This window comes from Bufo gargarizans, chromosome 7 (genome assembly GCF_014858855.1).
Source record: "Bufo gargarizans isolate SCDJY-AF-19 chromosome 7, ASM1485885v1, whole genome shotgun sequence".
In the NCBI taxonomy this organism is placed as follows: Eukaryota; Metazoa; Chordata; class Amphibia; order Anura; family Bufonidae; genus Bufo; species Bufo gargarizans.
In genome coordinates, this window is record NC_058086.1 from 34,502,300 (window position 1) to 34,790,657 (window position 288,358).

General features: G+C 44.5%; 2 protein-coding genes across 7 annotated transcripts; one reads left to right on the forward strand and one right to left on the reverse strand.

Moving 5' to 3' along the window:
- Positions 1-3,641: 3,641 nt before the first annotated feature.
- Positions 3,642-23,105, reverse strand: DCST2 (DC-STAMP domain containing 2). Its single transcript, XM_044302366.1, has 14 exons — positions 22,637-23,105; positions 15,680-15,850; positions 12,914-13,015; positions 11,427-11,621; positions 8,974-9,187; positions 8,689-8,846; positions 8,398-8,562; positions 8,089-8,256; positions 7,680-7,780; positions 6,811-6,941; positions 6,596-6,726; positions 5,128-5,221; positions 4,706-4,924; positions 3,642-3,834 (listed from the first exon to the last, which is right to left on the reverse strand). Exons 1-14 carry the CDS (start codon positions 23,103-23,105, stop codon positions 3,642-3,644), a joined length of 2,511 nt encoding a protein of 836 aa, XP_044158301.1.
- A 4,503-nt stretch (positions 23,106-27,608) lies between these two features.
- TTLL7 (tubulin tyrosine ligase like 7) lies at positions 27,609-208,803 on the forward strand. Of its 6 annotated transcripts, none has more exons than XM_044301436.1 (21): positions 27,609-27,724; positions 62,538-62,693; positions 62,808-62,939; positions 64,060-64,181; positions 70,475-70,542; positions 73,873-74,031; positions 77,405-77,621; positions 98,063-98,227; positions 106,115-106,273; positions 113,587-113,681; positions 119,581-119,728; positions 121,861-121,934; positions 129,246-129,381; positions 138,783-138,869; positions 162,798-162,990; positions 165,645-165,931; positions 168,993-169,130; positions 176,124-176,204; positions 181,856-182,016; positions 201,132-201,308; positions 207,634-208,803. In XM_044301436.1, exons 2-21 carry the CDS (start codon positions 62,669-62,671, stop codon positions 207,746-207,748), a joined length of 2,739 nt encoding a protein of 912 aa, XP_044157371.1. In that variant the 5' UTR covers positions 27,609-27,724; positions 62,538-62,668; the 3' UTR covers positions 207,749-208,803. The 6 variants fall into 6 exon arrangements, with proteins under 6 accessions (XP_044157371.1, XP_044157372.1, XP_044157373.1 ...); XM_044301437.1 differs by having other exon boundaries at positions 201,135-201,308; XM_044301438.1 differs by having other exon boundaries at positions 162,798-162,975.
- The last annotated feature ends 79,555 nt before the right edge of the window (positions 208,804-288,358 follow it).

Genomic DNA, 288,358 nt, shown 5'->3' on the forward strand with positions numbered 1-288,358 from the left:
AGTAACAGCACCAGTTATAATGTATAGATATAGTAACAGTACCAGCTATAGTGTATAGATATAGTAACAGTACCAGCTATAGTGTATAGATATAATAACAGTACCAGCTATAGAGTATAGATAGTAATAGTACAGCTATAGTGTATAGATATAGTAACAGTACAGCTATAGTGTACAGATACAGTAACAGTACAGCTATAGGGTATATATATAGTAACAGTACAGCTATAGAGTACAGATACAGTAACAGTACAGCTATAGTGTATAGATATAGTAACAGTACAGCTATAGAGTACAGATACAGTAACAGTACAGCGATAGTGTATAGATATAGTAACAGTACAGCTATAGAGTACAGATACAGTAACAGTACAGCTATAGTGTATAGATATAGTAACAGTACCAGCTATAGAGTACAGATACAGTAACAGTACAGCTATAGTGTATAGATATAGTAACAGTACAGCTATAGTGTATAGATATAGTAACAGTACAGCTATAGTGTACAGATACAGTAACAGTACAGCTATAGTGTACAGATACAGTAACAGTACCAGCTATAGTGTACAGATACAGTAACAGTACAGCTATAGTGTATAGATATAGTAACAGTACAGCTATAGAGTACAGATACAGTAACAGTATAGCTATAGTGTATAGATATAGTAACAGTACAGCTATAGTGTATAGATACAGTGACAGTACCAGCTATAGTGTATAGATACAGTAACAGTACAGCTATAGTGTATAGATATAGTAACAGTACAGCTATAGAGTACAGATACAGTAACAGTACAGCTATAGAGTACAGATACAGTAACAGCACCAGCTATAGTATATAGATATAGTAACAGTACAGCTATAGAGTACAGATACAGTAACAGTACAGCTATAGTGTACAGATACAGTAACAGTACAGCTATAGTGTATAGATATAGTAACAGTACAGCTATAGAGTACAGATACAGTAACAGTACAGCTATAGTGTACAGATACAGTAACAGTACAGCTATAGTGTATATATATAGTAACAGTACAGCTATAGAGTACAGATACAGTAACAGTACCAGCTATAGTGTACAGATATAGTAACAGTACCAGCTATAGTGTATAGATATAGTAACAGCACCAGTTATAATGTATAGATATAGTAACAGTACCAGCTATAGTGTATAGATATAGTAACAGTACCAGCTATAGTGGATAGATAGTAACAGTACAGCTATAGTGTATAGATATAGTAACAGTACAGCTATAGTGTATAGCTACAGTAACAGTACCAGCTATAGTGTACAGATATAGTAACAGTACCAGCTATAGTGTACAGATACAGTAACAGTACCAGCTATAGTGTACAGATATAGTAACAGTACAGCTATAGTGTACAAATACAGTAACAGTACAGCTATAGTGTATAGATATAGTAAATGTACCAGCTATAGTGTATAGATACAGTAACAGTACCAGCTATAGTGTACAGATATAGTAACAGTACAGCTATAGTGTATAGATATAGTAACAGCACCAGCTATAGTGTATAGATACAGTACTAGTACCAGCTATAGTGTACAGATATAGTAACAGTACAGCTATAGTGTACAGATATAGTAACAGTACCAGCTATAGTGTATAGATATAGTAACAGCACCAGTTATAATGTATAGATATAGTAACAGTACCAGCTATAGTGTATAGATACAGTAACAGTACAGCTATAGTGTACAGATATAGTAACAGTACCAGCTATAGTGTATAGATACAGTAACAGTACCAGCTATAGTGTACAGATATAGTAACAGTACCAGCTATAGTGTACAGATATAGTAACAGCACCAGCTATAGTGTATAGATACAGTAACAGTACCAGCTATAGTGTACAGATATAGTAACAGTACCAGCTATAGTGTATAGATATAGTAACAGCACCAGTTATAATGTATAGATATAGTAACAGTACCAGCTATAGTGTATAGATATAATAACAGTACCAGCTATAGTGTATAGATAGTAATAGTACAGCTATAGTGTATAGATAGTAATAGTACAGCTATAGTGTACAGATACAGTGACAGTACCAGCTATAGTGTACAGATATAGTAACAGTACCAGCTATAGTGTACAGATAAAGTGACAGTACCAGCTATAGTGTACAGATATAGTAACAGTACAGCTATAGTGTATAGATACAGTAACAGTACCAGCTATAGTGTACAGATATAGTAACAGTACCAGCTATAGTGTATAGATACAGTATCAGCTATAGATTATAGATACAGTATCAGCTATAGTGTATAGATATAGTAACAGTACCAGCTATTGAGCCGCAACTTGTGACAGATATGCGCCAATAAGTGGCGTATATCTGTTCATAAATGACCCCCATAGTGATTATAAATAGTAATGGCACCAGATATAGACGATCGCACATGCACTTAAAGGAGTCTGACCACTGCGTTTAATCAAGTCTCCAAACCTCTTCCTAATCATTACAAAGAAGCTGACATCCGATTGGCAGCAGGAACGATCTTTATTAACAGCTAAGATGACACAGCATGGCGGTATATAGGTAGGCTTAGATCTTCAGCAGCTGCAGAGGCGGGCACAACCTAAAGGGTGATGATATATGATGTTACGGCCCGCCACATGTTATTAGCGGGTGATGGTATATGATGTTACAGCCCGCAGGGTGTTATCGGGGGTGATGGTACATGATGTTACAGCCCGCAGGGTGTTATCGGGGGTGATGGTACATGATGTTACAGCCCGCAGGGTGTTATCGGGGGTGATGGTACATGATGTTACAGCCCGCAGCGTGTTATCGGGGGTGATGGTACATGATGTTTCAGCCCGCAGGGTGTTATTAGCGGGTTATAGTACATGATGTTACAGCCCGCAGCGTGTTATTAGCGGGTGATAGTACATGATGTTACAGCCCGCAGCGTGTTATCAGGGTTGATGGTACATGATGTTACAGCCCGCAGGGTGTTATTAGCGGGTGATGGTACATGATGTTACAGCCCGCAGGGTGTTATCGGGGGTGATGGTACATGATGTTACAGCCCGCAGGGTGTTATCGGGGGTGATGGTACATGATGTTACAGCCCGCAGCATGTTATCGGGGGTGATGGTACATGATGTTATAGCCCGCAGGGTGTTATCGGGGGTGATGGTACATGATGTTACAGCCCGCAGGGTGTTATCGGGGGTGATGGTACATGATGTTACAGCCCGCAGGGTGTTATCGGGGGTGATGGTACATGATGTTACAGCAGCATACAAGATGGCATTTGGGGGGAAATTGTGTATGATGGTACAGGGGTTATTAGATGGTGAAGGTGTATAATGTTATTGTCATATCCGGTGAATAAGGTCATGTCCGGTGAATAAAGTCATGTCCGGTGAATAAGGTCATAGCCGGTGAATAAGGTCATGTCCGGTGAATAAAGTCATGTCCGGTGAATAAGGTCATAGCCGGTGAATAAGGTCATGTCCGGTGAATAAGGTCATAGCCGGTGAATAAGGTCATAGCCGGTGAATAAGGTCATAGCCGGTGGTCACATCCGAGCAGAGATTGGTAGAGACGAAGTTCGATCTCCAGGAAGCAGGTTTTTGATGATGATGGAGGAATGAGAAAGTTAGGATTAATCACAATCAGGAACCTTCTCGATATCTCGCTCCTTCCTGCTCCTTTTGTGCTCTCTGGTCGTCTTCTTTTGGATGTTGGTTAGAGGAATCGGGTGAGCGTCCAGTAGACTGGTCTTAGATGGTGATTCCCAGTCGGTGATGTCAAAAGAATCATCAGCCTTTGACTTTTGATATTCAAAGTCACTTTCCCTGTCAAGACATAAATAATATAATATGAGGACTGGCGTGGGAAGAAGCAGATACAGTAACAGTACCAACTACAGTGTATATACAGTAATAGTACCAGATATAGTGTATAGATATAGTGACAGTACCAATTTTAGATACAGTACCATATATACAGTATACAGTAATAGTACCAGCTATAGTGCATAGATATAGTAACAGTACCAAATATAGTAACAGTACCCGAGATATTGTATAGATATAGTAACAGTACCAGCTATAATGTATAGATACAGTAACAGTACTAGATATAGTGTATAGATACAGTAACAGTACTAGATATAGTAATAGTACCAGCTATAGTTTATAGATATAGAAATGGCACCAGATACAGTGTAAAGATATAGTAACAGTACCAGATATAATAATATTACCAGCTATAGTGTATAGATATGATATGGCACCAGGTACAGTGTATAGATATAATAACAGTACTAGTGTGTATCAGGCATCTCAAACTCGCGGCCCTCCAGCTGTTGCAAAACTACAACTCCCAACATGCCCGGACAGCCTACAGGTATCAGCCTACAGCAGGGCATTGTGGGAGTTGTAGTTTTACAACAGCTGGAGGGCCGCGAGTTTGAGATGCCTGTAGATATACAGTAGTAATGCCACTAGATATAGATAATGGCACATACACTTAAAGGAGCTCTTCTAGCTTACAAACTTCTGCTATAGGATAGGGGAAAGGTACATGATCATTGGTGGCCTGACCCCTGGGTAGTACTTGGCTGTTGTGCATGGCCATCTCTGGAGCCACAAGAACATGGACACAGGCACCAGGGAGACCCTGTAATCGTCAGATCTGTACACGAAGAGCAGTAACATGAATTACCCAGAGTCATCTCCGGCGTCCACATCGCTCTCTCCAGAGTCACTGGACGCCATAGACTCCTTATACTTCTTGACGAGTTGGTCGCTCTGACGCCTCTTGATGGTTTCTTTTAATCGATGTTTAACAGCTTTCTTCAGTTTTTTTCTTTTGGTTTTCTCTTTTTTCATGGATTTCATTGCTTCCATCATTAAAGTGACCTTCTCATCGTCACTGGAATCTCTGAAAAACAAGATAAAAGAACCAATTAAAGAGCCCACAACCAAGATCATATCTGCTTGTCCCGATGACATCATCTCCCCAGTGATGTCACTAGCTCTCTAAGTCTATGAAATCTGCTGCATAGAACTGATATACCTATAACAATCACCATTTCCCTATGTGCTGCTGGAGATGTGGCATATAGAACTGATCACTATACTTACATTTCCTCGTCTTCGGCTTCAACGCACACTAGAGGTGCCATACAGAGGATGCAGGCATTATTCAGTATCCTGGAGCAACCTTGGCAGTAAATGGCTATAGAAACACAGAATATGAATAGGACAGATGTGTACGTGTTACAGACACAAGGCATATTTTTTTTAGCGGTTGTATATTCTGTTGCACATGGTTAAATCAATGCACAGTTGGCCTGGACATTAAATGAAAAAGTGAAATATCAACCTTCCCAGTCTTAGGTCATGAGCACTCATGTCTGGTCTTTTAAAGGGCCAGTCCAGTGGCTGGGGTCCCTGGGTATTGTATTGTAAGAGTCATTTTTAAGTACTGATTGGTTCTGTCCCTTTCATTATGTTCCCTTGTATTATTATCATTCTGTGTAAATGAAGTACCCATCATCCATTGTGCTGATAAGACCACATTCCTGAGTGATCTCAGAGACATGCGTGATGCACACCGGGGGAGGGGCTGATGGAAATAACTGTGGTCTGACCTAACAATTAATTGGGATTCGACCAGGGACTTCATTCTAGGTAGGATGTAAGTATTGTTTGTCCTATCTCTCTTGTACACCGTGGGGGTGTCGGTCATGTGTTATAACGTGGTCGACAGCTATGTCTTATAGCATGGCCGACCGCATATTTAGGCTAGTGATGATTATTTACTTTATATCATTCAGTATGTGATTTGTTTGTGTTATCGTATATATTTCATCACTTAGTAAATATATTTATTCACTTAGACTGCATGAGCTTATTCATTCTCAAATCTTTCGAATTCACATTATGTTACAGGTATTTAAGGGAACCTTTCCTGGCAGAGGGTGCCTGAGCTTTAGGTTCCCTGGTGATCTGCAAAGGTGTCCTGATCATCTTGTGCTATTGTGATTTACCCGCGCTTATCTCCTGCCTGTATCCCTACCATGTTTCAGGTGTGTGTCTTCTTGCCTGTGTGCCCCTGTACATTCAAGTTCAGTTCATTAACCCAGTCTGTCTGCCGTGTCTGTGCTCCAGGCTTGTCCCCTGCTTGCCTCCTGTTTGCCTCATCACTTCTCAACCAGCAAGTCTTTCATTTGTCTTCATTAACTGTGTACTGCCTGGGTCTGCAAAAACTAGCATTTGAGTATTGGTGACTGTCCAGACTATACCTGTGTTGTTCCTGCATTTTTGGTGTGTTTTCTGTACCCTGAGCTTCTGGTGCTTGCGCCAGAGTCCCTGACGCTAGTAGGTAAGCTGCCGACTACACCCGGACTATCCCAGGAGGTAGTGGTTCGGTTGCTTCCCTGCAATGAAGTCCAGATCCCTGTAGAGGGGTTAAAGGGTGAGCACCAGAAGAGCACTGGGAAAACGCCCGTAGGGTTTAGCCCAAAGCTAAACTGGTTAGTTGGCACAATGGGATTACACTCACTGACCCGTAACAAGGATAATGTATTACATTGAAGGGGCTACTTACCTCTGCAACCAAAAGTGCTGCAGGAGCTGTACTCCTCACTGTCTTTCCCGGCACAGATCTGGGCACATGCTATGCAGTATTGTTCATAGGCTCCCAGAAAGTTCGCTAACCAGTGAAATAAACAAGGGCACCTGTTGGAAATATACCGATGGAGAAGTCAGCTTGAGGTAAGCAGCGCATGTACACTTAGACAGGAGGCGTAATGTTGTAATTACTTTGCAGCGAGTATAAGGAGGATGTTGGTGTGGCCCTTGTCCGCTTCGTTCGTCCTTAAGCTCTGGAGCAGAGACTTCTCCACATACACGCGATTGGTCAGCAACTTATTGTAGAGGAAACAGATCCTCATCTAAAAGGGAATGAAAGAGACATTTCTTATTGATACCATATAATCAATAGAGCCTGCCCCCCCTTCCTTATACAAGGACAAGTAATGTTCTTAAAGGGCATCTGTCAGCAGTTTTGTACCTATGACACTGGCTGACCTGTTACATGTGCACTTGGCAGCTGAAGATATCTGTGTTGATTCCATGTTCATATGTGCCCGCATTGCTGAGAAAAATGATGTTTTAATGTATGCAAATGAGCCTCTAGGAGCAACGGGGGCGTTACCATTACACCTAGAGGCTCTGCTCTCTCTGCAACTTCGGCGCCCTGTGCACTTTGATTGACAGGACCAGACAGTGAATTTGTCATCATGCCTGGCCCTGTCAATCAAAGTGGAGAGGGCGCCAAAGTTGCAGAGAGAGCAGAGCCTCTAGGTGTAATGGTAACGCCCCCGTTGCTCCTAGAGGCTCATTTGCATAGATTAAAACATTATTTTTCTCAGCAGTGCAAGCACGTATGAACATGGGACCAACACAGATGCCTTCAGCTGCCAAGCGCACATGTAACAGGCCAGCCAGTGTCATAGGTACAAAACTGCTGACAGATGCCCTTTAATCCACAGAATAAATTGATATGCATCTGTCAGAAACTAGAGGAAACTGGGCAATGTTCTGCAGATCTCCAGAGAAGACCACACTATAGAAATCTGCAGGATCGCTCTCTCATATCAACGCATAGACAGCAGGATATAGATTCTCACCTGCTCACGGGTTGGATAATAATAGGCACATATGTAACGTTTCAGCCGCTGCATATAAATCCCAAAGATGGCGATAAAAAATGTAAGTCCATGCATGAACCCTGTAGACGGAGGGGGAGAGTGACCAGTTAATGTCAAGGAGAGAGCATTAGGGAAGTAATGGAAGAAGATAGGAGAAATTCTGGGAAAATATACTTGGCTATTATTTTGGAAATGGCCTGGGATTGCGCCATATAAGACAAGACATGGAAGCTGAGAAACATAACCATATTCCAGGCTCCACTGCTCATATACTGAACATTTCCACAGATTTGCTGATCTCTACTGCTGATCTGTAGAAGTTTCTGATTTCTTTCTAGCTTTCTCTTTTCTTTACCCTACAACTTCTTCCCTGTCTATAGAAACATACCAATTAGAAGATATACTAGGTAGTCTGGTTCCGAAGGTCGGACTTGGCATTTTGTGGTCTGGATGGTGATGTTAGAAGTCTGGATTACATCAAATGCAGAGACTATGGTCTTGTAGATCTCATTAATCTCTCCTGTCCCATTCACAAGGATGGAGAATACCAGAGGAGCTAAAGGAAGAAGAAGAACATGATGGATAGGTTAGCATGTGTATATCTTGAGTATAGACACTTACATTCTGTACATGCCTGGCCACCGTTATGACCAGATCTCGGAGGGTTCAGAAAGGTCTAGAAAACATCATCACTCACAACGAGCCACTACTTCTCCTCTCATCAGCTGGGACACAAGATCCAGTACCCAGTAAAAGACATAATCCAAGACCACCATGAGCATTGCAACAAGGAGGCTCCGGAAGACATTGATGATCTCGAAGACGTATCCTTTCTTCTCGCGTTTCGTCAGCGTTAACGAGCCTGGATGGAGAAATGAGAATAAAGGGTTTTGCAAAGAAGTTCTAGATAAAACCTATGGGCAGTAAGACGCGAAAAATTTATATTTCCTAAAGTACTTTGTACATTAGAAGAAAAACATTCTCTCACCAGGTCGGATAAATTCGTAACCTTCACTTGAGGACAGCGGGAGGAGAGCATTGCGATTTTGTTTGACTCTCATCACATCTAACTCAATGAATTCACGACTGATGTAGATGTTGTCGTGGTTAATGTCAGTCAGGTATCGCCTGCGATAGCGAAGAGCCCTGGAGGAAGGACACAACCATATTCTGGTTATACAGAGTGTATAGAAGTAGTATATGCATTCTTATATCACTGGAGATGAGTGGAAAGTATCTATGTACAGTACATGTAGAGGAGAGAGGCTCTTACTGGATGTAGGTGAGGACGCAGACGATGACCATAGAATAGCTGAACATGCTCAGCATCTCCATATAAGTTTCCATGTTTTCTTTCACTTCCTTCATGATGGCAGAGGCCACCTGATAGTAATTGCGGCTAGCGTTCATCTGCATGTTAAAATCATGGACCACAGATATGTTGAAGTCAAACTGGTCCTTCAAGTTCCTCACAACAGACAGGAGAGCTGCGTACAGACAGGAGATGAAGAGGAGAGAACATAACATGTCTACCTACCGATATTCGACTACCTGCACAGTGCAATGCTATGTGAATACAAGGTGGAGCAAGACTCCTACTATCTTTGCAAATGTTGGGCCTATTTATTATACCCAGTTGAGTCACATTATTATGACCACTTCCTACTTTCAATGTTGGCAGCTCATGAAGAAAGTCACGTGTGCTGAGCTGCCTTGGTGGGTATATTAGGTGGGTGGTAGGCTATCTGCACACATATCCCTCGCTTCTGTCATTGGTAAAAGGGGTGATTTATCAGAATTGCAGGAAGGTATAATTATTGGCTTTCGGGCCAAGGGTGGCGGTATTTCTGAAGTGCAGTTTGTGAACTGTTTGCACGCCGCTGTGGTGAAAGTGTATTCTAAGTGGACAAATGGCACCATTATGAATAAGCAACGTGGAAACTTGGGAGCACAACGTGCTATTGATGTCAGAGTTGAACGTCGGCTACGAAGGTGCACAAAGACGGACTGACACGCTACAGGGGAGTAGTGTTGAGCGCGAATATTCGAATAGCTAATTTTTATTGCGAATATCGCCACTTCGAGAATTCGTGAATATTTAGAATATAGTGCTATATATTCGTTATATCGAATATTCAACATTTTTTTCCATCTGAACACATGATTCCTCTCTGCTTCTTGCTTGTGGGCCGATGAGAAGGAAGCAATGTCAAGTTCACAACAATACTTGTGCCCCAATCAGTAATCTGTAGTCAGACCTGCTAAAACGTGTACGTTGCGAAAAGATATTCTAATCACTGCCGATTAGCACAATCGCGAATATATTGGAGAGCTTGACTCTATCTGCATATAAAGCTATTGTAATGTTCTGCCGTTCCAACCACTTTCTCCAGTCTCAGAAGAAACTCATGAAACTTCTAGCAGCTTGAAAAATGTAGCCAAAGAGACCCATGCCTGTATTTCGCAATACGAATTCGCATTACGCGATTTTTACTTAGCCGATTTTTCGCATTCAATAAAATAATCTCGAATTCGCGAATATATGACAAACATTTTACAAAATATTTGTGAAATATCCCGAATTTCGAATATAGCCCCTGCCGCTCATCACTACAGGGGAGCAGCTGGAGCATATGTCTAAAACAACAGTTCAGTGAACCCTACGGGACTTTGAAGCAGACGGATGGTCACTGCATCTCTGCTAATGAAGGAGCATCAGCAGAAAAGGCTTCTATTATTGAGGCAGTATAAGTATTGGGCCTCCGCTAATTAGTAAAGGGCTGTCTTCTCCAATGAGTCAGGTTTTCTGCTTCATAGAACGGATGGATGTTAGCATGTTAGGCGGGAAACATCAGAGAACAAACACCCTGCAACCATTGCTCGAAGAACACAAGCTGGTGGTGGCAGCGTTATGGTCTGGGGAAGGTTTTTGTGGCATTCCCTGGGCCCATTCATCCATATGGAAGGCATGTATGAATCCATCCTTGCAGATCACGTACACCCATACATGCTGATTGTCTTCCCTAGGATCTTCCAAGACAATTCGACATGTCAGACGACTAGAAATGTCCAACATTGGTTGGAAGAGTATGACCAAGTATTCTAAGTGCTACCTTGCCCTCTAATTCTCCAGACTTGAATCCAGTTGAGCTTCTGTGGGACCACCTCGGTGGTCGTGTTCGCTCTGTGGATCCTCCGCCATCACTATCCAGTAGATGTTGGATGCACTGCAGTCAGAATGGCTTCAGATTCATGTGACAACCTACCAGGACCTTATTGAGTCACTCCTAGCCCGTCTAGCTGCTGTCCGTGCTGCACACAGCTAATACTCTGGATATTAGCTGGTCATAATAATGTGACTCGGCTACCACAGGATACAATATGGCTATCAATAAGGAGAGATAACTAAGAAATATCTCATACTTACAATTTTTTACGTGTTTCCTCATGAAACCCTGCAGATAATCAGGAATCACGCAGAGAACGAGTATAACTGCAACACAGGAATATTGTCGTTAATATACAGGGACTGTCGATTTAGCCAGAATGGGTTCGGAAGTGCCCCTGTTGGGTGAGGGTCATGTAATAACTGGATTTTGTGATGTTACCATGGAGGCCATATTGCAATATCAGGGAGTGGGGACAAAGATGTGATGTTCTAGGCTCACAGAGGGCCATATTACACGATGGTTAGTATATGGTCCGGTCATACAATATTACACTTACTTCTTGCCAGACCGCACAGAGGCCGGAATATATCCAGGGTGAAACAGAGGAATCCCATGAAGGACATGACTTTGAAGCAGTTGTTCTTGGCTTCATCGAAGAGCTTGTTGCACTTTATGTATGGTTGCTCCAGCTCTTCGTTACAGGTATCTCCAATGTTAGTGATGAACGCCCATATGTTACGGAGGACCTTTTCTATAGGAGAAATAAGACACAGGCTACATTGTTTTTTTTTTTATGTTTCTGATAGTTCCTTTGTGGATTATGAATGCGCTTTTTGCTCATGTTTAAAGGGGTCCTCTTAGATTTTGATATTGATGGCCTATCCCCAAAATAGGTCCTCAATATCAGATCGGTGGGAGTCCTGCTCTCGGCACTCCGGCCGATCAGGTTTTTGAGGATGCCGTTGCCTCTATCTAGGTTAATGATGTCATGTTCATTGATCACGTGGCCTAGTCACAGCTCAGTCCTATTCAAGTGAATGTTCTAGGCTCACTAGTAATCTGAAATTGATACAGTAGGTCGTCGATATCAAAATCTTGGTAAAAACCCTTTATTAGAGACAGTTCCCTGCTGCAGATACCATCTATAAGCTAAAAGGCTGCACGCAAGGAGGAGTGGCACCTACGCAGCATGGCGTGGACAGTCACTGAACCTTCAGTAAACATCAAGGAAACAAGTCTCCAGGTACAAGACCCCCTGTGACTATCCAACAGGGATGTCTCCTATATATCATAGGGGTCAGAAAAAAGGGGGCTTATTTATCATTTTCCACTCAAGGTTTTGACGTGGAAAATGTTTTAAATCTACATCAGCAAGGGAGGTGGTGTAGATTTAAGTCTGTCGCATGGCCTGTTGGAGGAAGCACCAAAGTTATGCAGAGGCTTGCACCTCAACATAGCTTTGGCGCTTTCTCCAGCAGCGCAGAGGGACTTAAAGGGGCTTTCTGAGACTTTAATACTCAAGCCCTCAGATGTCATCAGTATCTGATCGGTGGGGTCCGACGCACAGGACCCCCGCAGATCAGCTGGTTGAGAAGGCAGTGGCGCTCACATTAGTGCTGCAGCCTTCTCTCTGCTTTTCCTAGGCCACGTGGCGACACGTTCATCGTTCACGTGGCCTAGGAGCAGCTCAGCTCCATAGAAGTGAATGGGGCTGATCTGCGATACGACGGCTATACAATGAACGACGCTGTGCTTGGTAAGGAGCGCTGGTGCCTTCTCAAACAGCTGATCATGGGGGGTCCAGAGGGTCGGACCCCCACCGATCAGACACAAAGGATAGGTCATCAGTATTTAAGTCTTGGAAAACCCTTTTAAAATGGGCGGGGAAAACACTGGTCTTAGTGAATGTCCCCCCATATCTCTAATCCTGTATGACACAGAATCCATGTCCTCCCAATACAGACTGTTCGCCCAGTAAACTCTCCTCAGACCAGTCCCACCTCTCCCAGTATCCACCATTGTGCACATCCCAGGAGCCCTCACCGGCATGTTTAATGTTGGCAAAAAGATTGTGGAAGAATTTGTTGCTGCGATTCGAGGCTGGGCGCAGCTTCTTTCCAATCTTCTGTAAAGCGTCCACAGCGGCTGGAAGATACGAGGGAATAATAGCATCACATTTGCACATAGCGACTCGACGGGACCTAATATTATTACGATATAATAGACCTCAATGGTAGAGAAGGCGCATTGGATTTATAGAGCCACCTGCACCAGTGTAAAAGAAGAAAATGTTGGTGCCCATATTTGCGATAAAAGTTTTGACTCTTTAAAGGGAACCTGTCACCAGTTTTATGGTGTCCTAACTAAGGGCAACATAAATAAGTGACTGATTCTCTTAGCAAAATGCCGGGTCACTTTCTTTAATTGACCCAGTCAATCTGCCAACATCTTGTATTGAAAAGCTCCAGCTGATAATGATGGTCATGAATATTCATGAGCTCCTGACTCTCCCCGCCCACCTGCTGCTGAATGACAGATTGTTTCCATATGAATCAGCAGCAGGTGGGCAGGGGAGTGGCTATAGCTGTTAATTAAATGAACGCTGGACTCAATGACATTACGCTGGACTCAAATCAGCTCATTAGCATGCGGCATGCGGCATCTTTGTGTGTATATTATGAGATAACCATCTGTCAACACCAGTAAGTGAATACATCTAAGGCACTTTTTAGTAGTTAATGATTGTATATAATTAGTTAGATTATAATCAAATATCCACATGACAGGTTCCCTTTAAGCCTCGTGACATCCGTAGACCAACAGATTTACTATATAACCTGCACTATACAAATCACACAAATCTGTGTCTGACCATAGCAGGTGGAGGTGTCAATTTCAGGCATAGCCACCAAATTTATTTAAAGGGGTTGTCCATTATTAGAAAAACATAGCTTTATTCCAAAAAGAGCACCGCTCCTGTCCATGCATTGTGTCTGGTACTGCTGCTCAGTTACATTGGCGCTGGGTTCAGACCTGAGCGTTCGGAAAGGAGCGCTCTGCATGCGCGATTGTACCGGCGTTTGCAATCGCGCATACAGAGACAAGCGAACGCCCATTGTCGCGCGTTCCCGAAAGTCTATGTACGGGAACGCACGACGAGACGCCCCAAAGAAGCTCATGTACTTCTTGGGGCGTCGGGCGTTTTACAGCGTGATCGTACGTGCTGTAAAACGCCCAGGTGAGAACCATTCCCATAGGGAAGCATTGGTTTCTCCTTGTTGAGCGTTTTACAGCGCGTAGGAACGCGCTGTAAAACGCTCAGGTGTGAACCCAGCCTAAAGTAAATGGGGCTCAGCTGTAATACCACACTGAAACTATGGACAATTGTGGTGCTGTTTCTGAAAGACAGACATTTTTTTTTCTAGTCCTGGAGAACCCTGGAGGTAGGAGACTCGTAATACATTTGGATCAGCTGCATTGCACTGTGCTTTAGTTTAGGAGGGACACATGAGACCTCAGTTTTTTATAAATTCCCCACAATATTTCTATAATGAGAACATTCTGATGTCGGACCCTGACACCAGAACAGATAAGCGCCATACGCAGCCGCTGCTCATTATATCGTTTAGACGAACTGACTGACAAGAAGTGCTTCCTCTGTCTTTAAAAACAGATTCTTGATCCCCTGCTCTGTGCTTTATATTGTTCCCGGCTGCTGCAGAACATCATATCGCAGCTTCTCCCTCTATTCTTTTAGGCTACGTCTACACGACGACATTTGTCACGACAGATAGGGCACAAATACACTGCAACATTTGTAGCGCAACATTTTGTTGCACTAATGTCGCGCGACAATTTTTATAATGCTAGTCTAAGGTGTCGCACTAGAACATGCAACATGCTGCGACTGCGACGGAACAGTCGCAGAAAAATCCATCTCAAATGGATTTTCTGCGACTGTTGCGTCGCAGTCGCAGCATGGTGCAGTGCGACACCATAGACTGCCATTATAACAATTGTCGCGCGACATTAGTGCAACAAAATGTTGCGCTACAAATGTTGCAGTGTAGTTGTGCCCTATCTGTCGTCGCGCAACAAAATGTCGCGCGACAAATAGACGTAGCCTTAAGGAGGACAAAACTAATTAATGGTGGGCAGAAAGTTCCTGTTGCACCCCATAAAGAGGTTCTGAAGCAGCTGCAGTATGTATTATCAAAATAATATACTACCATACATTTACTCCTTGCTATATACAGAGGCTATACAGTACTGTGCAAAAGTTGTGCTGCTGTAAAGTAAGAATGCTTGATCTCAGCATCATCCAGTCTGTCCATGAAGAGACAGAAGGATTGGAGCAAGCCTACATCCACAGAAGATCTGTGCTTAGTTCTCCAAGATGGCTGGAACCACCTTCAAAAACTGTGTGCAAGTGGACCTAGACGTACTGATGCTGAAGGCAAAGGGGGAAGGGGGGGGGGGGGGTCACGTGAAATATTGATTGCATTCTAGATTTATCTCTTCACTTTGCAGTAACATACGGTAGTTTGTGAGGCTGAAAAAAGACATCCGTCCATCCAGTTCAGCCTGTTATCCTGCAATGCTGATCCCACAGGAGGCTAGAAGCCAATTTTCCGCATTTTATGCGAAAAAAAATTCTTCCTGACTCCAATCTAGCAATCAGAATAACTCCCTGGATCAACGACCCTTCTCCAGAATTCTAGTAGCTAGAATCTAGATAACACTTCTATCTTTGAAAGCAATCTTTCCCACACCTGCCTAAAACTTTTTGCCCAGTACCGTGTTACTCACCCATCAGTGGCTTTGTGATCTTTGATGTCAGCTCCTTGGTCTTGTTTAGGGCCAGCTGGGCGCCACACGCCATGGATTGAGACGAGCGTTGGATGTTCTCCATTATGTTTGCAGTCGGCCCTTGCACGACCAAGGTGAATGCCATCAGGAGGAACATGGTCTTTGCTTGCCCTAAAATGACACAAAGGTGACAGATATGACTATGGGCAGTGGTCAGGAGCTGCATTACAGGACAGAAGTGGAACATAAAGTTATGGAAAAAATAATCTAATATTAGGGATGTTATGAAATTCGTTTGGTGGTGTCAGCGCAATTCATGCGCTTTCCTTCTTCTTTGTGTGGTGCCAAATCAATTAGAAGTATTAGTATGTGCATGCCATACAGCTTATAATGAGACCAGACACACTAGGTGGTTTCATGAAAGCATCTTCTCTCTTCCCTCAGTCATGGTACAAGAGACGCGCCCCTTTATTCACATTACATTGACTTAAATAGCAGACATGACATCACAAAAGGGGTGTTCCTTAAGAAGAGACTATTGGCTCCTTAACCTGATGGGAGTGGTTTCAGCAACTACAACTGTGTTCATAGGTATATTTGGAAACTGTAATGTAATCCCCCTCTTCCCCCAACCTTATTTACCTTAAACAAAAGAATGCACACATGGCTCAAACATCTGGCTTTCGGCCATCTTGTGGACAAAAATGTGTACTACAGAATAATGTCTTCAAACCAGATACACGTCTCTCACAAATCCCTCCTTTTGCGGGAAATAGACCAAAGGTGAACAGGCAAAGTGAGGTCCTCTCCCAACGCCCTAAACAGCGAAGAGCTGGACTTTCCTTATTGCTTCACCAGGTCCCCTCAACTCCCTTTCGGGTTTGCCTTCACCTTGTCCTATTTAACCCGCAACCATCAACAAGGTTTTATTTACTTCAGGATGGAATCATTTTTGTCTTTGACAGGGGCACAGCACACATACAGAGTGGGCATGGATGTATTATACATTTTTAAAAACAATTTTCCTAAAATGTAGAACTATATGGCAGCCTGTTAAAACCAAATTCTAAACGCATTGTAGTTGCTGAATCAGTTTCCAAAACATTATTCGTCCATGATATTAATTTCATAAGTCCATTTGATAAAGTCCATCAATTCCCTCATATCCTTGGTGATCCTTCCATCAGAGGCAATGTTGTCCGGGATGTAGAGGCAGCAGTTCCTGTAGACCCCTCCTTTTTCTGCTGTCAAGGACCAGTCGGTTCTGTAGAGTCATCACCGGAAAAGAGCTCAGTTGTTCCACCATTCCCTTCACAGCATCACAGGTGTAATTCACAAATCTGTTGATGACAATAGATATGTTAACCCAATCCAATTTTTATTTATTTTTACTAATCATGGGAGTTAATGACTCAAATCCTGCAACTATCTGACTTTTTGCTTTAAACTAGTCAGAAACTCTACTACAGACTCCTATGGCATCCATGTATACACGTGAGTGAAAGGATGTAGGAGTGACCTCTTTTGTCTTGACCGGACATCGTTTTCTGATTTGATCCCACTCAGGAGGTGAGAATAGAACAAATGGCATCAGTACTTGATCAGGGTACATTGGCCACTTCATTCCACCTGCATCCTGGGTCGGAGTTTCAAATCTCCACACAATCACCAGATATCTGCGTTCATAAACCAACTGTCAGAGTAAACGTTAGAGTCACTACTCGTCTCATTCAGCTAAATTATGTAAGAACAATATCCTGGAGGGAAAACACCAAAGGGCTTTCCTGTATAAAATCCTGTTTCTAAGGCCAGTTTGTCATATTTTTAAATAGGCCAAATATTTAATTGTCAATTATAGGTAAGGACGTAGGAGCCACAGATGCAACTGAACTTTGAGGTTTCTCCCTCACCAACATTCTAGATTTGCCTAGGGGATCTTTGTCACTTACACATGCTCCTAACACATATATCCTGTTAGATAGGATTTCTAATGGACAGGAACAGAGGATTACACTCATCATGTTTACAACTGTTTGGTGGGTTTCCCTTCAGGATAGTCATCCTTTGCAACAACCCTTCAGCTTTCCTGACTCTAGAGGTAGTTTCCACTGGTTTATATTCCCAACACTTCAGACTAGTACTCCATTCTTTTAATCTCCAATATCCACAGTTGGTATGGTCATATCTAAACACAATTACCATAGACTGGGTCAGTTCCAGTCACACAGATGTACTTATCAGACCAAAACCAAGTGTCCTATCTGTCATCTGTCTTACAGTCCACTATACTGCAAAAGTCAACTTAGTTGTTCCTGACTCATCTTGATAATATAACACTGTTGGAATTTGATTTGACTGTGATTTCCCTTTTGTATGGTATGAAACAAACAATATGACATAAAACAACATTATGGACCCTTATAGTCCTGGCACTTGAGTGCAATACGATCGGTTTCTCCTTGCAATTCGACAGCAGTGGCGGCGGTCATCAGGACTTGATGTAGATCTTCAAACCGTAGCTCTAGGACTTTCCACCCGTTTCTTGTTTCACCACTACCCAATCTCATGATTGTAAAGGATGAATCGCTTCTATACAGTCTGGATTCTAGGAAACAACTAAAACTTGGAAATATACATTAGACAATTCATTTGTGCAACAGACATCATCATTTTGGAAAACTACTATGCTGCATCTGGAACTATTGGGGAAACAGACACCTAATCCCGGAGCATTCCCAAAGAGTACTTCATAAGCACTTGGACATAGAAAAGCCCCAGGGGTAGGTACTCTCACCTCAGTCAATATCTTTTAGTTGTAGCCTTTGCTACAGGCCAAATCTCCGAATATCCTGGAAAGAGATCAATATAGACACAGACATATTTACACTGTTCCACCTTTGTTCTGAATGTAGTCAATCCGCAGTCTCTGAAATGGGTAAGATGACCTGGGCATATGCCTTCCTGGAACTCCCATAGTTCTCCCATCATTATTACAGTATTCATCTTCAACTAACCTAGTGGCAGCATTGTTGAACCCAGGAGCCATCCACCACAGAACCCAATCACACCTCTCTTGATTTGCCCACGTTCTAAATCCATCCTCTTTAGGTAGAGTGCCCTCTGAAGGAAGAGTTTATTACCAACTCTCCAGAGTCCAATCATCACTTCTACCTTTATCCTTTGATGTTTCCTTTCAGCCTTTGTAACCTGTATCTGAAAAAGGCAAACTTTTTGGAAGTCCACTGGCTATAAGCCATCCTGTATCACACAGACTTCCACTCAGCGTGGACTTCAGGTAATAGCTTAGCCTCTACCTTCTCAGGCAGCATCAGGGCATTAAACATCTTTCATGCACTCAGCATTCATTATTGATGGGCTTACCCATGGATCAAACAAAATCTCTGCCTCACCAGATTAGACCATAATAATGAGGGATACCGAAGGCATACCTGGATGTTAGTAGTCTTACCCTCAGCCATCTTACAAACCTCAGCGAGTGTCTTCAGCTCTGTCTCCTGCACTAACATTGCTGGAGGGAGTGGTTCTTTCTTGACAACATCAGATTAAGTAGGAACAGCATATCCTGTCCGAGATGATCCATCTTCCAAGAACCTGAAATTATCTACCAGAAACTCAAAAATGTGGTTATTAATTGGAGACAGTCATGTGAATTTTTATTTTTATTTACAGAGGTGGGAAAGTATTTTTATTTATTACTCCCAGAAGGCCCTACTACTACTACTCCTCCCCCCTCCAGATGCAGCAGAATAGTTGGATCTAATTTTGCACACCCTTAAGACGGCAATTAATTGGTGAGAGCAGAGGAATTGCATTAGTATATTGTATAGAATAATAAATCCAGTATTTGATTCTGGGTTGTTAATTCTCTATGGGCGTTTCATTTGAAGGGGCTGAATATTTGTAGCTCCTCCCACAGGCGAGGAAGTGGGCAAGTTCATCCAAAGTCTTCCTTCCCCCCTCTAGTGGGGAGGACTGATAGGCAGCCACACCTGCCTTAGGCCTTTGATTGATTTAACTTTAGCAAAATGGAGGGACAAAATGAACTTCTCTCAAGCCTAGCCAACACGTGACCTTTCTAGATGATTCTTAAACCCATCCACAAAAGCAGCACTTAGGATTTTCTCATGCATATCTAAAGTAAACTCAAAAATCCAAATCCACCCAACTTTCCTGGAGTCTAGTGAAAACTTTCTCCACACTCTATGTCCTGTCCTGATGACAATGTGACTGACTAATCACCTAATTGCTTCCTCCCAGACTCAATGATCTTCATTATGCAGTAAATCCCCAGCTCTACATTGGACTACATTTTTCACCAATAACATGAGAAAACTCTCCATATTTTAACTAATTTTCTATAAAGCAGCATAAGTTCTCTAAATTGGGAATTCTATTCATCATGGCAAAATTGATGTTACTACTGGGTGTGGGAGATGTCAGACATCATACAATGATGCAGATATCCCTACACTTTCACTCATATCTGAATAAGGACTAAGAATGGGTGCAACCTTAGATTGATAGGATTGGACACTTCCAATTGGCATCATGGGAATTATCTCTGCAGGCACATTTTAAACCATCGGAACATACAATTTGGAAAGGTTATTTTTGCAAACATCATTGGATCTAATCCAGTGCTGGGAACTATGATAGGAATTGTGTCCTGTCTTTGAGATCCACAAACAACACACTTTATTATCTTCACAGTCTGCAGATGCATTACTAATTACCAGCCCCCATCCCCCCCCCCCTAACCCCCATATGGAGTGGTGTTGAGCACAGAGGGGGATGTGAAAGGGATGGAGGGAGTAGAAGACACAGTGGGGGGTGCTGATAAGCACATTCCAGTACATGGTGTAGAGGAGGGCTGACAGAAGAAGACCCAGGATTACTTTTTAAAGTTACAACAGATGTGGTGGGGGAAGGGATGCCTCATGGCAACTTCTTTGTTCTCTGTATGATTTAAAATCCTCCATCTTGCAATAAGAAATGCTCATCATTTCTCCAACTTACTTCAATTTCTCTCAGTCACTTCCATATACACTTTCCACCATAACTCAGTATGCACCAGCCTATTATAATCCTTCAACCAACGTCTGTTTTCCTTCAATACACTTATCCACAAACTTTCATTTAATCTACCGGTTTCTGGCATCTCAATTGCACACATGAACGATTTTAACTTCATAACTGCAACTTTAGTTTCGATATGCAGCCTCTAGGGGGAACTCTTACACAATACTACGTATTTCCGGTTAATACCGGAAATCGCTGCTACTTAGTATGACAGAATGCTTTCATCATTTTAACTGAAACATTTCCTTTCTTTCTCTTGCATTGCTGAGCTGCTGTTAACATCTCCTCACTATATCCTGTAACATTAGAATTACCCATCATTGTAGGGCACCAACTTAACAATATCTACTTATCAAACCCGCAAACTTAAGCGTAGTTGCACAAAGCTCAAACGGTATCCGATTACTATAAGTAATCGCCACAGAACCCACTAACTTAAGTGCAGTTGCACAAAGCTCAAATGATATAATAGTATTGAACCCACAATCTCTCTTGTGCAGGGCACCAACTTAATAACCTCCAATTGCTTACTACTATGCAATTGGTGTTAATCCTACACACTCATGAGGACCCCTGGTCACTACTCATGAGTCTTCAAACACTCTCGTCAGAGCATTGGTCCAAGACTCTCTTATCAGAACTTGGCTGGGATCCAATTCTACGTCACAGGATATCCGACTCAGCTGTCTAACAACTTCCGTTTAGTTTCAGTATGTTCTACCACACAAAGAAGGAATACTCAAACGGGTTCTTACGGACAGATCAGCTATAATTTGAACCCTTATATCGCAATAACACCAATTCAACTCTTAAGAACCCACAAAAGCGGAAGTTTCAGAGGAGATTCGTAAGAAATAAAGCTTTCTTACCTTGCTAGCGTATGATCTCGTCTGATGGTTCCGTTTAAGTCGCTCTCGTGACGTTTGAATCGGAAGTTACGCAAGCTGTCTGCCCCACGTTGGGCGCCAAATTTGTCAGCGCAATTCATGCGCTTTCCTTCTTCTTTGTGTGGTGCCAAATCAATTAGAAGTATTAGTATGTGCATGCCATACAGCTTATAATGAGACCAGACACACTAGGTGGTTTCATGAAAGCATCTTCTCTCTTCCCTCAGTCATGGTACAAGAGACGCGCCCCTTTATTCACATTACATTGACTTAAATAGCAGACATGACATCACAAAAGGGGTGTTCCTTAAGAAGAGACTATTGGCTCCTTAACCTGATGGGAGTGGTTTCAGCAACTACAACTGTGTTCATAGGTATATTTGGAAACTGTAATGTAATCCCCCTCTTCCCCCAACCTTATTTACCTTAAACAAAAGAATGCACACATGGCTCAAACATCTGGCTTTCGGCCATCTTGTGGACAAAAATGTGTACTACAGAATAATGTCTTCAAACCAGATACACGTCTCTCACAGTGGTAAAAGCAGGATTGCGTTATGGATTCCGTTACCACGGACCATAATGCAATTCTATGACGGAATGCACGGGTATAAGGCATTCCGTTATTCACTCGGTCATAAGAGAAGTCTATGGCCTGCATCACGGATCCGTCCCGTTTCCGTTATGCAGGAGATGATTCCCCTTCATAACGGAAATGGGACGGATCCTTTATGCAGTCCATAGACTTCTATTATGACCGAGTGAATAACGGACTGCCTCTAAAGGCATTTTGTTATACATTCCGTCATAGGATTGCGTTATGGTCCGTGGTAACGAAATCCATAACGCAATTCACCTTTTACCACCAAACGAATTTCAAAATATGAAATTCGCTCATCTCTGTCTAATGTATACAAGAAGCAATGTACAGTATATAATACAATAAACTGAAATATTCTAATCTTCTTACCTGAGAATATCTGTGGCAGCATAAGAAGCACGGTGACTCGGACCCTTAGGGAAAAGGCCATGCCGAGGCTCAGGAACAATCCCAAGGTGACGGTAGTCGTCAGGCAAAACCATAGGTTGTAATTTTTAATAAAGAGGACAATCAGCGCATAGAGGGTGGTAAGGAAAAGGCCGACAATGAATCCGCCTAATCTTCTCAGCGCGGCTTTAGTTCTCGTGTCCTTCCTGATTTTGGCCTTGACCACCCTCTTCTCATGGATGTAGTCGGCACCACTGACCTCTTCTACCTTTAAGCGGTCCTCGTCCGTCGGGCACAGGAGGGGCACGCAGGTGCATTTGCAGCTGCAGCAAGAGCATCGAGGGCAACGAAAACTACAAACATTTCTGCAACACGAACAGAGGGAGCCGCACCAACCGCACAGCCACTCCCATGGTCCTATTCTAGTGTTCATCATGAAAGGATCATCCATCTTCAAAGGCTTCAATGGGTCTTCTCTGAAATCTCGCAAGAAATGACTGACATCAGTGTTGTCACCTCAGTGTTCTTCAACCACCTTGTGAGGTCATCGTTACACAACATTCCGTGGTGATGATGTCACAGTGCTGGTCATGTTTTTTTATTTTTTGATTCAATAAACTTTACTTACCAATGTTGCATAATAAGCAATTAATAATCTTATTTATAAACACACAGTGGAGTCACATTATTATGACCACCAGCTAAGGCTACTTTCACACTAGCGTTTTTCTTTTCCGGCGCTGAGTTCCGTCCTAGGGGCTCAAATCCGGAAAAGAACTGATCAGTTTTATCCCCATGCATTCTGAATAGAGAGTAAGGCCTCTTTCACACTTGCGTTGTCCGGATCCGGCGTGTACTCCACTTGCCGGAATTACACGCCGGATCTGGAAAAACGCAAGTGAACTGAAAGCATTTGAAGACAGATCCGTCTTCAAAATGTGTTCAGTGTTACTATGGCAGCCAGGACGCTATTAAAGTCCTGGTTGCCATAGTAGTAGTGGGGAGCGGTATACTTACAGTCCGTGCAGCTCCCGGGACGCTCCAGAATGACGTCAGAGCACCCCATGCGCATGGATGACGTGCCATGTGATCACGTCATCCATGTGCGTGGGGCGCCCTGACGTCACTCTGGAGCGCCCCGGGAGCCGCACGGACGGTAAGTATACTGCTCCCCTGCTCCCCATTACACTTTACCATGGCTGCCTGGACTTTAGCGTCCTGGCAGCCATGGTAACCATTCAGAAAAAGCTAAACGTCGGATCTGGCAATGCGCCGAAACGACATTTAGCTTAAGGCCGGATCCGGATCAATGCCTTTCAATGGGCATTAATTCCGGATCCGGCCTTGCGGCAAGTCTTCAGGATTTTTGGCCGGAGCAAAAAGCGCAGCATGCTGCGGTATTTTCTCCGGCCAAAAAACGTTCCGGTCCGGAACTGAAGACATCCTGATGCATCCTGAACGGATTTCTCTCCATTCAGAATGCATTAGGATAAAACTGATCAGGATTCTTCCGGCATAGAGCCCCGACGACGGAACTCTATGCCGGAACAGAACAACGCAAGTGTGAAAGTACCCTAATATGCAGATAAACCGGCGTGTGCAGTAGCTAGACGGGCTGGGAGTGACTCAGTAAGGTCCTGGTAGGTTGTCACAGGTATCTGGAGCCATGCTGACTGCAGTGCATTCAACATCTACTGGATAGTGATGGCGGAGGATCCATAGAGCTAACATGACCACCGAGGTGGTCCCACAGATGATCAGTTGGGTTCAAGTCTGGCGAATTAGGGGGCCAGGGTAGTACTTGGAAGTCTTGGTCATGCTCTTCCAACCAATGTTGGATATTTCTAGCCATGTGGCATGTCGTATTGTCTTGCTGGAACATCACATCCTCCACAGGGAACACAATCAGCATGTATGGGTGTACCTAATCTTTTAGGAATCGGTGGAGAATGCCTTCCACATGGATGAGTGGGCCCAAAGAATGCCAAAAAAACCTTCCCCAGGCCATAACGCTGCCACCACCAGCTTTTGTTCTTCCAGCAATGGTTGCAGGGTGTCTGTTCGCTGAAGACGTGACTCATTGGAGAAGACAATCAGAGAGGGTCCGATTCTGATACTGCCACGAAAATTTGAGTCTTTTCTGCTGATGCAACTTCATTAGCAGAGGCGCAGGGACCATCCGTCTGCTTCGGAGCCCCATAGGCAATAGGGTTCACCGAACTGTTGTGTTAGATACACATCTGGTAGCCCCCTGGGGGCTGCTCTACTGTAGCATATCGGTCCGTCCTCGTGACCCTACGTAACCAACATTCGCCTCTCACATCAGTGGCACGTGGCGCTTCGCAGTTTCCACAATGAATGAGAGAGAGTTTTGCTCTTTTATCTCCAAATACTTTTTGTGACTATTTCTCTCTTTTATATTGATGAATAGACAGTGGTCCACATGTACTAATGGGATGCCCATCAGAACGTGACAAAATTTCACATAATGTTGCATCAAGTGAAGGATAACAATAAGAATCTTTATTAATATAGCGCCAATATTATTTCGCTGCGCTTTACAATCAGCGGGTTTGTGTGCAGAGTCATAAATAACATGAACAAGTCAACAATTAGAACAAGAGAAATGAAGGCCCTGCTCACAAGAGCTTACAATCTATGAGAAGATAGGAGTGAGACAGAAGGTAACAAGTGCTTAGGCTACTTTCACACTAGCGGCACGGACCTCCGGCAGGCTGTTCCATCGGGTGAACAGCCTGCCGTATCCGTCCTGCCGCTAGTGACCGTGTGCCCCCGGACTGCCGCTCCAGCCCCATTGACTATAATGGGGGCGGGGGCGGAGTTCCGGCGGAGGCACAGAAGAGCACGGCGAGAGGCTGCCGGAATAAATGTCAGACATGTCGTAGATTTAGTCCGGCAGCCTCTCGCTGTGCGCTGCCGTGCCTCCGCCCCCATTATAGTCAATGGGGACGGAGCGGCAGTCCGGGGGCACATGGTCACTAGTGGCAGGACGGATACCGTAGGCTGTTCACCCGATGGAACAGCCTGCCGGAGGTCCGTGCCGCTACTGTGAAAGTAGCCTTAGTCTGGCCATCTTAACACGGTAGGACATAAGGGGAAACGTTTTTGAACCAAATACGCCTTCGACGACCAGTGCGTCTTCTTAATAAAAATGGGTCGTGTGAAGATATGCTGACTGGTACAGGTGGGACGATTAATATTTAGACTTCTTGTAGGAATATTCTTTATGCACATCTAGAACATGAAATAGACATATCTATGCATTGAGGTGCAGCCAGTGAAATGTGATTACCGCCATCTAGTGGCAATGTTAGGGTGTTGCACTGTGCCTCAGTCCCTGCTAAAGGCTTTCTGATAATAAATGGGACCGTTGCAGAAATCTACAAATCTGCCGCATGTGAATATACCCTTATGGGGGTATTTTGCCCGTCCTTATGAGGGGGGCGTGGACTGGCTCTTTGGCGGGGCCCTCTGGTTCTGTTATGGGGCCTTCTATCTCTCTTATGGGGTCATTGTTGCTGGTTTTGGTATGAAGACCCTCGGACTGTCTCTCTGGCTCTGTTATGGGGGGACCTATGGCTGACTCCGTGTTTTACGCCCCATACTATGTATATATACTGCGTTTACATAAAGAGGTTTATTATTCATGTTCGGTGGCGGATCTGATGCCCCATTTTGCGTCACAGTAGCTATACCAAGCATGTCCAAACTGCAGCCCTCCAGCTGTTGCAAAACTACAACTCCCAGCATGCCCTAATAGCTGTAAGCTATCCAGGCATGCTGGGAGTTGTAGTTTTGGAACAGCTGGAGGGCCGCAGTTTGGACATGCCTGAGCTATACATTCCCACCCCCCCCCCCACATGCCACTTTAGCTGCAGCCTGAAAACCAACACTTTGGTGCCACGACCATAACAAAAACTGCTATCCCGTCTTTCACGGTTTCTTTGATCACTTTAGCCAAACCCTATAATGACCCCCCCAATGTCCGGGCCCCTCATATAGATTATACTTACCCCGCTCCCCGGCACTCGCGTCGCTCCTGATGCCCGCACGACCGCCGCTGCATCTCCCTGTCGCCAGATTTTTTCATCCATGCGAAGGGGAAATGCAGCGGCGGCCGTGCGGGCATCAGGAGTGACGCGGGGAGCGGGGTAAGTATAATCTATATGAGGGGCCCCAGCATTAGGGGGGACATTATAGGGGTCGGATGACCCCTTTAAAACATTTTTCCTTTGTCCTGAATAGCCACCAGCTATTTTAACCCATACCTCCCAACTTTTTGGACTTTCAAAAAAATTGTCACTTATGTTTCATTGTGTGAAAGATTAGTTTTTCCCTGAAATACAGTTTTCTCTTACAAAATGGCGCGAGTATAGAAACGTCTAAAATTCTAATTGCAGCAAATAATGAAACAATATACAAGGAGGGCGCTGATAGGCACGCGGGAAGCAGCCAAACCCTTTCTGGATCAATAAATGCAAATGTGATAATGAAACTCTACACCTCAGATCAAAAAAGATGGACATTTATGGGGCAAAGAGGGACTTGGGTCAACCACAGGTACTGGGACACTTGGGAGGTCTGTTAACGGCTCTTATATACCCTGTACAGACAGGTAAGAGTACACCTGTGCGGTGACGTCACACGGTGACATCACACAGGTGACACTCGCCCCCCCCCCCCTTCTCTCTGTTGCTAGGACCAGTGTTTGCGTTCCAAGATCTGACTCACGGACAGTACCATCTGCGACACGGTAATAGGGGTGGCCTATTTTTTTTTTTACAGAAGAACTCACTGACCGGATCGCAAAATATTTCCATGTCTATTCAATAGGAAAGTCTTCACAGAACGACAGCCCGTGTCTTCCCAGGAGGTGTCCGTCTCCTCATATCTCTCATCCCCCCCCCCCCCCCCCGGGGGAGGCAGTGGTACAGTCTCGCTTTGCGGTAACCTCCAGTGTCCGGAGCTAGCAGGGGCAGTGAGAGGAGCCCCCCCAGCACCAGGGACAGGGATCCCCATCCTCCTCCGGCCTGATCCCCTTAGGAGCCGGTAAGTACCCTGCTCCCTCACCTACCTTCCAGCGAGGGGCAGAGGGGTGAGGGCAGCATGAATCAGCATCACTCAGCACAGGAGGAGGCAGCATCCTGGATCTGTTTGTAGCAGCTCTATCCCTAATCCTATGGAGACCATATATATCATTGCATGGCTCTGGTACGCTGTAGTATTGCTATTTTATGCTTTTTTTTTTTTTTTTGCTACTGTTTTATGTGCTATTATCACCATTGCATTATATTTGCTTCGATCGATGTATGATATGCAATTCACATACAATTGGCATCACATGATGCCCGACTTACGGCTTCCAAAATGTCATCATTGACGGCCAGCGTCACACCACTCAACTTTATGATATCACTTTCAATGGGCATTACCTCCTCTTACGGCGGCACTGACTAATACGGAGTCAGATGGCTCTGCAACAAAAAGGGAATGGCGGAAAACTATGGCCAGCAATAGCGTATATGGCGCCATTGCGTCACGGTTGTATCGTGTGTTACACATATGTTGTGTGTGGAGGCTGCAGACGTGTGATAGAAGTCACTGTGTAAGTCCTGTGACCCGGTCCCGTATTTGTCGGGCGGTGTGTGCTAATGAATTAAAGGGGTCCTCTGGTTTCCATAAACGAAGACCTAAAGTGCTGCCTCTTTCAATAATCTGGTCCTGGAACTGAGATATCTGAGGTCTGGGTGTGTGAATATATGCGCTCCCATCCATAAACGCTGCTGCATATGGCCGCGGCCCAAGACGTGGGATGAAGTGACATTTTAAGGCAAAATCACACGCAGCAGATTTGTCCCATTCATTTGAATGGGGTTTGCAGAAATCCATGCAGGTGCTGCAGATAGAGTCCCGTTCGGTCCTGGCGAGTGTGAATTCACCCTTACTGCTGAATTCCATAAGGGGTTTTCCTAGACTTTATTACTGATGACCTGTTGTCTGGATAGGTCATCAGTATCTGATCTGTGGGGGTCTGACATCCAAGACCTCCCCCGATCAACTGTTTAAGATGGCGCTCCAGTAAGCACAGCGCAGAACATTGTATAGTGGTTGTACTTGGTATCGCAGCTCAGACCTATTCACTTGAAGGCCACGTGACCATTGAACGTGACGTCACTGCCTTAGGCCTCTTGCACACGGCCGTGTGTCCCCCATGGCCGTATTGCGGCCCGCATACGGCAGGTCCGCAATACACGGGACACCGGCCATGTGCATTCCGCTTCACGGATGCATGGGTATGCAAATCCGGAGATACGGAACGGAACCATTAAACTGGGTTCCGTTCCGCAAAGAGATAGAACTTGTGCTATCTTTTTGCGGAATGGACGGATTGCGGACCCCATTCAAGTGAATGGGGTTGCGATCCACATGCGGCTGACCCATGGTCGGTGCCCGTGCATTGTTCACCGCACATTAGTGTGCAAGAGGCCTTAGGCTAAGCTGCGAGAAGGCTGCGGCGCCTACAGGAGTGCCGGTGCCTTCTCAAATAGCTGATCAGCGGACCCCCACTGATCGGATACTGATGACCTATCCAGAGGATAAATCAGAGATCAGCAACCTTTGGCACTCCAGCTGCTGTGAAACTACAACTCTCAACATGCACACTTATTTGGCTGTTCTTGTAACTCCCATAGTAGTGAAAGGAGGATTCTGGGAGTTGTAGTTTCAGAACAGCTTGAGTGCCGGAGGTTTCTGATCCCTGGAATAGGTCATCAGTTAAAAAAAACCTTTAATGGAAACCAAGGAACCCTCTAAGATGGACAGTGACCAGAACTGGGGTCTGCTCCGGGCACATGCTATGGCCTATCGGGCTTGGTGGTGCCCATGTAACTCTGGGTAGACACGCTATACATTTGTGAAACCAACGGTGAGGTAGACAAAGAGCGAACTGTGACTGTGTCATCCAGGGGCCAACATACCACTAGTGCTGGCCCCTCTCATGGCAGTGTAATTATTGATTATGAGCCACAGAATGTGATAAATATTGGATTTTGGGGGGACCCCCAATGATCCTTAGAAAGGGAGGCCCCTGAATTTCTCTCTGAATGGAGCATTTTTCCACATGCCGGTTCAACTCTGCATTGACTACGTTAGGACAGCGCCCGGTCAGTCCCATACAAGTGAATGTAGCGATGGACCAACATGCGCACCAAACCCCACCAAGATACCTAATACTTAGACACATGGGGGGCTTGAATCTACAGCAGAAACACATGCTCATGGTTCATGCCTTCAGTCATGTAGGTGGCATTTTCAGTGGCCCGTAACACAGCGAGTAGACTGTCATAGCCTCTAGATATGTCATAGCCTCTAGATATGTCTCTGGTTACTGTACATTGTCTGGGGATGATGGTGACCTTTGTATATAGCTGGCGGCTCTGACATAGCTTTCAAATGTTCACACAAGTCGTACTAGCAATGTATAGATGGCCTTAGAAACATTTTCTAAAGGTAGGTTAGGACTTGTTTCAGATAACGCTGTCAGGACAGTGCTGACCTGGTAGATGCCTTCAAAAATGCTGGACAAAATGGCGGCACACGGACAGGAGCCGAGCTGCAGTATGCCGCCACGGACACTACACAGTATAAGGAGCCGTCCGCTTCTAGCTCCGTCCACTGTTGGTGAGAGTGCTGGTTGTCGTACCCCCTTGGGTCTGATATTGATGACTTATCTTGAGGATTGCTGGACAGCTCCTTTAAGAAGCTAATTTCCCTTTTGAAATTACTTGGTCTATATTAGAGAAAACTATGGCTATCAGCCAAAGTCGAAAACAATGGCCATCAGCCAGAAAAGTCCTACTCAGTGATCGATTTCTCTCTCGAGAAAGGTTTATCCTGAAATCAAAGGTCAGGTAGGTGACCGTGATCTAATGGCAATGAACATAGTATATGATGCCTTGCCAGGGACCCACCCTTGTGTGCCACCAGTCTGGTGGGTCAGGGGCATTCATGCATTGTATGAAAAGCCACCGTCTATTGCATTTCCCCTGGAAATATCGGCTCATCACTGGGGGTTAGAGGAGCCATGCCTGCTTAATTTAAAAAGGGGTTGTCTATGTACACCTTTGGGGGCAATTTTTTTATGATTGCATTGTACTTATGTTGAGCTCAAAATAATTTGTTAAAAATATGGAGTCCTTTTTTCTGTACAGATCTGAGATGCTCTAGGGGCACCCTATGGATTTCCTGTCTTTTCCGTCAGACCAGGAGCTGACGGACTCCTGATCTCAGCTCTCTGACATTATAAACACTCATTATAGCTCAGTTCTTATCTTACTAACAAGAATGTGGCTCAAATAAGTGTTTCTTACCTAGAAAAGCTCAATATTTTTAAATAAAGGCCAATTGAAAAAAAGATTTTTAGCTAAGAATGAGTAACATGCAATCATCCAAAAATTGCCTCCGAAGGTGGCAATTAAGGCAAATCTCTGTAAGCTCCAAGGATACGTAATACGCATGGGCAGCATATTGAGAAGGACTTGCCGGATCCAAGACCTTGTATTCCAGGGCGAACCTTGAGGTAGACTTTTGGTCCCTCTGTAATAGCCTCAGATTAGATGCTGGTCGGAATTGGAAGCCTGTTGGGGCCCATTACATGCAGTGATTTGTTGCCAGTTGGTCCTAAAAGCCTGAATGCTCCTCGGATTCACTCCTTTTATAGACATCTTGGCCGGATGGTTGAGTGAGCTGAAACCCATTAGAAGGCTATTAGATGACGTGAACCAGAAGATCTGGGCGCCATTATGTTCTGGCATCACATTTCAGTAATATCCGAATGTGACCAACTCAGAGAGTGTTTCCCTGTAAGTAAAGTCTAGAGATCTCCTCTTGTGTCAGGTCTTTCTCGTCACCCCTTTCTTTGGCTAAGTTCACATCTGCAGCTTTTCTCCTCCGGTATAGGAACAGAAAACGGACTCGCCAGATGACCACCGCCACCGGACAGATCCCATTGATTATAAAGGGGTCCATTGTCTATCTACAATCCTAGCATACAAAATATAGCGGTATGAGGTGTCCATTTTTGGCTAGAATCTACAAGGGAGGCTCATGACGGAACCTTCACTCAGGATGGGGTGGACCTCGAAAACCACATTCCTGCGGATAGGTGGTAAATGTTGTTCGGTGGCCAACCCCTTTAACTTGGTACCCTACATACCAACTACTTTTAAAAATTAAACTTGGGACATTTAAGCCCTGAATTTACTGAGAACACCCAAAATCATCTGGATTACCCATTAAACACCCACTTTAGGACCTCGCCCCTTTAACAGGCCGAGTCATAGGATTGTCAAAAATCAGAGCTGTTTGCAAATATTCTTAGGTAACATATGTGTGGTGACAACCATTAATGGTGGCCATTATGGGGATCTCAGGGGTTGCCAACCAGGTTTCTACAGGCTCTAAATACCATAATAAACTGCACTGATATGCAGAGTTACTTTCCTTAGGTTGTTTTTTTTTCAGTGATCTACCTGTGTGTCAGTCTTCACTGTTCTGGCATTTTATTTATAAAACAAAGAAGTAGAACAATAATCAGTAGAAGTCCCTTTTATATAGAGGAGTGTAGAAGGGATGTAGCTAGGGAGGCTGTTGGGGCATGTGCCTTCCTGCTGGGTGCCAGGGGGTCACCAGGAAGCCACTCTACCTATCTCTTCACTCCGTGCACCTGGAGTGAAAACTACACCAACCCCTGACTTTGTAAATTTGCCAGGGTCTATGTCCCAGCCTCCGCCACTGCCAACTGGCGAGGATGTGGTAAAATCAGAATGGGGTCGTACAATTTTTTTTTTACTCCAATAAAGGGCATAGGCTTCTTAATAAATGACCCCCAATGAATGTTTAATGTGAGAATATTAAGCAGTAAAAACCAGTGTCAGGCAGCTGCAGCCAAGGCCAATAAGATAATGGGTGGCATCAAAAGTGGCATAGATGCCCGTAATGAGAACATAGTCCTACCACTTTACAAATCACTAGTCAGACCACACATGGAGGACTGTGTACAGTTCTGGGCTCCAGTGAACAAGGCAGACATAGCAGAGCTGGAGAAGGTCCAGAGGAGGGCAACTAAAGTAATAACTGGAATGGGGGGGGGGGGGGGGGACTACAGTACCCTGAAAGATTATCAACATTAGGGTTATTCACTTTAGAAAAAAGACGACTGAGGGGAGATCTAATTACTATGTATAAATATATCAGGGGTCAGTACAGAGATCACTCCCATCATCTATTTATCCCCAGGACTGTGACTGTGACGAGGGGACATCCTCTGCGTCTGGAGGAAAGAAGGTTTGTACACAAACATAGAAGAGGATTCTTTACGGTAAGAGCAGTGAGACTATGGAGCTCTCTGCCTGAGGAGGTGGTGATGGTGAGGTCACTAAGAGAGTCCAAGAGGGGCCTGGATGTATTTCTGGAGTGTAATAATATTACAGGTTATAGATACTGGAGAGGGGTCGGGGATCCAGGGAGTTATTCTGATTGGAGTCGGGAAGGAATCTTTTTCCCCTAAAATGAGAAAAATAGGCTTTTACCCCATGAGGGTTTTTTCCACCTTTCAATGGATCAAATCAGGATAACAGGCTTAGCCCTCTTGCACGCGGCCGTTATGCTTCCGTGGCTGTATTGCGGGCCGCATATGGCTGTTCCGCAATACACTGGGGGCACCGGATGCGGACCCATTCACTTGAATGGGTTCGCAAATCTGGAGATGCGGTGCGGAACGGAAGCACTACGGAGTGCTTCCGTGCGGTTCCGATCCGTGCTTCCGTTATGCAAAAAAATAGAACTTGTTCTATCTTTTTGCGGAACGGACGGCTCACGGACCAATTTAAGCTCAATGGGTCTGGATCTGTCCCGGCCGCCGCACAGACGTTGCCTGTCCATCGGGGACAGCAAATTGCGGTCCCCAGTGCACGGAACGGAATGGAAACACAACGGCCGTGTGCAAGAGGCCCTAACTGGATGGACGGATGTCTTTTTTTCAGTTTTACATGCGATGTTACTATGTATTATCCCTTTCATTTCAGTTCTACATTTACTGTTTTCGTGTATTCTGTGCGGTTGTCATCAGTCAGTACGGCTACTGTTGAACCTTTGCAGTTGTCAGGAAACAATGTATTCCCGGCCCTAACAATGTAACGATTACGTTGCGCTTCTACTAACAGCTTTATTTGTTTCCTGTGCACAGTACACACGGTATAGCGCTGGTTTCCTTGTGTGTCAGCTTGTGGCTTGTGTGGTTTGCATTGCTATCGATAGGACTGTAGCCGTTTGATTTGCATTGGTTTTATTTGTATTTGCATGTCTCAAGGATAAACTGGAAAATCCACGTCTGACTGTAGTCGCCATGAGGGCTCATTTGTAAAGTTGAGGAGCCTTTAGGGAGCGGTCACGGATATCAGTTTTAGGAAATGAAACCCTAATTACCCAGTGATTAAGTCAGGTGCAGCCCTGGTCGTCAGTGGAGAAACGGCAGCTGATGCAAGCTCTGTCGAAACGTCAGAGGTTCGGGTATGGCCAGACGGGGGTGGCTGGGTACTTCGGCTGCGCGGCCGGCCATGTGGTTCATTCTAAATGGATTGGTTATTCAGTGTTCATCGGGGTGGACTGTATAGACCCTACAGGTAAATTTCCTGGTGGGCCGATGCCCAGGGGGCCGCCAGCTGAGTATATAACAATCTAATGCTCCCAGCATTAATTAATGTAGGAGCGTCAGGCCAGCGGGCGCAGGTGCCATCCTCAGGGACACTCCCCATGGACAGGGAGGATGGTGATATACAGTTGTCCCATTTCCAGGATGAATTACAGAGGAACAGTACAACTCAGAAGTCTAAGAAAGGGTGCTCCAAAATTATAATTTTTTCCATAGAAGTATTTACAGACATGCCCCTCTTTACCGCTTCTTACAGGGGGGGGGGGGGGATGGGGTGACAGGTTTTCTTTAAACGATTTCGCTCAGAACGTCATTGTCTCTGGGTTGTCAATAGAGGAGGAGAAAAGTGGCTCGGCAGTAGTCATGTCCGTCTCCAGCTCTTCCTGAGTTGTCAGTTAGGGATCATGCACACGTTGTAGGCCGGCGCCCGTATTGAGGCCTGCAAACGGCAGGTTGGAGAGGATTATTGTCCCAATGACATTTTTAATAGTTATTTTTAATGTTAAAATTAATTTTGGCGAAGAATCATTTCCTTCTGGCGTGATAGGGTTAATGGTAACATCACCTCCAGGAGCAAAGTTTGTTCTCGACCATGGACACCCATCTGCTTAGAGTTTTGATCTGTTTAGTGCAAATTTGTTGCTATGGCTTCAGCTCGCCTTGAACATAATCCCTCGAGTGACGGGAATGAGAGCCAGGGGGTTTCGGGAGCGCTGACCGCCATTGGTGGCCTCTGATTTGTGCTACAGCCGGGGGACTTTGACCCTTTATTAAAGAGTTTTTGACTTTTTTGCTGCTCTTGAGGTCGGATGTGATCTGCTCATTGCAGCCGCCATGTTATTGTGGACTGTGTGTTTGGTGTCGTTTTTGCTGTGACTTTATATCCTTATTACAGTACATAGGGCGGTGTAGTGCACCCATGAAATGAGTGGGGGGGTTCCCTATGGTTTATCTGATATTGTTTTATATTACACGTATGACACATGTGACAGTAATGTAAAAAACACGCAGAGTCTGAAGAAAGCCGGGTGACAACCGCTATGGACACATCAGCGTATCGATAACCTACACATGGAGTGGTGATCATATAATGCATTTGTGGTCAATCTGATATATATAGTGGGGGCCTTAAAGAGCACCTGTCAGCAGGCTCAGCCCTATTAAACTAGACATACAATCAGGGTTGATCCTGCTGATCACAATGATACCTGTCTTTTTTTGTGGTCTCTTCATTGTAAGGCCTCCTGCATACGAACGTGTGCGCCCCGCAAAATGCGGGCTGCAATGCACGACCCACTTTAATGGGTCCGCGATCCGGCCGTTCTGCAAAAAAGATTGGACATGGGGGCGGAGCTTGCGCCTGACTGTGATGGCCGCATAGTTAGGAGCTCTCCGTGTCTGATCCTCTAAAGCACCAGCATACACAGGCTGACAGACGGCAGCATGGTGAAAATCGGCAACGCTAAGGCTGGTGACTCCTCCGGTACCAGCAGACAACAGAGCAACGACGGAGAAATGGATAAATTTCTCAAAAAAGCTGCAGCAACAGTGGCGGCTAGAGAAAACAAGATGGCGCCGAACCCGCCGAACAAGGTGAGCGAGCGGGCGGCCGAAACCTCTGAGGGAGAAAGCGATATAGAAGACTCCCACGGCAGGACCGCGCTCCCTATAACCCGCCGCTTCTTGAAACAATCTCTCTGTAAGGCTATGGAGCCGGTCCTATCTGAACTGACTGCTATGCGCCAAGATATCCACCACATTGGCGATCGCGTGGTCACTCTGGAGACACAACAGGCTGCAATGATCAATCACCATACAGCGACCGCATCCTCACTGCATAAGTGCCGCACTTACCTCAATGACCTCCAAAACGCAGTGGAGGATCAAGAGAATAGGGGACGCAGGAACAACCTGCGCTTCAGGGGGATACCGGAGACCGTCGCAGCAGCGGATATTCCTGATGCGATAATTACCTTATGCTGCTCCCTGCTGGGCACTGACAACCAAGCAGAAATAATCATTGAGCGCGCACATCGGGCGCTCAGACCTAAGCCTAAAGGGTCAGAGCCGCCCAGAGATGTTATCTGCAGGTTCCTGAATTTTCAAACAAAGGCCGCGATCCTAGAGGCAGCTAGGACCCATGAGGAACTTTCATATGAAGACGCCAACATCTCGGTCTACCAGGATCTGGCGCCGTCGACATTGAAAAAACGGAGATCGCTGAAGCCCCTGACGGACTGGCTCAGACTAAATAAGACCCCTTACAGGTGGACATTCCCCTTTGGGATATCGTTCTTTTATGCAGGCCGCCGTCTTAACATTACTAAGTTCGCTGACCTAATGGAGGTATATGATCACCTGCAAATACCACCGCTGGACATTGCGAATTGGGAGATGTACCAAGACCTCACGGAACTCCCGGATCTCCCGAAGATCTCACCCTTTGAACCTCCACGGACGCCGAAAGCCCAGAAGATCAAGCGGAGGAACACACAGCCTACACCATAGAGACTATCTTCATACCGTAACGATATGCTCTACTTGCTAGATTCTAATCGCTAGTCTCTCTTTATACTTCTTATCCTGTCCCTCTTGCTTGTTTCCCAATCCCTTCCTACCCTTAATCTTAGCGAAAGCTTAATCCTGTACCCATCTCACCCCCCCCCCCCCCTTCCTCATTCCTCCCTCTTCCTTCCTCCATCCCGGCAAGCTCTTCTATTATCTGTCGATCTGTCACACCTATTAGCACTTTGTGCATAGAGGATCACAATAGGGTTGACCAACCATCTCCCCCTTTGTGACGCTTGTGATCTTTGTATCACTTACTGTTCAATCCCATATTAGTGGGTATTGTTATTTTGGTTTTCTCAACCATGTCTTTTTTCGTTCTGTTCATTACTGTTATGTAGTTTTGATGGTACATGTATCGTCTATCTTGAAGACCCAAAAGAAGCAGGAATTCCCTCTGGATCCCAGACTCGCTCGGCCCTCTCCTTGCAACCCTAGCAAAGGTGCGTTCTCCTGGGGAAAGGAGGTCACACAGCAAGGTAACACGTTAAACAACACTCATCATGGCTGACCTATCATTTGCGTCTTACAATGTCAAAGGCTTTAATTCTCCATCTAAAAGGAGTCAGGTTTTCTCATTGTTACGCAAATTGAGGGCCAATGTCCTATTTCTCCAGGAGACGCACTTTAAATTTAATCATTACCCCAACCTATCACATGGCCACTTTTCCCAATGGTATCACTGTGGAGGCAACTCCTCTGCCTCAAGCGGTGTGAGTATTGGGTTCCAGAGGAGAGTTCCCTTCCAATGTAGCTCTCAGTTACAAGACCCTGACGGCCGCTACATAATGGTCAAGGGTAGTATTGGCCCTCAGGTATACACACTCATTAACCTTTATGCACCGAACACTGGTCACTATAGCTGGTTTTCAAAGGTTTTCCCTATCATTAAATCCTTTGCAGAGGGTCTGGTGGTAACAGGGGGAGACCTCAATGCCACTCTAAACCCCCAATTAGATTCTTCAACTTCAAAGTCAGCTCTGGCGCTCAGAACTCTTCGTTACATTAGGGAGGGTCTATGGAACCTGCACCTGATAGATGTTTGGCGCACGTTATACCCCACCACAAACGATTACACGTTTTACTCCCCATCACATGGGACGTATCATCGATTGGATTACCTATTTGTTTCCAAACAGCATCTCCAATTCTGCCACAATCCCCAAATAGGATCTATCCATCTCTCTGACCACGCTCCCATATCCCTTTCAATATCAACCCCTACACCCACACAAAATAAATTCACGTGGCGCCTAAATGAATCCCTTTTAGGGAACCCGACTACTAGAGATAAGATAGATGGGCTTCTTGAGGAATACTTCACCCTTAATACAGACCCGGATATTTCAGCCCTATCCTTATGGGATGCGCACAAGCCCTTTATACGAGGACATTTCATTAGTATAGGGGCTTACCTTAAAAAAGAGAGAAACAAAAAACTTGACCACTTAATCCAGAAAATAAAATCCCTGGAATCACAGCATAAACGGTCCTTCTCTACCTCGCAACTCCAAGAGTTATCCGATACTAGAGCAGAATTGAAAGCCATGCTACAGCAATCAGCAGCTAAGTTATTTTTGAATTCTCAACACAAGTTTTTTGCTCATGGGGACAAAACGTCCAAGTTTATGATGAGTAGGATAAAAAATAGGAGATCAACAAATTACATCCACCAGATAGAATCCCCCCAGGGTTCACCTTTATATTCCTCTAAAGAGATTGGCGCCCAATTTCGGGAATTCTATAAAACTCTTTATAATTTGCCCCACACAATAACCCCAGAGGACCTGATGACCACCCTCAACTCATTTCTAGACTATCTCCCTTTGCCAACTATCTCTGAAGACCAAAAGCAGAAATTAGCATCCCCTTTCACTTTAGAGGAACTAGAGACTGCATTAAAACAAACCCCCTCGGGGAAAAGCCCAGGCCCAGATGGCCTTCCGGTCCAATACTACAGAACGTACCGACAACGCTTACTCCCTCACCTATTAGAGGTCTGTAATTTAGCACTGCAAGGAGAGAAGCTTTCCAGGGACATGACGCTGGCACACATCACTTTGATCCCTAAAGAAGGGAAAGACCCCAAGCACTGTGCTAACTACAGGCCCATTTCCCTCCTCAATGTTGACCTCAAGCTATTAGCAAAATTGCTAGCTAACCGTCTTGCAGTTTTCCTCCCAACAATTGTACACAGGGATCAGGTTGGCTTTGTTAGAGGCAGAGAGGGTAGAGACAATACGGCTAGAGTACTAAATATAATACAGTTCTCCACCATTAGATCGAAACCGCTTTTACTGTTGAGCACGGACGCAGAAAAAGCGTTCGACAGAATCAGTTGGTCATACCTGAGAAGTATCCTGACCCGATTTGGCCTACCTGATCCCTTTGTGCAGGCCACCTTTGCAATGTATGCTCAGGCCTCGGCCTCTGTTATGATAAATGGTGACCTATCAGATCCCTTCTCAATCCAAAACGGTACTAGACAGGGGTGCCCACTATCCCCCCTGTTATTCGTCTTGGCCCTGGAACCGCTCCTCCTAAAATTGAGAACCGACTCGGAGATCCGAGGTGTAACGTTGGGAGGTACAGACCACAAAGTAGCCGCCTTCGCGGATGATATCATGATTATGACGTCCAACCCGAAAGAATCCCTCTCTACAATTCAAAGACATCTGGATATATATAGCACCCTCTCCAATTTTAAAATTAACAAACAGAAATCATTAGTACTTTGTATAGGTATCCCCAAACCAACTCAAAGAATCTTGGGGATTGGTTCCCCTTTTAACTGGTCTTCCCCGACCATAACGTACTTGGGGATAAAAATTAGTCCTAAACCCTCTGAGTTATTTTCACTAAACTATACTCCATTATTGGATAGCATCTCCCATAGTATAAGTAAGCTAGATATTCCAACCATATCCTGGTTTGGTAGGAAAAACATGCTTATGTCCTTGATACTTCCTCGCCTCACCTACCTACAACAGGTTCTGCCTATCCCAGTTCCCAAATCTTACTACAATTCTTTGAAGAAACTCTTCCGATCCTTTATCTGGAGAGGAAAGAAGCCTAGGTTATCATACGAGTTGTTAACACGTCCAAAATGCTTTGGGGGTATTGCATTGCCTGACCCAGAACTCTATGGAAAGGCAGTCTTAATATCTAGAGCAATTGATTGGCTTAGATCTGATAACGTAAAGCCCTGGGTCGCAATGGAGCAAGAATTAATTCGCAAACCATTTAGATCCCTCCTTTTAGCCCAAGGAAGCTCGTGTACATTACCCTTCTCACCATATCCTGTTATTCAGGCTACCATCAATGCATGGAAATGGCTCCAGTCCTCCCATTGCTCGATCCCCTTTCCCTCCCCACTTCTCTCCATCAGGGATATCCTGGGAACTGCCCTACCCGCAGTAATGGAATGTACTCCAAAAGAATTGAGAGACTCACCTACCCCAATCCTGTCCTTTTTTGATGCTAACGGCCCTCTACTCCAGCCTAAAGAATTCCAGAAACTTTTCAATGCCGATGGCCTACATATTTCCTCTACATCCTACGTATATGCATACCTCTCACAACATGTTACAAGAGGCGACCTCTTTCGCCCTTTGCAATGGTCGGAGGTCCTCATCTCGGACCCTGTTCCCCCAAGAAGATTGATTTCACAAATATATAAAAGGATCAATATGCCACCGCTCTTCACCAAGCCGGCGTTTATTAGACACTGGGAAAAGGATCTGGGCCAGGAAATTCCCTTTTCCGTCTTGTCAAATACCCTGTCATCCCCGCATCAAGTATCTAGATGCGTGCGCATACAGGAAAATGGATATAAGATCCTAACCAGGTGGTATAAAACACCGGATATTACAGCCCTATATTCGCTCACAGCTTCTGATATATGTTGGAGATGTGGTAAAAATAGAGGAACCTTTTTTCACATTTGGTGGGATTGTCCAATCATCAAGACCTGGTGGACGGAAATATTCCAAATTACTAACTTAATCTGTAAGACAAAAGTGCCAATATCTGCGAGCAGTGCCCTCCTTAACCTTAACCTTGACATGCCTAAAGAAGTATATCCTATGCCTTTTCTTTTTAAGCAGCTCTTGATAGCGGCTAGATTGCTAATACCCAAATACTGGTTATCTACTTCACCTCCCCCCATCGAGCAATGGAAATTGAAGGTGGATCAAATCTTCCGCTTTGAGGAAATTTCCTCATGGGAAGCGAGAAACCATCCGAAATTTCAACGCCAATGGCATCTGTGGCAAAAATTTAGACACCCTTGCTACCCGCAGTGACTCTTTCACAATCTCTCTCAGTAAAATACCTTCCTGTATTTTTAGCTTTTTAGTAGCCAATATTGCTGATACTGAATTCTCCTAAATGGTGTCATACCTGCTTAGTATGTGATACTTAGTGAAATGTACTATGGCTGTATCTCATGTGACATAAGCCCTGACTTTTTTCTGTAATGCAACATGCCCTACGTGGCGTGTCAGTGACTGTACTTGTACCTTTTTACGTTGTATAAAATAAAAATTTAAATTAAAAAAAAAAAAAAAAAAATAGAAACAACCAAATTCTACGAAAAAAAAAAAAAAAAAAAAAAAAAAAATTGGACATGTTCTATCTTTTTGCGGAACTGAAGTACGGGTCAAAACGGTTCTGTTCCGTGCTTCCGTTCCGCACCATTCCGCATCTCCGGATTTGCGGACCTATTCAAGTTAATGGGTCCGCATCCGTGATGCGGAATGCCCACGGAACGGCGCCCATGCAATGCAGATGCACAAATGCGGTCCGCAATACGGCCACTGAGTGCACACGTTCGTGTGCAGGAAGCCTAAACCAGGCACAGCGCCTTACATTGAATAGTGGCTGGGCTTCGTATTGCAGCTCAGCCCCATTAACCTTTTGGACCCGATGCCACAGGTATAGGAGGAGGCCGCCGCGCTCACCTGAACACAGTGGTACTTCCGACATCTGATCGGCGGTGCCGGAAATTGGACCCCCACCGATCTAACGTTGATGGATAGGTCATCAGTATATGAGTGTTGATAACCTCTTTAAAGGGCTTGTACAAGAATAGGGACTGGGGGGGGTTGGCCGGACCTGGAAAGGGAAGATGACTTACCTGCTTCCCGGTTCTTGTTCCCCGCTTCTTCTCCTCCAGGCCTGTGATGCTCCGATGGGCTCCACCAATGTCAACATCTAGTTTGAGATCACCGCAGCCAATCATTGGCCACGGCGGTGTCCAGCTCCCCTTACGTCATAACAAATGGTCACATGACATAAGGTTAGCGTACGGTTAAAAGAGTGACAGTTGGGAGGTCCCCATAGACGTGAGATCCTTGGGTGATCCTCTGCTTTTATCTCGTGTGTATGGACGGTTTACCAGTAGTTATAACAGAGGCTAATTAAGTTTTGTGCATGAACCCTTAAAGGGGTTATCCAGAAACAGTGCCACTCTTGGACATTTATGGTACTGCATCTAAAGGGGCAGAGCTGTAGTACTAGAGATGACTTATAGATAAAAAGTGGCGCTGTTTTTTAATAACTAGCACGCTTTTACCTGATTTCGAACAGCCCCTTTAAGGGGCGTCTGTCAGCAGTTTTGTCCCTATAAAATTGGCTGGCCTGTTCCATGTGCGCTTGGCAGCTGAAGACATCTGTGTTGGTCCCATGTTAATATGTGCCTGTATTGCTGAGAAAAATTAGGTTTTAATATATGCAAATGAGCCTCTAGGAGCAACGGGGGCGTTACCATTACACCTACAGGCTCTGCTCTCTCTGCTACTGTGCCCTCTCCATTCTGATTGACAGGGCCAGGTAGTGAAAGCGTCACTATGCCTAGCTCTGTCAATCAAAGTGCAGAGGGAGCGGCAGTTGCAGAGAGAGCTGAGCCTCTAGGTGTAACGGTAACGCCCTCGTTGCTCCTAGAGGCTCATTTGCATATATTAAAACATCATTTTTCCCAGTAATGCGGACACATTTGAACATGGCAGCTGGAGGCATCTGTCTTGGTCCCAAGCGCACATGTAACAGGTCATCCAGTGTCATAGGTACAAATCTGCTGACAGATGCCCTTTAACAGGCACGTTTATGCAGTAGTCGTCGTACGGTACGTGGTTTGGCAGCTTTATGTTTTCAGCAAATGCTTTTTAATGGAAAGTAGCGGCAAGGATAAAGCAGGAGGAAATGCACCATAAGAATTTAGGCAATTGGCCATGAATTATGTAACAGGATAATAGTAATGTGGTAAGAGCACACCGGCTTTTAGCGAATGTATACAGAAGTAACACTTTCATTGGCAAGGCTGAGTCGGGCATCAGTTGGCGGTGGTACGGTATCATTAGGCTTCACGTGGCGGGTAGACATCATTGTACATAAATAGTGGACGCTTGAATGGAATTAATCAACCATTGAGTGTTAATATGTCTGGTTTCTCTTGGGAAATCGCCTTCTAGACGTTAACAAGTTGTCCTCAGCCTATTAGTCCTTGAGTCTTGACGCGCTATAATTTGTGCTGGGTTCGGGATATTTGACCTAATATTTTGGTTTCTTGGATTCCGTCTTTAATATGTGGAATCTAAGGCTATGTTCACACCCACCTCAAAAAAAGCTTGAAAGAAATGTCCTCCATCTGGTGGACTGGGGCCTTTGGTCACGTTTTGCATTTATATTGGGACCTTTAACAGAGTAGTGTAAAAACGAGATGTGAACAGATCTCAGCTGGTCCCACATTGTCCTTTTACCCGGACCATCATCAGTCAGGAATAATCTGTGTCTGACAGCAAGTGTTCAGTTCCCCTACAGCACCTCCGAAGGACAAATGGAGCATTACACATTTTCTATTGAGATGACCATGTTCTGCACAGATGTGCCAGGTCCTCCAGAGCAAGTCTCTCTTTGTAGGTGTCCTTTACTGGGGCTAATTGGAGACGATGCCAAACAAGGGAAATGCAATAGTAAGATATAGAATAGTTTTTTAAAGGATAAAGGATGACTTGTTTCCCCTGCATGGAGAGCTCCTTTGACCGCATGTTTACTTCTCAGCAAAATCTTCAAAATGCAAGCCTCACACCTCAAATCAACTCCAGGCCTTTTATGTGCTTAATTGAGAATGAAATAATGAATGAATCTCCCACACCTGCCCATGAAACAGCCTTTGAGTCAATTGTCCAATTACTTTTGGTCCCTTTGAAAACAGGGAGCCAAATGTAAAGGAGCTGAAACTCCTAAACTAGAGTTGAGTGAACCCGAAATGCAAAGTACTTAACTTTGCGAGTTTGGTTACCCGGATTCGAACCCGGACTTTTTCACTAAAGTTCGGGTTCGGTGTTCGGGTGATTTTATTATTTTCTGTTATAACATGGTTATATTCTATAACAGAATGCTAAATAAAATGTCTATTGAGGGGTTAAAAACAAATAAAAAAAAACTGACCTCAACCACTTGATTGCTCAGCCTGTATCTTCTTTTCTTCAGGACCTGAAAAAGGACCTGCGGTGACGTCACCGTGCTCACCACATGGTGAGTGGGGTGACGTCACCGCAGGTCCTGCTGAATGAAGATAGAAGGACCTTCTATCTTAATTCAGCAGGACCTGCGGTGACGTCACCGCACTCACCACGTGGTGAGCACAGTGACGTCACCGCAGGTCCTTTTGCAGGTCCTGAAGAAAAGATACCGGCTGCGCGATCAAGTGGATGAGGTAAGTTTTTTATTTTTATTTTTAACCCCTCAGTAGACATTTTATTTAGCATTCTGTTTTAAGAATGCTATTATTTTCCGTTATAACGGAAAATAATAAAGTGAAGTTCGGCTCCTCATTGACTTTAATGGTGGAGTTCGGGTCAAGTTCGCTCAACCCTATACTAAACCCTTCATCCAATCTTAATGTGGATACCCTCAAATGAAAGCTCAAAGTCTGGACTTTACATCCATGTCCATTAGATAACTATAACTTGAATATGTTTTAGTAAATAGGTAATAAAACCAAAATTTGCGTCAGTGTCCAAATATATATGGACCTGACTGTATTTGATTCCCCCCCCCCCCTCTGATTTAGTTTAACATGTCTTGCCGATGCATTTTGCTGCTTTGATGTGTCATGTTCTACGAATGGAAAATTTTTGCTGACTTTAGAAGTGCAAATCGTCTAATGAGCATCGCACGTTCCTCCGCCATCACTTAGAGAGACACAGAAATGTATTATTGATTACCGCTGAGAGCGAATGTGCTGCCTGCACCTGTACACTGAGCCCCAGTCCTGGCTGCCATAATGGCTTCATGTATTTGCTTCTGCCAGCACATTGCCGATGTGTGAATGATGGAAAACGGGCCTTTAAAGGGGTATTCCCATCACATACAATGGGGGCTCTGTTTGTACTAGAAGTAAATAAATTAATTCCCAGCAGTCTGCAGTAAGGGCACAGATGGGTGTTACCAGTTGTGGGTGTGTCCCTGCGTAGTCTGACACCAGTAGCACTGATTGTATAATGTCAGACTGTGCAGGGACACATCCCCAACGGGTAACACCCATCTGTCCCCTTAAATAACAGAGGAATGGCACAACATACAGTCATACGAATAGATGATCCAGAATGGTTATTACATGGGGGATGCAAGAAGTTACTAAAACAGACATGTCAGGCGTGGTGACAGCTCCTCTTTAATGCTGTATGTGTAACACTTAAAGGGGTTTTCTCATCATGGACAATGGGGGCATATCGGCACTGGGACCCGCACCTATATTGAGAACAGAGCCCTGCAAGGTGGTGGCTGGAGGACTGCGGTCCAGCTACCACCAAGCTGGCTCCCCAAAGAAGAGAATGAGAGCATACCGCGCATGCGTGGCCCCCTCTCCCATTCATTTCTATGGGGTGCTTGGCTATTTTCGCCGGCCCCATAGAAAATTAATGGAGGGCGGTTGCGCATGCGCAGTGCGCCCTCCTTCACTTGCGGGGCTCTGTTCTCGATATAGGTGCGGGTCACAGCTGTGGGACCCCTTTAAAGGGAATGTGTCATTGGAAAACGACCCAGTACTTAAACCAAGTTTTTCTGTTTAAGCAGGACTTTTTGGTGATACTATATTTTTTGCACTGGCTGCTAGGTCTAATAATAGGCGGCTACTTCTTTTCAGCAGTCATCTCATTATCATCACAGGCAGGATTACCATGACAGATATTACCTTTGTAGAGATAAAACAATAAGCGATGCTCACGGCTTATCTACTCCTCCTCCCTACACAATGACCTCTGCATAGGTTACAGAGCCTATGGTTTAGCATGGGTTGCCAACTCCCAAATATTGAAACCCCTAAGCTGTGGACATGCCCCTTTAAACACAGACATAGCTGATCAGGGTCTGCTAATACCCTGCATCTCTGCTCTGCCTCCCAAAACACCTGGCAATCCTGTAATCTCTGGGTCCACTGCCGCTTCCTCCATTCACTGCCTAGCGCTCATTGAGTGTTAAACACCGAGGAAAGGAGAAGTAAGAAGCGGTAATAAACCCCTTCTTATTTCTCATCGGGGTCCACGGCTGTCACTGACCTGCTCCTACTAGATTGCTGGGGCTTTTATCCTGTGCCATTAATATCAAAATCTTGAACAACCCCATTAAGCATATTTTTTCACAACTGACGAATGTACAGCTTATATACTTGGTCCTATTAGGCTCCATTCACACGTCCGCAAAATGGGTCCGCATCCATTCCGCAATTTTGCGGAATGGGTGCGGACCCATTCATTCTCTATGAGGACGTAATGGATGCGGACAGCACACAGTGTGCTGCCTGCATCCGCAATTGCGGAGCGAGGCCCCGATCTTCGGGTCCACAGCTCCGCAAAAGATAGAACATGTCCTATTCTTGTCCGCAGCTGCGGACAAGAATAGGCATTTCTATAGGGGTGTCGGGCGGGTGTGTTGTGGATCCGCAATTTGCGGGTCCGCAACACACCACGGACGTGTGAATGGAGCCTTAAAGTGGTATTCCGGTTGTTTGAAGTTATCCCCTATCCACAGGATAGAGGATAACTATTAGATTAGTGGGGGTTCTACTGCTGGGTCCAGTACCCCCTGCAGTCCCCCTGAAATAAACGGAGCGGCAGTTCGTGCATGCGCGTGGCTGCTCAATTCATTTCTATAGGAATTCTGGACATAGCAGAGTACAGTGCTCAGCTATTTCCAGAATTCCTATAGAAATAAATGTAGTGGCCGCACACATCCCCAACTGCCTGCTTCGTTCATTTCAGGGGTTACGGTGTCCCTGTTCTTGTGATCACTGGGGGTCCCTCTCATCTAAGAGAGAGAGTATCTTATGTACGTCGCCCCGTGGAGCCTTTATGGCAGCACACAGGCGCTGTGCTGCTCCATCCTAGCAGCGCCATACTGGCCCCTTAAACATACATAGCTCATAGGTCCCCTCACCTACCACTGCCACCTCTGCGCCCCCTATAGCCGTATTTCCTGCGTTTATCGCTTGAAATACTAGCTTGCGTTTACACGCTTGAAATAATACACCAGACATTTCGTAGCATCCTTACGGGAATTTACAAAATGACTACCTGCAGATCGCACCTGTGTTCCTCGCATGTAAACAGGGATTAACGGGAGGGGGAAGCAGAAGATGTGGTGACCAGAACATGGTGACCTGTAAGACTCTCGACACCTAGCAACGGAGCTGTGAGGCTTCTTACAGGCCTCAAGTTACCTCACAGACGTCATTGGTTCTTGTGTGGGCAGCCATCTTGTCTTCATAGTAGGGTGCACTGTCTTGTCATCAAGGCCAGGCCGTATCGAGACCCTTCCTCATCCTTTGTCTTATGACTCCTGTATTACATTTTTGGTCCGACAGCAGAACTTGGAGACCTTGTGGACCACGTGTGGACTCCTGATGAGGCATGTGTACATCATTCTTAAGCTCCCACCATACTGCGCATTTGAGCTCCGTACTAGTGGAGGTGGCAGCGAATACCTCCATACCTATGGAGTCTGATGTCGCATGACACAATTTCTTTTTCTTTCTGATTCCGTACTAAAATCTTATGTATGACCTCATATAAAATGAGGCATATAGCGGTATAATAAAAGGCTCATGCACCTCCATGGCAGACCTATGGGACGTAATAGGGTTGTGTGCATGAACCCCGACAGTACAGATTTAAAGGGGATGTTCACACAACGGATTTTGACAACACGCACGGAATCCACGCGTGTTTTTTTGTGCATTTTTTTACGTGTTTTTTTTACACTTTTTTTTTTTTAACCAGTGGGGTAGTGGGGTGGTTACTTTAATACAAAGCTGCATTTTCAGCTTGAGGTTTTTGGTGTGGATCTGCACCATAAAACGTGTGGAAAACTCACAAAAATGCATAGGCCTACATTGTGCTGTTTTTTTTCTGCTTCCCTATCATTTTAATGAGAGGTTCAGCGCCGATTTCACCCCAAGATAGGCCATGCTGCTTCTTTTTTCCACGTGTAAAAAAAAAAACAAGTTCTGCTTCCCATTAAAATGAATGGGTGGCTTTTTTGAGGCATTTTTTTTAAACTGATTTTGAGGCAGAACGCTCCAAAATCAGCACCAAAAAACTCATGGGGTCACTTATCAAACTGGTGTAAAGTAGAACTGGCTTAATTGCCCATAGCAACCAATCAGATTCCACCTTTCATTTTCCAAAGAAGCTGTGAAAAATGAAAGGAGGAATCTGATTGGTTGCTATGGGCAACTAAGCCAGTTCTACTTTACACCAGTTTGATAAATAACCCCATGAGTTTTTTGCCACTGATTTTGCTGAATTGAGTTATGGATTCTAAATTCCGTTATGGTCCGTGGTTGCGGAATCCAGAACGCGATTCTTCGATAACCTGAACTTTAGACGCCAAATTTAAAAGACAAGTTCGGATCATGTGCTGCAAAATCTCGTTCACGGACTCCTTAAAGTCAATGGGTCTGCAAAAAATCGGATGCAACACTGACACCACTAGGAAGTCAACCGTATTTTGCGGACCCTATCAGTGTCCAACTGGAAGAACCCCTGCCGATCACGAAAATGGTGTTCCCATGTTTCACTCTTTGAATGGAGTGCTGGTTTCTGGTATCCGTTCACGGTCACTGCCGGTGATGGCGGAGGTGATAGTCCAGCGCTCATAGTGACATCTATTAACGATGGCGGCTACGTGACTTTAATTAACATGAAGGCTATATATTCAGAGAAGTTTATTTTTAGACTCTAGTCAGAGAGCTTTAAGCAACATTTCTTAGAAATCTTCTTAGTGCTGTTCCTCTGTTATTCCTCATGGAAACGTATGAACGAATTGGGTGTTTTCGCTCTCCTTGCGATGCGTCCCTGTACATGACATTGACCTTGTAAATGCTGTTTGGAAATGATCAGACAACCCATAGACAAGGGGAATGACAACAAACACAGTTGTCAGTGTAGTAACTCGTTTGCAAAAGGAATAATAGGGGTACGCACAACAGAAACGATACTCCAGAGACTGTAATGAATGTAGAAATACAGAAGCGTTTATTTTCAGCCAGAGTTAATGTTTCTTAGAACACTTCATCGTGCTGTTCCTCTGTTATTCCTCATAGAAATATATGAATGAATGGACTGCTGGGTGTTGCTATTCCCCTCATCGGTGAGATGCATGCCTACACATGACATTGACCTTGTTAGTACTGATTGGAAATGATCTGACACCCCACAGACGATGGGGAATGACAATAAACACAGTTGTCAGCATAGTCACACTTTTCCTAGAAGGAATATTAGAGGTACACACAACATAAATCTAAGAAACAATACTCCAGAGACCGTAATGAATCTAGAAATAAAGAAAAGTTTTTTTTTAGGCAGAGACGGTGTTTCTTACAACACTTCATTGTTCTGTTCCTCTGTTATTCCTCATAGAAATATGAGCTTGACAGGGAGTTAACATTCCCTTCATCAGTGAGATGCGTCCCTGTACATGACATTGACCTTGTTAGTGCTGTTTCGAAATTGTCAGACACCCCATAGACAAGAAGAATGACCGCAAACACACTTGTCAGTGTCTTCATACATTTCCAGGAGGAATAGTAGGGGTACAGGCATACTCCAGAAATGTTATTTGATGGGTAATAAGGGCGTTTTCCGAGTTCTGGGAAAACTTTGCTTATTACATGCTGAAAAGTCCTAATATTCACCTATAATTTTGACTAGCTGGCATGGTATGCTTAGACTTGTGGTTCACCGGGTTTGTTCTTTACATGTATGACTGAATACGGGACCCCATAGGCATGTACAAAATCTATAGAGGCTGACGCTGCTGATCTGCTCTGTATAATTAAGAAAACGGATCAGTCCTATAATAAGCAGCAGTGTGTGAATGCGGGGGAGGGGGGATAACAATGGAGCTCAGTGCCAGGCATCATAGTAATTAGCCACGGCTGCTGGAGAACGCCACGGTCACGTGACCTCATACCCAGGCTCAGGCAGCAGCGAATGTCACACCGTGTCACTTATCCGCGATAACCGCTATTGTCACTGACAAGACGCCTGAGGAACCCCGGAGCTTCATGAAAAGAGGGACGGGCACGCCGAAAATCTGAGTTTACTCTCAGGCCAGACAATAGAAATCTGATCTAAGATTAGAAACAAAAGCTGATTTTCTTCCTTTAAAAACAGCGCCTTTCTTGTCCGTGGGTTCCATGCGGTTTTGCAAATTAGCCCCATTCACTTGAACGGAGCAGAGCTGTAATACCCAGAGAAGATATTCAGGCTATGGCAGGCGCCACTAGGGGGAGCTAGATACATCTGCATTTATGTTGCTCCCATTAATTTCAGTGTGAGCTGTAGATCGCGGCAGGGTACGCCTGTGAAGGTCCTCATTCATCCAGGTCGTAATGCTGTAGCGATCTGTCTTGTAGAGAGCGCCAAGGCGGAGGAAGGGAATAGGACATGGACTGCCCCCTGGGTAAAAGTATGTGATTAGCTCACTATAAAAGAAAGCTGTCTCTGCAGTGCCATCTAGTGGAGGTTTCTACCACTGAATGTGAGCTACCGGTATGTATGTGGCGAGCTCCCCCTAGTGGGGACTACAGGCAGGCAGAACTCTATTATTGAATTCTGTAGGTGATGTAAGATATTTGCTGGCAGTGTTTATGGGGAGAACTGTGTTGGCCTAGTTTATAAATTAGCATGATGCTGGCATAGTGTATAGTGGGACATTTTGTGGTGGGACAGTATGTGGGCACATTTTTCTTGAGGGGCACTGTGCTGGCACAGTTTATGAAGGGGCACTATGGTGGCAGAGTTTATGAAGGGGCACTGTGCTGGCACAGTTTATGAAGGGGCACTGTGCTGGCACAGTTTATGAAGGTGCACTCTGGTGGCAGAGTTTATGAAGGTGCACTCTGGTGGCAGAGTTTATGAAGGGGCACTGTGGTGGCAGAGTTTATGAAGGGGCACTGTGGTGGCAGAGTTTATGAAGGGGCACTGTGGTGGCAGAGTTTATGAAGGGGCACTGTGGTGGCAGAGTTTATGAAGGGGCACTGTGGTGGCAGAGTTTATGAAGGGGCACTGTGGTGGCAGAGTTTATGAAGGGGCACTGTGGTGGCAGAGTTTATGAAGGGGCACTGTGGTGGCAGAGTTTATGAAGGGGCACTGTGGTGGCAGAGTTTATGAAGGGGCACTGTGGTGGCAGAGTTTATGAAGGGGCACTGTGGTGGCAGAGTTTATGAAGGGGCACTGTGGTGGCAGAGTTTATGAAGGGGCACTGTGGTGGCAGAGTTTATGAAGGGGCACTGTGGTGGCAGAGTTTATGAAGGGGCACTGTGGTGGCACAGTTAATGAAGGGGCACTGTGGTGGCACAGTTAATGAAGGGGCACTGTGCTGGCACAGTTAATGAAGGGGCACTGTGCTGGCACAGTTAATGAAGGGGCACTGTGCTGGCACAGTTAATGAAGGGGCACTGTGCTGGCACAGTTAATGAAGGGGCACTGTGCTGGCACAGTTAATGAAGGGGCACTGTGCTGGCACAGTTAATGAAGGGGCACTGTGCTGGCACAGTTAATGAAGGGGCACTGTGCTGGCACAGTTAATGAAGGGGCACTGTGCTGGCACAGTTAATGAAGGGGCACTGTGCTGGCACAGTTAATGAAGGGGCACTGTGCTGGCACAGTTAATGAAGGGGCACTGTGCTGGCACAGTTAATGAAGGGGCACTGTGCTGGCACAGTTAATGAAGGGGCACTGTGCTGGCACAGTTAATGAAGGGGCACTGTGCTGGCACAGTTAATGAAGGGGCACTGTGCTGGCACAGTTAATGAAGGGGCACTGTGCTGGCACAGTTAATGAAGGGGCACTGTGCTGGCACAGTTAATGAAGGGGCACTGCTGGCACAGTTAATGAAGGGGCACTGTGCTGGCACAGTTAATGAAGGGGCACTGTGCTGGCACAGTTAATGAAGGGGCACTGTGCTGGCACAGTTAATGAAGGGGCACTGTGCTGGCACAGTTAATGAAGGGGCACTGTGCTGGCACAGTTAATGAAGGGGCACTGTGCTGGCACAGTTAATGAAGGGGCACTGTGCTGGCACAGTTAATGAAGGGGCACTGTGCTGGCACAGTTAATGAAGGGGCACTGTGCTGGCACAGTTAATGAAGGGGCACTGTGCTGGCACAGTTAATGAAGGGGCACTGTGCTGGCACAGTTAATGAAGGGGCACTGTGCTGGCACAGTTAATGAAGGGGCACTGTGCTGGCACAGTTAATGAAGGGGCACTGTGCTGGCACAGTTAATGAAGGGGCACTGTGCTGGCACAGTTAATGAAGGGGCACTGTGCTGGCACAGTTAATGAAGGGGCACTGTGCTGGCACAGTTAATGAAGGGGCACTGTGCTGGCACAGTTAATGAAGGGGCACTGTGCTGGCACAGTTAATGAAGGGGCACTGTGCTGGCACAGTTTACGAAGGGGCACTGTGCTGGCACAGTTTACGAAGGGGCACTGTGTTGGCACAGTTTACGAAGGGGCACTGTGCTGGCACAGTTTATGAAGGGCACTATGCTAGTATAGATTATGGTGGAGCACTATGCACAATTCATAAAGGGGCACTATGTTGATACAGTTTATGAAAGGGCACTATGCTGGCACAGTTTATGAAGGGGCACTATGTTGATACAGTTTATGAAGGGGCACTATGCTGGCACCGTTTATGAAAGGGCACTATGCTGGCACAGTTTATGAAGGGGTACTATGTTGATACAGTTTATGAAGGGGCACTATGCTGGCACCGTTTATGAAAGGGCACTATGCTGGCACAGTTTACGAAGCGGCACTAGGCAGACACAGTTTGTGAAGAGGCACCTTGTTGGCACAGGTTATGAAGAGGCACTGTGTTGGCCCAGTTTAGGAGGGGCAGTATTTGTATGGGGCCTCTTCTGACACCGCATATGGGACACAGATGGAGGTTTTGGTATTTGTGGGCACTTTGGTGGCAGTTTTGTATAGGGGAGGCACACATCGTGCCCTGTTTACTGGGAGTAGTCTGTTGGCACTATTTGTGGAGTTGGCACCTCCGCTGCCATTCTGCAGGCCTGCAGTTGATCAGATGGCGCTCTCTATTAGTGGACTCCTATAGTGACAGCCGCACAGTAATCCTCTATCAGAGACATATTGATCCTTCTCCCAGTCGGTTCGCTGCTTCTTGCACAGATCTCCCGCAGAGAAGGTATGATACTGTTCAAGTCAGTACATGAGAGAATAGATGGGAAGTCCCTGGTAGTCCAAGAACATACTGCCTTTAATTTAACCCTTTGCAGCCCTCTGTACGATGACTGTTTCTTCTCTAGTCTGCATGTGTTTGCCATGGAGCTCCTCAGTGGGCACAGCTCCGTGCTTTTAGTAGCAGATGTGCCTGGCATCAGAGCTTCTTCCCATTCAAGTGACAGGGACTGCGCTCGGGCTGCAGTAAACGATTATTTTAGCAATCGAGTATTCTACCGATTATTTTTACGATTAATCGAGTATTCTAATAAGAAAAAAATGAATTAATAGACTGTTTTCCTTTATAAAAACTTTTTAGACCCCAACACTTCGTTCCCCCCTGTGCGATCAGCTCAAGTGCATTATTTCCCCCCAGTGCCATCAGCTCCGTTCCCCCAGTGCCTTCAGCTCTCCACCACCCTAGTGCCATCAGCTGCTCCCCCCAGTGCCATCAGCTCCGTTCCCCCAGTGCCATCAGCTCCGTTCCCCCAGTGCCATCAGCTCCGTTCCCCCAGTGCCATCAGCTCCGTTCCCCCAGTGCCATCAGCTCCGTTCCCCCAGTGCCATCAGCTCCGTTCCCCCAGTGCCATCAGCTCCGTTCCCCCAGTGCCATCAGCTCCGTTCCCCCAGTGCCATCAGCTTGCCCCCCCTAGTGCCATCAGCTTGCCCACCTAAGTGCCATCAGCTTGCCCCCCCAGTGCCAGTACTTACCTTTCCTGTAGGGGCGCCGCTCCCAATCTCCTCCGTCCTCTTCTCCGCGTCCTGACGTCACACAGCGTCGGGTCATACGTCCTGACGATGTGTCAGGGCTGAAAGTGCAGCGCGGTACGGGCCGGTGGGTGACAACGGAGCGGTAAGTAATAGCAAGCGCTTCACTCCCGCTCCGTGGTCACATGACACAAACGAATCCTCGATGCTAAAAATTTGCATAGAGGATTTTTTTTTGTGTCGAATTACTCTATTCAATCGAGTAATTGTTTTAGCCCTAGACTGCGCCATATTGGCAGCCACCTCCGCCAAGTACAGAGCAGCGTAAAAACGAAGGCGATGCGGCGGTCACTGGGACGCCATGGCCTCTTCAAACAGTTCATTGACTAGGATGCCAAATGACCCTCGCCAATCTACAGGAGGTATGAAGAAGGTAAGTACTGGAGTCCCCCCATATGCGTGACCACTGCTCCATTCACTCCTCTGGGACGGCTGGAGATAGCCGAGCGCTGTACTCAGCAGTCCTGTACACAGTAAACGTAGAGGTGGTCGCACATGTGCACTGCCGCTCCGTTCACACACAGCCCCTGTGGATAAGGCCTCATGCACTCCACCGTATTTATTCTGCAGTTCCCAAATTGCTTATCCGCAGAATACAGATACTTTCAGTGTTGCATCCTAATTTTTTGCGGACCCATTGACTTTCGTTGGTCCACAATTTGCATCCAAGTATAGGACATGTTCTATCCTTTTGCCGAATGGACATATGGCTACGGGAAGAGTCTGCAAATTGCGGACTACAGACCCATTGAAGTGAATGGGTGCACAAAAAAATGTGGACGCCACACTGACCCTAGGAGTGTTTTGCGCATCCACAAATAACGGATACAGTGGTGTGCATCAGGCCTAAGTCATAAAATATTGTTCTTGCACCAACCCTTTATACTGCAAAGTTTTCTAACTTCATATTAAAGGGCATCTGTCAGCAGGTTTGTACCTATGACACTGGCTGACCTGTTCCATGTGCACTTGGCAGCTGAAGGCATCTGTGTTGGTCCCATGTTCATATGTGCCCGCATTGCTGAGAAAAATAATGTTTTAATATATGCAAATGAGCCTTTAGGAGCAAAGGGGGCGTTACCATTACTCCTAGAGGCTCTGCTCTCTCTGCAGGAGCAGGCAGTGAAAGCGTCATCATGTCTAGCCCTGTCAGAGTGCAGAGGGCACAGCAGTTGCAGAGAGCGCAGAGCCTCTAGGTGTAATGGTAACGCCCCCATTGCTCCTAGAGGCTCATTTGCATATAATAAAACATCATTTTCCTCAGTAATGCGGGCACATATGAACATGGGACCAACACAGATGTCTTCAGCTGCCAAGTGCACATGTAACAGGTCAGCCAGTGTCATAGGTACAAAACTGCTAACAGATGCCCTTTAAATTGTAAGTGTCAGAGAAGTCGTCTCCAGCTGACGCCCATGTAACATGCAGTACCATCTCCGTGCAGAGGGTCCCTGGGCAGTACTGAAGCTATGGCTGCCGGCAGTATCCGTTCCCGATGGCCCGTGTACTGATGCTTGTGCTGCACTGCGTCCTGCTACATCCAATGGGATAAAGGGCAATGAACCGGTGACTGTTCTGTATTTATGGCCGAGTCAGGTCAATTAAGGAGGACGTTTTATAGCCACGGAGAATTATCCGCTTGTATCTGAAAAGCGTGTGTGTCGCTTTAAGGTAGCATTGATTTAATGGATGGGAATGGAGGAGGAAGTGCTTTTTTCCGGAAGGTATTTGAGACGATACAAAGACGGGAGTAATTCTGCGTTCTGCAGCCCATTACTGCTCCTTCTGTCTTCACCCGATGTCCTTTGTGAACGTTAAGATGTCTAGAAGGGACGGAGCCGCGTCTGCGGTAGGTGAAGTATGATTCCAGCAGCTGGGGAAGCCATATTGTGGACCTGTCATGATCGCCATATAAGAGACATGAGGTGCGTTCAACCTGATTCCTCTGTGATGGATTTCTAGTGAATTGTAGGAAACAAAATGGCCGCCTCCAGTGTGTGTAGGTGGTAGACGCGCCTAAAGTTTTGTCAATTACTCTTAGCATCCCCCCGCTTTTAGTGCCCACGTGGCAGACATATTTGATGCCCACCTCCTATTGTTGGCCATGCTGTAGATTGTACATTGTGGATTTTTCCGTGCTAGCTAAGGCCTCGTTCACATTTCCGTTTTTTAACTGACGTGTGCTGTCCGCATTTTCCACGGACAGTACACGTACCCATTGATTTAAATGTGTCTTTTAACATTCCAGTATTTTTTTTTCTACTGACCGTGGGAACATGCACTACTTTGATCCATGATGCGGACCAAGCACGCCCATTAAAGTCCATGGGTCCGTGAAAATCACTGACACACATGCGTGTTGTGTCCGTCTAATAGGAGATTCTTTGGAAATTAATTTTCAGCTGAGCAACGTCAGTGAATTAGGGATGACACACAGATGGTAAAAACAGACACACGGACCAACCATGGATCCTTCACGGACATCCTTACGGATCAAACGTGTATGTTTTTTTTCCACAGACGTGACACTGACACGGAAATGTGAACGAGGCCTAAATCGGCAAATCCGTGGCAGAACTCTAAAGGGTCAACATCAGATTTCTGCAGCAGATTTTTCAAACCGCAGAATCCACCATGTGAACATACTCTAAGGCCTCATGACCCTTGCCGTTTTGCAGTCCACAAACTGCAAATACGCAAAAAAACGGATACCTTCCGTGTGCAGCCTGCACTTTCCTCGGTCACTATTATAGAAATGCCTCTTCTTGGCCGTAAAACGGGCATGTTCTATAATTTGCGCAATGGCTGCATAGATGTGGGCAGCACACGGATGAACTCCGTATACTGTCTGCATTTTTTGCAGCCCAATAGAAATAAATGTCTGCATCCGAACAGAAAACAAAAATGCGGATCGGACCCCGCCCATGAATATGGTTCCGTGCATGAGGCCTAAGACTTGATTCGTGAACGCCAATGCAAAATCTGTGACGTGTGCCCCCCCCCCCTCTGTAGTAGAGGGACGATCAGGCACCTGTTCCCGGATGCGGCTACAGCCCCTGCACCCCCGGCCTCTGGGGCTTATTACATACACATCATGGTTGGATAATTTGGACTGATTCAGTTTCAATTTTTTGTAATGATCCGTGAAACACAGATGAAACACGGATGGCATCTGTGTTGCATCCATAGTTTTCACGGACCCATAACTATAATGGGCGTGATGGATCTGTGAACATGGACAAAATAGAGCATGCATTCGTGCCAAAAAAAAAAAAAACGGACCCACAGACCGTGCTAAAACACTGATGTGTGAATACACACATTCAAATGAATGGGGACGTGTGCTGTCCGTGGAGAACACGTTCAGCACACAAATGTGGAACACTGACGTGTGAATGAGGCTTAGCTCGGACAACCTCTTCAAGGGTCATTCTGCAGGTTGTCCGGTCCTGGCAGAGGGAATACGAAAGAGCGCCAGTAGAGCCTCCATGTTCATTTCTGCTACGGTCATTGTATCTAAAGAGGTTGTCTGGTTTCAGAGCTGAACCCGGACATACCCATAATTTCACCCAGGCAGCCCCCCTGATGTTGGCTTCGGATCATTTCATGCTCCGATGCTCTCCCTTGCCCTGCGCAGGATTGTGCAGGGCAAACGGCTCTTTTATTTACCATAACAAACTGCCGGGCGGAGGCTCTGATGGGCCGGCTTTACCGCTGCCCTGGCCGTTTTACAGGCTAGGGCAGCGTTAAAGCCCGCCCATCAGTGCTGGTGACGTCACCAGGCTTGCTGCTGGGCAGAAGCCTCCGCCTGGCAGCCCCATGGAGAGCCTGGTTTGTCACCGGAACTCCAGAAAATGCCTTTGCCCTGCGCGATTCAGTGCAGGGAAAAGGAGAGCATCGGAGTAGGAAATGCTCAGGGGGGCTGCCTGGGTGGTGAAAATGGGGATATAACCCGGACAACCCCTTTAAATGATTGGCAGGCGATAATACAGACTCTGTGCACACATCTTCACACTATGGGGGTCATTTATTAAGACTGCCATTTTAGATGCTGGTCTTAATAAGGCCCTGCGCTGGCAGTGGATCCGCCAAAGTTATATAGAGGCGCCGGCTTCTAAATAACTTCGGCAGATCATTCACCGCTTCTAAATCTATGCCAGCTCCCTTGCTAGTATAGAATTAGACAATTTTTTTACGCCTAAACCAGGCGTAGAAAATGCCGTCCTGTCCGCTTCCCCGCCCACACCACTCCCACTTTTTTAACCTGTTGTGAGCGTGGAAAAGTCGCAGATTGCAGTGTAAAGAACCTTTGCGCCGTATTCTGCGCCAGAAATACTCCTGATATAGACGTATTTCTGTTCGCAAATAACCCCCTATATGTCTTATGGCCTATTTATTGCAAAGTACTAACTAATTGTCAGTGGCCTCTCAAACCGACATTTTACTTTTCTGCAGGCTGGATTTGATTTAAATCCTAGTTTTCTACATAAAGACTAATTCTTGCTGGTATAACTTATAATATGCAAGTAGATGAAGATTTTTAGAATAACAACTTTTCATATTAGTTTGATTAGGTGGATTCTGTATTCATAGGTTTGTAGAAATTAGGATTAAGGTCTTTTTCTCAACTCTGTTCATGTTATAACATTTTTGCTGTGAAGAAGAGGCCTGTGATCTCTGCTGAGTCAAATTCAGTTTTGAGAACTGCAAAAGTAAACCAAGCATCTGATAATATCTTGTAGGCAGAGCAACTGCCCAATAATCTTACAAAAACCTGTGGAAGAGCAGGACATTGTGAATGGATTAATGGAATTTATTTACCCAGAAAAGTAAACATATACAGCCTTAATTTACATAATTAAAAAACTAACCTTTATTTTATGATGGAATAACCTTTGGATGGTAATATATTTTCCTCAAAAAGCATTTTATATAAAAAAAAAATGATTTTAAATGAAAAAAATAATCATTTAAATAAAAAAAATCTAATTTTTTAGATTTAAAAAAAAAAAATCATAGATTTTTATCCACCCTGCTTTTCTGTGCCATCGGTGTCTTTTTTTCTTATTATACTGTATTAAGGGGGTTGTCTCATATTAGACATTAGTGGTATATCGATAGGATATGCAACCAATATCAGATAGGTGCGGGTCAAACCTCTGGGACCCACATCTATCCCCAGAATAGGACCCCCGAAGTGAGCAGAGAGCAGCTGCACATCCACAGGCGCCCTCCATTCATTTCTATGGGACTGCCGAAAATAGCCAAGCACTGGCTCAGCTATCTCCGGCAGTCCCATAGAAATGAATGGAGCGTTGGCCGCGCTTTCCTTTCATTTCTATGCGACTTCTGAAAATAACTGAGCATGCTCCCCCGGCAATTTTTGGAAATTCCATAGAAATGAATGGAGAGCACTCCGCACTTGCAGAGTTCACTCCCCTTCACTTTCTGGGTCCGTCCTGGAGGTGGGTGCAGGTCTCAGAGGCAGGACCTGCACCTATCTGACTTTGGCGGCATAGCGATATTCCACCAATGTCCCAGATGAGACAACCCGTTTTCAAGATCTTTGCTCACTCTCATTGAAGCCGGAATATCCCATCAAAGTCTGAGATGACACAAGCCCTTTAAACCAGGACTGAATTAATCTCAGCAGCAAATATGTGCCCAAAATGACTTCTGGCACCTAATTAATTCCTTAATGCGTCCTGCCGGCACCGAGATGACACCACTGGCTCCTGAGCTGTGTATAATTTAGTCTTCCAGTTTTAGCAGAGTTCGTCTTCAGTTTCAGAACTGCTATAAATAATTTTGTCTATTTCATGTACTGTCATGGCTTTTATATCTATTGACTCCTTTTCTTTACTTACTAGCCTTAAAGGGGTTTTCAAGGATTGCTATAGTTTTTAAAGGGGTTCTGCACTTTCATTTAACTGATGATCTATCCTCTGGATAGATCATCAGCTTCTGATTGGCGAGGGTCTGACGCCCTGGACCCCCGCCGATCAGCTGTTTGAGAAGGCAGCGGCGCTCCAGCAGCGCCGCGGCCTTCTCACTGTTTACCGCCGGCCCACTGACTGACGTCACGACTTGTATCAACTAGTGTGGGCGCGGCTAAGCTCCATACTAGTCAAGACGTCAGTGGGCCGGCGGTAAACGGCGAGAAGGCAGCGGCGCTGCTGAAGCGCCGCTGCCTTCTCAAACAGCTGATCGGTGGGGGTCCCGGGTGTCGGACCCCCGCCGATCAGAAGCTGATGATCTATCCAGAGGATAGATCATCAGTTACATGAAAGTGCAGAACCCCTTTAACAGATATGCTCATGTTGTTGTTTTTTTTTTCAATTTGGACTCTCCTGACCCGTTTTCCCCATGTGAACCAGTCCCTCTAGTCTCTGTTAGAGGCTGGAGAGGGATTCTCGGGGGAATGATTTATAATGGCCACTAGCAACCTGTCCTAGAATATGAGCAGAACTGGTTGCTGCCGCTTGCAGAACTGGTGAGGGTGGCGAGTCCTCACTACACACTAAACTATTCTACAATTGATGGTAATGATGTGATCCTGCCTACGATATGCCATCACGGCTGAGCAGCCTGACAGGAACGCTCACCAGTATGTACTATATGCAAGTGCCAGAGCGTAGTGTGTAGTGAGACCCCGTCCCCTCACCCCCCTAGGTAGTGTAGGGATTTGCTCTGGTAGGCAGGGTAAGCGGACGCAATACAGAGGCAAGACCACGGTTGAAAAGCAAAAGTTTTGTGTTTATTCACACAAAAAGGCAGAAAAGAAAAACAATACTTTGCAGGGTCACTTGACAGTCCACAGCAGGCTTTAGGGCGCCTGACTCCCAACAGGCGGCTCTCATCCTTGCAGCATGGCGGAACTCCTCAGCTCCCAAACACAGAACTTCCACAGCTCCACTATCACCTGGAGGATCATTCCACACCCAGCTGAGCTGCTGGCTGGGTTTTTAAATCCCAGCCCAAAACCTGGCCTGGAACGTGGGGAACAGCCATCCACCCTGCTCTTTGGCTGCTCCCAATAAGAACCGGCTGCTTTTCAGCCACACTAAGTAAAAACAGTGTCAGCGAGCACTAGCTGCCGCTGACACACAAAATGACTGGTTCCTATCTCACCGAGGCCAGGAACCTCGGTGACACGTACCTTCGTCAATGACGGACCCTTGCGCCTTCCTACAGTAGCCATTTTAAATGATTCCTTGAGAAACCCCTTTAAAGGAGTTGGGAAAGAATTGGGGCGGGGGGGAGGGGGGGGGGACCGAACCTGTAAAGGAAAGATTACATATCTGCTTCTCAGCACCGGCTCCTCGCTCCTTCTCCTGCAGGCCTGCGATGCTCCACTGGGCTCTCTTACATCATGACAAATTTCAAGATAGATAGATAGGAGATAGATAGACAGGAGATGGATGGATGGATGGATAGATAGATAGACAGGAGATGGATAGATAGATAGGAGATAGATAGATAGAGAGATAGATAGAGAGATAGATAGGAGATAGATAGATAGGAGATAGATAGATAGGAGATAGATAGGAGATAGATAGGAGATAGATAGGAGATAGATAGGAGATAGATAGGAGATAGATTAATAGATAGAAAATAGATGATAGAAAAAAAGTTTTCACTGACTCTACAGGATGCGCGATGCTGTGAAAAGCGCACAAATGCATGAGAGACGAATAAACAGCAAACAAGAATGGGATTTTAATATGACAGAGCGCCGGGAGGAGCGCCATGCTTTACTTTAGGTTCATCATTTCGGGACGGATGATCACTCACTGGGTTTATGGCTTTCCTGTTTATGCCTGGTTTTTTAAGGCGGCGATTTTGGCAAAACAAATCAACTTTCAAGCTCCAATTCCTGTAGTGTGAAAACGCATGGAGATGCAAAATGATGGAGAGAGAGAGAGAGAGACACACAGATAGATAGGTATGAGATTCATTAATAGATAGGAAATAGATAGATAGACAGATCTACACTTCAGGCTTTGTGTGGTCATTCTTATTTTTATGCAGTAATATGGATTACTTGTTTTCTTGCAGGGTTTGCACACTTTCACCGGCCGTGTGATTTCATAGCACAGATTGTAACCTTCCAGAAATGATATGACGACCGGTTCTCGTGAGCTGGGTACGGAAGTCCAGTGTGTTCTCCTGACCCTACATTGGCCACCATGCCATCCTTGCCTAATGAGTCTGGTATGACATCTGTGTTTTCACATCTGTGTTTTCATCCCATTGTCATAATTTATTTCAGTCTTCTTGTAAATTTTGAAGCTTTTTGTGATGTTATCTGTTCTTCTTGTTCGGAAGATGCGTCCTCCAGCTTGTCCCTGGGCACAGCTTTAGCTTATCAGTCCAATGGCTCTAACAGGAGAAAGATCCGAAAAAAGAGGAAAAGTGGCATCATCACGGCCAACGTTGCTGGAACCAAGTATGAGATCGGTAGGTGTTGGTGCAGTGAGGACATCTCAAACAATGACGTTTTATAGAAAAGGTTTTGTATGCTCAGCCTGATCACAGGTATACAGTGCAGGGACCCCACCGATCACTAGAATGGGGACTCTGATTTTCCTCCTCACTACATGACCACATTGAGGAGGACTTTGAATGGAGTGGTGGTCAAGCATGCCTGATGCTGCTCCATTTAATTGGGGAAATGTATCATAGACCTGCATTTTACCCCGGTCTATTATATCCCTTGCTCAACTAGAAGATGTGCACGCCTCGTCATAAATTAGGCTTGTCCTCCGGCAGTCCGGACAGAGCTGCCGAAGATCTCCGTCTTCTTTACACCAGAAATCATCTGAGTGGCCTCCATGTGATAACGTTGGCCGTGGATTTCCCCGTGAAACCATCCGTATGCTAGGGGGGCCAGAGCTGGACCTCTGGCTATCGGGCGATCGCCATGGTGGTATCGTAAAGGGGTTGTCTCATTGGCGGCTGGATTTAATGCCAAAATTGTGTCATGAAGGGTTGGACAATGATAATTTTAGAGAATTTTCTACATGATAGCCACAGTCAGGAGATCCAAGGAATGTTTATGGCTGCCAGGATCTCAGAGTGGGTAAGCAGAGCACCATCTTTGTTTTGAAGTGACCAATGAAAATTATTGATTCTGTCGAGGCATTTGGCATATAACCATGACAGATATTTTTTATTTTTTTAGTGCATTGTACTCCTTCAAGTATGGCCACCAACGTCCTAAAACCAAGTGGAGGTGGTCGTAGAAAGTATTCCTGGCAACATGTCCATCCAGGACTGGATCTAGAGTAGTCCAGTTAAAGGGGTCACAGTCTGTTCATTTTGTATCCTGTCGTACTTTCTTTTCTATCCGTGCATGTGCCGTGTTATGAAGGCTGAATGATTTCCATCAATGTGGTCTATGACGATGGGGAGTAATTATAGTCTTATGGTGTTAGTGGTAGTCTATACAGGAAATGGGTGGCTGCTCTGACCTGCTGTGGGTTGTAGTTCCACAATATATTACATAGGATAAACATGGTAAGCTTCCGTAGTGGGTAACTTACTCTGTGGTATTAACATTCTTTGTGATTTAATCCAGTCCGTACAGTAATCGAGGAGATGCACTTTGTGAAGGGCCGGGATGATGATGAAACTGCTAACCTTATCTGGAGCGACTGTGCCGTACAACATGAGAAAATTGCTGAGCTCAGGAACTATCAGGTAAGAAGTGCCTTGTAAGTAATATAATCTACAGTATATATTATATATTTATATTGTAACATGGTGGCTGATAAAGTACTGGAGGGAGTTTAAGTGTATATCTCACCCAGAAGGCTGAGATGGGTGACGTAAATGATTCCAGGAAAGCTGGGTGGTTGCAGCAAAGTGTAGTTTGCTGAGGCACATTTCTTTAAAGGGTTTTATGGACCTGGATTTTTATAGGTTGACATTTAGGTGTTGGTAGTGGGACATGTCATTCCTTCCCAACTCCAGTAGAAAACACTTTCTCCTAGCCTGAGGCAAACCCAGGGGCTCATTACCGTGGGAATAAATACAGGGCTGAAATGCTAATTTAAGGGCAGAAGCCTGGAACCTGCATGACCAGTTGGCTGTGTAAAGCCTAATCTCCCATGTTAGGCTGGTTTCACACGGGCGTTGCGGATTGGGGCCGGATGCGTTCAGGGTGCGTTCAGTGAAACTCGCACTATTTTGCAAGCAATTTCAGTCCGTTTTGTCTGCGATTGCGTTTAGTTGTTCAGTTTTTATTGCGCGGGTGCAATGCGTTTTGATGCGTTTTTCACGCGCGTGATAAAAAACGGAATGTTTACAAACATCATCTCTTAGCAACCATCAGTGAAAAACGCATCGCACCCGCACTTGCTTGCGGATGCAATGCGTTATTCACGCAGCCCCATTCACTTCTATGGAGCCAGGGCTGCGTGAAAAACGTAGAATATAGAACATGCTGCGATTTTCACGCAACGCAGAACTGATGCGTGAAAAACAATGCTCATGTGCACAGACCCATTGAAATGAATGGGTCAGGATTCAGTGTGGGTGCAATGCGTTCACGTCACGCATCGCACCCGCGCAGAAATCACGCTCGTGTGAAAGGGACCTTATGCTGAGAGCAGAAGTGAGAAAAGCACACTATTTAGTTAGCGCCCCGAGGGGCAAGGACTTTTGTTTGGTTGTTTATGTTCTGTTTTGGTGCAGTAGTCTCACTGTATAACTTGGACATCTTGGAAATCTGTCATTGCCGACATCTGTCCACACACGGGGCCCAACAAAATATATATATTTATACACACGCTTAGTGGCCATATTATGGGGTCAACTTTTCCAGTACTGAGTGGAAAGCATTACTTCTAGTGGAGAAAATACGGTATTCTTACAGCATGGCGGACTGTATGGCAGCTCACCAAGTCTGTACTTCCATATAGGATCCTTGCATGCAGCCCTGCACTGGGCATTATAGTGATTGTCCTAAAAACCTCTACGACATAGTACGTGACACTAGAACAATTTCCTAATGCTTTATTTCTATGCAGACCTATATGTCTCCATGGTAACAGACAGCAAACAAAGTCTTTGCAGTCAGATTCTGCACTCATATTCCCTTCTCTCTGTCATCTGCTTCTGGTATCTACCAAATGTATGTATTTATTTTACGCGCTACTATATTCTGCAGCGCTTTATTTACAGACATTAGCATCCAACTGTTCCCAATGGGGCTCACCATCTAAGTTCCCTATCAGTCTGTCTTTGGAGTGTGGGAGGAAACTGGAGAACCCGGAGGAAACCCACGCAAACACGGGGAGATGGTGTCCTTGGTCAGATCCGAACGTTAACACGAAATAGGGGACAAAGGGAAGAAAGTGTGAGACTGCAAGACTGCAGGATTACACTCCACATAATTTGTTTGCTTCTTGTTACCATGGAGACACATTGACCTGCCTAGGGGCTGTGGAAACGTCTTAATCAGGACATTTTTAACCCCTTCACGCAATATCACGTACATGTACGTGGGGGAATGTGGTGCCTCACCGCATCCCCACGTGCATGTACGTGATCGGCTTTCACTGTCAGCGCAGGGACCGAAGCGCTGAAGATTCAGTGAAGCCGGCGTGCTGGGGTTGCTAGGCAACCAGAGAAGCCGGAAGGAGATGTATTAGACCCCTGACCCGCCCACGATCGCTGTGATTGGTCCAATACTGCAGAGGGACCAATCGCAGCGCATCGGGGCAGGTAAGGGGGGTTAGGGAGGGACTGTGTGCCTCTCCTTCTCTGATCGTCCCCATTCCTGTCAGGGAAGCGATCAGAGAAGGAGAGAGTGACATTCTGCTGTACCTGACATATGTATACTAGTCATGGAGCACTGCTACTTAGCGCTCCATGACTAGTATACTCCTCATCGCATTTAACTGTCACCATGTCTGCAGACATGGTGACAGCGCTGAGTGCCAGCTGTTACACACAGCCAGGCACTCAGGCTCAATGCCGAGGGGGGTCCTGTGACCCCCGTATCGGCGATCGGGTAGTTAGGCACCCCCCCCTATGGGCGATCGCTTTATGTAGTTTCTGATCCCTGCGGTCCCTGACCGCAGGGATCAGAAACCTAAAAATTGCCCCAAACCGATTTTTTTTAACCCCCCCTGCACCCCTGAATTCATTTATGCGGCGGGGTGCAGGGGGGCGGTATGTGGGCGGTATGTGGGCGGTGCGGGGCGGTGCGGGGCGGTGCAGCAGTTGCGGGAGGCGGGCGGTGCGGCAGGCGGGATCGCGATCCCCCGCCCGCCTCCCGTTATAATCATCGTTGGCGTCTAGTGGGTTATACCAGGGTGCCAGCACATTGCTGGCACCCTGGTATAAACGGCTGACATCGGTGATGCGATGTCAGCCGTTTAACCCTTTCCATACCGCGGTCCGCGGTATGGAAAAGGTTAACAGCTCAGGGAGCTCCCTCCCTCTCCCATCGGAGGGCTGCTGTACCTTTGCAGCCCCCGATGGAGAGGGAGAGAGCCCCCAGACAGCCCCCCCAGAGCCCCGTCCTTACCCTTCCCCGTCTGCGCAGTTCTGAACATAACTGAGCAGACGGGGAAGGTTCCCATGGCAACAGGACGCCTCTCAGGCATCCTGCTGTCCATGGTGCTGAACAGATCTATGCTGAAAGCATAGATCTGTTCAGTGTAAGTAAAATATAGCACAGTGTAATATATATTGTACTGTACTGTATTATACAGACATCAGACCCACTGGATCTTCAAGAACCAAGTGGGTCTGGGTCAAAAAAAAAAGTGAAAAAAGGAAAAATAAAGTTAAAATCAAAAAACACATTTATCACTGATTAAACATGAGAAAAATAAAATTCCCTACACATGTTTGGTATCGCCGCGTCCGTAACGACCTGATCTATAAAACGGTCATGTTACTTTTCCCGAACGGTGAACGCCATAAAAATAAAAAATAAAAAACTATGATGAAATTGAAATTTTGCCCACCTTACTTCCCCAAAAAAGATAACAAAAGTGATCAAAAAAGTCGCATGTACTCCAAAATTGTAACAATCAAACAGTCATCTCATCCCGCAAAAAATGAGACCCTACTTAAGATAATCGCCCAAAAACTTAAAAAACTATGGCTCTTAGACTATGGAAACACTAAAACATCATTTTTTTTGTTTCAAAAATGAAATCATTGTGTAAAACTTATATAAATAAAAAAAAGTATACATATTAGGTATTGCCGCGTCCGTATCGACCGGCTCTATAAAAATATCACATGACCTAACCCCTCAGGTGACCACCGTAAAAAAATAAAAATAAAAACGGAGTAGAAAAAGCAATTTTTTGTCATCTTACGTCACAAAAAGTGTAATAGCAAGCGATCAAAAAGTCATATGCACCCCAAAATAGTGCCAATAAGACAGCCATCTCATCCCGCAAAAAATGAGACCCTACTTAAGATAATCGCCCAAAAACTGAAAAAACTATGGCTCTTAGACTATGGAAACACTAAAACATCATTTTTTTTGTTTCAAAAATGAAATCATTGTGTAAAACTTATATAAATAAAAAAAAGTATACATATTAGGTATTGCCGCGTCCGTATCGACCGGCTCTATAAAAATATCACATGACCTAACCCCTCAGATGACCACCGTAAAAAAATAAAAATAAAAACGGAGTAGAAAAAGCAATTTTTTGTCATCTTACGTCACAAAAAGTGTAATAGCAAGCGATCAAAAAGTCATATGCACCCCAAAATAGTGCCAATCAAACTGTCATCTCATCCAGCAAAAAATGAGACCCTACTTAAGATAATCGCCCCAAAACTGTAAAAACTATGGCTCTTAGACTATGGAGAAACTAAAAAAAAATTTGTTTTAAAAATGAAATCATTGTGTAAAACCTACATAAATAAAAAAAAATGTATACATTTTAGGTATCGCCGTGTCCGTGACAACCTGCTCTATAAAATTACCACATGATCTAACCTGTCAGATGAATGTTGTAAATAACAATAAAAAAAAACGATGCCAAAACAGCTATTTCTTGTTACCTTGCCGCACAAAAAGTGTAATATAGAGCAACCAAAAATCATATGTACCCTAAACTAGTACCAACAAAACTGCCACCTTATCCCGTAGTTTCCAAAATGGGGTCACTTTTTTGGAGTTTCTACTCTAGGGGTGCATCAGGGGGGCTTCAAATGGGACATAGTGTCAAAAAAACTGTCCAGCAAAATCTGGCTTCCAAAAACCATACGGCGCACCTTTCACTCTACGCCCCGCTGTGTGGCCGTACAGTAGTTTACGGCCACATATGGGGCGTTTCTGTAAACAGCAGAGTCAGGGCAATAAAGATACAGTCTTGTTTGGCTGTTAACCCTTGCTTTGTTAGTGGAAAACATGGGTTAAAATGGAAAATTAGGCAAAAAAATGAAATTCTCAAATTTTATCCCCATTTGCCAATAACTCTTGTGCAACACCTGAAGGGTTAACGAAGTTTGTAAAATCAGTTTTGAATACCTTGAGGGGTGTAGTTTCTTAGATGGGGTCACTTTTATGGAGTTTCTACTCTAGGGGTGCATCAGGGGGCTTCAAATGGGACATGGTGTCAAAAAAACTGTCCAGCAAAATCTGCCTTCCAAAAACCATACGGCGCACCTTTCACTCTACGCCCCGCTGTGTGGCAGTACAGTAGTTTACGGCCACATATGGGGTGTTTCTGTAAACGGCAGAGTCAGGGCAATAAAGATACAGTCTTGTTTGGCTGTTAACCCTTGCTTTGTTAGTGGAAAACATGGGTTAAAATGGAAAATTAGGCAAAAAAATGAAATTCTCAAATTTTATCCCCATTTGCCAATAACTCTTGTGCAACACCTGAAGGGTTAACGAAGTTTGTAAAATCAGTTTTGAATACCTTGAGGGGTGTAGTTTCTTAGATGGGGTCACTTTTATGGAGTTTCTACTCTAGGGGTGCATCAGGGGGCTTCAAATGGGACATGGTGTCAAAAAAACTGTCCAGCAAAATCTGCCTTCCAAAAACCATACGGCGCACCTTTCACTCTACGCCCCGCTGTGTGGCCGTACAGTAGTTTACGGCCACATATGGGGCGTTTCTGTAAACAGCAGAGTCAGGGCGATAAAGATACAGTCTTGTTTGGCTGTTAACCCTTGCTTTGTTAGTGGAAAAAATGGGTTAAAATGGAAAATTAGGCAAAAAAATGAAATTCTCAAATTTCATCCCCATTTGCCAATAACTCTTGTGCAACACCTGAAGGGTTAACGAAGTTTGTAAAATCATTTTGGAATACCTTGAGGGGTGTAGTTTATAGAATAGGGTCATTTTTGGGTGGTTTCTATTATGTAAGCCTCGCAAAGTGACTTCAGACCTGTAGTGGTCCCTAAAAATTGGATTTCTGAAAAATTTCAAGATTTGCTTCTAAACTTCTAAGCCTTGTAACATCCCCAAAAAATAAAATATCATTCCCAAAATAATTGAAACATGAAGTACACATATGGGGAATGTAAAGTCATCACAATTTTTGGGGGTATTACTATGTATTACAGAAGTAAAGAAACTGAAACTTTGAAATTTGTAAATTTTTCCAAATTTGGGGTAAATTTGGTATTTTTTTATGCAAAAAAAATTAATTTTGGGACTTAATTTTTCCAGTGTCATGAAGTACAATATGTGACGAAAAAACAATCTCAGAACGGCCTCGATAAGTCAAAGCGTTTTAAAGTTATCAGCACTTAAAGTGACACTGGTCAGATTTGCAAAAAATGACCTGGTCCTTAAGGCGAAATAAGGCTGTGTCTTGAAGGGGTTAATTAAGACGTTTTGCACAGCTGCTCCATTTTTATTCCAGCTTCACTGGGACAATAAAATAAATTTGGTTGCGAAGGTGGACATACCTTCCTGATTATCCTGATAATTCCCCGTGTTGATTTGCAGCCAGTGTCTTACATGTTGCTCAAGACGTTCTGCTTATGCTTCTTGTTCCAGAGAATCAACCATTTCCCTGGGATGGGAGAGATCTGTCGGAAGGACTGCCTTTCAAGGAACATGACCAAGTGAGTGGCACTGTCTGATCTAGCAGATATCACATAGTGACAGGTTTGATACAAGCACTTTGAAAGAATTTAAAGACAACCTCAGAGCCGGTCTTTTTATTGCCCAAGTGCATTTAAAGAAAAAGTCAGCAACTTTACAAAAGGTTAAATATTTCCTATCATCGTGTCCACGGCTCCCATTCAGACCTCTGCATCTCCATGGTAACAGACTACATACGAACCCTGTGTAGTCTGACCTTGCAGGCCCTTCCATCTGTCCTGTACTTTCTGTTACCTCCTCTATAATATCCATGTGCCCTAATAGGGCAAGTCAAGATTGACATTTAGGATATCTAAATCATGAAATAACATGTTTCAAGGTAAAGTAATTAAAGGAACCAATTGCTGGGGATTTTGGTACCCCCGCTGATTTAGAAGGTAAAATATTGCACCTTCATGGTCGCCTCTTCTCAGAATCAGTAAGGGGTCACAGCAACCCCCATTAATTTGACACTAATGACTGAATCTGATTGAATTGTGAACAGTGTGAATCTTAAAGGGGTTATGCCATGATTGAGTGAAAAATAAAATTCAGACATATAGTACATGACAATCTCTTAACAAAGCTAGAACCAGCCCGGTACCTCACATGGATCCAGGGATCTCCCCATTCATTGCTCTAATTTTCTGCTATAGTTATATCAAGTTGACAGCTCAGGGGCGTGATCTTTCTAAGGGGGCTTCTCCTTTCAATTGCACCTTTCTCTCTATCACAACTCAGGGGGCATGACCTTTCTGCTGTAGCTCTGCCTATCACAGCTCAGGGAGTGCATCCTTTCTGCTGTAGCTCTCCCTATGACAGCTCAGGGAGTGCATCCTTTCTGCTGTAGCTCTCCCTATGACAGCTCAGGGAGTGCATTCTTTCTGCTGTAGCTCTGCCTATCACAGCTCAGGGAGTGCATCCTTTCTGCTGTAGCTCTGCCTATCACAGCTCAGGGAGTGCATCCTTTCTGCTGTAGCTCTGCCTATCACAGCTCAGGAAGTGCATTCTTTCTGCTGTAGCTCTCTCCCTATCACAGCTCTGGGGGCACGTCCTTTCTGCTGCAAGCTTTCTCCCTGTAACTGTCACGGCTTCTAACAATACAGGGAGTGCAGAATTATTAGGCAAGTTGTATTTTTGAGGATTAATTTTATTATTGAACAACAACCATGTTCTCAATGAACCCAAAAAACTCATTAATATCAAAGCTGAATATTTTTGAAAGTAGTTTTTAGTTTGTTTTTAGTTTTAGCTATTTTAGGGGGATATCTGTGTGTGCAGGTGACTATTACTGTGCATAATTATTAGGCAACTTAACAAAAAACAAATATATACCCATTTCAATTATTTATTTTTACCAGTGAAACCAATATAACATCTCAACATTCACAAATATACATTTCTGACATTCAAAAACAAAACAAAAACAAATCGGTGACCAATATAGCCACCTTTCTTTGCAAGGACACTCAGAAGCCGCCATCCATGGAGTCTGTCAGTGTTTTGATCTGTTCTCCATCAACATTGCGTGCAGCAGCAACCACAGCCTCCCAGACACTGTTCAGAGAGGTGTACTGTTTTCCCTCCTTGTAAATCTTACATTTGATGATGGACCACAGGTTCTCAATGGGGTTCAGATCAGGTGAACAAGGAGGCCATGTCATTAGATTTTCTTCTTTTATACCCTTTCTTGCCAGCCACGCTGTGGAGTACTTGGACGCGTGTGATGGAGCATTGTCCTGCATGAAAATCATGTTTTTCTTGAAGGATGCAGACTTCTTCCTGTACCACTGCTTGAAGAAGGTGTCTTCCAGAAACTGGCAGTAGGACTGGGAGTTGAGCTTGACTCCATCCTCAACCCGAAAAGGCCCCACAAGCTCATCTTTGATGATACCAGCCCAAACCAGTACTCCACCTCCACCTTGCTGGCGTCTGAGTTGGACTGGAGCTCTCTGCCCTTTACCAATCCAGCCATCTGGCCCATCAAGACTCACTCTCATTTCATCAGTCCATAAAACCTTAGAAAAATCAGTCTTGAGATATTTCTTGGCCCAGTCTTGACGTTTCAGCTTGTGTGTCTTGTTCAGTGGTGGTCGTCTTTCAGCCTTTCTTACCTTGGCCATGTCTCTGAGTATTGCACACCTTGTGCTTTTGGGCACTCCAGTGATGTTGCAGCTCTGAAATATGGCCAAACTGGTGGCAAGTGGCATCTTGGCAGCTGCACGCTTGACTTTTCTCAGTTCATGGGCAGTTATTTTGCGCCTTGGTTTTTCCACACGCTTCTTGCGACCCTGTTGACTATTTTGAATGAAACGCTTGATTGTTCGATGATCACGCTTCAGAAGCTTTGCAATTTTAAGAGTGCTGCATCCCTCTGCAAGATATCTCACTATTTTTGACTTTTCTGAGCCTGTCAAGTCCTTCTTTTGACCCATTTTGCCAAAGGAAAGGAAGTTGCCTAATAATTATGCACACCTGATATAGGGTGTTGATGTCATTAGACCACACCCCTTCTCATTACAGAGATGCACATCACCTAATATGCTTAATTGGTAGTAGGCTTTCTAGCCTATACAGCTTGGAGTAAGACAACATGCAGAAAGAGGATGATGTGGTCAAAATACTCATTTGCCTAATAATTCTGCACTCCCTGTAGATATGGCTGGAGGCAGTTGAAGGATGGAACTGAGCATGTGTGACCACCTCAGCAGATCCATATGTACATTATTATAAAGATTAAACTACAGGGGGCGCCATTTTAGTGAAGTAAATAGACTATCTCACAACTGGAGCATTTTTATAACAGAAGGTTATAAAAGAATCTAGTTTTTCATGCTGGATTACATTATAACGATTAATAGCACAATCCCTTTAAGAAAACAAGTACAGAGACCTGTCAGGTCACCTCTCGGTCATTGCTAGACTTTCTTAAAGGGGTTGTCTGGGCTTTTTCTATCGATGACCTATCCTCAGGATAGGTCATCAGTATCAGATCGGCGGGGGTCCGACACCGGGCACCCCCGCCCGTCAGCTGTTTGAGGAGACGGCGAGCGCAGTCATCAATATTAAAAGCTCGGACAACCACTTTAAGTCACTTTACCTTTAAGAATCTCGTAGCTGTTAATGCTGGACAGTTTTGACACCTGGGCTGCATATATATAATATTTCCAAAAATTGTGTCTCCTCTTTCTTATATTTCTATGTGCACACAGCAGTTTTATAAGGTCCCCTGGTCCCCATATAGTACGGTAGTATTTACGTGCTGAATGGCTCAGCCATTACACTGCTCCAATCTGTATTATATTTTCCAGAATGATCAAGTGTCAACCTCATGAATACAGCTTTATTCCCCGCACCTGGATATTCCCCGCAGAATACACTCAGTACCAAAATTACGTAAAAGAATTAAAGAAGAAAAAGAAGCAGAAAACCTTTATTATCAAGCCGGCCAATGGAGCGATGGGTCACGGGTAATCCATGTTCATCCCTCACGCTTACTTCATATACACTCATGCACCATATGGTCAGCATCTAGTTTTCCTGACTTCCACATTCACTCCAGCTGAGCGTGCATGTGTTCTCTTTTAGGGCTCATGCACACGACCGTAGCCCTTTTTTGCGGTGCGCATATTGCGAATCCGCGAAACACGGATCCCGGCCGTGTGCATTCTACATTTTGCGGACCGGAACGTCCTGCCCTCTGTAGAACTGTCCTATCCTTGTCTGCAAAACGGACAAGAATAGGACAAGTTCTATTTTTTTTTTTTTGCAGGGCCGCGGAACGGACATGCGGATGCGGACAGCACTTGGTGTGCTGTCTACATCTTTTGCGGCCCCAATGAAGTGAAAGAGTCCGCATCTCGCCCACAAAAAAAAAAAAGCGTATCGGAGGCGGACAAAAAACACGGTCGTGTGCATGAGCCCTTAGGAGGGAGAAATAATCCACCTCCAGGCACCTTTTGGAGGCTGCTTATCTCCTTTGAGAACAAAGGATCGGACATGTTGAATTGGAGTTTATATCAATGACATACTTTTCCGTCCCACCAAAATCGGCAGCTTAAGCTGACTTTATTCTTAAGTGTATGAGCACCTTAAAGGGGGTTTCTAGGAGTAGAATATCTGATCTGTTTGAAGAAGCTGCGGCTTTGGTGAGCACTGTGGCCTCCTCACAGCATACTCAATGCAGCGCCATTCATTGTTTAGTTTTTCCGCGCGAGTGCAAAACATTGTAATGCGTTTTGCACTCGCGTGAGAAAAATCGCGCATGTTTGGTACCCAAACCCGAACTTCTTCACAGAAGTTCGGGTTTGGGATCGGTGTTCTGTAGATTGTATTATTTTCCTTTATAACATGGTTATAAGGGAAAATAATAGCATTCTGAATACAGAATGCATAGTACGATAGCGCTGGAGAGGTTAAAAAAATATATAATTTAACTCACCTTAGTCCACTTGATCGCGAAGCCGGCATCTCCTTCTGTCTTCATCTTTGCTGTGTGGAGGAACAGGACCTGTGGTGACGTCACTCCGGTCATCACATGGTCCATCACATGATCTTTTACCATGGTGATGGATCATGTGATGACCGGAGTGACGTCACCACAGGTCCTGTTGCTGCACACAGCTAAGATGAAGACAAAAGAGAAGCCGGGCTGCGCGATCAAGTGGATTATGGTGAGTTAAATTTTTATTTTATTTTTTTAACCCCTCCAGCGCTATTGTACTATGCATTCTGTATTCAGAATACTATTATTTTCCCTTATAACCATGTTATAAGGGAAAAAAATAATGATGGGTTCTCCATCCCGATCGTCTCCTAGCAACCGTGCGTGAAAATCGCACCGCATCCGCACTTGCTTGCGATTTTCACGCAACCCCATTAATTTCTATGGGGCCTGCGTTACGTGAAAAACGCACAAAATAGAGCATGCTGCGATTTTCACGCAACGCACAAGTGATGCGTGAAAATCACCGCTCATGTGCGCAGCCCCATAGAAATGAATGGGTCGATATTCAGTGCGGGTGCAATGCGTTCAACTCGCGCATCGCATCCGCGCGGAATTCTCGCCCGTGTGAATGGGGCCTTAGGGTACGTCCACACAGGACTGAATATCTGCAGCAGTTTTTGTTGCAGTATCTGTACCGTGATTGTGGTGGATTTGCTGCTGATTTCACGGTGTGTGGGAAAAGTTGTCAAATATGCTAATAAATTTGGTGCAAGTTCCATGAGCAATATAGGTTGTCATGGTCTCGTAGCAGGTGATGTGGAGTCTTAAAGCGCTAGCTAGACTGGGGTGTGGAGTTTAAGGCTGGGTTCGAACGGGCGTTGCGGGTGCGTTGCAGCAAAAGATGCGGGTGCGTTGCTGGAAAATTCATGATTTTTCAGCGCGATTGCAAAGAGTTTTAATGCGTTTTGCACATGCGTGAGAAAATCGGCATGTTTGGTACCCAGACCCGAATCCGGACTTCTTCACAGAAGTTCGGGTTTGGGTTCGGTGTTGTGTAGATTTTATTATTTCCCCTTATAACATGGTTATAAGGGAAAATAATAGCATTCTTAATACAGAATGCTAAGTAATTTAGGGATGGAGGGGTTAAAAAAAATTAAATTAAAAAATTGAACTCTCCTCATCCACTTGTTCGGCTCATCTTTTTTCTTCTTCTTTGAGGACCTGAGAGGAAAAGGACCATGTGATAAGCGCAGTGACGTCACCAAAGGTCCTTTTCCTCCCAGGTCCTCAAAGAAGAAGAAAGAAGACGAGCCGGGCTGCGCGAACAAGTGGATGAGGAGAGTTTAATTTTAAATTATTATTTTTTAACCCCTCCATCCCTAAATTACTTAGCATTCTGTATTAAGAATGCTATTATTTTCCCTTATAACCATGTTATAAGGGGAAATAATAAAATCTACACAACACCGAACCCAAACCCGAACTTCTGTGAAGAAGTCCGGATTCGGGTCTGGGTACCAAACATGCTGATTTTCTCACGCATGTGCAAAACGCATTAGATAGCTTTGCACTCGCGCGAAAAAATTACGCATTTTCCCGCAACGCACACGCAACGCCTGTGTGAACCCAGCCTAAAGGGGTTGTACGACCTCCAGGCAAAAATTTATTAACATCCTGATTGTGTTTAAAGACAGAAAGAACAGCTCACCTGCTCACCGGTGGTCAGTTCCAGCACTGATGGTTCTGTTCCTGCTGCTTCTCGTCCCATGTGCGCCATCCTGTCTTGCACTGCTGCAGCCATACACTGGCCTCAGTGGTGACGTGTCCCTGAGAGGCATGTGACGCAAGAGGCTCAGTGGTCATTTGCTGTTAGGACATCTGGAATTTGCTGCAGGAAGATCACCAAGTCTTGGCCCCAATAAAAGTCATGGGTTGGGGCCAATAGCTCTTATGTAGTAGTGTCGTCAGTCACTTAGCCAAGGGTCATCACCAGGAGAGCGGTCAGGACGTGACAGGCCAGTTGACAAGACGAAAGTTTAGTCAGGAATGTAGCCAAAGGTCCGAATCAGAAATCAGACAACAGTTATGAGGTAGACCAGGGGTCAGCAACCTTTGGCCCCACTCCAGCTGTTGTGAAACTACAGTTCCCAGCATACTCCATTCTCTTCTATGGGAGTTCTGAGAAAAGCAGAGCAAGTATGCAGGCTGGGAGTTGTGTCGGAGGTTGCCTACCCCTGAGGTAGACACTCCAAAGGATGAGGCAAGAGCAAGGTCAGGGACAAGACCGAGGTCAGGATTGGGAATAATGCTTGGAAAGGTATGAACCTTAATAACCAGGCAAAGCATGGAAGAATGAGGCCTCCTGATGTCATCTCCTTGTCCTTTTCCTTCAGGATATCTCTGGTCCGAAATGGGGAAAAGCTGCAGGCTCAGGACCACCTCATTGTTCAGGAATATCTTGATAAACCATTCCTGCTGGAAGGATACAAGTTCGATTTGCGCATCTACATCCTGGTGACGTCCTGCGATCCCCTGAGGATATTCCTGTATAATGACGGGCTGGTCAGGATGGGCACGGAGAAGTATCATCCTCCCTCAGAATCCAACCTGGTGAGTTTTATGTCCTCCGTGTCATGGAAAGAATGGAGACAAGTCGTTTTAGGCCCCATTCACACGACCGTATGTATTTTGCAAAACCCGTATCCGCCAAAAATACGGATAACATCCATATGACGTCTATATTGCATCCATTTTTTTGCGGACCAATTGTAACAATGCCTATTGTCCGTAAAATACAAAAGCATAGGACACGTTCAATCTTTTTGCAGGGCTGCTGAACGGACCTATGGTTGCCGACAGCCCCATTGAAATGAATGGTTCTGTGTGTGATCCAGAAATAATGCGGATCAGATGTGGAGCAAAAATACGGTTGTGTGAATGGGGCCTTAATTACATTGCAGTGATGACGCTCACCCAGTGGTAGATGTATTTTTCTTGTTACCGAGCTTTTAAAAAACAAAAAACAAAAAAAAAACCTGTGCACGCATATATATATACAATGGCTGAATGGAATTTTTAAAGAGGTTGTCCATGAATGAAAAACATGGCCGCTTGCTTCCAAAAACAGCGCCTCTCCTGTCCACTGGTTTTGTTTGGTATTGCTGAGCTGCATATATATGCGCGCACTTTTTTTTTTTTTTTTTTTTTAGAAAAGCTCGGTAAATAGAAAAGAAAAATACAGCAACCACTGAGCTGAAGCTGAGCTGTAATCCACAAGCCATGGACAGGTTTGGAAAGACGCCATGTTTTTTCTAAACCTGGACGACCCCTTTAACCCAACCCATCCGTGTATCGCCTCCTGGTGTCTGGTTGTCATCAAGTTTACCTGCATGCAGATACAGCCTAGAAGTGGTTGATTAAATTTTTTAACAATTTGCCAAAAAAGGACAACTCGCACGTATACTCACTAGTGATTTTTATTTTATTTAAAGTTGTTGTCTGGGTTTTAGATATTGACGTCCTATGCATAGGACATGTCATTAATATCACATTGATGGGAGTTCGATACCCTGCACCTCCACCGATTACCTGTCCTCAATAGCCGCTGACGCTGGAATTGTGAAGCTGGAGCACAGCTCCACCCGCTGTGCTGTGGCTGTGCCAGGTTACTGCAGCTCAGCTGTCAGTCAAGCAAACAGTCAGCCACTGTTTGTTGGATGGAGCTGACCTCCTGGGTCATCCTCTGTGTTCAGCTGATCGTGGGGATGCAGGGTTTCAACCCGCCCACTGATCTGGAATTGATAACCTATCCTAAGAATAGGCCATCAATACCTAAATCCTGGACAACTTCTATAAACAAGAAGTACCCTTTTTGGTCTTAACTGAAGCTCCTATATGAAGATTTCATCATTTATCCTTTAGTTTACCTACTTAGGGCATTAATAATGCCTGAGGTATAAAATGCTTTGTGTCATTTGCTCACTATAAATAATCCAGAGCTGAAGTGTAAAGCATGGTGGAGGGACAGAGCAGCCTGAACTTCTGATGAGACAGGAAGGGGATCTCCAAGTGTTCTAGACCCCATTAGACCCTGTAGCTAAGCTGCAGCCAAGACTGAAGAGAATAAACAGGAATTTATTACCCACAGGTAGTGAATTTTTTGAGAATATTTAATAAAATTGATATGTCATGTAACTGGCATAACTTGAAGTTCCTGGGCCCCCTTCCTATTACGTGTAACTGGGATCTTCTTATATTGCAGAAGGGCCTGTGGGCCCTTTAAGACACCAGTTCCTGGTTGTGACCCCTACCTCTGTACCCCCTACCTCTGCACTCCCTATAACTACATCCCTGACGTTATGCCACATTCACACGACAGTGAAAAAAGAAACTAATAAAAACAGAAAATAGCCCATTTTAACTGCCATTTTTCTTAACGCCCTTCAATTGTATGGTGTTCGTCTGGCCACCAAAACAGCCAAGAATAGAACATACTATTTTTCGACAGCCATTATTCATGGGCCATGCCGTGTCAATGGACCCATAGATGTCAATGGTTCTGAAAACGGCTGCGTGATGTCAGTTAAAAGAACGTCCATCACACGGCTGTTTTCCATGTGATTGCAGCATAAGGGCTGATTTATACGACCAGTGGTCGGCCCGGGAAACACGGTCCATATGTCGGCCGCATCTCCCAGACCAACCGCAGCTCCCATGACCCGAATTGAGGTTATCATAGTTTTTTATGATACAGTCAGTTCGTGTCTGATCGCAGGTCATCATAATGTGAGTCACATATGAAAGGACTGTATCATAAAACACCATGATACAGTCAGTTTGGGTCAGGGCGGGACACACGGTCAGGGCGGGACACACGGTCAGGGAGGGACGCGCGGTCAGGGAGGGACGCGCGGTCAGGGAGGGACGCGCGGTCAGGGAGGGACGCGCGGTCAGGGCGGGACGCGCGGTCAGGGCGGGACGCGCGGTCAGGGCGGGACGCGCGGTCAGGGCGGGACGCGCGGTCAGGGCGGGACGCGCGGTCAGGCTGACACTCAGACCGAGCACAGTCGTGTTATGTAGCCCTTAGGGGCACATTTAGTCCAAGGTTTTAGACGCCAGTCTTAATAAGGCCCTGCAGAGTTATGAAGAGACACCGGCATCTTTGACGTATCCACCGCCGCTTCTAAACAGTGATGGCCAGTTCGCAGTGTTCGTCTGCGGGCTGCCAACTTGACTCACCCGGCCGGCGATGCACAGGTAAGCCCTTACCTGTGCCTGTGCCGCGAGCCGGTCTGAAATCAAATGCGGTCACTGGGAGCAGGCAGGCGAACACTGCGAACTGGCCATCACTGCTTCTAAATGTAAGACAGCTTCCTAGCTGTCTTCCTTGAAGACCATTTCCTATGCCTAAACCAGGCGCAGAAACTAATGAATAAGATGGGCCTGCCAGCCCCACCCCTTCCACATTTACGTCACGCCCACTTTTTTTTATACCTGGCGTGAGTGCTGCAATGTGTGCCAGAAATACTCCTAATTTAGGAGTATTTCTGTTTAATAAATGACCCCCGTAGTATCCAATACTATTTTGTATTACTTCTCATCTCTCTGTTGTCTGGGACTTCGTAAGGAGTATGTTGGTGCCACCTAGTGGGCATTTAGAATAATGCAATACCCATGCATTTTAGGGATATTATCTCAACCTGCGGCCCTCCAGCTGTTGCAAAACTACAACTCCCAGCATTCCCTAATAGCAGAAGGCTATTGGATCATTTTTGCCATCTCTGGAGAAGGGTAACAAGGGTGCAATTCGCCCCTCAGTCACCATTACTTTATTAAGATTTGGTGTTTCCTTTGGAAGAGCTCATCATCTTAGTACATTTTCCTGTATGTCACAAAATCGCTGTTGATGCTATGGGTTTCTTCCCTTGGCTTCAGCTCTCAGCATAGCTCTTAGTGATACATCTGCCTATTAGTACAGCATTGGAATTAGAAAGCGGGTCATTTTTCGTCAGCAGCATCACCCTTGTTCAGAGGTGTTATCTGGTATTCTGTCCTTAGTTACACGCACTTCCGATTGATTTCAATGGTCCACGTGTAATGCTTAATTTCCCATGCTGTGGTAATGCAGGGAATTTTGGCCTGCCTATCCCACAGGCGGCCTTGATTAGGTGGTACATATAGGCGTGCGTGCTCCTCCTCTCATCGGTTGCTGGATGCACATAGAGGTGACTCGGAGCAGCACCTTATATGTGCAGGTTCTGCTCTCCTGAATATAGATGCACAACGGCATAGGTAGGTTTAGAGTAGGACCTGTCTGACTGAGACCACCTTGGCGCTGGTAGGCGGGCACCACCGATGTGTTTTGATCAAAATATATTGGCTGAGAGTCTCAGGTTTTATCAGAATGAGGGCTTAGTCCATATGTAGTGCTTGCATCTATTGTGTAAGTGCATTAATATCTGTTTTCTGTGATTTCCCCCCCACCTATCATGCAGGGAATGGTTACAAACTGGGGCAGATTTCCTAATCCTATAGACGGTCTATCTAGACGTTCACCAGGGGCTCAGGCTGGATGGTAAATTTGGTGCAGGGATAGACACTTTTGTCTAACTCTATTCCATCTATTGCTTGGCTCAGTTAGGAAAGAATTTTACCCCAGAATTGTGGCCCAATTTTGGCACAACATATTGCATCTTAGGCCACACCCGTTTAAACAGATGCTCCACCCATAATGCTAAGCCACTCCCCTTTTTGACATATATATATATATATAGTTGTCAGAAAATGGTGCCACTTCCTGGACAGATTCTAGGAGCAGCACGTTATAAAATCTGGGCCTATGTGCCACGTTTCCTCACAGATTACAGTTGAGGAGAGACTTTGTGATCAGTTTATTGCCAAGGATCTTTTCCAATAAGCGGGGATTCTCCAAGCAGAGATCCCCTTTAATAGACTGGATCCTCACAACACCAGAAAGTTCTGCTTTGGCTAGCCTGCCTTGTCCATGTCGCACTTGTGCCAAGGTCATTAGTCTCCATGAGAAGACAGATCACAGCGATGCCCAGATAGTGTAGACTTGTTGTCTCTCAGGTTCAGCCCCATTTACGTGAACACAATGCAGACGAGTCCCAAGATTTGTGCAAAAACCAGAACCTCTTTGCAATTACCTATTATGTAACTGCGCCAAAATCTATTTCCCAAAAATAGAGTGTCGATCCTGAGAATACAGGAGGCAGTTTACAGCAGTCTGACTATACAGCAGCAGACGCAGGCGGCCATAAACAGCGGTTTTCTTTAGATGTTCTGATGACAGAAATATATTTGGGAATTGTTATCCATGCAGTTGTCTAAGTAAGAACAGGTTCTTACACTTTAAGGCCTCATGCACACGGCCGTATACGTTTTGCAGTCCGCAAACCGCAGATCTGCAAAACACGGATCCCGGCCATGTGCATGCTGCCATTTTTTTTCTCTCCACTGTAGAAATGTCCTCTCCTTGTCTGTAAAAGGGCACGACATGGACATGTTCTGTTTTTTTTGCAGGCTGGCGGAGTGGACATACGGCTGCAGACAGCACGTGGTGTGCTGAACTCATTTTTGTGGCCCCTTTGAAATGAATGGGTCTGCATCCGATCCGCAAAAAAAATGCAGATCAGATGCGGAAAAAACATTCAGTGTTGAGGCCAAAAGGGGTATTCTCCATGACACACCTTGACCTTCTGATCCATGGTGGGACGCCTGCCGATTCTGAGAATGGGGCTGTAGCACTTGGTTAGTGCTGAGCCCCCTTTACCGTTTTTCTGCCTTGCAGGGAACTGCATCTGACTCCATACACCCATTGCACATCTGGGTGCCCGGGGCGTCTCCATGCAGGAAAAAAACAATAAAGTGGACGCCGTGCTACATAAGGCCCCTACACAACTGGTGCCTGGGAGTGCCATTGTGCAGGGGGCAACTTAAAGGGGATGCAACACTACACCAGTCCTGCATACCACTAATTCCTGGAGGTTGTACCACCACCAATCATAAATTGATGGCGTATCCAATCACTTTAGAACAGGGATACCCTACCTGCGGCCCTCCAGCTATTGTAAAACTACAACTCCCACAATGCCCTGCTGTAGACCAATAGCTGTAGGCCACGGATGCCCTCCAGCTGGTGCAAAACTACAACTCCCACTATACCTGGACAGCCTACAGCTATTAGGGCATGCTGGGAGTTGTAGTTGTGCAACAGCTGGATGGCCACAGGTTGAGCACCCATGCTGTAGGCTGTCCAGATATGCTGTGAACTGTAGTTTTGCAACAGCTGGAGGGCCGCAGGTTGGGCACCCCTGCTTTAGAAGATGGGAGTGCCCCCTTAAACAGTTCCCTATTGTTTTAACCCTAGTCCCTCCAGACGAACGCCGTGTGCTGTCGAAAAGGACGCTTCAAATTAAAAACACTTGTAACGATCATCTTTGATGGCGCCGCGTGCATTTTCCCAAAAAATCAGCGAGCGCGTAACTAATGAATTATCCTTACGGCTCATTACCCGCGCCTGCTCAGACCACCCATTCGTACCCAGCCCCGTCCTTACCTACACCGCGCGCTCTTAAAGTAAACTCGTTACTAGGTAAACACGGCGCGGCGCTCTCTATCATTTATTGTAATTTTCTGTTACAAATGGCAGGAACCTGGGCCGCAGCCGAGTAAACAGTGTAATTATGAAAAACGATAGAGCATCTCGGACAGGGACGAAGCCTCGTAAAATATGATCTGGGAAATTCTGAAAAAAGATTCACTAAGCAAAAACATCTGGAGATTTGTCAAGGTGAAGGCGCTCCCCGAGGACCCATTCATTAACCGTGAGGGTGCCTGCAAAGTTAATAACCCAAAGTGTAGTGCATGATCCCACTGACTGTTATTGATGGCCGTCATGGATGCTTTGCAGCAGGCGACATTTTTTATGGATCCTGCCGGCTTTAATCATATTACCATGTGGCACGGCGACCGTCATGATTAAAGGTTCTGGGTGAATGAAGTATTCAGGAAGGTCTTGCTTATATGTATATGTGGCGTCTACCTGATGAAAAATGGGCGTTTATCAAATCACCGCTTATTTTTTATTTCTTAGTTTGGTAAGTATCTTATACACAGATCATATAAAAGTTATTCGATTTCATATAAAACGCTCCTTTAGGGCTCGTTCACACGAACATGTGATGCCCGTTGCCGTATTGCGGACCGCATTCGCGGATCACGCAATACACGGGCACCGTTCCATGGCCATTCCGCATCACGGTTGTGGACCCTTTTATTTCAATGGGTCCGCAAATCCGGAGATGCGCAATGGAAGAACGGAACGGAGTGCTTTCTGGGGGTTCCGTTCCGTGCCTCCGCACCGCAAAAGGATAGAACTTGCTCTATCTTTGTGCGGAACGTTCAAGTGAATGGGTCTGCGATCCCCATGCGCCTGCCCCACGGACGGTGCCCGTGCATTGCGGACCGCAATTTGCGGTCCACAGCACGGACACGGGCTTCACACGTTTGTGTGAACGAGCCCTTATATTGTGAGTCATGAGTCGGGAAGAACCAACCAAATCCCATTCACCCATAGTAGTGCCCAAATACCCAGGGAGTGGCACGCCCCCTTCACTGTTCACCAGGCACAGCACCATATATTTGATGATGGCTGTGTCTGGTATTGCGCAGTCCCAAGCAAGTGAATGGGACTGAGCTGCAGTACCAGACACAACCACTACAAAATGTATGGCGCTGTGCTTGGGGAACGGTTAGGAGGATGAGTGATGTTGACTGATCGGCAGGGGTGCTAGCAGTCAGATACCCAGATGGCCTTTCCTAAGGGTCTATCCTTACGCTGAACGATGAGGATACCGGGGGTTGGACTCTCAACCGGTTATCCATCGTCCTAAGGACAGACCATCAATCTCCCTGAAAAGCCCCTGAGATTTTCTTGGGGACTCTTTTACTCCTATTTATAAATTCAATATCTACTATCCCGATATCTGTGGATAAGCTCCCTGTTTATAGCCACTAGCCGCATACCCGGCTTCTGTGACCCCGAGTGTTCATCAGGGGGCATTGCAAAATGTATAGCTGTCCATGTAATGCATGGATGGATCGGGCCGCTGGAGCGGGAGATGCTCTTATATGGAATGTCTGTTTTCCAGGCGGGGGATCCCAGTCCATTCATATTGAATTAACCTATATAAAAGGTTGCGTAACTTTGTACATACTTTACATTACCTAATGTATCTGGCTCTGATATTTCCTTCCAGCATGGTCAATAGCTGCACTCACTATTAAAATTGGAAACAGTCAGCAAGCTTGTTGTCCAGTATATCCCTAAAACATTAGCAGCTCTCCTGTAATACATAGGACTTTTTGTTTTTTCCGTACAGTACATAACGGCACAATACTTTGTGCGAAGACTGCTTCTCCAAATTCAAATCATCTGATTTTACAGGCAGAATTGTAAATGCAGCTCCGGAGTATGATATAAGCTGCAACTCAGAATTAGCCAAAGATAGATAATGCAGACTATTAGCAAAGTTACTCAACTTTTTAGATTGATTTTATGGTATATAGACTAATTCTAAAGTGATCCTACACCTATAGCTTTCAGCGTCCTATACAAAGGAAGGACTCAAGACGTCTTGCTAGTTGTTCACGCAAGCAGTTTATTTTATTCACTATCTACTGCTTTTTCTAATTATACAGAAAAAAAATATAAAAAATATGGTAAAAACAGTGTATGGGCTCCACTAAACCCAGCCTGAACTATTATAACGTATAGAAGACTGTATCTTCTGTACCATTGAAATAGACTATGTAATAATTCAGCTGGCCACTAGGTGGCAATCAAACTACATGAAATGAATATGGGCTGTACTGGGAAATCAGCTCACCACATGGATGAGCACCATGGCTGCGGACTGTTTGCACCACAAGCCCCGGGGAGTTTAATTTTGTGACCGTGAATGTTTCCGTTCTCCACCTCAGGAAAATCGCCATTATTTTACACCCACCGATATACAATGGTGCATACAGTACGAGTAGTAATAAAACTTGTTGCCTTGTTAAGGGATCCCCTTACCTATAATGGTGATGTTCTCAACGGGTCGGCTGTAATAAATCCCGATCTGTTTATTTTATCTGTCCGGTCGCCTGTTCGCTGCTGCCTGGGGTACGACCTGTGTTTAGATGACTGTGATAAATTATGCTGGTTTTTAATGTTTTAAAATAAACACGCATGTAATGCAGGCCGCAGATGAAAGATGGAGAACTAAACAGTCGAAATCAGAAGCCTCAGGCACATGGCAGTCGTGGGCGAGATATCCAGACCCTGAGGCCATCGTGACGCACGTGCTGAGTTATGATTGGGCAGGGAAGAGCGGCGGGCAGGGAAGAGCAGCTTGGTCACAGATATGACGGCTAGTAAAGCTGGCCAAGGAACTGATAGACATTTATATGCCTGTGATCCTCGCAGCCGTTGTTGCCTAGCAACAATCCTACTCTGGGCAATTATCGTGACGATCCTTCCATTTCCGACGAATCGTCGGTCAGGGTGGTTGAAGGGGAAGGGCGCGGCGGGAAATGATGTATTATTCATCAATCATGCTGCCGCAAAAATCATCACGTTCAGTGGCACAAGCTGCTCGTAGTGACATTTACATCTGTGCATGGCATTGCTGACTACCGTGTGGGTCTTGTGATAGCTGTTGCTAGGCAATGATGACAGTACTTTTTCGCTGGAGAGGAGGGTTTTCCGTCAAGTGCGAGGATTGTCTTGATGGAAAGGTCCGTCAAATCATCGGCCATGGTTATTCTCAATAGAAGTGTCTGTCAGATCATCGGCCATGGTTATTCTCGATGGAAGTGTCCATCAGATCATCGGCCATGGTTATTCTCGATGGAAGTGTCCGTCAGATCATCCATCGGCCATGGTTATTCTCGATGGAAGTGTCCATCAGATCATCGGCCATGGTTATTCTCGATGGAAGTGTCTGTCAGATCATCGGCCATGGTTATTCTCGATGGAAGTGTCCGTCAGATCATCCATCGGCCATGGTTATTCTCGATGGAAGTGTCCATCAGATCATCGGCCATGGTTATTCTCGATGGAAGTGTCTGTCAGATCATCGGCCATGGTTATTCTCGATGGAAGTGTCCGTCAGATCATCGGCCATGGTAATTCTCGATGGAAGTGTCTGTCAGATCATCGGCCATGGTTATTCTCGATGGAAGGTTCCTTGAGATCATCGGCCATGGTTATTCTCGATGGAAGTGTCTGTCAGATCATCGGCCATTTAATTCTCGACGGAAGTGTCTGTCAGATCATCGGACATGGTTATTCTCAATAGAAGTGTCTGTCAGATTATCGGCCATGGTTATTCTTGATGGAAGTGTCCGTCAGATCATCGGCCATGGTTATTCTCGATGGAAGTTCTCGATGGAAATATCCGTGAGGTCATCGACTGTGATTTTTGTAGATGGAAATGTCTGTCAGATCATTGGCTATGATTTTTCCTGAAGGAAATGTCAGATCATCGGCCATAATTTATTCCCCATGGACATGACTCTCATATCATTGGCCATAAATATTCGTGATTGAACTGTCTGTCAGATCATTTGTCTTGATTTTTCTTGATGGAAAATTTCTGTCACATCTTCGGCTGAATGATTATTCTCAATGGAATGGAGTGTCAAATCATCGGGCATGACTTTTCTTGAAGAAAACGTTGTGGTAAACTTACCTGTCCGGGCTCCAGCGGCGCGATCTCCAGCCTTGGCACTGCCACGCCCAGGAAAGATGCGCTACTAAGTCACGCCCTCTGGTGATGCAACCACATCCTTAACAGGATTCAATGCTTTGTTTCTCCCTGTAGCGAGCGCATGCTGGGGGAGATTAGCAGTGGCCTGAGTACTCAGCTGCTCTATTACTGTGTCCTAGTGTTTCTGACTAATGGAGCGCCGAGTCATGGACCTATCAGGTTCTGATCCAGGGACTCTGCGCTCTATTTAAATCTTTTCCTGGCCATACACCACTACCAGTTATAGTGTTGTTTGGCTCACTAGCTTGGTTCCTTGTTCCCTGTTTCTGCATTTGCATACTAACTCTTCTGTCCTTCTGACCTTGGCTTGTCTTCTGACCACCCTCTGTCTCTCATTTGGTACTGCGCAGCCCATCTGGTTCTGACCTATTTCTGTACAACTCTGCTTTGGTGTTTGTCTGTTGGTGTTTGTCCATGTCTGCACTTATTTAGAGTAAGGACCGTCGTCCAGTTGAGGCTCTGCCAAGTAGGGCTTATACTGCAAGTAGGTAGGGAAAGCAGGCTGAGTTCTAGGTTGGGGTCCACTGTCCTTGTCTGTCCCTACCTACAGGCGTTACAAACGTCTTTTGGATCATTTCGCTCAGTTTTTTTTTTACTGTGGTAGCTGCAGTTAGTTGTCAAAGCCATAGACTGAGGATGACTGGGCTAAAAGCCTTCTTGATAACCAGGCCTTGTTTCTTTGGAGGAATCATGTGGTTATTCCCCACTTCTGTATCTGTAACCTTCTTTGTAGTCAGACTTTGGATATAAATATTAACAAAATGACCAAGTACCACACATATGTAGCCAACAAACACACACATTTATATACAGTACTGTGCAAACATTTAGGCAGGTTTATAAAAAATGCTGCAAAGTAAGAAGGCTTTCAAAAATAGAAGTGTTTTAGTAGTTTTCATGCACAGCTGAGTCGCTTGGCCTTGTTTGCACTCAACTATGCATGAAAACATAGGCATTGGGATGCAGAAAATGGCAGCATGTGCCCTGGACTGATGAGTCAAAATTTGAAATATTTTGCTGTAACAGAAGTCAGTTTTTCACTGAAGGGCTGGACAGCGGTACAATAATGTCCGCAGGCAACACTGAAGATGGTGGAGGTTCCTTGCAAGTTTGGGACTGCCTTTCAGGAAATAAAGTTGGGGATTCAATCATTAATGGTGTCCTCAATGCTGAGAAATACAGACAAAGATACTCCAAATTTATTCTGCAGAAGGACAAAGGACAGTGACCCCAAACATCCAGCCAATGTCATTATGAACTATCTTCAGTGTAAAGAAGACCAAGGTGTCCTAGAAGTGATGATATGGCCGCCAGTGAGCTCTAAACTCAGCATCATTCAGTCTGTCTAGAATTACAGGAGGAGACAGAAGGATTTGAGCAAGCCTGCGTCCACAGAAGATCTGTGCTTCGTTCCATCTAAATCTGTGTGCAAGGGGGTCAGCAACCCCCAGCACGCAGGCCATAGAGGGCATGCCAGCCATATTAGACTGGCACGCAGCCACACTGCCTCGCAACATGCTGCATTTTAAATTTAAAACAATTCAGACGCGCCACACAGGGTGCATCTACTTGGCCGCCCTGCATGCTTCCCGCTGTGCCAGCAAGTTACCAGACTCCACTGCTTCACAGGCTGGCTGGCCAAATACTGATACAGTGCCCGTCTGCTAGGCCCACGCCTTGCGCTTCCCACTGTACCAGCCAGCTTCAGACTCCACTGCCTCGCAGGCTGGCTGCTGTTCTGCAGGCAGATGGAAGGATGATGATGAGTTTGGGGAATGGGGGAAACATTGTGGCTTATTTGGGGGTGGGCGTTGGATGGTGAGCCTGCATGTAACTGCTGGAGGTGGGATGACAATGTGGAGAAAACTTTGGGGGGTGGGAAGATGGTGAGCCTGCATGTAACTGCTGCGGGTAATAGGGGTAACAGTGTGACACAAGCTTCTGACAACTTTGGGGGGTGTAGGAAATAGCGAGCCTGCATGTTATTGCCTGGGTGGTTGGTGGTGGAGAGCAAGCTTCTGACAACTTTGGGGGGTATAGGAACATAGTGAGCCTGTATGTGACTGCCGGAGGGACCTGAAAGTCTCCTCGTTTGAACCACAGCTCTATTGTCTTTGCAAATTATTTGGTTTATGTGACGTACAGTTTATGTTATATGGCTTTTCTGCATTGCCCGGCACGCTGAGCACTTCGGCTTTGATTTGTTTTATTATTTTTCAATTGGCACACTCTCCGAAAAAGGTTGCCGACCCCTGACCTAGAAGAACTGATGCTGAAGGCAAAGGAATGTTACACCAAATGCTGATTGGATTTTTTAGGTTTTAGGGGAGGAAAATAAGAAAAAAATATTTTCATCAGGCCTCAGCATAGACCCCCAATCAGACCCCCAGTCGTCAGTTTGGAGCCGCAATCAGCAGTGGCGTGCCCAAGGTAATTGGCACCCGGGGCCCCCTTTACAGTAGCAATGCCCTCTCTTTGCCCCCTTCACAGTAGCAATGCCCTCTCTTTGCCCCCTTCACAGTAGTAATCTCTCTCTGTGCACCTTCACAGTAGCAATGCCCTCTCTTTGCCCCCTTCACAGTAGTAATCCCTCTCTGTGCCCCCTTCACAGTAGTATGTCACGATCAGTGTGGGGGAAAAACTCCACACTAAACACAGTAGGGAAGGGGAACAGTAACTGGGCCTGGAAACTAGGGAAGAAACAGGTCACCTCCTAAACAACCCGGGCCCTAACTACCTATCAATATGAATAGACCTTGAAGGTAGGAATATTCATATGCTGGATACCTAGGCCCTGATTTCCCTATAAGGCCCGGGAATGAGGTTAGGACCAGAGACAACCCATTCCTCCCCAGATGGATGAATGGAAGTCTCTGTCTCAGGCCCAGATACAACAACAGGGAATGTAACAAACACAAAACAATAAGAACAGACAAGACTTCTCTTAAAGTAGAAAACTGGCAACTCCAGAAGCCGCACAGAGTACAACCGAGCAGCTAGTTAGAAGGCAGGAAGAAAATCTATAACCCGCACCTCCAAGAGTGAGAAGCTGCTACTTATGGGAAAGGCAAATGGCCAACAAGCAACACCTGAAGCAAGGGGTGTGGCATTCACCAAAACACAATTGCTTGATAAAGACCAGAGATGGTCGAAACGTCGCTGTCATGCTGCTGATTTGAAATAAACCAATTTACATTTTTGCACAAATGGAAGAGTGCTGCGGATTTCTGTGTATACCATTCACCAAAACACAGACACAATAAGATCCAGTGAACTTGTCAATTTAGCCCACGAATTGCCAGTCTCTCTGATCTCCTGGTACCTGCCACGGGAATGTTCGTGACATAGTAATGCTCTCTCTGTGCCCCCTTCAAAGTAGTTATGCACTCTTTGTGCCCATTTCATAGTAGTAAAAACAAAAAACAAAAAAAAAAACTGTAACTACTCGCCTTGTCCTGTTCCTGGTGATCAGATTCAGCACTCCCCTGCAGGCAGCCTAGCACAGATGGCACTGCAGCACTGTGCGGGAGGAGGACGCAGAAAGATTCCTGGCCTGCAGGCTCCTCCCACACAGCCCGGTAGCGCAATCGGTGCCTGCAGGTCTGAATGGTGAAGCAGAGAATGGAAGGCTCCCTCCTTCACCATTCAGTGCATCGGCCTTGAGGAGGGAATAAGCACGGGGAGCTAAGGGGCCACCACTCCTGAGATCCAGCGCTCTTCCTGCCGCGCTGTGCTGTGACCCGACACCGCACAGCTTGAGGTCAAAGAGCGCGTCCTCACTGAGGACACAGCACAGTGAGTGGTCGAGGACGACCGGGAAGCGGTGAGTACAGATGCTGCCAGGGGCGTAGCTAACGGCTCATGGGCCCTGGTGCAAGAGTTGGGCCCGGTAGCGACTGCTACCTCTGCACCCCCTATAGCTACGCCCATGGATGCTGCACTGGGGTCACTGCATTCACCGCTCCCTGGTCCTCCTGTTCTAATGACTTCACCCCATAAGAAGCACTGACATTTCCCCCCTCTTTGTGGGGAAAAAATGCGTCTTATATGGCGAGAAATACGGTATCTATTATTATTTATTTGAATAGCAAATAAATAATTAAATAAATAATATCTATCTATCTATCTATCTGTCCTCTAGCATATTATCTATCTATCTATCTATCTATCTATCTATCTATCTGTCCTCTAGCATATTATCTATCTATCTATCTATCTGTCCTCTAGCATATTATCTATCTATCTATCTCTCTATCTATCTGTCTGTCCTCTAGCATATTATCTATCTCTCTATCTATCTGTCCTCTAGCATATTATCTATCTATCTGTCCTCTAGCATATTATCTATCTATCTATCTATCTATCTATCTATCTATCTATCTCTCTATCTGTCTGTCCTCTAGCATATTATCTATCTCTCTATCTATCTGCCCTCTAGCATATTATCTATCTATCTGTCTGTCCTCTAGCATATTATCTATCTATCTATCTATCCTGCATGCTTTTTTTATGTACTGAAATACAAAAGACCCTGATGGCAGCTCCTGTATCTGTATAGACGTAGCTGAGCTGGACGGATGCTGTGACGGCAGTTCCACCCCTAGTCCCAGAACTGCAGTTACATGTCAAACCCCGTGATTTTTTCTTTCTAAAGTTACATACTAGAGGGGAGAAAAGGTAGCGGTTGCCCCCGGGTCCTGGCGCCTGTATTATAAATGGTACATAGAAGGCGAGGGGCCGTGTTGTAGGTTTGCACTGGGGCCCGGAGCTCAGGTTTCCTCACTGGTGGTGCTTGGACCGGGCAGAAGTCTCATTGATTGTTGATCTAACTTTCTTCCCGGAATACGTTCTGTAACTAGACATTCTCCATGATTGCTATATACAGGCAGTGAGCCGCTAGACCCGAAGCAGACAGACGATCCAAGCCAGGACAGATGGAGGGGTGTAATTTGTAAAAACATTTTCTCTGGCACATAAAACACTATTGATGATGACAGTCAGATTTCACGTTGCCGAGGATGTGCTAATACCCGGCACAAATCCTTATTTCATATAATTATTGCTCAGGTGAAGTTTACCATGCACAAGATGGGAACATCTTGATGTAGAATTACTATGATGATGCCGCTGCCTGCCGCGCTCGGAATGTGATGGGGAAATGAGACTGCTGTTTTAAAGGGAAGCTGTTCCTGGGATGTATGTCCTTTAGATCAGGTAAACTGATGGACATAGATGTGCACGCTATATAGTCACTTCAAAGTCCCCATCAGGGACCTAGAAGAATCGGAAAAGTTCATAATATTCCCCCCTTACAATATTCTGTGCAGCTTTAGTTCATAACCCTAAAGGGATTACCCCATGAATTTTATAAAAAAAAAAATGAAAAAAATGATTCATAATCTAGTACAAGACATCACCTTTCTAACAAAGCTAAAACCAGCCCGGTACCTCACATGGATGCAGAGATCTCCCCATTCTTTACTCCAATTGCTCTGCTAGATGTATTTCAAGCTGTCAGTTTAGGGGACGTGTCCTTTCTGCTGCAGCTGGTGGCAGTTGAAGGATAGAACTGAGCATGTGCTTCTGTCTCAGTGAGCAGGACAGAGAAATTTGAAAAAGAGCAAACAGCAGGTGGCGCTATACAGACAGATTTCATTGAATAAATCGGTAGCTTTAATACATTTTTAATTACATGGAATTACTAAAGTATTCAGATCCAGGTGCTGGTTTTTAAACTGTAGAATATTATTCTTGGGGTAGTCCTTTAACCCCTTCCTGACCATGCTGTACATGTATGGCACTGGCTGGGACTTTAACCTGTTAAAAACCAGACCCATTTTGATATTTTTGATATTTTTTTTTTCCTCCCCACGTTCCAATAGCCATAACTTTTTTATTTTATATGAGGGCTTATATTTTGTGGGACAAGATGCATTTTTTAATGCTGCCATTTATCTTACCATGTCTTGTATTGGAAAACAGGAAAAACATTCTTTGTAGGGTAAAATTGAAAAGAAAAAAATTCGGCCAAGGTTTTTGGGGTTTTGGCATCAGGCGTTCACTGTGTGCTAAAAATGACATCATGTTATATATTCTGCGGCTCAATAGGATTTCGCCGATACCAAACTTGTATAGTTTTATTTTTTTTTATTACTTAAAAAAAAAAACTTTGGAAAAAATCTAAATTTTATTTGCATCGCCATATTCTGGTAGTTATACCTTTTTTATAGTTCAGTCTACTGAGCTGTATGAGGGCTTGTTTTTTTGTATAACAAACTGTAGTTTTTATTGGTACAATTTTTATTGTATGTATGACTTTTTGATCACTGTAATTTTTTTTTTTGGGGGGGGGGGGGAGATGACAAAAAAATGGCAAATCGCATGTTTATCTTATTTTTTTCGTTACAGCGTTTACACAGCACAGGAAATTTTATTTAAAATACCTAATGCCTAATATGTTTAGGTATTAATACCTAAATTTTTACATTGTTTATATATTTATGTGTAAAATTGGGAAAGGGGGTGATTAAAATGTATTGTTTGTTGTATGTCACTTTTTGGCGTATTTCCCCACTCACCCCACTTTTGTGAAGTGGCGGAAAAAGAGAGCGGGGAAGATGGTGGACTGGACAGCCTGTTTCATTCATCATTTTCTACACCAGTTTATGGCGTGGTAAAAGGCATTAAACTACGCCAGCAAGGGAGCTGGGGAAGTTCAAAGCATGTTGCACATCCGGCAGCAGCAAGATCCAAAGTTATGTAGAGGCCTGCGCCTATACATAATTTTGGCACATCCACCGGCATCACAGAGGAATTAAGACCCGCGTATAACTTGTTGGTCTTAATAAATGTCCCCCTTAATATTTTGGTGTTTTTAAAAAACTTATTCTTTATTGACTATTTCCCCCTTACGGGGCTAGCCCTTTGAGGACCATAAGATTACCGTCATCAATATAAAAATAATTATATTTTTTTCTCTTTGAACAATAAATAAAGCTAGATCCATTTGTTGATAAGAACTAATATTTTGACTCAAACCAAAAAAAAAGTATTTTAAGTTCTTAATCAGATGATACAGGCAATTAAAAACATGGGACAAAGACGTCCCTTGGTCGGTCCTCAAAGGGTTAAAACCTGATATTTTTTCATCCCTTGTCCTATATATGAATAGGATTCTGACACTGTCCCTGCTGAGTTATGCCTCGTGCACAGGGCAGCAGGGAACTTACCATGGCAGTCCTGGAAGGCTTCGGCAGTGTCCAGACTGCCATGGTCACCGATTGGAGCCCCATAATTTCACTGCGAGGGCCCTGATCGGAAGCCAGAGGGAGCCACATCCGTCTGCCTAACTTCACAGATGCCGCGATCAGCATTGATAGTGGAATCTGAAGGCTTAACCCTTTCGCTGCTGGAGCGATAGGCAAACATGGTGCCCGCTCACATGGCCTGCGGGTCTCCACTGTTTCAAACAGCAGAGTCCCGTGGCTAATTACCGAGACTGGCAATAATGCCGATTAGTAATTAATTAAAGCCTTTAGATGCTGTGATATCGCGCTTCCGGGATTCTTACCAGCATCCTCTGAAACCAGTGAGGATGCCGGTAATTGATTTGAACTCTCTCAGCCTCGCTGAAGAAGCTGAGGGCATTGAAGCTGCAATTCTTCTTCTGGCCACCAGGTGGCAGGCCAACATAATAAGTGAGCAATAACTGGATTTTAAAAATCCATAATTGTTCAGAATTTAAAATCAAATGAGAATTTTGTACGCTCAAATATAAGCTTCAAAATCATTACAAAAAGACCGGTTAAATAAATAGAAATAATATAAAAGTTTAAATCTCTTGCCGTATAATAAAAAAATATATATATAAATACCCAAAAATCTAAACATCATGGGTATCACCGTGATCGAAAACCTACTATTAAAATATAAAAAGATTTTTCCCATACGGCGAATGGCGTAACGAAAAAAAGGGTCAAAATGATCAATTTGCCATTTTTTCATTGCTTCTGTTACCCCCAAAAATGTAATAAAATGTGAAGTCACACACACTCCAAAATGGTATCAATAAAAACTACAGATCAAATATTATGGGGGTCAGAATATGGTGTTTCCCCCCCCCCCCCCCCAAAGTTTAAAGTATAACTGTCATATATTTTTTTTTTGGGGAGTATTGGATTGTGGTGATTAATATCTCCTTGGTGGCCCTATTTCAACTTTTCACTGTGTATTCAATTATCCCTTAATTCCACAGTTTTGTTCCCTGTACTGCCTACTTTTACCTGTGCTTAAAATCAGGTTGCTAGGCAGAGTCCGTCTATGTGTTGAAGGATGGAGCACACTGCGTGCAGGGTCACATTACAGACAGCCAGGGACTGTAAGTAAATGATTAGAGCCAGGTCCTCCCCAGCAGCTGATAACAGTGCACTTCTCCCTGTCCCTGCACTTGGCAGACGTTCCCTCACTCAGCAGAGCTGGAGAATGCAGAGCTGAAGCAGCGCAGACCAGGGAAGGGAGATCTGCCGTCTGCTCAGTGTATAAATCAAAAGCAACATGTGGTAAGAGGACCCCTTTGTGCTGCAGGAGATTAACCCTTTAGGGGGGAGGGCTCTGGTTACTGACACTTTTGGGGGGCTATTGTTACTGGCTAGTGAGGGCAGGCGGGATTAGCCTCAGGGTGAGGGCAGTGGCGGCCATCTTCACTGAATAGTGAGATTGCAGTTTTATGCAGACTGGTTGCTAAGGGCTGAATCTTATTAAATATGGGGTAAGTCAGTGTAATAGGAACTGATTCTGGAATATCATGTTATTAGTAACTACATATATGAAAATTGAAATTAGGGGCTAAGCGTGACAGTTATCCTTTAAATCAATTTTTACACTATTTAGACATAAAAAACGTATACATATGGGGTATCGTTGTAATTGTACTGACCCAGAGAATGAAGGGCATGGGTCAGTTTTACCGCAAACAGAACGCTGTGGGAACAAAACCCGTAAAACGGTGGAGGAATTGCGTTTCTTTTTTTTTCAATTCCATCCCATTTGGAATGTTTTACCTCTTCCCACTGCATTGTATGCCATAAGAAAGTACAACTTGCCGTGCAAAAATTAAGCCCTCATACAGCTATGTGAACAGAAAAATAAAAAAGTTATCGCTCAAGAAAGATAGGGAGGAAAGATGAAAACGCAAAAACAAAAAAGCCTCCGGTATCCTAAGGGTTAAATGACAGGGTTTGGCGTGATCACCGTTCCCCCGTCATTGCACCATAGCCGCCGGGTGCCTGCTATTTTAAACAACAGGCACATGGGACTAATGACTTTTAACCCTTTAGGTTGCTTAATTTTGTATAAAAAAGCAAATGAATAATAAAAAACAAAATCAGTGCAAAGATTACTTTGGTTTGGTGGCTGTTTTTCTTAAGGGGAGGGTGAAGTCACAGGTGGACCTCCTAACACGGTCAGCCCCCTAAGAGCAGTACCTGCTATACTGCCCTTGTGCAAAGCCTCGGTATTATGACTGAGAGGTCTCACAGAGGTCAGGCTTTTTTTCTAGCCTCTTATTTAGAACGCATACGCTGTTTGGTTTTGTATCACTGAGGCATCTTGCGGTGTATCTTTAATTTCCCTTGCAGTTTCACTGTGTCTCCAGGTTGGCGCCAGGCTGTGGAGCATCCTAACTACGCCCTGTTCTTTCTTTTGTAGAACCAGCTGTACATGCACCTTACTAACTACTCCCTGTTCCTTCTTTTGTAGAACCAGCTGTACATGCACCTTACTAACTACTCCCTGTTCCTTCTTTTGTAGAACCAGCTGTACATGCACCTTACTAACTACTCCCTGTTCCTTCTTTTGTAGAACCGGCTGTACATGCACCTTACTAACTACTCCCTGTTCCTTCTTTTGTAGAACCGGCTGTACATGCACCTTACTAACTACTCCCTGTTCCTTCTTTTGTAGAACCGGCTGTACATGCACCTTACTAACTACTCCCTGTTCCTTCTTTTGTAGAACCAGCTGTACATGCACCCTACTAACTACTCCCTGTTCCTTCTTTTGTAGAACCAGCTGTACATGCACCTTACTAACTACTCCCTGTTCCTTCTTTTGTAGAACCGGCTGTACATGCACCTTACTAACTACGCCTTGTTCCTTCTTTTGTAGAACCGGCTGTACATGCACCTTACTAACTACGCCTTGTTCCTTCTTTTGTAGAACCAGCTGTACATGCACCTTACTAACTACTCCGTGAACAAACATAACGAGAACTTTGAGCGGGATGAGACTGAGGATCGCGGCAGTAAACGCTCCATCCGGTGGTTTACTGAATTTCTTCGTGCCAATGACCATGACGTGGCCAAGTTTTGGAATGACATTTCTGTAAGATCCAGCATCTGTTACTGCAGATGTGTCAAAATGTGGAACTGGCAGCAACCCATTATATCATGTTACAGTGGAATACAATATGTATATGAGGACGGTTGTCTTGACCTTAAAGGGGTATTCATCATATGCCAGCGACGTTATTGTCCTAATATGACGGTGACATTATATCCATTAGATGCTGATGTCATTATATTCAACATATGCTGATCTTACTATATTCATCATATGGCGGTGACGTTATATTCATTATATGGCGGTGACGTTGTATTAATCATATGGAGGTGACTTTATATTTATCATATGGTGGTGATGTTATATTCATCATATGGCTGTGACGTTATATTCATCATATGGCAGGGACGTTATATTCATCATATGGCAGGGACGTTATATTCATCATATGGCAGTGACGTTATATTCATCATATGGCGGTGACGTTATATTCATCATATGGCGGTGACGTTATATATATCATATGGCGGTGACGTTATATTCATCATATGGCGGTGACGTTATATTCATCATATGGCGGTGACGTTATATTCATCATATGGCGGTGACGTTATATTCATCATATGGCGGTGACGTTATATTCATCATATGGCGGTGACGTTATATTCATCATATGGCGGTGACGTTATATTCATCATATGGCGGTGACGTTATATTCATCATATGACGGTGACATTATATATTCATCATATGGCGGTGACGTTATATTCATCATATGGCGGTGACGTTATATATATCATATGGCGGTGACGTTATATTCATCATATGGCGGTGACGTTATATTCATCATATGGCGGTGACGTTATATTCATCATATGGCGGTGACGTTATATTCATCATATGGCTGTGACGTTATATTCATCATATGGCGGTGACGTTATATCCATCAGACATTGATGTAATTATATTCACCATATGCCAATGGTTCTATATTAATCATGCACTAGTAACATTATTTTCATCATATGGTGTTGTTATTTTAGTCATCATATGGCAGTGATGTTATATGTATCATATGCCGATCTCATTTTAATTCATCCTATGCCGGAGACATTATAGTCATATTATGCTGGGCTTTATCTTTATATTTTGATATTTTTCTGGTGTCATAATATTTTCTATATTCCATTACCACAATTTTTCCCTTCCCCCCCCCACAACAGCAACACAGAGAGAGGATCAGCCCCCAGGGACAGGAAACCTGCAGAATAAAAGTTTGAAAGTCTCAGATATGTTCTGGAGGACTAGGTGGTAGTATACCTGCTGGGGTCTCTCGCCCAGAGAATGGGCTGGCAGGACCCTAGGAGCCGGTGGTTGTCCGGGGCTTCCACTTGGTTCTTGCAGCAGGTGCGTTCCACCACATGCGGCCCAGATCCATGGGGGAACATGTCTTCCGGAGCCTCCCTTCAGCGCACGGTTCAAACAGGGAGAAAGCGCGAGTGTTCCGGTGGACACACACATATATATATATATATATATATATATATCTTTATCCTCCTCTATCTCCTGGGTCCTCTATGTGAGGGTTGGAGACGAATCTCGATTCCCATGATCTGCTCTTCTTCTTTACATTATAAGATTGTCCTGATTGGATGCAATGGAGGAGGAAAAGAGGCCTAATCCGGTAGAAGGGGAGATCCTTGCTCCGGTAACAGTTCCGTTTTAGAATGAGTGGGTAAGTGCCCAACAAGTGATACTGTGTTAATATTTGGTGATTTCTTTATTTTAGACAAGGCCTAAGAAAGTTTTGGCTAAAAGAAAGAATAAAGAATGTGCGTTATGTGGATGTCCCTTATCTTCCTCATATTCTAAGAAGCTTGCCAACAATGTATAGACAAGACCATAGCGGAGGAGTCTCCATTTTTTCAAAAGAATATTAAAACACTCATTAGATCAGAGGTGAAAAGTTCCCTGAAATCCTGTAAATGTCAGAAAAGATCTGCAGATGGTTGGTAATCAGATATGGATTCCACATTTGACAGTGAGGAAGTAGTGGAAACATACGACTCAGATTTTTCCTCATCCTCTGAAGATGATATGGAGGGTAGAGCTTTAATTCCTGTAGAAGATACAGACAAGTTATTGAAAGCTATTCGTTCTACTCTGGATTTAGAGGATGTTAAAGATGTTAAATCTGTAGTCGATTCAATGTTTGAGGGACTTCAGGAAAGGAGGCATAGATGTTTCCCCTTGCATAAAAGTGTATCGGCCCTTTTAAATAGAGAGTGGAAAAAACCTGATAAAAAGGCATTTATTCCCAAAAGTAAAAAAAAAAAAAAAATATCCCTTTGAAGAAAAGGCCTCTTCTTCCTGGGATACAGTGCCAAAGATTGACGTAGCTATATCAAATTTTTTTAGAAAGTCTTCCCTACCGTTCGAAGATATGGGGTTTCTAAGGGATACATTAGATAAAAAAGTAGATTCCTGTCTCAAAAACACCTATTAAGCAGTGACTTCCACGTTTAGACCGAATATTGCGACCACTGTAACGGCCAGATCCATGATTATCTGGTTGGAACGTTTAGAATGTCAGATTAGGGACAAGTGTCCTAGAGAGCAAATTTTAGCCTCCATGCCCACTTTACAGAAGGCAGTGGATTTTATTGCAGATGCTTCAGTAGATTCAGTCAAACTGGTGGCTCAGGCATCCTCCCTTTCCAATTCCGCTCGAAGAACGTTCGGGTAACAAAATTGGAAAGGGGGTGATTTATCTTCAAAACAAAGATTGTTCAGTATTCCTTGTCGGAGAGAGTTTTTGTTTGGGCCTGATTTAGATTCCCTTTTGGAGAAAGCTGCGGATAGGAAGAGAAAGTTCACTGCTCTTTCTCCAGGTTATTCTTTAACTTCCTTTTCCAGATCCAGACGCCCCTTTCTTTCCTCATCTAGATTTCGGGGAAGAGGTCAAAATAGTGACAGAAACCAAAGTTTTAGATCTAAAGGTTTTGGGGGTAAAGGCTTTCTATTGGAGGTTCCTTTTCCCAGCCTAAGAAACCGCCTCATCAATGACGCCAGGGGTGGTGTGGGAGGACGACTGAGGTTAGTTCTTCCCGCATGGAAAAAGTAGCAGGAAAATGGGTCCTGGGGCTCATAGGAGAAGGTTTACGTTTAAATGTTCGTTCAGAATCAGAACCCCCTTAAGAAATTTATGGTCACAAAGGCTCAAGGTTCGTCACTAGTAAAGTCTGCTATGGAGGTAGAAGATCTTAGAGCTGTTAGAGAAGCAGGTTCTAATTCCAGTTCCAGTGTCAGAACAGAAAAAGGGATTCTGCTCTCCTCTTTTTCTGGTAAAGAAACCAGACAACTCTTTCCGCACGATTATAAATCTAAAACAACTAAACAAATACCTTTTTAAAGAAAATTCAAGATGGAGACAGTAAAATCAGCAGTTCATCTACTGTATCCCAATTGTTCTATGGCAGTCTTAGATCTGAAAGACGCATATTATTACGTCCCCGTACACTGTTTGCATCGCAGTTTCTCAGAGTGGCAGTGACTGTCGAAGGAAGTATGCGTCGCCTTCAGTTTCAGGCACTTCCGTTTGGCCTCTCTATGGCCCCAGAGTATTTACGAAGGTGATAGCAGAAGTAGCCTCATTTATAAGGAAAGAGAACATTTTATTCCTGCCTTATTTGGACGACTTTCTTATTATAGCAGGCTCTCAGCGGGACTGTATGATGGCAATGGAAAAGATGATGGGAATTTTGGAAGATTTAGGCTGGACAATAAAGCAAAAAAAATCCCAAATTGTGCCAGAGACTCGTCAGGTGTTTTTGGGTCTTCTCTTGGATTCGGTAGGCCAGAGAGTTTTTCTTACCAAAGAGAAGATATCCTGTGTCCATACAAAATTGCGGATGGTGAAATCATCCAGAGCCTGACTATTCCGAAAGCCATGTCAGTCCTAGGGTCGCTGACCTTTATTCCAGCGGTAGAATTGACCCAGTTTCATGCTTGGCAGCACTAAAGAAGAGTGGGGGATCTTTGGACTCAAGGATGATAATTTCAAGGAAAACATTAGAGGACCTGTCCTGGTGGGAAGGCAGCACAAATCTAAGTCAGCGGATTCCTTGGAGTCGTTCTGATCCAGTGGTTTTGACGTCAGATGCCAGCCCTTTGGGGTGGGGGGCACATTTTTTGGACTAGATCATTCAAGGACAATGGTCCCCTGTGCAGAGAACAGTCTCTTCAAACAGAAAGGAGTTGCTAGCTATGAGACTGGCCTTGGAGACAGCAATAACCTTTATTCATTCAAACCATGTGAGGATAATGTTGGACAATCAATCAGCTGTAGCTTACATAAATCATCAGGGGGGAAAAAAATCGGTCTCCCTCATGAGAGAAGCAGATCTGTTCCGAAATCTGGAGCAGAAGGTCAATCATATTTCTGCTCTCCACATAAGAGGCAAGGAGAACTTCCAGACGGACTTCCTGAGCTGTCATCAGCTGAGACAGGTGGAGTGGTTTCTGAACCCTTCAGTTTTATTGGAGATAGTCAGGCTGTGGGGGCGCCCATCCATCGATCTTTTTGCCCCCTGAACAAACAGAAAGGTGGAGAGGTTTTGCTCTCTCAACCCGACAGAATTCCCAGATGGGGTCGATGCTCTTCTTCAGAAATGGGTTTTCGCCTTAGGCTACACTTTTCCTCCCTTCCAGCTTATCCCACTAGTTCTCAAAAAGATCAGAGACGAGGGTGCAAGAATGATTATAATAGCCCTCTTCTGTCTAAGAAGGGTATTGTTCTCTCTCCTGAGGTCCATGTCAATAACGGACCCCTAGATTCTTCCGGAGATCCCGGACCTTCTCATGCAGGGCCGTTTGTCATCCAAATGTCAGGGGCCTACACCTTATGGCCTGAAATTTGAAAGGTCATTATTGATTAGACAGGGGTTTTCGGAAGCTCTAGTATCCACCTTGCTAAAAAGTAGGAAAGCTGTAACGGTTTCCAACTATGCTAGGGTTTGAAAACATTTTTTTTGAATCTTCAGGGATCAGGGCAAGTTCTTTGCCCTCTGGGACTTCGTTAATTTATATCCTGGAGTTTCTTCAGAGGGGGTTGTCTCTGGGGTTAGCAAAGAACACTCTTAAAGTTCAGGTTTCGGCCCTGTCAGCCCTCTTTTTGGTTTCCATTTTTCCATTTTCTCCTGGGTGGTAACTTGTAAGGTTCTTTAAGGCAGTAGATAGAATTACTTCGGTAAAAGCGCCCAGGATTCCCCCGTGGGATCTAAAATCTAGTATTAAATGCTTTAACTAGGCCTCCCATTGAACCATTGACCTCTTGTTCAGTGAAGCTCCTTACCTTTGGCCCCTTTCACACAAGCGAGTTTTCCGCACGGGTGCAATGCGTGAGGTTAATGCATTGCACCTGCACTGACTCCGGACCCATTCACTTCAATGGGACTGTGCAGATGAGCGGTGATTTTCACGCATTACTAGTGCGTTCCGTGAAAATCGCAGTATGTTCTATATTCTGTGTTTTTCACGACGCAGGCCCCATAGAAATGAATGGGGCTGCGTGACGTCAGCGCAGGTCCTGCTGAATGAAGATAGAAGGATCTTGTATCTTCATTCAGCAGGACCTGACTGACGTCACCATGCTCACCACGTCATCAAAGGTCCTTTTGCAGGTCCTGAAAGAAGAAGAAAGAAGACGATGCCGGCTGTGCGAACAGTTTTTGCATTTTAGTAAGTATTCTGTATTAAGAATGCAATTATTTTCCCTTATAACCATGTTATAAGGGGAAATAATAAAATCTACAGAACACCCAATGAAGAAGTCCGGGTTCGGGTCTGGGTACCACATTCAGTTTTTTATCATGCTTGTGCAAAACGCATTGCACCTGCGCAATAAAAACTGAACAACGCAATCTCAGTCAAAACTGACTGAAATTGCGTACGCACTTGCGCGGGTTTCCTGCAATGCACACGCGACGCATCCAGAGGAAATCCGGGACGCCCGTGTGAAAGAGGCCTTAAGTTAGTCCTATTGGTAGCTTTAACCTCTGCGAGAAGGGTCAGCGAAATTCAGGCTATCTCGATCAAGTCCCCCTTTATGTCCATCCTGGATGATAGGTTAGTTCTTAGACAAGATCCTTTAATTCTACCTAAGGTTCCCTCCAAATGCAACAGACTCCAGGAGATAGTCCTTCCAACTTTTTTTCATAAACCGAAAAGCCAGGAGGAAAGAGTTTTCCACTCCCTGGATGTTAGGAGATGCCTTCTACGTTACCTAAAGGTAACCGAGTATTGGAGAAAGTCCAATCCTCGCTATTTTCTGGCAGGAATAAGGGTAAGCTGGCCTCAAAAAGTTCACTAGCCAGATGGATGAGGACAGTTATTTCCCTGGCTTACACCTCTTCTGGCAGTTCTCCTCTTCTTTCTCTGAAAGCACACTCTACTCGCGCAGTTTCTACCTCTTGGCCTGAAAGAGCTAATGTTTCTATTGAGCAAATTTGTAAGGCTGCCGTGTGGTCTTCTCCTTTTACCTTCTACCGTCACTATCGGCTCCAACTGAATTCTGCCTCTTCTGTTTGGAAAGAAGGTTCTGCAAGTGGTGCCCCCCCTCGTAAGAAAGGGGTGTTTTCTTCTCTGAAATCTCTCTCTGTGGTGCTGTCGTGGGGGGAAGGAAAAAATTATGATTACACTCACCGGTAATCAGATTTTCCAGACCCCATGACAGCACCCTTCTTTATTCCCTCCCTGGTGTTTTGTGGTTGTCTGTTTAAGTTGCACGGGGTGTAGCAAAAAATAAAATAAAAAATGATGTATAATTAGATGAACTAACCTAGGTTGGAGTCATTCTCACGCGCTCTAAACCACTGAGAGGCGCCACCATTTTATTCTGCAGGTTTCCTATCCCTGGGGGCTCATTCTCTCTGTGTGGTGCTGTTGTGGAGTCTGGAAAATCCGATTACCGGTGAGTGTAATCATCATTATCACGGTCATTGGCCTCTCCCTACCTACCCCAGCATCATAAGTGACCACAACGGGTCTGTCATCACAACACAGGGTCTTATGCCAAGGAAGCACATTATTGGGACAGATCGCTGGGCTAAAAATCATTTTGCCATTTGGTGGACTGAGTTTTAAGTAGAGGACCGCGCTGCTTCACTCTCCGTCAAGGGGTATCCTCTCACAATAGGATTCTTCCGCACTTTCCAAATGCAGTGGCATACGAATCTTCACAACCGCTTTTACCCTCCTGGTAGATGGTATAACCATTAAATGGATGTGCGCAATAATGGAGTACCGCCACAAGAGGTTAAAAATGTACAATTTATTATACTCACAAGAAAAATAGTATAAAAAGCCTTAAAACATTGGTGAATAGCCTTATGTTCATACCCGACCCGGGTTTCGCTTGACGCTTCGTCTGGGGCGAACAAACTACTGAATTCTGGGCTGTCTAATAAATCCAATGGAACTCCGCCCTTTCTCTCAACAGGTTAAAATCATTAGACAATCACTTTAAAAAAAAAAATCACATTAAAAGATAGCATCAAAAATCACATAAAATAATTGCATATGCGCAGTACACCAATAAGAGGTCTTCCAATCACAGACGAAGCGTCAAGCGAAACCCGAGTCGGGTATGAACATAAGGATATTCAGCAGTTTTAAGGCTTTTTATACTATTTTTCTTGTGAGTATAATAAATTGTACATCTTTAACCTCTTGTGGCGGTACTTCACTATTGCGCACATCCCTTTAAAGGTTATACCATCTACCAGGAGTTGCTTGAAAATGGGGCTGCGTGAAATGAATGGGGCACATCCCTTTAAAGGTATTTTCAGGCAGATACTCTTTAAACACTTTTTCCCGGCCCCATGGATGGTACGTACACTCTTGACACTTTTTTTTTTTTTTTTTTCCCAGGAATTAGTTGTGAAAACTCTAATAGTAGCAGAACCACATGTTCTCCATGCCTACCGGATGTGCCGACCCGGCCAACAGCCTGGCAGTAACAGCATCTGCTTTGAAGTGCTTGGTTTTGATATTATTCTGGACAGGAAGCTGAAACCCTGGCTGCTTGAGGTACATCCACCCCATTGTGTCCATGTTTTGTATTCATAGCTGTCTCACTTGAATCAACCAGATGAAATACAAGATCGGTGGAAAATGGGGCCAATGACCATTACTGATCCTGTAGATCTTCTCTGATCACACTGAAGTTGGCTGCGGCCATGAGAGTTTAGTCGACCTCTGGTGTACTGCAGACGCCCTGAACAATAGACCATAGTTGGTCAATGATATCCACTGAATTTAGCTATTAGGTCTATACACATACCTCGAGAAGTTAGTCATTATTTTGGATGGTAATGATCCTCCTTGCCGAGATCCAGGTGGTAGGTGCTTTTCAGGGTACTGCTACCTGGGGAAAAAATGCCAAAAGAGTAATTTGCAGAAGGAAGAAAACTCTCTCTACTGCCCCTTATGTAGATAGCAAAAATGTAAGGACCACCATGGGTGTTACCATTATTCTCTCCTGTTGTCATAGCCCATCATGGACTCTACCATTAACCTATTCAATATGTAGGCATTGTATGGTGGTATTATTTGGACTATGTGTGTTTTATTTGGGTGTCGTTAACACATGATGATGTAACTGTACGTCATGGATTCTCTCACATAGAGGCTCCATGATGTACATGTCATTATATTCGTTCCTGTATCCATGCAATCTATAGCAGGAGCCCAGCCGTTATTGACAGTCAATCTCCTGCTGTTCCTTCCAGAATTAGAAAATCCTCTGATCCCGGCTTTTCAACCTTTTTAGATGTTGTGGTCAGTAACGACAGCGTCATCTAAGAAGATTGAAGGAGGGGGCTCCCACTGTCTGCCCACCATGAAACATGGCAGTGAATTGCCATGGCCCCCTGGGGCCTAACAGTGGTCATCCATAGGTATAAGCCCATTAGGCCATGCAGTAAAGCTTCGGAATACTAAGTGCTCCACAACATCGCGTATTTGATCTCACAATTTCAAGTACCCTAGAAGGACTTAAAGGGGTATTCCGGTTGGTAAAAGATAACCCCTATCCACAGGATAGGCGATTACTATTAAATCCTACCTCTGGGACCCCGACTGATTATGAGAACGGGGGCCCCTTACCCCCTGCAGCTCCCCCAAAATGACTGGAGTAGCCTGTCGCACATGCGTGTGGCCACTACATTAATTTCTGTGGGAGTTCCAGAGATAGCCGAATGCTGTACTCGAACAGGGGATACATTTTCCCAACTGGAACACCCCTTTAAAGTTGTTTTACAGTACTTAGATATCAGTCAGAGCAGTGGGGGTATTACACCTGGCATCCCCATCAATCATCTGTCTTGGGCAGCGACCCGTGCCGGAAGCTATACTGTGGATGGAACAGGAAGCACAGGGTTCCTTCCACTGTGTAATGGCTGTGGTGGGGCACTAAAGCTCAACTCCCATTCAAGAGCTGGTGTACGCCTGCACCCTAAATTAAACCATGGATGGAGCCTATAGTTTCTGGCCCCTGCAGCTGCCCGAAACAGCTAATCGGTCGTTGTCCCAGGTGTCTGACTCCCCGCCTCTGATATTGATGACCTGTCCTGAGGATAGACCATCAATGTCTACGTCCTTGGAAACTCCTTTAAAAAGGTAAAGTGAAATAATGTTAAATAAAGTTTAGTTCAAAGAAATAAAGTTAAAAAAACCCTCCTTTTTATTAAAATTTATGACATTTTTTGCTTAAAATTAAGCGATAAAACATAAATATAAAAATACATACAATACAAAATACATATTGGGCACTGTCATATTGTAACAACCCATAGAATAAAGTTAGAGGTTTTCCCGGATTAAGAGATTGATGATCTATCATTAGGATAGGTCATCAGTATCACATAGGTGAGGGTCCTAAGCCTGTCACCCTTGACGATCAGCTGATTTCCAGCAGTGGACGGAGGTGGAAGCAGAAGGTCATCCTGGGTGTGTGGTCATCCTGGGGTACCGCAGTTCAAACTCCATACACATACAGTAGTCCAGAGACAAATTCAACTAAAAAATGGGGCAGAGGCGTATTAAATGTATAGAAATAAGAAAACATGAATTTGCAAACAGTTACTGATTGAGATTTGACTATTATAGTAAGATGTTACACCAGCCAGATTGGTGCTGCTTAGTGGTTAGGATATGCCTCACTGAAGGGGCCACGTTTGGCTCCTCAGGCACTGATTAGAGACTAGTGATTTAGAGAAGGTTTTGAGTGCATTCAGTCCTAGGAATCCCACTTACCTGCATGGTCCCACTGATTAAATTTGATGTAGCAGGGTTAGCACTCAAGCGCTTAACTCAAATTTCTTAACTCATCGCGTTATCTTGAGACAAAAGCCATTGAAAAGCAATTGAAAGTGTTTGCTTAACGCATTTAGTTTAGATAACACGTCTCATAAATCATGAGTGTTAACTCTACTACATCTGTATATACAATACAATGATGCTTGCCTGAGATGACTACTAAGAACTTCAGTCAACATGGTCTTCTAGAGACGTGGTCCTCTGCTGGTCCAGGTCATGTGTGCTCTTATCAAAGACGTGGAATTTTGGAGCACTTTTGCTGTACTGTAATATGATTCTTTTGGATGAGACTGTGGTGCATATTATCTCCAGAAGTGTGAATCCAGTTCTATGATGTATATCAGTCTACTATGACCAGTGGAAATTTGCAGTTGATGACCTCAGTGTGAGATTGTTTGCAGGTATAGTAGAAGGGCTCCTATGACCAACCTCCAGGTACGGGGGCATAGAAGTCATGCATTAAGTTGAAATATCCATACCTCGTTTGGGTGATTTTCCTCCTTTAATCCATTAATGCAAACACTTAATGGGCTCGTTTCCTGTAGGAAGGCTATGGGGAGAACATTAGATTCTTGGATCTGTTCCTTCCCTTGTTAGCTGCCAGTTTTACCAGTCTAATACTGTAATCATTTGCAAATTTAAATGGCATAATTAGAGACGGCACATGCTGGGTGCATTTGTATCAGCTTATATGAGTACTTTTAATTATGCATGTTGACATAATGATTAAAAATAGATTTTCACTCAGGCGGTGTTGTTTGGTTTTACAGTTAAATCTGTTACCCGTGTCTGTTGTACGAGCTCACTTTGTGATGTTAATTAAAACCTAAGAAAAGGACAGAAATTGGGTTATTGAATGGCACTTGTGAGCCGGCTTCATTAGCGAGTGAACATCTCTTTATTGAAGAATGCAGGAGAGGAGAGACGATCTCATATGGGAAATCCAGGTTCCGGACTCCCATCATCCACTAGACCCTTACCTGCGTGGAAGCTCACTGACGGCTGTGGACATCAGGGTTGCTTGCATATAGCAGTAGTTTGAACTAATGGCTGTGAAACTACAACTCCTAGCATACCCTGACAGCTTGTGGCTGGTTGATGTAGCTTTACAACAGCTGGAGAATTACAGGTTGGAGCAGGCTTTTTTTAGAGGAACTTTTGCTATGTGCCAGCTATTCAGTCCTAGTGCCACTTATTATCCTCACAACCCTGAACTCATGAAATGACTCCAGTGTGTATGGAGGAATATTGTCTTTGAAGAGTGAGATGATCGAGCGGAAGTCTGTGCAGAGCTAGTAGCATTGTGCATTAACCTTTTTGAATTTGTGGGGAGAAAAGCATCCACTTTTTGTGGGGGATCCTTGTCTGCCATTGATGCAGTGAGCTACTTTTATTGAGATTATGTTCTGAAGGTTAATTGAGCCAACTGTTCATCTTCTGGTCATATGATAGAATATACGACTATTGCTATGCTGTGGACAACTGCTCCACTTTTCCATTGCCTTTCCCAGTGTAATACATTTGCCCAAAATCTTCCTTTAAGGCAGGAATGTCAAACTTGCGGCCCTCCATCTGTTTAAAAACTGCAACTCCCAGCATGCCCTGATAGCTGTAGACTGTCCTTGCATGATGGAAGTTGTAGTTTTGCAACAGCTGGAGGGCCAAGAGTCTTACATCTCTGCTTTACCGTGACGACAGAGATGGTTCTTCATCTTTTTTTAGACTCTTGAATGCAGTGGCGTAGCTAGAAATGACTGGGCCCCACAGCAAATTTTTGAATGGGGCCCCCTTCCCCAGTATGTTTTTCGCAACCCCTTCCTTTCATGCCGCTCCCATTCCTGTGGCTAGTAAAGATCGTTCTAACAGACCAGGCTGTGTATACTGTCACTGTATATAATTTCATTGTGTAATACTGTTGACGGGGCCCTGACAAAAATTTTTAGTCCTCCTCCTCCTGGATGGGCCCCTTCTTGGTCAGGGCCCCAAAGCAGCCGCTTCCCCTATAGCTACGCCCCTGCTTGAATAGTAGCCCTGTCTAGTTTTGCTTGTCACTTAGGATTCTAGGAAGGTTAGATCAGTGGGTAGCACTGGAAACAATGCTGAAATTTAAGGTTTTCCAGGAGTAAGATATCGATGACCTATCCTTAGGATAGGTCATCAATATCTCGTTGGTGGGGGCCTGACTCCCGGTATCCCCATCCATCAAATGTTCGAGGAGGCCATGACGCTTCAGTGAGCCCTCAGCCTCCTCCTTGGCCAGTGACGTCACGTTCATTAATCCCATTGCCTATGTACAGCGCAGTCTCATTCAAATAAATGGGCCTGGGCTGCAGTACCAAGCACTTCCACTATACAATGTATGGCGCTGTGCTTGGTAAGCTGTGAGGAGGTCGCAGCACTCGCTGGAGTGCCATGGCCTGGTCAAACAACTGATTGGTAGTGGTGGCAGGAGTTGGATCCCCCACCAATCAGGAAACCTCCTTTAATTTAATATATTATATATTTGTGTACTATGAGCTTAGTTTAAAGGAATTGCATACTGGGTGGGAGTTGTCGTTCTACGGGAGAGTCACTGGTCTAGAGCAGGCATGGATTTTTTTATTTAAAGGAGCTGCACACCTTGTACAATCTTTTTATTTTTATTTTTTTTTTATTAGAAGCTGATCACAATCATTTGTAATCTATGGGAATTGTGGCAGCAAGTGTTCAATTTCCTTGCAGCGCCTCTGCAGGAGAAATTAAGCATTACATCAATGGACTAACCACATAATGCAGAGACTCTTTGAAGCCACTTTCTGTCCTGGCTAATAGATGAGGTGGCAAGGGGTGGGCATCTAGTATTTGAGCATCGGTTTACACCAGACAACCCCTTTAATTGCATCATGGGGGAACAGAACGTTGACGCCAGATCTACATTCAGCGCATACAAAACAAAAACAACAACTCCAGACTGGTTTTTATAGGTTTCTCTGAAACGCGTTAATGTATTCCGCAACTCTATGGAGGCACCTTCCTCCCAGCTCTTAGAATGGCCAAAGTGGGACGCTTAAAATTAGCGTGAATCACAGCTCATGCTGTAAACACATATTTACTTTGGCAAGCTCGCCGGTACAAATGAACATAAAGCATCCCTTATTATACTCCGCTATAAAGCTCCGGAAGCACAGATTAGAATCTATATTATTCTGTATGGAAGGCTCATATAGGCATGTATATCAGCTGAAGGATTCATGTAGGGTTCTGGAAAAGAAATGGAAGAATTTCTTATTTTTTCAAAAAGAGAGGAGTTATAAACATGGAAGTCAGGGGGGAAGTGACGTTGCAGACAGTTGTTCTTTTACTCGCCGATTAATTTTATTGGGTCCTTATTGGAAAAAGCGCTAGCCTCTCTGGTGGCCGGGACAGTGGGAGAGCGCATAGGCATGCATGCGCAGCAGCTCCTGTTCTGGCCACCTCATCACGGCGCTGCAGTGGTGGCCGTAACCCTTGGAAAATGAGCAGTTTATAATGCGATGGAAAAAGAATTCAAGCCAGCAAAGAAGGCAATATGGACAATCACAGTCCTTTAGTAACTGCCTTGTATTAACTTTACTACTACAAAAATCTAATTAGCTGAAGTGAGACAAACCCTTTAAAGTGTAACTGTCATGTTTTCATTAAAAAAAAATATATATTTTTTAGCATATGTTACTGCTGCTACAGCATAAAGCAATCTTTAGTTTCTTCACATTCTACTATTTTCCTTGAGTTTTTCCTTTAGTTACAGTTGTTTTAACCTCTACAATATAAGGATCTTCTCAAGATGACCCCTTTGCCAAAACTGCCTTCCCTCATTTCACATACACACTTGCTGTAGCCAGCAGCTTCCTGCCAGCCAATCAGATTGGATTACTGAGACACGCCTCCTCATTGTGAAGCCTAATGCAGGCATTCAGTCTGGAGGGGCCGCCCCTCTGCCTTCTGCTTATACTAAAAGGAAGACAGACAAGGCATAGCAACGGTCTTTTAAGGGACCAGTGGAGAGGGACAGGGGACATTAATGAAAGCTGTTATTAAGGGTCCATTCACACGTCCGCATTTCTGTTCCGCATTTTGACCTATTCATTTCTATGGGGCAATTCCGATCCCGAAAAATATAGAACATGTCCTATTCTTGTCCACAATTGCGGACAAGAATAGGCCTTTCCTATTAGGTGCCGGCGATGTGCGGTGCGCAAAATGCGGAACGCACATTGCCGGTGTCCGGGTTTTGCGGATCCGCAAAACACACACGGATCTGTGAGTGGACCCTAAAAGATAATTACAGATCTTTTGACAATCATTGACAGACTAATTCCAGTATAAATGCCTGGCTCTAATAAACTAGCATAGATTATTTTTTTTTACATTTTAAAGGGCATCTGTCAGCAGTTTTGTACCTAGGACACTGGCTGGCCTGTTACATGTGCATTTGGCAGCTGAAGGCATCTCTGTTGGTCCCATGTTCATATGTGCCTGCATTGCTGTGAAAAATTATTTTTTACTATATTCAAATGAGCCTCTAGGAGCAACGGGGGCGTTACCATTACACCTAGAGGCTATGCTCTCTCTGCAACTGCTGTGCCCTCTGCACTTTAATTGACAGGGGCCAAGTGTGAAGATATTTTCACTACCTGTTCCCTGTCAATCAAAGTGCAGAGGGCACAGCAGTTACAGAGAGAGCAGAGCCTCTAGGAGTAATGGTAACGCCCCCGTTGCTCCTAGAGGCTCATTTGCATATATTAAAACTTTATTCTTCTCAGTAATGTGGACACATATGAACATGGGACCAACACAGATGTCTTCAGCTGCCAAGTGCACATGTAACAGGTCAGCCAGTGTCATAGGGACAAAACTGCTGACAGATGCCCTTTAATGCAGCATTGGATGTGAACAGAGCATATCAGAAAGGTAAAGGAAAAACAGTAGCCAGTGTTCAGGGCTGGGAAATTTCTTTTCTTTTTTTTTCTTGTTCTTAAAATATCTTTTTTTGCTGATTTTTCCAGATCAACCGAGCTCCCAGCTTCGGAACAGACCAGAAGATCGACTACGACGTCAAGAAAGGAGTTTTGCTAAATGCATTAAAACTTCTGAACATCAGGTAATGCCTTCCGTCCTGCCGCGTCTGTAATCGCTGCGTCCGAGGATCCCGCTGGAGACTTGCAGCTCGCAGGAAGCCATTTTCTGTCTCTCCGCTTATTGTTACCTAGAGAGGCTTATTAAACTGCGACAGCTGCGCTGAGAAACAGAAAGTGCAGCGGAGCAGCGCGGCCGGATGAATCGTTCTGTTATGAAAATCATCTAACGATAGCGGCCGGGAAAGAAAAAAAGGAGATCACATGCATATAACAATAGTCATTTACAGCCAAGGCAGATATGATTAACAGAAAACTCCTTCCTTAGATAGAAGCTTTTTCTAAATACAGTAGACCTAAAATTCTGTAATTCATTTAGCTTAATTACAGTTGGAGTTCAGTTTTGCGCATACATACTGTAGCTTTAAAGGGGTTTTCTGATGACCTGTCCTCTGGACCCCCAAGACCCCCGCAGATCTGCGGTTTGAGAAAACACTGGTGCTCGCAGGAGCGCTCCAGCTCTTTTTCAGCTCGCCAAGCACCACGCCGTACATTGTATAGCTGCTGTGCTTGGTATCGCAACTCAGCACTATTGACTTCAATGGAGATGTGCTGTGACTGATGAACATGATGTCATATGGCCTAGGCAAAACCTTCTCAAACACTTGATCAATGGGGGTCCCAGGTGTTGGATCAGACATTGGTGACCTATCGAGAGGATAGGTCATCAGTATAAAAGTCTCAGAAAAACGCTTTAAAGAGCAGAATTCTGATTGCCTACAGAAACCACTAGGGGGAGCCCAAGGAGCTTATTGCTTACTGTTTAGTGTATAACCATGTATAACCATTAGGCTCCCCCTAGTGGTGACTGCAGGTAGCCACATTTGATAATTTGACTATGTTTGTACAGGGGATTCAGAAAGAAACAAAAGGGATTGGCCAGGGGTGGATCGGAAATGTGTGTATTGGCATATTTTGTCAGTTCTATCACGCGGAGCCTTGCCATTTTGACTCAACATGACCTTCATGGAGAGCCAGTCATTGAGTCTTATTTTTAGGGGCTTGGAATAGATATCTTACCTAGGTTAGGAGATTAGAAATTGAGACAACATCGGCTTATTTCATGCTCAACTCAGTAGTTATGACTTTTTAATTCTTTAAATGGAATAAAATGACCCTTTAAAGAGCACATGTCAGCAGGATCAACCCCATTAAACCAGACAGGGTTGGTACTGCTGAAAGGTGCTCATTAAGATAAATTCTGTGGAGGAAGATATAAGGAGAAACCTAGATGCAAGTTTGCCGGATGTATCTGAGCTCACGTGATCCAGGCGCATCTCATTGTGATAATGTGATGTGTTATTTGTGGGTTTACATAGGACTGCAGGAATATCTGCTACTATCCTATCTGAGGGAGTTAACACAATAAAGAATGCAGCCTCAGAGGCAAAGGGATATTCCCATCTAAATAGGTTAAGACATATTCACAGGAGATTGTGAGAACCTTGATCCCTGGTAACTAATGCACAGTGGCTGCTTGATGAACGCAGCGCTCTCCTTAGAGACTTATGGAAAGAGCTAAACGCTTACAGTAGAGTAATTACCATTTGTTACGGGCAGTGGTTTTGGAATCACTGTGGCAACCAACCGGTTTGAATTTGGTATAGACCTAACAACGTTATTCTGGTGGTCCCGTGGTATTCCCCTTTTAACCCCTATACAGTGATCTGGACTTTGCTGCAGGGGAACCCCCAGGCCACTACTTTCTGGAAAAGTCCTGGTGTGGTTGGCTGCTGACCCATGGGTATCAGAGGCACCTGTGCATGGCATCGAGGGAAGAGGCAATACACATAGGAAACAGGCAGAGGTCAGGGCTGGCTGAGTTTGTAAAAATCTGGGAAACAATCCAAAGGTCAGGCCAAGTGGCAGAGGATCAATACAGTGAACAAGCACAGGTCAGGAACCAGGAATCAGACAGACAAATGGAGAATAGCTCTTTCACAGGTTGTAGCTAGCTAGAGAGACCTAGTAAGGCAAGGATTGAAGGAAACTGCCATATATATATATAGGAGCAGGTGAAGGTTAACATTAGCAGTGCTGAAGACAGAGGTACAATGATTATAACCCCCTGATTCACATGCAGGAATCTGGCGCCTGTGCACACAGGTCAATGGCAACCATGAACCTCCTTTGTACCACCATGGAGGGAGACCTCACTGGTACCTAGAAGGACTTTGGCGAGGGGGCTCAGCACTGAACTTTTTGTTTTGCTTCCGGATAAAACAACAGCATTTCCCTACAGCCACCACCAGGGGGAGCTCAGTGCACAAGCATTTTTAGAGATTCCATTGAGTTCAGTATTAGCTCTATACATTGTTATGAACTGAGCTCCCCCTAGTGGTGGCTGCAGGCAGCCAGTTTTATTATATACTATGGGGGAAAGCAGGGATGTAGTGAAATGTATTTATGCTAGTTGTCTGGTGTTCAATTTTAGAAACATAGTTACACCTATTTTTCTGAAATAAATCTGGTAACTCCACATATGACACATATGACAAAATCCTACCTACCCTAGAAGAACACATCAGTAAAATCGACTTCAAACTGCCCTGTGAGAAACTCACATTACAATTTGACGACATCGTCAAAAAAACGGCGGACCAACTTGCCCCCTTGAGACTGGTAAAGAAATCAGGGAAAAAAGCACCGTGGTATACGAGAGAACTAAAAATAGTGAAAATAGAATGCAACAGACTAGAGAGGGCATGGAGGAAAAATCCGATAGAAGAATCACAGCTAAAATATAAGACCCAACTGACGATTTACCACAAAGCAATCTTTAAGGCCAAACAAGATCATTTTGCTAGCGAGATTGAAAACGCTGCTCAAAAGCCTAAAAAGATCTTTCAGATCATTTTCGATCTGGCTAACCCCGATGGCCTCAAAACCACCATCCCCGAATCCCAAGACCTCTGCAACGACATCTCGAAATTTTTTAAACAAAAAGTCGACGATATCCAAAACGACATCCTGCTAGCTCAACAGGCAACTGTCCCCCCCCATAGAGAACAACGTGACAAACCCTACTCACACCTTCACCCTATGCCCATTAAAACTTGAAGACCTAACAAAAAGCATGAAAAACATGTCCAAAGCAACTTATCCCCTCTCCAATATCCAAACTAAATCTCTTATTGAATGCACGACCACCATTGCCCCGTTAATTCTAACAATTATAAATGACTCCTTTCTCAGTGGCAACGTCCCTGAGACTCTCAAGTTAGGAATCATAACTCCCCTCCTCAAGAAACCAGGAGCAGACATAAATATAATGGCCAACTTCAGACCGATTACCAACATCCACCTAATAGCTAAAATCATGGAGACAGCAGTGGCAAGCCAACTCCAGCTGCACGTAGAAAAGCATCGACTTCTAGATGAACACCAGTCGGGCTTTAGGCCAACACACAGCACGGAATCAGCCCTGGTCAGCCTATGGGATGAAGCCCTAGGGGTCGCAGACGAGGGAGGGGGGACCTGGTTGGTCCTCATAGACATGTCGGCAGCCTTTGACACTATCAGTCATCCCATCCTCCTAAATAGATTAAAAGCTGACATCGGAGTAGATAGCCACGGACTTACCTGGTTTGACTCCTTTCTGAAAAACAGAACTCAGAGAGTCAAACTGGGCTCATTCTTTTCCCCAGTCGAGAAGGTGGAGTGGGGAGTCCCTCAGGGATCTCCCCTCTCGCCATTACTCTTTAACATATATGTCCGACCTCTGCTCGCTATTCTGAAGGAGTATAACATCAGCTATGAGTCTTATGCGGACGATACACAGATCCTTTTGAGAGTATCGAAATCCGCTGATGACTACAAGCTCACGCCAGAAGGACTAAATAAGGCCAGGAACTGGCTAGCACATAACCACCTCAAACTCAACCCGACCAAGACTGAGCTTATTGCACTACATAAAACACCTGAGGCTGCCGCCCCGTCTATCTTTGGGGAAAACGTTGCCATCGCCACACAAGGAAAGAGTCTGGGGATAATCTTGGATCAAGAAATGAGCCTCCGTCCCCAGATTAAAGAAGTAATACGGAAAGCAAACTTCGCCCTATTCCTTCTAAAAAAAGCCCTACCGTTTCTCCCCAACACATGCAGACAGGTCGTGGTGGGAGCTCTAGTCAACTCCCACCTGGACTATGGTAATGCAAGGTATGCGGGGCTGCCAGAGAAAGATCTGGGAGCTCTGCAACACTGTCAAAACAGAGCCATCCGGCTCATCAAGAAACTAGACTGGACAGACTGTCACAAAAGCACGCAGGGAACTCCACTGGCTCCCAGTGAAAGAGAGAGTGCAGTTTAAGCTGTGCTGCTTAACACACAAAGCTCTCTACAAAACAGGTCCCATCTACCTGCAAAAGAAGATAACACGTCACCATCCTCCTAGAGAACTGAGATCCACCTCAGCCTCCCTTCTGTCGGTGCCAAGAACCCGCCTCAAGACAAGGGGGGACAGACGTTTCTCAGTATTGGCCCCCAAGATCTGGAACTCCCTCCCAGAACACATTAGAACAACATCAAACTACCTGGAATTTAGGAAGTTGGTTAAGACCTGGCTTTTTGTGTAGGATGATGTAGGGGCCCACCAATATAGCCGTCGACAAGCGCTTCGATCGGATTGAGTTCCTCTAGAGCGCTATACCAGGACTTAGTAACATAACATAACATAACTCTTTTTTAAAAAATAAAAGATTCCTTCACAAAAAAAATAAAATAAAAAATGAGGACTGTAAATTCATAAGAAATTCCTGGGAGCCCCATTTAAGACTTTCTGTGGGGCCCTATAATATCTGTGTGAAACCAATGCAGCAGGCAGCCACATTACATCCAGAAATTGGGTTAGAGGGTTCCTATATTTAACTGTGTGTCATAAATGCTTCAAATGGCTCCAAGTTGATGTCCGGATATAGTAGTGTTACATTTAAATGAATGGGCGACCGTGTAATAAATAGGGCCGGGTCCGCTGTAGTGACAGACACTCTTCCCCAGCTACTTTTTGGCTTCTAGAGGGGGAATAATAGATAGATAGACAAAAAACAAAACACAACAGCAGCGGTGGAGGTCGGGTGCAATCCCTCAGGGACTTTAGATGAATCAGTCCATAGATAACTTCCAAAAGGCAAATAATGAGGCTGCACTCCAAGGTCAATAAAGGGTGGCGGACCTGTTCATTACCCCTCTAGCAACGTTTCAGCCCAACTCAATGGGGCCTTTGTCAAGCTATGCCTGACAAAGGCCCCATTGAGTTGGGCTGAAACGTTGCTAGAGGGGTAATAAACGGGTCCGCCACCCTTTATTGACCTTGGAGTGCTGCCTCATTATTTGCCTATGAGAGAGAGAGATAATATAGATAGATTTTTGTACTTAGATATATAGATAGATAGATAGAATATAGACATTAGATAGATATATAGATAGATAAACAGATAGATAGATATGCTGATTTATTCATGTTATTTATTCAAAGCTGTTGTCTCTGAAATTGGAGACTTTAATTAGTTTCTTTCCGTGTCCCCCTAAATCATTGTTTCCCTCGCAATCCGTTCACGATATCAGTCTCCGTAATTGGCACATGGGGTAGCAATGGTTCATTAGCCCTTTGTTGTGTTGTATTATTTAGTATTCGCATTCGCTTTCTGCAGACGGAGAAGCCTCATCTGTTTGTTGTCTTTCAGGTAATTTGTAAACCTGTTACAGAAACATGCTAATTGTTTTATCCTTGGAAATAAACACGCTCGGGACGTCTTCTCAGCAGGCTCTCTTTAGTAATAAAGTTCGATGAGCTGCTGTTTTAATATTTCATTACAGAGATATCATTTGTCTTTGCGTTTTTTCCTTTTTTTTTTTTTTCCTCTGCAGAGCGAGTGATAAAAAGAAAAACTTGGCCAAACAGAAAGCGGAGGCTCAGAAGAGGTTGTATGGTCAGGGATCCATGAAGAGGCTGTCCCCGGGATCTTCTGACTGGGAGAAACAGCGCCACACGCTGGAGAGGAGGAAGGAAGAGCTGGTAAGTAGCTCCAGCAGTTCTTCTGACAGTCTTAGCCTACATGCACACGAACCTTTGTGTACTGCGGTCTGCAAATTGAGGATCCGCAAAAAAAATGGATGACGTCCGAATGGCATCCTTTTTTTTGCGGATCCATTGTAACAATGCCTATCCTTGTCTGCAAAATGGACAAGAATAGGACATCTTCTATTTTTTTGCGGGGCCACGGAACGGAGCAACGGATGCGGACAGCACACAGAGTGCTGTCCGCATCTTTTGCGGCCCCACTGAAGTGAATGGGTCCACACCCGAGCCGCAAAAAATGCGGCGCGGATGCGGAAACAAGCCACGTTCGTGTGCATGTAGCCTTAGGCGACTTTCATATTTGCGTTTTCCCTCTCTTCTATTGAGATCAGTCATAAAATCTCAATAGTGGGGAAAACGCTTGAGTTTTGTCCCCATTCATTGTCAACGGGGACAAAACTGAACCTAACGAAACGGAATGCCCCAGAATGCATTCTGTTCTATTTGGTTGCGTCCCCATTGCGGACATAATAACGCTGCAAGCTCCAAGATGGATCCAGCAAAAAAGCTGGTGTGAATGTAGCCTTAACACTGTAGTTTATTCCTCCAGAATTTTGGCGCAGACTCTTCGCCATTATTCTGCCAACAGCCACGTGGTGTTTGCCTGCCATTATTTTCAATGGGAAGCAGCACTGCAGTTCACATGGGCAGCAGTTTAAAGCTGCGACGTCCCTTCTTGGTGCCATGTCTGGATGGACGCAGCGTGAAGCAGCAGTGGGTGTCTACTTGTGGTTTACTAAGCCGCGAACGGGTCGGTGGCATTCAAAGTGAACAACCACGGTGGTTTCCATCATGGAGTACTGATGTGTGATGAATGTCAGCCAAACTCTGGTTTCAGCAGAACCGGGTAACTATCTGATGTGTATGATTATGTCCCAAATCTCTCACAAAGACAGACGATGAAGGGGAAGAAGGATTGCGCATTTTGAATTTCAACATGTCCAATCCTTTTGTTCTCAAAGGTGATAAGCCACTGCCAGAGGTGCATATGGCGGCCTCTTACCTTTTACTCTCTGAAGAGAACACGTGCATGCTCGGCGGAACTGAGCGTGTCGGTGTATTGGAGAGTCAGGAGGAATTGCAGTGGGATGAACAAGCATTTGGCCGACAGCTATGTAAAGTATGTGGCCAGCGGCATGCTAAGTTAGATACATTTTCAGGAGGCTATACACACATAGGGGTAGATTTATTACTTATTTTGTGGCGATAAAAGTTTGCAGGATTTGCCACGCGTCATTTGTGTGCGGCAAGATTTGAGACATTTCCTCCTTTACAAAAAGTGGTGAAAAAAGGGGGCGTGATGTGGCCGGTGAAGTGGGCAGGCCAGCAGGCCCCGATCATTTATCATTTTTTGGCGTGGAAAATGGCTTAACTGTATGTCAGCAAGAGGCTGGCGTAGACTTAAGTCTGTTGCATGGCCTGCTGGACGAAGAGCCAAACTTATGTAGAAGCCTGTGCCTCTACATAACTTTTGGCGCTTACTCTTTCAGACTGGTGTGGAAAACGCTGATATTAATAAATGTCCCCCATAGTCTTTATGGCTTTGTACAAGGGGACAGTAGACACCCTGTGTGCCGCTGTATAGTACTCCATATGGCGCCATATTACGGGGTTATTATCTCTGCAATGACTCTAGGGGTGAATACCTTCACATACAGTGTCTAGTGCAAAATATTACAGTATTTTTTTTGTCTATAGAACTCAACAGAACAAAAGTACCATAAGAAATCTAAAGTACAAAATGGCCTCATAGACTGACTGGGGGTGCAGGTGGTATAGCCATAATAAGTTGGTTGACAACTTGTGTGTGACCTGTTATGACCACCCTCTGTCCCTCGCTTCCTTATATACCCTACCTGTGTCCTTCCACATCTTCCCCAGTGTAACCAGCACATTACTGAATAGGACCAATAAGGCAGGAACAGATTTGCCTACAAAGGCTTTGTCTCAGGACCCGGCCTTTACAGATTCCGTAGCACTTGCTTCAGTCTTATGTCTTGTGCAGACTTTCTCCTTTTGGAGACAATTTTGGTATCTAAATTGACCTATTTTTTTTTTTTTTTTTACAGAAGGAACGACTTGCTCAGGTTCGGAAACAAATCTCTAAGGAGGAATATGAGAATAGGCACATGGGGAACTACAGGTAATGCATGGTCCACATAATACACTTCACCTAAAGCTGACCATAACCATCAAATTCATAACCAGATCTGAGAAGACCTTCGTTAAGAGAAAATTAGTATTTTAATGGGACTGGACTGATCGTTTCATCTGACATAACAGATATGGGTCTCATTTTTATTTTTTCTTAGTACCTATAAATACTATGATTGTGAGGTTTAATGGTGTAAGAGTATACTCATTCCCCCCACTGCTCTCTACTTCCTGTCCTGTCTTGACACACAGGAAGTACCTAGAGATGCCTGCTCATCCAATCACTGGCCACAGCGAGGACCTGCCTCAGCCAGTGATTGGCTAAGCAGGAATCTCCAGGCATTTTCTGTGTGTTGAGAGGGGGCGATGAAGCAGAGACCAGCTGAGACCCGCAAAGCATTGGAGCTGGACTGGTGGGGAATCAGCGAGGATGAAGATCCCTTCTTCTACTTTTTTTTTTTTATCCCTCAATGAGCCTTTTTTAAAGAAATGTTCTCACTGGACAACCCCAAATATATGCTGACAGCACGTTCTCCCAAACCCTCAGAGATCAACTGTAATCTGGAAGAATACCTATAAGCAAGTGTTCGTTCTCCCAGGAGCACCACCGCAGGAGAAATGAAGCATTGCACAGTGCCAGTTGAAAATAATGTGTTATCTGTGTAATGTAAGGATGTGCCAAATCCTCGAGAGGAGGAGAATTTTTTTTTACAGTCACTCTCGCTCCTGGCTAATTGATTAAGTTTGAAATTAGGGATTTAAACCATTAGCTCTTCAATTAAAAATTGGGTTTTATAAACAAGACAACCTTTTAAAATAGCATTTAGGCAATATCTGATGACTTGCCATCCATCAAACGTCAGAATTATTCAAGTAGCAATGTCTAGATGATTATAAATAGAAGTAGAACTGATCATGCACTTTCAATAGCTTTTCCTAACAAACTCCCCTTATACTTGGACACTCGGTTTGGCTAAGCGTGCATGTGTTTTCAGTTGGGATAAGCAAGTGAGCCACCGCCTGACACCTCTGGAGGCAGCCTGACTCTTTGATAACAAAGGAATTTCAACATGCTCAATAAGTGGGTTCAGCCATTGTAAATCTAAGGTGTATCCAATTCTTTATCCTGTTGATAGGTTTTCAGTATCTGATCGGTGGGGGTCTGACACTCGGGACCTCCGCTGATCAGCTGTTTGAGAAGGCACCAGCGCTCCTGTGAGCCAGTGATGTCACGACTATGCCTTGGTGCACTTCAGCCCCATTCCTAGGGTAAGCAGTAAGAGGGCCACAGCGCTCACAGAAGCAACTGATCGTTGGGGGTCCCGGGTATCAGACCCCCACCGATCAGATGCTAATGACCTATCAGTTACAAAGAATTGGATAACCCCTTTAAGTCCTTATGGCAAAAGAAACATGCAGTTGAATGCTGGAGCCCAACTCTTCCAACAGCTGGGCCATCAGAAGCATTGGCCACCTTTTGATCCCATACTATTTCCAATTTCATGCTCTGCTTTAGATAAAGATGGTTCTGCTCATGTACTCTACCATGGTTTTTTTCTGCATCCGAATCGGCTGCGGACCCATTCACTTCAGTGGGGCTGCAAAAGATTCGGAGATCACACATGTGCAATGTTTGCCCATGCTATGGCACCCGCAAAAAGATAAACATGTCCTGTTCTTGCCTGTTTTATGCACAAGCATAGGACTGTTCTATAGAGGCCTGGACGTTCCATTCCGCAAAATATGTAATGCACACAGTTGGTATCCGTCTTTTGCGTATCTGCAATTTGCTGACGGCAAAACGTGCCACAGTTGTTTGCATGAGCCCTAAAGATTGTGCTGGTGGGGAAGTCTACAAGTCAGAAGAGATATCGAAAGAGGTTTTCAGGACATGACCTTCAGCCCTCAGAAAATGTTGACTATTCCATTTTAGGAGGGCTTGTTCATGAAGACCACGGTTGAACATGACTAAGGTTCCCGTCCTCCCCCTTTTCCCAAGGCAGCCTGGTTTTATTAAAGCAAGACGCATATTTTCCCAGAGCTCACGCTACGTCAATATTCAGGACGGGTGGGAACAGATTCCAATGAATGTTTGACTGCATTTGGCACCTAGATCCAGCTTAAAGCCTCAAGTATAAATTGATCAAGGCCCGTGCCAAGCAAGTGTCCCAGTTTTCATATTATGACAAGCTTACACATAACCCTTTAGGCATACTTTTATTTATTTTTTTGCTCCTCATTCCACACAATCCGAACGAACGCTGCAACAAGCCTTCTCCATTAGCGCGATGCAATGCAAGATGACATCTGTCTGCGTAAACTCAGGTGCTGACATGTTTCTGTAGTAGTGTCATCCAGCCTACGTCTCGCCAGACGGCAGGGGTTAAAGCCAAGATGGGGGAAAGAAGCTTCGGAATACATAATAAATACCATTAAATAAATACCAGCAGTGAAGTATAAAGATCATTAGGTTTGAGCAGAGAAACCTTGGCTCGGAGCTGGGTGCGAGACTGTCTGAACCTCTGCTTGGCTGAAACCCAGAATCTGGGAGCAGTAATTGAATCCAAGTGTGTCCTATATGAAGAATCAAGTGATTAGTCGAGTTGTTGGGGTTCACGCCTGGCCGGACAGTCTGGAAATAGGATGTCTGTCACAGCCAGACCTCAGCGAGCCTGACATATTTATATTTATTTTGTACTAAATATGATTAAGAAGTTTCCTTCCCTCATGGCACGGTTGGAGAACACATTCTGCTCTCACGCTTTCTTGGCATAAAATCCCACATGTGAGCTCATCGTCTCAAGTGGGTGTTTGTGTGTCAGCTGTGCACCGTGGTAGAGTCTTGCCATCAGCGTCTTCACTTCATTTTACATTCACGCAGAACCAGAGGAGAAGTTTATCACGTCAGGCTTGAATGAAGGAAGACATTTATCAACCATTTATGGTCCATGTAGGTCCAATATTCTGTGCTGATTAATTTCATAACATATCTTTCTAAAGGCTCTAGTTCTGGTTTTTCCGTTACAGAGCTCCAAATCCAGTGCATCGCCATGAACTGAAATGATAAATGTGCACCTGCCTGCTTCCACCACTTGAGGGAGCCAACTGCATATGTTCTCACTAATAAACAAGTATGCAGCTCATTAGCTCTCCCTAGTGGAGGACAGAATTTTTAAAAAATCCAACACGTTACTGATCTATTGGTGTGTGTTTCACAGGACCCTCGACCGTAGGTCTTACTGTCATAGTTGTGAAATACCAACAGCACTCAAGGGATCTTTAGTTATTAAAAGGAATTGTCTCACTTCAGTAAATGGCATTTATCATGTAGGCAAAGTTAATACAAGGCACTTAGTAATGTACTGTGATTGTTCATATTGCCGCCTTTGCTGGCTTGATTCATTTTTCCATCACATTATACTCTGCTCGTTTCCAGGTGTTACGACCACCCGTGAAAATCCAGCAGCGGTGGCTGTGCTTGCACACTATAAGAAAAAGTGAATTCCTCTCTGGGAGCACGTATAGGCCACATTGTATCTGCGCTGCAGCGGTGGTCATACGGGCAGTGTATAATGTGAAAGAAAAAGTGCTTTAAGCCAGCAAAAGATGTCTCAATTTTTCTGGAGGACCCAACAGCTTTGGACAGCCTATTGATTTCAATGGGCACCATGTAATGCCTCAGTTCTCCTGTGGGGGTGCTGCAGGGCAATTAAAGATTTGCTGCTGGGTTCCAATGCAGATTACTCAGGGTCTGAGCAATAGGAAAACATGCAGTCAGCTAATTAAACATAGATAATCACAGGTCGGAAGGGGATGTTCAGCTCTTTAACTAAGCCTTTAGACATGACTTGGATATTAAATAAGCCAGCACCTCATCTGCAGACAGCTGTTTCGGGGTGATTGCCCCTCATCAGTGCAGAGCAGAGAGTACGGGCTTGACTGGGTGAGAGGCCTGTCAGGGTTAGGGGGGGTACTATCTCTCCTTAGGGAGAGAGCACCTTAATCAGCGTGAGGAGACTTATAGGCCATACATGCTCCTCTGGAATTCTGGGAGGAAGGTTGTCATGGTGCAGGGTCCCTAAGCACTCTGCAGAGGAAACCATCAGCAAGTGTATAACTGACAACTGAGTCCGAATGTAAGAAGAGTGCCACCCCTTTAACCGTTTCTTATCTATTAACTATCCTGATTGGTTTAGCTGAATAAGTGACTTTTTTTCTGTAGATAAAAGGAAATAGCCATTCTCAAACACCACTTACCTTGACGGGAAGAAAGGATTAGGTAAAAAAAAAAAAATGACCCTGTCCAATCCCTTTGTTTCCCACTCAAATAGGTGCATAATCTAAATGGACAGGGTTCTCAGGCAAAAATCTCATGTCTTTAACCATTTATAAGTGACCATCAAGTCCACATCACAGGGCGGTTGTGCTAACGACGGGGGTAGAGCTATGACAATAGCTCGCCCATTTTTCTGACCATGAGACTCGTTCACCCAGTGAATAGAGTAATGAGCAGTAACGGCGTTGAGTACGCAATCTCATGAAAGACTGAAACACATGAAACCAAGAAACTGTTGTAATAGATTGCTCAAAAACATTTAGTAAAAAAAAAGTCCTGTAAAAGTTGCATGAAGGTGCTTTTTTTAAAGGGTTAAAATAGTAACCCATCATTGTTGCAGAAACTGAGCCTTCATCCTTGACAAGGCAGGCGAGCTAGTGCGCTGCGTAACACTAGATAAAACATGATTGGGATTTTGAGCCGAAACATTTTCCAATTAGCCACCTAGAAGCAAATAACTTCCCATCTCTGTAGTAAGGGCCGTTAATAGACTGCCAGGGGCTATGTACTTTTACGTCATTAGGCTTACACGCACCGTTCTCTAATAGTACCAGTGCAGCCATCTTGCCTCTGTACTTGGCCGTCTGATTGAAATTAGTTTTGTGCCAATGCCCCCACCTTGAATGTAAATGAATGGCAATCTCCTTTTAATTTCTCCTTAATGTTCCTCAACTTTTTCTGATTGAAAGTTATCAGGGCAATATATTACAGAGCGGTGCCACGTTGGCGAGAGCAAAACCATTCCATTAAAACGTTATATTGTGTTGGCGACATTTATATATTCATTACACTGACAGACAGCACTTACTGCCATAACAGTGTATTATGGATAAAACATTTTTATTTTTTTAATCTTTTTTTTGTTTTTGCATTTTTGTACTTTTTCACCCTTACAAACAAAATTACTAGTTAGGGTCCATTCACACGTCCGCAAAATGAGTCCGCATCCGTTTTGCAATTTTGCGGAACAGGTGTGGACCCATTCATTTTTAATGGGACTTGAATGTGCTGTCCGCATCCGCATTTTCGGATCTGCACTTCCAGATCTGCGCTTCCTTACTACAATAAAATACAACATGCCCTATTCTTGACGCGGACAAGAATTTTTTTTTTTTCTATGAGGTGCAGGCGATGTGCGGTTTGAAAAATGCGCAGCCGCAAAACACATAAGGACATGTAAATGGACCCTTAGTCTGTATTTTTTTTACTCATTGTTGGTGCAGTGTTGGTGCACTCCCGAACCCACCCTTCAGGAATGGACCAGCTCAGGGACCTCCCTGTGTGATGCTGCATCTCCTGCTGCCCAATGCAGATGGCTTCTTCTTGTTGGTTGCAGTGTCAATTGCAGATAGTGTCTACTTGTTGGTTGCAGTATTCATTGCAGATGGTGTCTACTTGTTGGTTGCAGTGTCCATAGCAGATAGTGTCTACTTGTTGGTTGCAGTATTCATTGCAGATAGTGTCTACTTGTTGGTTGCAGTAGTCATTGCAGATGGTGTCTACTTGTTGGTTGCAGTAGTCATTGCAGATGGTGCCTACTTGTTCGTTGCAGTAGTCATTGCAGATGGTGTCTGCTTGTTGGTTGCAGTATTCATTGCAGATGGTGTCTGCTTGTTGGTTGCAGTGTCCATTGCAGATGGAATCTACTTGTTGGTTGCAGTGACCAATAGCAGATGGTGTCTACTATTTAGTTGCAGCATCACTTTAAAGACCAAATAAGGATTGTTGCCATTCCTAAATTTCTCTATGGCAAACCTGCTCGTTTATGCAGAAATATTTAGGCAGATTTGTTTTTCAGAGCTCTAAAACATTGCATGAGAACCCCCGAGGTGGCTGTAATTAGGACTGTATTGGTTGTCACTCAGATTTTTCAAGGAGAATATAAGACGAGAGTTGAAAGACTTGTCCTTATAATAATGGTCCATTTATTCACAAGATGTCCAGGTGGGAATAGGGGTACAACAGCATAGAGTATCTATCTATCTATCTATCTATCTATCTATCTATCTATTCATCTGTCTAATTCTATCTATCTATCTATCTATCTATCTATCTATCTCTTATCTATCAATCTATTTCCTATCTACCTATCTATTATCTATCTATTTATTTATTTCCTATCTACCTATCTATTATCTATCTATCTATCTATTTATCTATTTCCTATCTACCTATCTATTATCTATCTTCTATCTATCTATCTAATTCTATCTATCTATCTATCTATCTATCTATCATCTATCGATCTATTTCCTATCTACCTATCTATTATCTATCTATCTATTTATCTATTTCCTATCTACCTATCTATTATCTATCTTCTATCTATCTATCTAATTCTATCTATCTATCTATCTATCTATCTATCTATCTATCTATCTATCTAATTCTATCTATCTATCTATCTATCTATCTATCTATCTATCTATTTTCTATCTGTCTATCTATCTCCTATATATCATCTATTATCTATCTGTGTGTCTCTCTCTCTCTCTCTCCATCATTTTGCATCTCCATGCGTTTTCACACTACTGGAATTGGAGCTTGAAAGTTGATTTGTTTTGAAAAAATCGCCGCCTTAAAAACCAGGCATAAACAGGAAAGCCATAAACCCAGTGAGTGATCATCCGTCCCGAAATGATGAACCTAAAGTAAAGCATGGCGCTCCTCCCGGCGCTCTGTCATATTAAAATCCCATTCTTGTTTGCTGTTTATTCGTCTCTCATGCATTTGTGCGCTTTTCACAGCATCGCGCATCCTGTAGAGTCAGTGAAAACTTTTTTTTTTTTTTTTATAGACTCCGGTAAATAAGATCTAACACTTCATCGTCTCCCTGGCGGTTCGCATTGCAGATTGCCGGATTTTCCCCCCCCTCCATTCCTACTTATTTTAATAATTCTCTGATTATTTTTTTTCCACATCGCAAACTAAATATAATGTGTGTTTTTTCTCCTCTTCTCTCAGGCGTATCTACCCACCTGAGGATAAACTGCTGTTAGAAAAATACGAGGGTCTTCTCGGCACTGCCTTCCAGACGTTCCTTGCCGGCAGAGCCGCCTCCCTTCAGCGAGAGATGAATAATCCTCTGAAAAGGATGAAGGTGCCGTCTTTGTGTCTGAGTGTATTATCCGCGCTGAGCGCGTCCTCGCCGTGTCACGTTCTCCGCAGCTTTCAGGCCTGTCACACTGCGCACCCTGCGACTCACATACAATTAAACCGTGATTCAATTAATTCAAGTGGTCTAGTCGCAGGGATCTGTCCTCGGGAGGGTTTGAGTGAGTAAATAAGATAATTGGGATGAAAAAGGAATCATCTACGGGACGCCGGGTAGCGGATATGGAGAAGATGGCCGATTAGTGTCACATTCACCATAGTCACTTAGACTTTCCTGTCAGTTTATTGTAGAGACCGGCTAATTGTAATAACTAACCATTATTTATGTAGCACCAGTGTGTTCCACTCCGCTTTACATTAAATGGCCAGTTCACACAGAGTTTTTGGTGCTGATTTTGTAGCGTTTCTGCCTCCAAATCGGCTCCAAAAATGCCTTTAAAACAGCCTCCCATTGATTTCAACGGGAAGCAGCACTTGCATCAGAAACCTCAATGCAGGTTTGTATTGAAGTGAATACCCATTGGTTAAAAAAAGACGTGTCAAAAAACGCATCAAAAACCACACAAAAAAACGTGCATTTTTTTGCTCTGAAGAAAAAACACGCTGATTTTTTAAGCGTGGTTTTCTAAATCAGTCGTGTGAACGGACAGTCATCAGTATTAAAGTCTCAGAAAAACCCTTTAGGGACACTAAAGGGGTTTTCTGAGACTTTAATACTGATGACCTATCTTCTGGATAGGTCGTCAGTATCTGAACTGGGGGTTCAACAACAGAGACCCCCGACAATCAACTGCTTGAGAAGGCTGCTTTTCCTAGGCTTTGTGACGACATGTTCATCGGTTATATGGCCTAGGAGCAGCTCAACCCTATACAAGTGAATGGGACTAAGCGCGATGCCAAGCACATCCGCTATACTGTGCTTGGTAAGCTGAGAGAAAGCTGCGGCACTCACAGGAGCACCAGTGCCTTCCCAAACAGCTGATCGGGATCCCAGATGACAGGAAAATCTGAGTGACTATGGTGAATTTGACTCTAATCGGCCATCTTCTCCACAGCAACCAGATTTTAGCTTTCATTTTGAAACAGACCTTTGAAAAATAAGGGCTTTAGGCCGAATGCACACGGCCGTATGAGCTATACGAGTGTATTACTGTAGTGCAGCTGCGGCATGAAGCGCACGGCGTCATAGCAACCAATGACGCTGTGCGCTCCTGCTGTCAGCAGGATGCCAGGCCAGGATACTACGGACCGCTCACGGCCTGTGCATTCGGCCTAAAGCTCTCATTTTTCAAAGGCCTGTTTCAAAATGAAAGCTAAAATCTGGTTGCTGTGGAGAAGATGGCCGATTAGAGTCAAATTCACCATAGTCACTCAGATTTTCCTGTCAGTTTATTGTAGAGACTGGCTAATTCAAATTAACCATTAGGGTACTTTCACACTTGCAGCAGTGGATTCCGGCAGGCAGTTCCAGCGCCAGAACTGCCTGCCGGATCCGTCAAAACGTATGCAAACTGATGGCATTTGTCAGACGGATCAGGATCCTGATCCGTCTGACAAATGCATTGAAATGCCATATCCGTCTCTCCCGTGTCATCTGCAAAAAACGAATCTGGCATTTATATTTTTTCACATTTTTTGCGGTCTGAGCATGCGCAGACCGCAATGCCGGATCCGTTTTGCCAGAACACTCGGGGCCGGATCCGGCATTAATGCATTTCAATGGGTAAAAATGCTGGATCCGGCAAGTGTTCTGGAATTTTGGACTGAGATAAAACCGCAGCATGCTGCGGTATTATCTCTGTCCTGAAAAGTCAAAAAGACTGAACTGAAGACATCCTGATGCATCCTGAACAGATCGCTCTCCATTCAGAATGCATTAGGATAAAACGGATCAGTTCTTTGCCGGTATTGAGCCCCTAGGACGGAACTCAATGCCAGAAAAGAATAACGCTAGTGTGAAAGTACCCTTATTTATGTAGGGTCAAGTATATTTCGCACCATTTTACATGAAATAATATAAAAACATTGGAGATTTATCAAATATTGTCCAAAGAAAGGTGCCCACAGCAACCAATCAATTTCCAGCTCTCATTTTTCAAGTGCCTTTTTTTTAAATGAAAGCTAAAACCTGATTGGTTGCTATGGAAAATTTCCCCATAGTCACTCAGGCAACAAACACAAATTATAATAACTATCCATTATTTCTATAGTGGCAGTATATTCTGAAGCAATATACATTGACACCCAGAAGCTGAATAATATAGGGTAAAGTTGAACTCATCACATAGAGATAGGTGTGAAAGAAAGGTGAAGCAGTTACCCATGGCAACCAATCAAATTTCAGCTTTCATTTTTCCAATCCCCTTTTTAAAATGAAAGCTTAAACCTGATTGGTTGCTGTGGAAGATTTCCTCATAGTCACTCAGACTTTCCTGTCAGGTTATGGCAACAGACACTAATTATAATAACTATCCATTATTTATATAGTGGCAGTATATTCTGAAGCAGTTTATATTGACACAGAGAAGCTGAATAATTACGGTAAGTGTAACATTAAAACCATCATACAGAGACAGGTGTGAAGGAAAGGAGAAGCAGTTGCCCCTGGCAATTAATCAGATTCCAGCTCTCATTTTTCAAAGGTCTGTTTCTAAATGAAAGCTGCAACCTGATTGGTTGTTATGGATAGCTTTCCTTTGACCAGTTTTGATAGATCTTCCCCATTAGTGAGATGAATCTATAGAGAGCCCCGGCCAGAGGAGCCTTTGGCTAAATTCATTTCCAAGGCTTTATGTTAGGTTTTGGAAAATTTGAACTAAACAGATTCATTTCCATGGGTGTTATATGATCTCTGCCAGGATTTGTGTTTTTATAGGACCGGAGTCTGGCCCTTTTGGTCTTGTAAAAACACAAATCCTGTATTATAAAGAAAACTAAATCTTTACGTCTGCGAGTAGCACATTCCCCTTTTCAGGGCAATGTAAGGGCGCTGCAGCCCATTTATTTTCAGGATCATTGGGGATCCCAGAGGTCGGATCCCCAATGTTAATAAAGTGATGGCGTATCATATTGATACGCTATCCCTTTATACAGGGTTGGACTGGCCCACCAGAGGATCCTCTGGTGGGCGCAAGCTCTGACGGTAATGGACCCCTAATAAAACAGGGCCCTTAGGCTCCTATATACATAGAGCGTGGGCCCTCACAATCATTTCCTCGGTTGGGCCCAAGAGTCTTCAGTCCGACGCTGCCGACGCTTTATAACATGGGTATACCCCTTTCAGGGTACGTTTATAAGATGGGAACGCCCCTTGGGAAATGGGAAACACTGAGGATCTGCAGCAAATCCACAGCTTTTTTTTATAGTTTATGATATATTAAGAAATCTCATCCACGTGTGGCAGAAATATCCGCATGGTAAATTGACTTGCAGTTACCAACTCAGGCTGTTGATTTCCACCGCAGAGTTCACCTTTTGCAATACAAAGGGTAAAATCCACAGCAAATCTGCAACAAATCCACATGTGGCTCATGTCATGCACATTTTGCGGCGGATTTGTTGCAGATTTTTTTCCATCGTAAATTACGTCCCATGTGAATGTACCTTGAAGCTGTTTGATCTTGATATGTTCTCCCTACGCCTGTTTTTGGTTAAAAAAAAGTCACAAACCTTGGATTTTTTTAGATTTTAATTAATTTAAGAGTCCATTCACACGTCCGTGTGTGTTTTGCGGATCCGCAAAACACGGACACCGGCAATGTCCATTCCGCATTTTGCGGACTCCACTTCTCCGGCACTTAATAGAAAATGCCTAATCTTGTCCGCAATTGCGGACAAGAATAGGACATGTTCTATTTTTTTGGGAAAGGAATTGCGGATCCGGAAGTGCAGGTCCGCATTTCCGGATCTGGGCAGCACATCGTGCAGCCCCATAGAAACACATGTGAATAGACCCTTAGACTAAATGTAATCACAATTATTAACAGCGGCTGCTGTAATCCGCTGTTCCCCTGCTTACCGCAGTGGTCCTGGGCGCCGTGCTCAACGGTCCACCGCTGCAGTCCTGGGCTCTGTCGCTGTACATGCTGTGGTACTGAGGATTCTGCTCCACAGGTTCCACTCAGCCCTGGCCACAGCATGCTTGCTGCTGGTTTTTTGTTACACTTCCCTAGGGGCGGCGCTCATCACTCCATGGGCTGCATGGGTTGGATCATGTGACTCATGTGATACTTACGTGTTCTCCTGACTTATACCTTGTTCCTGGATTCTGCTACTTGTCTGATCCTTGCCTCCTTGCCTTGACTCTCCTGTTGCTGATCTGGATTGCCTGACCTGTTCCTGTGCCGCCTGCCCTGACATTTTGCCTGTCTGATTATGCCTCTGCCTCGTCCTTCGGTCCTGCACTGTTGTACCTGGTAACGACCCCACCTGCCTGACTACGCTTGTTCTTCTGGTACCTACTCGGGTACCTCCTGGACCAGCTGCCTCGTGTGCCTACCCTCCTCAAGAGGTAGCGACCTAGTGTTCCCCTCGGGAAAGTCTATCCCCACCATCAGGGGTACTGTGAAGAATCGAGGGTACACTTAGACAATGCCCTTAGAGGAGGTGGGACACGTGGCACAGTGGATTCACACCCGCTGGTTCGTGACACAATTTGTGTTTCTATGCCATCCTAAAACAGAGTGGTGATGGCACGGTTACGCCACTTTTCTGCCGTAGATGATTTAGCGTAGATTTTAGTCTGGCGTACGTACTGCAGTGGATGCCTTTTGGGGCAATTTTTTGTTTATTATTGCAGTGTACTCATTTTGAGTTAAAAAATGTTTTTTTCCGTTGAACCGTTGTCTCTGTGCAGCCTTGAGATTCTCTTGTAGCAGGCTTGAATTTTCACATTGTTCCATCAGGCAGCTCAGCTGACGGCTCCTTATCGCTGATCTCTGGCCTTATAAACACTCATTATAGCTCAGTTTTTATCTTACTGATAAGAATGTGGCTTAAATAAGTGTTTATGACCTTTTAGTAATTTAGTGATAAGGATTATTAGATGACCAGATGAAAGTAAAAAGTACCATTCACACAGCTACGGTAGAAAAACAGTTAACCCTTTGTGACAGAACGGCTCAATATTTTAAATAAAGACCAACAGAAAAAAATATTTTTAGCGTTTGCACAAGCGAGTGCAAAAAGTTGCAAAAGCCCTATTTTGCAACTTTTTGATGCCAGAGTTCTGGAGTGAAGGAATGATAAATCGGGGTCAATGGGGGAGATTTATCAAAGCTGGTGTAAAGGAAAACTGGCTAAGTTGCCCATATCAACCATTTAGATTCCTTCTTTCATTTTCGAAAGGAGCTCTGAAAAATGAAAGGTGGAATCTGATTGGTTGTTATGGCCAACTAAGACAGTTTTCCTTTACACCACTTTTCATAAATCTCCTCATATGTGTCTGGCATCGCAGCTTATTTTCTTTAAAGGGGTATTCCCATCACAGACAATGGGGGCATATTGCTAGCATATGCTCCCATTGTCTCATAGGTGCGGGTCCCAACTCTGGGACCCGCACCTACACCGCGAACGGAGTCCCGCAAAGCGGTGGCTGGAGGACCCGGAGTTTCCCAGGGTTCTGCCACCGCCAAGCGCTCTCCCCATACAAGTAAACGGGAGCGCACCGCGCTTGCGCAGCCACCGCGTCCATTCATTTCTATGCGGCCCCATGGAAATTAATGGATGGCGGCTGAGCATGCGCAGTGCCCCCTCCGCCACCTTCCCTGCTCCGTTCCTGGTGTAGGTTCGAGTCCCAGAGGTAGAACCCGCATCTATCAGACAATGGGAGCATATCCTAGCGATATATGCCCCCATTGTCTGTGATGGAAATACCCCTTTAAGTCTGTTGGGCTGAATTGCAATACCGCATACAACCTGTGGAAAAGGGTGGCGCTGTTTCTGGGAAAAAAAGCAGACCCTTTTTATGCACCCTCAAAGCATAAGTAGAGTTCAATGTCTTATTTCTAAGCTAAAAGGAATTCAGCAAATGTAAGGTTCTGCACAGGAGACACTGGTTTATGCCCAAAAAAGCTGAACGCGCAAAAATGTTGTGCTTCTAACAAAATAAGTCTTGCGGAAAATTCTGTCAATGGATTTTAAACTTCCAGCTTGACTGATTTCACAACCCGCTGACCAGTATTCATGCCAATTACACCGCCGCCTTCTGAAAAACATTTTCTGCCTTAAATCGGTGGTGTATGGTCTCCAAGAAAAGTATGTAGCGCATCATTTTTCCAATTTTATTTCAAGTCAATTTAACCTACAAATTTATGACATTTTCTGTAAATCCATCATGGAACGGAACGCAAGGGCTTTGTGCCAGTTTATTAAGAAATTGTTTTAGGAGATAGATGGATGTAAAGCGCCTCTATGATAAAATGGACGTCTTTCAATGATACATGCTGTTTCAGTAGTTCTATGCCGTAGCGCCACCGCTTACCCTGTATGGGCTGTCATGTGGCCGTTCCTAATGATGTGTAGGTGGGCCCTATGTACTAATCCAAGGAGGCTCAGAGGCATAGGATCATGACTTTGGGAGTCACAGGCATAGAGAGGAGGAGGAGGATTGCCTTGCAGGAGTGTGGGAAAGCTGGGTGACCACCCTTAAAGGGGACTTTTAGTGGACGACAACTATGGAGATCAAACCGATTTACCATTCAGAAGTCTAAGAAAGTTGAGTAGTGGTCATCATACTGTATATGCAGAAGGGAAGGAAAGTTGGATTTACCATGCAGGAATCTAGGAGAGCTGTCTGACAACCTTTATAGGTCTTAAGGGGGCTATTGGAGGCTATCAAGTAGAGAAAAGAAACTGATTTACCAAGTCTAGAAATAGTTGTAGTGTAGTGGTTGTCCCAACTAAACAGAAGGAAAGTCAGATTTAGGCCTCATGCACACGGCCATTGCCCGGCCGTGGCCGTATTGCAGCCCGCAAACAGCGGGTCCGCAATATGCGGGCACCGGCCGTGTGCTCCCTGCATCACGGATGCGGACCCATTCACTTGACCATTTAAATTTTTTGCGGTGCGGATGGATCACGGACCCATTCAAGTTGAATGGGTCTCGATCCGTCCCGGCTGTCGCATGGATGTTGCCCATTCATTGTGGACCGCAAATTCCGGTCCCCAATGCACGGAACGGACGCACAACGGACGTGTGCATGAACCCTTACCCTTAAGGAGCCTGTGAAAGCTGGGTGACAACCCTTATAGGAGCTGCAATTGGAAATATTAGTGGTTGTCAACTATGGATAACATAGGGAAGAACCTGATTTACCATTCAAAAGTCTAAGAAAGTTGAGTATTGGTGGTCATATATGGACAATGGAAGCAAAAGTTGATTTGCCATGCAGGAATCTAGGAAAGCTATGTGACAACCTTTATAGGAGCTGCGTTGAGGCTATTAGAGGCTATCGCACATCCGAATTACCATTCAGAAGTCTAAGTAGTGGTTGTCATATATAAAGGACAGAAGAAAAATCGGATTTAGAGTGCATTCACACAACCGTATTTTTGGTCCACGTCCAATCCGCATTTTTTGCTGATCACTCGTGAACGTATAAATGTCCATATGGCCACACAAAAAATTCGGCAGCACACAGATGTCATCCGTGTGCTGTCCGCATCCGTGTGGCCAAGCCGCTAATTTAAATAATTATGTCCTATTCTTGTCCGTTTTGCATTGTTCCAGAGGGACCTGCTAAAAGTGTGGGATGCACATGGACGGCATCCGTATTTTGTGGATTCGCGACTTGTGAACCACAAAGGTATACAATTGTGTGAATGCACCCTTAAGCCTCATTCACACGTCCGTGTCTGTGCTCAAATCCGTGAGCAGGTGGTCAGTGATGCATCCGTGAAGCTGTCCGTGAAGGATCCGTGTTGGGTCTCTGTGTCTGTTTTTTGCTGTCCGCGTTGCATCCGTGTTTCACTGACACTGAACAGCTGAAAAATAATTTTCAAAGCATCTCTATCTAATGATCGGTGAAACACGGATGCAACACGGATGGCATCCGTGCTGCATCTGTGGTTTTCACTGACCCATAGACTATAATGGACGTGATGGATCCGTGAACACGGACAAAATAGAGCATGCATGCGTGCTAAAAACACGGACCCAAGGACCGTGCTAAAACCCCGATGTCTGAATACACACATTAAAATGAATGGAGACGTGTGCTGTCCATGGAGAACACGTACAGCACACGTCTGTGAAACACTGACGTGTGAATGAGGCTGGGGAAAGCTGGGTGATAGACCTTATAGGACCTGTAATAGGGGCTGTTAATGGGTGTCACATTTGGAAAACAGAACTACGATACAGCAAAATAAAATTTATTTTCATTTGAGGGAGACGACTCGGGGGGGGGGGGGGGGGGGGTTATATTTTAAGATGCATTTTTCATTTCAGTGTGAAAAGTTTTCAAAGTTTTGGAACATCTCACCTTCCATATTTACTTAGAAGATTATTCATTAGTGAGTGATCAGATGCTTTGATAAGTCCACACAGAATTTCAGATCACTCACTGGGTCGGGGTAAACAGAATTTTGCTTCAGTTTCTTATATAAAATTTATTGTTGTACGTCACTTTATTTTTTTTTAAAAAGACCCTAAAATGACTTTAATATAAAATAATGCATTGTAGTTAAAGGGGCTCTCCAGGATCAGTAAGAAAAGCCAGAAAAGTTTTATGGGTGACGGTCTGACCTCGGAGACAGCTGCCGATCAGCACTCTAGAGAGATTCATCCATACTAGTGGATTTGCCTAGTACTGCAGCTTGCTCCATGGGATGAGGTCAACCCTTTCAATTTGCTTATTGGTGGGGATTTCAACTGATTACTAGACCCTGAGTTATATTGACAGCCTGATGGGGGCCAAAGAGACAATATTACCATGAAAAGCAGTTCTAACTGCAACATAATGGAGGAACGGGGTCCCCCGATGCTCATTTCACAAGATGAGATGGCCTCACTCAGGCCAAGAATCGGTAAAGAGGTAGTGCTGAGCTGTTTTTGTACACCTGGATCTGGTCCTTGCAGTAGGTGGAGGTCCTAGGGGTGGAACCCCCACCTATTAGACTTATGGCATTCACAGCTCATGACTGGTTGTGGTCCCATCGGTCAGACCCACTCGTATAGTGATCCAATCCATGTGCCACCAGTGCTTTTTGTGGAAAAGCCCTCCATCATACATTTTCCATAAGTGATATGTGGTATACTCCGGCAACTGTTGAAGGTGTATGGCCAGCGTATAGTGGAGTGAATGAGTAGATATTTGGAAGCTTTGTTCCTGATCAGCTTTATGTATGGGACAATTCCATAAAATGTTCCTCTTTGTATGTTGCAGGAAGAAGACATCTTAGATCTCCTTGAGCAATGCGAGCTGGATGATGAGAAACTGTCTGGAAAATCCACTCGACAGCGAGAACCACGTGTAAGTAAAACCATATGTTCCTTCTTTCCTATACAGCAGTTTAGTATTGATGACCTCTTCAAACAGCTGATTGGTGGGGGTGCTGGGAGTTGGTCCTCTCACCAATCTGATATTCATGACCTTATCAGTATTTTACTCCCGGCTATGTGCGTCAGATTGCACTCCCGATCCGGCACTTGGCTCCCAAATTTATAGAAAGGCAGCTGCGCAGGATGACGATATATTCCTTAGTTAATTTACTGTTAGTTTATTTTATGTTATTTGGCCGCTACATTATAATAATATTTACTTCATGACGATCCATAGAAGTTACTGCCAATGGCACCAAACTAGGGCGAGCCCTACCAGCTTTTCCCACCAAAATTTAGCAAAGATTGCACATGACTGTGGATCCACAAAACACAGATACCGGCCATGTGCGCCCTGCACTTTCCTGTTTCGCACGTCCTGCACTATTGTAATAAGACATGTATCTTTTTTGCGGATGGTGGAACAGACATACATGTTGTGCTGTCCACATCTTTTTTGCAGTCCCATTGAAATGAATGTGTCCCACTTAAAAATGCAGAATGGATGTGGACCAAAAATACAGTTGTGTGCATGAGGCCTAAAGGCTGGTTAAATACAGATAAATGTTGGCTGAACCTGCCAATTTCAGCAGGACCGCTTGACCCTCTAATGTGTATGGTGGCCTCCCGACTCTCCACCCAATGACAGATTCTGGGGAGATGAGGGCAGTAGGATTTCGGCAGGGTAGTGCTCATGTTCCTTGGGAGATAAGAGGTGTCTGGCAGTGTCTCCTCTCCTCTTCCCATTCAAAACACATGCTTACTCGGCCAAGAGTGCATGTGTATGGGGAGGATCAAAAGAGATAGCTGTTGACCAAATCTTCCATTAGGCATAAGGTGGATCAAAGGGTTGTTTGCAGACTTTGCCTCTTGTATTTGACATCCACTTCTTCAGTCACAGCTCGTCTCGAGGAGGATGCGAGCAATGTGCGCAGATTGCATTCTGTCATAACTGGATAAGTTGATAAAAAATGAATCACCCGCAGAACTGATTAAAATACTCATTCATCCATGTTACTCGTAAGCCATTACAGAATACAAAGCCTCCAAGTTTCCAGCACATTTGTTGCAGCCTCCATCTGGTCCCCTCCACGCCTTCATTATGCGATACAATTAATGTCTGTGCTCTTAATACAGTTAATAGACTTTATCTAATGGAGACAATGAGCGCTCGCTCCATCTTTTCTGCACATTGTGCCTAGATTTCTACTGTCAGCATGACGACCTGTTGGGGAGTTGCATACGAGAACTTGCTGAATGGCTTTTTTTGTGATTCTGAGTCTAGAGGTTTATGTATGCGGAAGCCTTGTCAATGTAAGTTCTATAAAATTCTCCCAGTTCTATGTCGATAGGGAGGTAAAGCGTTGGGCAATTGTCCGAGCACATGGACTTCTCTGCCCAGATATTTCAGCAGCCCCTGCAGGGGAAATGCGGTATTGCATGGCAGCTATTCAGATCAATCGCTATCCATGCAATGGACAGCAAGTATGCCAGAATGGGAGCCACTCTTTCAGACTGGAGGAACCCCTCTATGATGTCCATATACCCTAATAGAACATACGGACAGCTGGTGTCTTCATGAGACTACACCTATAGTAGGTACAGCTGCAAGGCCTGTAGGCATTTTTAGGATCTGTTTAATACATATCCCACATAGATTGCCCATACTATCCTATGAGCCCTGGAAAAGCTAGGGCGACAACCCCTATAGGAGCAGCCACTAATGAATGGAATGCAGAAATTAGTGTTGATCATAGATCCGAAATCGCTTTACTCAAAACTTTGTTTGAATCCTGTACGGAGATCCGTCTCCGTACAGCATTCAAATGTATGGTCTCCGGCGAGGTGAAATTTGTTATCTCTGAAGTCACACAAGACTTCATTGAATAACTTCGGCCATCGATTCTATTACTTGAAAACCATTTTAAAACTTGAATCCAAAGTCTGCTCCGGTACCGGATGGTATCTCAGGACCGAAGCCGATGGTTCACAAGTTCAAAAACAGAAGTCCGAAGTTATTCACTGAAGTCTTGGAGATAACAAATTTCACCTCGCCAGAGCCCATACATTTGAAACCTATATGGGCACAGATCACCGTACAGCATTCAAACGAAGTTTCGACCAAAGCGACTTGGGATCTATGATCCAAAGCTCGCTTCGCTCAATACTAGCAGAAATGACTAAAAGTCCTTCAAGGAACACTGCATATTTGGTTTTCTTTGATCCACTGTGTCACGCACTGTCCTCTTAGCCCACCATTAGGCATAACACAGCTTTATACATTTTTCCTGGAGTATTAAAGGGGTTCTCTGCTTTGGACAGTCTTTCCTTGTTAGGGCGTCCATTATTATAAAGTATCCCCCCTCCTGAGACCTCCAATGGTCAGCTGTAAACTGTGGCTGTAAGTGTTCAGTTTACCTGTAGCGCCCCCACAGGTGGGATTATGAATAACACCTTATCCATTCAAATAGTTAGGTTATCTGTGTAATGCAGTTTAGGACAGGTCCTACAGAGATCCTCTTTGTAACCGCTCTGCGCTCTGACCAAGAGATGAGGATCCTGAACAGACCCCCCCCCCCCCCATTAAAACCATTCTTTAAGGGTGAATGATATACTCCGCCTTGAAAGGGGGGTGTATGTAAAGAGGAAGAGCCAAATTTACAGCAATATGGGATAAGTGGCTCTCCGCCAGGGTCGGGTCCTCCTGCCCTAGTCCTCTCTAGACTTCCCTTGCGTTGGTGGGGGGCAGACTGGGCTGAGTGACTGGATAGCCGTATTTGCGTAGGAGTTAGGTATGGCATCTGAACAAGTTGGGCTGGAGAATAATTGAGAAGCCCTGGCTGAGTAACTAGGTATGGATATGGATGGAACTTATATATGATGGATATGATTATGTGGATTATCATATCAGTGTGATACTTTTGTTACAAATGGCGGACCGTCTCTTTGCTAGGGGGTGGGGGTTCGGGGGCTTAATTAATGGCTCAGTATATCATTTTCATATCTTGTCACAATATTGCTTGTGATGAAGAAGTCCCTATTGTTTATACAATTTTTCAAAATGTGCTGAATACAAAAAATATCTGATTTAAAAACAAACATTCTTTAATAGGGTGGATGGAAATGTTGTTTGTAAGCTTATTCAAATAGAATTATAGCAACATATGAAAAAAGAAAAGCTTATATAAGGACTTATATTTATAGATGTTTAATTTAATCCAGCTAGGTGTATGTGGCCTAAAATGTATGCTCACAAAAATTACATCATAAGCGCCACTAGCCATATTCTAATGCCCCCTGTGGTAAATATTCTGAAGCGACACTAACATGATTGTTTCTCATTGAATACCAGATTTTTAGTTTTCTTTTTGTCTTTCTTTTTTTTTCTCCCTAAAAACCTAGATACCTGCAGCCACCACTAGAGGGAGCTTACTACACACTGTTGAGTTTACTGTATGTCATAAACTCCTGAGCTCCCTCTAGTGGTGGCTACAGTCAGAAGATAATCTTTTACATCTATGACTATGCAGGGGATTTACTGATCTGTATCAGATAAGCTCTAGAAACATATATTAAGAAATTAATCAGTACAAAATTAGAAGCCTAGCTAGATAAAAAGAACAAAGTAGCATTGAAGGGCAGGCATTCACTTTAAACTACCATTTAAAATGAATGTGGAGAAGGTGATGTCAATATCCAGAAAGAAAAATCCATCCTTCAAAGTAGGGACCATATGAATAATATGTCATCTTTTTTGATGTGAGACGCTCCAGTCTTTATAGGGGTATACTGACACTAAGCTGTAGCTCACCGCGGCTGTCAGACTGATTGTCCGTATCATGAGGATATTACATGCAGAGCGTTGCCGGAGAGCGTCTCTTTTCATGTATTAATTCCCCCGCTCCTCCTTGCATAAATATGCCACTTTAATCATGGAGATGAGTTCTTCAGAACTGGCTCAGGAAAGGTCAGCATCATTATCTCTGTGACAGTGGGACCTGCTGCGGTGACATCGAGTATGTTTTTAATAGTTTGCGTCTGGGGTTGATAATACTGTACGTTATGTATGTGACTCCGGGGGAGCACTCAATACTTATTACACAGTTTCTCAGCTGATGGGATTTCGATTTCGTCTTATTTTTCACAAGGAACTCTTTGCATTCATAGACATTTGCCACGACTGAAACTTGTAACCATTCCTAGGCCGTGCTGTCTGGTTTTATCAGAATATTCCTCCATCTATATGAGAGACCATCAGCATGGAGGACGATATGGATCAGACCTATTGGAATACACTCATAGAAATGTGCCGTTAGGGTAACTTGTAACCATTTCTAGGCCATACTGTAGAATATTCCTAGATATATATCAAAGACCATCAGCATGGAGGATAATATGGACCACGCCTGTTGGAATACATTCATAGAAATGTGAAAGTATTGTAACTTGTAACCACTCCTAGGCCGTGTTGTAGAACATTTCTAGATATATAGGAGAGACCATCAGCATAGAGGACGATATAGATCAGGCCTGTTGGAATACATTCATACAAATTTGCCACTACTGAAACTTGTAACCCTTCCTAGGCTGTGCTGACTGGTTTTACCAGAATATTCCTAGATATATATGAGAGATGGAGGATTATAAAGGTCACACCTATTCATATAAGCCATGATTTTGCAAATTGGGTCTACTGAGCAGAGCCAAAAAAGAGAAAATTAGACTTTTCCTCAGCTCTGCTCATGGACCATAGTTGAAGAAACCTTGGTGAGGCAATGCTTCTGTTTTTTGCATTCTGGTCAGCAGGTGAATCAGGACGGACAACAGGCTGCAGCGCTACTGATATTACAAGCTCTCAAGGACGTAATGGCCGTAGCACAACATTGTCAGGTTTTGATAATTTCACTCTTTCTACCATTAAAGGAGTTATCCCGTGGGATAAACATAAAAAAAAAATATATATATATATATGAAGCATTACTCACCTCACCGAGTGGAGACCCAGTAAATGCTGGACTAGAAGCAGTGGGGGAATCGGTGAGGTGAGTAATGCTTCTTTTATGTTTTTAACCTAATCTATGTCTTTTCTAAAAATCTAAAAAATATCCCACTGGAAGATCCTTTTAATTTCTTTTATCAAGCTGATACATGGTCCATTTTTAGCTCTCAAATAAAGCTCTTTTTATTGCATTCATAGCCTTACAGATAAAATTTATATGCAATGGTTATTTTAATCCCTGATGGGGAGTCATCAAATGGCAAAGCTAATGACACCAATCACAGTGTGGCTCAACTGGGATCAGTTTTAGCTTCTAGCATTTTTGTATACCAGCTAGAAAAGAATTGTGTAAGATTAGAAAAAGAGTCTTTTTTTTTTTTTTACAGAAACAGCACCTCTCCTGCCCATGGACCATACCTGGTATTGCAGCTCATCCCCAAACATTTGACACAGCCTTGTGGACTATTGTTTAGTCTGATATTGCAGCTTACCTTTTACTGAACTGCAATACCAGTCGCAGCCCATGGAAGAGAGTGGCACTGTTTCTGGACAAGAGCAGACACTGTTTTGTAATCTAGCACAAATAATTTTTACAAGTCACACCTCCATATTTGATCGTCCAACATTGAACACCCCAGAACCTGATTAATTTAATCGTGAATGTCAGATGTTGTCTTCATTATTATTATTAGTGTATCAGGTGCGGAGCTGTCATCTGGTGTCTGCCATCTGTGCCAGCATTATTAGATGGCAGTGCATTGCATCAGCACGGCGCCATGTGTTGGGATGACAGCTCGGTTACTTCAGTGACTGTCCCTCAACTTCCTCTCTACGGGAGGAGCGTTTATTTCATCGGGAAACTGACTACATGAAGGAAATGTAGGAAATGTACCAGTAAATGACTAAATGAACCAAAGGACTACTAACCTCTACTAAGGACTGGCCTAAGGGGTGTGCCACCAACTGTTCCAGTGGAAGAGGACACTGCAGATAGCCGGGCAGCCAAGGCTTTTGACCACAGTGTGTCGTATAGTACTGTTATAGGGTCCATTCACACGTCCGTAAGTGTTTTGCGCATCCGCAAAACATGGACACCTGCAATGTGCGATGCGCAAATTGCGGACCGCACATCACAGACACTATAATAGAACATGATCCCGAAAAAACTGATGCGGATCCCGAAAATGCGGATTCGCATCCGTTCCAGCCCCATTGAAAGTGAATGGGTCCGCAAATTGGGGAACAAATGCGGACCCAAAATACAGACGTGTGAATGGATCCATAAGGTTACTTTATGTATGGTGGTATTATTTGAGCACTGTATGGTGGTATCTACATTGGGTGGCACGGCTGCCTGGGCACTGTATGGTATATTATTTTTGTAATGTTTCAGCAATGCTGTTTATTATGGTTATTTAGGCAGCTTTATTAAAAGGTTATTTGGCTTATGGATGGCACTGCTATTTGGGCATCATGGTATATGTCACATATAATTAGGGACTGTACGGTTATGTGTGCACTTTATATACCATATAGGGGCAGAAACAGAGGGTACCGCACATAGCATTCAACATAAGGGTGGCACTGGCTATTGCTTCATGCCCATGTCTATATAATATTCTTTTATTTGCTCATTATATGTTATGTTTGTAGAAGCCTGTGTTAACCCCTTAATTACCAGTGACATACATGTACGTCATATCTGGACGTGACTTAAGGTCCAGTGATGTACATGTACGTCATGCTGATTGGGCGGGTGCAGGATCTGCGCCCGCCCCGATCAGTGGCATGGACCCTGCAGTCACTGACAGCCGGGTCCCTGCTGCATAAGCCGGGATCGGTGAAAACACAGATGCCGGCGCATTAACCCTTGCACTACCACAATCAGCGCTACCTGCGGTATCCTGCCGCGTGCACGGTGTCCATCGGGTCCCTGCGCTGCTGTGACGGGGACCCGATGGCAGGGAAGGAAGCCCAATGCCTTCCTTAGGCATCGTGGCTGCCTTCGGTGACAGCTTATAAGATCCAGCCCCCTGGATCTCACAGGCAGGAAGCTGTAAGTGTATTACAGTGTGTAATACACTTACAGCCAATGCATAACAATACAGAAGTATTGTCATGCATTGTAAAGGGGATCAGAGTCCCCATAAGTTGAAGTCCCAGGGTAAGACAAAAAGTAAAAAAAAAATGTTTTCCATAATAAAATTAAATAAAAACTGTGCTAAAAAAACATGCGATTAAAAAGGTATATGCCCCCAAAATATTACCAATCTAACCGTCACCTCATCTTGCAAAAAATTAGCCCCTACTTAAGACAATCACCCAAAAAAATTAAAAAAAATATGGCTCTCAAACTATGGAGACACTAAAACATGATTTTTTTTTGTTTCAGAAATGCTTTTATTGTGTTAAATGTAAAAAAAAGTATACATTTTAGGTATCGCCACGTCCGTAAGAACCTGCTCTATAAAAAACCACATGACCTAACCCCTCAGGTGAACACTGTAAAAAAAAAAAAAAAGCCTTTTTTTGTCACCTTACATCACAAAAAGTGTAATAGCAAGCGATCAAAAAGTCATATGCACCCCAAGATAGTACCAATCAAACCGTCATCTCATCGCGCAAAAATGATACCCTACCTAAGACAATCGCCCCCAAAAATAAATAAATTATGGCTGTCAGACTATGGAGACACTAAACCATGTTTTTTTTTTGTTTGAAAAATGATATTATTGTGTAAAACTTAAATAAATAAAAAGTACACATATTAGGTATTTCAACATCCGTAATGACCTGCTCCATAGAAATATCTATTTTTTTCAAAAATGCTTTATTATGTAAAACTGAAACAACCAACCAAAAAAAGTCATATTTGATATTGTCGTGTCCGTAATAACCTGCTCTATAAAGATACCACATGATCTAACCTGTCAGATTAACATTGTAAATAAAAAATAAAAACTGTGCCTATTTTTTTGTTACCTTGCCTCACAAAAAGTGTAATATAGAGCAACCAAAAATCATATGTACCCTAAAATAGTACCAACAAAACTGCCACCTTTTCCCGTAGTTTCCAAAATGGGGTCTTTTTTAGGCGTTTCGTACTCTAGGGGTGCATCAGGGGGTCTTCAAATGTGACATGGCAACTTAAAATTATCCCAGTGAAATCTTCCTTCCAAAAACCATATGGCGTTCCTTTCCTTCTGCGCCCTGCCTTGTGCCTGTACAGCAGTTTCCGGCCACATATGGGGTGTTTTTGTAAACTACAGAATCAGGGTAATAAATATTGAGCTTTGTTTGGCTGTTAACCCTTGCTTTGTTCCTGGATTAAAATGGAAAATATGCCAAAAAAGTAAAATTCTGAAATTTAATCTACATTTTCCTTTAATTCTTGTGGGACACCTAAAGGGTTGCCAAAGTTTGTAAAATCTGTTTTAAATACCTTGAGGGGTGTAGTTTCTAAAATGCGGTCATTTATGGGTGGTTTCTATTATGTAAGCCTCACAAAGTGACTTCAGACCTAAACTGGTCCTTAAAGAGGACCTTTCACTAGAATAAAACATCTAAACTAACTATACAGACATGGAGAGCGGCGCCCAAGAATCCCCCTGCACTTACTGTTATACCTGGGCGCCGCTCCGTTCTCCCGTTATTGCCTCCGGTATCTTCATAGTTAGGCTCCACCCAGGGGAACCTGCCGGCTTCTCCTCCCATGCTGTAGTGCTGGCCAATCGCAGCGCTCAGCTCATAGCCTGAGAGAAAAAAAAGCCTCTCAGGCTATGAGCTGAAAAATTTCAAGATTTGCTTCTAAACCTTCTAACATCCCCAAAAAATAAAATGGCATTCACAAAATGATCCAAACATAAAGTAGACATATGGGAAATGTAAAGTAATAATTATTATATGAGGTATCACTATTTGTTTTAAAAGCAGAGAAATTGAAATTTGATACAGTAGGTTGCGAATTTATCCAATTTTTTTGGTGAATGTTTTTTTTTTTTTTTTTTTTTCGAATAAAAATGAAAAATATTGACTGAAATTTACCACTATCATGAAGTACAATATGTCATGATAAACAATTTCAGAATGGCTTAGATAAGTTAAAGCGTTCCAAAGTTACCAACATAAAGTAACACGTCAAATTTCCAAACAATGGCCTGAACCTCAAGGAGAAAAATGGCAGGGTCGTGAAGGGGTTAAAGGGGTAGTCACACCAGGGGCATTTATAGCATATTGATAAGATGTGTGATAAATGTCTGAAAGCTGCAGGTCCGACCTCTGGCACACACTCCTAACTTCAGAACAGGTCCTCGAAGTGAACGGAGTGCATGCTGCACCATTCACCGCTATGGGACGGCTATTTTCGATAGTCCAATAGTGGTGAATGGAGAGGTGACTGCTCATGCGTGGCTTGCTCTTCATTCACTGGTATAGGACTTTTTCAAAAATAGCCAAGCGAGCGAGGAAGTCCCATATTAGCCGATAAACAAGCAAAATAAGCTGATCGCTGGTACATTTTACAGAGGCCAATTATCAGGAATGAGTATACATTACGAATGTTAATTCCTGTTAGTTGGTCTGATCATCTGCGGGTGTAAAAGGGTCCTTATTGTGGAAACGTGATGTAGTTATGCAGAATGGGGGCTCAAATAAAATAAATTGAAAAGCGTGTTAGCTTTGTGAGACCAGAGAAAGAGGGGCTACCAGAGAACTGATTGACAGTGGGGCTTCTATGGTTGGTATGCCAATTTTTATATACCGTGGCACGCAGGGCCTTGGAGTTCAGCTGAGAATGATTGTGAGGGCTCCCATTTATTGGACCATTGACTTTAGACATGAATGCATTAGATTAGAATTAGAAACTGACAGCCCCCCTTACATGAATTAATAGTACGTTTGGGTTCATTCATTTCAAGATGAACATTTCCGATCCCGTAATACCATTTTTAGGAAGAAAAATAAGAGAAGGAACATGGCTAATGCAATTCATGACAAATCAGCTATGAGTAAAACATCAGCTACTTAGGAAAGTAATTAAAAAGAAAATGAGTGGGAGGGCTCCCTTAATAATTATATTAATGGGGAACCCTCCAAGTGGAAAAAGCTCGCTGAGCTACAACTCATTTATTCTTTTTAAAGAGGAATTCACACTGTGAGATAATACTGTATGGTCTATCCGCCGCCGTATACCAGGATCCCATTGTACTTACAGGATTTGTACAGTTTTTGATTCTGTGATTCTATTGTTATCTCGTCTACAACATGTACTTACAGCCAAAGATTCTTCATGATCACCAGACTTGGGTTACAGGCTGGTTCCTTAGGTAATATGTTGTAGAAACATGGCTGCATTGCTCCATAAAGAGTACTTCTTTGACTGTAATTTCTCGTTCTTTGGAGAAACTGCTCCGAATTAGGCGTTTTGGTTTCCGTTTGTGAGATCCGTTCAGGGTTCTCACAAGCGGTCCAAAACGGATCAGTTTTTCCCTTAATGCATTCTGAATGGATAAGGATCCGCTCAGAATGCATCAGTTTGGATCCGTTCCGCCTCCATTCCACTTTGGAGGCCGACACCAAAACACTGCTTGTCCGTCTGACGAAACTGAGCCAAACGGATATGTTCTGACACACAATGTAAGTCAATGGGGACGGATCCGTTTTCTATGACACAATCTGGCTCAAAAGAAAACGGATCCGTCCCCCATTGACTTTTAATGGTGTTCAAGATAACCCAAACGGATCCGTTCTGAACGGATGCATGCGGTTGTATTATCTGAACAGATGCGTTTGTGCAGATCCATGACGGATCCGCACCAAACGCAAGTGTGAATGTAGCCCTAATAAGGCAGTTTTTTCATTGCTTAAGGCCTCATGCACACGACAGTGTTTTTTCACTGTCAGTGATTTGGCTTCAGTGGTCCGTGTCCGATTTTGCTTCAGTTGTGTTTCCTTGTGTCTTCCTTTTTTTTTGTCTGACAGGGGAAAAAAAGGAAGGTTAATGAAAAGTGTAATTTTATTGTAGAAAAAAATGGACACTGACGCGGACACGAATGACATACCAGTTGTGCATCCGTTTTTTTTGGGCGGACCCATTGACTTGAATGTCCTCCATTTTCCACTGACAAGAATAGGACAGGTTATATTTTTTGGACGGACTGGAATCACGGACGCGGAGAAAAAACGGAGTACTATCAGTTTTTTTTCACAGCTCCGTAGAAATGAATGGGACCTCCGCTAAACTGTGAAAAATGACGGAATGGACGCTGATGCACACAACGGTCATGTGCATGAGGCCTAAGCATAAGCATTTGTAAGCATAGTTAAAGGGGTATTCCGGTTAAGGGCTCTTTCACACTTGCGTTCTTTTCTTCCGGCATAGAGTTCCGTCGTCGGGGCTCTCTGCCGGAAGAATCCTGATCAGTTTTATCCTAATGCATTCTAAATGGAGAGAAATCCGTTCAGGATGCATCAGGATATCTTCGGTTCAGGACCGGAACGTTTTTTGGCCGGAGAAAATACCGCAGCATGCTGCGCATTTTGCTCCGGCCAAAAATCCTGAACACTTGCCGCAAGGCCGGATCCGGAATTAATGCCCATTGAAAGGCATTGATCCGGATCTGGCCTTAAGCTAAATGTTGTTTCGGCGCATTGCCGGATCCGACGTTTAGCTTTTTCTCAATGGTTACCATGGCTGCCGGGACGCTGAAGTCCTGGCAGCCATGGTAAAGTGTAGCGGGGAGCGGGGGAGCGGTATACTTACCGTCCGTGCGGCTCCCGGGGAGCTCCAGAGTGACGTCAGGGCGCCCCAGGCGCATGGATGACGTGATCGCATGGCACATCATCCATGCGCATGGGGCGCTCTGACGTCACTCTGGAGCTCCCCGGGAGCCGCGCGGACTGTAAGTATACCGCTCCCCACTACTACTATGGCAACCAGGACTTTTATAGCGTCCTGGCTGCCATAGTAACACTGAAAGCATTTTGAAGACGGATCCGTCTTCAAATGCTTTCAGTACACTTGCGTTTTTCCGGATCCGGCGTGTAATTCCGGCAAGTGGAGTACACGCCGGATCCGGGCAACGCAAGTGTGAAAGAGGCCTAAAACAAGTTATACCCTATCCACAGGATAGGGGATAACTATCAGATCGGTGGGGGTTCCCCGGTGTCTACTAGAACAAGGGCCCCGTACCCTGTGGAGCCACCCTGAAATGGACAGAGCAGCTGGTTAGAATGTTCTATTCATTTCTATGAGAGCGCCAGAGATAGCTGAGCACTGTACTCAGCAATTTCCGGCGCTACCATAGAAATGAAAGGAGCGATCACCTATGGATGCAGCGATGTCAGACCAGATATTGACATCGAGGGAGCCCAGCTGAGCATCGCAGGCCTGCAGGAGAAGGATCAGAGTGTCAGGAAGCAGGCAAGTTGTTCTGTTACAGGTCCCGATAATAAAAAAAAATCCTATTCACAGCTCCTTTAAAGGGGTTGTGTTATGAAACGCATTCTACATTTTTTAGACCAGCACCTGGGTCTGAATACTTTTGTAATTGCATATAATATTAAAAAAAAAACACAGCCACTGAGTTATTCAGTAAAACGTATCTGTATACCGCCACCTGCTGTTTTCACCTTATTTTTTTTGTCCATCTCACTGAGCTGGTAAAACATTCTGAGTTCAAGGGTGCATTCACATGACCGTAGCCTGTCCGTGCCTGTATTGCGGACCGCAATATACGGGCGCCGGCAGTGTGAATCCCTTATCAAGGATGCGGACCCATTAACTGGAATGGCTCCGCAATCCTCAAAATACGGCGCAATGCGGAGTGGAGTTACAAATTAGAAGTCTTCAGAAGCACTTCCGTGGGCTTTTTGGTCCGTACCTCCACCCCGCAAAACATAGGATATGTGCTGTCTTTTGCCATATATTGCAGATCGTGGACCAATTCAAGTGAATGGGTCTGCTCCGCAACGCGGGATTCCCACGGCCGGTATGCACGACAAAAGTTTGTGTGAATGTAACCTAAATCTTCAACTGCCTCCAGCCATATGTTCTGTTAGAAGCTGTGGCAGTTACAGGGAGAGAGCTGCAGCAGAAAGGGCACAACCAATGAATGAGGAGATCACTGGACCCATGTGAGGTTCAGGGCTGGTGAGGTTCTAGCTTAGAAAGGTATTGTCCATGTACTATATGATGTCTAATTTTCATTTTTTTTTTACATAAGTCATGGCATAACCCCTTTAAGGCTTTGGCAAAATATGTCAGTTTATGCCACACTGGTACGTTTTTCACCGGAAATGTATTTATTTTTATTTTTTGTACAATCACTTTCATGTTGGCTAAACTAGGGTGCAGAATCCTTAAAATCAACCCACTCTTCACCCTTATTAACCCCACACAGAGTTGTGTATTTTCCCAGTCACATTAAATGAACAAAGTCAAGGCTTAGAGTCAGGGGCAGAACAGGTACCAGGAAAAAATCCTAAGGAAGCCAGAGCAATATCCAGGAACAAGGCCAAGGTCAGGGTAGATCAAGAATCAAGGTCAGTAGAACAAGATTGGTCTGTAGTGATTGTGGGAAGGAAAGAGGATGAGGATAACCAGCAATTGGCATAGATTATTTCATGGTATACAGTACTGTATAGAACACTTCTTACCCCCTTTTTTCCCAACCGTTCTGTGTTATAAGCTCTGTATATAAAGCCTGGCAAATTTTCTGCACTTCGATAAAAAAAAAGGCAAAACTAATTATATACCAGATTAATTTCAGAATCAAGATTCATGACACCACTCCGGGTCTCAATTAATTTTTAATATTGTGTCTTTATTTCATGGGAGACGGGACATGTTATTTATTAGTAACACTGAGTGTTTTGGAATATTGCTCACTCTCATCTGCACTAATGAAAGGTTTAATGTAACTCTGAGGACACCACATTGAAAGGATTTGTGGCATCTGAAAATGATGTTCTCTAACAGAATGAGACCTTTCAGAAACACTTCGGAACCAATCCAACTTTTGAGAACATTTCACTCCCACTGAATTGAAATTAAAAAGAACATACTTTAGAAGATGTATGATCTCCATCAGTGGCAGGACTCTGTGATAGAAGCTCGGCCTTGTACAAGTTCTTGTGTTTTAAAGATGTTTACGGTTGATGAGGCAACCGTCAATTACAACTTCACAAGGTTATTACAGAGAACGTCTTTGCCATGTCTTGTTTATCATGGAGGAAATCATCATAGTTCAGATCACGCCTAAGAATGTTCAAGTACATGGTTGGAGAAGACCTTTGTAGGAAGTCTACCATACAGATGAACCTTCCTTAGCTTAAGTAGTAGGTTTCACTGTCCTCCAACGTACCCCATGAGGCTCCTCTAGTGGTCAACCAACAAGTCAATGATCTGGGATCCTCATAGGTGTGATTGTGTTTTACGTTCTAACCTGGTGAGATGGATCTAAAGCCGCATATCCGATAGAGCTGATCTTGTAGAAGCGAGGATAGGCAGCACAGAGGTTGATCAGCACTGGTATAGCAGAGCTTTAGGCAGTGCTGGAGTGGTCATACTGTAGACTTGGATGTTGCAAAGCTGAACTCATGGATATAGCAGAGCTGATTTCATGGATGTAGCAGGGCCAAATGACAAGTATTGCAGAGCTGCAGTGTAGCAAATCTGCAGGGCTAGTGTAGCAGAGCTAGACAGCTGGGTAGCTATGCTGGATGGCTGATGTAGCAGAACTGGAGGGCTATGTAGCAGTGCTAGACTGTGGGTATAGTACAGTTGGAGGGCCGTTGTACCAGAGCTGTGTGGCTTGTGTTGCAGTGCTGGAGGGCGGTATGTAGAAGGCAAGACGGTTAGTTTAGTACAGCTGGAGCGCTGATGTAGCAGAGCTGGACGGCTGGTGTAACATTGCTGGATGCTGATATAGCAGACCCAGAAGAGCAGTGTAGCAGGGCTGGTGTCCAGGGATACACGGTGTGCATCATGCTGCCTGAGCTACAGTTAAATAACCCAGCTGGGTGACATCACCAGAGCGTGCTGGGTTGTCATGCAGGAGAATAGACAGAGCAGGCTGGAGGAGGGAGTGAGGCAGCGCACACCACTGGATCTCGGACTGGGGAGTAACATTGTGGTGGCACAAGGTGACAAAATCTCTAAACCTTTGGATAACCTCTCTCATTTTGCTGAGCTGCGCCCTCCCACACCACTTTCAGAAATGGAATAAGAAGTTGATCAGATTTTGCCAGTAGATCACTTTTAAGGCACATTTATGAAGTGTAACCCCCAGGCGTACTTTCACTGAAATAGGCGCAAAAAAGTGCACTTTCTCCAGATTTATAAAAACCCATGCCCCATGTTCATAAATTTAAAATAAAATAAAACCTTCAAATACACCTACGATGATAAATTCCACCCAAGGTATATCATAACCTGATATCTGTGGACAGCAATTACCTGCTTAATGATGGTTTCACAGTAGCCACCATAGCACAGTGTCTAGATTTTACGTTTTCTGATTGCATGACTAATGTTAGTCAAAGGTGGAACATTTGTCTGATAATCACTTAGTTTCATGGAAACCTTTACCTTCAGATTTACACTTTTTTCTGTATCGCCATCAACACGGATGGCTTCATGGTTCTGTTGCAGTACCGTACACAACCTATAAACAACAGTGGTGTTGTTCTTGGAAGAATGCAGCCATGTTTTTCTAATCCTGAGCAAACAACTTATCCTGAGGATAGGTCATTAATATCTGATCGGTAAGGATCCGACTCCATGCACTGCCACTTAATGAGCTGTTCCCTGCAGCCTCTGGAGCTGGAACTAGCACTGTAAATGGAACAGGTAGCACAGCTCCGTTCAAAGAGTAGTGGCCGTACTGGGTTACTGCACCTCAGCGCTCATTGAAGTGAATAGGAGCTGAGCTGTAGTAACCTAGTATGGCCACCTCACTTTGAACGGCACTGTGCTTCCTGTTACATTCAAAGTGCTAGTTCCACCTCCAGAAGCTGCAGGGTACAATGCGTGGGGTGAACGCATTGCACACGCACTGAATCCGGACCCATTCACTTCTATGGGGCTGTGCACATGAGCGGTGATTTTCACACATCACTTGTGCGTTGCGTGAAAATCGCAGCATGCTCTATATTGTGCGTTTATCGCGCAACGCAGGCCCCATAGAAGTAAATGGGGCTGCGTGAAAATCGCAAGCATCTGCAAGCAAGTGCGGATGCGGTGCAATTTTCACGCATGGTTGCTAAGATGACAGTCTATTCACTGTATTATTTAATAATAGCATTCTTTAATACAGAATGCTTAGTAGAAGGTCAATTGAGGGTTAAAAAATAACTAAAAAAATAACTCACCTTCTCCTCTTAACCACGTAGTTGCTGATCTCTTCTTACTTCTTTAATCATGAGCTTCCGGCTAAAGGACCTGTGGTGACGTCACATCACATGGTCCAATCACATGGTCCATCACCGTGGTGATGGACCGTGTGATTGGACCATGTGATGAGCTCAGTGACGTCACCACAGGTCCTTTGACAGGTCCTGAAGAAAGAACAGGAGACCGGCAGCTACTCGATCAATTGGAAGGGATGAGTTAATAAAAAAAATAAATTTTAACCCTCAATTGACCTTCTACTAAGCATTCTAACCATGTTATAAGGGAAAATAATTACATCTACACAACACCGAACCCAAACCTGAACTTCAGTGAAGAAGTTCGGGTCTGGGTACCACATCAAGTTTTTTATCATGCGCATGCAAAACGCATTGCACCCGCGCGATAAAAACTGAACAACGGAACGCAATCGCAGTCAAAACTGACTGCAATTGGGTACCTACTCGCGCGGGTTTGCTGCAATGCACCTGGGACGCATCCTGAGCCAAAACGAGACGCCTGTGTGAAGCCAGCCTTAATTCATTCCCGACTCCAATCAGACATCAGAATAACTCCCTGGACCAGCGACCCCTCTCTAGTAGCTATAGCCTGTAATATTATTACGCTCCAGAAATACATCCAGGCCCCTCTTGAATTCTGTTATTGCACTCACCACCTCCTCAGGCAGAGAGCTCCATAGTCTCACTGCTCTTACCGTAAAGAATCCTCTTCTCTGTTTGTGTACAAACCTTCTTTCCACCAGACGCAGAGGATGTCCCCTCGTCACAGTCACAGTCCTGGGGATAAATAGATGATGGGAGAGATCTCTGTACTGACCCCTGATATATTTATACATAGTTATTAGATCTCCCCTCAGTCGTCAGTGAATAACCCTAATGTTGCTAATCAAAGCCTTTGGAAACGGCGCAAACCTATGTTCTCATGTAGCCAGACCCCCAGCGATGAGACTCTCTCTTTTTTATGTTACTCCATTCCAAGTGTCCTCTCTGCTTCAGTTCAATAACAGGAAAATATGACACATGGAAAATATTCATAATAATAATAATAATAATATTCAGCTCCTCTTTAGTACAGACAGACTCATTTACCCGACTCATTTTCCTATTTTATGCTTCATTTAAAATACAACACAAATTGGAAGATGAAACGGCTGCAATATGGCACCAGCATCTGTGTTCCAGTTAATAACATCCTGACAAAAGACGAGTTATACCCATAAACCATCTACTGGGAAAATCGGTCAGTAATTATAATATGGCTGCTTAAAATATGACATGTTAGGCATCTCATAGTAGGCCTGCCGCGAGATCTATTAAAAGAGCTGACACTGCAGCACTGCTGATACACTGCGACTAATTCCAAAAGACACGCCGGAGACACGGCGACCGAAACAGAAACACTGATTTTATTTTATTTTAATTTTTTTTAAATACGGTAATAATAATAATAATAATAAAAATAGTTGGCATAGACTTTGCACCTTTTTAACCGTCTCCCCTAATCTCCTTATGTATTGTGCGCCTTTTACAGTTCGAACAGCAGGTGGCACTCTGCAAGAATGAGAATTAATTCCTCCATGCTGAGCTTCTACCGCAGACTTGGCTCGAAATCGTTCTTTTCATATTATGTGTCATGCGTTCGGCTTTGAAATGTGTGTCGATTGAATAATTTATTTAGTATTATCCCAGATCCTTTATCTTTTCCACCAGAATGTAACATAATGTGATTTACATTACAGCGCATATGTACCGGCCTCTCTCGCGTGCGGATGTAAAGGAACCCTTGCGCTCCATGTAGCAGTTCGATAGGTCTTTATATTTTATTATTAAACTTCGTTAATTCAATGTAATGAGCGCCAACCCCCGATTCCTATTGTTTTCTAGCGCTGACATCACATAATGGAGAGCGATTTCCAGATTAAATCTGACAAAGGCTTCATTGTCTGAATAATAGGATAAGCTGCTTGACATTTATGCAGATTTCCACCTATGATAAGCAGAGGGTTATGCATTGAGAATACAATCAATATGCCTTCTCCTTGCTTAACCCCTAAATATTCTATGACAGTGATGGCTAACCTCCCACACACCAGCTGTGGTGAAACTACGACTCCCAGCATGCTCTATTCATTTCTCTGGAGTTCTGAGAACAGCCGAGCAAGTGTGCATCTTGGGAGATGTAGTTTTACTACAGCTGGAGTGCGGGAGGTTAGCCATCACAGTTCTAGGATGTTTTATAATCTAGGGCAGTTTTCACACTATTGGGATTCTGCAGATGCGTCATGGGGTTTTTCGGGGAAAAAGTTTTTAAATATGGGCAGCAAAAGGCAGCACAAATAACCCATTCTCGCCCTCGTGATCACCCCCTCTGCTGTTCCGACACTGGTCCAGTCCCCGCTGCGCTTCACTTCCAGGTCCTGGCTCGACAAAGGCCTCCTAGGCCTGTCACTTGCAAAGGCGGGTTACGGTGATGGCCCGTATCTGGCATGACAGAGAAACCGGGGCTGGACCAGGGTGAGAATGGCTGCAGTGAGGGATCAGTGAGTTGGAATACTGTTTGCTGTTATTTTTAGGGCTCATGCACACGACTGTATGTATTTTGCAGTCCACAAAACACGGATCCGCAAAAAATTACGGATGATGTCTGTGTGTATTCCGTATTTTGCGGAATGGAACAGCTGGCTCCTAATAAAAAAGTCCTATCCTTGTCCGTAATGCGTAATTTCCATTTTTTTGTGGACCCATTGAAATGAATGGTTCCGCATATGGAACGGAAATGGAAAGAAAATACATTTGTGTGCATGAGGCCTTAGCCTTTTGTGGTCCTTTTTTGAATTTTTTTTGTACTGGAAAGCCCCTTTAAGTAAGGGTTATGCTAAATATATGTTTAAACTTTTTTGGTGTTTTATTTTTATAACTGGTATCGGTATTTCCAGGGGGTTCTGTCATCAAATATGTCACAATAAAACCGTCTCATCCATGGTCTTGGTCCCATCTTCCTAGATGCCTGAATTCTTGAGGAAATCTATGTTTTGGAATATTCAATTGAACCCCTAGGAGGAACAAGGGTGATACTGATGCACCTTGTTGCTCCCAGAGGCTCCATTCACTGCCCTTCATGCCGCACCCCCACCTCTGACTGACAGGGCCAGGCAATGAAGACTTATGTATGCCTGGCCCTGAAGTCTCACAGGAGCTTGTACAGGGGTGGAGCACCTCCAAAGCGCTATTTTTAGAACTCTGATACTGATGGCTGCGCATGTGCGGCTGCTCTCTGTTCACTTCACGGGTCCTATTCTGGAGATAGGTGCATGTCACAGATGGGGGGCCCGCAACTATTTGACATTGATGGCATAGCCTAGCGATGTTCCCTTAATGTCCTTAATGAGAATACACTTTTAATGTCCAGAATGAAGTTTAAATGGGTCAAGGCAGTGGTCTTCAACCTGTGGCCTCCGGCATGCCATAACAGCTGCCATTGGGCTAAAGGAAATGGTGATGAAGACAGCTCAGGTCCTCCTCCCTCTCCTAGCATGGTCACCTATTTGGCGAACTACATTTCCCAGCATAACATCACTAATGGTAATCATGCGCACACCCCAGTACTGTGTTCTAGTGATATTAGCTTATCATCTAAGAACCATGAATACAGCAGAGTCTTCTGACAAGCCGGTAATCCAGTTGTCTGTGCTCGCGATGTCAGACTGTATGACTGATGAAATCGGATTTAACGTTATAGATTTAAGGTAAAATTGCGATTGCTAAGGTGTATTTTTAATGCGGAGATGTTGACTTTGGTCAATTAAACAGCTTTTATCTGAGTGCTCCTGTTTTGTGGAAACCGCGCGAACGTCTCGGACAGGAATAGTAACAGGAACCATCAATTAAAGCCGATAATAATTCAGCGGAGCTGCTTGCGTGCCCGTCTCTATACCTTTTTTTTTTTTTTTTTTGATGTTTTTACAATCCAGTCTATTCACTGGAAGTTCATCCATGACTGAAGCAGGTTTAGTAACCTGCTGAGAACACTTTAGTCGTTTAATGGTTATTAAATGGTTGTGAAATGGTGCTAATCATGTATAAGCCATATTCTCCTCTCCCCTTCTGACACGTGAGCTGAATACTAATGAATCTCCACGTAGAAACGACACAACTCGCAATTCAGGCGTGAGGGGTTAATCAAAGGCCCCAGTCTTAGCACTCGATCGTCCACCATGTGGTCTGTGCCTTGGTGGTGATCTCTGAAGTCACAGATGTGTGTTTTTTTTACGTTCCCTTCTCTTCTCCATAGAATGACACATGCGTTGCCCATATAAAAAGTGATTGTGCATTGTGTGAATGCAGACTTACCAACATATGAATCTAAAATTGTGAGACATTTGTAGGCCTGCATGAGAACACTGCCCTTCCACCATCATTGTTTGCAAGATTATAAATGGAAATGGCCAACTGCATCGAAACTGATTGATCTAGTTTGTCGTTTTTTTTTCTTAGTTAAATACTGATTGGTGCTTTCCCCTTTAATTATTATATTAGCTTCTATGTTCCTTGTCTTGTAGTGAGTTAGCGATATTTAACATATACAAAGCCATTGTTCTGTGTTAGATGACCACTAGGCCACATTCTAGAGTGGTGAACTCACAGAGAATGCGTACTGCACACTGGACATTTAGGAGGAAGGGCTAAGAGGTATAAACCTGTGTGCACAAAGATAAAGAACTATATAACCACTCTTTTTTATCACTTAGCCTGTGTAAGACTATTTATTCTCAAATCTTTGAATTCACGTTAAAACAGTTAGTTACTCTGATCTCTATCATTACTCTAATGTCAGATTTACACGTCCACGATTGGTAGATTATCCAGTTCATCCGGTGAAAAGATCTTTGATGCAGCACATTAAATCATTGTTTTTGGGGGGTAGCAAATCTTGCGGCGTGAACAGCGACCTGCTACCCAGAAACAATAAATCTGCATGAGGAAGAGTGAAGGCAGTAGCCATTGCTCCTGCCTATACAGTGAAGGTGATCCCTGCATGTAAATGCATCTCTTTCCTCCACTGACCAACAAGTAGTTATTGGGAAGGAACAGCCCCTTCCCCGATAATTGGTTGGTCACTCAGCACGTCTTAATGCACCATAGGCCTGGGGTCAGTAACCTTCAGCAGGCTACCTGTTGTGAAACTGCAACTCCCAGCATGCACACTTCCTCAGGTGTTCTTGGAGATCCTATAGAAATGAATGGACTGTACTGAGGGTTACAAATTGGAAAGCCGGTAGGCAGAGCGCACAGCTTAAAAGAGGTTTTCCTGGATTTTAACATTTTAATATTGATTGCCTATCCTCAGGATAGGCAATCAATATCTTATCAACGGGGAAGCTCCAGCGCCGACTTGAATTCACTTCAATGTGAGCAGCGCTGCAGCTATTAGCTCTGTCCACTGCACAATGGAGAGGAGCTTCTTCTTGTAGATTCTATACCGACTTCAGGCGCCGGTGGTACTCTGAAACAGCTGATCGGATAGGGTGCAAGGTATTGGAGCCCCTCAAATTACATAATGATGGCCTCTATTGAGGATAGGCCATCAATGTTAGAGGGAATCTGTCACCATGTTCATGGACTATTTTCTGCAATAGTACTTGAGAAGTACTGCAGATAAGGTTCCCAGATCGCTATTTATGATTTTGCTACTGCCCTTCGTTCTTCTGTTATCAGCACTCAAAACTACAATGAAATATATTGTCAGGACTGCTGTGCGCATGCACAGGAGTCCTCTCTCTTGTGTTAGTGCAGGACAATAGTCCAGACTTTGTATTTAAGCGCAGCTTTGAGCAGTTGCCTGTTTGAATACCCCTCCAACAGGAAGCACATGGCGCCAGCACCGTCTAATTGGCCCAGGCTCCCTGATAGGCTGATCAACCCGGTTGCCGCAGTAATGGTGTGGCGCCAGCGGCACCATATTAGAGAGGCCACAATCGCCGCAGGAGCTGAGACGAGTAAGTACGTGATAGTCCCTTTTCTTACCCCTTGAACAGTTCACTCTCTCTGAATTTACTGATAAAATCTGTCTCCAGAGAGATGACTTCTCAACTTCACTGAGGGATCAGATTGCCTATAAAAGTTTATGGAGAGGGGAGTGGATGGACGATGCATCTGCAGTTAGAGAGAGACACACACAGATGCTTCTGAAGGCTTTAGTAAGTTTTCTTCCTCGCCCCATTGCTGGATTCACATCTACACTGCTCATTGCTGCTGTACTATTTCCTCCAAGCTGCCGCTGTTCGGTGTATGTGATAGTTAGAGATAGGGAAGGATCTCCTCTTCTTTGTGTGTTGTGCATGGGAAACTTAACAGCTAGCTTCCTTCTCTCTCCTCCCTATCCCCTCTACAGACACTTAGGCTAGGTCTACACGAAGTCGCGCGACAGATAGGGCACATCTACACTGCAACATTTGTCGCACCACTGTCGCGCGACAATTTTTATAATGGTAGTCTATGATGTCGCACTGCGACATGCGACATGCTGCGACTGCGATGCGACAGTCGCAGAAAAATCAATTTCAAATGGATTTTTTGCAACTATCGCATTGCAGTCGCAGCATGTCGCAGTGCGACACCATAAACTATCATTATAAAAATTGTCGCGCAACATTGGTGCAACAAAATGTTGCGTGACAATTGTCGTCATGTAGACCTAGCCTTATGTTGGCAACTGTAATCTGATCTCTCAGTCATGCAGAAAAGCAATCTCCTCTCTGGAGACAGATTTTATCAGTTACGTCAAAGTGAGTGAACAGTCCAGAAGATAAAGGACCCTGATAAGTGGATAAAGATAAGATTAAAATGGAGAAAGTTATATTACAAAGGTGGCTCGAACTATAAACTTATTTAAACTGAATTATAACATTATAATTAAAGTACACTTTAAAGGGCATCTGTCAGCAGTTTTGTACCTTTGACACTGGCTGACCTGTTTCATGTGCACTTGGCAGCTGAAGGCATCTGTGTTGGTCCCATGTTCATATGTGCCCGCATTGCTGAGAAAAATAATATAATATATGCAAAGGAGCCTCAAGGCATTGCTGTTACACCTAAAGGCTCTGCTCTCATTGCAACTGCCGCGCCTTCTGCAGTTTGAGTCACAGGGCCAGGCAGGCGTGATCATGTATACACTGCCTGGCCTTGTCAATAAAAGTGCAGAGGCGCAGCAGTTGCAGAGAGAGCAGAGCCTTCAGCTGCCAAGTGCACATGTAACAGGTCAGCCAGTGTCATAGGATAAAACTGCTGACAGATGCCATTTAAGACTGAATTGGTACTCAGCAGGGGTCACAGTAGGCCCAAGTTGTCTTGGCAGTACTGAAACCTCCCGAATCCATGTCCATTAAATCGATTTTTGTAAAAACATTTTTTTAGCTTTGTTATCAATTCCTGTTTGGATTCCTTATGTTGCAGGCGTTGTCTTCTATGCCGGAGTGTACACAGACCTCAAAGAAGAAAAGCTACAGCAGTTCTAACAGCAGCAGCTCCGGTGGTGACAGTAGTTCCGACTCCGAGGAGGAGAAATTGGTGAAAGAGAAGAAGGTCTCCTACGACCTGGACGAGCAGAAGTTCAAATCATTGGAGAGGTCCAGTACGTTCACATCTGGTAACCCTGACCCCTAAAGAACTGGCTGGGGCCACGTATTATTTCTTAAACCCGATGTTTAGGAAGAAGGGGCTCCCTAACAGTGTCTCACACACTAAAATGCAACGAACATCTCCACCTTTTTAATTTTGCAACACAATTTCTGTTCTCCAACCTTTTTTTGTTGTGAACTTGACAACCACTATTGAGAATCAGAAGATGTTGTTGTCGCTTCTCTTTGCAGGTCATAAGTCTACAAATCAATCGGGCAACAAAAAAAGTTCCCTCAAGGGACAGATGACCCATAGTAACATGACATTTCTAAGGCTGGGTCCACAACACGTTTTTGTCCTACATCTAAGGCTACTTTCACACTCGCGTTTGGTGCGGATCCGTCATGGATCTGCACAAACGCTTTCGTCCAGATAATACAACCGCAGGCATCCGTTTATATTATCTCTAACATAGCCAAAGCGAGAGGCCGGACCTGCAATTACACCCGCGATTCACTGAGCGCTTTGGACTGTTAATAGTTAGTAGAAAGCAATGCGATCGGCATCAGTAACATTCCGATCAGCCCCTCCTGTAGACACCCCCCCCCAAAAAAAAAACTAAAAACTGCCCTCCCCCACATATGTTGGCACCAAAATACAGCCAGAAATACTATATATATGTATGTTGTTTGTTACACTTGTGTTACTGTCCTGATGAAGGGGGTTATTCACCCCTGAAACGCGTAGACAATAAAGCTATTGGAACTATACGTTCAACTTTAATGGTATCCTTGGCAGCGCCCACAGAAGAGGTTCATCTGGCTTTTCTCAACCCACGTCTATGTATCTGGAAATAGATTTATATGTATTTGCATAATTTGCTAATTTCAGCTCCCAGCCTTCTTACAGCCCACATCCCAGTGTCCATTAATCACCTGTGACCCTTAGCACATGAAATGAAGCGCGGCTGTGTACACAGACACTGTCAGGGCCATTTATTTCATCCAGCACTGAAAAGGTCTGGCTTTCCAGATCCACCTTGTTTTATTTCTGATGAAAAGCTGGATTTCATAGGATTTCTAGACCAACTGATTACTTTGTACAGTGGTTACGTGATTATGATTGATTGTAAAATATTGCATCAATGTTTTTTTTCAATTACTGTCTGTCTATTGATTGGTCGGTCAATCGTCATCATCTGTTATCTGTCTATCTACCCAATCATCTATTGCACAAATAATGTTTCCGTTATGCATGACGGAAAAAAAAACGGAACCGTTATTTGTGCCCATAGAAATGTATTAGGATGGAGCAAAATGGAATGCCTCTTAAAGGGTTCCGTTTCGCAGTCCGTCCTAAAATTCCGTTATAACCCTCTTATACATTTTTTGCTTCTACAGTTTTATTATCAAGCGTTGTGCCTACTGAGAGGATTTATAGCTTTGTATTAGAAAAACTCAGTAACCGAACCAAATTTCCAATTGCTAATTTGAATGAGGACCCTAATGTCCATCTTAGTATAAGGCCTCTTTCACACTACCATATTTTCTTTCCGTTTTGCGTTTTGTGTACGGAGCCATTCATTTCAATGGGTCCGCAAAAAACGGAATGTACTCCGTATGCATTCAGTTTCCGTGTTTCCGGATCTCCGTTCCGCGCAAAGATAGAACGTGTCCTATATTTGGCCGCAAATCACGTTCCGTGGCTCCGTTAAAGTCAACGGGTCCGCAAAAAAAAAAAAAAAGCCTACGGAAATGCATCCGTATGTCTCCGTATCCGTTCTGTTTTTTGCGGAACCATCTATTGAAAATGTTATGCCCAGCCCAATTTGTTCTATGTAATTACTGTATACTGTATAGGCCAATACGGAAAAACAGAACGGAAAAACGGAACCGAAACGGAAACACAACGGAAACAAAAAACTGAACAACCAATCCGTGAAAAAACGGACCGCAAAACACTGAAATAGCCATACGGTAGTGTGAAAGAGGCCTTAAACATAAGTAGTTCTACCTGTTGTAATAGTACTACAAGGGGTGTCCTGGGCTTAAATATTGATTACCTATCTTTAGGATAGTTCATCAGCATCTGATTGGTGGACGTCCGACTCCCTGCACCACTGCCAATCAGCTGTTTGAAGGGCCTTCAGCATTCGGATGAGCACTGCCGCCTCCTCAGCCTGTGGCCTCATGTCCAATAGTCATATGGCTTTCCTGCAGCTCAATTGCATAAGGATTAAGCTGCAATACCAAGTGCAGCCACTGTACAATGTGTGGTGCTGTGCTTGGAGTACTATTTAAGGAGTTCTGCAGCTTTTGATCTATCCTGTCTCCTCAAACAGCTGATTGGCGGGGGTCCCGGGTGTTGGACCCCCGCTGATCAGATGATGATGATCTATCCAGGGAAAAGATTATCAGTAAAATAAGCTACAGAACCCCTTTAAGTAATTGTCCGAACACTGTATCCCCTGCAGAGAACTGATAAGCAGGGGTGCTGAGTGTCACGCCCCCATCGATCAGATATTGATGATCTATCTTGAGTATAGGACATGAATATTTCACTCCTGGAAACCCATTCAAATATCCTTTGGATTTAACTCAATCTTCTTCCTAGACTTGATCTTTTGGTATACAAGATGAAGTGAGCCAAGACTTAAACACTGTTTTCTGTGCTTGCGTGCAGGTAGAGTCCATTGTAAGCCTCCCATTAAATCGCGGCTGTTTACCTATTCATCTCCATCCTCATCATCCACTCCGATTAGGCGCTCTGTGAGCTGCCCTCGCTCCATCACAGCACTTAATGCACAGTCTCCACACATGGAGCAGCAGCAGCAGCGACCACTCTCATCAAAAGTAACTGCACAAGCCTCCAGGCCGTCTTCAGGGAACCGGACCAATTCATTGAATCGTAGCTCATCGTCACATAGAGTGCCACACACAGGGACTTGCAGCAGTATGTACCCAACGCTGGTGAGTAACCGCCCAGTCTGTTCAGTGTATATATGTGTCATTGCACACGCTACAGATGTTTCCTGTCATGGATTGTATCCATGCCAAAATCATGCAGAAAGGGATGGACTGGGAACCTAAAGTAGCACTGAAAAAAAATAATAAAAGTGGCCCCAAGTTGTAGGCGGACCCAAATTGACAGGAGACGGGGCAACACAAGTAGGCAGGGTTAGCAATACCATAGGGCAAAATACCGTCCCAGCAGAACCATATACCACAGTGCAGCACAATATATTGCTGTTTGGTGGCCATCAATAGATGACATTTTCTGTCCTCTTCTTCCTCCAGTTTTTCTTTTTGTTTCTTTAGATCCGGTGACATATCAGGTCTCTGCTAGGTGCAGGCTTCCACCTAGCAGTGTTCCTGGTGATGTCACCGGTAGGGATGAGCGAATCGCTTTCGATTTGCATAAAACTTCATTTCAATACTGCACCGAGCGAGCATTCCGTATAGTATTAGAATGTATTTGTCACAGCGCAGTGTGGTAAATACACTCCACACTCAACACAGAAGGGAAGGGAAAAGGTATTAGGCCTGGAACCTAGGGAAAGGGAAATGGTCACACCTAGTGAGTCCCTATGTCGAGCCCTGACTGCTATCAGTATGAAGAGACCTTGATGGTAGGAATGTTCATACACAGGAACCTAAGCCCTATCTAGCCCTAACAGGGCCCTGCAGATAGTGTCAGAACATGGATGGCCTATTCCTTCCCAGATGAAGGAATAGGAGACCCCCTCAGGCCTAATATCAGCAGGTCGGGGAAAACAACAAACAACAAAGAAGATAAACTTAACTTCCAGAAGTATGCGGACAAGCAGGAACTCAGAGAGAACCAACACCAGGACTTCCACAAATAAGGAGCTATCAACCGCATAGCATCATGGGTGAGGCCGGACTAAATAGGGGAGACTAGAGGTGTGGTCATCCCTAGCAACAACACAGAAAGGTGAAACCAAATAGGCTGTCAATCACATGCAGCCAGTCTCCTTGATCTTCTAGTCCCTGTCACAGGCGGGACCGTGACAGTATTGGCTCTGATGAGCCGAAGTTATTACTTTTCAAAGTCTCGTGAGACTTTGCATAATAACTTCAGAAATTGATTTATACTGTAAAAAATCATTTCCCAAACTCGGGTTCGGTTACAAGTGGTACCTTGGAACCGAACCTGAGTTCGGAAAATTGTTTGTTACAGTATTAATACATTTCTGAAATTATTATGCGTAGACTCGCGAGACTTCGCAAAGTAATAACCTCTGCTCATCGGAGCCAATACATCTAATACTGTACGGAGCGCTCGCTCCGTACAGTATTGAAACGAAGTTTTATGCGAATCAACTTCGGATGTTCCCTAGTTACTGGCATTAATGGGTGGGCTATAGCGCTTCCCTAGCTTGTAATATGGCCAGGGCAGTGCTAAAGCTCATTCTATCATTCTAATCTTCTAATAGGACAGCAGTATACCCGAAGGTGGCAGAAATGAATATTGATTAATGGAGAAAATAAAAATGATGAGACAGGGGTCAGAGCTGAATATCAGAGAAGCACACTGTAAAATATGAAGGGAATATTAGAATGGGGAATATAAAGGACAGAAGCTCAATTTTGACTGATCATCACACTTAGGCCGAATGCACGCGGCCGAGAGCGCTCCGCGGTATGCCGGGCTGGATTCCTGTTCAGAGCAGGAGCGCACGGCGTTATTGGTTTCTATGACGGCGTGTGCTTCATGCCGCCGCTGCACTACAGTAATACACTCGTATAGTGTATTACTGCAGTGCAGCGACGATAAGAAGCGCATGGCGTCCGAAGTCAATTCCGCGTATCCGCAAAACACGGACAGTGGCAATGTGCATTTTGCGGACCGCACATTGCCGGCACTAATAGAATATGCCTGTTCTTGTCCGCACTTCCGTGTCCGGGCAGCACATCGTGTAGGGCATAGCGTAGGGAGGGGCTGATAGGGAATATGCCCCAGATGCTTGGTTTTGGGTGGTTCCTGGCATCTTGTTTGGTGACATCACACAAAATCTTTTTAGCAGTTGGATCTTTATTTTTCTGAGCTCTAGATCTCCGGGATAGCCAATAAGTTAGGGCATATTCAGAGATTGAGTGTGGGAAGAAACCGGAGTACCTGGCGGACACTGACAAAACAAACTATTTGTAGACGATACCCTTGATCAGATTTGAACCATGACCCGATTGCGGCATGGCAACTGTGCCAAGCACTGAGCCACAGTGCTGCCAATTATAGCGGCAAAATGGATGAGATTTTAATAGAATTCATCCACAAGCTGCACAGAAAAAAACACAAGGAAATTGACATGGGGTGTGAATTTCAAATCTGCAGCACTTCAATTCAGATTTCACCCTTTGCAAGACATAGGCTATGCAAAGAGGTATCCCCCAAGGAAGAGAAACATCTCGCTAGCGCCACCTCTTGGAAGTGGCTCCTTATGAGTCAAAATCCGACTTTCCAACAAGCCTTGGGATTTGACAAGGCTGACTGGGTACGATGCCTTTGAATGTGGCTGAATCTCCTTAAAGAGACCAGTACGTATGGAAACTTACTGGAAGTGCTCCATGGAAATGACTCTTGAGAGATACCTCTTTGCATATCTGTTTCCTATGGAGTACTTCCAGTAAGTCTCCATACAGGACTGGTCTCTTTAAGGAGATTCAGCACCCTGCCTAAGGCGCAAGACATAGGCTGAAATTATTGGCAAAACCCACAGCAAAATCTGCATGTCACGCATACGGATTTTGCTGCTGATTCATCAGTGGAAAACGTGCACCTGCAGTCACCACTAGAGGGAGCTTGCTGCATACAATGTTATACATTGTACTCAATAACAGTATTTAGTAAGCTCCTATGCTTAGGTCATTGGCATGAAATACATCTCCATAGTTTATTGAACTGTCCTACCAGCTATCATCCTTTATTACCAGACAATAATTTTTTATAATCTTATATCCTTCTTTCTCTAGTATAACAAACAACTTAATGCGCTGTCTCTGTCTTCAGAATGAAACGGGGCTACATCACCTAACAAAAGACCAGGAGGAGGAGCTCACGAAACAGACCCTACATGTTCTTCAGAATATGAGGATCAGGTTTCCAGGGAAGATGGACGAAGATGAAACCTGCGCTATTATAGATGAAGTAAGATTATATATACATGTAAACACATACATTCAGAAGACTGAGAAGAGATAATAAATTATAGGACTCTACTGATTAAAAAAGAAAGCATATGCCAAGAAGCCGAGGACTTCCAGATTTTCTCAACCCTTAGAGCTGAGTGCAGTAGGCTGTATGGCGGCACATGGTTACTGCATGTCATATAGTGCTCTGTACAGCACCGTATTTCACTAGGACACAAGCTCTGCACTCTGGAATTCTGGGATCAAAAAGTCTCAAATTAGGGCTTTTGGGGAAAAAAAATTTGAGCGATCATTTTTGCACCACTCGGTCCAGTTTTGCAAAGTGGGCATGCTTAGCTTGTCAGATTGATTTAAGCCAGACCTATCAACTGCAGATTTGTCAGAGGCATATCATTGCTGGGTCACATGGCACTTAAGAACATGTCACCGCTCCGGCCAGTGAATAACTACAGCGGCACATGTGACCTTGCCTGGAAGTTTACATGCCGGAGCACAGAACGGAGCCTCGGTGGAGTGGGGGAGAGGAGATGAATGCATTTTTTTTTTTTTTTTACTTTAGGTACAGCTCTATCTGATTCCAAATTAAAATGGAGTTTTGGGGATGGAGTACCCCTTTAAAAGGGTTGTCTCACTATAGGGACTTACCACCTAACTACAAGTGATAAGTACTTAATTGGTGGGGTCTGACTCATGGGACACCCACCGATAATTAAAATGAGGTTCTGGAATCCTTGGCTATGTTTAACAGTCCCACAGAGATGAACTGTCGCTCCATTTACTTTGGGGACACTGGGCCCTGTTTTCGTAATCGATGAATGTCGAAACAATAGGACCCCGCTAATCACGAGTGGAGTTCCAGATACTTATCACTTATTCCATTTAGTCCCTTCATGACCACTGTCGTACATGTTGTGACTTTAGAAATGGTGCCCGCTCACGAGGCCTGTGGGCACTATAACCACCAGATTTCTGCTGTTTTACACAGCAAACTCCCGGGCTAATGTCTGCGATCGGCGAAAATGCTGATTGCAAGACATTTAACCCCTCAGGTGCTGCAGTCAATTGTGACCACGGGATCTAAAACAGCTTCCCCGATCTCAGGCCAGTTTCCCTTGGTGGTGATAGACACGAGCCTGTAGGTGGCTACGAGGCTTATCACAGATATATTCCAATGTAGGCCTGCAGGTGGCAGCACTGCATTGACATATACTGAATTTCTTATTTACTTATGTATTATATTACATTAATGTATAGGGAAAGCAATCTGATTACTGCTCGTTATCCCGTATGGCGAACAGCAAAACTGATTTTTTTTTAAAATGGCTGATTCACCACAAAAAAGTTAATAATAAGTGATCAAAAAGTCATACACACCTCCAAATGGTAGCACTGAAAACTACAGATCGCCCCGCAAAAAGGAGCTCCGTAGACTTAATTATAAAACACTTATAAGGGGCAGAATACGGTGATGAAAAGAAAAATCTATACATGTGTGCTAATTCTAGTATCGTACTGACCAAGAGAATGAAGGGCACAGGTCAGTTGCAGTGATGGTCAGTTTGCAGTGTTCGCCAGCGGGCTGCCATCTTGACTCAAAAGTCTGGCGATGCACAGCTATGCCCTTGCCTGTGTCGGGAGCCGGTCTGAAATCAAATGCGGTCACCGGGAGCAGGCAGTTCCAAGAACAGCCGCCGGGGGCCTTCATCGGGCTGTTCTCGGAACTGCCTGCTCCCAGTGACCGCATTTGATTTCAGACCGGCTCCCGACACAGGCAAGGGCATAGCTGTGCATCGCCGGACATGTGAGTCAAGATGGCAGCCCGCATGTGTTCGCTGGCGAACACTGCGAACTGACCATCACAGGTCAGTTCTGCCGCATAGGGAAAGCCTTAAAAACAAAACCCATAATATTGTGGCTGAATTGCGGTTTTTTTTCAATCCCATTTGAAATTTATTTCTACCGTCTCACTAAGACTGCATGCAACAGTAACAGTAAATGGTGCCATTAGAATGTACGACTTGTCCCACAAAAGAAACAAGCCCTCATACATCTATGTGAATGGAAAAATAAAAAAAGTTATGGCTCCGGAAAGGCAGGGTATGAAAAATGAAAACGTAAAAAAAAGAAAGAAAATCGTCCAAGACTGAAAGGGTTAAAGATCATTACCTTTCCTGTTCAGTCTTTTCCATAATCCACAGTTTTGATAATCCAGCACTTGTGTGACCCTCGGTTTATCTGAACTACAGTATTTTCTTCGATATATAAAATAATTTTTTTTCTGTGTGAAGCCGCGTTTTACTGACACCAAGAAGCAGTCGCCGCCTTTTCCGTATCCATCTGTCTGGACCCATTAAAGAGTTCTGCCAATATAAACTATAACTACATTTCTGCTTGAACGTGCTCCACAGACTCCTAGGCCAATCTATTAAACCTACCAAAATGTGAGAACCTCTTTATAGGATAGGCTCAGGTCAGTGAGGAACAACCAGCCTTTTATTCTTACTCCCTCTTCCTTATCTTTAGTTTAGTCTAGATTGTAAGCTCTTGAATTCAGCTTCATTCTTTTCTCCTGTTACCATCCTGGAGCTTTAGAAATATTTATTTTGCATCGTTCTTATAATATGCAGAGCTGAACCCTTGAGCTTGCATTGTAAATACCGTGCATCAACTGTTGGGAAAACCAGCAGTGTACAGCATGGGGGATCAAGGTCCTGTGCTCTTTGCAGTAGCTTTACACTCTGGCTAATAGAGGGGTGGGGGGGAATGAATAATGCCAATGAGCTGCATAGGGCAGAAGGAAAGTGACAACTGCTTTAGGCAGATTTGTAGCTCAGAAAATGGCCGTAACTTTTCAAGCTATTTCATATTGGTGTGATACTGCCCTCTATGGGCAAGAATTTGATTTAAATGGGAAGGATGATTTATACTCCTAAATATTGACAGGATATTGATAGGATAGCTCATCAATATTTCATTGGGCAAAGTATGACCCCCTGCACCCCGGCTGATCATTATAATGAGGGGGCGCAAGTACTGTATCCCCTTCATTGGTAAATAGTTCATCCATATGAGGAGCTGTGCTGTGTACCGGACCCCAGACCCATAGAAGTGATTACAGTACCAGGCACCACCTATGCACAGCACTGTACCAATGTAAATAACAAGATGGCCCCTTCATTCTTCTGGGCATTAGATCCCCTTACCAATTATTTAATGATGGCTAATCTTAAAGGGGTTATCCCATGATTGATGTAAAAAATGAAAATCAGACATCATATAGTACATGACAATCTCTCCCCATTCATTGGTCCAATTGTTCTGTATATTTATTTCAGGGGGCGTCTCCTTTCTGCTGCAACTCTCTTCCTATCACAGCTCAGGAGGCAGCTCTCGCTCTGTAAGGGCTCGCGCACACGACTGTATGGCCGTGGTGCTTGTGTTGCAGACCGCAAAAGGCGAGTCTTCAGTACACGGGAACCGGCTGCTTGCACTCCCTGTTGACGGATGAGGACCCATTGACTTGAATGGGTCCACCCTCCACAAGATACGACCGAAGATAGGACATCGCCTATCTTATGCAGTGCGGAGGCACGGATGGGAAGCCCCCGGAAGCACTGCGATTTGTGGTCCACAGCACGGGCATAGAGCCTTTACGTTCATGGACATGAGCCCTTACTGTCGCTGTAACGGTAGTATTGCTGGTGGCAGCTAAAGAATGGAGCTAAACATGTGCGACCACCTCAGCAAGGTGGACAAAGAGATGAGGAAAATAGCAAACCGCAGATGGTGCTATACAGATACCTTTTTAAATTATTGTTATGAGCATTAAATAAGGCTACTTTGACACTAACGGCACAGACCTCCGGCAGGCTGTTCCTGTCGGATCCGTCCTGCCGCTAGTGACCGTGTGCCCCCGGACTGCCGCTCCGTCCCCATTGAATATAATGGGGGCGGAGTTCCGGCGGAGGCACGGGGAGAGGCTGGCGGAATAAAACTACGACATGTCCGACATTTATTCTGGCAGCCTCTCGCCGTGCGCTGCCGTGCCTCCGCCGGAACTCCGTACCGCCCCCATTATAGTCAATGGGGCTGGAGCGGCAGTCCGGGGGCACACGGTCACTAGCGGCAGGACGGATCCGACAGGCTGTTCACCCGACGGAACAGCCTGCCGGAGGTCCGTGCCGCTAGTGTGAAAGTAGCCTTCACAGCCTGGCTGTACAACATTATTAATTTCATACAATTAACAAAAGTATTTTGTTGCAGGTGCTTCAAGTGAAGATCATGTCTCCCTGGATTTTTTTATTTTTTTTTTCATTTATTTTTACAATTTTTTTTTTATAAAATAAGGAATACACTATGTACATCAATCTTCAATTCATTGTATCACTAATATTATTGGCAGTTGTTAAGAAAGTTAGCGAAATAAATTAAGATAAATCATCCATGGGAACATTATCTTCACTTGACCCCAAAAATATTTGTGGGACAACCCCTGTGCCTGAAAGCCCCTTTAAGACAAGCTGGCAGAAGATAAGTTCTCAGACCTGTCATTTGACACTCTTCACACATAAAAAGTTAAAACAATCATATAAATTGCCGATCATAAAAACATAATTTTCGGCCTGCAGGACATAAAATCTAGATTTCTAGAAGACTCTGCGGCCGAGCCGTTCGTTATCTCTCCAGTGTAGTGCGGTTAGCAGCAGGGATACTCTGAAATGTCATTTTGTTGTCTTGGGGTCATTTTGATTGTCCTGTAAAACGCTGAATACACAATCCCGCTGTTTCTGCACCGCTTGGAAAATCCAAGACCTTCATAATTAAGTTCAAATTAAGCAAATGAACGTTCTCCTAAAACTAAATGGTTTTAATTACACTTTTGTTCTGACTGTCTGTATGTAACTCCAGCGGCTCTCGCAAAAAAAAAAAATCAAAAAAAATTCTTCACAATGGACCAGGGATTTTGCACAATTAAAATTCAGCTGAATCTTTCCTCTCGGTTATAACCCCGCTCCTACAGACGATTGCCCACGTCGTTAGAGAGTTTGACATTCCATAAAAAAAGGGGGGGGGGGGAAGATTTATGTTCTTCTTTTTTACAACCTCTGGATGCTCTTCAAGAAAAACTCTCAGCGGGCACCCAGGCATTTCTACCAATGTGATCAAATAACTTACCGAATGGATACAGGGAAAAGTATTTTCCTAGTTTACAGCTCTGGTGGAAATGGACCATGGGGACCATTTACATTGGAGGTAACGTTTACTCAGTATGAATGTTTCCCAGACAGCCTTTACCGGCTGAAAAATCACCAGCGGCACAGTCCAAAAGCTGTCAGGACTGAAACGTGTTCCGGCTGCAGGGACCAGTAATGCATCGCTCGCTGCCTTAGGCACTAAACATTTTAGCACTTGGAATCTGCCTACGGAAAAAGCAGCCCATAAAATAGCAATAATAATCAACAGAGTTCAAGACCCGCTCTTCTCCTGGAGACGGACGACAATGGCAGGACATGTGTTCTTGAATCACATTAGCCATTTGTTCGCAGATATTTACGCTCTTTGTTTGGTCCGGAAGGGATCATCACATTCAGGAAGAGTATCTGGAGCAGGTTATGAATCTTTCAGCCATGGCGGTGGAAAAATAGAGTGCCTGGACGTCGTTCTGGATCAGCGGTGACATTGATATAGGGCAGTTCGATTTTCTAAGATTTTAAGGGGTTGTGTGGTCTAGTAGCTGACAGCCCCAATGGTGAGAGTTAAAAAAAAACAAAAAACAAAAAACAATTACCTGCCCGCAGTTCCCGTCTGCCTTCCGTCCCTGAACCGAGAGTGGCTTGGACCCAAGACCGTTGCAGCCAGTCTCTGGCCTCAGCAGTGACGTGCCGTTCTAGAACGTGTGACTGCCGGTGAGTGGCCGCAACAGTCATGGGAGCAAGTCAAGGCAGTGGTGGAAGGGTGGGGTTGTGGACAGGTAAGTTTTTTTTTTGTTTTGTTTTTTGCTTTTAGCTGGGTATTGGTTCTGATTATTGAGATTGTTGACTCCTGGACTCTTTTTTTTAAACAATGCAGATTTAAGGCCTTTTTACTCGGGCCAATGTACAGACGGTTATCGTGAATGAACTGAATGTTCCCAATAATTGCCTGATTGATGAGATTGCCTTCCACATCCATTGTTTTCTGGAGGCAAATCCCTGTTTACATAGGACAAGGTGCTGCCAGCAAACGATGATTTTAGGTGCCTCCAAAAAGATTTAATACCCATTGAATGAGTGTTTGCTTGTTCATTGGTTATTAGTGGAATGGAGACATTGGGCAATTATTGTGAGCAAGCTTTTGTCCGAACACTCATTCCCAATAATTGCCCTGATTCTCGGTCTATGTAAAAAGCTCTTTAGACTAGACAGGCTATACTCAGGATAGGTCAGCAATGTCTGATCGGTGGGGTCCGACACTAAGTTTGCTTCTTTTTAACGCCACTTTTCAGGCGCAAGGGAAATGATAAATTTCCCCCTAAGTATTGTGATATGCCATCCCTGGTGTTTTCTATGGTTTTCTGCACTGGATAGCACTGGTTTAGTCCCTATTTTCTTGTGCGTGTGACTGAGCTCTGTGATAGCATCCATAATGCTCCTTATAGGAAGAGAAAACAACTGTGCTCCTAGTTATGCCATCCCCTGCTTTCCACTGGCCCTGGCGGAGTGGACGTGCCTAAGGCTCAAGAAAATAGCGCACAATAGGGTATTACGTCCTAGCTCTTCAATAGGACAAGAGTGCTTTGCGATTAGAGGCTCCCCTGGAATAAAGAGAAGTTTTTAAACTCAAGTTGCCTTGACCGGGTTTTGGAGCGACAAAAGCAGAATTTCCTCCTGCTTATGCATGGTCACTGTACACTTACAGAGGGTGCAAATCTCAATTATCACTTCTTCGTTGCGTCATTCCTTTTTTTTTTATGTTACTGTTCCTAACGCGTTGTTTTTGCTGTCTTATACAGATAATGGAGAACTGGCGATATCACAAACCCAAGTTGGCCTCTTACTGGTTAATCAAACTGGATTCTGTGAAGCAGAGAAAGGTTAGTATTACCGATAGGCCAGTTACGTGTTAGGGCTCATGCACACGGCCATTGCCGTTTTTGCAGTCTGCAAATTGCAGATCCGCAAAACACGGATACTGGCCGTGTGCGTTCTGCATTTTTCGAGAATGAAACGTCCTGCCTTCTGTAGAACTGTCTTATACTTGTCTTCAAAACGGACAAGAATAGGACATGTTCTATTATTTTGCCGTGCTTTGGAGCAGACTTATGTGCTGTCCGCATCTTTTGCGGTCCCATTGAAGTGAATGGGTCCACATCTGATCCTCAAAAAATGCAGATCTGATGTGGATAAAAACCGCTGTTTTCTGTATTGGTGGGGAACAGGATGTTATGCCTCCTTCTCAAAATTTGGCTATGATTAAAAGACTACTCCCATCATCTTTATGGTCCTCCATGGTGTCTTTGATGTAAGTTACACCCATCATCCCTCAAAGGCAGCGTTCCCAAACCTGTGGCGCTTGGCCTGATGCAATCCAATATGCTGTGACATCTTTGTGCTAGGAATAAATATCTTTGTAATACAGCAGAATTTTCGTGGGAGGTCGAGGTTACGGCCCCATAGACTACCATGGGCACAGTATAATGGTTCTGTACAGGTCGGAGCTCTGTAAGTATGTGTCCATAAGGCCTTGACTGCCCCTTGGATTACGTTTCTGTTCTCCTTTTCGAAATATCCACAACTTAATCACGTTGAATGAACCTCCAACTTTCCGCCCTTCCCCAGAGGGCTGTGTGATTTTTGGGATTTATGATAATAACTTTTGTTTCAGACTTCAGTCTCCATCGATTCTTTGTCGGGGAACCAGTAGAAACATTAAGCACTGCAGTATTCCAGCGGTTAATCTCTCAGTTTTTTCTTTTTGCTTTTGCTAGAAGGCTATTTAAAACGTGTAGTTGTATGCCAGAGATACAGCTGGCATAACCCCAAGAAGCATTGGAGCGCCTATCAAAAATAAGTGAGGAGTGGAACATATCCAAGCTTGACTCTCAGTGGGTCTCACAAGAGATCCAGAATGCAGCATTAATTTTCCAAGCTACTGTCAGATCAGCCGAAAAAAGTCTGTCCCCCTCTTACCACCCTGTGCTAAAATGAAGTGTGAACTCTGCGCTTCCATTTTTAACATAAATTCTTTACGTTACTATCATTCTGGGCGATTCTGCTCCTCGGATGAACGTGTGAATTTACATAGTTAGAAATTCAGCTTGTTAAGTGCAGATACAGCAATTCCAGGGGAATCATAAGTAACCATTGTTTCTGTCTACTTTCTGTCAGTGAATAGAAACTGTCTTGCTTACATCCAGAGGCGGAGAAAGTGTCTACTCTAGACTATCATGCTTCTCATTGCTGAGCTTTTGCTGCGGTTGCACACAGTCTAGACACACCTCAAGACGCTGAATGTCCCGGATTATGGATGTAGTTTACCCACACTGAGGGTCCATTCACACGTCCGTAGTGCATTGCGGATCCGCAACACACCCGGCCTGCACCCCCATAGAAATGCCTATTTTTGGCCGCAATTGCGGACAATAATAGGACATGCTCTATTTTTTTCCGAAACCGTGGACCGGAAGATCGGAATGCGGATGCGGACAGCACACTGTGTGCTGTCAGCATCTATTCCATCCCCATATAGAATGAATGGGTCTGCACCCATTCCGCACAATTGCGGACATGTGAATGGAGCCTTACACACTGTAGCAAACAGCAGGACAGGGGAGCGATTTGTGCTGCAGACTGATGTAATTTTTGCACATAGAGGTTTGCAAAGTCAGATGTGAACAGTATTTGGTCCATAAGGGTTTTCAGGCTCCATAACGAAGAACCTTCTAGTCACTGACAGCAAGCAAGATGTTGAAAATGGTAAGGAATTGGAACACAGAGTATGTGGTTGAACGTTTTATAATACAATGAATAAAGAAGTTTTTCCATTTTATAAAGTAATGGCATTCGGTATTTATGATCGATCGGGGTTAGACTTCCGGGGCACCAACGAGCCCGAGAATGAAAGGGCCCGCAGCTGTGGTTTGGTGCTGCACACCCTTCTAAGTTTACCCTGCAGAGCAGCGCTCCTTGCAGGGTAAACAGCTGGCCGTATTCACTCAAAGGGGATGAAGTTCTACACTAACTCCGTGGCCTCTTGTTTCCCAGGATCTGTGTGGGTCATAATAATGGCATATCCTAGCGATGATCTTCTTTGTTCATATATGATATAATTCTGACTGCATGCAGCCACCACTAGGGGGAGCTAAATGTATATGGATTTATAATTTGATATTGAACTCAATGAGAGCTTTATAAATCTGTATGCTGATGGCTGCTATAACAGTATCGAGGCCAGTAGAGAAAGCAGTTCCGCCCTGGGCCCTATAACGTTTGTGGGCCCTGCCTCTGGTGTAAGTATGCCAACTGACATTGCCCATTGCTTTTTTACTTTAGGAAACCAATGTTATTTCAGGAAGCAATATGGCAGCCAGGCGCTAGGTTAGATTATTCAAATAAACATGATAGATTTCTTATGAAGATGGAAGGAGGGGAGCTTTTAAACGCTGGGTCCGCACATAACTCTGCAAGGATGTATTTGAACGTCCTGGCTGAGTTTGCTGATTGTGGACTTCCCTTGGAGAAGGCAGAGATGGTTTACCGTCCTTGTTTTCATAAAGCGAAGTACTGTATACAGGGTGCTCAGTGCGTTCCTTGCATACAGTTCAGGAAGCAGTCTTGATGCTTAGTAGACTAAGCAGACCCAGATCAGCTCTGCGGTGGCTGTATTCCACCTGTGATTAGGACGACTACTGTATGTCAACCTCAGTTACAGGAGAAATAAAAAATGCAGTTAAAATGCCCCCCAAAAGTCTTTTATGAACTTATGGTGGGCAGAAAGTGTAAAATATTGTAAATAAATAAGTAACGACAAAATGAAAAAAATAAAAATAAATAAATAAAAATGCCACCACTAGCCCTGTTTCAGAAAATAGACAAGTCTCTCTTTACTAGAGTGCAGAATGGGAGTTGTAGTGCATTCAGTGGTATTAAAAACCAGTTCCAAATAATAATAATAATAATAACATTTATTTATATAACGCCACCATATTCCGCAGCGCTTTACAAATTCATAGGGTTCATGTACAAAACAAAAGTAACTGGCTAACATGCAACTGAAACACTATGAGTCAGGGCCCTGCTCGCAAGAGCTTACAATCTAGGAGGAATTGGGGGGGGGACACATAAGATTGTGATAAGTAGGATTTGAGCGATTATTGAACTGACAGGAGTGGTGCCGGCCGATCTGCTTCGGGTTTGGGACTACTAGAGGATCGAGTTTAGGCCAGAGGAGTTGGGGGGGGCGGGGGGGAATAGTCAGTTTAGGTAGCTTGATAAGCCTGCTGGAAAATGTGTTTTTAAGGCACGTTTGAAGGTGGAGAAGTTGTGGATTGACCTAGTATTCCGGGGCCGAGTATTCCAGAGAGTAGGTGCAGCTCAAGAAAAGTCTTGAAGACGGGAGTGAGAGGTACGAATTATGGAGGTTATTAATCTTAGGTCGCTAACAGAACGGAGAGCAGGAGTAGGGTGGTAGATTGAGATGGGGAGGAGATGTATGGAGGTGCAGCACTGTGGAGAGCAAGAGTAGGGTGGTAGATGGAGATGAGGGAGGAGATGTATGGAGGTGCAGCACTGTGGAGAGCACGAGTAGGGTGGTAGATGGAGATGGGGAGGAGATGTATGGAGGTGCAGCACTGTGGAGAGCACGAGTAGGGTGGTAGATGGAGATGGGGGAGGATATGTATGGAGGTGCAGCACTGTGGAGAGCAGGAGTAGGGTGGTAGATGGAGATGAGGGAGGATATGTATGGAGGTGCAGCACTGTGGAGAGCACGAGTAGGGTGGTAGATGGAGATGGGGGAGGATATGTATGGAGGTGCAGCACTGTGGAGAGCAGGAGTAGGGTGGTAGATGGAGATGAGGGAGGATATGTATGGAGGTGCAGCACTGTGGAGAGCACGAGTAGGGTGGTAGATGGAGACGGGGAGGAGATGTATGGAGGTGCAGCACTGTGGAGAGCACGAGTAGGGTGGTAGATGGAGATGGGGGAGGATATGTATGGAGGTACAGCACTGTGGAGAGCACGAGTAGGGTGGTAGATGGAGATGGGGGAGGATATGTATGGAGGTGCAGCACTGTGGAGAGCACGAGTAGGGTGGTAGATGGAGATGGGGGAAGATATGTATGGAGGTGCAGTACTGTGGAGAGCACGAGTAGGGTGGTAGATGAAGATGGGGGAGGAGATGTATGGAGGTGCAGTACTGTGGAGAGCACGAGTAGGGTGGTAGAGTTTAGTGAGAGGGAGACCGATTAATAATGCGTTGCAGTAGTCAAGACGAGAATGAATCAAGGCAACAACAAGAGTCTTTGCCGTTTCCACGGTAAGAAAAGGGCGGATTCTGGCGATATTCTTGAGGGGCAGACGACAAGCATGTGCAAGTGATTGAATAGGGGAACAAAGGAGAGATCAAAGATCAAATGTGGCCCCAAGACAGCAGGCATGTTGCACAGGAGTTATGATAGTGCTGCAGACCGAAATTGAAATATCAAGTTTAAGTGAGTTTGTAGATTTGGGAAAGACAAGAAGTTCAGTTTTTGAGAGGTTCAATTTTGGATACAGAGAGGACATGATGTTAGAGACAGCTGCCAGACAATTACTGGTGTTTTGGAGTAAAGCAGGGGTGATGTCAGGGGATGAAGTGTATAGTTGAGTGTCGTCAGCATAGAGATTGTATCGAAAGCCAAATCTACTGATAGTCTGTCCGATGGGGGCTGTATAGAGGGAAAAAAAGTAGAGGACCTAGTACTGAACCCTGAGAAACTCCGACATCAAGAGGAAGAGGAGAAGAAGAAGAGCCAAACAATTCATAATGCATATTATCCGAAATAGCGATGTATCGATGTAAGCAAGAATGGAGGTTGTAGTGCTCTGCAGAATCTAAGGCTGGTAATATGGTTTTTGCAAACATGTCTGTAATTTCCAGCTGAGTGGTATAGGATTCAGGTATGATTATAATGGGCCTGTCTGTTTTCAAGTATGAAGAGTGTCTTAGCAATGGCCTGTCACTGCAGTAAAGTCTTTATCAGCCTTAAACAGCGAATACCTTACTGACTGAGTCTAAAGCTCGACCATGCAGATTCCGGACCTTCTAGTCTTTTTTCTCTCTTTCTAGAGTACTGTAAATTGGAGATGACTTTCTTCATGCAAAGCTCAGAGAAGTCAGCACATTTAGCTCTTCTCACTTCACCAGCTAACACCAGACTTACAATAACCTAGGGCCGGACCTAAGTCCATCACCTAGCTTCCTACAAGAGAAGAGTTAGGATTATTAACTCTGACTTATCCACACAAGCCTATACTGGGTAGTACAATACATCAGAACAATATACAACAGGAAACAATTTGCAAGTACCATATATATGAAGCGGCTTTGATTGTGGATTCTATAGAAGTCAATGAGGAATCGGGAAAACCTCATCCAAAAACTCTTCTAAAACTCTTGTAAAAACTCCTCTAAAACTACCACCGAATTACAAATCTACTTAAAAAATGACCTTTATTTTCTGTTTCACCCTTTTTCTCTGTTTAGATTTTGGACATTGTGAGAACATACGTTCGTTCGGTTCTTCAGCGGATCTGGAAAGTGTCTGATGTCGAGTGCTTACACCTGTACCGGAGTTTTAATCGCGTGTTCAATCGTCTCCTGTGGAGTCACGGCCAAGGACTGTGGAGCTGCTTCTGTGATTCCAGGTACGCTGGGCCGTCTCCCTTCGGGGATGTGTGAGGACAGACAAATGTATGCTGTGTTTACATGCTGAATGTCGGGGGATCATGCATTTTTTAAACACCATCTAAATGGCGCTTTCAGCTGTGTACACAAAGCTCTATTCAATTGTGTTATAAAAATGACGGATGATACGGTTGCTGCATTTGGCTTCATTTCAGAATCGTTTTCTGCACTGATCTAAATGAAAAGTATATTTTGGAATCGCTGCTGTTCACACGGAAAATCTAATTTCCCCGGTAGTAATATATAGCAGGAACAGCAATACCTGAATGCGACTGCCTGGGAGCACAGAGTTCTCGGAAAGATGAGGTGCAGTGTCACACACGGTGTTGTCTGCCATGTTAACGAGCATTATGCTGTAAAGCGTGGAAGGCGTATGCCAAGCGTAGCCATAGGGGATGCCGCACCTGATGCCTGGGTGAATGGGGGGCAAAAGCCCTCAGTGATATAGTACTATGGATGGGTCGTGCAGAGGAGTGATGGCATAACTGATAGTATATTCATTGTAGACGATGGTTGGGCTCCCAGATACAGACGAGAGCCAATGATTTTCAATGGGTAGTACTATTTAATCCAAGGCTATGTTCACAACTTGATAGACTCCATTATAAACCAGTGGCATGAGACACGACAGTGCTGTAGACATAGCCTTTGTTCACGCTGGATAATCTGCTTGCGGTAGACGTTGGAAATGCTCGCAAGACATATGTGAAATCATAAACCCCCCCTTTGTCCCAACAGTGGCCAAAAATGTTTTGACTTCCATTGGGCTTGTTTACGTCAATCTCTGAAATCTTTGCACCGTGGTGTCCACTGGAGGCATCATCAGAGGTATCCATTGAGAAATCCTCCTCCTGTACTGTATAGCTTTCCCATACACTGCAAAAGGTAGTCAGAGAACTAAACTTCATGAACTAGATTGACAAGTCATGAGATCAGCAGATCCCAAGGATTTTGGACAATTGCTGTCCATGGCAGTCTTTCCAGAAGCACATACTGGACAGATCAAATTTCAGCTTGTTCGTTAAAGCTCTGAACCCGGACATATCCCCTTCTACCCTCACTCCGCCCCTCTGACATGAGCATCGGAGAATTTCATGCTTTTTTGTTTATAGTTTTACAGGCTAGGGCAGAGCTAAGGCCACTAAGGCGGTGACATCACCGAGCTCACTGCTAGGCGGAAGCCTCTGCCTAGCATTCCCATGGTGAGAGCTGGTACGTCACCGGATCTGCTGAAAAAGCCAAGTGAGAGCATTGGAGCATGAAATGCTCTGCTTCTTATGTGAGAAAATGGCTAATTTTCACTGCCCAGTTGTTGGGCAGATTATTGGGAATGAATGTTCTTTTTAATCACTTGTTCCTGATAATTTGCCCGTGTAAAGGTGCCGCAGATCACCTGATGAACACGCAAAACACTTGTTCATGTGGTGAAATGATCTTTGGTGCGGACGCCGAAGGCTACTTTCACACTCGCGTTTTGTGCGGATCCGTCATGGACGTATCCGTTCAGATGATACAACCGTCTGCATCCGTTAAGAACAGATCCGTTTCTATTATCTTTAACATAGCCAAGACGGATCCGTTTTCTATTGTGCCAGATTGTGTCTTCAAAGTGGAATGGAGACAGAACTGATGCATTCTGAACGGATCCTTTTTCATTCAGAATGCATTAGAATGCAAACTGATCCGTTTTGGACCGCGTGTGAGAGCCCTGAACGGATCTCACAAACGGAAAGCCAAAACGCAAGTGTGAAAGTAGCCCAAGTCATTGTTTCCATGCAGCAGATCATGCTATGTGAACAGCACTCTACTGCCCTGAAACAATGGGAGTCATTTATCAAAGACTAGAAGATGCACCTAATTCATGATTAAGGCCTCTTTCACACAGGCGTTGCGGGAAAATGTGCGGGTGCGTTGCGGGAACATGCGCAATTTTTCCGCACGAGTGCTAAACATTGTAATGCGTTTTGCACGCGCGTGAGAAAAATCAGCATGTTTGGTACCCAAACCCGAACTTCTTCACAGAAGTTTGGGCTTGGGATCGGTGTTCTGTAGATTGTATTATTTCCCCTTATAACATGGTTATAAGGGAAAATAACAGCATTCTGAATACAGAATGCATAGTACAATAGCGTCTCTTCTGTCTTCTTTCTTTGCTGTGTGCAGGAACAGGACCTGTGGTGACGTCACTCCGGTCATCACATGATCCATCACATGATCTTTTACCATGGTGATGGATCATGTGATGGACCATGTGATGACCAGAGTGATGTCACCACAGGTCCTTTTCCTGCACACAGCAAAGAAAGAAGACAGAAGAGAAGCCTGCTGTGCGATCAAGTGGACTAAGGTGAGTTAAATTTTTATTATTATTTTTTTAACCCCTCCAGCACTATTTTACTATGCATTCTGTATTCAGAATGCTATTATTTTCCCTTATAACCATGTTATAAGGGGAAATAATAATGATCGGGTCTCTATCCTGATCGTCTCCTAGCAACCGTGCGTGAAAATCGCACCGCATCCGCACTTGCTTGCGGATGCTTGCGATTTTAACGTAACCACATTCATTTCTATGGGGCCTGCGTTACGTGAAAAACACACAAAATAGAGCATGCTGCGATTTTCACGCAACGCACAAGTGATGCGTGAAAATCACCGCTCATGTGAACAGCCCCATAGAAATGAATGGGTCGGAATTTAGTGCGGGTGCAATGCGTTTAACTCACGCATCGCATTTGAGCGGAATACTGGCCCGTGTGAAAGGGGCCTAAGGCTCACACCTTGTGATAAATTAGGCACGTCTTCCAGCAGTTTGCGCCTGGAGTGAAAACTACTCCAGTTCCCTAGAGTAGTTTTTTGCTAACGTTTGTGCCTCTTTCCAGACATAACTGTTAATGAATTTACCTGCGTTGATGGACACAGCCATGATATGCGACCGTTGTGTCCCTTTCACTCCCCAGTGGCGAGGACAACGTAAAAATGCAGTGCGAGACAAAATATTTTTGCAACGATGTTAAAAAGTTGCAAAAAAGGATCTTGCAACATTTTAATGCCAAACTGGTGTTATTAAATGACCCCTGATGACTCTGTATGAGCAGCAAGCCATCACTTGTCCTCATACAGTGGAGGTGATCGCAGCTCTTCACCTCCACTGAGGAGCAGGCAATTATCTGCTCGTCTGCGCAAATGTATGTGCAAATTCGTCTGTGCAAATTCGCATTAAATGCCACCTAAAGTATCTGGCGGTCGTATATTCCCATACCCACACCATGTACAGTACTTGTATGGTCAGCATAAAGGAATCATATTTAGGAACAGGCGATCACTTATGGATCTACCTTGGAGTATTTGAGCTGTGAACAGAAATGACACCTCCTGGTGCTCTCAGTGGTTGTCAGATAAACAGGTTGTTTGCTTTAGGTCCTTATCCTGAGACCCATTATGTGGTTGCATCAGACAACCCCTTTAAGATCACATGTCATAAAACTTACAGTCAGGGACCCACCGATCCCATGAATGGAACAGTCTAAGGCATTGTTCCCATTTCCGTGTCTGTTGTCCATGGAAAATCTGTCCGTTTCATCCGTGAAGTATCCGTGTTCGGTCCATGTCTCTGTTTTTTGCCCTCCATGTGTCATGCTTATTCCACGTACACTGCTCAGTTGAACATTAAATTCCAGAGCATCTCCTACCAAAGGTCTGTGAAAAAACGCTGACAGAACATGGATGGATCTGTGTTGTGTCATTGGTTTTTCACGGATCCGTAGACTTCAATGGGTGTGTTTGGGCCATCTCACAGACCAAAGTAGTGCATGTCTCCACCTTGATTTTGTGGGTCAGTGGAAAACCACTGATGTGTGAACAAACACATTAAAAGTCAATGGTTATGTTTGCTGTCCGTGGAGAACACAAACAGCACACGCCATGATTCTCTGAAGTGTGAATAAGGCCTTAAAGGTCTGGCCCAGGATTAGAAAACCATGGCTGCTTTCTTTCACAGCACCGCACCTGTCCACAGGTCATGTGGGGAATTCCTGCTCTGTGTGATTTAGGCCTCATGCACACGACCGTTGTGCGTTTTGCGGTCCGCAAATTGCGGAACGGCGCGGACAGCCATTAATAGAACTGCCTATTCTTGTCCGCAAAACGGACAAGAATAGGACAGGTTATTTTTTTTTTGCAGGGCCACGGAACGGAGCAACGGATGCGGACAACATACGGAGTGCTGTCCGCATCTTTTGCGGCCCCATTGAAGTGAATAGGTCTGCATCCGAGCCGCCAAAACTGCGGTTCGGATGCGGACTGTAAAGGAACCCATATAATACAGATGAGCCCTTATGCAGCTTACTCCCGAACAAACAGCCGATAATCCGTAATAAAGCGAATAGAAGATCCCAGTCCCCCAAACATGCGCCGAGACTACATGAAGGGGTAAAATCAATGACATTTTATTAGCAGTTGAATCATTTCTTTTATGCCCTGCTCCCATGCAAGGGAGACACCAACAACAAATATACATTAACCAATAACACAAAGGCTACAACCCACATAGAATCTTCCCCTCTGCCTGTGATATAATCATGGTACACCATGGTTAACATAATCATCACAGGCAGGAGAATACACAATGTCCTCTGTCCTAAAGACAACCGAGTTGTAATTCAATTATCTCTCAGGACAGAGGGCAATCGCCAATACACACAGAGAGACAATGGAACAGACCTCACTACTCAACGTATACAATGTCCCACCCTTTACAATACACATAGACATTTAACATCCCAACACAGCACAAATTAGTTGTAAAAGTCTCTTGGGCCTGGCTGTACTCATGGCTTTTCTGTCCAAAACTGGTTCTACACAATCTTTTGTCCTGGAGACAATTGAGAAGTGATTCACTTATCTCCCAAGGACAGAGGCCAGACTCCATTAGCCACATGGTAGAAAAAGACAGCAAAATACATGAACCCACATAACTATGCAGCCATTGCACAAAACCGGTGCATTCAACATAGGACCGTAATCACATGGGTTAGTGTTTTTGGGCTCTGTTCGTCTGGACGAATGGTTGGCAATTGCAGGGCAGGAACTCACGAACGGAGTTAAAGTAAGCAGAAACCTCCCTTTCTCCACACGGACCAGAACAACGGTCTTGTACATGAGGCCTTACTTGAATGGAGCAGAGATGCAATGCCTGATACAAACCATAGACAGGTATAGTGCTGTTTTTGAAAAAAAGCAGCCCTGGATTTCTAATCCTGGACAACTCCTTTAAAAATCTTTAAATGGAATCTGTCACCAGCGACCTCCCTATCCAGCTGTTTGCATGGACACATCGCTGTGGTTCACCTGATTAAAACACAGTTTATCTTTTTTTGATCCAGTGCTCCGTTCCTGAGTTAGGCTCCATTCACACGTCCGTGGTGTGTTGCGGACCTGCAAATTGCCCGGCACCCCTATAGAAATGCCTATTCTTGGCTGCAGCTGCTGACAAGAATAGGACATGTTCTATCTTTTGCGGAGCTGCAGACCCGAACACTGTGTGCTGTCCGCATCCATTCCATCCCCATAGAGAATGAATGGGTCCGCACCCGTTCCGCAAAATTGTGGAACGGATGCAGACCCATTTGCGGACGTGTGAATGGAGCCTTAAGATACTTTTCCCTAATATGCAAATTAGGCATTTGGTGCAACCAGGGTGTCAATGTTGCTCATGTTGCTCCTTTCTGAGGACAGACCCACCTTGGCTGCTCTGCAACTCGAGCTGGAAACAGGGCTGGACACAGAAATGAGTGGAGCTTGAGTGCAACAAGAGCAATGATGACTCCCTCAGTGCACCAAAGGCCTAATTTGCATATTAAGAAAAAGTATCATAACTTGGGAACGGAGCCTTGGATAAAAAAAAGAATATCAGCGTTTTAATCAGGAGAACCACAGCGATGTGTCTATGCAGACAGATGGATAGGGAGGTCGCTGGTGACAGATTCCCTTTAAATTTGTCACTGGGCGGTAATCTGCTGGAAGAGTAGTAAAGGTGACCTATCACATCCACTATTATCCTGGAGGTGTTTTTCCTCTTTCTTTTATAGGTTGTGTTCTGTCCGATATGATTAACATATTAATAATCTGTGGTCTGTGGATTAGGCATCATTTTTTTTTATCCCAAAATCTGTGAATGTGGCATTTCAAAATGAAAATCTGCAGTGAATTAAGGTTCCTGATTCCAGATGGACGGGTCTGCAGTTGGTATAATGGACCTTTAGTGCAATGCTGACTGTCGCTGTGCGAAAGGTGCATGTTACCTTTAAGGGTTAAAGCAACAGGGGGAGTTTTCCGCATGTGCTAATTCGCAGGAATGATAATTTATATCCATAGGCTCGGGGCTGACTTTCTCTCAAGCACAGCTGGGTTGACACATGGTTCTCATGATTTCAATGTTACTCTGTATTTTCGGATGTCGTGTCTCCGCGAATGACGCCGAATGTAAACAATTACAGTGAAGTAACGATGTGCAGACTCGGCCATTGTGCTTTGCATGATAATAGGAAGGGGCTGAAGGTTTTTTTTTTTTTTTTTTTTTTTTACACGTGTTTGAAACGCGTTACCTTGATGCACTCAGACATTTCTGGACGTACTTGAAGCACTTGATGAATGTCAGAATCCATCAGCGCATGTCCTGAGTCTGCCCCGAATTGAAATAATGGATCGTAATTGAAAACAAATGGATTTACATGAAGGGAAATACGTTATCCTCCCGGTATAACAGCACCTGCCTTAAAGACCATTGCACCACAAGAAAATGCTGAGGGATCCCAGCTGCAAGACCCAGCTATAACGGACCAAATTTAGGGGGGAAGATTTAAAGGGGGGTGTTGCAAGGGCGGGAAGGGGACGCGGACAGCCGCCCCAGCAAATGTATCTTCATTTACGCCAGCATTCTGCCACAAATGAAGCCAGAAATCTACAGCAGCTCTGCGCTGTCGTAGATTTCTGTTTAGGGCCGCAGATTGCCGGAGGGTGCGCCTAATTTATGACGAAGGCTGCACCATAAATTAGGCGCATTCCTCCAGCAGTGCCTTTCTTCTTAAATCTCCTCCTTAGGATCCTATAATGATGTCAGTCTGGTTTATTGAAACCCAAGGGTCTGGGTATTACAGGCGTCTGTAAATGTACGTAAAGCTGGCCATAAATATGAGATGGCTTACAGCCGAACACATGATTAACCCAAAGCTATTCCTCCCGATCCTTCTATAGATATGCATGCTCGGCTAGGCCCAGCATGCAGACGTAGTAAATGTGGAGAAAGGGTGCTGGGCAGCAGCTGATCTCCCTTTACCTTATCTCCTGTCTTGAAATCCAGCATGCCCGATCCTTATCTCCCTGGACATCAGTCAGTCGGGCCCCATACACATTATGGCCTTGTTTGCACACTCCAAGGAAGCGGTCCTTCCTGACAACTGGCTGCTCTTTCAGTTGGGGTGATGCTGCATTTGCATGTGGTGATCACCTTCACAATATAAGAACAAGCGATCGTTGCGTTTGTAGGTATATACGTTCCCGATAATCTGCCAAACAATGGGGTCATGTAAATCCGCCCTTAGATGGTTGGTGGACATGGCCAAAATAGATCTATTTTGCATGGCCAGGTTTAATTCTGTCCTCTGACTTTTTCTTGTACTGCTCTGCCTTGTAGGAGACATGAACGTAATGAGGATGCCCTTCAACCCAGGACCTCCACCTGTTGGCCATAGTGGCTCCCTCACTAGTGTACTTGACACACCCGTGTATCACATTGACTAGCAATGATTTGATCCGTGAAATTGAGAAGAGGTTGGCCAATTGCAATTGAGAAGTTTAAAGAGGTGTCTCAGGACAATGGCCACTTTCCATACGCAAACACCATCAGTCTCACCTTCAGGGACGGAGAGCCACTTAAATGCAATACATGGTTGGCCATTCATTAAATATATATAGATATCAGTGGTTTCCATGCATTTGTTTGTCCCTGGTACTACAGCTCAGCCACAAACTGCAGCACCAGGCGCAACTGCACGTGTCGATCCGCTGCTGTGTCTGTGCAGTACGCCGCCCTGCAGGGTATTGCGATGTGAGCTCACAGTTAATTGGCAAACGAGGGTTACTCACAGTTTGTAGGGAGACCCTGGGCAGGCGTACAGCAGTGATGGAGAGGCTGGCACAGGGGTCCTCTGGGGCACTCTCAATGTATAGGGACCAGGCCTGATGGTGGGTGAGGTGCCCGGGATGTTGCAGGTGTTTAATGTGCCTAGGGCAAGGTCCCTTTAAGATTTGTGACGCCAGTGCCTGTAATGGTGGCACACCGTTTTATAGTAGTAATAAGTGAGGAACACGGTGTTGTGGTGAACTAAACTTTCTTTTACTGGAAACAGTTAACTTTATACAGTCTTTTGCAAGTTCCAGGTGATGCAGCAGTAATAAGCAGGCTTTCACATCAATGGCAGGTACAATGTTCTTTGCAAGATAATCAGAGGGTAAAAACAACACTTACAGACCAGGCTGCACTCTTCCTTAGAAATCCTGTGCACTATTCCTCAGAACTCCTGGCTGTCTCAATCCCAAGGCCCGTATGCCCTAATGCTGGCTTTATCCTTGGTAGCAATCTTCCTCAGGTATATATATCCCTTGCTTTAGGTTAATAATCCTTCTGCCCTTCAGCTTACTTGTCTGGCTGGTATAATGGCTCTGCTCTGCTCTGGTTAGGGAACTTGGTTTCTACCAGGAGACAAACCCTTCTCCTGGGGTGAATCTTCTGAGCTAACTCTGGCTCAAGAACTTCAGGCAGGCTAGACTGCACTTACTAGCCTCCTGGACTACACTACTCTTTCCTGTCTGGGCCTAACTGTATATAATGGGGGTTCCCTATCTCCCTCTAGCGTCTAGGAGGAGGAACTACACCCTAACAGGCCTGATATACAGATAAACAGGAAAATATGCATAAAACATCATATCAACACGAATGTCAGATTAACCCTTGTGTAGTGCCCACATTTACCTAGTGGGACACTACATCTGGTATTGCACTGCTTTACTTCCATATTGCTCTGGGGGTTCGAACCCTCAAAGAGCGCACATTGATGGCCGTCCCAGGCACAGGGATTACTGTAAATGACTAATAATGACACCTGGCAAAATGAAAGTGTAGTCTTAACACAGCAGCCAAAGTAGCGCTGCCTGCCTATAGACCTACTATCTTACACTTGGGCACTCGTTGCATATCTCTGGTGGTCTCCAACCCGTGAAACTCCCAGCATGCATTAATAGAGCTCTTAGGACATTAGGGCATGCTGGGAGTTGTCATTTTGCCTCTTTAAATTTGTCTTTAGCAAACAAAATTTCAGACCACGCGTTTTGTGCCACTTGTATGTGGTTATCTTCATGATGTTCATTGAGCTTCTAATGTTGCTTCTTCACCTTCAGCCCCTATTGAGATTGAAGCAGATCCGGCCATGGGCCGATCACCACCAGTCCTATGTCTTCTGAAACCCCCTGCGAACATTACCAGGTAAAAGCAGAGGCCTACCGTACATTTCCCTTCAGCAGCCATCACTAAGATGGTTCTCGCTGATGTGATTATAGTGCTTTCCAGCTAAGGTAGGTCCCTGGTCTTGTAGCTTTGACCATTTGGAATATCTGTTCTGATCAGTGCTTGGAATGGGCCACTGAAATGGAGCTCAGAAACACACAGAGGATAACCTGGAGGTGTACGCCGGTGGCTTAAAGATTGCTATCCAGAGATGACCACAGACCTCTGGGTCGCAGTCATGAGCCAGGATGTTTGGAAGCCCGAGGTGCAGAAGTGCCCCAGGAGTGGTGACCCTGGAGTGCCTGGACTCACTGGGGGTGGAAGCTCTCTGAGTGATGGCACATTTGCACTCACTTCACTTTCACACATTTGGGTGCACTCACTTCTATATTTGCCGGCTTTACGGCTTGGCGTGGTGCCGTAACTGGCACACCTTCACTTACAGGAGGTCTAGTTCTAGTTCCTTACTTCCCCTGTAAAACCATTGACCTCTCCCTCCAGGGAGAGGCCAGACCTCGACTTTGGCTCTTGACCAACACCTGGTGTGGCAGCCAGATGGAAGCCAGGGCATCGATTTGTGCTTCTCCAGCTTCGGCTGAGGGATGGCCACTACTCTCAGACCTTGGGATCGGTTTATGGGGGTGCCCTTCTCTTACGTAGAGGGCCTGCAATAGACCGCGACCTAGTGCACGTTTTTGTGTGGCACGCTGCACGATTTTGTTGCACAGGCGTTGAAAAATACAGGGCAAATGTGGTATTACATGCTGGCCATTCAGATACATGTGCTGTATCTACTGGAGCTAGAGCCACTCTAGGTTTGAATTTCTCACCTTGAGCCCCAAGTCGCCCCCCTCTAGGATGTTACTATGCCCCAATATGCACAATAGCATACATGTATTGTATAATATACCAGCCTCTTAGTGGGACAATATAATTCTGTTAGCAAAGTTCAGAGATTTATTTATTTTTTCTGTACAGAGCAGCAAAACTTTTTGAGCGTTTAATCTACCATTTTGCTATTGTCGGAGAGTCTTGCTATAGCTATGGCGTTAAACCTCCAAGCAATCAGATTTTTAGTTTTTTTTAAGAAAAAAACTATTTACTTTAAGCATCTTTCCTCTTGTTTGTGATGCTGGCTGCGTGCTCAGCGCCGGGAACATTTTCCAGCCTCCCCTCTTGGCTGTCATGACATTTTTTCATTAGAGGCGATTGGAAGTTGCCCAGAAAATTACCTTACTTCTATCAAGCTGCATAATATGCAGCTTTTTTATGTGACATTTTCTTTTCAATGACTCTCTTTGTAGAGTGATTTGGCAAATAGGCGGAAGGCTTTATTTATTTATTTATTTCGGGGGGGGGGGGGAATATTAAAGAATTGGCTTTTTATCAAAAGTAAAAAAAATAAATAAAATGCAGTGAACTATCAATATTCAGACCTGAAGTCCATTTCCGAAAAGAGATAAGTTCATCTTTTTTGGCTTCGGCGCGAGAGAAAAAAAAAAATAGCAAAATAACAAAAAGTAATAATAAAAAAATAGAAAAGTAAAATCTAAAAAAATGCCATAACCTTGACTATGGAAATGTATGAATAAATCGCATACAAGAGAGGCTTATTTCAAGTTATCAGCCATTGGAAATGCCGACAGGCGGCTCGGTTAAGGGAGCGAATGTATCCTGACAAAGAGGGAATAGTCCTATAGTTTAGGTTTCTGATTGGATTATTAAAGGGCTCAGAAACACCCTTCAGTCTAATGCTAAGAAATCCAAAGTAGAAGAGACGAATGCCCACAACCTGCCGCAGTAATCCGCAGGAGAAATGCCAGTCACAGTAAAGTACGTTTTCAATAAATGAGCTAATAACCGGGGACCTGGATGAGACTCGCTCTCTGGAACCTTTACCCACAATGGTCTTTTTTATACACGGCTGTGAAATGAAGCAGCTCCTCGTCATCAGCGCTTCGTGCCACCAGTAAATCCGTGTTTAGACTGAGTTTAACATACTGACCTTTTATTTGTCTGGCAGATACGGGTGTTTAATATTCCCCGTGCCAGGCCTGTCTTTATCTCATTGCTGATCGTTGTGCTGAACTCCAACCTCCAATAGTACCATCTGTCTTTTTCTGTTAGGCTGGCTGTCAGCGCGCCAGCCTGCAGCTCCTGTGCCACGGACAAGGTCACATCACAGCAAGCTGCCGAGGCGGTATCTGATCTGCGCTTGGTTATATGTGACACTACTGACCGTGCAGGACCTGTATCGGGCCAGAAATGTGTCTGTGCGGAGATATTATGCGCGTATTTAAGCAGGGCCCCCAAATAGTGACTCATATATATATATTTTACGCACTTATATAACGCTGCTATATTCCGCAACGCTTTACAGACATTAGCATCACGCTGTCCCCTATGGGGCTCACAATCTAAGGTCCCCATCAGTATGTCTTTGGAGTGTGGGAGGAAACCCACGCAAACGCGGGGAGAACATACAAACTCCATGCAGATGTTGTTCTTGGTTGGATTCACACCTAGGGCCCCAGCGCTGCAAGGCACCAGTGCCAACCACTGAGCCACCGTCCTGCCCATATATATACACATATAGTAATAGTGCTTCAATCTAGAGTTCTGATAGGCTCTTAAAGGGGTTGTGTCACTTCAGCAAATAGCATTCATAATGTAGAGAAAGTTAATTCAAGGCACTTACTAATGTATAGTGATTGTCCATATTGCCTCCTTTGCTGGCTGGATTCATTTTTCCATCACATTATACACTGCTTGTTTCCATGGTTACGAGCATCCTGCACTCCATCAGCGGTGGCCGTGATTGCATACTATAGGAAAAAGTGTCAGCCTCTCTGGTAGTCGGGACCTTGGGATCTCACATAGGCTGGTGCTTTTTTCGGTAGTGTGCAAGCACGACCACTGCTCCGTTCCGTGGTCCGCCCAAAAAATATAACCTGTCCTATTCTTGTCCATGGCTTATATCAATGGCTGTCCATGCCATTCCGCACACGGACGCCATTTGTGTTTTGCGGATCCGCAATTTGCGGATCGCAAAACACACAACGATCGTGTGCATGAGGCCTTACTGGAAGCACTCCATGGTCTGGAGACTTATTGGCAATCCTCCGTGGAAACGAATATGCAATGAGACATTTCCCAAGGAAGAGAATCATCTCGCCAGCGCCACTTCTTGGAAGTATGAGTCAAATCGGACTTTCCAAGAGAATATATAGCTAAGCCAAATATCCATCCGTAGACAACTTTTTCCTCTTTGCATATATGACGTCTACAAGTATGTCAATGAGGGCAATGCATAGCAATTACATTCTAACTCAGCTTTGGAAATATTTTTTCACACTACCATTTGACCAGGATCACTAGGCCACAACTTTTCAGATGACTGGAATTTTACTCTACTGATATCTCCTCCCTATCCTATATGTGTCTATGTGTGGCCACCCAGTGGTTGTGTTGTGAATTGCAGCCTGTCAAGGGTTTTTGCTAGCAGGTTGTGATATTGTATTGAATTGGTTTCATGAGAACCTATATATAATAAAATTAAAGTACTTTAAAGGACTTTCTAGGGGAATACTTAAAAAAAAAAGGGACATAATAGATCAAATTAACAATCGCAATCACCCCACAGATCCCCCTCTGCTGCTATTGTGCTGCTGCTCCGGTTCCAGTTGCTCTCCACTTCCTGCTCCGGTTCCAGTTGCTCTCCACTTCCTGCTCCGGTTCCAGCTGCTCTCCACTTCCTGCTCCAGTTCCAGCTGCTCACCACTTCCTGCTCCGGTGCTTAACAAACAGGAAATAGCTTGTACTGCCCACTCAGCCAATCACTGGCCGCAAGGTTGACCCGCCTCAGCCAATGATCAAAACCATTTCCTGTGTGTCAAACATGGGACGGGAAAGTGGAGAGTAGCTCGGACCGGAGTAGTATTGGAATGGCAGCGGCGGGGGATCGGTGAGTAATGATTATTTTCAACCCATTCTACCCCCCTTTTTTTGAATATCCCTTGAAAAACCCTTTAACCTTATAGATAAAATTCCTTTCATCTGACATCGCCTTCTGGATTTCCTATCAATCATGCCCTTGAAGAATGCCGCAGACAGCCCTACACCCCCATGTCTGAAATGACTGATAGCAGAAAGTAAGGCTGGGTTCAGACCTGAGCGTTTTACAGCGCGTTCCTACGTGCTGTAAAACGCTCAACAGGCAAGAACCAATGATTCCCTATGGGAATGGTTCTCACCTGAGCGTTTTACAGCGCGTACGATCGCGCTGTAAAACGCCCGACGCCCCAAGAAGTACATGAGCTTCTTTGGGGCGTCTTGTCGCGCGTTCCCGTACATAGACTTCCGGGAACGCGCGAAAATGGGCGTTCGCTTGTCTCTGTATGCGCGATTGCAAACGCCGGTACAATCGCGCATACAGAGCGCTCCATCGCGAACGCTCAGGTCTGAACCCAGAGTAATAGATTGCATTTGGAAATGGAGAGAAGCTAGATTTCAGTCTGACTTCTATTTTGTCCTGTATTACGAATGCCTGGTCACCTCTGTCGGCCGGTACAATATTTTTTAGTTCCCAGGCGATGGCACCCCCGTCTGTGATGATTGCGAGTTCCACAAGACATTTTGCCTTCCAGCGACAATCCCACTCTGATAGAACTGGCTCAGATCTTCCAGGCTGATATATATATATATTTTTTTTGTTTTATTTTACAAAGTATTTCCTTGGTTTTTGTTGACACACGTCAAATAGAAAAGAAGCAAATTGATCCAGGGGGACGCCGGCGCGCACTTCCCTTCAATCAGAGTCATTTCGAGTACATAAATGTTCTTACACAAGTGAGATTTGGGAGCTGGTCAGGCAGTCAAAAGAAAATGGAAATCATTAAGTTTTCATTACATTGGAAACAGGCAGGAGTCGCCAAATTTATTTACTTAAATTTTTTTTATGCTCCTTTACGCTCGTTTGATCAGCGCCCAGCATCGGCCAATTGAATTTTCTCCGGGTACATATTTGTTATTAGTTTTACCGTGATTACGCTTCGCCGTGTTCCGAAGTTTATTTGGAATCAATCTGGATTTTCTCTCAAAATATTTCATAACTGGTAAAAGCTTCTGACAATAGCCCTCCGCGTGATCACTGTCAACATCCACCGCTTGCAGCTCTCCTGACGTGTCTGCTTTACTTACCGTAATACTTCTATTTCCCATGAAATAACCATTCTAAAGCATCTCTTCTTATGACTTTGCATGGTGCCTTTCCTCTGTTATGCCTCCTGGAACTGCATGAATTAATTTAACAACTGGGTGTTACCATTCCTTCTTGTCAAAGGGGTCAGTCCCTACGCTGTCTACACTGTCAGCGCTGATTCGATGGTGTCAGGCGGTGTAGGGCGGAGGGCCCCAACTTTTTGTATGTTGTGAGCCACGTTCAACTTTCAGGGATGGTCGGGAGAAACGGCCAACAGAAATTTTAAATGTGGAGAAACAAAAAACACTTGCTAATAAATATTTTAATTTTGAATATTAACACTAGTATTATACCTACCAAAATGGATCTGTTTGGTGGTAAATCTAGGATAGGTCTGCAACAATGTCAATTACCAGTACATATGGTCATTACTCAGGACTCCCATAGCGAGCCACACAGTAGGGGGCTCCAGAGCCACTAGTTGGAAATCACTGGTTGAGGGGCCACAACCACCCTGCTAACACCCAGTTGTCACTCCTGTGACAGGTCTTAGAAGGTCTGAAAGATTATCTGCACATTAGTGATCTGACAGCCTATTTTGGTTTCACTTTGTCTGTGTGTTGCTGGTATGTCCACACCTCCTGTTCAGGTGTGGATCACGTGACCTTTACCTATCCCTATTTAGTCTGACTTTACCTATCACTCCTTGCTCTGGATAGCTTCATTTGGTTTTGGAAGAGCTGGAGTGTGGTTGGTGTTGAAGTCCTGTTCATCCATCATCCTCAGAAGTTAAGTGTTCCGCTTGTTGTGTTTTGTATTCCCCCCCTGGTTGTTTACTAGGCCTCAGCGAGACGCTAGTTCCTTCACCAGGGAAGGAACAGGTTGTCTCTGCCCTTTAGGGCATCCGAGGGTCACCATGGTTTTCTAGGTTCCTGTGTATGGGCATCTCTACCATCGAGAGGTGCCCATACGGATAGGAGTTAGGGCCAGGAGCAGGGTTTTATAGGTAGTGACCCTTTTCCTTCCTTCTTGTCCTAGTGTCTTTCCCCTTCCTTCTTGTTATCTTTTGGTGTTCTCCCCTATTACACCCATGACACCAGTGGTCAATTTATTCATAAACCCCTAGTATGATTAAGGCCTTATTCACACGTCAGTAAATCATGGAAGTGGACTGTACAGACAGCACATGTACCCATTGATTTTAATGTGTGTATTCAAACATCTCCACAGAAGCTTGCCCCATTTTTGTCTGTGTTCACAGATCCCTCACGCCCATTATTGTCAATGGGCCGGATTTATCATTAGCTCAAGTCAAAATAATAGAGCGAATAAGTCCCAATTTTTTGCGCAATCACTAAAACTGCGCAAAAATTTGCGACTTTTATTGGCTCTGCGCTACGCTCGTCAGTTTTTGAAAGTGTGTGTGTTTTTTTATGTAAATGAATCTCTAGACAGATTTACTATTGCGACAATTTAAAAAGTCACCAAAAATGGCGCAATTTCACTCCAGTGAGGACCATGCTTTATCTTATGCGACTTTTTAATAGAACATGCGACTTTTTCGTAAAGACGTGCGACTTTTGTAAAGCTGCTTACTAAAGGATAAACTGCTACCGTCAAACCACAGTATTAGGCCTTATTCACATGGCCGTTGTTTTGGTCCGCATCCAAGCCGCAGTTTTGGCGGCTCGGATGCGGACCCATTCACTTCAATGGGGCCGCAAAATATACAGACAGCACTCCGTGTGCTGTCCGCATCCGTTGCTCCGTTCCGTGGTTCGCAAAAAAAAATATAACCTGTCCTATTCTTGTCCACGCTTTGCGGTCAAGAATAGACAGTTATATTAAAGGCTGTTCGTGCCGTTCGGCAAATTGCAGGTGAGGGGGCGCTGCTATTTAGGACCTTCTTCAGCATTTCATACATTCAGTGGGACAGCCTGTTTATTTCATTTGGACTGGTGTAATACTTCATTTCTCCAGTGGTGGTGCTGCACGGAATTCCCCAACCAATCATTGCCGATTTCTGGCACACCCATCGGCAGGACACTCTATGATCAACTTTTTCTTTGTGGACCCCTTCTGACAAACTGTCTATAGGATTAAAGGGCACCTATTATTTTAAGAAACTTCTCGCATATCACTGTGACATGTGAGAAGTTTTGATCAGTGGGGATCTGGGCGCTGAGACCTCCGCCCATCTTTAAAATGAAGGGGCAGAAGCCTCTCATTTCTGCTTGTCCATAGACTTCTATACATCCGTACACCATTCACACTTCTCTCCGAAGAGGGCCCAATAGAAACCAAGGGCCACAGCGTGTAGCTGAGGGCCCCTGTCCCTTCATTTTAGTGATCATGAGGGCCCCCGCACCAGGACCTCCACTGGTTAATCTCTGACTATATGTTGGAAGTTTTGTAAAATAATAGATATATGTACCCTTTAAAGAACATGTCAACCCAAAATAAATAAAATATTGTACTAAAAATATTAGTTCATGAGTTCTTGTTAAATTCTCTTCAGCTGATTATACGTTTTTTTTTTTCTGTTTCTGGGAAAGCTGGATGACAAACAATAGGGCTGCTATTTTAGCTCCAACCAGGGCTGTCACTCAGGTTTCTTAGAGCCTTCAAAAAGGGTTGTATAAGTAAAAAAAACAAAAGTGGCAAGGAAGGTGTTACATGGGGATACATGGCACAAGACTGACAAGGCAAGTGATTGGCTGCAGCGCCATGTGCGGTATACGGGCGCGTCACTACTGCAGTCAATTAAGCGAAGGCCAGTAACAGAAATGGAGCAGTGTGCTAGTGGGGGTGAGTATAGCTTGTTTTATTATTTTAACACTTTCCCTGCCATTTAGCAATTTTACTTTTGACTCTGACAACCCCTGACTCTGGCAACTCTGAAGAATAAGATCATGTATCACTGCATCATGGAAATCAGGGAAAGCTGGGATACAACAGCTGGAACAGCAGCCATATTGGTTCTCCCCCAGCTTTCCCAGTCCCTGTATCAGCAGCCATATTGGTTCTCCCCCAGCTTTCCCAGTCACTGTATCAGCAGCCATATTGGTTCTCCCCCAGCTTTCCCAGTCCCTGTATCAGCAGCCATATTGGTTCTCCCCCAGCTTTCCCAGTCCCTGTATCAGCAGCCATATTGGTTCTCCCCCAGATTTCCCAGTCACTGTATCAGCAGCCATATTGGTTGTCCCCCAGCTTTCCCAGTCACTGTATCAGCAGCCATATTGGTTCTCCCCCAGCTTTCCCAGTCACTGTATCAGCAGCCATATTGGTTCTCCCCCAGCTTTCCCAGTCACTGTATCAGCAGCCATATTGGTTCTCCCCCAGATTTCCCAGTCACTGTATAAGCAGCCATATTGGTTCTTCTCCAGCTTTCCCAGTCACTGTATCAACAGCCATATTGGTTCTCCCCCAGATTTCCCAGTCACTGTATAAGCAGCCATATTGGTTCTTCTCCAGCTTTCCCAGTCACTGTATCAACAGCCATATTGGTTCTCCCCCAGCTTTCCCAGTCACTGTCTCAGCAGTCATATTGGTTCTCCCCCAACTTTCCCAGTCACTGTCTCAGCAGCCATATTGGTTCTCCCCCAGCTTTCCCAGTCACTGTATCAGCAGCCATATTGGTTCTCCCCCAGCTTTCCCAGTCACTGTCTCAGCAGCCATATTGTTTCTCCCCAGCTTTCCCAGTCACTGTATCAGCAGCCATATTGGTTCTCCCCCAGCTTTCCCAGTGACTGTCTCAGCAGCCATATTGGTTCTCCCCCAGCTTTCCCAGTCACTGTATCAGCAGCCATATTGGTTCTCCCCCAGCTTTCCCAGTCACTGTCTCAGCAGCCATATTGGTTCTCCCCCAGCTTTCCCAGTTCATTTTTTTCCTTTTCAGATATATATATATTTATTTATTTATTCTTGTTAGAAAACCTGATTGACAAAAAGATATTCGCAGCTACAGCTCCCACCAGTGTTGGAGCCCAGCTTTCCTATTTATTCAGAAAACTGGAGTGCAACCCATGTGGAAACTGTCAGGGCAGCCACATCATTCTTCACCCAGCTTTCCTAGGAACAGATACAGTATAACTAAGAAAAGAGTATTTTTTATTTTATTGATGAACACTTGAACGGTTTTTCACTGATTCTCTCCATCTGTCGGCCTTTGGCTTCACGTCTCCAGATCTATTCCTGCCAATCCTACAGAGGTCGCATGTCATATTTCCTACCCTTGCATGGCTGAACCTTCTGTTTCGTTTAACGCTCTTTGGCGTCTGAGTACATGAGGTCATCTGTGTTTTCTTTGCCAGCAGCACCTCGTGGGAGACAATATTCAGTAAGAGCACCGAGGTCGTGACACCCGATCAGCTCCAGTGTTGTCATCGGCTGGTCCAGCTCTGCAAAAACTGCCTGCTAGTGGTTTACAAATATGCAACAGATTCTCGAGGCTGCGCGGCGGGTGTGAGTCCAGATGGGAGCGACACAAGGTACTGATTATAACCTTAAATATCTCTCCAGTAAATTCTCTGTAATCGAAATACATAACTCTTATGCTGACGAATGGAGGATCTCATCCCTCTGGACGCCGGGAACATATGTTTAAATAATCTTCCAGATATCTGCACCGCGGCCGACAAACCACTGCCTGGGAAGAGATCGCCGCTTCCTCCCCTAAGTGAAAAACAATCCAAGATGAGCAGTTAGGACGTTTCCTCCCTAATAAACGACATTATATATATATTTTAATTTCAAGCATCAGAGACCCTTCTTGTTCAGAGCAGTAAGTCATACGGCGCTAATAGGAAACAGATATGTATTAAATCTGCATTCCAGAAAGATCTTTTTATCCAACCATCCACAGGGCAAGTTCTTGATCTCCCACTGTAGTTACATACTGTGGCCACTATGGGGCAGTGTTACATGCTTTACTGTTGATAGATAGAAAGCCCAGCTGCATAAAAATGAATTTACTAGATACCATCCAGCCACCACTAGAGGGAGCTTACTGCCTACTGTGTATACATTGAGCTGAATAGTAACACTGTATGCAGTAAGCTCCCCCTAGTGGTGACGGCAGGCAGCTAGAATTCTATCTTTTATATCTTTCATAGACAACTTAGGGTACTTTCACACTTGCGGCAGAGGATTCCGGCAGGCTGTTCCTTAGCCAGAACTGCCTGCCGGATCTGTCAAAACGTATGCAAACGCATGGCATTTGTAAGACGGATCAGGATCCTGATCCGTATGACAAATTCATTGAAATGCCGGATCCGTCTCTCCGGTGTCATCCGGAAAACGGATCCGGCATTTATTTTTTCAAATTTTTTGCGGTCTGAGCATGCGCAGACCGCAATGCCGGATCCGTTTTGCTGGAACACACGGGGCCGGATCTGGCATTAATGCATTTCAATGGGAAAAAATGCCGGCAAGTGTTCCGGAATTTTGGACGGAAATAGAACCGCAGCATGCTCCGTCCTGAAAAGGCAAAGAGACTGAACTGAAGACGTCCTGATGCATCCTGAACGGATTGCTCTCAATTCAGAATGCATTAGGATAAAACGGATCAGTTCTTTTCCGGTATAAGCCCCTAGGACGGAACTCAATGCCGGAAAAGAATAACGCTAGTGTGAAAGTACCCTTAAATACAATGCAATGTTTGTGCACACGAAATGAAAGAATAAAATAAAATAATTAAATAAATAAAAAATAAAAGACCCAGCTTTGTGACTTTTTTAACGCCTCTTGCGACAATATTTTGTCGCATGGGAGTTTTTGTGCCATGCTCACTACTTGGGAGTGGCCGGCGCCGGGACGTTGGCCACCGGCAAATTTACTAACATTTATACCTGGAAACAGGCATAAATGTTGGCAAAAAACAACTCTATTCAGGGGCTGGAGTAGTTTTTACTCCTGGTGCACAGACTGCCAGAGGTTTGCCTTATTTGTGACGAGGCCCGCACCTCGTCATAAATGAGGCGCTTCCTCGGGCAGCGCGGCAGTGGAGAATCAAAGGCCGGAGTAGAAAGCCGGTCTTTGATAAATGATCCTCATTGTGTCTGGTGGTGGCCGCTTCTCATTTCTGCTTGTAAAACCTGATTCAGACTGGCGTATTTTCCATCAGCGTGTGCGCGGTGGACTGAACATGGACGTGCACTGTTCTTGTCCGTGTCTCACAGAGCAGAGACTTGGAGACCATCCTCTCCAGTGGTTACCAGATCCATGGACCTCACTTTGTATTAAAAATTGTCCACGTGTTGCGGCACCAACATGGACGACTTTTAAAACGGCTGTCTGAATCCGGCCTAAGGGAAAGACTCCGATAATAGTGCTGCGTTCAGGAGTTGCCTTTCATGCAATTCTCTTGTATACACATTCATAGAGTATCCTCCAGCTTCTCTGTTCTATCACCAGAACCAAAGCAAGTGATACTAAATACAGAGGCAGCGGCACTGAGCTGGTCCGACTGGCAGAGTCACAATCGTCATTTGTCACCATTGCTTTGCAATATGTTACCTGTGGCTTAACATGGGACGGCAGGCGACGCAGGCATTTAAAGGGGTTGTCCCATGTGGGACATTTATGGCGCATCGATAGGCTATGCCATAAATGTCCGATAGCTTCCGGTCCCTCCTCTGGGACATGCTCCTATCTCAACATTAGGACCATATGCCGTGCATGTGCAGCATCTTCTCTATTTACTGCTATGGGACTTCCATAGCACTGAATGGAGAGGGTGCTGCACATGAGCAGCATGCCTTGCATTCAGGCCTATTCACCCGACAGTATGGCTTTTTCTGTGTTTTGCGATCCGTTTTTCACGGATCCGTTGTTCCGTTTCTGTTCCGTCTTTCCGTATGGCATATACAGTATACAGTAATTACATAGAAAAAATTGGGCTGGGCATAACATTTTCAATAGATGGTTCTGCAAAAAACGGAACGGATACGGAAGACAAACGGATGCATTTCCGTATGTGTTCTGTTTTTTTTGCGGACCCATTGACTTGAATGGAGCCACGGAACGTGATTTGCGGGCAACAATAGGACATGTTCTATCTTTCAACGGAACGGAAATACGGAAACGGAATGTATACGGAGTACATTCTGTTTTGTTTTTTTGCGGAGCCATTGAAATGAATGGTTCCATATACGGAACGTATACAGAACACAAAAAACGGCCCGCAAACAGGAACTAAAAACGGTCGTGTGAAAGAGGCCTCACGGCGAGGCTCCGCTCTTGAGATACAGGTCGGAAAGGTGGGACCCATACTTATCAAGCTTTTATGGTTTATCCCTGTAATGGCTAACCTCCAGCGCTCCAGCTGTGGTAAAACTACGACTCCCAAGATGTACACTTGCTTGGCTGTTGTCAGAACTCTATAGAAATAAATGGAGCATGCTGGGAGTCATAGTTTCACGGTAGGTTAGCCATCACTGGACTTTATCCTATCAAAATGCCATACATTTCCAGCTGGGACAACCCCTGTTCCATTCGCTTCTACTCAGCCTGTACTATAAGGTCTTCATCCTGCTAGAATGAAGCGCATGGAACTACAACTCCCAGGATTTCCACAATCCTGTTAGCATCAATTATTCCTTCTCTCCGTCTCGCCTCCCCCTCGTCTGGAGGTTGCGCTCTGTTATTAACCGTCTCGTTCACGCCGGTTTGGAGTGTCGCAGTCAGCACATACCTGCGTCGCGGTCATTATCCACGCGTGTCATTCCGCCTCTCTTATCTTTACAATATCAGATAAACACCTAATTTCAAAGGAACAAGAAAATGGTCGATTTTGACTGGATCCTTACAAACAAGTGGAGAAACGGCTGGAAAAACATTTCAAAAGTAATTGGAGCCTGTGGCGTGTCAGCCTAAAAGTCAATTGTGTGTGTAATACTCCAATTGAGTGTGAAGTGGTTAGTGCGAGGCCAGCGATTGTGCGCAGATATGAGAATATGCGTATGAAGAAACTAGCGCTTTATGTGTGTTACCTGAGAACCCGCCAGTAATTAGAACCGCCGGCCGACGTGTCAGTATTAACTGCTTTGATCAAAGCTGTCATGTTGCAGCCTCACTGCAGATGCAGCTGAGCTGAGTTGGTTCTTTAACCATTTTGAGCTGCCTAGCTGTGTTGGGCTGTCATGGCATGCTGGGCGTTGTAGTTCTTGCACAAAACCGTATGACTTTTTCAGGCTACTTTCACACTTGCGTAAAGTTTTCCGATATTGAGTTCCGTCCTCGGGGCTCAATACCGGAAAAGAACTGATCAGTTTTATCCTAATGCATTCTGAATGGAGAGCAATCCGTTCAGTTTGCATCAGGATGCATCAGTTCAGTCCCTCTTACGTTTTTTGGGATGGAGAAAATACCGCAGCAAGCAGCAGTTTTCTCTCTGGCCAAAAATCCTGAACACTTGCCGGAATGTCTGATCCGGCATTAATTTCCATTGAAATGCATTTATGCCGGATCCGGCCCCAGTGTTCCAGCAAAACGGATCCGGTTTTGCGGAACCATCTATTTAAAATGTTATGTCCAGCCCAATTTTTCCTAAGTAATTACTGCATACTGTATATGCCATATGGAAAAACGGAATGGAAAAATGGAACAGAAATGGAAACACAACAGAAAAAAAAAACGGAACAACGGATCTGTGAAAAACGGACCGCAAAACACTGAAAAAGCCATACGGTCTTATGAAAGAGGCCTAAAGCAGCATTTTTTACTATAAAAATAGTTGCAGATACTATAGTAAATGTGCCTCTAGGACGTTTCTGCAGTGGAATTGCAGGTGGAAAATCTGCAGTGTTCCCAGAAGAACCAAAAATTTTGAGTTCTGCTACATGACGATCTCGGTCGAGGGACAGCTGTCGAGCCCAAGGATCGCCGTGTCGCGGTGCTAGCATAGAAATGAGTGGGGCGGCAGTGCAACTCACACTTGTGCCGAGACCAAGACCCGAGAATAGAAAAAATCCAACTCTGCTAGACTTCTTTCAATTCTGGGGTCACGGTTAAGACGCACCGCAACCCATTCATTTCTATGCTAGCACCGCTACACTGCAATCATTGGGCTCGACAGCTATCGCTCGATCGAGATGTAGCAGAACCCTCAGCAGTTTTGTCCCTATGACACTGGATGACCTGTTACATGTGCGCTTGGCAGCTGAAGGCAACTGTGTTGGTCCTATGTTCATGTGTCCGCATTACTGAGAAAAATGATGAGCCTCTAAGAGCATCGGGGGCGTTGCTGTTGCACCTAGAGGCTCCAATATCTCTGCGTCTGCTGCACCCTCTGCATTTGATTGACAGGGTCAGGTGTAATGACCTTTACACTGCCTGGTCCTGTCCATCAAAGTGCAGTGGCAGATGCACCGAGAGCGGAGCCTCTAGGTGTAATGGTAACGCCCCCGTTGCTCCTAGAGGCTCATTTGCATATATTAAAACTTCTTTTTTCTCAGCAATGCGGGCACATATGAACATGGGACCAACACAGATGTGGATGGCACTGTTATGGGGGGGGATTTGTGGATGGCACTGTTATGGGGGATCTGTGTATGGCACTGTTATGGGGGGATCTGAGGGGGGCACTGTTATGGGGGGGACTGAGGGGGGCACTGTTATGGGGGGGATCTGAGGGGGGCACTGTTATGGGGGGGATCTGAGGGGGGCACTGTTATGGGGGGGATCTGAGGGGGACACTGTTATGGGGGGGATCTGAGGGGGGCACTGTTATGGGGGGATCTGAGGGGGGCACTGTTATGGGGGGATCTGAGGGGGGCACTGTTATGGGGTGGATCTGTGGATGGCACTGTTATGGGGTGGTGATCTGTGGATGGCACTGTTATGGGGTGGTGATCTGTGGATGGCACTGTAATGGTGGGGTGATCTGTGGATGGCACTGTTATGGGGGGAGGTGATCTGTGAATGGTACTGTTATGGGGGGGTGATCTGTGGATGGCACTGCTATATATGTGTCACCCACAGATCCCCCACCCCATAACAGTGCCATCCACATATCCCCCACCCCATAATAGTGGCATCCACAGATCACCCCCCCCCCCATAACAGTGCCATCCACAGATCCCCCCCCATAACAGTGCCATCCACATATCCCCCACCCCATAATTGTGGCATCCACAGATCACCCCCCATAACAGTGCCATCCACGTATCCCCCCCCCATAACAGTGCCATCCACATATCCCCCACCCCATAATAGTGGCATCCACAGATCACCTCCCCATAACAGTGCCATCCACAGATCTCCCCCCCCCATAACAGTGCCATCCACATATCCCCCACCCCATAATAGTGGCATCCACAGATGCCCTAATAACCTGTGGGAGGGGCCGTGCGGTCACTGTACTCCGGCCCCGCCGCTCACTCACTGCTTTATTGCCTAAACATTTTATAATAATAGCTTTCATTGAAGTTCCGGTCCCCAGCCCCATCTGTACTACTTACTAAATGTCCTGTAGCAGGCAGAGCAGGGTGGGCGGCCGGAACTCACTGACGTCACGTGTCTGCGCCGCCTACTTTATGAATGAAGTTTTGAACTTTTGGGGGGGGGGGGGGGAGTGTGTCTTATGGGGTGAAAAATATGGTATATCACCCAGCTTTTCCTGAAACTGACATAACTAAGAAATGGCTGAATACATTTCTTTATTAGATGCTTGATATCCGGAAAAGGCTAGGTGACAACTCCTGTGAGAGCAGCCATAGCCGCCATGACGGTTGTCACCTAGCTTTCCTGGGAACAGATATCATTTAGGTCTATATGTCTGCCTGTTACTGACTGTTCTTTTTGTGGTTTTTGTAGGTATTTACTGCCAGTGGTCCCTCAGTTCAGCATTAGAATGACGTCTTCCAGCGTCGGCTCGTCCGGATTGTCTCGTTCCGGCTTTGTCTTTACCTCTCGACTCGCCCAATACTGAAGAACCGGAATGTTGTCCTTTAGTTTTTTTTTAGTTTTTTAATTTTGTGCCCTGTAAATAATAGCATTATAATTTACAACTTAATTTCATATGGTGCTAAGCACAGCTATCACGCCGCTCCTACGGCAAATTATTGATCACGTAGAGCGGATGTTGTAAACCAGCGGGCTGCACGGTGGATTTTGGGTGGTGTGAAAATACAACTCCCAGGGGTCTCGGGGCATGCTGGGAGTTGTAGTCTCACAACAGCCACATAGCTACCGTTTGAAGCTAGCTGTTTATAAGGTCCTCGAATGTCTAGATACCAAGTTAGATTACTCGCCGCGTGTAAAACGTAGAATGCTAACTTATTTTGCTCGTACGACGTAAGGAATGACGTGCTATGTATTACTATACTGTATATTGCCTTTCAGATAAAGTGCACCCGTCACACACGCATGGAGCTGGCGGCCATGTTGTGTGCAGTAGGACTGCAGCTTGTGCACCGACTGGCTTGCCAGTCACAAAATGGCCGCCGTCACCCCAGTGAAGTGCCAGGTGCACATTACCATGCTGGAATGCTAAAAAGAAAAAGCCTAAAGTAGATAAGTAGCATAAATCGTAATGACAATATCAGCCAATATTACCGTCTCATGTCCATTCCGGACATTTAATAGGGTTGTAGCGGTTGCCCATAGCAACACATCAGAGCCCTGCTGAAATGAAAGTTGGAATCTGATTGGTTGCTAAGGGGAGATATTCTTTGCAAAGGAAAAGTGGAGGAGTTGCCCATGGCAACCAATCAGATTTTAGCTCTCATTTTTCTGAGGCTCTTAAGAGAATGAAAGCAGCCACCTGATTGGTTGCTTTCAGAAACTGCTTTACATTGCTTTTATAATCTCCCATCAGATAGACCTTCCCCATTCATGGCTTCTCGAATCAAAAACAACAAAGGAATTTTATTTTATTTAAACATTTTATGAATTCTGAACTTTGTTTTTAAGGGGTTGTCCTGCCTTTACTAAGTGATGGCCTATCCTCATAATAGGTCATCAGTGTCTGATCAGGGGGTGCCTGACTCCCTCCGCCGATCAGCTTTTTGAAGAGGCTGCAGCACTCCCCCGAGCGCTGCAGCCTCTTCCTAGGCCAGTTTACATTCATTGGTCACATGGCCTTAGTTCAGGGGTGGCCAACCTTACAGACACAAAGAGGCAAAAAAAAAAGGGATGACCACCAGGAGCCACAAGCTATACATTTAGACACGAGTCATCGTATTTTTCACCCTACAAGATGCACCTAGGTTTTAACAAAGAAAAATAAGAGAAAAATATATTTGTCATCTGATCGGAGGTCTGATAAGAATATTTTTTCATTAGCAGAGAAAAAAAGATAAAATATATTTTTCATCAGACCTCAGATCAGACTCCTAAATCAGATCCTTAATCCTCATTTGACCTAAAATAAGATTCCCAAACCTCATCAGACCCCCAAAATAAGACCCCCAATGTTCGAATCAGACAGCACAAATCAGGCTCCCAGTGTCAGACCCTCAGTGCTCAGATCTCCCCCCCATGCTCATATTACCCCCATGCTTAGATCTCCGCCCCCATGCTCAGACCTCCCCCCATGCTCATATCTGCCCCCCATGCTCATATCTGCCCCATCCTCAGATCTGCCCCCATGCTCAGATCTGACCCTCCCATGCTCAGATCTGACCTCCATTGCTCGTATCTGCCCCCCATTGCTCAGATCAGAGCCCCATTGCTCGGATTAGGCCCCCTCACATGCTCAGATCAGACCCCCACTTCCCAGATCATGACCCCCCCATATGCTCAGATCATAACCTCCCATGCTTAGATCAGACCCCTCAGTTCTATAAAACTAAAAAATGTCTTCCCTCTCCTGATCAGGCACTGGGCTCCTGCTCGGGCACCTGCTACTCTGCAGGTCTGACACGCTCTCCACTGTGACCCGATGAGCACAACGTCAGGTCATAGTGCGTTTCTCCACGTACTAAGTTCTCACACTGTGTGCATCAGGACGTAGTGGAGAGTGAGCTGGAGCTGCAAAGTAGCAACAGTGCCAGATCAGGAAAATAGATCTGAGCATGGGGTGGAGAGTGAGCCGGCCTGACTGCTTCCCGGCAGCTATAGCCGCACTTTGAGAAGCAAAGAGACACTTGCGGCTCAAGAGCCACAGGTTGGCCATGCCTGGCCTAGTCGCAGCTCAGTCCCATTCAAGTGAATGGGCCTGGGCTGCAATACCAGGCACAGCCACTATACAATGTATGGCGCTGTTCTTTGTAAGCTGTGAGGAGGCCTCACTTCTCACCAAAGCTCTGCAGCCTCTTCAAACAGCTGATCGGTGGTTGCACTCCCACCATTCAAATACTGATGGCCCATCCTGAATACGGGCCATCTGGAAAACCCCTTTAATCCAGAATTTAAAGGGGTTCTGCAACTTCATTTAACTGATGATCTATCCTCTGGTTAGATCATCAGCTTCTGATCGGCGGGGGTCCGACACCCGGGACCCCCGCCGATCAGCTGTTTGAGAAGGCAGCGGCGCTCCAGCAGCGCCGCTGCCTTCTCACTATTTACCGCCGGGCCGCCCTCCCACTGACGTCACGACTTGTATCAACTAGAGTGGGCGCGGCTAAGCTCTGTTCACTTGAATGGAGCTTAGCCGCGCCCACTCTAGTTGATACAAGTCGTGACGTCAGTGGGCGGGCGGCCCGGCGGTAAACAGTGAGAAGGCCGCGGCTCTGCTGGAGCGCCGCTGCCTTCTCAAACAGCTGATCGGTGGGGGTCCCGGGTGTCGGACCCCTGCCGATCAGAAGCTGATGATCTATCCAGAGGATAGATCATCAGTTAAATGAAGGTGCAGAACCCCTTTAAGGGACCTAATGGATGGTGGGTTATCATACAAAAGCATTAAAACCTCATATGTAAAGGGGAGAGAACCTAAAATACAATATCACAATGGGGACAACTTTCCAACAGCATAGCAGCAGGTTTTTGGATTTAAAAATAGGGTGTGGCCTAAAAACTTTAGACAGATTTATCACTACTAAAGCCAGAAAACCAAGTAGTTTTCATTTGTGACTGATTAAAGGATTAAGACGCCTGGTTAAAGGAATTATACTGTACTTTTAGAAACGGGGAACACGTCACTCCGAATTAGGATCAAGTCGGGGAACTGACTCCATCACTTAGTGATGCCATAATAATTTAAAACAAGAGGGAGGCAATTGCACCCACTATTCAGAGTGACAGTCACATTTTAGTCTTTCCAGCCATTCATCAGGTGGGATCACATGACACACCTGTCACATGACATACTTCTCAGCAGCCCCGCCTCCTAAGAGCAGGAAATGCCTATAAAGCGCAGGGTTCACTCCTACCATTGACCCGAGTGGCGTATAAGAGGGCGGGGGTCACTTGTTTGCAAACAAAAATTAAGATTTGATAGGCCATTCTACAGATTCCCCATTCTTAAAGGAGCCTGTACTGGTGACAGATACCCTTGAAGGCCGTAATTGGATTCTTTAAAAATCTTTGCTATTTTTTTATCTCAGGAAAATCATTATTGATGTTGAATTATAAAACTGCTAAATCATGTTTTAGAGCTTTTAAGCCACCAGAGCAGAGACCGCCATTTTGTGGGCCAATACAATACTAGTAATTCCGAGTATTGTTTAAAGGGGTTATCCAGTAATATATAATGATGACCTATCCTCAAGATAGGTACTCATTGTCAGATGAGTGGTGGTCTGGGGATGTCGAATCTGATATTGATGACCTATCCTGGGCATAGGTCATTAATATTTATTGCAGGATAACCCCTTTAAGGCATCACAGACATATGAAAGATGGGAGCACAGAGCCTGACCGCTATACGGATCCATATTATGGGGCTCTATTTGCAATGATATGGTGTCCCGTATTCTACCGCACCCTCCTGAAGAAGGGCCACATAATTTGATTGTTTTCATAGCGCCAAGGCTTATCTGGTGGCTTGGTATCTGAGGTCACGTCCATAAGTGTACATTGGATTCCATACGTAACCTGTGTGACCCAATATGACTGGCACCTTATCACTCAAAAGGCATCTTAAAAGGCCCACTCGTGATAAGTCAAGATGTATCCAGTTTCTGTCCATCCATTTATGACTACCGTAATGGGCCAGCACGCTTTTATTAGTTTTTTTTCAGACTGTGCCAATTAAGACGCGTCGGAGCAATATCGTCTGGCACGATGAGCCCCCCAGGACCGTTTTATCTTACATGGGTTTTGTGGTTTTCCTCTGTTCAGTGTGGTCTCTCCTATGTACAGTAGACGAGTTTTACTAATGAGCCTAATGTCTAACTTTCTCATTTGCATTTTGTGTTTGGTTCTCAAGACGTTGTTGAGGAATTTTTAATTGCAAAGCGCCTTCATTGTACTGTAAACATTCCCCATGGTCGTAATGCACACAAGGATGGGAACCGTGACTTTTGGGACCTCCTTCATTTGTTCACAGGGTTTCACGTTGAAAATTTATCATTATTTTGTACACAGACCATTATAGGAATGCAGGTGACATATTACACGCATATGTTCCACTAGCAGGTAGCAATTAGATGTAGAACCAGAGGAAGGTTGACCAGCGAGTGTAATGTCAATGGGGTTTCCAAGATGCAGCGCACAGAATGATTAAGTTATTTTATTATTATTATTAAAGGGGTTGTTAAGTTTAGAAAATTTAAGGAAGGGTCCCATGTTCTGGATCTTCTTATTATGGCCAGAGTGGAGGACCTGTATTATGCTTTGATTTACAGGCAACCCGTCGATTTGAATAGACACTGTGTAATTCTTAATTTCCCCTGTGGTGGCGCTGCAGTAAAATTAAACACTTACTGGCAAGTATCCACATATAAAGCAGCTAATGGCTGGGCCTCCGAGTGGCGGGACAACTTGTGACCTTTTTATTGTCATAGAGCCCTTCTAACAAGTAAGGACTGTCCATAGAACAGAACACTTTAAAGGGGTTGTCCAAACAAAGGAAATACGTGTAATCATGGCACTCACCAGCATAAAATCATTTTCCTTTATTTCTCCATTTAAAAGCAAACAGAGTAGCCTCACGTAAATTGACGTTGGTGGTCGAGTATTTAAAAACGGCACCCACTTGCTAGCGCAGCAGGTGCCAAAGCTGCCAGGTGCCTGCTGTTTTAAACAGCAGGCACCATGGACTAATGTATGCGATCAACGATAATGCCGATCGCATACGATGTGACCACTACATCTGGGAGGTAAAAAACCTAGAGAGTGTGCTCCCGGCCATGCATCAGCTCCCCCTAGCATGGATTGGAGGAGCCGGATTGTGTGTGTGTGTCAGCCTCTATTACTGAGTGATACGAGGCTGCCTGTGGCAGGGCTCCATAGGAGCATAGTGGGAGATTTATCAAACTGGTGTAAAGTAGTACTGGCTTAGTTGCCCATAGCAACCAATCAGATTCTACCTGATTCACCGTTTTTTGGTTGCTTCACTTCCCACAAAAAAATGGAATAAAAAGTGATAAAAAAAAAAAAGCTCCATACACATAAAATTAGTTTTTTCTAAACTTGAATTTTTTTTTCAGTATTAAAACGCAAAAAACACTATACATATGTGGTATCATTGTAATTGTACTGACCTGGAGAATAAAAGTAACAGATCAGGTGAAGGCCATGATTTGCCCAAATACTTCAATGGAGACAGCTGTACCAAAGCAGTCTCCCAATAGGCAAGGGTCCCAGAGGTGCACCTATCAGACATTTATAACATATGCTCTGGATATGCTATAAGTGCCTAAGATAGGAATACCCCTTTAATCAATGGTGTATATTGAAGAGAGGCAGCCCTGCAGAAAAGATCAGAAAGGACTCCCTAATATGGTACCAGCTTTTGCACTTGAATAGGACTGACCTGCACATAGGCTATGTGACCGATCAACATGATGTCACTGGCCTAGGAAGAGGCCAAGGCACTCAGCAAAGGGGGTTTTATGAGTCCGACCCCCACCTATCAGATATTGATGACCTATCCTTAAAGGCTATGTACACCTTTTGGGGGATTTTTTCCCCCCATTATTGCATTGTACTTATTTTAAGCTTCAAATCCTTTTTTCAGTTGGTCTTTGTTAAAAATGTGGAACTCTTTTCTCTGTACAGCCTTGAGATTCTATAGTAGCAAGCTGCTCCTTATCTCTGATATCTGACCCTTCTAAACACTCATTATAGCGCAGTTCTCATCTTACTGATAAGAATGCGGCTTAAATAAGTGTTTATGAACTTTTAGTAATTTAGTGAGAAGGGTTATTATATGACTGGCACAAAGTAAAAGTACGATTCTCACAGCTAGACAATTAACCCTTTGTGACAGAACAGCTGAATATTTTTTAATAAAGACCAATTGAAAAAATGACTTTTAGCCAAAAAACGAGTAAAATGCAGTCATACAAAAAATTGCCCCTGAAGGTGTACATAGCCTTTAAGATAGTTTGCCAGTATTCTACCCCCAGAAAACCCCTTTAAACTCATGGAAGTGACTGTCCAGTAGGCAACTCTGATAACTTTCCCAATAGTTAGATATTTCACTCCTCCCGGACGCGCTCGTACATGTGGCTGGTTTACTATGTGTTTGGATTGTGGGAGGGAACAAATGGATCAGATGCAGATATTACCCCTGGTCGGATTCAGACCAAGGTCCACAGCGCTCGAAGGAAATGGTGCTAACTACTGAACTACCATGTATATCATAGGTTGCCATGGTCTACAGCACATCTGTGCGGTTTACTTCACTGTATGTATATTATTATGTATTGTGGAAGGTTCATTTCAATAACTATACTGATTGATTTTTCCTTGAAGATTTGAAGAATCCTTGCCAAAAAAAAGAAGATGCCATTGTAGAATTAGGCTGAACATCCTCAGGATTAACAGATTTTTGTAACCACAACATAACCACTGTATTCAGTAAACCATAAAAGGATTTTCAACTTCAAAATAAAGAATTAGTGCTACTTACCATCGTCTGAAGCCTCCATTATTTATATCATATACGGGGTGGAGCTTAGTGCGCCGTCTCTCATATTCAAAATGGAGCAGTGGGGGAGGGCTCCTGCCACAGCAAGTTGCCTTACAGGCTTGACCAAATATAATCAGGGCCTAGTCAGATGTGGGGGATAAGTATTTAATCTTGTGTGACACACGTGGAAGATCTCTTTAGATATTGTATTTCACACCATTGAGACCTGATATAATAATAAAAAAAAATTGCTGGTAGATTTTTTTTTTTGTGTTTTTGGGGTATTTTCTGCAAGATCTTCTATAAGGAGTCAGCAGGATCCTGCACAGATATCATAGGGCTCCATAGTAAAACTTAGTATAGCCCCCTAGTAATATTCGGAGGTGTTTACTTTTTTTGTATTTGTGTAGTAATCATTCATTTGAAAAAATGTTAACTTTCACCCTCTTTACCTGACTTCTATGTTGGGAAAAGTTGAATAGTTACTTGCTATTAGCCGCCACTAGGGGGAGCTCAGTGCATAGTTAGCTATACAGATGAATAGGTACTTGCTATTAGTCACCATTAGGAAGAGCTCAGTGCATAGGAAGCTATACAGATGAATAGGTACTTGCTATTAGCCACCATTAGGGAGAGCTCAGTGCATAGGAAGCTATACAGATGAATAGGTGCTTGCTATTAGCCACCATTAGGGAGAGCTCAGGGCATAGGAAGCTATATAGATGAATATGTGCTTGCTATTAGCCGCCACTAGGGGGAGCTCAGGGCATAGGAAGCTATACAGATGAATAGGTGCTTGCTATTAGCCACCACCATTAGGGAGAGCTCAGGGCATAGGAAGCTATACAGATGAATAGGTACTTGCTATTAGCCACCATTAGGGAGAGCTCAGGGCATAGGAAGCTATACAGATGAATAGGTACTTGCTATTAGCCACCATTAGGGAGAGCTCAGTGCATAGGAAGCTATACAGATGAATAGGTGCTTGCTATTAGCCACCATTAGGGAGAGCTCAGGGCATAGGAAGCTATATAGCTACTATTGAACACAATTGGAGTTGTGAAACTCTCTGTTCACTGAACTGCCCCTGGTGGTGGCTGCAAGAAGTACAAGGAAGAGTTTGCCCAATTTTTTTTCTTAATTAAGCAGTTTGAATAGTCTAGGGCAGAAATGATGTATGCTGTGAAGTGTGAATTGCACCATTACTTTCATGGGTCCGTATGGCTGTAGTCGGGATAGCACATGGAAACAAATTACTGCTCTCTCAATTAGGCCTAGGTTAGGTATACAAAGTCAGACTGTGACCATCTCTCTGTGTATAATTGGCATGGATGAGGCTTGTTTCCAGAGTGGCTTAATGGGTAGGTCTAGTTGAATTTCATTAGCGGGGCTTTGTCGTTCTTACATTGTTCATATTCTAATAATGCAGTCCTATGTAAAACCACAGTTCTACGTAAACCAAATGTCAGCTCTCATTTTCAGATGCCCCTTTAGTTGCTATGCACAGGTGCTCCACCGTTCCCTTGCGCTAGTTTTGATGCATTTTCCCTTGTTGTGCCAAACTGAACTCTACTACATCTGTATCCTTTATTGCTGTTTACAGAAGAAATATTTACAAGGACCATTAACAGACCGTCCGACAAGCACTCAGATCTTGTTTCGGCGTTCACAAAAAGATGATTAATCTGTCTCATTGACTTGTTGTGATTGGAGGATCAATCATATGTAGTACGAGACGGCTTATGCCCCCAAGCCAGTTCTTTTTTTGTGTGGGAATTTCAGAGCTCTGAAACAATTTCTTCGGATTTCCAAGACCCCCCTCTGCTGTAATTACAGTGGGGTCACTTTAATTATTTTGTTAAAAAGAAAGCAGGTCTGGTATTTTTACTGATTGGTTGGGACTGGGATGAAAACAAGGAAATTACTGTGTTTGGGATAGCCGGCCATTATCGGAAGGCAGCGCTGCGTCCCGTCAGAGTCTTGAAAATATCTAAAGCCTCAACAAACGAACACAAATATTCACGGAATTTTTCCAACAAAATAAAATCCCAAGTTTCACATTTCTTTGGCTTTTAGTTCTGGTGTCTTGAGGGAGTCGATTTGCTATAATGTCATTAACCTGAATATACATCATAGAACTGAGTAATTGCTCAGGCCTGGGGCTCTACATCTGTATGCCGTGCCTTTGATGACCACATAGAGATGGGAAGTAGGAGACCCAACCCAAAAACTGGTAGATCAAAACAAGCACAGAGGTGACCAAATGCCAACCATAGCCAGTTATCCTGAACTAAACTAGGACAGTTGTACCCATTAATGAGCCCCAGATGTGATAATTGGTGGACTCTGACTATTCAGGCTGCATGGAGACAATACTCATGACTAGGGAAGAGCGAACTTGTGTTTTCAAGTTCGGCGTACAAGGTTCGGGTTTGGTAAGTTATGGTAGCGGAATCCATAATGGAATTCTTAGATAACCCGAACCTTGTACACCGAACTTGAAAACACAAGTTCGCTCAACACTATTCATGACCTCTGATGGCTTTGTGGAATCATAGAAGGTACAGTATATCTATCTATCTATCTATCTATCATCTCCCTTAATTTGGGGAACTCTGGACTGCCATTCTTTTGATCCATACCGATCAGACACATGTCCTATCCTGTGGAGATGAGTTTCTATCTTGTGTAAGAAGGTACCTTGAATCATCATGGATGGAAGGTATGTGTCCTGGCCTCGGTGAAGTAAGAGCCGGTATTTTATGTGTCAGTATTAGTGTTGAGAGAGCACCAAAGTGCTCGGGTAGAACACTTTGCGATGCTCGGGTGTTTTACTGAGGCACTCCCTGCTCTGAAGAGGGGAGGGTGTCAGGACTCTATTTTGGCTTAGGAGTCCCTGCTATGACTCCATATACAGTACAGACCAAAAGTTTGGACACACCTTCTCATTCAAAGAGTTTTCTTTATTTTCATGACTACGAAAATTGTAGATTCACACTGAAGGCATCAAAACTATGAATTAACACATGTGGAATTATATACATAACAAAAAAGTGTGAAACAACTGAAAATATGTCATATTCTAGGTTCTTAAAAGTAGCCACCTTTTGCTTTGATTACTGCTTTGCACACTCTTGGCATTCTCTTGATGAGCTTCAAGAGGTAGTCACCTGAAATGGTTTTCACTTCACAGGTGTGCCCTGTCAGGGTTAATAAGTGGGATTTCTTGCCTTATAAATGGGGGTGGGACCATCAGTTGCGTTGTGGAGAAGTCAGGTGGATACACAGCTGATAGTCCTACTGAATAGACTGTTAGAATTTGTATTATGGCAAGAAAAAAGCAGCTAAGTAATGAAAAACGAGTGGCCATCATAACTTTAAGAAATGAAAGTCAGTCAGTCCAAAAAATTGGGAAAACTTTGAAAGTGTCCCCAAGTGCAGTCACAAAAACCATCAAGCGCTACAAAGAAACTGGCTGTAATGCACCGAGCTGTTTTGCGAGGATCTCAACTGCGGAATCGTGTTGCATTAACCAGTGCCCAAGACCCAGAAGGAAAGTGAGGTTATAGATCAGGTTCAGTAATGGATTCCTAGGCTGCTCTCTCAAACAACTGAGCGGAGAGTTAGGGATCCTAACATCATACACCTGTTCCCTGCTCTGAATGTATTATTAACGGCGAGATGCCATACGCCCTACAGGTGGATGCAGTAATTCATTTTGGTGTAGGCAACAGTTATAGTCCATGAATCATGTTTTGCATAACACACACCTCACTTGCATAACTTATACAGAGAACAGAGTGCCTTGAATATTATTGCTTAGTTGGAAGGTATTGATAGTCCAGGTTATATTCAGCCACTGAATTTACTATACTTGCGGTTTGGTAGAATCCTGAGTAGCGTCCCGGATTGCCAGGGAGGTTAGCGGAGTGAGGAGTAAGGTTCCCAGGAGTTCTGGGGTCCGGATCCAATGCCTATGGGGGAGGCTTCAGTAGCAGTATGCACGGCGCACACTCCAAATTAGTGGAACGCTGTGCATAGCTGCCTCGGCGCTTATATGGGGTAGCTCCGCCCTGTGGGAGGAGCCCATGACGTCATCGCGCACGTTGCGTTCCAGCGTGGAACGTAAACGCCGCTGTGATGACCGGAGCAGTCGCTGCGGTCCAGATGGAACCACCCTGCCGATCCGTTACAGTACCCCCCTCCCAAGGGAACCCCTCCGGGGTACCCTAGAAGGGGAGGGCCGGTCGGGGAACCTGCGGTGAAACTCCCTTTGCAATTTTGGAGCGTGGACAACATCGGCCTCCTCCCAGGAATCATCTTGGGGACCATAACCCTTCCATCGTATGAGGTACTGGAGTCTCCCCCTCCTCCTTCTGGAATCCAAGAGCTCCTCAACCTCGAACTCTTCATCACCTTGGACAATGACCGGAGGTGACGGGGCAGGGTTCCTGCCCGGGAAAGGGTTAGGACGAAAGGCTTCAGCAAAGATACGTGAAAGGTGGGGTGTACCTGAAAACGAGGAGGTAGAATGAGTTTCATTGAGTTGGGGTTGATGACCTTCTCGATACGTAATGGTCCCAGGAACTGTTTCCCCAATTTTTTAGAGGGAGTACCCAAGCAGAGGTTTTTGGTGGACAGCCAGACGGAGTCCCCTGCTTGATATGGGGGATTCGGCCTTCTGCGTCGATCATAATAAAATTTTTGTCGATCTCTAGCTCGGATAAGGTTTTCTTTAAGCTCCTTGAGGGTCTTCTGTAATGTGGAGATGTAATCTTCAGTAGCTGGCACGTTAGTAGGGATACTCATCGGAGTGAGAGGAGAAGGGTGAAAACCGTAGTTCGAGAAGAATGGAGAGTGAAGAGTGGAGGCACTTTTGGAATTGTTATAAGAGAATTCCGCGAGAGGAAGCAGGCGCTCCCAGTCGTCCTGGAGATATGAGCAGTGACAGCGAAGGTACTGCTCGAGGCATTGGTTTACTCTCTCAGTTTGTCCGTTTGTCTGCGGGTGGTATGCACTGGACATCCGATGGTCTATCTGGAGTTTCCCACAAAGAGCCTTCCAGAACTTGGAGATGAATTGTGAGCCTCTGTCCGATATCAGTTTAGTAGGCACTCCATGTAGACGGACGATGTTAGTCACAAAAACCTCAGCAGTCTCCTTTGAAGATGGTAATTTTTTCAGGGCCACAAAATGTGCCATTTTTGTTAGTAGATCAACAACAACAAGTACGGTATTATGACCATGTGAGGGAGGAAGATCAACTATAAAATCCAGTGATACCCACTCCCAGGGTCTGGAGGGCATCGGGAGATTCATTAGTAGGCCGTAAGGTTGCTTACGATCATGTTTGCAGGTGGCACAAATCTCACATGAGGCGACGTAGTCCTCAATTTCCTGTATCATGTTGGGCCACCAGTAATATCTGCGGACTAAATCCACGGTTTTGGAGATGCCCGGATGACCCGACATGGGGGTATCATGGCATAGTTGAATTACTTGTGTTGTAACGTTTGGTGGTATGTATAGATGATTTCCCTTATAATAGAACCCTTCATCATCCTTACGGAGTCCTGGAGGTAGATCGTTTTCATTTAGGGTTAAACAGTCCTTGAGTCTTTGTCGTAGAGCTACAGTGGCGATAATTTTTTTGGGTGGAATTACCCACGAAGGGAATTCTGCCCCTGGATGGGGATCATTCAAACGAGATAGCGCGTCTGCCTTTCCGTTTTTTGAGCCGGGTCTATATGTGATTTGAAAATCGAAGCGGTCGAAGAAGAAACTCCACCTCACTTGGCGAGAGGATAATGTCTTACCGGTCTTTAGGTATTGGAGGTTGCGGTGGTCTGAGTATATGGTGATTGGGTGTGTCGAGCCTTCCAATATGTGTCTCCAATTTTCCAACGCGTTTTTTATTGCCAGAAGTTCCTTTTCCCCTATGGGGTCGTTAACCTCGGCCGGATTGAGTGTCCGGGAGAAAAACCCTACCGGATGTAGGGGCGTCATTAATGATGAACGTTGAGATAAGACAGCTCCTACAGCATGTTGGGAAGCATCCACTTCGAGGACGTACAAGTTGTTAGGGTCAGGTATGGTGAGAATGGGAGCGGATGTAAACCTGTCCTTCAGTAGTTGGAATGCTTCCTGAGCTTCTCCATTCCATATGAACCTCGTGTGGATGCTTGTAAGTCTGGTGAGCGGTTTTGTAGTTGCAGAGTAATTCTTGATGAATTTCCCATAGAAATTAGTGAACCCCAAAAACCTTTGAAGTGCCTTTCTGGATCCTGGAGTGGGCCAATTTTGTATACATTCAATCTTTGTCTGGTCCATCTGAATCCCCTCGGGGGAGATGATGTAACCCAGGAACGGTAGTGTAGTCGTATCAAATACGCATTTCTCGAATTTTGCGTACAGGCAATGGGCTCTCAAACGTGCTAATACCCAACGCACGTGTCTTCTATGGTCTTGGATGTTGTCTGAATAAACCAATATGTCATCGAGGTAGACAATGACACAAACATCCAGTAGATCTCGAAAAATATCATTTATAAAATTTTGGAATGTTGCAGGTGCATTGCACAGTCCGAACGGCATCACTTGGTACTCAAAGAGTCCGTAACGGGTGCGAAAAGCGGTTTTCCACTCGTCTCCTTTTCTGATCCTTATCAAGTTATAAGCTCCTCTAAGGTCCAGTTTGGTATAGACAGTGGCAGTGCTGAGACGTTCAATCAGTTCGTTAATGAGAGGCAGTGGGTACCTGTTCTTTACCGTCACTTTATTTAGGGCTCTATAGTCGATGATAGGAAGGAGGCTGGAATCCTTGTTCCGAACAAAGAACATTCCCGATCCTGCGGGTGAAGTAGAGGCCCTAATGAATCCCTTTTTCAGGTTTTCCTCTAGATACTGTTTGAGGTGGTCTAGCTCAGGTTTCGCCAATGGGTAGATTCTCCCCTTAGGTATTTCACTTCCTGGAAGTAGATCTATGGGACAGTCGTATGTCCTGTGAGGCGGAAGCATCTCCGCATTCTTTGAACTGAACACGTCGGCGAAGTCCTGGTAGTGGTCTGGTACCTGGGTGCCGCCAACCAATAATATGGAATTTGTAGGATAGCAGGTCTCCTGGCAATACCCCGAATCTAACCCTACCCTCCCTTGGTCCCATAGTAGTGTTGGTCTATGTAGTTTTAACCAAGGTAGTCCTAGTATGATAGGGAATAAAGGGGAGGGTATAATGTCAAAGGACATAAATTCGGTGTGGTTGTTTTCACACGTCACCATTATAGGTAGGGTTTGGTTTTGAACTGGGCCTGAGGCCGAAGTAGTACCGTCAATAAAACTCACGGACAACGGGGAATTCTTTTTGATCAATGGAATTTTATTTCGCTTAATCAACAGCGTATCGATAAAATTTCCGCAGGATCCTGTATCCACCATTGCGTCAACGGTAAGTCGATTTTGGTCCCACTGTAGAGTAAGAGAGGTGTATAAGTAACCCGGGGTTCTGATCTGGGGATCTACGATTTTACATAGAGAGTATCGCTTACCTTCGGACTTCTTCCGTATTACCGGGCAATCTTCTACCCCATGGCCTTCGGAAGAGCAATATAGGCAGAGATTCAGGTTGCGTCTTCTGGTTTTCTCTCTTTCTGTTAGAGGGCCCCTGAGGGCAGCTATCTCCATCTTTTCTTCAGGGGGGTGCATCTCGGTTTGTCTACTGGGAGGTACATATCCAAAGGACCGCTCTGCTCTGCGTTCACGGAGACGCCTGTCGAGGATGGTGACACGTTGCATAAGATCTTCAAGGGTGAGGGGCATGTCACCTCTTGCCAACTCATCCTTCAGTGCTTCGGAAAGGCCGAGACGGAACTGGTTCCTAAGACTGAGATCGTTCAGTCTCCCGAGCCCACCGCGTATATTCCGCGATAAAATCCTCAACAGGCCGTCTGCCTTGTTTAATGCTCCTGATGGCGGATTCCGCCGTCAGCTGCTTGCTATGGTCTTCATACAAGAGGGCCATGATTGTAAGAAATTGGTGGTAGTTGTCTAGGACGGGGTCCTCCCTCTCCAAGTAGGTATTTGCCCAGGCTCTGGGCTCCCCCCTAAGAAAGGAGATCATAGTGAGGACTTTTATCCGGTCGGTAGGGTAGGTCCTAGGACGAAGCTCAAACATTAATTTGGAAGCATTAATGAAATCTCGAAACTGCTTACGATCCCCTGAGAATAGTTCCGGAGGACTGACCATTGGCTCAGGTCCCTCCCTTGGGGGGTTTGTGTTCTGTGCGACAAGGTCTCGCAATGTCTGGTTCTCTAGTTGCAGGTTCTGAACATCCTCTGAGAGGTTCTCAACCTTTTGTGAGAGGATGACGATGTGTCCTGCTAGTTCCGCTGGATCCATTGGGGTTCCACTAATATGTAATGCACCGAGCTGTTTTGCGAGGATCTCAACTGCGGAATCGTGTTGCATTAACCAGTGCCCAAGACCCAGAAGGAAAGTGAGGTTATAGATCAGGTTCAGTAATGGATTCCCAGGCGGCTCTCTCAAACAACTGAGCGGAGAGTTAGGGATCCTAACATCATACAACTGTTCCCTGCTCTGAATGTATTATTAACGGCGAGATGCCATACGCCCTACAGGTGGATGCAGTAATTCATTTTGGTGTAGGCAACAGTTATAGTCCATGAATCATGTTTTGCATAACACACACCTCACTTGCATAACTTATACAGAGAACAGAGTGCCTTGAATATTATTGCTTAGTTGGAAGGTATTGATAGTCCAGGTTATATTCAGCCACTGAATTTACTATACTTGCGGTTTGGTAGAATCCTGAGTAGCGTCCCGGATTGCCAGGGAGGTTAGCGGAGTGAGGAGTAAGGTTCCCAGGAGTTCTGGGGTCCGGATCCAATGCCTATGGGGGAGGCTTCAGTAGCAGTATGCACGGCGCACACTCCAAATTAGTGGAACGCTGTGCATAGCTGCCTCGGCGCTTATATGGGGTAGCTCCGCCCTGTGGGAGGAGCCCATGATGTCATCGCACACGTTGCGTTCCAGCGTGGAACGAAAACGCCGCTGTGATGACCGGAGCAGTCGCTGCGGTCCAGATGGAACCACCCTGCCGATCCGTTACACTGGCTCACATGCGGACCGCCCCAGGAAAGGAAGACCAAGAGTTACCTCTGCTGCGGAGGATAAGTTCATCCTAGTCACCAGCCTCAGAAATCGCAGGTTAACAGCAGCTCAGATTAGAGACCAGGTCAATGCCGCACAGAGTTCTAGCAGCAGACCCATCTCTAGAACAACTGTTAAGAGGAGACTGTGTGAATCAGGCCTTCATGGTAGAATATCTGCTAGGAAACCACTGCTAAGGACAGGCAACAAGCAGAAGAGACTTGTTTGGGCTAAAGAACACAAGGAATGGACATTAGACCAGTGGAAATCTGTGCTTTGGTCTGATGAGTCCAAATTTGAGATCTTTGGTTCCAACCACCGTGTCTTTGTGCGACGCAGAAAAGGTGAACGGATGGACTCTACATGCCTGTTTCCCACCGTGAAGCATGGAGGAGCATCTTGCAGCGGCATGCTATTCCATCCGGTTTGCGTTTAGTTGGACATCATTTATTTTTCAACAGGACAATGACCCCAAACACACCTCCAGGCTGTGTAAGGGCTATTTGACCATGAAGGAGAGTGATGGGGTGCTGCGCCAGATGACCTGGCCTCCACAATCACCGGACCTGAACCCAATCGAGATGGTTTGGGGTGAGCTGGACCGCAGAGTGAAGGCAAAAGGGCCAACAAGTGCTAAGCATCTCTGGGAACTCCTTCAAGACTGTTGGAAGACCATTTCAGGTGACTACCTCTTGAAGCTTATCAAGAGAATGCCAAGAGTGTGCAAAGCAGTAATCAAAGCAAAAGGTGGCTACTTTGAAGAACCTAGAATATGACATATTTTCAGTTGTTTCACACTTTTTTGTTATGTATATAATTCCACATGTGTTAATTCATAGTTTTGATGCCTTCATAGTCATGAAAATAAAGAAAACTCTTTGAATGAGAAGGTGTGTCCAAACTTTTGGTCTGTACTGTGTATATATATATATATATATATATATATGTAGTAATATTACCAGATAACTATAATACACTAGCAGAAGGACGCGGCTTTGCACTGGTATATTTAATCTATTTCATTTAATGTTTGTGTGTGTTGTTAAAAGATATCGACAGTATCCCCCAAAACAGTGACCTCTACAGTACCCCGACGCCTTAACAGTGAACTCCACAGTCCCCGCCCCTTTATCAGTGACCTCCACAGCGGCTCATCAAGAGAATGCCAAGAGTGTGCAAAGCAGTAATCAAAGCAAAAGGTGACTACTTTGAAGAACCTAGAATATGACATATTTTCAGTTTCACACTTTTTTGTTATGTATATAATTCCACATGTATTAATTCATAGTTTTGATGCCTTCAGTGTGAATCTACAATTTTCATAGTCATGAAAATAAAGAAAACTCTTTGAATGAGAAGGTGTGTCCAAACTTTTGGTCTGTACTGTATAGCTATATGGAGTCAGTGCTTGGGGACACCCCAGTGTATTTAAATATAATTTAGCCGGTATTTCAGAAAAGTTTCTGCTGGGATTCAAACACATGACCTTCTGTATTAGAGGCAAGGCACTTAACCACTCAGCTATAATAGCTGCATAGACCGGCATCTGGTTTAGGAAAGGCAGCGGGGCCCGATGCAGTCACTGTATTCTATTGCATCGGGCTCCACTCATTGTAGTAATCCTAAGTGTAGGCATTGGTTAACAATAGAATTAATCTTCATTCCAGCAGCCTGTACTACCGTACTTACTAACTCCCGTAGCAGGCAGGAGGCCGGGTGGGAGGGCGGGCAGCTGTAGGGTAACTCACTACGTCACGCGCCTGCTCCTCCCACTTTATGAATGAAGCAGGCGGCTTGGGTGCGTGACGTAGTGAGTTACGCTACAGCCACCCGCCCTCCCGTCTGGCCGCCTGCCTCCTGCCTGCTACTGAAGTTAGTAAGTACGGTAGTTCAGGCTGCTGGAATGAAGAAAAAATTATATTGGTAAACAATGCCTATACTTCGATAAGATTACTACAGTGAGCGGGGCCCGATGCAATAGAATACAGTCACTGCACCGGGCCCTGCTGTCATTACAAAACTAGATGCTGGCCCCCACCCCCTGTATTGGGGGTCATTCACACTACACAGTGACAATGTCACGGGGGGGATCTGTCGATGCTATTTATGTATCATCCACAGATCCCCCCTATAGCAGTGTCATGCCATCCACAGATGCCCCCATAACAGTGCCATCCACAGATCTCCCCCATAACAGTGCAATCCACAGACCCCCCATAGCAGTGTCATGCCATCCACAGATGCCCCCATAACAGTGCTACCCACAGATCCCCATTACAGTGCGTCATTCACAGATCCCACATAATAGTGTCATCAACAGACCACCATTAGTTCAAAAACCAACAAAAGCACACCTTTTGGTTCAAAATATTTTTTTTCTTATTTTCCGCCTCAAAAACCTAGGTGCGTCTTATGGGCCGGTGCGTCTTATAGGGCGAAAAATACGGTAATATATTATAATATATGTAAATATATTATGGCTAAAATATCAGTAGTAGTTTCCCACATATTATGCCTTTTTATATATCAGAAGTATGAAATATATATATATATATATATATATACACAGTGGATATAAAAAGTCTACACACCCCTGTTAAAATGTCAGGTTTCTGCGATGTAAAAAAATTAGACAAAGATAAATAATTTCAGAACTTTTTCCACCTTTAATTTGACCTATAAACTGTACGACTCAATTAAAAAATAAACTGAAATCTTTTAGGTAGAGGGAGGAAAAAAAATTATAATAATAATATGGTTGCATAAGTGTGCACACTCTTAAACGAATACTTTGTTGAAGCACCTTTTGATTTTATTACAGCACTCAGTCTTTTTTGGGTATGAGTCTATCAGCATGGCACATTTTGACTTGGCAAGATTTGCCCACTCTTCTTTGCAAAAACACTCCAAATCTGTCAGATTGTGAGGGCATCTCCTGGGCACGGCCCTCTTCAGATCATCCCACAGATTTTCAATCAGATTCCAGTCTGGGCTCTGACTGGGCCATTCCAAAACTTTAATCTTCTTCTGGTGAAGCCATTCCTTTGTTGATTTGGATGTATGCTTTGGGTCGTTGTCATGCTGAAAGATAAAGTTCCTCTTCATGTTCAGCTTTCTAGCAAAAGCCTGAAGGTTTTGTGCCAATATTGACTGGTATCTGGAACTGTTCATAATTCCCTTTAGCTTAACTAAGGCCCCAGTTCCAGCTGAAGAAAAACAGCCCCAAACAACTGCCACCACCATGCTTCACTGTGGGGATGGTGTTCTTTTGGTGATGTGCAGTGTTATTTTTGCGCCAAACATATCTTTTGGAATTATGGCCAAAAAGTTCAACCTTGGTTTCATCAGACCATAACACCTTTTCTTACATGCTTTTGGGAGACTTCAGATGTGTTTTTTCAAAATGTAGCCTGACTTGGATGTTTTTCTTCGTAACAAAAGGCTTTCGTCTTGCCACTCTACCCCATAGCCCAGACATATGAAGAATATGGGAGATTGTTGTCACATGTACCACACAGCCAGTACTTGCCAGATATTCCTGCAGCTCCTTTAATGTTGCTGTAGGCCTCTTGGTCGCCTCCCAGACCAGTTTTCTTCTCGTTTTTTAATCAATTTTGGAGGGACGTCCAGTTCTTGGTAATGTCACTGTTGTGCCATATTTTCTCCACTTGATGATGACTGTCTTCACTGTGTTCCATGGTATATCTAATGCCTTGGAAATTCTTTTGTCCCCTTCTCCTGACTGATACCTTCTAACAATAAGATCCCTCTGATGCTTTGGAAGCTCTATGTGGACCATGGCTTTTGCTGTAGGATGCGACTAAGAAAATTTCAGGAAAGACCAACTAGAGCAGCTGAACTTTATTTGGGGTTAATCAGAGGCACTTTAAATGATGGCCGGTGTATGCTGACTGCTATTTAACAGGATTCTGAATGTGATTGCTTAATTCTGAACACAGCTATATCCCCAGTTATAAGAGGGTGCGCACACTTATGCAACCACATTATTTTAGTTTTTTTTTTCTCCCCTCCACCTAAAAGATTTCAGTTTGTTTTTCAATTGAGTTGCACAGTTTATAGGTCACATTAAAGGTGGAAAAAGTTCTGAAATTATTTATCTTTGTCTAATTTTTTTACATCACAGAAACCTGACATTTTAACAGGGGTGTGTAGACTTTTTATATCCACTGTATGTGTGTGTATATATATATATATATTAGTAATTACACATTTATTTTGTGCCATACATAAATAAATATATAAATCTAATTTAACCTTTATTTCTGAAAAAGTTCATGCCGGGATTTGAACTCACAGCTTCTGCATCAGAGCCCAGAACTTTAACCACTACACTATACAGCTGCATTGCCAAAAAAAAAAAAGAGAGACTTCTACTGTATATGTCTTACACTAGAAGTACACTACAGTAGAAGTCTCTTATTTTTTTTTAAGTAACTGGCTATGCAGCTATTATAGATGAGTGGTTAAGTGCCTTGCCTCTAATGCGAAAGGTTGTGAGTTCAAATCCTGGCAGAAACTTTTCTGAAATACAAGCTAAATTAGATTTAAATACACTGGGGTGTCCCTAAGCACTGACTCCATATATGGACATAGCTATATATGGAGTCAGAGCAGGGACTCCTTAGCCGCGTATTCCCTCACTGTACAGTAATCTTCTGCATAGAAATAGAGGCTAAATTAGATTTATGCTCGAGCACACGTGGTGTTCGGCCAAACTCCGCGATGTGCCGAGCATAGTGATGCCCGAGCCAAACTGGTGTTGGGCCGAGCATGCTCGCTCAACACTAGTCAGTAGCAGCTATTGCTAATTGACACATTGAGAGTTAGCATGGCTGTCATGTATAGGACCGCGCTGACGAAATTCCAGTGTGAATTAACACCCAGGAGAAAAGGTGACTTTTATTGTTTATGGACTTTCCTTGTGTGTGAACAAACACCAAGCCACCTGCGTTTTGTGATTCACCTTATCTGCATTTTGTTTTACACCAATGTGTGAATAAACACCGCTGTTTGATTCCAGAGCTGTGTACTGTGCTTCTATACTGCATCCGCTAGTCCTAACGACCAGAGCGAATCCCCACACTTGACACAACCACTTTAACTTTTCTAGAGCACAAAAGGATGTTGGTGTAAAGTCAGACTCCCACCAATTAGGTATTTTAAGGTGTAAATGCCAATTTTCTTAGTGGTCCAGGTACTAAAGGGGTAATGCTAACATCCTCAGTGTTCTAGGGTAGTGAAGCGGTTAATATCAGCATTCCTGGTGGTGTACCGCTAAATCAATGCTGCAGCTCATTGAGTCTCAAAATCGGTGGGGGTTCGAAAGGTTGGATCAAAAAGTGATGGCATATCATGCGATGGGAATACCCCTTTGCACTATATACAAAGGCTTAAGCTAGCACATCCGCAATACCCAGTCCCCATAGCTCTGTGTGCTTTTATTGCGTTAAAAAAAACGATTTGATAAATATGCTAATTAACATAAAAGAGCCATATCTTACTTGTGTGACCAGAGAAGAGTCATATTTTCAAGCTCTGACTCATCTCAGGTTAATTTGCATATGTATCAAATCGGTTTTTATACACAATAAAAGCACACAGAGCTATGGGGACTGGGTATTGCGAATGTGCTAGCGGCCATCTAGCAACCCATGTCCTCAGCTCCATACCCAAAATCCTGGTGACAGGTTCCCTTTAAAGGGAATATGATTCATAAATACTGTTCTGCAGGTAAGTAAACCTAGTACAATAATAGCAATATATTAGGGGATAATGTAGGTCGGTGGTCGACACAGCGCTCACAACTTGTGCCTCCGCCATAAAGAACAAACAAAGTCTGAACATATGGTCTACTAGACATCGGAGGCGGTATAATGAAATACTTGTATGACCTATTTTTTTTTATAAGAAGTATCAATATGGCAAAAGTTGCAACTAGGAAAAGTTTTGGGGCTTGATTACAGAAGCGCTCGGTCTTTGTTCCCTCCGTTGCGTTTTGTATGGAGCACCCACAGAGGGAAGCGATAATGAATTTTAAACAGCTCTGTCGATGATTCATCCCTATGGCGACTCTGAACTCCTGTTTCCATAGCTAAGCAGCTCGGAGCCCTGTTCAGAATGTAATGGAAAAGAGCAGAAAAAAAGAAATACTTCTGTAAATGAAACTTATACAATGCAACACGGCGTACAACAACACTACCTCCTCACATGAGAAAAATCAGACTTGCAGTACACATACAGTGAATGTCTGGGTATTTTCATACTATGGGCACATTTATTAAGACCGACGTGTTAGACACTATACCTATACCTGGCGGTGGATCCGCTAGAGTCATGAAGAGATGCCGGCCTCTACATAACTTAGGCGGATCCTCCGCCAGTTCTAAATGTAAGACAGCTTCCTGGCTGTCTTACATTTAGACCATTTCTTACGCCTAAAACATACATAGAAAATGGTAAATGAGACGAGCGTGTCCCTTTCCCCGCCATGCCCGCTTGAGCGGGGATAAGTCGCAGATTGCGGCGCAAAGGACCTTTGTGCCGCGATCGGTGCCAGAAATACGCCTAATTTAGGCGTATTTCTGTTTGATAAATGACCCCCTATATCACGGGTGTCAAACACAAGGCCCGCGGGCCGAATCCGGCCCGCCAGACCTCGTCATGTGGCCCGCGTAGCCGCCGCCGGCCGCCGGCCTTCACCTTTTATTATCACTTCCTGCAGGCGGCCCCTGCAGGAAGTGATAATAAATCGCATAAGGAGCGCCGTGTATTACCGGTACTTACAACTACAAGCGCTCGCCGAGAGGAGGGAGGAGGCAGGCTGGGAGGATGGGCGCTGGCAGCGCGAGTCATACGTCACGCGCCTGCGCCGCCCACTTTATGAATGAAGCAGGCGGCGTGGGCGCATGACGTATGACTCACGATGCCAGCGCCTGTCCCCCCGGCCTGCCTCCTCCCTCCTCTCTGCCTACCGAGCGGTGAGCGCTTGTAGTTGTAAGTACCATAATACACAGCGCTCCTTATGCGATTACATACAATTACAGCAAACTATTAGACATAGGATTATACAGTGAGCGGGGCCTGTGTAGTAGAATAGTCACTGCACGGGCCCCGCTGTCATTATAAAAGCAGATGCCGGCCCCTAGCCCGTATATTGAGGGTCATTCACTACTACAGGGACACTTATGGAGGGGATCTGTGGATGACACATAGCATAAGATGCTAAATATGTGTCATCCACAGATCCCCCCCCATAAGTGTCACCCACAGATCCCCCATAAGTGTCACCCACAGATCCCCCATAAGTGTCACCCACAGATCCCCCATAAGTCCGATACAACCGGCCCTTTGAGGGTGACCAAACTGCTGATGCGGCCCCTGATGAATTTGAGTTTGACACCCCTGCCCTATATCATGGGGTCCAAATCCCATCCATAAAGGTAATTGATAACATAATAACCACTAGAGGGAGCTCAGGAGCTTACACAGTATACAGTAAACTCCTAAGCTCCCTCTAGGGGCCAATGCAGACAACTAGAATATTTCATCATATGACTTGTTGAGAGCTACAGAGCTACAACCACTATAAAGATTTATTATAAAATTAAGGAGCACATACTGACAATCACTAAAAAGCACCTTGAATTTAAAAATTTATTTAGCTGTCTGATTTGCAATATCTTTCAGTGGTGAGACAAAATGCAGATGCTTTCTGTACTGGTCTGACTATGTAGCCTGGAGACCGATGTGTTTCTATGGTTACAGACTACAAATAAACCTTTTGTGCTGTAGTCTGATTCTGCAGCCATCCTCTTTTCTCTTGTTAGAAAAGCATGAAGTAGGGGAGAGAGTATGACTGCAGGACCAGACTACACAAGGTTCCTTTGTAGTCTGTAACCGTGGAAACTAGGTTTGCGCTGGAGACGTTGACACAAAACAGTACAGTATTTGTAATCAAGATTATTAGCAAAATTGATTCATTTTTTAAAGCATTTTAAATATATAAAAAATATTGGATTCAAGCGTATTCACCCGCTTATATAAAATAATTCACATATTCTTGGTGCAGGATTTAAATTTGCATTTACTTTTTATATGTCTCATTCTCATATGACATTGCTATATTATTATGTGACATCATATCATGTAAGATTACCAAGGCAAATACTGGCAAATTGCAAATCTGCCAATTTATTTGGGCAAATTCTTATGTTTTCCATGTTTTTTCTGTTCACATACATCCAGGCTCCGTAGTTATTATGAACCTAACAAATTCATGTATGATTTATTTCTCTGCTTGTCCATTGATGGTCGCCTCGCCAGGACTCCTTGACCACTGCCTCCCATGCTGGGGAAACCTAATCACACATTCACCCTTATATTGATTTTTATGTCATCTTTAGGATGTCACTCTACGGGGGGAGGGCTGCAGACAACATACGTGATTGCTCTGGGTTATAAATTACACATCATTTCATGTCTGTGGCTGCAGCGAACATCTGAGGTTTTATTGCCTATTTATTACCTGACCATGGAGAACATATCTAATGTCAGTCACACAACTGACAAAGCCCCTATGGCTTCTTATTGATGATTGGCTAGACCGGATACTATTGCAACAAATACTAACCATTGAGAAGAGTTAGGATAGGCTCAGATGGAGTTTAGGCACGGGTTTTAGCATGGATTTGGTGCCAAATTGGCAGGGGTGCACCACCAATGAGGCCAGGTGAGGCGATTGCCTCAGGCGGCAAGTCTTAGAGACAAGTGGGGGCAGTAGCTGTGGGAACATCTTTCTATATTTAACTGTATCACAGTATGCCTTAAACAGTAGGGCTGGAGGGGTTGGGCGTCGTTTCAATTTTCGCCTCAGGCAGCAGAAAAACTAGGTTCACCCCTGCGAATCTGTGTTGAAATCACCTCCCGTTGTTTTTAATGGGAGACGCCAAGTGGCACCTTGGAACCGAACCGGAGTTCGGGAAATGTTTTTTTTAGAGTATAAATGAATTTCTGAAGTTATTATGCAAAGTCTCGCAAGATTTCACGAAGTAATAACTACGGCCCATCAGAACCAATACATTCTAATACTGTACGGAGCGTTCGCAGTATTGAAACAAAGTTTTATGCCAATCTACTTCAGATGTTTCATCCAAAGTCGATTCGCTCATCCCTAGTCACCTTAGGTATGTACAGGTTGTCAGCCTGGGGGAGTGGGAGCGCCCAAGTCATGTGGGTGCAGTTGTGGGCACTGTTAATCTGCCACTATTTATGGGCTGGTCTGACTGGCATTGTTAAAGGCTGACTTTTTTTGGGGGGGGGGGGGGGCACTTTGGCACTATTTATGAGGCACTCCAGCTAGTACTTTTAAGGAGGTCACTTTAGCCATGAACACACTCATTGGTTTCTTCTCTTTGTACTATTTGTACTATTCATGGGGACCTCCCGCTAGCAGTATTTATGGGAAAGGGGGGCACCATTATGAGAGCACACTGGTTGTTGAGGGCACAGTTAGTATTAGGGACAGAATTTATGTCCTTAACACCTCCCTGTGAATATTCCTATGAATTAGGGCTTATGCACATGACCGTATGTATTTTGCGGTCCTTAAAAAATTGATCCGCAAAAAATAAGAATGACGTCCGTGTGCATTCCGTATTTTGCAGAATGGAACAGCTGGCCCCTAATAGAATAGTACTATTCTTGTCCGTAATGCAGACAATAATAGGTTATGTTCTACAGTGAGGAACAGAAGTATTTGAACACCCTGCGATTTTGCAAGTTCTCCCACTTAGAAATCATGGAAGGGTCTGAAATTCACATTGTAGGTGCATTCTCACTCCGAGAGACAGAATAAAAAAAAAAAAAAAAATCAGGAAATCACATTGTATGATTTTTAAAGAATTTATTTGTCTTGCACTGCTGAACATAAGTATTTGAACACATGAGAAACATCAAGAATTCTGGCTCTCAAAGACCTGTGCCTTTAAAAAGTCCACCTCTACTCCACTCATTAATCTAACTAAGTAGCACCTGTCTGAGCTCTTTAAAGACCCCTGTCCACCCCACAGTCAGTCAGACGCCAACTACTACCATGGGCAAGAATAAAGAGCTGTCAAAAGACACCAGAGACAAAAATGTGGACCTCCACAAGGCTGGAAACTGCTTTGGGGCAATTGCCAAACAGCTTGGTGAAAATAGATCAACTGTTGGAGCAATTGTTACAAAATGGAAGAGGCTAAAGACGACTGTCAGTCTCCCTCGGACTGGGGCTCCATGCAAGACTTCACCTCGTGGGGTATCACTGATGATAAGAAAGGTGAGGAATCAGCCCAGAACTACAAGGGAGGAGCTGCTCAATGACATAAAGAGAGCTGGGACCACAATTTCAAAAGTCTCTTTCGGTAGAACACTACGTCGTCATGGTTTCAAATCATGCATTGATCAGAAGGTTCCCCTGCTCAAGTCATCACTTGTCCAGGCCCGTCTGAAGTTTGCCAATGACCATCTGGATGATCCAGAGGAGGCATGGGAGAAAGTCATGTGGTCAGATGAGACCAAAGTATAACTTTTTGGTCTAAACTTCACTCGTTGTGTTTGGAGGAAAAAGAAGGATGAGTTGCATCCCAAGAACACCATCCCTATTGTGAAGCATGGGGGGGGGGGTAACATCATGCTTTGTGGGTGCTATTTTGCGAAGGGGACAGGACGACTGCACTGTATTAGGGAGAGGATGAATGGGGCCATTTATTGTGAGATTTTGAGCAACAACCTCCTTCCCTCAGTCAGAGCATTAAAGATGGGTCGTGGCTAGGTCTTCCAACATGACAATGACCCGAAGCACAAAGCCAGGATAACCAAGGAGTGGCTCTGTAAGAAGCATATCAAGGTTCTGGAGTAGCCTAGCCAGTCTCTAGACCTAAATCAAATAGAACATCTTTGGAGGGAGCTGAAACTCCGTGTTGCTCAGAGAAAGCCCTGAAACCTGACAGATCTAGAGGAGATCTGTGTGGAGGAGTGGGCCAAAATCCCTGTTGCAGTGTGTGCAAACCTGGTGAAGAACTACAGGAAACATTTAACATGGTAACATAGGAATATAGTAACATAGTACATAAGGCCGAAAAACATTTGTCCATCCAGTTCGGCCTGTCATCCTGCAAGTTGATCCAGAGGAAGGCAAAAAAATAAACAGTGAGGTAGAAACCAATTTTCCCCACTTTAGGGGAAACAAAAAATTCCTTCCGACTCCAATCAGGCAATAAGAGTAACTCCCTGGATCCCCGACCCCTCTCTAGTAGCTATAGCCTGTAATATTACGCTCCAGAAATACATCCAGGCCCCTCTTGAACTCCTTTATTGTACTCACCATCACCACCTCCTCAGGCAGAGAGCTCCATAGTCTCACTGTTCTTACTGTAAAGAATCCTCTTCTATGTTTGTGTACAAACCTTCTTTCCTCCAGACGCAGAGGATGTCCCCTCGTCACAGTCACAGTCCTGGGGATAAATAGATGATGGGAGTGATCTCTGTACTGACCCCTGATATATTTATACATAGTAATTAGATCTCCCCTCAGTCGTCTTTTTTCTAAAGTTAATAACCCTAATTTTGATAATCTTTCAGGGTACTGTAGTTGCCCCATTCCAGTTATTACTTTAGTTGCCCTCCTCTGGACCCTCTCCAGCTCTGCTATGTCTGCCTTGTCCGCAGGAGCCCAGAACTCTACACAGTACTCCATGTGTGGTCTGACTAGCGATTTTTTAAGTGGTAGGACTATGTTCTCATCACGGGCATCTATGCCCCTTTTGATGCAACCCATTATCTTACTGTCGTTGGCAGCAGCTGCCTGACACTGGTTTTTGCAGCTTAGTTTGCTGTTTATAAAAATTCCTAGATCCTTTTCCATGTCAGTGTTACTGAGTGTTTTACCATTTAGTATGTACGTGTGACTTACATTATTCCTTCCCATGTGCATAACTTTACATTTGTCAGTGTTAAACCTCATCTGCCACTTCTCTGCCCAAGCCTCCAATCTATCCAGAGCCCTCTGTAGTAGTATACTGTCCTCTGTAGTATATACACAGTATACTGTCCTCTGTAGTATATACAGTATACTGTCCTCTGTAGTATATATACAGTATACTGTCCTCTTCAGTGTTAATTATTTTGCACAGTTTAGTGTCATCTGCGAAAATTGATATTTTACTATGCAAGCCTTCTACAAGATCATTAATAAATATATTGAAGAGAAAAGGGCCCAATACTGACCCCTGAGGTACCCCACTAGTGACAGTGACCAAATCTGAGTGTGTACCGTTAATAACCACCCTTTGTCTTCTATCATTGAGCCAGTTACTTACCCACATACAGACGTTTTCTCCCAGTCTGAGCATTCTCATTTTATATACTAACCTTTTATGTGGTACGGTGTCAAATGCTTTGGAGAAGTCCAGATATACGACATCCATTGATTCGCCGATGTCAAGTCTAGAACTTACCTCCTCATAGAAACTGATTAAATTAGTTTGACATGACCGATCCCTCATGAAGTCATGCTGATATGGTGTTATTTGCTTGTTTTCATTGAGATCCTCCAAGATAGCATCTCTTAGAAAACCTTCAAACAGTTTACCCACAACAGATGTTAAACTTACCGGCCTATAGTTTCCGGGCTCTGTTTTTGGACCCTTTTTGAATATTGGCACCATATTTGCTATGCGCCAATCCTGTGGAACACTCCCTGTCAGTATAGAGTCTGCAAATATCAGAAATAAGGGTCTGGCTATGACATTACTTAATTCCCTTAGGATACGGGGGTGTATGCCATCCGGTCCTGGCGATTTGTCTATTTTAATCTTTTTAAGTCGCTGTTGTACTTCTTCCTGGGTCAGACAGGGCACTTTTAATAGGGAATTTATTTTTACATTCAGCATTTCATCAGACAGTTTATTTTCCTCAGTGAATACATTGGAGAAAAAAATGTTAGTTAGGCCTATTGCCTCTCTCATAGTTGGCTAAATTTTGCTTTTTTGAAGTTTGGTATTTTTGTTCCTCCCTGTAGAAACGCTCTTTTGAATGATAATTGGAAGATTATTATTTTATGGTCACTATTTCCCAGGTGTCCCCCGACCTGCACGTCTGTTGTTCTGTCAGGCCTATTGGTTAATACTAAGTCCAGTATGGCCGTCCCTCTAGTCGGGTCCTGAACCATTCGGGAGAGGTAACTGTCTTTGGTTATTGCCAAGAACCTGTTTCCTTTATGAGATGTACAGGTCTCAGTTTCCAGTCTATATCTGGGTAGTTGAAGTCCCCCATAATAACCACCTCATTATGATTTGCAGCCTCGTCTATCTCGTTTAGTAGTAGATTTTCTGTGGACTCTGGTATATTAGGTGGTTTATAGTAAACTCCTATTAGTAATTTATTATTGTTTTTAGCGCCATGTATCTCTACCCACAGTGACTCCACATGTTCATGTCCCTCACTTATATCTTCCCGGAGTGTGGGCTTTAGACAGGACTTTACATAAAGGAGAACCCCTCATCTCCAGTTTTGACGATCCTTTCTAAACAGACTGTAACCCTGTACATTAACCGCCCAGTCATAGCTATCATCCAGCCATGTCTCAGTTATTCCCACTGTCATAGTCCTCCTCACACATCACTAATTCCAGTTCCCCAGTTTTATTAGTCAGGCTTCTGGCAGTAGTATACATACATTTGAGAGGTTTATGTATATTTTTTACCCTACACCTTTCATTCTGAACTGTTCTAGTCCCTCCTTCCATTCCTCCCCAGTCCCACTACCTTGCCCCCGGTCTCTATCTGCCCTATCTTCCCCTCCTATAGTGTAATTTCCCTCCCCCCCAGTCCCTAGTGTAAACACTCCTCCAACCTTCTAGCCATCTTCTTCCCCAACACAGCTGCCCCTTCCCCATTGAGGTGCAGCCCGTCCCTACGATAGAGCCTGTAGCCGATAGAGAAGTCGGCCCAGTTCTCCAGGAATCCAAACCCCTCCTTCCTACACCAGTTCTTGAGCCACTTGTTAATCTCCTTAAGCTGCCTTTATTGTGTGGCCTGTGGTACAGGTAGTATTTAGGAAAATACTACCTTTTGAGGTCCTTGCCCTAAGCTTTTGAGCTAAATCCCTGAAATCATTTTTAAGGACCTCTGTAATTGCAAACAAAGGCTTCTATACCAAATATTAACACTGATTTTCTCAGGTGTTCAAATACTTTTGTTCAGCAGTGCAAGACAAATACATTCTTTAAAAATCATACAATGTGATTTCCTGAAATTTTTCTTTAAATTCTGTCTCTCAGCGTGTGAATGCACCTACAATGTGAATTTCAGACTCCTCCATGATTTCTAAGTGGGAGAACTTGTAAAATCACAGGGTGTTCAAATACTTCTGTTCCTCACTGTATTTTTTTGCACAACAAACACACGGACATACGGAAACGGAATGCGCACAAAGTAACTTCCATTTCTTTTTGTGGACCCATTAAAATGAATGGTTCTGCATACGGTCCTCCAAAAAAGCGGAACGGACAAGGAAATAAAATACGTTTGTGTGCATGAGGCCTTATAGACAGGCCTATCCTTGTGTACAATCGGGGACCAGGGTTCCTCGGGTTCAGCTTATGCCTCCAGGCAGAGACGCTTAATGCTAACTCTCTGATATTAACAATAAGGTCAAAAAAGGGGGATGTGCCACTGTCAGCTTCAGATCAGATCATCATCTGCCGGACCTCATGCTGATGGGCTCAGGTTCATGTCATGTGCTGGATCCTCTGGTGGAAAGGTCCACGTCAGGATTTTAGCTCCGACCTTCATGGGTTTTTCACCCCAATAAATCCAAATGTTGTAAATAGTAAGAGAAGACCCCCAAGCCATCATCTATCATTGTGCTGCCATCAGATTAATTTGGGAAGGTTTACACGGTGAATAACACTTTAAGTACAAATCGAGCCGTGGCACATTTTAAATGCACAATATAGTTGTTCTCAATTATTATACATGAAGCATTCTGGAGAACAATGTAATTTCATCAGAAAAATATGAACAGAGCTTGGCCATAATGTGATTTTTGTTTCCTTGCCTGTCGTCGCAATCAGTACGGTGTCAATGTATATTTGATATTTAGATGGAAATAATAGGAAAGGATAGAAAAGACACTGGGTAATATTGGTTTGTACCAGTAAAACATCCTGAATATTGTAGAAAATGTCAATAACAACTGACTTTCCCTCCGAGCCGTACAGTTTAGACATTTATTCAAGCTCCCAAATTTTGTGACAAATGAGAAAAATGTGGGTCTACTTGAATAACCATATATAACGATGCCCCCTAGTGGACTGTTCCCAGTGAAAAAGAGCTTTTTTTTTATTTCTTTAATGGGTCTTCTGAGACCTTAATACTGATAACCGGCTGTGCTTGGTATCACAGCTCAGCCTCATTCACTTCAATGGGTGAGCTGTTCCTTGGACATGTGACCATTGAACCTGACGTCCTATAGGAGAAGATAGCAGCACCAGTGCCTTTACAGAGAGCTGATCGATGAACGTCCCTGGTGTCGGATGCCCACAAGAGGATAGGTCATCAGTATAGAAGTCTCAGAAAACCCCTTTAATCAAATCTATTGTTCTTTTTAGTTGTCCTCACTCAAGGTGACCACAGACAATGGGCATAACTACTGTGAAGGGGGCACATATCTGGGCATAACTACTGTGAAGGGGGCACATATCTGGGCATAACTACTGTGAAAGTGGGGGAAGCCCTTCACAGTAGTTATTAATCCCTTTCAGCAGTCCCCCCTTCAGTGAATGGGGGACTGCTGAAAGGGGTTAATAACTACTGTGAAGGGCCTAGCCGTCTGGGCAACCCCACAGATCATCCCCCCACCCACCTTGTACTTGTTCCACTGATCCGCTACTTGCGGGCTACATGGGCATGAGTTCAGTCACTTCGGTACGCAATCCCATCCTGTGGCGCGTGATCCCGTAAGACCCGTGACCTACAGCGGCAGGTCTTGTGGGATCACGCGCTGCAGGACGGCATTGCACACCGAAGTGACTGAACTCATTCCTGCGCGCCCACAAGTAGCGGAACAATTAAAAGAGGGGTGGGGAATAGCCAAATTAAAAAAATATTTTGAACCAAAAGGTGTTATGGGGGCTCTGTGGATGACACTGTTGTGGGGATCTGTGGATGGCACTGTTGTGGGGGGGATCTGTGGATGGCACTGTTGTGGGGGGGATCTGTGGATGGCACTGTTGTGGGGATCTGTGGATGACACTGTTATGGGGGGATCTGTGGATGGCACTGTTATGGGGGGGATCTGTGGATGGCACTGTTATGGGGGGGATCTTTGGATGGCACTTATGGAGGGGATCTGTGGAGGGCACTGTTATGGGGGATCTGTGGATGGCACTTATGGAGGGGATCTGTGGAGGGCACTGTTATGGGGGGATCTGTGGAGGGCACTGTTATGGGGGGATCTGTGGAGGGCACTGTTATGGGGGGATCTGTGGAGGGCACTGTTTTGGGGGGATCTGTGGAGGGCACTGTTATGGGGGATCTGTGGATGGCACTGTTATGGGGGGATCTGTGGATGGCACTGTTATGGGGGATCTGTGGATGGCACTGTTGTGGGGATCGGTGGATGACACGGTTGTGGGGGGGGATCTGTGGGTGACACATATATAGCACCTGTATTACCATTATTTAGGGGACCTACCTGCTCAGACCTAGGTTTTTTAGCATTTATATATTTAAAAAAACCTTTTGGGATTTGTTTTGCTTTCTTTTGCTACCTGCTGTTCATTTTGTATCTTTGCTAATTTTATCTCCTTTTTGCAGATTTTATTAAGCCCTTTGTAATCTTCAAACGGTACAGCTGACCCCTCAGATTTGTATTATAATGGACTGTACCACAGTCCATTATAAAATACTGCCGGCAACACAAAATACATCCCCAAAAACTTCCATTGACCAGCCGTGAGGAGGGCCCAGGAAGCCCCTAGGCATCGGCTGACCAGGAAATTTCCCTGTAAGGTCTATGGCCAATCTGCCCCAGTATAGAGGATAGGCAACTACATAGCAAAATTAAAAATCAGCCACCTTTCAGGTGCTGCTTGACACCAGCACACTACTATCTGTAGCAAGAGTTTGAATACATCTTCGACTTTGATAAAATTGAAGACACCTGTGGAGGTCACTTCAGCTTCTCGCCATCCATTATGTTAAGGACAATAGGAACCTCCAAAGGGAACGTTCTTCAGTGGTCCCATGGAAACCGTATGGACAGCCTCTACAGTACATACTCCCAGGTTCATGTGATTGAAATCCGCCCATACCTTGAAGCTATGAGCATATAGCTCTTGTAGCCACTTTCTAAACCCCCATGTTAGGGTTGTAGGCACTTTGAATGGTCTCCTATTTTTCAGCGCACTTTAATCTAAACACTTGCTCCATATAATTACGATTTTGCTTGAAGATCTAGGAGCAATGGAAAAAGCAACCAGGCAATTGACACTGACTCATTGGTAGCTAATCACAGAGTACTGGAGTCACTGGATGGGTATCTGAGGCGCTTTGCAGAGCGTAGTTTATATGAGCCATTAGCCTGGAAAATGCTGACATGGTTCATTTGTACTTAGTGATGATGAATAGCCTATGACATTAATTTACTGACTTAGTGGCTAGCAGTTGACTCGCAGTTCTGAACATCTGCTGAACTGTACAATGTGTTATTGATTAAGTTCCCATTGTCTGGAAACAGTAAAATTGGATTAGATTGTTTTCAGAGGCTCAGAATTCTCTGCATACAGATCCCACGTTCCCAGGTTCATCTCAGCCTCTCGTTTGGAGGTTAAATTAAATATGTAGAGCATCATGGAGTACAAGTCTGAATGATGTCCGAGGAGGATTTATTAAATATTTGTAGTGCACCAACATATTTCATGGGACTGTACATAGAGAGAAGTCTCTCACATCAGTCTCTGTCCTCAGTGGGGGCTCACAATGTAATTTCAGTATGTCAGACATACTGCGGGTCCAAATTCACACACACACATACAAAAGAAAACCAATTAAATGGGTACTCCAGCACATACCCTGACCCCCCTGATCAGGAGAACAACATCCCCAGGTACAGCGCTGTGCAAACAATAGTGGCTGTGCCTAGTACTGCAGGTCAGCCCAAATGAACCCACCCATTATCATACGTTAGTGGCCTATCCTAGAGAAGATCACAAGAAACCCCTTTAAACTAAGTGTATGTTTCCCGTGGGAGGAATCTAGATAACCCAGAGAAAACCAAGGCAAAAATTGGAAGAGCATGGGAAAATCATTTAAACTTACTTCTGTTCAGGTTGAAACAAGGGCCAGCGAAATAAAATATTGACCTCCCTTCTATTCAGACTCTTATTTTACAGGAACCCATAAAATTCCCACAACCTGTGCTGAAGGTCCTTATTTTTCAAAAAATGTTGCATAATGGCTGTGCTTCTTTGTACAATAATACCTGTGAAGGAATAGGCATTTTGGGAGCTTTCCTAATTTATTTTTCAGGCTAATTATTTCCCCCTTCAGCTGCACAGCTAGATGCATTTCTCTCACAAGCAGGGTGCATCTCCCTTCTGTGTAATCTGCCAGCACCGTACTGCTCTGACCCTTTCCCTTACTTCCCACTATATTTGTTTTCCACTGTGGAGCTCAAAGAAGAGATAAGGAGGGAGAGATCACACTCACAGACACACACGATGCTGCTGCGATGTTCATAAGCTGTGTAGAAGCAGGTAATTATCTCAGTTAGCTCTGACACTTCCTCTCTGCCATCTTCTGCGTCTCTGTTACTAGAGATGGATCTTGCCTGACAACAGGCAGTGGACTGCAAATTAGGTGGAAGTGATACCCCTAGTGACCATGACTTTACAGCTTTTGTTCAGGCAGATGCAGGCAATTTTTTTTAATGAATTGATTTAGAAACATTCTCCATTAAATAAATCTGTTTAATTTAACTACAGTGACTCTTTAAGGGTACTTTCACACTTGCGGCAGGACTGATCCGACAGGCTGTTCACCCTGTCGGATCCGTCCTTCTGCTGTTTTGCCGTACCACCGAACCGCCGCTCAGTCCCCATTGACTATAATGGGGACGGGGCGGCGCTCCGGCGCAGTATGGCAGTTCGCGGTCAGAGGCCGCTGGACTAAAAAGTCGGACATGCAGGACTTTTAGTCCGGCGGCCTTTCGCTGTGCACTGCCGTACTGCGCCGGAGCGCCGCCTTGTCCCCATTATAGTCAATGGGGACAGAGTGGCGGTCCGGCGGCACGGCGAAACAGCGGAAGGACGGATCCGACAGGGTAAACAGCCTGTCAGATCTGTCCTGCCGCAAGTGTGAAAGTAGCCTAAAGGGGTTGTCTGGAATGGTTTTAAGAAGCAAGGTCTCCCACTGTTATGTTCATAAGTTTGCCTAGGAGGAGCTTTATCTTATGCCCATAGTTGCCCCCTGCAGAGTAATCCACTTTACATGAGTTGCTGAAAGGAATAACTACTGCCTCCTATGAATATGACTATGTGAATATGGATTTGAATGACTATGGGAATTATCATGTTTGGCTTTCATAGAAAAAATAATGTGTAAGAATAAAGATAAACATTATACATGTCATCCATAATTACAGTTCATATTACATGAGAGTCTGGCTGTGCGAATACATGAATACTTCAATCCTAGTAGTCGTCTCTCATATTAAACCTGACTCAGCTGGACAGGCCGGGCCCTCGGCTTCTTCCCCGCTGGTTGTAGAGTAGAAGGAGTCCACACATTTTTTATTATTGGCAGCTAATTTTCTGAAATGGAAGGTAACGGCACATCTAAAGGCGAATAATTGACTCTAGCACCGAGGTTCTGTTATTACAAACAGATGTGAAACTTTCTCCTGCGTCTTTCGTGAGGGATGCACTTTTAGTATTTCCTAGTTCTTCAGCAGTCACAGGCAATAAACTGGATCTGTGCTGTCTCTTGGTGGTAGAAGAAGAGGCCTGCTGCACAGAAAGATTGTTTAGAGTTCAAAAACTTTTGGCCTCATAATAATGCTGCTCTTCTTCGCCCTGCCAAGACAAATCATTACTTGCTTTCTTCAGATTTATAGGGTGAGACCTCCCCTTTGGAGAGGGAGATAGATGACTGTATATAAATAGCTAAACATTATTTATAGGGATTGGTGGGGGAGGGTTTCTCCATTTCACTTGCAGGTCACACAGGATGATAGGGACCTGCTGTTGTCCCAAGTGCATGTATGGATTGTTGCCAGGTATCAGGCCAATCAAATGCACAGATTTTTTTGGTGGAATTGCCCTTTAAAAGCCTTTTAGCCAATGAGATGGATTAAACTGGGAATTTAGGTATTTTCAGCAGCAGGATACAGACAAGCTACCTAAGGTCATCAATGCATCTGTATTAGACAATTTTGTAAAAAAATAAATAAAAAATATAGTAATAATAATCTTCTTACCAGAGTATTTTTTTGGGTAGCTACAGATTTGACTCTGTGAAGTGAAGTCTAAGAGATGATGCCTGTATCACCCTTAACGCTTGTGAATACCCACATTTCTTCTTTGGTGTAGTCTCCGTTAGGAACAGCTGACTTGGAGATGGATAGAACACCAGTTTGCAGTACCAAATCAGGAGACACATGATTGGTCAAGCAGAAGGTCAGGGAAGGCAGAATTCTTGCAACACAATTATCAAGTAGAAGGTCAGGGCAGGCAGCAGACAGGAATCCAAAGTTAGGAATAAGCAGTGGTGTACTCAACTATTATGGGGCACAGGAGGAGGGGGCCCGTGCTGAACTCCTTTCTCTTCATGATGTAACAGCACTGCATCTTCATGCAGCAGCCACTAGGGGGAGGTTAGTGCAAAGGGATTATTAAAGTTTCCAGTGACTAGTAACTGTATAAATTCCTATGTACTAAGCTCCCTCTAATGGTAGCTTCAAGCAGACAGCCATATAATAGGGAAGCAAGAGATTTATCAATGTGTTTTTGACAGTTATCTGGTGTGAATACATTGAAAAATATGGTGTTCACAATGAGCTCGATATTTATGAAATACCTGTTGCACGTTTCTGAACTCGAAGTCAGATAAAGTGGTTGAGGCGAAAGGAGACTTTTATTTTTGCTTTTTTTAACACTATGTTGGAACCCTAGGGAACTAAAGGTAAAGGGGGTCCCCAAATAGCAGGTCTCGTTGACATTGTCATAGGAAGAGGCCCAGTTTTAACACTGGAGCACACATAATAGGCTAACATTTCCTGTTTTCTGCAACCCACTTTTCAGCTTTACTGTGTAGACTGGGACAGAGTCAGCAGCATTATCTCAATGAGATAATATCTCATTGTCATTAGAGGATGTAGATTTTATGACCAATGACAGCTCTATTTGTTCTGCTGGTGCCGTCATCTACAAGGCAAGATATCAACAGGTAAGACTCTGCATGCATCTCAAAAATGTCATGCCACTCAGTATTAAATCTGGATAACTAAATTTATTCCAGCCCCATAGAAAACATAGCACCCCTTTAGTTCACCTGAAGTTTAGTTGATATGTCAAATCCAGTCATTTTTCTGACCCATAACTCCCTTTCATTGCATCTGCTACAGTGCACACACCCTACTGTATAGATAATAGAGGAAGGTTTCCAATTGGCTACATCATTTTTTAATAAAATATATATTTCTGTTATATATATAAAAATGAGTTTCTGTCTGTCTAGACGTCTGTCTGTCTGTCTGGACGTTCTTTATGCGCGACCAAATGACTGGACTGATCTTCACCAAATTTACCACAGGTACATCAGGTGTCTGGGAAGGTTTTAGACCGGGTCTCAGCTCTCTAGGACGTACCTTTCCTGAGATATTCCCAAAAATCTACCTGCATTAGCCAATAGAAGCCAGCAAGCCTTTCACTTAAATCCGAACTGTCATTTACACGGTCACATGTCCCTTATAAGCCAATAGAAGCTCGCAGGTCCTACTCCACGGTTTCCATAACAACTGATCACAGGTTTTAGCGGTTTGCAGGTCCTTAAATATTCAGTTATTTGAGGTGTGTCAGTCAATATAAGTTCATATTTAATTTATCCAGGTTTTCATAACAATACAGCCATAAATAGACTGTACACACGGTCACATGTCCCTTATCAGCCAATAGATCACAGTTAAATGGGCGGTCACTGTCAAAGAGGCGGCCACTGTGGAGGTCACTGTTAAAGGGGTGGGCACTGTGGAGGTCACTGTTAAAGGGGTGGGCACTGTGGAGGTCACTGTTAAAGGGGCGGCCACTGTGGAGGTCACTGTTAAAGGGGCGGGCACTGTGGAGGTCACTGTTAAAGGGGTGGGCACTGTGGAGGTCACTGTTAAAGGGGTGGTCAATGTTAAAGGGGTGGGAACTGTGGTGTTCACTGTTAAATGGGCAGGCACTGTGGAGGTCACTGTTAAGGGGGCAGGCACTGTGGGGGTCACTGTTAAGGGGTTGGGCACTGTGTAGGTCACTGTTAAAGGGGTGGTCATTGTTAAAGGGACGGTCACTGTTAAAGGGGCGGTGACTGTTTAGATCACTGTTAAAAAAGCGGGCACCGTGGAGATCACTGTTAAAGGGGCGGGCACTGTGGAGGTCCCCGTTAAAGGGGCTGTCACTGTTAAAGTGGCAGGCACTGTGGAAGTCACTGTTAAAGGGGCGGTCACTGTTAAAGGGACGGGCATTGTGGAGGTCACTGTTAAAGGGGCGGACACTGTGGAGGTCACTATTAAAGAGGCAGGCACTGTGGAAGTCACTGTTAAAGGGGCGGTCACTGTTAAAGGGACGGGCATTGTGGAGGTCACTGTTAAAGGGGCGGACACTGTGGAGGTCACTATTAAAGAGGCAGGCACTGTGGAGGTCACTGTTATGGGAGAAACTGTTGATATCTTTTTACGACACACGGAAACATAAAATGAAATAGATGAAATATATCCGTGCAAAGCCGGGTCCTTCTGCTAGTATCATTATAAGTCTTATGGGTGTCTTTTTTTTTCAGTCTTTATCCTGGGGGTGAGAACATTGAATTCTTTATAGTATAGAAACAAATGTATTATTTTTCGATGAAAAGCTTAAAGATTTCTTTTCAGAGCTACATTTGATAAGCCGTCCCCAAAGGGAAGTCCATTTTTACTTGAAGTCTCCAGTGTCTCTATACATATAGGAATCTTAACTGTCACTCCATGATGTCATGTTTTTTAAGAGCTTTGTAGAGCTTGAGGAGCCCCGGGATACTAAGCCATTGTGAGAGGCTGCCTTAGAACGAGGTGTGAATGGCTTTAATATAGCCAGCGTTGAGCTGATAGCCTGTAAAGAAAGCTGCCGAGACACATCTATCACACATCTCACATCAAGTCCAGGCTCTGCACATTAGGCTGCAGTTCTATTTTAAAGGATGAGCAGTTACTAATATTAGAAAGAAAAAAAAGGAGATGATATCTTAGAATCCTGTAGACGCCAAAATGTCAATATCATTCCCAGCCGGTGAGAAATGGAAGAGAAGTTTGCTATTGTGAGCATGGCAGGAGTATGAAGAACGACTCTATCTTATGATGGTCTTAGACAGGCAGGAATTAAGGACAAATTGGAGAGAACGGGTGCTGGTAGGTGTGGGGGTTCACCAAAATGGTTTCCCTGTATACGTACACTAGCTACCTCATTGTAGATTGCTAGCTCTTTGGGTAGGACTGAGAGAGGGACGTTCTATGTAACTAATCTCTTCTCTAGCTAATAGATGAAGATGACTCCTACTCTCTTAGGCTTGGTTCACATTTAAGGTACAGAGCACCAGACTATTAGCGTTACCATAGACTGTCACGCCAGATCCCCATTGACTATAATCGGATCCTGTGGCTTTCCGAGATAATTGCCAGCAAGAAAGTCAGCATTTATGCCAGATCCCATTTGGATCCCAACATAGTCAAGGAGATCTGGCGGTGAGCATCAGTATCCAGCTATGTCGGATAGTGATGAGCAGCATAGGCAATATTTGTTTTCGCGATATTTTGTGAATTTCTGGCCAAATATTCGCAATAACTTCGCAAATTCTAGAATTTGTGATCTCCAGCCATTATTTTCTTGAATGCGAAAATCGGCAATGTAATATGAAGAGCTCCTGATCACTGTAAGTAATTTTACCTTACAACACTGTTTTTGATTACATTTCGCATGCATGGCACTATCTAAGGTAATTGAATAAGGATCCAGATGAAAGCACGGAGCACAGCAATGACACTGCTGTCTCCCCAGAGCTGCTGGGGAGTTTCCTATATAGTAAGGGGTAGGCAGCTTTCCTATTGGTTGCTATGAATGAGGCTAAGCTCAGACAAAGATATTGCAGCCTTCTCATTGGCCCACAAGCAAGAAGCAGGGAGGGTACTGATGAAAAAAAAATCTAGAATATTTGGGATTACATATTCTAGATATTCGCGATAAAAATTCGTGATTAGAATATTCGCAATCAACACTAATGTCGGATACAGTAAGGCCCCTTTCACACTGGTGAGTATTCCGCGCGGATGCGATGTGTGAGTTGAACGCATTGCACCTGCACTGAATACCGACCCATTCATTTCTATGGGGCTGTTCACATGAGCGGTGATTTCCACGCATCACTTGTGCGTTGTGTGAAAATCGCAGCATGCTCTATATTCTGCGTTTTGCACGTAACGCAGGCCCCATAGAAGTGAATACGGTTGCGTGAAAATCGCAAGCATCCGCAAGCAAGTGCGGATGCTGTGTGATTTTCACGCACTGTTGCTAGGAGACGATCGGGATGGAGACCCGATCATTATTATTTTCCCTTATAACATGGTTATACATGGTAATACAGAATGCATAGTAAAATAGCACTGGAGGGGTTAAAAAAAATTTAATTTTTTTTTAACTCACCTTAATCCACTTGCTCGCGCTGCCCGTCATCTCGTCTGTCTTGATCTTAGCATTGTGTAGCAACAAGGACCTTTGGTGACGTCACAGTCATCACATGATCCATCACATGATCTTTTACCATGGTGATGGATCATGTGATGACCGGAGTGACGTCACCACAGGTCCTGTTGCTACACAGAGCTAAGATGAAGACCCCTCCAGCGCTATTTTACTTAGCATTCTGTATTCAGAATGTATTATTTTCCCTTATAACATGGTTATAAGGGAAAATAATAGCAATCTACAGAACACCGATCCCGAGCCTGAACTTCGGGTTTGGGTACCAAACATGCGCTATTTTTCTCATGCGCGTGCAAAACGCATTACAATGTTTTGCACTCGCGCAGAAAAATCGTGCGTGTTCCCGCAACGCACCCGCCTCTGATCCGGGCCAAAGATATGCCGCCCGTGTGAAAGAGGCCAAACTCTGGTAGTGCGTTCCTTAGCGAGGACAAACTACTGGATTATCTTTACTACAGATATGAACATAGCCTTATTTATATCCACTCTGGCTAATAGATGAAGAGGACCTCTACTCTCTTATCTATGTTGGGCTAGTATACTCCTTGGAACATACAGATGTATAATCTACAGCACTTTGTACAGTAAAGGTGGCCAAACACATTAGTCCAAAGTTGATCAAAACTGAAAATTTTAATCAAAATCTTTGTTCGTTGGGTGGCATTTAACAATTCAACCATCAACAAAGGTCTATCTAATATGTGTGGCCACCTTTACTTTTTTCTGCTGCAATATGTTTTATTAAAGTTTTGACATTTCATACTGAAAAAGAATGAGAGCATTAACATAGTCAGTTCCTTCTTGTTTTTTTTTTTTCTTGTTCTTGGGGAATTGAAGGAAAGAGGTATAGTATGGAAAAAAAAGGAAACACGATCTTAACCATAAAATAAAAAGAATGGACATCATATAAAGAGACAGGATAAGTTATGTAGACTTGGAGGACGTTCCATGATCTTGATGAGAACAAGAATGTAAAAATGTGAACTTAAGACCTGTCTTGGGTGTAGAGCCGCAGTTGAGATCAGTGAGATCACCCTCTTATATGTTTCTTATATCACTGGAAGGGTATGTTCCAACGGGTGCCATTTTGGGTGTTCTTGATTGAAGACAGCGCTAAGCTGCAAGGACTAATTTGCATAGAGGACATCAAGACATTATAGCCCATGTGTTCAATGTAGCTGTGCGAGTCCATGAAGAGCTGGTGCAGGTAGTGGACCTGATGAGATGTGTCATGGTGTACTCCCTCAGGATGATATTCCCTGGGGATCAGTGCAGTGGAAAGGTGGTTTGAAGAATCAGGCCAGAGATAAAAGTATAAAAAGTCTCTCTTTACTTAGCGCAGAACTTTAATTTGTGGCATAACTTGTGGAACATCCATCAGTATTAGGTACAAAGTGCAATTTCTAGCTCCAGATGAGGAGGCATGGTGGCTGGTTATGTGGAAATTAAATGGTGCTTGCAGCACTTGTGGATATAGGTGTCAACTGTGTGATATAGGCATGGACTAGACTAGAAGTGGTCTAGGTGATGGGTTTCCAACCCATAGTCCCTCATCTGCAGCAGGGTCTGTAAAGCTGTGTTTTTTTACTGATCACTCTGCTAAGTATAATGAAGCTTTTTAAGAACAGTGTTCTTGATTCTGGCAATCTTCCTGGAGTAAGAGTCTCACAGGAGAACTTGTAAAGGTTCCTAGGAGTAGGGTTTCTGAAATGTGCTTCCTATCTCCTTCACTATCTCTCAGGAACTCCCCCCCCGGGAGGAGGTAAGACCAGCCCACTCCTACCAAGTGGGGAGAAACAGTGTTGTTAACCTTTTTCCTGTCAATCGTTGCCTACCAAACCTCCTCTGCTGGTGTATGCGGCATAACGAGGCATAATATTTCCATAGATATAAAACAATTGCAGACACCTGGTGGTGTAGGCCAAAAAGGTTTAATATTGCATACCTAGTATCTTGTCGCTTACTCACCTGTCCGGGCTTCTTGTAGCAGGAGGGCCGAGAATAGAATGGGACATCCTCTTCTTACATAGACCACTGCCTATCATTCCCCCTACTGTTACACCGACTGCTTTCATGCCCCTGTCTCCCTCTCAGACTGCTCCCTTGCCCCCGTATCACACAGACTGCTCCCCATGGTCGTTAGTTTTATCCAACCAGGCTAATCTCCATGTCCTGAACAGTTGGGGCTTACTACTTTTTTGAGAAGTTAGATCAGATAAAATTTAAATCGTATGACCTGTGTGAAATGAAAGCAAAATTTACCATTTACTGCACAAACTCTTGGATGGGCCCTCATAATGGGCAAACAATGTAACTCGTATAAACTATTATTTTCTGCAAGCCTACCTTGGAAAATTCAATTTAGAGTCACTGTTTTTTTTGTAGTTTTCAGACCTGAAATCTGTAAACATCAGACAGAAGCAGGAGTCAACATCCAGTGTCCACATTGTAAATGTCCCTTCGTGGCAATCGATAATGAACTGTGCTTTCGTGAACATTAATCAGCCTCACATACTATATCCACTTCACAGATTCCAGATTTATTTACAGTTTAATTCTTCTTCAATCCTCTTAATTTCATCCGAGCAGAAAATCAGCGTCTATGTCCTTAAACTCTTCAACTATGAACGGAACTTTATTTCCATATGAAAAATTCATGAGGACAATCAATAGATCGCCAGCTTGTCTGATTTTTAAAGAAAAGTGCATACAGCCGACTGAATAAAATTTGTTTCGGGCCTCATTGCAGAAGGCATAGGTTTATCTCATAATACAGCTGTAGATCACAACACGTGTAATCGCCTAGGAAGATCTCATTCTAGTGATTAACATAAAACAAGATTCCTGATCTGAATCTGAAGATCTAATAAAAAAAGAATATTACCTGAAATCCAGTGTTTTAAAAGGTTATTCCGTGCAGACATTTACGGAATATCTCTATAGGATACACCATAAATGTCCCACATCTAGGACCCGTACCTTAGTGGAGGATAGGGTCCCCTCACCTAGTGAGGTGAATGACAAGCACCGCTTCCAAGCACAGGTTTACTTAGCTGTGTCCATAACATCCAAAGGAGTAAATGGAGAGAGCCACAGATGACCAATTATTCTCTGCCCGGGTGCAGCAGCTGGTGTTTGCCTTCACTAGGTGTGTTAGGGGACTGATCTTCAAATGTGGATATACCATAAGTATTTGAGTTGGAACTATTCCTTTAAACCATGAATGGGAACTGAGCTACAGTACCTCAGCAGGGCCGCTACACACTAGAAGGAACAAGAGAACTTCCAAGCTCCTACCGCTTGCAGCAGACTCTGTTCAGCAGACTGCTGACTCCCATGGGTCAAGAGACACCAGTGTAAAACACAGAGGGATCAGGTAAAACCACAGCCAGGGACAAACTGAGGTCAGGGCAGGCAGAGTTCATTCAATCCTAACTCAGTCTGAGCTCAGGGGCAGTACAGATATCAGGCACAGGTCAAGTCAGGCAGTGAAGGGTCAAATCTGAAGTCAGGCAGAAGTCGGTACATGGGAGAATGAACAAGACAAATAGCGCACCTCTGTAAACATAGAATATGTGAACTAATCACTATATTAACTATATAAATGAATATGAGGTACTAAGCAAATATATTTTAAGAAAAATTATTTGTTCCCGTCCACCACACCAAGGTGACCTCTTTTAGATGGGACCTTACTCTATAATGACTGCACTAATTAAAAACAGCCTGGGGGAAAAATTGGTGACTAGGTGCACACAACCAAAATTGAGACAGCCACACATCCAAATGCATATTGCAAAAACAAAACACAAAGTTAGCAGATCCTATAAAAGGCAGTAAATGTGCTGCGCTGCGTCCAAACATAAAAAAGTGAAACCAAACACAGTAAGGTTCCTTGAATACCCTAAGGTGCACACCCTATGGGCAGTGAGAGGTAGAGCCGGCAGGAAGCAAGCCTCAGCCTGCATGTGGCGGAACAGCGCTACACCGGTGGCCCTGCCCGCAGAGAGGGAGCAGAGGAACGCTGGAGAGCATGGGCCACCAGGGAAGCGCAGTAGACAACCAGGTAAGTGCCCAAGAGAAAGCTGGCAGTGGGCATGGACCGGCAGTGCAACATAGCTCCAGTCCAATGCTGGTCCAAATGAAAAGCTACTGTAAGTTAAATGAAATGACTAAAAGTAAGTATGTAGTAAGAACCATAAAGGGAACTCATGTTATTTATTGCTATCCAAGGAAGGATGAAGGTCCAGCTCTGGTTGATTCTTAGATCCTCCTTAGATCTCCCTTCAGTTTTTTTCTGTTGCTTTCTTCGCTGTTCCTTCCACACTATCTATACACGTTATAGATCCATTATTTGTGGTCGCCAGTAGTGGCAGTTGGATCATTTCATACGATATTATCTTTGTGATTCATGATGTCCACTCACTTATCATATTTCCATTGTGTGATATAGTCAATAGCTTTAGCCCTACATATGTTGAATTCCAACTGGCTTTTAAAGGCACTGCACCATTTTCAGGGCAAGCTTGGACTTTAGTCGTGCCATAGTAGAAGACATCCTGGGGGGGTTCAGTTAGTTCTGATCAGGTAAACTAAAGATTAGGGGCGAGCAGAGATCTGCAAGTCTGGTCAAAAGTTGAATTCTCATTCTATGCCTGAAGTTAGTGATTATGAGTTTGGAAGAACCCTGATTGGGCTGGAAGGGGCAAGACTTGTTTCTTCTAGCATGCTGATTGACACCTCAAGTAGGATGATGCCTAGTAGTTCATCTTTGATAGGGCCCCTTTAATGGAGCGCTGGACCAGGTCACTAACGTCTTCACCATCTTGATGATAATTTCAAAGTTTGCTCAACTAAGCATTAGCTGTTTCCTTTGTGAAACATTTTACATAATCTATAGCAACAGAATAGAAGACTGTTAATAAAAACTCATCTTCCCGGGATGTGTTTTTACTGCAGGGTTGACAGAATATCCGGATAATGCACAGAAGGTGGTAGATCATTCCATATACTATGTGCAGTAGGGGACCTGTTATATAAACTTAATATTGAAACCTACATGCAATTTTCCCAATGCATAGTATATTACATTGGATTTAAAGCCATAAATAAATGTGTACAATAAAATGAATAAAAATCAGTCAATTTACCTGCGGGTTCGGAGCAAGTCAATATATTTGTATTTTCAGTCTTCACATATCCTCATTTGGGAATAATAAAAGACCTGAAGGCTAAGTCTTAAAGAAAGTACTCCAGTCAACTGAAATGTTTTTGTCTACCAATCGAGTGAAACAATCTTGCTAACTCTGGTTTGGTTGATTTCAATTTTCTCGGAGAGAATAACTCATTCTTAGAAAGACATTGCTTTCCTGCTGTTAATTCAACCAAACACATTAGATCCATGAAGGGCTGTCAGCCTCAGATAACCGCCATGATTGACAGCATCCGATGGACAACAATGAAGCTCAGTGGGAAGGCGAGCAGGACGGTTATTGAAAAGTTTCTTCTTGTATCATCATGAATCGGTATTTTATGTGGATAAAATCATTAGACACTATATTTATTGGACAATGCATCAGGCTCGTCGGAGGGAAGGTGAATTTGCACAGCAGGCGGTGGAGTAAATCTCTGGCGTCTGACCGGTCAATGACAGAGACATCCATTAACTCGTCTACAAAGTGATGGCCTTATCTACCGTTTACATGAGCTCTACCATTGGGTGATGCCTTGCTAAGGAAAATCGAAATGTATAGTAGCTTTACAGTTATGGTGGGTAACCAATGGTCCAATGGATTCATGGAGACATCAAGAGACTTTCCTAAAGGCTATGTACACCTTTGGGGTTATTTTTTATGATTGAATTTTACTCATTTGGGGCTAAAATTTATTTTTTTAATCTGACATTATTAAAAATGTTCAGCCATTTCTGAGATGCAAGGGTTAAAAATCTGTTTGTAAGCTGTCACTCTCTGTTTTCTTTGAATCCTGTCATCTGAACTCTTATCTTTTATCTCTTGACCTCATAAACACTCATTATAGCTTAATTCTTATCAAACTTATACTTTGACTCAAACTGATACTTTGTATCCCATCATCTGACCGCTCATGTACAGCTCTTATTGCTGATCTCCTGACCTCATAAACACTTATTTAAAGAGGACCTTTAACCACTCCTCACAATCCTGTTTTATTAGTTCTATGCATTCCCCATGTAATAACAATTCTAGAGCATCTATTCTTATGACTCTATGTTGTGCCATTCCTTTATTATTTGCACTATACAGTAAGTTATGAATGAATTGCTAGCAGTCTGCAGTAAGGGTACAGAGGGGTGGTAGCCAGTTGGGGGCGTGTACCTGCACAGACTGACTCTATCCAATCAGTGCTGCCATTTTCAGACTGTGCAGGTACACCCCTCCAAATGGTTACTTCCCCTCTGTACCCTTACTGAAGGCTAATAATAATTCATTCATAACATAGAGCCATAAGTATAGATGCTCCAGAATGGTTAGTACATGGGGAATGCATGAAGCTATTAAAACAGGCATGTCAGGAGCGGTGAAAGGTCCTCCTTAAGTCATATTCTTATCAGTTTGATAAGAATTGAGCCAGAGTAAGTGTTCAGGAGTTCAGAGCTAAGAGCTCAGATGACAGGATTCAAATAAAACAGAATGTTACAGCTTGCAAACAGATTTTTAACCCTTGTATTTCAGAAACGACTGAACATTGTTAATAAAGACCAATTTAAAAAAATACTATTTTTAGCCCAAAATGATTAATGAGTAAAATGCAATCATAAAAAAGATTACTCCGAAGGTGTTCATAGCCTTTAAAGAGGACATTTCATGGGTCCAGACATTATAAACTACACTCACCTAAAGAATTATTAGGAACACCATACTAATACGGTGTTGGACCCCCTTTTGCCTTCAGAACTGCCTTAATTCTACGTGGCATTGATTCCACAAGGTGCTGATAGCATTCTTTAGAAATGTTGGCCCATATTGATAGGATAGCATCTTGCAGTTGATGGAGATTTGAGGGATGCACATCCAGGGCACGAAGCTCCCGTTCCACCACATCCCAAAGATGCTCTATTGGGTTGAGATCTGGTGACTGTGGGGCCATTTTAGTACAGTGAACTCAGTCATGTTCAAGAAACAATTTTTCCAGTCTTCAACAGTCCAATTTTGGTGAGCTCGTGCAAATTGTAGCCTCTTTTTCCTATTTGTAGTGGAGATGAGTGGTACCCGGTGGGGTCTTCTGCTGTTGTAGCCCATCCGCCTCAAGGTTGTGCGTGTTGTGGCTTCACAAATGCTTTGCTGCATACCTCGGTTGTAACGAGTGGTTATTTCAGTCAACGTTGCTCTTCTATCAGCTTGAATCAGTCGGCCCATTCTCCTCCGACCTCTAGCATCAACAAGGCATTTTCGCCCACAGGACTGCCGCATACTGGATGTTTTTCCCTTTTCACACCGTTCTTTGTAAACCCTAGAAATGGTTGTGCGTGAAAATCCCAGTAACTGAGCAGATTGTGAGATACTCAGACCGGCCCGTCTGGCACCAACAACCATGCCACGCTCACAATTGCTTAAATCACCTTTCTTTCCCATTCTGACATTCAGTTTGGAGTTCAGGAGATTGTCTTGACCAGGACCACAACCCTACATGCATCGAAGCAACTGCCATGGGATTGGTTGACTAGATAATCGCATTAATGAGAAATAGAACAGGTGTTCCTAATAATTATTTAGGTGAGTGTATATATCAGGATATGTAGGGCATAGTGCAGTGATCTAACTGCACTTGCTATTTTTTCTGGGCGCCGCTCCGTTCGCCCCCGTTGTATTCTCCCGCTTGGTATGATAATTTTAGTATCGGTACAGGGAGGAGGAGACTTACCTATTTTTCAATGGGCGTCTCCTTCTCCCTGGCTGTAGCGCGGCCCAATCACTGCGCAGAGCGTCACAGCCAGGGTGTCACGACCCTTGGTCATGGTCGTGACTCCTTGGGAGCCGCATGCAGTTACCCGCGGTTTTGGTGTTGTGTCAACCGCAGCTGGGGGCACTTAGTGGTTTGCCTCAGGTGCGGTTGCCGCGGATAACAGGCATGCGTGCGGTTGCCCTTGGCAACGCGTTTTATGTGCACTCCCTTTGTGTGTTTGTTGTGCACGAGGTTGTGTTGGTTGTATGCACTTGGACACCTCCCTTCACCTGCGGTTGTCCGTGGCAACGTCTGGTGTTGTGTGCATGTGGTGGCAGGGTCTCGGCCTGCTGGTTGTTCTTCAGGACACGGTTGCCACGCATGCCGTTGCCAGCGGTAACAGGTGAGTGAGTGTGTGTGCTATTTCCCTTTAAGTTGGTGTTTTCCCTTCTCTTCTGGGGTGTAGGAAGGGTTAACTCCCTTCCCACTGGGTGTGTTCTGACCGGTGGGTGTGGCCACTCAGGCCTATAAAGCCTCTGTCTCTGGCTTGGCTCAGTAGGTTGCTCTCAGCCAGGCATAGCTGGAGCAGCCTCCTGTATATTACCATCTACCAGTGGGGGCCTCCCTTCTGGTCATAAAACTTTGTTATTCGGTGTTATCTAGGTGTGTGTGGGGTTTCTGTATCATTGCAGCTTATGGTCCGGGTCCCTGTGTGATGTCTGTGTGTGCTGTCATTGTTGGTGTCCTGAACAAACAGCACCTGCACATGGGTTCCTGGTTGTGTTGTTCTGTGGCAGGTGAGTGTTGTGTTGATTGCGTTTGCCTGTCACTGCCATAAGGTGTTTTCTGTTTCCCCTTGTTGCTTGGCCATTGAGACTCCTGCTCCTCCGTGCCAAGGAGGAGTAGGTCGTCTCACCCAGCTCCTAGGTCAGGGATCTGCGGAGGGTCAGCAGGGATCCGAGGTTCCTGAGTATGGGCCCTCCTACCATCAAGGTCGGCCCATGCAGGTAGGAGACAGGGTCAGAGTTAGGGACGCAACAGGAGGTGACCTGCTCCCTAATTCTGTGTTGTTTGGCCAAGTGGTAACCCTACCATCTCCTGGCACCGCACGGCTGGGGGTTTCCCCGACTTCCAGCCGTGACACAGGGAGAAGGGGAGCTTTTTTTTTCTCTGAAGAAAAACAAAGAAAATAACCAACGTACACGTGGACAGAGCCTACTGGGCCAACTTTTCGGATATCATTTTTTTAAAACAAATTGTCATCTGTCAATGTGCGTATTAAACTTTGGAATCTCTAAGCCTTGTATATATTGAAGCTTATAAAGTATCGTCCAGATATACTGCATACTGGCTCGGGTTTGAGGAGGCCACACACATGTAGCGCTTGGCTCTATGTTGGCCAGATTTCACTGATCTCCGCTGGCCTGTTAACCAGCCATGAAACTTGGAAGTATCCACAGCACATGTAACAAAGCATAAAAGACATCTATTTCTATTGGAACGGATGAGGTAAATTCCATGTTTATGATTTTGGAATAAACTGTAGACTTTTCATGGCTTTCTCCCAAATCAGCTATTTGCAATAGAGATTATATTGTAACTCCATAAGTATTTCCTCGTCAAGAGGACGAAGCAAAGAGAAAAGAAGAGGCTGAATTCCTCATGTGCATCGTATAGTTTTATTTCCTGCAATAGTCACTGTGAAGCTCATGTCCTGCAACTTCTGTAATATTTGTGATACTGTTCACCAAAGTCTAAAACTACATACATGTCTGTGTCGGACTGGGGTACCTAGGGCTAGCAACAGGAAGTTCTAGGTGCTAGACCACCTTCTGCCTCTACATGATACATAGGCATGTTTCAAAAGTATAGATGCCAAGGAAGGGTGGTCCAACAAGTGAATCGTTGGTGTGGGTGAAAGAAAGCCAACTCAACCGTTGGTGTGGGTTAAGGAAAGCCTAGCTACATCTCTGAGGATATGCAAACATAGAGGCCACCGATGCAGCTTGTCTGGGGCCCAGGAGAAAGATGTACCAATGGTAGCTCAGGCTAGGCATATTCAGTTGTTTTTTTTTAGGAATTATGTGAACATGGTTACCCCCTCTTCACCATATCTGGAGGAGGAAACAGCAGAGGTTCATGCCACACTAATACCCTACAAGGGATATGAAGAGGCTGGTGGCTCCGTGCCTTGCTAATGGTGGCATGTACTGTACCTAACCAGTAGGAAGGGAGAACTTCTTTGTTGCCGTATGGGTCTGACTGTGCTTTATATATGTCCTTATTATGTGCTGTAACCCGAAAGAGATTGTCCACTTTCGACTCATTTTGTGAAAATGGAGTTCCAACAATAAGCGGATGACAGAGTGTCCTGCTGTGGTGACTCCCTAAGATCAGCTATATTCGGGGGGGATTGGCCATAGACCCTATAGGAAATTTCTCAGTGGGCTGATGCCAAGGAGGGCCACCCAAGCCCTCCCCATGGCCTCCAGCCAGGTACCTAAAGATCTGATTCTCTCCTACGTAAGTAGGCCAGCGGCTGCAGGTGCCCTCCTGAATTCAACTGTATTGACATCCTCAGGACAGTGATGCAGTTCAATAATGTGGGGCAGGTAGCAGTAGTTTGTGCTGCTTTGTGGTATTGGTTCAGCTGGGGCAGTATATTGCTCTGCACTATGGTATTGCTGGCCCTGCCTAATTACGTTGCCCCGCCTTCTGTCAATTTTGACCTGACTGCATATGGGGCCACTTTTACCTTTTTTTCCAGTCTGCCCCTTGCTATATTGTGTGTGTGTGTTTGTGTAAACTATTTCATTTCCCTGTAGCACCCCCACAGGCCATATGAAGTATTGCACTGTTCCCATGAAAATCAATGGGGTTTCTGTATAACGTATGATTATTCTGGGTCCTTCAGGCTGAGAGACATTTTGGCTAATAGATAAAGATTTTACTATAAACTCAGAATTACCTAACCGAGCCTCAGAAAATAGACTTTCTAAGCCAAGACAACCCCTTTAGTACAAAATCCAGTAAGTCTGCCAACAGGTTCTAAGACTTCCTGCAGCTTCTAATATCCCCAGGCTTAAAACTGATCCTGAAAATGTATTCAATATGTTTGCTAATATTCAACGACAGAAGACTTGGGCATTGATCACCTCTTCTTAAGCTGTGTTGGTGGCCCCATTAGCATGACACAAACTACCTCGAAGCCACACACTCATCGGCCCGGGACTCTGTCCTCAAACTCTCAAAGTCTCCTTTTTAACTTTTACATATGTGGCTTATAAATTACCCTCCGTCATGTCATTGAATTCATCCTCTAAAGGAAAACAGATGGTGATTATTTTACAGTCCCGATGCAGTACGGGATCAAATGGAAAGAAATTGTAATATGGAAAAAAAATTAAATTCACCGCAAACTTCTGCAAGATATTGAGAGCAGAGAAGGAAGATTTCAAGAAGTAACTGAATATCCTATAGATTTTACATGCAGACTAGTCATAAATTATAAATCAAGCGACCTAACCATTTTACACATTGTGCACATTGCTTCACTTACCCATGTTCACCTTCTCAGTATAAAATTCTGCTCACAATCCTGCAGGTTTAAAGGGGTTGGCCAGTATATAAATGCTAGCTGCACATGCGCGGGTAACAGCAAATGTAATGAGCTTTATTAAATTATTGGCACTGATGTCTGATGGTTTACTATGAATAATTCATATTTACATGCTAGTCCCCTGACCTAAGTGCCGATTCTGCGCTGGAAACATGGCCGCTCATGGAGGGGTCAATCCATCTGTGGCCTCCATTCACTTATACTGGGGATGGACAGGGGGACTAGGGCATGCACAGTCCATCCCAAGTGTATATGAATGGAGACAGCAGACCATGTTCCCAGGACGCCGCCGGCACGTAGGTCAGGGGGACCAGCATGTCATCCTGAATTATTCCTAATAATTAAATAATGCTTTTTACTACCTGCATGCATGTGCTGTTACCAGCACAGACGCAGCTAGTTATAGAAACTGGCCAACCCCTTTAAATCTCCCAGCATTCCCTGCTTGTTCAGAGTCTGGAGAGAGCTTGTTCTGGCCATAGGCACTGTAGATGGTATAGTCAATACACTTTAAACTAAAACTGAACAGAACAATATGCTGTAAGGGCTGTTACTTGTTATTTATTTTTCAATGAGCTCTGGACTATAATACAGGCTGTAAATCAGAAGTTGCATAATAGCAATGGTGCAGGCGTGAGATTGACAAGTCCAGGCAAGATGTCAGGCCCTGTCTATCAAAGGGGGCGTGGAAGTCTCTTGAGCAGCCGGGCTAGCCCAAAGTTTCTTGAGGAGGCCGATTTTTGAACAAATTTTATTTGTATGAATGGATGTCTATCCGGGAGCCTTTCTAGTAAAAGGCGATTGTTTAAAGAGCTTTAAAGGGGTTGTGCCAGGAAAAAAACTCTACATTTTCCAAACCAGCACCTAAATCTGAATAATTTTGTAACTGCATGTAGTTAAAAATTTAATATAGCCAGTGGGCTTTAGAATAAGATGTAACTGTATAGCACCACCTGCTGTTTGATGTTTTCCTTATTTCTTGTCTACCTTACTGCGGTAGTTGCACATGCTCAGTTTAAATCTTCAACTGCCACCAGACAAAAGCTGTAAGAGTTACAGGGAAAGATCTGCAGAAGAAGAGACACGCCTTCTTGAAAAAGGACACACCCCTGAGTTTCCAGGCTTAAATAAATCTGTAACACCCCAGAGTTGCCACTCCTAGACCCTGCTACTTTCTTTATTGGTCTAACCTCATGTCACCTTATGCATTTATTCCAGGTCCTCCACAATGTGCATTCCTATTTTGTTATGCAACTGTTATGTTCACATGTAATGTGCCTGGTTCACCAGCAGGTGGCAGCAAACCCGACAGAGCTATACGTAGATAGAATGGAACATTCCATTCTAAACCCCTTCCCCCCTCTGGAGAGAGGTGGGCAAGTTCTACTTCCTGCAAGAAGGGTGGGGCAGAAGTTCCAGTCTAGCTTACCCACAGTAAGGGGAAAGGTGTGCAGAGGCGTGCCCAAGCCATGGAGGCTAAAGCTTGAAGCCTCAGGAGGAAAGTTCCCTGGCATAACCTAGAGTCAGACTACAAAGAGATGTGCAGCATACAGAAGAAGCTGAGTTATACAGCCAACCTGTCAGTACAGAAGATTCAGAGAGAAACAGATATAGCAGAGTGGCATTTGCCTGCCAGTTTCATGCTAAAGCCTGCTGTAACCAAGACAAATCCTGTAAACTGTTCTTCAAAATGTTTATGCAAAGTAAAGCTGCCATTGAACTTCATCTCAAGGTCTGGACTCAAGTTATTCTTTTGTTCCTCAATTATTCCCCCTATTTTTTGCTTCGGAGCCAAAGCTTCGGGTCCAGCCGTGTCCAGGTAGGAGCCCCGTAACACACGCAAAGAGACATTTTAGGCCACACTATACCACTCAGCATTTCCTACACCTGGGATGCGCGATATATAGAGGGCCCTAGTGGAAGGCACCCGTTGCAAATCTAGCACAGCAATTGGAGCAATGAATGGGGAGATATCTGGATCCATGTGAGGTACAGGCTTGGTTCTAGCTTTGTTAGAAAGAGATTGTCATATACTATATGATGTCTTATTTTTATTTCTTTACATCAGTCATGGCATAGCCCCTTTAAGTTGTCTTTGGTGTTGTCCTGTCTTCACTGAAAATAAATTGAACTTCTGGAAGTCCATTACTTGTGTAGCCACCTCCCTGTAGAAAATTAAGACTAGGACCCCCATATTCAATGATGCGGTTCCAAAATATGGACCCCCCCCCCCCCCAACCAACGTGACTTCTAGATTAATTTTATTGACATGTCATAAGCAGAAAACCTTTACCAATGGAAGGCAGTCATAACCTAGGCATATATGTATGATGGCGGTATACCGGTCTGAGCTACAATATCACCTATTTTTGAGACATAATCCTTATAATAAAAATTTCAGTTTTACGGGCAACCCATCTATTAAATCTATCCTAGCCTTCTGCCTCTATCATATTTCCTTTAATGCGATAGATATAATCTATTTTAAATTACTGCCACCAGCTAGGCCATTCTTGTATGTTCACAAAATATATACACGGCAGATTGCCTGTTTGTACTTAACCAGCCGCTGATCGCAGAGATCTGACAGTCTGTGTGTTCCATTTCTAAGCAAAGAAGGAAATTTCCCCTACAGCGTTCAGTTCTGTATTCAAAGCAAAGAAGCGCAGAGAAAATAGATTTGCAAAAATGTAGTATAAAAAAGTACAATTATCTGTAATGAAAACAAGATAGATGGCTAACTGCAAAAAAATAATAAGAGAAATGTAGGAGAAGATTTTACGGACCACCTGTTGCTCGTGTCTAGGTTGGATTCCTTGCTGTACCTAACACTGTGGACATGACCCTCTGTCCTAAGATTTCATGGGTGAAGTCACATTTAGAGGGATTGTAGCGGATTAGGAAAATATGGCTGCTTTCTTCCAAAAGTTGTGAGTGGTAATACAGCTCCGTCCCATTCACTTTAAAGAAACAGAGCTGCAATACCAGACACATCCTATGGACTTTGTTGGCGCTGCTTTTAAATGATAGCAGACATGTTTTTCTAATGCTATAGAAACCCCTTTAATTTGCAGCTACATCTTGAAGATGAAAACAGAGATACAGGCATAACCGGAAATGGTCTTGGCAACTGGACCGCCTGGTCTGACATTGCTAAGAATTAAAGGCTACATTCATTTTTGAACCAACTTTTTCTTGCTCAAATTGCACCTAAATTGCATAAATATAAAACAACTCAATAGTAAAAGCAAATAAATTACCATTTTGTGTATACAGCTCCTATGAAGACCTATGTATCACTATGTTGACTGCAAATGGACCCTGTGTAGTCCGACCCTGATTTTCTCTTGCATTTGCCCCTCTTCTATTGTTTGATTTGAGGTAAGAAGCCAAGGGGGTAAGGCAGAGAGTGCTGGGGGACACCTACTTAATAGTTGTCTGACTCTGCCAAAATGGTTGGGTTTGGATGATAATAATATAATGTGTATGGGGCCTGTGCTGTACCCATGCATGGGAATGAATCAGTTACATATTATTTGGGGGAGGCTAAAAAAGAGAAGAAGTACAACTTTGTGTACTAGGGGGTCCAAATACTGCCAATAAAAATGCACAAAAGGTACTGTAGGATAAATGTCGCAATGAATGACATGAGGTGGTCACATGACAGTATGACAAAAGGAGGAAGGTAACTTACTTCACCAGGGAGGGGGGTGCAAGATAAACTCAAGACACTTGAACCCGCTCCTCCCTCGCCAAGGTCGCCTGAAAGATGTAAAAGCTTCTGTATCTCAATGACAATGCCGGGGACCTCAATGGAGGGTTAAAAAGTATTTATTCTATAAAATCTCGATGTGTTTTGGGGAGAAAACAAGTCCCCTTCTTCAGGAGCATAAAAACATGCTCCTAAAGAAGGGGACTTGTTTTCTCACCAAAATGCGTCAACATTTTATAGAATAAATACTTCTTAACCCTCCATTGAAGTCCCGGACATTACCATTGTGACATTTATCCTACAGTACCATTTTTATTGGCAGTATTTGGCGCCCCTAGTACATGAAGTTGTATTTCTTCTCTTTTTTCGTCTTAATTTCGATTGCAGTTCACCCTTTACTTGGTTGAATTGAATTCTATGAGTAGCAGCCTATACTAACCCTTCACCACCTCTGTCATATTCCACATCTTTTCTATACTTTATTATGGGAAGCCTACTCCACCTTACTTAGTCGTTTGGTACTTCTTCACCCGTCCTCTGTTCCCCACTTCCTCCTTTCCCCTATTCCCTCATTGTTTTCCCAGTCCTAACTAAATTTTTTTTTTAATTTGACATATTATTTGGGGAATACCTTTCAGAAACAATTTGGTATAAAGTTAGAATTTCTCCTTAAAAAACCTTATGATTTCCGTACAGTCTGAAACTTAGCTGCGATCGGGAAAGGATCCAAGCGTCAAGATTTGTCAAGGAACTGGACAGCACTGGGAGCAAGTGGCAAGCCTGGTGGTCGAAAATACTGTCTATGTGTGGGTGGGGAAGGGAAAATAACTGGGAATACAGCTGTGTCCAACATTCCCACAAGCAAAAATGTGATCCTAAAAATAAATATAAAGTACATATAAACAAATAAAAACAATAGCAATAAGTATACTGTATGAATGTTTTTTCCTCTCATATCAACATTTAAAAAAACTAGTCTAATTTAAAAATATTTACCTGTTTGTGTAGGGAGGGAGAAGGGCGGACTGGCTGAGGGTACTGGCCTGAAATTCTCTTGCATTTTATATTCATCATCAGCATAAAATGAGAGAAAACAAAAATACACAAAAATAAAAGAGAATATTTATTTTATAAATAATTATTATTATTTATATTATAATAGATTGTTATACATAGGTCCCTCAAGTTACAATATTCACACCGTGACCGTGTATATATATATATATATATATATATATATATATACAGTTGCAAGAAAAAGTATGTGAACCCTTTGGAATGATATGGATTTCTGCACAAATTGGTCATAAAATGTGATTTTATGTCACAACAATAGACAATCACAGTCTGCTTAAACTAATAACACACAAAGAATTAAATGTTACCATGTTTTTATTGAACACACCATGTAAACATTCACAGTGCAGGTGGAAAAAGTATGTGAACCCCTAGACCAGGCATGTCCAAACTGCGGCCCTCCAGCTGTTACAAAACTACAACTCCCAGCATGCCCTAATAGCTGTAAGCTATCCAGGCATGCTGGGAGTTGTAGTTTTGCAACAGCTGGAGGGCCGCAGTTTGGACATGCCTGCCCTAGACTAATGACATCTCCAAGAGCTAATTGGAGTGAGGTGTCAGCCAACTGGAGTCCAATCAATGAGATGAGATTGGAGGTGTTGGTTACAGCTGCCCTGCCCTATAAAAAACACACCCTAGATCTGGGTTTGCTTTTCACAAGAAGCATTGCCTGATGTGAATGATGCCTCGCACAAAAGAGCTCTCAAAAGACCTATGATTAAGAATTGTTGACTTGCATAAAGCTGGAAAGGGTTATAAAAGTATCTCCAAAAGCCTTGCTGTTCGTCAGTCCACGGTAAGACAAATTGTCTATAAATGGAGAAAGTTCAGCACTGCTGCTACTCTTCCTAGGAGTGGCCGTCCTGTGAAGATGATTGCAAGAGCACAGCGCAGACTGCTCATTGAGATGAAGAAGAATCCTAGAGTGTCAGCTAAAGACTTACAAAGTCTCTGGCATATGCTAACATCCCTGTTAGCGAATCTACGATATGTAAAACACTAAACAAGAATAGATTTCATGGGAGGATACCACAGAGGAAGCCACTGCTGCCCACAAAAACATTGCTGCACGTTTACAGTTTGCACAAGAGCACCTGGATGTTCCACAGCAGCACTGGCAAAATATTCTGTGGACAGATGAAACCAAAGTTGAGTTGTTTAGAAGAAACACACAACACTATGTGTGGAGAAAAAGAGGCACAGCACACAAACATCAAAACCTCATCCCAACTGTGAAGTATGGTGGTGGGGGCATTGTAGCTTTTCTGCCGGATTGCGGACGGATTGCTATCATCAAAGGAAAAATGAATTCACAAGTTTATAAAGACATTTTGCAGGAGAACTTAAGGCCATCTGTCCACCAGCTGAAGCTCAACAGAAGATGGGTGTTGCAACAGGACAACGACCCAAAGCATAGAAGTAAATCAACAGCAGAATGGCTTAAACAGAAGAAAATACGCCTTCTGGAGTGGCCCAGTCAGAATCCTGACCTCAACCCGATTGAGATGCTGTGGCATGAACTCAAGAAAGCGATTCACACCAGACATCCCAAGAATATTGCTGAACTGAAACAGTTCTGTGAAGAGGAATGGTCAAGAATTACTCCTGACCGTTGTGCACGTCTGATCTGCAACTACAGGAAACGTTTGGTTGAAGTTAGTGCTGCCAAAGGAGGTTCAACGAGTTATTAAATCCAAACGTTCACATACTTTTTCCACCTGCACTGTGAATGTTTACATGGTGTGTTCAATAAAAACATGGTAACATTTAATTCTTTGTGTGTTAGTAGTTTAAGAAGACTGTGATTGTCTATTGTTGTGACAGATGAAGATCAGATCACATTTTATGACCAATTTGTGCAGAAATCTATATCATTCCAAAGGGTTCACATACTTTTTCTTGCATTTCAGCGGTAATTACGTTAGAGGAGGGGAAGATAGTGCAGATAGAGACCAGGGGCAAAGTAATGAAACTGGGGGAGGAATGGAATGAGGGATTAGAACAGTTCAGAAGGAAAATATACATGTCACGCCCTGCCCTGTTGGGTGTCCTGAGGAGATCTGTCAGAGTTGCTGCACGTGACTCGATCTGACAGTTTGTTTTGTTGTGGGTTTGAACTGAATCCCACCTCCTCCCAGGTGTTGTTCTTTAGGTAATTGGTGAGGCTATTTATTCCCCCTACTCCCTATTGCCTTTGCGGGTTATAGTTCTGCCTTGTGCGAGTTCTGGAAGTTTGGTGGATCGTCTGCTCCAACACATCTCTAGATAAGTCCTTTTCCCTTTTTCCTTCTGTGTCTGTTTTTACTAGGCCTCTAGGGTGACGCTAGCTCCTTCGGTTGTTGAAGGAGCTGGGTGTCTCTTTCCCTCTTCCCTACAGCTGAGGCTTTGGTTCAGTGTGTTATAGTCTTAGGTACATGGGCATGTGCATACCTACCATCGAGATATGCACATGGGCATAGCAGCTTAGGGAAAGTGTTTTAGGGATTGCTAGGAGGTGACCCCTTTGTTCCCTAGCATTTGGGGCCTAGTCAGTTGTTTTGTTTGCCTTGTCGTGTTCTGTTTCCTTCCCTTATCTTACCTTACCTTAGTAAATGTATGTATACTAATACCAGAAGCCTGACTAAGAAAAATGAGGAACTGGAATTAGTGATGTGTGAGGAGGACTGTGACATAGTGGGAATAACTGAGACATGGCTGGATGATAGTTATGACTGGGCAGTTAATGCACAGGGTTACAGTCTGTTTAGAAAGGATTGCCAAAACCAGAGAGGGGGAGGGGTCTGCCTTTATGTAAAGTCCTGTCTAAAGCCCACAGTCTGGGAAGATATAAGTTAGGGACATGAATATGTGGAGTCGCTGTGGGTTGAAATACATGGAGGCAAAAACAATAATAAATTTCTAATAGGAGTTTATTATAAACCACCTAATATACCAGAGTCCACAGAAAGTCTACTACTAAACGAGATAGAAGAGGTGGCAAATCATAATGAGGTCGTTATTATGGGGGCCTTTAACTACCCAAAAATAGACTGGGAAACTGAAACCGGTACATCTCATAAAGGGAACAGGTTCTTAGCAATAACCAAAGACAATTACCTTTCCCAACTGGTTCAGGACCTGACTAGAGGGACAGCCATACTAGACTTAGTATTAACCAATAGACCTGACAGAACAACAGATGTGCAGGTTGGGGGACACCTGGGAAATAGTGACCATAAAGTAATAACCTTCCAATTATGATTCAAAAGAGTGTTTCTTCAAGGAGGAACAAATATACCAAACTTCAAAAAAGCTAAGAGAGGCCATAGGTCTAACTAACTGGGACAAAGTCCTCAAAAATAAAAATGCAGCCACAAAATGGGATATTTTTAAAAGCATCCTAAAATCTAATTGTGAGAGGTACATACCTTACGGGAATAAAAGGTTAAGGAACAAAAAAAAAACAATGTGGATGAATAGAACTGTAAAGAAAGCAATAAATGACAAGAAGAAAGCATTTAAATCACTAAAACAGGAGGGTAGCACGGAAGCACTGAAAAACTATAGGGAAAAAAATAGAACTTGTAAAAAACAAATAAAAGAGGCCAAACTAGAGACCGAGAGATTAATTGCCAAAGAGAGCAAAACTAACCCTAAAATGTTCTTCAATTATATAAATTGTATAAATCTGAAGGTGTCGGCCCTTTACAGAGTAATGAGGGGGGAGTTGCAGAGAGCGATGAGGAAAAAGCAAAGCTATTAAATATTTTTTTCTCCACTGTATTCCCTGAAGAAAATAAACTGTCAGATGAAATGCAGAATGAAAACAATTTAAATTCCCCATTTAAAGTGCCCTGTCTGACCCAGGAAGAAGTACAGCGGCATCTTAAAAAGATTAAAATAGACAAATCGCCAGGACCAGATGGCATACACCCCCGTATCCTAAGAGAATTAAGTAATGTCATAGCTAGATCCTTATTTCTGATATTTAGGGACTCTATACTGACAGGGAGTGTTCCACAGGATTGGCGCATAGCAAATGTGGTGCCAATATTCAAAAAGGGTACAAAAACAGAGCCCGGAAACTATAGGCCGGTAAGTTTAACGTCTGTCGTGGGTAAACTGTATGAAGGTTTTCTAAGAGATGCTATCTTGGAGCACCTTAATGAAAATAAGCAAATAACGCCATATCAGCATGGCTTCATGAGAGATCGGTCATGTCAAACTAATTTAATCAGTTTCTATGAGGAGGAAAGTTCTAGATTTGACATCGGCGAATCAATGGATGTCGTATATCTTGACTTCTCCAAAGCATTTGACACTGTACTGCATAAAAGGTTAGTATATAAAGTGAGAATGCTCGGACTGGGAGAAAATGTCTGTATGTGGGTAAGTAACTGGCTCAGTCATAGGTTGGGTCACTGTCACAAGTGGAGTACCTCAGGGGTCATTACTGGGCCCTATCCTCTTCAATATATTTATTAATGATCTTGTAGAAGGCTTGGACGGTAAAATATAAATTTTTGCAGATGACACTAAACTGTGTAAAGTAATTGACTCGGAATAGGACAGTATACTGCTACAGATGGATCTGGATAGATTGGAGGCTTGGGCAGATAAGTGGCAGATGAGGTTTAACACTGGCAAATGTAAGGTTATTCACATGGGAAGGAATAATGCAAGTCACCCGTACATACTAAATGGTAAAACACTGGGTAACACTGACATGGAAAAGGAACTAGGAATTTTAGTGAACAGCAAACTAACCTGTAGAAACCAGTGTCAGGCAGCTGCTGCCAAGGCCAATAAGCATAGGCGTGCGCAGCCTATTGCATTAGGGTGTGCACTCTAAAGAACAAACACATACGCCGCACGCGTGTATGTATGTATATATTATATACACACACACACACATATACTGTATATATACACAAATACACTCTGCATACATACTGTACATACAGATCCGCACTATCAATATAATGAAGGGAGAAGAAATCATTTTTAAACGTACCCGTATTTTTCGCCCTATAAGACACTCCGGCCCATAAGACACACCTAGGTTTTAGAGGGGGACAATATAAAAAAAATATTTTTCATAACACCTGAGGTCAGATCACCAATCAGACCCCCAATGTTAATAAGAGCAACTTGCATGATGACAGGCCGAACTGGATGGACAAATGTCTTTTTTTCGGCCTGTACTATGTTACTATGTTACCCCAATAAGACCTCAGATCAAACTCCAATGTGAATGACTCCGAATCAGACCTCAGATAAGAGCCCCAGTGCCTCATATCAGCCCCCAGTGCCTCATATCAGCCCCCAGTGCCTCATATCAGCCCCCAATGCCCCTGTTAAGCCCCCCAGTGCCCCTCTTCAGCCCCCCAGCAGCCTCTCTTCAGCCCCCCTGTATCTCATATCAGCCCCCAATGCCCCTCTTCAGCCCCCCAGTGCCCCTCGTCAGCCCCCCAGCAGCCTCTCTTCAGCCCCAGAGTGCCTCATATCAGCACCCAATGCCCCTCTTCAGCCCTCAGCAGCCTATCTTCAACCCCCAGTGCCCCTCTTCAGCCCCCAGTGCCTCCATTAGCCCCCAAATAAATAAAAAAACACAGTTCCTGCTCCGGACGACGACGCTCCTCATCGACTGCTCTCGGTAGCCCTCTTGTACAGTCTGCTGTGTGGGAGCGCACCTCACACTGTGCGCAGCCTTCACAGTGGAGTGCCGAGGACAAGGAAGGAAGAGGTGATTATAGCGCTTTCAGCGCTTCCCGGCCCTGACAGAGCCTTGATGGGTTGCATCAAAAGGGGCATATGTGCCCGTGATAAGAACATAGTCCTACCACTTTACAAATCACTAGTCATACCACACAATGAGTACTGTGTACAGTTCTGGGCTCCTGCGAACAAGGCAGACATAGCAGAGCTGGAGAGGGTCCAGAGGAGGGCAACTAAAGTAATAACTGGAATGGGGCAACTACAGTACCCTGAAAGATTATCAAAATTAGGGTTATTAACTTGAGAAAAGAGACGACTGAGGGGATATCTAATAACTATGTATAAATATATCAGGGGTCAGTACAGAGATCTCTCCCATCATCTATTTATCCCCAGGACTGTGACTGTGACGAGGGGACATCCTCTGCGTCTGGAGGAAAGAAGGTTTGTACACAAACATAGAAGAGGATTCTTTACGGTAAGAGCAGTGAGGCTATGGAACTCTCTGCCTAAGGAGGTGGTGATGGTGATTTCACTAAAAGAGTCCAAGAGGGGCCTGGATGTATTTCTGGAGTGTAATAATATTACAGGCTATAGCTACTAGAGAGGGATCGTTGATCCAGGGAGTTATTCTGATGCCTGACTGGAGTCTGGAATTTTTTTCCCTTTAAGTTGGGAAAATTGGCTTCTACCTCACAGTTTTTTTTTTTTTGCCTTCCTCTGGATCAACTTGCAGGATAACAGGCCGAACTGGATGGACAAATGCCTTTTTTCGGCCTTATGTACTATGTTACTATGTTTATTGATGACCTATCCTCACGATACAGTACGTCATTAATGTCTGTTTGGTGGGGGTCCGATTTATGCCACCCCCCTGATCAGCTGTTTGAAGAGGTCGTGGTGCTCCAGTGATCATTGCGGCATCCTCGTACATAGAATAGTGGCAGTGTTTGGTATTGCAGTCCAGGTCCATTCGCTTGAATGAGACTGGGTTGCATATAGGCCACATGACCGATAAACGCAATGTCACTGGTCTCAGAAGAGGCTGCGGGGCTCACCGGAGAACCACTTCTCTACAGCTGATGGTCAGAGGTGTCAGGAGTCAGATCCCCACCGATCAGATATTGATGACTCATCATGAGGATTGGTCTTCAGTCTTCTTATCCTGGAAAACCCCTTTAATTGATTCTGGGACAACCACTCAATATGTAAAAAGAGACTTTTAAGGACTGAAGAGGTGTAGAAGAACGGCGACAAACTGGTGGCATATAAAATCAATTCTAATAAATATTCTGTGATGGATATGGAATATGGATATTTTAATAGAAAATTGTCTTAAATTTCAAATAAAAAATTATATTTTAATGATACTTTAAATTACAAATAATAATGACATTAATTACAAAATAATAACACACTTTACATAAAGAACACTAAACAATATGAATATACAGACGAGCAGTGAATATATCTGTGAATGTTATTTGCCAGGACAGTCCTGTGATTTCCTCTCCTCTCCACCCGCCGTATTGAACGTCCGCTCATCCTTTGCAGCGATATATTTTCCGTGACGTCTTGCTGGTCATTTGAATTGTAAACACAAAAGCCCTCATATTTTATTATGTATCTCCTAGAACTGATGCCGGTTGTTTTTCATTCCTTTTCTATGCTTGGAATGCTGCTGCATTTTATATCGTAATTTACTTATCAGGAGCAGAAAAACAAAGAACGCCATTAAATAAAACCGCAATATAGGTTGTGGCTGGTAACATATAGCAGTCGACGAGGGGTGCGCAAGAGAGAGCTTTAACATTCAGCGCAAGGCAATATTTTATAGGATGTGTCAGGGCAGAATGTATTTACATTTTCCTTGAAATATTCATAATCTTGTACATATCTATGTGGCTTTACATCAAATTCTCTGCTCTGTATGCGGCGTGGGGCGACTCGAGAGACCTGGAAGGAAGGAAGAATCTTATCAGCTGGAAAGATGAAGGAGCTCAGTAAATCATGTAGAACAATCTATGTGATACAGGTCATGTAATTGGGAGTATCAGTGCAATCACGCTGGGTTGACTAGGATATGCTCAGAATAGGCGACGGTTCATCAAGATGGGAGGTCTACGATTACCTGGTCAACGTTTGGAATATACAGAGCAGAGAGGGTCTCATAGTAAAGATGAACATAGGGCGTCTTGATGGTACTTGTTAAATTTCCCTACCCCCCCTTATCTTTGTATAGCATGGCCCATTCCTGCTGTTCTAAGGGTGGCGTGACCCTTTATGTTCTATGTAGATGAATGGCGGGCTTTATAAATAATATCCTAAGGGCTCATGCACACGACCATAGTCCTGGTCCACATCCATTTTGTGGCCCCGCAAAAAAAAATAGAACCTGTCCTATTCTGGTCCGTTGGGCAGACAAGAATAGGAGGACATTTCTGCAGGAGTAAAGAAAAACAAATGGCGGCATGCACTCGGCCGGTATCCGAGGACTCCTAAGAATAGAAATAGCAGGGATTTAAATAAATAAAATACAAGTTAGGGCTCCTGCACATCAACGTGTGCCGGCTGTGCCCGTATCACTCGATATGAAGCTGAGGCACCGAAGCTCCTACAGAGCGCTTCGGTGGCATTTCAGTCCGTGCCTCCACACCATGAAAAAATAGAACATGCTCTATTTTTTGCGGTGTAGACGGATCGCGGACCCATTCAAGTTGAAAGGGTCGGCATCTGTCAGCGGCGGCCACATTCGTGAGCATGAGCACTTTTACTGAATCTGTGCCCCACAGACATTAGTGAAGTTATGAAAAATTCGATTTTGCTGCTTCGCTGAATTTCGTCACGAAGCGCATTCCTTTGTAAGTAGCGGGCGCAATGATGGGGAACATTTGCATCGTACCACAGCATTGAACCTCTCAGATGCTGCGTTCATCACTGATCGCGGCATCTGAGATTATCATTGAGGGCTTTCAGGGTTAATCCAGTAAAAAAAACTAAAAAAACATACTCGTCTCATCCATTTGATCGCTTAAATCTTGATTGAAGACACTGCGCAAAATCTTGCGCGATGATGTGCTGATGTCATCATGCTGCCCGTCACTACGAGCAAGATTTTACGTGGTATCTATAATCGCGAGCAAATGGATGATGTAAGTATGTATTTTTTTGGCCTTTTCAAGGAAAATCGTATTGCTACCATGAAGCACGAGAAATTTGGGCTTCGCAGAGCATCAAATTTTTCCTGAAATTCGGATCGAATTCCACTTCGGATACTTCGCTCAGCACTACCCACGATCAGTATAAGGATGTGCTCAGCTCCTCCCGCTCTATAACCTGCGGCCCGCAGAAGGATCTGTACGCTCAGTGCGACAGCTTCTTACTAGAATGTTTTCTAGTAAGGCAGGCGAATGTCTCGCAGTTACACACAATCCATCCTCGACTTTTGACTCGAGGCCCGAGGTCGCGTTGAAACAGAAAACGTTATAAATGTCGCACTTGGTATTAAAATATCTTAAGTCACCTTCAGGATGTTTTTTATTCTCGCAACTGAGGAATGGCGCGAACGTGGGGAGGAAATGATCTGTTTTCTATTAGCCGCTCGCTCCCTTTACATACATTAAGCCGCGTGTTCCTAGGATTTTATAGGAGGTTTTGTCATTCGTAGCTCGCCGCATTAAATGCTGGTTAAGATCTAACCTTGCACCCGGCAGGACAATAATTAGAAATGATTAGGTTATATATATGAAACGGAAAAAAAAAAAAGGGTAATAGACGCCTCTCGGAACGCATGTTTCCCAACAAGTGGCCGCCAACTTCCTCGATAATGTACCTTTACTGTCAATGCAATGAGGCCGAAACGCTGTAATATAGTGTACATTAGTGAAATGGAACGTTCAGTTAGAAGCAAAGCCATTAAAAGTGACCTTTGTATCCGCCCGCGCTCTCCTGCCTATTAGATAATTCATTTTATTAGAGCGCTACTAATAATGTACTGTTATTAAACCTGCTATATTAATTGCCCTTTCAAGGATCGTCTCTTGTATGCGGCTGCAGCATTAGTCGGAGAAATGATGAGTTTATTGAACACAAAGCTCCATGTGGGTAAAAGGTTGCTTTTTAAAGAGCTCTTGCTGAAAGGCTTTCCTGGACGATGCTAGTAGTGGGAAGAAAAAGGTGCATGCATGGGGCACTTTAAGGGGCATCTGTCAGCAGTTTTGTACCCATGAAACTGGCTGACCTGTTGGCAGCTGAAGGCATCTGTGTTGGTCCCATGTTCATATGTGTCCGCATTTCTGAGAAAAATCATGTTTTAATATATGCAAATGAGCCTCTAGGAGCAACGGAGGCGTTACCATTACACCTAGAGGCTCTGCTCTCTCTGCAACTGCTGTACCCTCTGCATTTTGATTGACAGGACCAGGTGTGATGATGTTTACACTGCCTGGCCCTGTCGACCAAAGTGCAGAGGGAGCAGCAGTTGCAGAGAGAGCAGAGCTTCTATGAGTAATGGTAACGCCCACGTTGCTCTTAGAGGATCATTTGCATATAATAAAACTTTTCTCAGTAATGTGGACACATATAAACATGGGACCAACACAGATGCCTTCAGCTGCCAAGCGCACATGTAACAGGTCAGCCAGTTTCATAGGTATAAAACTGCTGACAGATGTGTAACACCCCTGAGTGGTGTTGCCACTCGTACACCTTGCTACTGTCCATAATGGTCTAACATAATGTCATCCTATGCATTTATTTCCAGGTCCTCCACACTGTGCATTTCTAATGTTATGTAACTGTTCACATGTAATGTGCCTGGTTCACCAGCAGGTGGCAGCAAACACAGCAGAGCTATACTTAGATAGAATGGAACTTACTATTCCATTCTAACCCCCCCTTTGGAGAGAAGTGGGCGAGTCCTACTTCCTGCACGAAGGGTGGGGCAGAAGTTTCAGTTAGTCTAGCTTACCCCCTGCTAAGGGAAAGGTGTGCAGGGGCACGTCTCTGCTGGACATGCCCATGCCAGTCAGAGCACCCTCAGCTCTGCTGGTCATAGAGGCCAAAGCTTAAAGTCTTAGAAGCCATGCGCATAGTTCCCTGGCATAACCTAAGAGTCAGACTACAGAGAGATGGTGCAGCTGACAGAAGAAGCAGAGTTATACAGTCAGCCTGTGAGTACAGCAGAGCCAGAGAGAAACAGATGTAGCAGAGATGAGTTTGCCTTCCAGTTTTAATGCTAAAGCCTGCTGGGATCAAGATAAAGCTTGAAGATTGTTTTGGATGATCATTTATTCAAGTAAAGCTGCTGTTCAGCTTTATATAAGGTCTGGACTTGATTCTTTCTTCAATCCCTCAATTATTCCCCCTATTTATTGCTTTGGAGCCAAAGCCTGGGGTCCAGTTGTATCCATGTAGGAGCACCGTGACACACTTAAAGGGACATTTTAGGCCGCACAATACCACTCGGCATTTCCAATGTCTGGGCCGCATCTTAAAGGGCCTTGGGGGGAGGCGGCCGTTGAAGATGCCCTTTAACCAGATGCCCATAAGTGGGCGGGTGTAGGGGTTGTACAGGTCTAGGAGAAACGGCTCCACATCTGTTCACTGGTGGTGTGAGGTACTGAAGGTGCAAGAACCAACTGGCCGGATCTAAATGGTAATCACGGTGCACGAATCCTGCTCCAAGAAGCGCACCAGGATAAAATCAACTCCATTTTATCGAAACGTATATTAAAAAATCCTGTAATATACTGCCAGGTACCACCAACACGCTTCCATCAAAATTTATTTGATTTAGATTGATCTTTTTATCAAAAATGCATTGGTAGCTCCTGGCTGTATGTTACAGAATTTTTTTTATATAAGTTCTGATAAAATGGAGTTGATTTTATCCTGGTGCTCAATCAATACCACGTTTAGGCCCCATTAAACACAACCGTATGGCCGCCTTGCCTGTGACTGGTGGAGCGTTGTTACTGGAAGAAAACAGCCATGTTATTCTAAACTTACGTAATCTGATGTGGGCGGAGCATGGACACTTAAAGGGGTTGTCCAGACTACAGATGTTAATGAGCTATCCTTAACTCATATCAGATCGGTGGGATTCCGACACCTCGCACCTCTACTGACCAATTGGGCAACCATGTCCCCGGAAACTATTCAGTGTATGATGCAGAAGCAGAAGGCTCGGTACCTGTGTAGTTTTGCTGAGGACCCCTGAGGAAGCTGGTGCCTACCAGTGATTCGCGTTAGAAAGAAAGATGTGCACGCCTTAACCAAAACATCTCCATTGGGGCTCATGCACACGAGCGTATTTTATGTCCGTGTCCGTTCCATCTTTTTTTTTTGCGGCCCATATGTGGAACCATTCATTGCAATGGAGCCGCAAAGAAAACTAAATGACTCCGTGTGCATTGCGTATCTGTATGTCCGCATGTCTGTTCCGCCAAAAAATAGAACGTGTCCTATTCTTGTCCATTTTGCGGACAAGGACAGGCTTTGTTACAATGGATCTGCAAAAAAATAGATGTAACATGGACGTCACACAGATGTCATCCATTTTTTTTTACGGATCCGTGTTTTGCGGACTGCAAAATACATGCGGCCGTGTGCATGAGCCCTTATATTGTATGGGTATCTACTTGTCTTTGACATTGTACTGTATATTGTGTATGCTGTTTTAGTGGGTCACATTTCTCCATTTTTGGTTTCTTTCAGCACCAGTATTAATCTTATTGAGAATGTGAGCTGAGCTGCAGTACCCAGGCATGTCCACTACACAGTGGATGGAGCTGTCTGCTACCAGCTCCGTACAATGTACAGTTTCTGGCACCAGCGGCTGAGAAAAACAGCTGACCAGTGGCAGGACCGGGTGTTGGATACCCACCGATTTGATATTGATGACCTATCATGAGAACAGGTCATCAATATCTATAGCCCGGAGAACCCCTTTAAATGTCTATGTGGTACTGTAGGGGCTTCTACTCCACCTTCATGTTGCAATATGCATTACTTTACATAATATATATTCCTGTGACAGTTGTAGTGGTCTCCTGGTTGGATGTTACAGCTGTCACTCGGAAGGGGCTCAATGCAGAGAGCACTTCACAGCAAGGCTCCACCTCCTGGGCACTTGAGGGAACCCGGCAGAATAGAACTTCATATTCTTCCTACTCCTGATAATAAAAGCTCCACTAAAGGTATGTTTGCGCTGCTCTCCCCAGCCTCATGCTAGTGGTGTCAGCAGTTTTCCATGGTCAAAAGTGCTGACAGGCTCCTTCAAGGATTGAATACAGACCTTCCTGTCGAGAGGTCGAAGAGAAGATTACAGTCATTAACACGGGAAATGAGGAATGTTGAGAGTTGAGAATGATGGAGGACAGCGCCCGACTTTGTCACATCTGGTGTAAAAATGAAGGGAAAGAAAATATGGGAATTTTTTACAAATGGCAAACTAAGGGTACTTTCACACTTGCGGCAGAGAATTCCAGCAGGCAGTTCCGGCGACGGATACGTCAAAACGCATGCAAACTGATGATATTTGTCAGACGGATCAGGATCCTGATCCGTATGACAAATGCATTGTAAATCCGGATCCGTCTCTCCGGTGTCATCCGGAAATACGAATCCGGCATCTTTTTTCCAAATTTTTTTGCGGTCTGAGCATGCCGGATCCGTTTTGCCGCTACACTTGGGGCCGGATCCGGCATTAATGCATGTCAATGGAAAAAATGCTGGCATTCTGGAAAGTGTTCTGGAATTTTGGACGGAGATAAAACCGCAGCATGCTGTGGTATTATCTCTGTCCTGAAAAGTAAAAAAGACTGAACTGAAGACGTCCTGATGCATCCTGAACGGAACTCATCCTAGGACGGAACTCAGTATCGGAAAAGAATAACGCTAATGTGAAAGTACCCTAACACAAACACAGTGACACAATGGAATTCGGCTGGAAAGACGTACGCCCCGGGCTCTGTACCTGTATAGTTATACAAGATGATTATAAGGGGGGGAGAGGTATTTAACATAATACAGTCAATATCAAATGTGAATCCCAAGATGAGATGATCCTTGAAATTTCACAATTTCACAATTTTTTTGACTTTTCGGCTGATCTAGTTCTTTTGCGGAGTCGTGCTGGAAATGCGTGACGTTGGCCAGGTGCGTTTGTAGAAGAGAAGGGGACCTTATAATACACAGAATGTGGAGGGTTTTGCCTCCTGGTGCTTGTTTACCCCAAAACCCCTTTTCTGTGTCCCATGGGCCAATTCCATACCTAATAGTTGCTAATAGTGTTGAGCGAATCAATGTCTATAAAGTGGACTTCGATCCGAATTCCAGGGGAAATTCGATTCACTTTGATGTCGTGCTTTGTGGTAACGAATAAATTTTCCCTGAATGGCGGTAAAAAATTATACATTTTATTAATTTAATTATAAAATTATACTTACCTCATCTCTGTTTGAGCGCGAAGAGCCGTCCGCCGCCATCTTGATTGAAGATTTCGCACAAAATCCCACGAGCGGTCACCTATGACGTCACCACGCAGGGTGACATAATGACATTATCACAGGCAGCGTGTGACTTTAAGCTAGAATTTTAATCAAGATGGCGACAGCCAGCTCTTCGCGATCAAATGGATGAGGTATTATTTTATTATTATTTTTTAAAATTTTAAACTCCAATATCAATGTCAGACGCCGCAATCAGCAATGGACGCGGCATCTGAGGACTACAATGACAGGGAGCGGTGCGGAGCAACGGTAATTCGTCACAAAACAGATTTTTGGGTAAAATTCTGTGAAGCAGCATCAGTAGTTGCTAACAAGGCTATGTTCCCATGGCAGATATTGGCCACGGATTTCAGTATCCACACTGAAACCGCCTCCCATTGTTTTCAAAGGCAGTGGTGCAGCCACGGATTATTTATGTGTGGTTTTTCAGACTGTGGCAAGAACGGACATGTCAACTCTTGGCTTGGTTTCCACGTGGACATCATTGTAGGAGTCTGCTCCTAGATTAGCTCTATTCGAGTGAGTCCGTGGAACTGAAAACCCCCAGCGGTTTCTGTCAAGGAATACGCAGTGGATTCCGACATTGTCAAAATCCACTGTGTGAACAAAACCTTATAAGGAAAATCCTGAATATATTGGGTACATCTATAACTAGCGCATTTTGGGTGTATCTGTCCAAAAATTTGCTGCAGCAAAAACAGCACCAAGTGGATATACTCGCCAAAATGCTGATTTGCAGCAGATTTCACCCACTGCGTTGCAAAAGGATGTCATCTGCAACGGAAAGCATAAATTGGTGGGATCATCCTGGACTGGGCACCTTCTTTCGAGAGCCGCACAGCAGCTGCATGGCTTTATGCTATAGGATGCCCTTGGCATTGGCAGCCCGTCTTCGCTTGGCGCTGAGCACAGGCAGGGTCATTTGGCGTTGACAAATTCCCTTAGGTCCATGGGCAGCTTTCTAGTCGTATCAGATAGATAAAGGAGGCAGTAATGAGTCGGGCTGTAAAAGAATACAACATCTGAGTGTGAAGATCTATTGGTCTATGTAAATCTCAGTCGGGTCCTGGGAGTTACCATGCACCGGGATGTAAGTTGAGATCATCGACCTATATAAAGGACGTGAGTAATTGTGTTGATGATTTCCATTCTCCTGCCAAGCGGTGTAACATATGTCGAGTGTGGAGCACGGTGAACGAGCGGCACGGTGAGCTCCATGTCTGCAGCACATGTTCATTTACAAGCTGAGCATAAAAATACACAGAAAACTGGGCAGGAAAGTGACCCGTGCAGACAGGCGACGAGTTCTGGAGAAGATTAACCCCCCCCTGCCCCGTCACTGCACTCTTGCATGTCGTTCTACGTGGACAGAACTTTCTTAGGGCTCATGTACACAAACGTATTTTCTTTCCACGTCCATTCCGTTTTTTCCACGTCTATTCATTTCAATGGGTCCGCAAAAAAACGGAAATTACTCTGTGTGCATTCCGTTTCCAGGTTTGTATGTCCATTCCACAGAAAAATCAAACATGTCCTATTATTGTCCGCATTATGGACAAGGATAGGACTGTTCTATTAGGGAGTGTAGAAAAATAGAGGCTCCAGCACTCGTGGTAAAGTTTTGTAGGTCCCGGTCTTTATCACACCAAAATTGTATAAGCATATACAGTGGCACCCCTCTTCACTCTCCCAGATTTACGCGTTTCGAACTATACAGTTCTTAGTCATAATCCTGTTCTATAAGGGGCCAGCTGTTCCGTTCCACAAAATACGGAATGCACACGAACGTATTTTTGCGGATCCATTTTTTGCGGACTGTAAAATACATACGGTCGTGTGCATGAGCCCTTATTGAAAGATAGAATGAATATGAAAGAATGAAAATAGAATGAATGAACTTAAAATGAACACCTGACCTTGAACGCCATTTTTAAAAACTTAAATACATCCTTAATTCTTAGCTAATGAATTAATTAGCAGTTTTCCGATAGAGCGCTCCAAATGATTCCCCTGCCTAACCATTTAAATGATAAAATTTTCCGCTGTCTGCAGCCGCCACTAGAGGGAGATGGGAAACGTACTGCATACATTTATATATTGTACTGAATGCTAAAATAGTATGCGGTCTGCTCCTCAGCTCCCTCTAGTGGTGGCTGCAGGCGGCCACAATTGTAAAGCCTTTTGTGGCATGTATTAGTGGAAAAAGAAAATATATATTTTCCGCTCAGCAGTGCAGTTATATGTTCTAAACCCTTTTGTGGCGTGTATTAGTGGAAAAAGAAAAAATATATTTGCTGTTCAGGGGTGTAGTTATTTGTTCTAAAGCCCTTTTTTGTGTGTATTAATGGGGGAAGAAAAGGGCTTATTTTGGGGTGTTTTAATTTTCTTTTTATTTATTTATTTATTTGATCTAACAGTATGTCAGGCAGAGAAGTGCCAGGCCCTGCACAGGGGAGTGGCAGAGGCCTAAATGTTTCTGGTGCAGGCAGAGGTCGCAGCAGAGTAAGGGGCCGTGGCAGCAGGAGTCGCAGCGAAAGGCCTGAGCTCCCAATTTTAGCTAGTGGTCGTGACCAGCAACCCAGCGGTTCTTGAATGGTTGACTCGATCTTCGACTTCGTCGCAAGTGACATCAGACACCCCCCAGCCAAGAGTCAGTAGGTTCATCAGACACAAGCCTTAGTTGGCATGGCCTGGGAGCAGGCCCTGTGCCCTCACCTGTCCTCAATCTGCCTCTGTCCTTTTCTGTTCCCTCAGCCAGAGAAGTATTATATGCTGTGGGCTCAGCTCCACTATACAGCGAGGACAAGCTACTAGAGGACAGTCAGCAGCTACTGCCCAGCCAAGATCTGGAGGAGACATCCGCCGCTTCCTCCGGTAGTTGGGCAAGTAGTGATGAGGAGAGTGGCGTGGAAGCTGGTGTTGCGGGCGGTCAGGCTCCTGGCTCAGAGACCGTTGAGGAGGACATCAGTGACGTGCAGACAGTACTCAATGATGATGTAGCTGATCGCAATTGGGAGCCGGGTGACGAAGGGGCAATTGATCACCGAAGCGATTGCCAAGAGACAACAGTGTGCGCGCACTCATCCAACGGCGCAAAAGCTGAACGTGCTCCTGTCCAAGTTGCTGGTGCTGCAGTCCCTCCCTTTCCAAGTGTTAGACTCTGCACCTTTCAGAGAACTAATGGCTTGTGCCGAGCCGAAGTGGAGAGTCCAAAGCCGTCATTTCTTTGCCAAAAATGCAGTACCAGCCTGCACACACATGTAGAACAGAAGGTGGGTCAGTCCTTGAGCCTGTAGGTGTCTGCCAAAATACATGGCAGCGCCGACGTGTGGAGCCGTAACTATGGTCAGGGACAATACATGTCCTTTACGGCCCACTGAGTGAATGTGGTTCCTGCACAGCCACACCAGCAACCTGGCCAGGTGATGCTGCTTCCGCTTCCACGTTTTCACGCTGTTGGTCCTGCGACAATGTCCGCCTCTGCCTCCTCATCCTCCACCGTGTCCTCAGCCTCTATTGCAGGGACAATTCAGTGCCCCTCCATGGCACATGTGTTCAATATGGTTGTCAAGCAGTTCCTGAAGTCTTCCACCCATTTGCAAGACATCCTAAAAATGGCCAAGAAACTTTTCATTCACTTCAGCCACTCGTACACTGCAAAGCACACCCTCCTTGAGCTGCAGTGGCAGAACGGCATCGCCCAACATAGGCTGAAATGCAATGTTTCCACCCGTTGGAATTCCACCCTCCATATGTTGGATCGACTGTACGAACAGAGAAAGGCCATAAACAATATTTTTTTTTATGATCTAAGCGGACAGGAGTACTCCTCTGTGTAACTTTGATGTCAGCCAGTGGCAGCTCATGCGTGACACCTGCCGATTGCTCAGGACCTTTGAGGAGGCCATGTTATTTGTCAGTCGCCAGGACTACGGGATGAACAACGTCATTCCACTGATTCATGTCCTGTAACAGATGCTGGTAAATCTGGATGGTCAGGGGACTGGAGAAGTGGCGCCTAGATCTCATGGCCACATGAGCCCTGTGGGGGCTGAACTGGAGGAGGACATTGGAGCACAAGCAATGTGTAGTGAAATGGGTGGTTTTTCTACACAGGTGACAGGAGAGGAGGAGCAGGAGCAGCCAGAGGAGCTACAGGGCGATGAGGAAGACAAGGCAGAGAACCCAGACACACCTACTGCAGTATGCAGTGGAGATGGAGGCAGGGAGTCGCTCTGAGTCACTTGCACAAATGGCCTGATGCATGCTCACTCGCTTGCATAGTGACAGCCAAATTGTCACCATTCGGCAGAGGTATGACTTTTGGCTTTCCACCTTGTTGGACCCTCGCTACCTTTCCCTGCTGAGACGGAGGACAAACTGAACTACTATACAGACATCCTTTGTAGTCAGTTGGCCGCTGTCTATCTGCGCCATCATCCATCCTCTCGTAGGTCTGACCGGGGGGCCCTCTGCGCTCACGTTCCACTGTCATGGCTGCTGGGGAGGGGTGGGGTGGCAGGAGCTGTACCAGCTCCATCAGCAGCAGCCTGAGTCTAGAGTCGCTGATGAGCAGCTTTCTTCACCCGCCTAGGGAAGAAACTACTCACCAGCAGCTAGACATAGAACAGAACCTGAACCAGCAGGTGGTGACATACTTGGAGTGCATCCTTCCAGCCGTCATTGAATATCCGCTGGACTACTCAGCAGCCAAACTAGATTTTTCGCCGCAACTTGCCGAGTTTGCCCTGGAAAAGCTGTCCTGCCCGGCCAGTAGTGTGGCATCAGAGCAGGTGTTTAATGCGGCGGGGGCCATAGTTATCCTAGGAAGAACTCGCCTGTCCACCCTAAATGTGTGGTATGTTTCCACTGGACTTGGAGGTCGATTGGAGGGGTGGACATTAGGCGCAAAGACACAACCAGAATTTTGCAAACCAATAGGTTTTTATTGTTACTGTGACAACGCATTTCGGGGTTCTGCGGACCCCTTTTTCAAGTCTGGTGGAGAAGCTGCTGGAGAAGAGTGCGCTGCTCCCAGCTTCTGGTACGTGGAAACATACCACATATACTGACCCAGACGGCGGCTTGGCCCCCCGCCAAAGGTGAACACGGACGTAATCGGCAGCACCAACCAGTCAAACTCTCCTCCTCGTCACTCCTATCCGCCTCCATTACAGTTGCACTGAACATCAGGTGCAACAATAAACAGGTGAGTGTAACCACTTTTTCCTGTATTTGGAGGCTTGTTTTTTTTTAACTTACTCACCCTATGAGCGCCCTTTTCATTCTTTGGCCAAATTTTGTTGCTTCACCCTAAGGCCGAATGCACACGGCCTGGATTCCTGCTGAGTGCAGGAGCGCACGGCGTCATTGGTTGCTATGATGCCGTGCGCTTCCTGCTGCCGCCGCAATACAGTAATGCCCTGGTATAGATCATACCAGTGTATTACTGTATTGCGGCGGCAGCAGGAAGCGCACGGCGTCATAGCAACCAATGACGCCGTGCTCTCCTGCTCTCAGCAGGAATCCAGGCCGTGGTTCCACGGACCGCTCACGGCCGTGAAACACGGCCGTGTGCATTCGGCCTAAATGTGGAGAGACTGACCTTTGTCAAGATGAATCAGGCGTGGATCAGCCAGGATTTCCACCCATCAATGCCTGATGAATCAGACTAGATCATCCATAGTGCAACATAAACACTTTGACAAAAGAGACCAGTTTCTTCTGGCTACCTGCCTCAGCTACTATTCTGATGCTGCCACCCGCCTGATGCCACACATCTGATGCCAAGTGCTCCTTATTTCACCCACTATCTTCAGCTGGTACTGGTATTGCCACCCACCTCCCCACTCGGTCACTGGGTCACTCTGTTGTCTCCTTATGCTTCTGCCACCTACATACTATGTCACCTTGCCACTCTGTGGCCTCCTGATGTAGCTGCCATCTCCACACTATGTCACCTTGCCACTCTGTGGCCTCCTGATGTTGCTGCCATCTCCACACTATGTCACCTTGCCACTCTGTGGCCTCCTGATGCTGCTGCCACCTCCACACTATGTCACCATGCCACTCTGTGGTCTCCTCATGCGGCTGCCACCTCCACACTATGTCACCTTGCCACTCTGTTGTCTTCTGATGCTGCTGCCACCTCCACACTAGGTCATATTGCCACTCTGTGGCCTTCTGATGCTGCTGCCACCCAGGGCCGGCCTTAGGTGTTCAGGCGCCCTGTGCGAGATAACCTTGTGGCGCCCCCCCCCCCCCAAAAAAAAAAAAAACACTGCTTGTTGCTGGCATCATGGCATAGGCTGGCTGACTATCCAACCAAGTAGTTACCAGCCCTCACACCCAAAGGCCGGTGTAATGTTATACTTCCCTAGTTCGTGAGATTTCCCTACCCTCGTCACTTCCGGTCGCACCGGACATGACGTGAGGAGGTGTGCCGCGCAGGCGCACAACGACAGGTTAGGGAAATTTCACAGCAGAGTGCGCATGCGCCAGGAGCCTCGCCGGCGGTTAGGGTAGGGAAAAACTATGGGCCAATGCGCAGGCGCAGTGATCGGATGGATGTTCTCAGCTGAACACCGGCCGACACTGCGCATGCATCGGGAGCCTCACCAGCGGTTAGGGAAGGGAAAAATTACGTACGGGCCAGTGCTTTTTCCCTACCCTAACCGCTGGTGAGGCCCCCAGCGCAGTGTCGGCCGGTGTCCAGCTGAGAAAATTCGTTTCCAATGTAGTATTAATAACTAAACAATTAAATAATAAACATATTGCATTGTCTACTTACCGCCAGGACAATTAGATGATCTGGACTCTGGCTGCAGTCTGGCTCTGGGGACTCCATTGTCACTCTCTTCCCCCCCCCTCCCTCTCTTGTCACTCTTCCCCCCCCCCCCTTCCCTTGTCACTCTCATTATCCCCCCTCTCCCTTGTCACTCTCATTATTCCACCCGCCCTCCCTTGTCACGCTCATTATTCCCCCCCCCATCACTCTCATTATTCCCCCCCATCACTCTCATTATTTCCCCCCCCCCATCACTCATTATTTCCCCCCCCCATCACTCATTATTTCCCCCCCCATCACTCATTATTCCCCCCCCCCATCACTCATTATTCCCCCCCCATCACTCATTATTTCCCCCCCCCCATCACTCATTATTCCCCCCCCATCACTCATTATTCCCCCCCCCCATCACTCATTATTCCCCCCCCCCATCACTCATTATTCCCCCCCCCCATCACTCTCATTATTTCCCCCCCATCACTCTCATTATTTCCCCCCCCATGTCACTCTCTTTCTTTCCCCCCCCATGTCACTCTCTTTCTTTCCTCCCCCATGTCACTCTCTTTCTTTCCTCCCCCCTCCCCCCTTGTCACTCTCTTTCTTTCCTCCCCCCTTGTCACTCTCTTTCTTTCCTCCCCCCTCCCCCCTTGTCACTCTCTTTCTACTCCCACCTCCACCTCTAGTGTAGCGTGGCCGAGCTCTGTTAGGTCCGCGGTACAGGAGCATTTGTTTCCTGTACCCGGCCGGACTGAAAGGAAGTGCACACTAAGTGAGCACTTCCTGTCAGTCCGGCCGGGTACAGGAAACAAAAGCTCCTGTACCGCGGACCTAACAGAGCTCGGCCACGCTACATTAACAGGCGCAGGATTCTTTAGAGCGGCAAGCGCTCAGCCTCAGCCACTCAGGCGGCGCAGAATGAGGGGCGCCGCCAGCCGCCCCCAACTTATATAAGTAACTTTTTTTTTTTTAAACCGCAACGGGCGCCGGGCGCCCCCTGCTGAATATAGGAGGAGGGGGGGGGGGGGGGGGAGAAAACAAAAGTGCCGCCTCGCCTGCCCATATTACATTGCGGGCTGTCGGCCGCCCGGCGCCCCTGTTGCTATGGCGCCCTGTGCGGCCGCACAGCCCGCACACCCCAAAGGCCGGCCCTGCTGCCACCTCTACACTATGTCACCTTGCCACTCTGTGGCCTCCTTATGCTGATGCCACCTCCACACTATGTCACCTTGCCACTCTGTGGTCTCCCCATGCTACTGCCACCTCCACACTATGTCACCTTGCCACTTTGGGGTCTTCTGATGCTGCCACCACCTCCACACTGTCATTGTGCCACTCTGAGGCCTCCTCATGCTGCTTCCGCCTCACCACTATGTCATAGGGTCACTCTGTGGACTTCTCATGCTGTTCCCACCCTCCCTACTTCATGACCGGGCCACTATTTTGCCTTTCGGCCTGGCTGACATCATTATTTATTTGACCCTTCTTCCAATCTGTCAGAAGGAAGGAAAAATGTGACGCACAATGGATCCTGTCTGTGTAGCAGCTGTAAGGCCTGTATGGTCACATCAGAATTGGCTTGTGATTTGGTAGCCAAAAGCAGAAGTGGGTACAAAACATAGAAGACATGCAAATATTCCATTCATGTGTCATCTTTGTTTTGGATCCACTCCTGTTTTTTTTTTGGGCATTAGCAATACTGGTGGATTACTGACCAAAACCTGACCGAGAGAAGGCGGATGCTCCACAGACAGAATCCTTTTTTTGTGGGTTATTGTTCTGACGGATCAGAGAAAGGGCAAAATAATCAGTGACGTCAACACAAACTTACTGCTGGCACTATCGCACTCTTTCGGGGGGCTCTTAATAGAACAGGTTCTGTAGACATCTATGTGGAATCAGCTGACGACGGTGTAAAAGGAGTGCGCTTCTTCTTGAAGCTAACATCGACCTGTAAGGCTGAGTTCATACTTGAGTTATTTGGTCAGTTTTAGCCCTGTAACTACCCAAATAAGTGAAGTGTGCAGTGATTCTAA

What these genes read in the sequence shown, in the direction of transcription:
- DCST2 (XM_044302366.1), bottom strand. Translation starts at nt 23,105, where the DNA reads ATGGATGATCCTTTCATGATGAACACTAGAATAGGACCATGGGAGTGG. An exon ending in TGCGTCCTCACCTACATCCA is followed by an intron (nt 8,847 to 8,973) that starts GTAAGAGCCTCT and finishes TCCTTCCTCCAG; the next exon opens with GGCTCTTCGCTATCGCAGGC. An exon ending in GAAGCCGAAGACGAGGAAAT is followed by an intron (nt 4,925 to 5,127) that starts GTAAGTATAGTG and finishes CTTGTTTTTCAG; the next exon opens with AGATTCCAGTGACGATGAGA.
- TTLL7 (XM_044301436.1), top strand. Translation starts at nt 62,669, where the DNA reads ATGCCATCCTTGCCTAATGAGTCTG. An exon ending in ATTCTGTGAAGCAGAGAAAG is followed by an intron (nt 176,205 to 181,855) that starts GTTAGTATTACC and finishes TTCTCTGTTTAG; the next exon opens with ATTTTGGACATTGTGAGAAC. An exon ending in AGCTGCTTCTGTGATTCCAG is followed by an intron (nt 182,017 to 201,131) that starts GTACGCTGGGCC and finishes TTTCTTTGCCAG; the next exon opens with CAGCACCTCGTGGGAGACAA.